Raw genomic sequence first — 276097 nt, forward strand, 5'->3', positions numbered from 1 at the left:
CAGCAGAGTGGCATGGAGAGCTATTGGTCCAGGGCTGTGCTGATACTAGTGTGAGGGGCAGAGGGGAGAAGGCAGGACTGGGAGAAAGGAAATAAAATAGGGAACATTAAGGGGGAAGCAGGCCAGGTGTGGTGGCTCACGCTTGTAATCCCAGCACTTGGGAGGCTGAGGCAGGTGAATCACTTGAGGTCAGGAATTCAAGACCAGACTGGCCAACATGGTGAAACCCCATCTCTACTAAAAATACAAAACTTAGCTAAGTATGGTGGTGTGTGCCTGTAATCCCAGCTACTCAGGAGGCTGAAGCATGAGAATAGCTTGAACCCGGGAGGTGGAGGTTGCAGTGAGCCGGGATTGCGCCACTGCACTCCAGCCTGGGCCACAGGCCAAGACTCTGTCTCAAACAAGAAAAATTAAAAAGAGAGAGAAGCATTGCTAGGGCCTCATGGCAGTTTAGATCCTTGTGGTAAAGAGGAAGGAAATCTCCAATCAATTACCAAATTCTGTTGATTTCCAGTAGAATTGATCAATAGAATCAGGTAATTTCAGAACTAGGGAATTCAATAGGAAGAGAAACAGAATTAAGTAATTGGCCAGATATTTTTGACAAAAGAGAGGGTGAAAGCTGACAAAATTTGGGTTGCTGGGTAGAGAGTGATCTCTGTGTGAAGTACTTGCTTGAGAGGGTCACACTAGTGAAACGGTTTTGCAGAGTATTACATGTAGGGTACTGGTGGCTTCCCAGGTGGTATTCTCAGCAGCCACTGTGTCCTGTGGGGCTGGAGAGAGAAAGAGACAAGTTGCTTCTGCTGCAGGAAAAAAGGCTCTTAAATTCCTTTAGGACAAGGACCTTTGTGAACACACACAAAAAGCTCCCCAGAAAGATTCATTTACCCACAAACTTAGAAAAACTTGCATTCATAGCCAGTCATGAGACTAGTTAAAACAAATAAATAAATAATTTTTAAAATTTTATTTTTATTTTTTGAGACAGAGCTTCACTCTGTCACCCAGGCTGGAATGCAGTGGTGTGATCTCGGCTCACTGCAACCTCCACCTCCCAGGCTTAAGTGATTTTCCTGCCTCAGCCTCCCGAGTAGCTGGGATTACAGACATGCACCACCACGCCCGACCAATTTTTGCATTTTTAGTAAAGACGGGGTTTTGCCATGTTGGCCAGGCTGGTCTCATGTGACTTCATGTGATCCACCCGCCTAGGCCTCCCAAAGTGCTGGGATTATAGGTGTGAGCCACAGTGCTGGGCCAATATTTTTTTTTGAGATGGAGTCGCCAAGGCTGGAGTGCAGTGGTGCGATCTCAGCTCACTGCAAGCTCCGCCTCCCGGGTTCATGCCATTCTCCTGCTTCAGCCTCCCAAGTAGCTGGGACTACAGGCGCCTGCCACCATGCCCGGCTAATTTGTTTTGTATTTTTAGCAGAGACGGGATTTCACCATGTTAGCCAGGATGGTCTTGATCTCCTGACCTCATGATCCACTCGCCTCGGCCTCCCAAAGTGCTGAGATAACAGGCGTGAGCCACCGCACCCGGCCCAATTTTTTTTTTTTTTTAAAGAAAAACTTGCATTCTAATTTAACCCATCTTTCTTTGTTTTTTGTTTTGTTTTGTTTTGTTTTGTTTTTTGAGATGGAGTCTTACTCTGTTGCCCAGGCTGGAGTGCAGTGGTGCCATCTCAGCTCACGGCAACCTCTGCCTCCTGGGCTCCAGCGATTCTCCTTCCTCAGCCTCCCCAGCACGCACCACCATGCGTGGCTAATTTTTGTATTTTTAGTAGAGACAGGGTTTCACCTCTTTGGCCAGGCTGGTCTCGAATTCCCGACCTCAAGTGATCTACCCTCCTCAGCCTCCCAAAGTGCTGGGATCACAGGCGTGAGCCACCGCGCCTGGCCAAACACGTTTCAAATGGGTGTTTTTTGTTTGTTTTTTATTTTTTTGTGCACCGTTGACAGTTGAGTTTTATGCATGGAAAAGATTTTCCAGAAATGGTTTTGGGTTTTGAAATAGCATTTTAAATTTGTTAAAGTTTTAACTTTTAAAAACTCTCTTTTCTTCATCTTCTTAAATTCAGTTTATAAATATTTTTGTACTATTTCTAAAGTTACTAAAGTTTAAACAACCCATTTTAAAAGCACTTTAATTACATTTTAAACTTCATTTATACTTTTAATATATTTAGTTTATTTTTATAAGTTACTTCATTGTCTAATATAACAAACCTTCCAATACATCTGAATAATTTTTTATAAATCTAATGAATTAAACCTAAAAATGATGGATCTGAAGTTCTCATCGGGGTTCTAACATGGTTTACAAACTTAATGAGATTTCAACTTAATCAGAGTTCCAATGCAGAAAAAAAAAGATTTCAACTTAAATTCACAAGTCTAAATCAATTATTTTTATATTTATTTATTTAGAGATGGAGTTTCACTCGTTGCCCAGGCTGAAGTGCAATGGCGTGATCTCAGCCCACTGCAACCTCCACCTCCCAGGAATTTCAAGCGATTCTCCTGCCTCAGCCTCCCGAGTAGCTGGATTACAGGCATGCGCCACCGTGCCCGGCTAATCTTTTGTATTTTTAGTAGAGATGGGGTTTCTCTATGTTGGTCAGGCTGGTTTTGAACTCCTGACCTCAGGTGATCCACCCGCCTCAGCCTCCCAAAGTGCTAGGATTACAGGCGTGAGTCACCGTGCTTGGCCTCAATTACCTATTTTAAATTATAATCACTAGGTTAGGCCTGGCATGGTGGATCCTCCCTGTAATCCCAGCACTTTGTGAGGTCGAGGCCTTGCAGATCACTTGAGCTTAAGCGTTTTAGAGCAGCCTGGGCAATCCATGGCAAAACCCCATCTCTACTAAAAACACAAAAATTAGCTGGGCATGATGGCGCATGCCTGTAATCCCAGCTACTCCAGAAGCTGAGGCATGAGAATCCCTTGAAACTGGGAGGTAGAGGTTGCAGTGAGCCGAGATCACACCACTGCCCTCCAGCCTGAGTGACAGAGCGAGACTCTGTCTCAAAAATAAATGAATAAATAAAAAATAAAAATAAATAAATACATAAATAAAATTAAAATTAAAAAACAAAAATAAAATTTAAAAAATTATTGGGTTAACCTACTATAAATGCCAATATGCTAAATTATCCTTAACATTTCAAGAAATTAAAATGACAGACATGTACAGATTATTTTTAAATTCATCACAAAAAATGGAATATTCTAAGTTTGATTTACCTTGTAGCTCTTCTAAATTCTGAATCTCCCCTGGGGTTAGTTTTTCTGGCAAGAGAATATCATTTAATCAAGGGAGAAGGTTATGCCACCCGAATTTGGAGCCTATTTTTGCAGTCCTTCTATCAAGGGCCCCAAAACTCTGAAAGGGATAGGCCCTCATCTCCTCCCAGAAGTCTGCATGGCCTGCATCGCCACCCAGACGACCCTCACAAGAGGACATTTTTCAGTTTTTAATCAGACTTGATGTTTAAAAATAGATTAGATTAGATTTTCTGGACTTTTTGTTTGTTTTCTGTTCTTAGGATTGTTAAAATACCTTTTCTATCAAACCCTAAATACCTTGAACTTGATGGAATTCTTTCATATGTCCTGTTGCTGTCCCACTTGATGGGACAGGAGTTGTGTGGCAGGATCTCCCTGGTCACGTGAGTCTCAGGCCTGCGGGGGCAGCAGGGTGGTAAAAGGCCAGCCAGCCCCGGGGAATGACCCCCAAGGCATATGTTACCAGCCGAATTTAGAGAAAGTAGAGAAGAGACCTTGTTCACAGGGGTGAGGGAGGTGCTGGGAGGGTGCCAAGTAGTCACTGGCAGAACAAACCGAACCAAGAACTGGGAGGGACCCAGAACCGTGCAGTGTCACAGAAGCCAAGGGTGGAAAGTGTTTCCAGAAAGAAGCGTTTATAAAAAATGTCAAGCCGGTCGTGGTGGCTCATGCCTGTAATCCCAGCACTTTGAGAGGCTGAGGTGGGCAGATCACGAAGTCAGGAGTTCGAGACCAGCCTGACCAACATGGTGAAATCCTGTCTCTACTAAAAATACAAAAATTAGCCAGGCGTGGTGGCAGGTGCCTATAATCCCAGCTACTCAGGAGGCTGAGGCAGGAGAATCGCTTGAACCCAGGAGTCAGAGGTTGCAGTGAGCTGACATCACGCCACTGTACTCCAGCATGGGCGACAGAGTGAGACTCCATCTTAAAAAAACAAAGTCAAAACTAGGTAAAGTTTGATGGCTGGGCATGGTGGCTCATGCCTGTCATCCCAGCACTTTGGGAGGCTGAGGCAGGCAGATCACTTGAGGTCAGGAGTTTGAGACCAGCCTGGCCAACATGGTGAAACCCCATCTGTATTAAAAATACAAAAATTAGCCAGGTGTGGTAGCAGGCACCTGTAATCCCAGCTGCTTGGGAGGCTGAGGCAGGAGAATCACTTGAACCTGGGAGGCAGAAGTTGCAGTGAGCTGAGATCCTGCCAATGCACTCCAGCCTGGGTGACAGAGCAAGACTCAGTCTCAAAAAAGAAAAAACAAAGAAAACAACTATGTAAAACTTGAGATGGATGAGGGCTTATGAAGGATCAGAAATCATTTGGATTACAACAGCTTGGTTCCTGAACTTGATCATTAGCTGAAGCTTTTCTGATACCAGGCACAAAGGTCAGCATCATTTCAGAGAGTGTACCCTTTTCTTAAAAGGTGTTGGAATTTCTATGTCCCCAATACTATGTTATAGTTAAAGTGGCAGCTGTGTTTTTCCATATAGGCTCCATATTGTCATACCAGGTATTTCAAATTTATGCCCAAGTGCCTGAATCTGCTATGCTGAGGACTAGAAGAAGAAATTGACCATTTGACTTTCCTTAAAGGTCATTTCCCTGCGTCTCTTGGAGAGAGGAATTATTCTTTACACAATAAGCTTCCTAGGCGGGACTGGAAACAGCACCACGCAGTAGATGGGACATAGATTTAGGACAGAGATTGCAAAGTGGCAGCCTCTTTGCAGCTCAGGATTTCTTGACTATGGCACTAATGACTTTCTGGGCTGGATCATTCTTGGTTGTGGGGTTGGTCCTGTGCATTGTATTATAGGATCTTTAGCAGCATCGCTGGCCTCTACCAGTAGATGCCAGTTACACTCCTTGCCCTTAGTTATGACAACACAAATGTCTCAAAGCTTTGCTAAATATCCCCTGTGGGCAAAACTGCCCCTAGCTGAGATCCTGTGCTGTGGCTATTTTAAGCAGAGAGGGGTTTAATTCCAGGAATGAGAAGGTGCTTTCAGATCCACACTAACATCATTGTGGGAGCCAGGCTGGGCTTCAGAAACACACAGAACCGGCCTTTCCCTGGCCCTGCCTCTCAGCCCCATTCAGTGGGTGCTGTCTATCATTCCCTTGCCCTGTAAGGGGTCCTCCTTGACTCATTCACATCCCCCAGCCTCCAAAGGCTTTGATTTTGCATCAGTGTCCGACAGACCTGTTTGCAAATCGTTGGTTCTGCTTCTTGCCAGTTGGGCACTCTTGGGCAAAGTATTTAATTTTCTTGAGCTTGGTTTCCCCATCTCTGAGCGTCTTTCTCAACTCACATTCCCTGTCTGCCTTGTGGCTGTCTGTGAGCATCTCAACTCCTCTTTCTTTTTCCCTTCATCTTTTATTTTCCTTGACATCTTTTTTCCTTCTCTGTGTCTTTCCTTCAACGACTAAAGTACATTGATCAAATGTAAGGTTTGATGGTGTGCTCTTTAAAAAACATCGCGTCGCAAAACAAAACCTCTATCAAAGAAAATTGGGAAAAATAAGGAACATTTAAAATACTCCCTTTAATCTTATCTCCCTAAAACAATCGTTCTGACAAATCTAGATGCATCTTGTCTTTGTTGCATTGCTTGTTTTTTCCCCTTATTTTTTTCTTACCACAGGCAGTGATAATAAAATACCATAGACTGGATATTTTATAAAAAACAGGCTGGGCGTGGTAGCTCACACCTGTAATCCCAGCACTTTGGGAGGCCGAGGCAGGTGAATCGCCTGAGATCAGGAGTTCGTGACCAGCCTGGCCAACATGGCGAAACCCCGTCTCAACTAAAAGTACAAAAATTAGCCGAATATGGTAGCAGGCGCCTGTAATCCCAGCTACTCTGGAGGGTGAGGCAGGAGAATCGCTTGAACCGGGGAGGCAGAGGTTGTGGTGAGCCAAGATCACGCCACTGCACTCCATTCTGGGCAACATGAGTGAAACTCTGTCTCAAAAAAACAAAACCAAAACCAAAAACAAAACAAAACAAAACAAAATTCCAGAGGTTTAAAGTTTGTTTCTAAGAATTCCAAGGCTGGGAAATTGGAGATTGAGGCATTGTCATATTTGGTGTCTGGTGAGGAGGCGCTTCCTGGTTCATAGAACAGCACCTGCTAGCTATGTCTTCACGTGGTGGAAGTGGCAAGGGTCTCTCTTGGGCCTCTTATTTTTTTATTTCATTTTATTTTATTTTTTAGATGGAGTCTTGCTCTGTTGCCTAAGCTGGAGTGGTGGCACGATCTCAGCTTACTGCAACTTCGGTCTCCCAGCTTCAAGCAATTCTCCTGCCTCAGTCTCCTGAATAGCTGGGATCACAGATACCTGTCATCACACCTGGCTAATTTTTGTATTTTTAGTAGAGATGGGGTTTTGCCATGTTGGCCAGGCTGGTCTTGAACTCCTGACTTCTTGGGCCTCTTTTATAAGTACACTAATCCCATTCATGAGGGCAAAGCCCTCATGACCTAATCACCTCCCAAAGACACTGGGTCCTAATACCATCACCTTGATGATTAGGTTTCAACATAAATAGTGGGGGAGGGGAGTCATAAACATTCAGACCATAGCACCCCATATTTCTGTTTTGAATTGATCATTTCTTTGTTATGTTGTATCATAAACATTTTGATGTTGCTACATGGTTTTCAAAAATGTCTTTTTTTTGAGACCGAGTGTTTTTGAGACGGAGTCTCACTCTGTCGCCCAGGCTGGAGTGCAGTGGCGCGATCTCGGCTCACTGCAAGCTCTGCCTCCTGGGTTCACGCCATTCTCCTGCCTCAGCCTCCCGAGTAGCTGGGACTACAGGCACCCACCACCACCCCTGGCTAATTTTTAGTATTTTTAGCGGAGACGGGGTTTCACCTTGTTAGCCAGGATGGTCTGGATCTTGTGACTTCTGATCTGCCCACCTCGGCCTCCCAAAGTACTGGGATTACAGGCGTGAGCCACCATGCCCGGCTAATTTTTGGAATTTTTGGTAGAGACGGGGTTTCACCTTGTTAGCCAGGATGGTCTCAATCTCCTGACCTCGTGATTCCCCCGCCTTGACCTCCCAAAGTGCTGGGATTACAGGCCTGAGCCACCACTCCTGGCCCATAAATGCCATTTTTTAAAGTGACTGCAAATAGTCTTGCTTTTCTAGTGAAAGTGTCATAACTTACTGAAGTCACTCTCCCATTCTGGACATGCAGTTTTTGTCTTTCTTATCTTTATTCTTTACTCCGTAATGAATATTTTCATACATAAGGATAAAATATTTTTTCTATGTGGGTATCTGTAAATATAATTATTAAGTCAAAGGATAAAAAAAGTCATGTTTCTAAATAAATGTTGAGTTCATTTAAATTACAAAGCCAGAGGCCGGGCACAGTGGCTCACGCCTGTAATCCCAGCACTTTGGGAGGCTGAGGTGGGCAGATCATGAGGTCAGGAGTTCGACACCAGCCTGACCAACATCATGAAACCACTGCTCTACTAAAAATACAAAAATTAGCTGGGCATGGTGACACGCGCCTGTAATCCCAGCTACTCAGGAGCCTGAGACAGGAGAATCCCTTGAGCCACGGAGGCGAAGGTTTCAATGAGCCGAGATCACGCCATTGCACTCCAGCCTGGGTGACAGAGTGAGACTCCGTCTCAAAAAATATATAATAAATAATAAAAAAAAATTACGAAGCCAGACACTAAGGGTTCCATAAATAAAAGGAATAGGCAGAAAATCCACCACAAAAGATATAGATCTACTAATTCAATCATGAAAAATGCCAATTTTTGAAGTACATATTAAAACCGTGAATAAGACACTTCTTCCTGCTAGTACAATTTGTTTGAAACATTAATGTCTAACAGTGATGAGGGAGAAATGAAATAGATATTGGTGATTCACATGAACAGAACCTTTGAGGGAAAACTGGAAATATAATTGATCCATCTATTGTTTATTATACTGTTCAGTGGGGATATTTTTTCCCACTGTGTTTGCCTACTTTTACATAGCTATATTGTCAAATCTATAGCTCTTTTGGGTTATCTCATTCATGGTTTTTCTGTGATCTGGGTTTTAAAGTCTTTCTCCTGGAATTAATTTTTTTCCATTGTTTTCCATCCCAAATCAACATCCCTGGAATTAACTTTGATATATGATATGATATATGTCTCAGTCAATTTTTTTTTTCTAATTGACAATTGGTTACTCTAGAAAATTTATTAGTAATCCTTAACTTTAAAAATTGATTTGAAATGCCTTTTTAACCTAACAGCAGGAATGTATTTCTGGGTCATTTTATTCAATCATTCATCTTGCTGCTCCTTGGTTATTACCACATTGTTTTGTTCATTGTAGTTTATTATTTATTTATTAGAGTGTAGTTTATTATTTATTATTTTGTATTTATACAAATACAAATTTATGCAAATACTAGTTTAGTATTTATTATTGATTACATTGTAGTTTATTAGTGTGTTTTGATATCTTATAGAGCTTGTTTCATCTCATTTCTTTAGTTTCTTCTGAATTTTCTTCTATATTCTTGTCCTCTCTATTCTTCTGTGTTAGTTTTACAGATGCTTTCTTTTTTGTTGTTTGCTTTATTTTTTCCTTTGGAAACAGGGTCTCACTATTTTGCCTAGGCTGGGCTCCAACTCTCCATCCTTCCATCTCAGCCTCCCGAGGAGCTAGAATCACAGGCATGTACCACCTTGCCCAGCTACTCAGATGAATTTAGAATTTTCTTGCCAATGTCCTATCTTCTCCCTTGGTGGGGAATGCCAGGGTGGGCTGGCCCAAGAGTTTCGGTCCCTGATGCCCTCATAGCACATATGTGTGTGTCAGACAGGCCTGCTTAGGCGGGTCACCAGAACAAGAGGTTTGACGTCAGTGTGTGTAGAACCAAAGAACAAGCTCTAAAACAGGGGCTTCCAACCAGAGAGAAGGGATTAAATCCGCCTTAGGGTGGGACTGGGTTGATTAAATTAAGGAGATTGCAGGAATGGGTGGGGCTAAGTGGGACCTATTTAAGGCCTCATATCTTCCCCGGTCTCAGACTAGTGGCTTCCAGTTCTGACTGAAGCGGTCTCCAGCTCTGAAGCGGTCTCCAGCTCTGAAGCGGTCTCCAGCTCTGAAGCGATCTCCAGCTCTGAAGCGGTCTCCAGCTCTGAAGCGATCTCCAGCTCTGAAGCGGTCTCCAGCTCTGAAGCGGTCTCCAGCTCTGGAGCAATCTCCAGCTCTCACTCCAGTTGTTTCCAGCTCTTCTGGACTGAATTCTTTCCAGGTAGGAAGACCAATGCAGGGTCTGAGGGATCTGGAACCTTCACCACAGTATAACTAATTTCTTCAAGTCCTGAGTGGGCAAAGGTGGTCTCTGGGGAGACGGTGAAGGGTGGGGTATCAGAGTGTCGTGTGGGGCTTGGAATGATGAAGGAAGTTGGGGTGACCAGTCAAGGAGGTCCCCATTTTCCAGCCCGGCAGGCTCTCCGTGTGTTGTTGGGAGTGGAGTAAGGGGCTAGTCCCTGTGTCCAGTGAAATGAGAGTGCACTCATGTGTCAATGAACTCCCCATGGGGCCTGTTGGAGAGCTTGGGTCTCATTTAGGAGATAATGTCCACAGATTCTTGCTCAGGCTTATGAGAAGCTGGTAGAGTTGTGAATCTGGTTTGAATCCTGAGTGGACCAGAAACGTGGGCAAAATCTAAACTCCCAAGCCAGACTCCTCATCTACAAAATGGCGATAAAATTACTGGATAATCTAGGGTTGCTGTGAGAATTTAATAATTGAGTGTTCAGGCTTTTGACATTTATTGGAGACAGGGTCTCGCTCTGTTACTCAAGCTGGGGTGCAGTGTTTGCTGTGCTCATAGCTCACTGCAGCGTTGCTCTCCTGCTCAAGCTATCTTCCCACCTCAGCCTCCCAAGTAGATAGGGCCCCAGGTGGGCATCTCCCTGCCTAGCTTATTTTTGAAGTTTTTGTAGAGACAGAGTCTCGGTATGTTGCCCAGTCTGGTCTTAAGCTCCTGGACTCATGTAGTCCTCCCACCTCTGCTTCCCAAATTAGTGAGATTACAGGTTTAGAAATCAAAAGTTAAGAGATGAAAGTTTCGGCCGGGCATGATGGCTCATGCCAGTAAACCCAGCAGTTTGGGAGGCCGAGGTGGGTGGATCACGAGGTCAGGAGTTCAAGACCAGCCTGACCAAGATGGTGAAACTCTGTCTCTACTAAAAATACAAAAAAAATTAGCTGGATGTGGTGGTGCACGCCTGTAATCCCAGCTACTCAGGAAGCTGAGGCAGAGAATTGCTTGAACCCAGGAGATGGAGGTTGTAGTGAGTGGAGATCGTGCCACTGCACTCTAGCCTGGGCGACACAGCAAGACTCCATCTAAAAAAAAAGATGACAGTTTACAGGTGAAAAGTGATAGGTTTTGACATCCTGGTTTCACCATCTGATGCAGGTAATCTGCAAAGTGTGGATAATGAATCAACGGTGGTTGTTAAAGTTTTAACTTTTAAAAACTCTCTTGCTTTCTTCATCTTAAATTCAGTTTATAAATATTTTTGTATGATTTATACATTTACTAAAGTTTAAACAATGCGTTTTAAAAATATTTTATATTTTAAACTTCATTTATACTTTTAACATATTTAGTTTATTTTTATAAATTATTGCAATTGTCTAATATAACAAAACTTCCAATCTATTCAAATAATTTTTATAAATCTAATGAGCATCAGGCAGAGGTAGTAAGCTGGCAAGCAAGCAGCTAGTGGGCTGCATTTAGCTTGACATGGATTTTGCTTGGCTCCTACAGTTGCTTTAAAAAAAAAACAACCCACACTTAAATTCTGAATATTTTTTCATTTATTTTTAAATTATTTGTTTTATTTTGAGACCGGGTTATGCGACTGGTTGATTTTTGTATTTTTGGTAGAAATAGGGTCTCACCATGTTGGCCACGCTGGCCGCAAGTGAACTGCCCACCTCAGGCCTCCCAAAGTGCTGGGGTTACAGATGTGAGCCACCGTGCCTGGCCAAAATTCTAAAATTTTACCCGAAAGGCTTAATTTCTAGCTTCTGAAATGTGAGAAAAGTAGCAACACTTGCCCCAGTTCCCAGCAGCAACAGCCAGGCAAAGCTGAGGAGTGGCTGCTCCTTTTAGGGGAAAATCAGTGTGTCAGTTCTCTACTCTGAGATCTTTTTTGTCTCACCTGGCCTTTTTCTGCTTTCTTTTTTGAGACAGAGTCTCCTCCATCACCCAGGCTGGAGAGCAGTGGCAATCACTGCTCATTGCAGCCTTGACTTTCTGGGCTCAGGCAGCCCCCCTTGCCTTAGCCCGCTGAGCAGCTGGGAATACAAGCATGTGCCACGCCCAGCTAATTTTTTAAAAAAATTTTTGTAGAGACAGAGGTCTTTCTATGTTGCCCAGGCTGGTCTTAAACCCCTGGGATCAAGGTATCATCCCATTCCAGCCTCCCAGAGTGCAGAGATTATACGCATGAGCCACTACACCAGGCCAATAGCAGGGGATTTTAAGGGAACATTTATAACTTTAAAAAACGAATCTCTTGGCTGGGTGCAGTGGCTCATGCCTGTAATCCCATCCCTTCCGGAGGCCAAGGTGGGCGGATCACGAGGTCAGGAGTTCGAGACCAGCCTGGCCATAGTGAAACCCTGTCTCTACTAAAAATACAAAAATTAGCTGGACGTGGTGGCGGGCGCCTGTAATCCCAGTACTCCGGAGGCTGAGGCAAGAGAATTGCTAGAACCCTGGAGGCAGAGGTTGCAGTGAGCTGAGATTACGCCACTGTACTCCAGCTTGGGGGACAGAGCAAGGCTCCATCTCAAAAAAAAAAAAAACAAAAAAAAACAAAAAAACTGATCTCTGCCAGGCACGGTGGCTCATGCCTGTAATCCCAGCACTTTGGGAGGCGGAGGCGGACTGAGGCAGGAGAATCGCTTGATCCTGGGAGGTAGAGGTTGCAGTGAGCTAAGATCGCACCATTCCACTCCAGCCTGGGCAACAGAGTGAGACTCTGTCTCAAAAAAAAAAAAAAAGCAACAAAAAAACCCTGATTTCATGGGGGCAAGATTCAAATGTCAGCTTCAGTTTGAGATTAGGAGGCCCTGATTCATTAAACCGATAGTTACGTATTGGAACTACCATGAGTTGAATGCATGCATACAGTGTGGTGGGAAGGATCTGTGAGCTCTGAGAGGCCAGAGTTTGAGAGTCTGGCAGTGCTTCTAGTCATAACAGACACATAATAGGACATAAAAGGAATAGTATTTACCTACTAAGTTCCAGGCCTATGATAATGCTTTATATTCACTGACTTACCAAATAACTTATAAACTATACAAACTTTATTATCAGGAACAGTTAGTTATATTTAATAACTCAGGCAAAATATTCACATACTCTTAGTAGTACTAATAGTCATTACCATGATTGATCTTTTAGGCTGTCTTTGACATACAGAAATGGACAGTGTCATACGGTTCCAGCACTTACCCTCTCCTCCGCCTCAATCTTACTTCCCTACGTTTCTCTTTGCCTCTTCTTTCTCACTTAGTTTTGAATCAATTATACGTTGTCGATCTGTAAGCTGTCTTAGATCCTTTTAGGAGCAGTATACAAATAGAAAAATACAGTCTCCCATATCCCACAACCAAATATAACTATGATGAACATTTTCGTGTATTGCTTTCTGGTATTTTTCTCTGCATATTTATGTACATATTGAAGCCAGGTTGAAGACAGCCTGTAATTATGTCAGCCCTGTGTTCTGTTCCGTTAGCATTTCTCCATTTAAACCTGACTCTTTGAAGTCCAGTGCTGTCTCATGACTATGTAACACATTATTTGACTTTTCTGGAATTCTGGCTGTATCTAAGGGGATAGGTTTCCTGTCACCGAGCCTGACTGAACAATTCTGAGATTATCAACACTGCCATAGGGCCCTGAAAAAGCGTCTAATGAATGCAAAAGTTCAAAGCGGTTTTGTTCAGGTGTTATTTTTGGAGACACTTTCTCAGGCTTTTATGATGCAATCCGCTTTGTGCTCCTCTCTTGCAGCAGCTTCAGCCAGGGAAAAAGCACTAAGTGGCCTTGCTCACTGGTCCTCAGGGGTGGGTACCCTGGGCAGGCCAGCCCAGAAGTCAGCTGCCTCCTCTCCAGGCCCCGCCTGGACAGCTGAGAGTCAAGCAGACAGTTATTCGCCATCCCTACCTCTTTTCTGTCTTCAGTAACTGGCAGCTTCATCCTGCCAGAGAGTTTGGAATGAGCTAGGACTTTCCCATCAGTCTGAACTCCTGGGTTTTCCCAGGCCTGGTGACTCAGAGGGTAAGGCACCGAGCAGAGGAAGAGAAAGGAGAACCTGGACTCCTGGGTGCCTTTGTCTCACCACACAATCACCTCCCAGGAAGGCTGTCATCCAATCACTCCTGTGGAATCTCTCTGCCACTTTGTTGTAAAGAAAGTCAGCCCCAGTGAAGGGTAAAAAGAAGTGCCAGAGGGCCGTGGGGACAAGCCATATACTGGTAGAAAGGGCACTGGGGCAGGGTCCGAACAGCTGAGAGCATGTCTAGCACCAGGATGAAAATCAGTAGTTCACAGAGCTGCTGTGTTTGGCCTACTCCGTATTTTTTTAGGCTTCCCCAGAAAAGTCAAGATCTGACAGCATCTAATTATATTTTCTCATGCAATGTCTGAAGCTGGGTAGCAGCCGGCCCTGGATGGGGTGTTTCCTCTCCAGATTAACACAGAGCCCACCAAATTGTTAAATCTCACCTCATAGGACAATAGGCACAAAAATATACTGAAATGAGTTGAAAAAATGGTAATACTTTTTTTTTTTTTGAGACAGAGTCTCGCTCTGTTGCCCAGGCTGGAGTGCAGTGGCGCGATCTCGGCTCGCTTGCAAGCTCTGCCTCCCGGGTTCATGCCATTCTCCTGCCTCAGCCTCCCAAGTAGCTGGGACTACAGGTGCCCGCCACCACACCCGGCTAATTTTTTTTTGTATTTTTAGTAGAGACGGGGTTTCACTTGTTAGCCAGGATCATCTCGATCTCCTGACCTCGTGATCCGCCCGTCTCAGCCTCCCAAAGTGCTGGGATTACAGGCTTGAGCCACTGTGCCTGGCCCGGTGATACTTTTTTGATGAAAGCATTTTTTTTAATTTAATTTTTTTGAGACAGATTCTTGTTCTGTCATCCAGGCTGGATTGCAGTTAGCTCTCACTGCAACTTCCGCCTCCCCGGTTCAATGATTCTCATGACTCAGCCTCCTGAGCAGCTGGGATTTTTTTATATTTTTAGCAGAGACGGGGTTTCGCCATGTTGGTAGACGGGTCTCCAGCTCCTGGCTTCAAGTGATCTGCCCACCTCGGCCTCCCAAAGTGTTGGGATTACAGGCGTGAGCCACCGCACCCAGCCTCGATGAAAGTATTTTAGATGTTTGTATTTATACATAAGGCTCTATGTTTGAAGTACTAAATGGTGAGAGTATTTTGTATCTCAGATGGAATAACGATAGGAAAATGTTCTTTAGCAGATTGTATTCCCCTAAAGGGAGAGATTATAGAATGATGAACACAGACACGCCATCTACCTTTCCTCCAGACTTTGTAAAAAAAATTGTATAAATTACAATCCCAAACTAGAATCAGATACCATCCCTGATCTACTACCAAGATCTGTACACATTAAGAGAACAATGTTCTGGATTGAACCTGTTTTGCCTTTTTAATTGGAACACAAAAGGGATACCTTTTTCTTTTCCAAGTTTTTGAAATTTTGGTCTCCCTCTTACATTCGCTCCTTGTTGAAAGTAATGGAAATAAAAGCTCACAGTCAGGAGGGGAGTCTCATTGAGGTGATTGTCCTGTTAAGACCTGCTCCTGTGAACCCCTAAGCACAGGGCAGAGCAGGACATGAACTAAGAGCCAGGCTTTGCCGAATCCGGGTCGAGTTCACTGAGAGCAGTGTGTGCAGCACCCTTCCTCCTTGGCATCCTGGCAGTAGAGCCCTTTCTCATTGTAAACCCAAGTGGTGTCTGCAGTTCGCCTTGCCCAGGGCTGGAGGCAGAGCTGAGCTTGGTGAACAGGTGCCAGGGGATTCCTGTCATCAGTGGACTATGCTTTAGAAGCTGCTTGTTGCAAAGGTACTGGTTGATCATTGTCTGAGAGTTGGATTTGAAGGCCAACACCCACTAGCAAAACCATCATCCCTCTAATAACAGCAACCCAAGCAGATTTGATTTCTCCAGTGAAGGTTCTAGATGAGTCTAATCAAGGCTTCCCACCCATCTTCTCCCAACACCAGAGTTTCCCTGTGAAAACGATCATGGTTAACTCGCACTGAATACTATTTATGTGCCAAGTACCATTCCACATTCTTTACATATTTTAGCTCACTTTACTCCAACAGGGACCATTATTCCCAGTTTGCACATAAGCAAATGGAGCCAGGGAAAGCAAGGGGCAGAACAGGGAACTGATTTCCCGGAGTTTGGGCCCAGAGTCAGTGTGCTTAGCTACCGCCAGCACCAGCCCCAGAGAGCTCCAGGCTCCTGGAAGTCGTGCTCCCGACTCCTTCCCCTTGCACAGTGGAGAGAACTCGGTGTTGGAATGAAACCAGCTAATTCCAGTAGGGTGCTTCCGCTGTTTTGAGGAGCTGGGCAACTAGTAAGCTCGCTGAGCCTCACTGTGCTCCACTATAAAACCAGGAGAGTGCGCAGCAGAGTAGAGGGTCTGGGTTTCAGAATAAGACGCAGGTTTTCTTCCTGCTCAGCAAATCCTGGGTAATTGTATCATATCCCCTAACCCCTTAAACCTCAGCTAGAGAGGGAGCCACTCTTAGCCCCAGGGAAGGCTTTCGTGTGCACATTGGAGACAACGAGACAACGCCTGCCCAGCAGTGCCTGGCACAGAACTGGGGAGCTGTTGTGATAAGCATGGAGACGGACTCTCCCTGGGACAGATCCTATCTCACAGAAGTTTGGAGAACTGTTGTATACACACGCAGGTGACACGAGGCAGAGCAGGATGTGAAACGAGCGCTGTGGTTAGCCAAACCAGCAGCAGGCTTAGGACGGAGTGGTGAGAACAGCCCCCTTTTCCTCAGCTTGACGGTCGCAGCCTTTCCCATTGCGGACCTAGAGCCCAGATTCCCGGGGCAGAAAGCGCCCCACAGACTGATAAAGCTGAACAATCCAGGCTTTGTTTCCGAGGGCTTTATCCCTGACTTTCCAACTGGCTTTTATCTGTGTCTTCACGTCTCTGACCTCTTGAGCCTCACAGGAGGTAGACTAGAAGGTTCAAGTTCTTGAGGAGAAGGCAGGGGCGGGGGAGCCCCCACTTCCGGGAATCTCGTGCGGACCGAGTCGGGGCGGGAGAGGGCGCGCACCAGCCAGGCTAGGGCGCGCGGGGCGCCCAGGAGCGCGGGGCCGTTTGGGGCCGTTCGGGCCAGTTCGCGCGGCGGGGCCCGTCGGAGCTTTTCTCTCGGCAGCCTGGCTGGCCGCGCGTCTTCTCCGCGCAGCGGGCGAAGTTGCGATGGGTTCGTTAAGGCGGCAGGTAGGCAGTGCCCCAGCGGCGGCGGCAGGCGGTCCAGGAATGTGCGAGGGGCGTGATGACAGCGGCCGCCGGCCTCTTTGCGCAACACCTTCGCCATATATACCCGGGGCGCTGCACTGCACCTGGCCGCCGCCTCCAGCCCAGCACCTGCGGAGGGAGCGCTGGTGAGTACCGCCGCCGGGGCAGGGGCGCTTCCTCGCTCTTTCAAGGACTTTGATTCATTTAATTCTTGTAAATACCTCTCGGTGCTGACTTCAAGGAACTTGGCTGGCTTTGGGCCACAGAAGTGAAAAACACAAAGCTCTCCACAATGTTCAAGTTGTTTTCTTCTTAATGTTACGGTTATTGCTTTTATTACAGCTCTTGCTGCTACACTCTTACTATTGACAGTGTTATTAATCAGCCACACTTGTGGATTCTAAAATGATCACTGTTTTGAGAGTCGTGGTTTGGAAGAGGAAAGGCCCAGGGGATAGAAGTCTCCACCTAGGAATCAGGATGGCTAGGCTCTTTGTGGCTGGTCACCAACTAGCCATGTGACTTAACCCTAGTCCCTGTGAGCCCCTGGGCTGCCGTCTTCCATTCTTTATAGGAAGGGGAATGCGACATCTCAGGACCATGAAAATTCTAGGTTTGTGGTGGCTGCCTGGTGAGGTGACACTGCCCCCCACCCAAGTGTGACTTCCACGTGCTACAGTGCTTGTTTGCAGTTATTTAAGGTGTTTAGGAGACAGTCTTAGTTTGTTTCTATTAGGGCCCGTGGCCATCAGCGAAGGGTGCGTCCTTCAGCCGTCTTGGGGAGCAAAGCCCGCAATTTCTGTTTTCCAAGCCAGAAATGGGTGAGCAGGCTGGGGAGATAACCTACAAGGAGATGTGCACAGGAGTGGTTGGGTTCGGGGACTGCGCATCCTCAGGCCCGAAAGTGGGGGGGCTGCATGGCATGGAGTTAGTTCAGGTTCCCCGGAACGGTGCCTGCCACCGGTGGCTCGCACTGCGCTGAAGAGAGTTGGAATCTCGTTTTCTTTGAGGAGGTCCCTTTCTCAAACATGTTGATTTCATGGAAGCAGCTTGTGGATTTCATCACTCGAGTCCCCTCTTCCTGTTTAGGTGCCCCAGGGGATTTCTGTGTTAGCCCTGATCGCTCTGGGCCTTGTCATTCTTTCCTTTTTCCTTCTTCCCTTGTGTGCTGGCAGTTCTTTAACTTGTCCTGGGTTGGGTATTCTTGGAAAACTGTGTCTGTAGGAGTGGCCGTTGTTTCAGATTGTTAAAGAAAAACAAAAATAAAAGACTGCCTCTTTTGTCCCATGTCAGCTGATCGTAATCTTCTCTGCTTTTGTAATTTGGGGAATGGGTGATAAGAAGGGCGTGCTTTGTAAAAGATTCGGATGCTAAACAAATTGCCCCATCCAAAACTTTCCCCAAACTGCTCACCTGTCTCATTGAAGCAAGTCCGCTGTGGTATGAGGATGGGCTTCTGATTGTTGCTGTTAGAAACAAAGGGGACATAAAAATAGCCCGGATTCAATGCAGTGAGGAAAACAGCCTCACAGAATCAGAGTGCTTTGGAATAAACTGGGCTTTATTAACCAGTTTCAGGCAACTTTCACCCCTCCTTCCTCACCCACACCCCCGCTTCTATTCTGGGGACAGCAGGGAGCAATCAGGACATCCCAGGGGACTTATTCATCTCAGTGAATTTTAAAAATGCAAAGGTACAAAAAGAGGGCTATAAAAAGATTGCGGTATGTTTAAGATGTTTATATTTACAAATTTAACTGCTTTAAACCCCCCAATATAATGCAGCATAACTGATATAGTTACAAGTTATTTACAGGATTTATTTTAAGATATCATGAATACAAATTGACAGTGCATGGTGAGGGTGTGGTTTGGTGATATGGTCCAAGTTTAAAGTGATAGAATAAATGTCTTTAAAATTTTATTAGTGTGTCACATCAAAAATGTAAACTCAAGTTATCTATCAATGTGGGGCCCAGGCCAATTGCTTCCTTGACTCCTCTCATCACTACCACCACTGTGTCCTTGAAGAGATTATTATTAGCAGTAATGTAGGGACAGGGTCTCACTAAGTTGTCCAAGCTGGTCTCAAACTCACAGGTTCAAGGGACTCTCCTACTTTGGCCTCCCAAAGTGCTGGGATTATAGGTGTGAGCCACCACCCTTAGCCTATAGGGTTGATTATTTTTCCTTGTGATGGCTGTAAGGGAAGCAGAGGAAAAAGAGACATCACCCTTTTGGGAATTTTTGAAGCATGGAGTCATTCTTTCAAAGTAGGGGAAGGTTTTCCTGGGCATCCTGAGAAGACTGGTCTGCATGAGGTTGAAATTCTCTGCGGTGTTGCGGTGCCTATGTGATTCGAAGCAATTAACTTCTCTGTGGCTCAGTTTTTCCCTCTATAGAATGAGGATACTGTTCATTTTAAAGGAGACTCTAAGTTTACATAGATACATGAAATGCTGTGAGTAGATTTGTGCACCAATTTGCAAGTGCCAGGCACAAAGTCCTTAATAAACACTGCTTGGCTACCATGTGCCCAGCACTGTCCTATGTGCTGGGGATACAATGGCCATACTCTAGTCCCTGTGCCTGTGAAGGCTACCATTCTGGTGGGAGACTATGTGTCCATGTCCTGATTCCTCGCCGGACCACTGCCCTGGGCTTCCTCCTCTCCCCATTTCTTCAGATGGCCTTGACTGCTGCTCTGGGCACAAGGTGCCCGGGAACAGGTCTTGGTTGGAGAAGCCCAAACAATGCGAATGTAGGGCTTGGGTGACTGCCAGGTACCCTACATTCCCCTGTTTCCCAAGTCTGAGCCGAGTCAAGAAAGTTCCTCTCCCGGGTCTTCGAGAAAGAATAAGAGCTCTGGCAGCGGGTGCCCATGTGGTGCAGGAAGTGGAGCCAAGAGGGTGAGGCATACAGGCAACTCGGTTATAGAGGCCAGTGTGGCAGCGGGGGAGCCCCCCGCTGGGCTTTAGTAAAAAGCTTCCAAATGATGACTTCTCCCTTCCTCTGCTGCTTCTGGCAGGTGGGAAGAATGTGCTGGAGTGAGGCCTTGGGAAGGCTGGGAGAGAACAAGGCAGTGGTTGCGCCAGGGCTATGGGGGTAGGAGAAAGGCTTAAAGGGGCTCAGAGCTCCAGGGTACATTCTCTGCCTGCACCATTTAATACCCACCCCCACCCGCCCCCCCGCACCACCCTCCCCTCCTGCTCAGTCATTGCAACATTCTTGGGCGGGCATTTCCAGCATCTGAATGATCATGTGGGAGTGACCTGCAGACATGCCAATCTAGCCAGCTATCCGAAAACACTCAGAGCCCTCAATGTGCCTAGACCTAAGGCCTCTGGGTGCCCTGGTGCTTTGAGGGCTGGAGAATTCCTCCTCCCTTTGCCCCTGGCTGTGAGATCTGTGGAAAAGCTTCTGGCTTTGGAGCCAGCAGTCTTGGGTTCATATCCTGACACCAGCTCCAGGTAGTTGGAGGCAAGCTTCTTTGTTTCTCTGTGCCTCAGTTTCTTTGTCTGTACACTGAGAAGAAAAACTCCTTCCTTGGTAGACTTAATGAGGTCACAAACTGCATAGGACACTCCTCTGCCACAAAACAAACATTAACGTCTTTCTCTCACAGGCTTTGGGTTCATTTATTCAAATATTAACTGAGATCCACTACCATGCTGAGCATTGGAGATGAAGAGCTTATGGTCTAGGGTACACACAGTGGAGGTGAGGCCATTTACTGTACATGACATAGTGCATTTCCATGTAATAAACACTCTTGTTTATTGTCCGTGACACAATGCATTTCCACATTGTGTCACGAACAATAAACAAGAGTTCCGAGTGTTTACTCTGCCAGGCATCATGCTCTAGCCTCACCTACACTTATTAACCAATTAGTCCTCATAACAGCTCAGTAAGCGAGATGGTATTGTCCCCATTTTTGCAATGATGAAGCTGAAGCTCAGAGTGGCTCAGGGTTGCATATAGTGAGGGGCAGGCCTGCAGAGCCAGCCCTCCCCCACTGTGATTCCCTCTCTCCAGGTATCACTGAGCCATCTTACCTTTGTGGGCTTAGAGGTTGAGTTGCATCTTTTAAAAGAATTTTCTTCTAAAATTTAAAAAATCACCCACAGTCTCACCACTCCCTTTAACCCCAGAGAACATTTCTGGATCTTGTCTGCCTTGTTGAGATGATGCTGTGAATGGGAAAAAGAAGTGCTTTAGATTCGAAGTTTATCTAAAACATTTTCCTATGGTTTTACTGATTCAGTATAACCTCCTTAATGGCATACTCTTACAATGCATGGACATACCATAGTTAGAAGGAGTAATTTCTCTTTTTTAATTTTTTAACACTGTAAATGATAGAGCAGCAAATATCTTTTTAGTCTACATCACATTCATTCTATCATAAATATGCCTGGCGGAGCTCAAGACCTTAAAGACGAAGTGATGAACAAGACAAAGTCCCCTTTTTGGTAGGGTTTGCAGTCTGGTAAGCAGGAACTAGGTTGAAGAAGAAAGGAGTCAGGTGGACTCAGGCTCTAAGAAGCTCTCTTGGAAGAGATGATCAGAGTAAGTTAGGTATTTCTGAATTTCTGAGAGGAAATATTCCTAGCTTCCTGATTTCTAGAAGTGAAATGACTGGGTCACAGACGTGTGATGAACATAAGGCACTTTGGACAGTTTGCTAACTTTTCCAGAGCTTCTAGCAGTGTTCAACTCATAACATCTTCTCCAGCATAGCATAATGAACTTAAATTCTTTTTGCTACTTTGACAGTTGTCACTGTTTTAGTTTGAATATATGGGATTGCTTCTTTTTTTTTTTGAGACCCAGTTTCACTCTTTTTGCCCAGGCTGGGGTGCAATGATGTGATCTCGGCTCACTGCAACCTCCACCTCCCAGATTCAAGTGATTCTCCTGCCTCAGCCTCCCGAGTAGCTGGAATTACAGGTGCATGCCACCACGCCTGGCTAATTTTGTATTTTTAGTAGAGACGGGGTTTCACCATGTTGTCCAGCCTGGTCTCTAACTCCTGACCTCAGATGATCCACCCACCTCGGCCTCCCAAAGTGTTGGGTTTAACAGGCGTGAGCCACTGCGCCCAGCCTGGATTGCTTCTTTTTTAATAGGCATTTTAGCCATATGTTCCTTTTCTGTGAATTGCCTTTTTCCAGTCCTTTGGACTGCTTTGTCTAATGGACAAGGACTAATTGTCTAATGTCAAAGAACAAGGACTGCAAGGACTGGAATGTAAGGTGTGTCAAGTACCATGTAACTGAGAAAGGCTTTGTGAAGAAAATAGATTGTAAGAAGGTCTTTTTTGAAGGCTGAAAAGAATGTGGTTCTAACAAAGGACGATTAATCCAGACAGCATGACATAGTAATAATTGCTGCTATTTATTGGATGCCTCCTCAATGCCAGTCACTTTCTAGACTTTTAATTTCACTATTAGTCTCATAACCCTGCAAGAACTGTTCCATTTTATAGATGGAGAAACTGACACTTTATGCTCAGAGGCATAAAGGGACTTGCCTAAATACACACCCATTAATAGGTGGCACTGCTGGATTTTAAAACCAGATCCCTCATGCTTTTCACAGAAGGCCTGGGTGGTAGGTAAAATACGCAGAAGGTATATGAACACCTGCATATATATATATATATATATATAGAGAGAGAGAGAGAGAGAGAGAGACAGAGTTTTGCTCTGTATCCCCCTGGCTGGAGTACACTGGCATGATCTCAGTTCACTACGACCTCCACCTCCCAGGTTCAAGCAATTCTCATGCCTCAGCCTCCTAAGTAGCTGGGATTACAGGCACCCACCACCACCTCCTGCTAATTTTTGTATTTTTAGTAGAGACAGGGTTTCAACACGTTGCCCAGGCTGGTCTCAAACTTCTGACCTCAGGTGACCCACCCACCTTGGCCTCCTAAGGTGTTTGGGTTATAGGCCTGAGCCACCTTGCCTGGCCCCCACATATATATTCACATACACACTAAGTTGTATAAATCTGTTAAATTCCACTGGATAAGGTTTTGCACAGATTTGCAGTGCACTTGTCTTGATATAAGAAGTAGATGGGGTTCCATTGAAGGGTTGTGAGGATTTGGCATGCTATGAGACAACAAAGATGAATGGGCTTGCACCCTGCCTTTTTCTTTTTTTTTTGAGAAGGAGTTTCACTCTTGTCACCCAGGCTGGAGTGCAATGGCACAATCTCGGCTTACTGCAACCTCTGCCTCCCAGATTCAATCGATTCTTCTGTCTCAGCCTCCCGATGAGCTGGGACTATAGGCGTGTGCCACCACACCGGCTAATTTTTGTATTTTTAGTAGAGATGGGGTTTCACCATCTTGTCAAGGCTGGTCTCAAACTCCTGACCTCAGGTGATCCACCCGTCTTGGCCTCCCAAAGTGCTGGGATTACAGGCGTGAGCCACGGTGCCCGTTGCACCCTGCTTTTGACTGAAGGAGAGAGTCAAGACAAAAACAAGTTTAAGAGATTAAAGGTGGTACATGCAGCTAACTCAACACTGAACGAGGTAGTTTGCTTTAGCGACTGGGTGAGTGTTTGAGGGGGAACCACAGAGGAAATACGGTGCTTAATATGCCACACTTAGGGGGCATAAGTATGAAATCCTTCCCTTCCTTTTACTGCCCCTTCTGCCCGAAACCCCCACCCAGTTGATGCTTTGCAACCAATGGTTCTTCCTGTTATAGCATCTCGGTATGCCTCCTTTCCATGACTGCTGCTTTAAGCTGTTTTCTCATCCACAGACCATGGCTCCCTGGCCTGAATTGGGAGATGCCCAGCCCAACCCCGATAAGTACCTCGAAGGGGCCGCAGGTCAGCAGCCCACTGCCCCTGATAAAAGCAAAGAGACCAACAAAAGTAAGTGTCACTCATTTGTCTGCAGATCGGCCTCTGGTGAAGACACCAGGAGACTCAGTCTGATTCTTCATGACCCCTTTTGCTTGTTTCAGCAGATAACACTGAGGCGCCTGTAACCAAGATTGAACTTCTGCCAACCTACTCCACGGCTACACTGATAGATGAGCCCACTGAGGTGGACGACCCCTGGAACATACCCACCCTTCAGGACTCGGGGATCAAGTGGTCAGGTAAAAGTGAGGCCAGCTGAGACATTCAGGAGGGAAACTTCCTGTGGTTCACGGTGTCATCATCCTCCTGTCCCTCCCCCTTTTCATTGTTCTGATGCCCTTGAAGCAAGGGTCCTGGCTAGGGATGTTACCCTCTCATCTTTTTTTTTTTTTTTTTAGACGGAGTCTTGCTTTGTTGCCCAGGCTGGAGTGCAGTGGTGCGATATTGGCTCACTGCAAGCTCCGCCCCGTGGGTTCAAGCAATTATTCTGCCTCAGCCTCCCGAGTAGCTGGGATTACAGGCTAATTTTTGTATTTTTAATAGAGATGGGGTTTCACCATGTTGGCCAGGCTGGTCTCGAACTCCTGACCTCGTGATCCACCCTCCTCGGCCTCCCAAAGTGCTGAGATTACAGGCATGAGCCACAGTGCCCAGCCACCCTCCCATCTTTGAGGTTGAGTCAAAGCATGTTGGAGTAATTGGGGGTCATTCATTCAACAAATGTGCCAGGCACTGTCGTTATAGCAAAGATGGACATTGGCTCCTTATAGTTCACTGTGGATGAACAGGATCCAGGTACTGCTTTGGCGATGCTGTGGATACAGTGATGAACAGAAAAGGCCCCTCTTCTCAGAGAGCTTTCAGAGGGGTCTGCTCACACAAATGTGGGCATTAGGGAAGGTTTCTAGAAAAAGAAAATATGCAGCCAGACAGCTGGGTGCAAGCAATCACTGTTTCATTTCCAAATGTATGTAGGGCAGAAGGTCTGTCTGTGAACTAGACAGCAAGGAGGAAAAAGGAGATTGGGGTGTGGGGTGGGGAGGAGAGGTAGGAAGGAAAGAGCTGGGAGGGGGAAGATGAGAGCCATTTTAAAAGCCAGTGGAGTAAACAGCAGTTAAGGATGTATCATCCCAGGATGTATGATGCTCTAAGCCCTCCATAAATTGAGGCTGATTGCTGCTGTGCAGCTGCATTCTAGAAAATACTCTGTGCTGTTCGGAACGTGACAGCCATTATCTCCGACCCTGCACTTAGCAGGTGGCTAGTGCTGTTAACTGCCTCACTCAGGGACACTGTGGCTCAGCTGAGCACGGAGCCTGGTTTTTCTGTTGCAGACCACATTGAACCCCTCCTCCCAAATGCAAATCCTTTAGAGGCACTTTACCAGGGGTTTCAGCTAAATGGACCACAGTGGTAACTGCTTTGAAAGCTGCAGCGATGGCTGCTTCCCATCTGTAAGCCTCGCTAGACATAAGAACTTACGGCTGCCAGGCTGGGAAGGGAGGGGAGGCGGGTGGAGCTCTGAGCTCTTTGCCAAACTTCTGTGTTTCCAACACCTAAAGTTTCATGCCTTTCTCTCTCTCCCCCCATCCCACCCCCCTGCAGAGAGAGACACCAAAGGGAAGATTCTCTGTGTATTCCAAGGGATTGGGAGATTGATTTTACTTCTCGGATTTCTCTACTTTTTCGTGTGCTCCCTGGATATTCTTAGTAGCGCCTTCCAGCTGGTTGGAGGTAAGAATGAAAGGCTGAGAGGTCTGGGGGTGAGGGGCATTATCATGAAATGTGGTTCCGAGAGTAAAACTCAGCAAGCCCTCTCCAGCTGCAGCCTCCTGGAGTGTTTTAGGACTGGAACCGACCTCAGATCATTTATGAAGACTATGCTTTCCGTTACAGAAGAGAAAACTGAGGCCTATACAAAGGGCTATGACTTGTCCCAGGTGGCTTAGGCCAGGAGCTGGGGCTAGAGACTATTCCAAGATATCAGCCAGTTGAGTTTGTCCACAAATCCCAGGCAGGAAGTTGTTTGACATACAGACTTAGCTGAGGAATTCCTATATCCTCCCCACCAGAGACAATTCTGGAATGAGAAAGAGTGCCCTTTCCAAGGTGGGCCCTTGCTGGGGGAACGACAGGGCCCCTTCTCTGGGCTGGAGTAATCCGCATCCATTGTAGTTACCTTCACAGCCCTCAGGGCTGCATGTGCCCATACACTGTGAGAACCCAGAAGTGAAGTCACCATGTGCTTGGTTCCCTTTGTACCTCAATGGTGATGTCAGAAACAAACAGGCAGCACTCTGTCTACCGGGTGCAGGCATTTTCAGGGACCCTCTATCAAACATTCTTTCCCAAAGCCCTCCCATTTATGGAGAGATCATGAACCAGCCCTGAGACTCACAGCCTGTAATTAGCAGAGTAAGATTCAATCTCAGATCTGGGTGACACAAAAGACCATGGATTTCTGCAACCCTTGGTGCCTCTCTTGGGAACCCATCTGTGTGACTTGGGAGAGTTGGGGAGGTGGGCATTCATGGGAGAGCATGCGGGGCAAAAACTTCCTGAACATTGCTTTTTTGTTTTTTTTTGAGACAGAGTTTCACTCTTGTTGCCCGGGCTGGAGTGCAATGGCGTGATCTCGGCTCACTGCAACCTCCACCTCCCGGGTTCAAGCGATTCTTCTGCCTCAGCCTCCTGAGTAGCTGGGATTACAGACATGCACCACCATGCCTGGCTAATTTTTGTATTTTTAGTAGAGACGGGGTTTCTCCGTTTTGGTCAGGCTGGTCTGCAACTACTGACCTCAGTTGATCCGCCTGTCCTCGGCCTCCCAAAGTGCTGGGATTACAGGTGTGAGCCACCGCGCCTGGCCTCCTGAACATTGCTTCTGGGCTCCCTGGTCCATGGGAGCATCGGCTAGGGGCTTTGCTGTCTGGTTATCTCAGACAAATCACCTGCATCCTCTGGGCTTCCATCTTCTTTATACAATGGACTTGGGAATGCATTGATGGTCTCAGTACACTCTTGAGAATAACTCTCCCAGCATTCAATTACAGGCTGGTGCTAGGGCTAAGGGTGGATAGAGATATCTACTCTTGGAGGATAAATCTGAATTGGGTATACACCCCAGAGACATCCAGGAGGCTCATTGGCACCCACTTGTCCCAGTATAGAGTTGAGGCTGGGTTCCTGAGCACAGAAGGGCTTGCTGACTGAGGAGCGTTTGAAGAGTGGGAGGACGCAGGGTGAAGGAACAAAAGTAACCAGGGGCTCACAGTGGGTCGGGAACCAGGGCAGAGAGACAGAGACAGGAGGCACGTGTGGGCAGTTAGTGGGTTTCCTGCCTTATCGGGGCAGCACTGGGAAGAGGCATGGGGAAGCAAGATTCCTTAGGTGCCTGCAGGGATGGAGGCTGGACTCTCCAACCCGCAGCCAGCTGGCCTTGGATGGAGACTTCTGTTCACTCAGTGCCCACCTAATCCCCCTCGATCATGTTGTGATTGTTTTTGTTTGTTTTTCCCAGGAAAAATGGCAGGACAGTTCTTCAGCAACAGCTCTATTATGTCCAACCCTTTGTTGGGGCTGGTGATCGGGGTGCTGGTGACCGTCTTGGTGCAGAGCTCCAGCACCTCAACGTCCATCGTTGTCAGCATGGTGTCCTCTTCATGTGAGTCGGGGCACTCATGAGCCCACCTGCATTCCAGACACTCTCCTGTCTATCTGGGGGTGGGAAGGCGGGGCAGGAATTCACCCTGAATATGTCCAGGCCTTGTCACCATTGTCTTCGTATCTTGCTCCAGCTACAATGTGTTCCCCTCTTGATCCAAGGCAACTTCCTGTTTCCATTTCGATGGCAGGGTCTGGAAATAGACCCTGCTGCTGGAGCTCTCAGCTCTGAATTCTCTGGTACTGTGCTTTCCAGATCTACAGCCACTAGCCACCTGTGGCAATTTAATTTTGTTGAACCTTAATTGATTTAAAATTAAAATATAACATTCAGTTCCTCAGTTGTACTAGTTACATTTCAAGTGTTCAAGAGCCACATGTGGCTGGCAGCTACCTATTGAGAAGTAGATACATAGAACATTTCCATCACTGCAGAAAGTCAGTTCTCTGGGACAGGGCCACTCTCAGTGTGCTAAGAAGAAAGACAACTAATCACATCACAAATTGCTGTGGGACAACTGAGCATGGGGAGATGGCACGCTAAACTTGTACCTATCTAATAATTGCTGCAGCTAGGTTGGACAGACCCTCTGAGGGGGACCAGTTTGAACTGATTATTATTATTATTATTATTTTCTATTTTCTTTTTAAATAGAGACTCACTGTGTTGCCCAGGCTGGTCTCAAACTTCTGGGCTCAAGTGATCCTCCCACCTTGGCCTCCCAAAATGCTGGGATTACAGGCCTCAGCCACTGCCCCTGGCCAGAACTATTTTTCTTCCCAAGCCAGCATCTTAGCCAAAATTAACTAGAATGTTTCTGGTCCAGTTAGAAAAAGGTATTACACTTTCAAAATATTTTACTTGTTTATATCAAAAAAGGTGCAGCAATATGCTGATTTTGTTTGAAAAAGTTACACTGCCTGGAATTAAGTGTCTGATATCTAGCACAGAAATGATGCTTCCTAGCTGGGCCTAGTGGCTCATGCCTGTAATCCCAGCACTCTGGGAGGCTGAGGTGGGCGGATCACCTGAGGTTGGGAATCTGAGACCAGCCTGACCAACATGGTGAAACCCCGTCTCTACTAAAAATACAAAAATTAGCTGGATGTGGTGGCGCATGCCTCCAGTCTCAGCTACTGAGCAGGCTGAGGCAAGAGAATCGCTTTAACCTGGGAGGTAGAGGTTGCAATGAGCTGAGATCGAGCCACTGCTCTCCAGCCTCAGAGACAGAGTGAGATCCATCTCAAAAAAAAAGAAATGATGCTTCCTTAAAGGCGAACCTTTGTGCCATGCACAACTGACTCAACTGTACATGCAAGCCCTGGCACTCATCCACCTAAGTCCTTAATCAGTGGGTGCCTCCTGGTCTCCTTCAGGCTAGCCTTGGATCTGCAATAGGAAGGAGGGAGGAAGCTAGAAAGGCACTTTCTTCAGATTCATAGTGAGGTGCAAAAAAAAAAGTTTAAGAATTTACTTGCATAGAAGATAAAAACTGCTTCTTTAGAGGATACCAGCATGGGTGACTTTGGCCTGCCTCCAGGCTGCCTTTCTAAGCTTGTTAATGGCACTTTTCCATCCTCTAGTGCTCACTGTTCGGGCTGCCATCCCCATTATCATGGGGGCCAACATTGGAACGTCAATCACCAACACTATTGTTGCGCTCATGCAAGTGGGAGACCGGAGTGAGTTCAGAAGGTAAGAGGCTCAAAACCAGCCTTTGCGACATCAGCTCTATTGTTCTTGGCCACGCTGTTGTAACTACTTTTAACCAGCCAAAGATGACATGCTTATCAGGTTCATTCCTGGAGTTCCTAGAAGTAACCACAGGGAGGTATGGCTAGGGTTGGATCACATACTCACCAGCTGATTAGACTCAGCTCCCTGATCAGCAGAGCAGGGATAATACTATCTATCACCACTGAGTTGTTGTAGGATTAAATATACAACCCAGCAGGTAAGTGTTCAGAGCACCCAGCGCATTGAGTTCACTAAATAAATGCAAACTCTAGCTAGAAACTTAGCCGCTGGGTGGTGGAATTGAAGCAAGGCCAGTTAGAAGAGTAGAATTTATTGGAACTGGGCATGGTGGCTCGTGCCTGCAATCCCAGCACTCTGGGAGACCCAGGCGGGCAGATCTCCTGAGGTCAGGAGCCTGGCCAACATGGTGAAACCCCATCTCTTCTAAAAATACAAAAATTAGCCAGCCATGGTTGTGAGCATCTGTAATCCCAGCTACTCTGGAGGCTGAGGCAGGAGAATCGTTTGAACCTAGGAGGCAGAGGTTGCAGTGAGTTGAGATCACGCCACTGCGCTCCAGGCTGGGTGGCAGAGTGAGACTCCATCTCAAAAAATAAATAAATAAATAAATACTGTTTTGTTTGGTCATAATTATAACTTATTTAAACTTCCACTTTTGGTCAGCTCAACCCATGCCACCTTTTCTTTGTTCTTCACTCACAAGTTAATAAAAAACAAAACGTAATTTCTGCGTATGCATAAACTCTGAAACTAGAGCAGGTAGAATGTTGGAAATTTCTTTCAAAAAGGTTAATGTGAAAATTAAGTGTTTCTCAGCCTCTTCTAGCTAGCTTTTTTTTTTTTTTTTTTCCCAGTTTTTTTTAAAAGGTAAGCTGCTTCATTGAAGACAAAAAAATCCAGAAAAGAGTTTTTTAAATCTGGAGATAAGATGGAATCGAGGAGGAATCTTTGAACCTCCTCAGATGGATGCAAAATGTTTTAGCCTTGTTTCCCGTGGAAACTATTCATGTTTCATCACTTTCAAGAACTTAACAAAAAAGAAGTTTAACAATTCACTTGCATAGAGGTCTTTTTAAGTTAAATTTTTTTATTGATACGAAATATTTTTACACCTTTCTGGGATACATGGGATATTTTGTTACATTCATAGAATGTGTAGTGATCAAATCAGGGTATTTGAGGTGCCCATCGCTTTGGGGATTTATGATTTCTATGTGTTTGGAACAATTGAAAACTCCAGCATAGAGAGCTTTGGTTGTCTTCATACTGGTCCCCACCTTTCCAAAAGAAGGTAGCCTTCAATATACATGATACAAAAGTGCCCTTGATGCAATTCTTCAAAACAGTGATTGCTGAGCTAATTATTCCAGCCGTAACATGCTTGCTGGCCCGCAACTTCTTCATCTGGCCAATGGGAATATAGATACCAGCCACTTTGGGGATCGATATGAGAGAACAAAAATGAGATTGTGTACATGTGCACACTTCCATAGGTGACAGCTAGCAGAGGGTGGCAGATGATACAGGTAATGACCCACCTCACATGGTGCCCACTTGCTTAGTGACTAATCTGGCTGTCGGGGTTTCCCTCCCATAGAGCTTTTGCAGGAGCCACTGTCCATGACTTCTTCAACTGGCTGTCCGTGTTGGTGCTCTTGCCTGTGGAGGTGGCCACCCATTACCTCGAGATCATAACCCAGCTTATAGTGGACAGCTTCCACTTCAAGAATGGAGAAGATGCCCCAGATCTTCTGAAAGTCATCACTAAGCCCTTCACAAAGCTCATTGTCCAGGTAACTTTGCTCCTTCAGAGAGAGAAAGAGACAAACTTCCTACCCACAACATCCCCTACCTGAGCTGACAGATATAGAGTGTCTACAACACTATTCTGGGCCTGGCACGGTGGCTCACCCTTGTTTTCCCAGCACTTTGGGAGGCCGAGGCAGGTGGATTGCTTGAGGTCAGGAATCTGAGACCAGCCTGGCCAACATGGCATAACCCTGTCTATACTAAAATACAAAACATTAGCTGGGCATGGTGGCATGCACCTGTAGTCCCAGCTATGTGGGGGGCTGAGAAAGGAGGATCGCTTGAACCCCGGGAGGTCAAGGCTGCAGTGAGCTAATTGTGTGCCATTGCACTCCAGCCTGGGTGACAAAGTGAGACTGTTTTTAAAAAATAAATAGATGAATAAACACTACTCTGTAGCTGCCTCTGGAAAAGGCCAAGGGAGGCAGAACTTTAGGGCCACCTGATAGAGTGACTGACCTTGATGATTACTTTGACTTCTATGACATGCCACCTTTATTGGGGTGGAGGTGCTTCTTAAGACTGGATACTTGAGATCACTTTGTTCCCACTGCTCTCCTCAACACCAGTGGACTTGATAAAGTATGATCTACCCTTTCCTGCCTAGAGTCATCTCAGCCCCTTCTCCCTGGGTCCTTGCTAGGACCTTGTGTTTTCACTCTTACTGGTTTTCTTGGCCATTCAGTCATCCAGAAAATATCTACTGTCTGCTCCCTAGATATCAGTGCCTCTGCAGATAGAGTGAGTCCCACTTTGCCTCTCTGGGGGCTCACAGTCACATTTATCTCCTTAGAGCCCCTCTCACTGCAACCCCCTGGGTTTGTGTCCTAAATTGGTCCTGAGGATATGCTGATGGTCTCCTGTCTACTGTTTCCACAGCTGGATAAAAAAATTATCAGCCAAATTGCAATGAACGATGAAAAAGCGAAAAACAAGAGTCTTGTCAAGATTTGGTGCAAAACTTTTACCAACAAGGTACGTTTCCAAGAATATTCCCGGGGCAGGGAGTGAACCTTTGCATCTGAACATGAAGCTAAATCTTGCCTTCAAGGAAGGTAAATAGAAAGTCAGGGGAAAGAAATATTGGGAGTCCCTGAAAAATCAAAAGTGACCAGTGAATGCCTTTAGAAAACAAGTCCCTGAATGAATGCCGAATGCAGGTAAACAGTAGGACAGACAGACTCCCTTTTGCCCCATCCCAGGGATACATTATTTCTGGTTTGTTATTTCCATGCCTCTTGGAGAAGGCTTAGCTCTGGCTTAGCTCTGTCTGCCACTCTGTTCTCATTTTTGGAGGGACTTGTGGAAATAGTCCAGCATGCCCTACAGGTGTTGGCAGCAAGGGTGCTCTCTCACTTTCCAGACTCTTCCAGAGTATTACCCCTGCTCGGGCCCAAAGCATTCATGCCCTCTGTCAGGAACCTACCCAGCCTGCTTTGCACCTGGGTTGTGGCTTGCTCTTGCTTCTGAGGTGTACATGTATTTTTTTTTTGTGGGGTGCTAAAGACTGGAGACTAAAATAAACAAACTAGATGTTTTTAAATGATGAAGGCTGATTTCAGTTGTCCTCAGCTATTCTAAGAGATTTCTAATAGAGGTGAGAAATGTCTTCAAGAGAAAAGAACTGTTCTGTTGGGGCCACACTGCATGCACCATGGGTGGTGTCTGTGCCTGTTCATTCCCACCCCCGCCATTGCCTCCCATTCCCCACTAAAAGCCAGTGTTGTGAGCATTTGTCATGTTTGTCATCCAGACCCAGATGAACGTCACTGTTCCCTCGATTGCTAACTGCACCTCCCCTTCCCTCTGTTGGACGGATGGCATCCAAACCTGGACCATGAAGAATGTGACCTACAAGGAGAACATCGCCAAATGTGAGTGGAGTTCAGTGGATTGGCCACTATGACAGGTGTTGTCTGGGGGTGACGTATTTATCCACGGGAAGTCCCAGTAAGTGAAGGAAAGGACAGTAGGAGTCACCAAGCACCTGCCCTACGTCAAGCAGTGAGCAACATGCTTTCACAGCAGAGGAAACTATGGCTTAGGAACTGAGGTGACAGGCCTGAGGTCCCACAGCAAGGGCAGAACTGGAACTTGAAGTCCATTTCCTTTGCCAGCTCCACACCACCTCAGAAAAGCTCAGCAGATTCTAGAGGGCTCCCTCTACATGCTTTGTTCAGACTCCTTTAGTCAGTAACTCTAGGGGCCAGGCATGGTGTCTCGTGGCTATAATCCCAGCACTTTAGAGAGGCCGAGATGGGCTGATCACTTGAGGCCAGAAGTTTGAGACCAGCCTGGCCAACATGGTGAAACCCTGTTTCTACTAAAAATAATACAAAAAAATTAGGCATGGTGGCTCAAGCCTATAATTCCAGCTACTTGGGAGACTGAAGCACGAGAATCGTTTGAACCCCAGGAGGCAGAAGTTGCAGTGAGCCAAGATTGCACCACTACACTCCAGCCTGGGCAACAGGGAGATAGTCTGTCTCAAAATAAAATAACTTTAGGGAGACGACAACCCGATTTGAAGGAAGATGTGGGACCCACATAGAACAGATGTATTCATTCAATTAGTCCCTACTGTACAGCAGGCCCCATTTCAGGGCACTGGGGCTGTAGCTCTTCTACAGGCAGTGAGCTTCATGATGCTCTGATTATTAAGAAGCTGTAATGTTTTTTCCAACCCAGCCATCCTTCGTTATTCTAATTACTCCTTACATATACTTTTGTATATCTCTGCTTCTCTCTTCTCACCCTCCCACCACATTAATTCTGAACAGTATACCTTAATACTCTAGGTAGGATTACCCCAAAGAATCAGGTTAACTTACCACCTCCCACATTCTAGGCACTATACATTCATTCATATAACCATGTTCTGCTGGGATTATCTGGGGGATGCAGAAGGGGCTTTATAATTAGCAATGCCCCTTACTTTGACTTACTCATCGAATCCCTCAAAGCATACTTATCATTAGTAAAAAAAAATTAGACCATTGACAGCATGGTCTTTAGAGACAGAACTGGGCGGAGTCTGCCCCTGAATAGTTGTGTGATTTTTAAAGCCATCACTTCATCTTCCAGCCTCATGCGATCCCACTGATTATGACATAGTCTCAGTGGTGCCCCTTGCTGTGAAGGAGGCTGAGAAGGGCTGTCTTGATTTGGGGCTGCCATCTGTTAAACTAACAACCAGGAATCTGTTTGTAGGAAAAACAGGATCTGGGGGAATAAATAACAATCTGTAGCCATGGTGGCTCCATGCCCTCCTAACAAGGTTCTTTGTGGTCTTTTTAGGCCAGCATATCTTTGTGAATTTCCACCTCCCGGATCTTGCTGTGGGCACCATCTTGCTCATACTCTCCCTGCTGGTCCTCTGTGGTTGCCTGATCATGATTGTCAAGATCCTGGGCTCTGTGCTCAAGGGACAGGTCGCCACTGTCATCAAGAAGACCATCAACACCGGTAGGTACACTGCCCTCACTTGTAGGCCTTGAGGGATGGTCACTGCATGGGGTGTGGGGGTCCTTTAGATTCCCATCTAGCAATGGCCTCTGCATGGAGTTTCTCTCTCAGATTGGATCAGCAGCAGAAGTGAGGATGTCATTCACCTGGAAATGTTCTTGGCATCCTGGGTGGGGTCTAGGGAGCAGGCCCAAGCTTCTATTGCATGTTGGCAAGGTCCTGAGAAGGAGTTCATATCTGGAGAGCTGTGAGTCAGGCCTTCCTTCCTAGCGGGTTTCCTGTATGCTCAGGGCTTTACTGGCTCTGTCAAGACCCCTTAAAAAAAGGACCCCAGGTGTCCACCCCCGCCCCCACCTCCCTTCACTCTTGTGAAGGAAATGTGATGCATAAATACATCAGCATCTAGAGGTGGCAAGTGAGACTGCTGGCTAAGAGGATTTCCTGCCAAGTAGGGTGTCCTGGCCAATGAGAGCTCGCTAAGCCAATGACATCATCACTTCATGAAAGCTCAGTGAAATATAGCCAAGAAAATTCGCCCCCCACCCCAGGTTGTCTGGGGGGAACAGAGCAATTCTGTGTGCTTCTGGGAAATGCAGGGCCTGATCCGGTGCTAGTTGGATGGAGGACTCAGTTGGTAGGCATGTTCCAAGCTGCTGCGTTTTCTTGATGCTCCTTAAGGCGGAAATGAAGGTTGAAGGTCGAATGTGGGTGCTGACGGGAGACCAGGGCAGGGGAGGAAGCATGTTCTCAGCACTTTCTGGAAGGAGAGTGGTTACTTGTGTGGGTTCACTCTTTTTAACCTGACCTCCAGGGAATCTGTGTTTTTGTTTTCATAATACTTACCTGCATCCCTGGTTTTTCCATCTGAATATGTGGAGCAAAATACAATGGGGAATGAAACTGGATTCTAAAACTCTACTCTGTAATCTGAGACCATATATGGGATGAGAAGGTGCCTGTACAACCTCACCCCTAAGCCTAACCCCTGCCCCAGGCTGCCAGCCCATACCTTCCCCAGAGAGGCCGTAACATCTCTCCCTTCTGTCTTCCAGATTTCCCCTTTCCCTTTGCGTGGTTGACTGGCTACCTGGCCATCCTCGTCGGGGCAGGCATGACCTTCATTGTACAGAGCAGCTCTGTGTTCACGTCAGCCTTGACACCCCTGATTGGTGAGTTACTCTCTGGCTTCTCCCTCTGGCCACCACTGCCATTTCCTGTCACCCCATGGGGCTGATGTGTTTGTGTTTTGTGTTCCCCCCAGGAATCGGTGTGATAACCATTGAGAGGGCTTATCCACTCACGCTGGGCTCCAACATCGGCACCACCACTACCGCCATCCTAGCTGCCTTAGCCAGCCCTGGCAATGCATTGAGGAGTTCACTCCAGGTCAGGACTCGAGGCACGGGGACAGGGGCCCTGGGGGTGGGACCACCCCTGGTCTTGCAAACTGGTCTCTAACAAGAGCCAGGCTTTGTGCTATCTAAAAGATGGAACTAATATGTGGAGGGGAAGCCATGGGTAAAGTTTTCAGGAACTTGATATGAGAACAATCAAAACTGTCAGTCCTGAGAGAGGCAGTAAGACCCCATAACTGGTGGTTGTTTCAGCAAAAGTGGGGTGGCTCCTTGATATAGATGTGGAAAAGGTACTTAGGAAGCACGGACACCACCTCCCATCTCCTCACTGCCTCCTATGGGGAACTTTACAATTAGGAGAACTCCTTGGCATGGACCGTCTAGGTTACTTTGTGCAAAACCTTTGCGATTTGAATTTATTTATTTATTTATTTTTATTTTATTTTTTTGAGACAGAGTCTCGCACTGTTGCCTAGGCTGGAGTGTAGTGACATGATCTCCACTCACTGCAACCTCCGCCTCCCGGGTTCAAGTGGTTCTCCTGCCTCAGCCTCCCGAGTAGCTGGGATTACAGGCACCTGCCACCATGCCTGGCTAATTTTTTGTATTTTTAGTAGAGATGGGGTTTCACTATGTTGGCCAGGCTGGTCTTGAACTCCAGACCTCATGATGCACTTGCCTTGGCCTCCCAAAGTGCTGGGATTACAGGCGTGAGCCACTGCACCCAGCCTGGGATTTGAATTCTTATCTCACCATTTACATACCAAGTGACCTTTGGCAAGTGATCTAACCTGAGCATCAGTTCCCTCATCTGAAAGATGGAGGACGTAACCCCTATCTCATTAGGATTATTATAAAGATCTGATGAGGCAAAGCCATCTGTGCAACAGAAATAGAAATTCAAGCATATAATATAAATTAACCGCATATGTCATCCTAAAATTTTTTAGTAGATACATTTTTAAAAGTAGAAACAGGCTGATTCATTCTTCAATAATGTATTTGATTTAAACCATTATCACTTTAATATGTCATCAGTCTGTCAAAAATTGAGATATTTGACATTGTTCTTTTCCGGGACTAAGTCTTTGAAATCTAATGTGTATTTCATACTTAAAGCACATCTCAGTGTGGACATGCGGCTAGTGTATTGGACAGTGCTGGTCCACAGCCTTGGCATGGTAATTGGCACCTTGGGAAAGTGACCAAGCGCCTGGCCTCTGGAGCCAAGCTCCCAGGGATGTGAATTTCCACCTCTTCCATCTCCCACCTCAATGGGACTTGAGGAGCCTCCATTTTCTCATGTCAAGAAATAATGGTTGCCCCTCTGTAGAGTGTTTTTTGAGGATTGAGATAATGCACAGTTGAGTGCTCCTGGCCCTCCCAGACACATAGTAGGTCCGCATGGAATCCAGCTACTCTCTGGGCTGAGCCATAAAGATAAAGAAGGCCTGGAAGGCCCGAGACTGTGCTGCCTGTGATGCCTGCTAGCTTACCTCCCCCTTCCCCTCCTCCCTACTGCCACCCGCATTGGGCAACAGGCCCCTCACCTGTCCAACCTCTTGTGTTGCAGATCGCCCTGTGCCACTTTTTCTTCAACATCTCCGGCATCTTACTGTGGTACCCGATCCCGTTCACTCGCCTGCCCATCCGCATGGCCAAGGGGCTGGGCAACATCTCTGCCAAGTATCGCTGGTTCGCCGTCTTCTACCTGATCATCTTCTTCTTCCTGATCCCGCTGACGGTGTTTGGCCTCTCGCTGGCCGGCTGGCGGGTGCTGGTGGGCGTCGGGGTTCCCGTCGTCTTCATCATCATCCTGGTACTGTGCCTCCGACTCCTGCAGTCCCGCTGCCCACGCGTCCTGCCCAAGAAACTCCAGAACTGGAACTTCCTGCCGCTGTGGATGCGCTCGCTGAAGCCCTGGGACGCCGTCTTCTCCAAGTTCACCGGCTGCTTCCAGATGCGCTGCTGCTGCTGCTGCCGCGTGTGCTGCCGCGCGTGCTGCTTGCTGTGTGGCTGCCCCAAGTGCTGCCGCTGCAGCAAGTGCTGCGAGGACTTGGAGGAGGCGCATGAAGGACAGGATGTCCCTGTCAAGGCTCCTGACACCTTTGATAACATAACCATTAGCAGAGAGGCTCAGGGTGAGGTCCCTGCCTCGGACTCAAAGACCGAATGCACGGCCTTGTAGGGGGCGGCCCAGATTGTCAGGGGTGGGGGGATGGTCCTTGAGTTTTGCATGCTCTCCTCCCTCCCACTTCTGCACCCTTTCACCACCTCGAGGAGATTTGTTCCCCACTAGCAAATGAAATTGATGCAGTCCTACCTAATTCGATTCCCTTTGGCTTGGTGGATAGGCCTGCAGGGCACTTTTATTCCAACCCCTGGTCACTCAGTAGTCTTTTACTCCAGGAAGGCACAGGACGGTACCTAAAGAGAACTACAGAATGAACCTGGCTGGACGGATGTCTAATCCTGCACCTAGCTGGGTTGGTCAGTAGAACCTATTTTCGGATTCAAAAACCATCTTCAGAAAGAAAAGGCCCAGGGAAGGAATGTATGAGAGGATCTCCAAGATGAGGAAGTGTACTCTCTATGACTATCAAGCTCAGGCCTCTCCCTTTTTTTAAACCAAAGTCTGGCAACCAAGAGCAGCAGCTCCATGGCCTCCTTGCCCCAGATCAGCCCAGGTCAGGGGACATAGTGTCATTGTTTGGAAACTGCAGACCACAAGGTGTGGGTCTATCCCACTTCCTAGTGCTCCCCACATTCCCCATCAAGGCTTCCTCACGTGGACAGGTATGCTAGTCTAGGCAGTTCACTTGCAGTTTCCTTGTCCTCATGCTTCGGGGATGGGAGCCACGCCTGAACTACAGAGTTCAGGCTGGATACACGTGATCACCTGCTGCTCTTGTCTTCCTAAGAGACAGAGAGTGGGACAGATGGAAGAGAAGAAAGTGAGGAATGGGTAGCATAGCATTCTGCCAAAAGGGCCCCAGGTTCTTAATTTAGCAAACTAAGAAGCCAAATTAAAAAGCATTGTGGCTAAAGCCTAATGCTCCTCTCTTGGTCCAAAAACCCTCCCTGTTGGATCTTTTGAAATAAAACGTGCAAGTTAGACAGGCTCCTAGTCTGCATGCTGCCACCTTGAATCCCAGGGAGTATCTGCGCCTGGAATAGCTCTCCACCCCTGTCTGCCTCCTTACTTTCTGTGCAAGATGACTTCCTGGGTTAACTTCCTTCTTTCCATGCATCCACCCACTGGAATCTCTTTCCAAACATTTTTCCATCTTCCCATAGATGGGCTTTGATTAGCTGTCCTCTCTCCATGCCTGCAAAGCTCCAGATTTTTGGGGAAAGCTGTACCCAACTGGACTGCCCAGTGAACTGGGATCATTGAGTACAGTCGAGCACACGTGTGTGCATGAGTCAAAGGGGTGTGCTCCTTCTCATCCTAGATGCCTTCTCTGTGCCTTCCACAGCCTCCTGCCTAATTACACCACTGCCCCCACCCCACCCTCAGCCATTCCAATTCTTCCTGGCCAGTGAGCTCCAGCCTTATCTAGGAAAGGAGGAGTGGGTGTAGCCGTGCGGCAAGATTGGGGCCTCCCCCATCCCAGCTTCTCCACCATCATAGCAGGTCAGGAGATCAGACAGTCCTCCCCTGACCCTCCGCCTTGTAGATATCAATTCCCAAACAGAGCCGAATACTCTATATTTATAGTCACACCCCTGTACAGCATTTTTCATAAGTTATATAGTAAATGGTCTGCATGATTTGTGCTTCTAGTGCTCTCATTTGAAAATGAGGCAGGGTTCTTCTATGAAATGTAAAGAAAGAAACCACTTTGTATATTTTGTAATGCCACCTCTGTGGCCATGCCTGCCCCGCCCACTCTGTATATATGTAAGTTAAACCTGGGCAGGGGCTGTGGCCGTCTTTGTACTCCGGTGATTTTTAAAAATTGAATCTTTGTACTTGCATTGATTGTATAATAATTTTGAGACCAGGTCTCGCTGTGTTGCTCAGGCTGGTCTCAAACTCCTGAGATCAAGCAGTCCGCCTACCTCAGCCTCCCAAAGTGCTGAGATTACAGGTGTGAGCCACCACCAGGCCTGATTGTAATTTTTTTTACTGGTTGTGGGAAGGGAGAAATAAAATCATCAAACCCAAAAGAAGTGTGTTGTTTTTAATTACAGGGAAATAGGGACCTCCTTGGATCTATTTTATAAAAATGTGAGGTCTCCTTTTACCTCGTTGCACTGCTAGGAGCAAGATGGGTCACCAGCAGCTGCACTGGAGCCACCCGCAAAAATTCGGCCAGGGTTCTCGCTCTTGTCGCGTCTGTTCAAACCGGCACGGCCTGATCCGGAAATATGGCCTCAATATGTGCCACCAATGTTTCCGTCAGTACGCGAAGGATATCGGTTTCATTAAGTTGGACTAAATGATCTTCCTTCAAAGGATTATCCAAGGCATCTACTCAATGAAAAACCATGATAGTTCTTTGTACATAAAATACACATTTGAAAAAACAAAACAAAACAAACAAAAAAAGAATGTGAGGTCTCTTCCTGCACTGAATGTCACTACCCACCACTTACCATCTGACCCTCCAGCTGCATAATTTGTGGAGCCTCTTATTCAAAAGCCTGGGGAAAAGTGTCATTTTATATTGTGCAATGCCAATTTCAAACACAAACATAAGGCCTATTAACACTCGTCTGTGGAATCATTGACATGACGTAGCTCTTATGTGTAGCTCACACATGTATTTTATTCCTACAAGAACAGTGAAAGCATTGCACAAAACTAACTCAATTGTTTTGATTTCACTACTTTTTTTTTTTGACACATTGTCTCGCTCTGTCGCCCAGGCTAGAGTGCAGTGGTGTGATTTCTGCTTACTGCAACCTCTGCCTCCAGGATTCAAGCGATTCTCCTGCCTCAGCCTCCCAAGTAGCTGGGATTACAGATGCATGCCACCACACCCAGACAATTTTTGTATTTTTAGTAGAGACAGGGTTTCACCATGTTGGCCAGGCTGGTCTGGAACTCCTGACCTCAAATGATCCACCCGCCTCAGCCTCCCAAAGTACTGGGATTACAGGTGTGAGCCACTCCGCCTAGCCTGATTTCACTTTTTGTGCACATTCTGCCAACGCTCTCTGCCTTCCTGATGAGTAAGGAAGAACTGAAAGGAAAAAGAGCAATGGGCCACCCTTTCCACATGAGCGTTTTTCAGCCTAAGTGAGAAAAGACAGGGTAGGGTTTCTTATTTGTTCCTTGCTTGTTTCCTTGGAGTGCCATTACCTTTTTGCTGCATTCAAAGAAAGTTCTGGTTTGAATGGAAAGTATGGCCTTTCAGTGCTGTGTGTTCTGCCAACCACTGTGCTAGTCAAAATAATAACGTTTTGGTTGGGTGCGGTGCCTCATGCCTGTAATCCCAGTGCTTTGGGAGGGAGGCTGAGGTGGGTGGATCGGAAGGTCAGGAGATCGAGACCATCCTGGCTAAGACAGTGAAACCCCGTCTCTACTAAAAATACAAAAAATTAGCCGGGCATGGTGGTGGGTGCCTGTAATCCCAGCTACTAGGGAGGCTGAGGCAGGAGAAACACTTGAACCCGGGAGGCGGAGGTTGCAGTGAGCCAAGATCGTGCCACTGCACTCCAGCCTGGACAAAAAGAGCTAAACTCTTAAATAAATAAATAAATAACTTGTTAAGGAAGAGTTGACTTTAAGAAACATTTGTAGGACTAAGTTGGTCACACCTCTTTGTAAGCCAGCTGTGCTGAGGGCTGAATCCGTATTGCAAAGCACAGTGAATTTGGGCTTGGAATCACTCAGATTGCTGGGTTCCACTCGTAGCTCTGTCATTTACTGTCTCAATAGCAACTTCCTCATCTGGAATATGGGACAGTAACACTTGGCTTCCTGTGATTATGAAAATGAAACAATATATGTAAATATTTAGCCAGGGTGGGTTTACTGTAAGTGCTTGGCATATGGCTCTGCCTCAAAATGTAGGGGATGAACATGCATGGCAGATGTACAAGATACACTTCCCACGCTTGTTTGCATTTTTCTTCCTCTGAGTATTTCCAAAGTGACATGCCAAGTCAAGAAGGCTGCTATCAACCCAAGAAACCGAGGCCAGGACTGGCCTGGGATTATTAGGATGAGTTGAATAAATGTCATGTGGCCTGGGAGCAGTCCCCGGACTGGGCTCTGCAGCCATGGGACAGGAGTCAAGGACCACTCAGCATTTCCAAAACAAATCGTTGCTCTGTAAACTCACTTCCGAGTCCCAGCCAATGGCAGTGGTGAGTGTTATTTTAAAAGGGATTTGTTTTTGTTTTTGAGTCCGAGTCTTGCTCTATCACCCAGGCTGGAGTGCAATGGCATGATCTCAGCTCACTGCAACCTCCACCTCCTGGTTTCAAGTGATTGTCCTGCCTCAGCCTCCCAAGTAGCTGGGACTGCTGGTGCCCACCACCATGGCTGGCTAATTTTTGTATTTTTAGTAGAGACGGGGTTTCACCATGTTGGCCAGGCTGGTCTCGAACTCCTGACCTCAAGTGATCCACCTGCCTCGGCCTCCCAAAGTTCTGGGATTACAGGTGTGAGCTACTGCGCCCAGCCTTAAAAGGGTTTTTTACATTATTATTTGTCCAGGTTGAAGATCACGTATGTCTGGCCGGGCACAGTGGCTCACGCCTGTAATCCCAGCACTTTGGGAGGCTGAGGCAGGCAGATCAGTTGAGGTCAGGAGTTTGAGACCAGCCTGGCCAACATGGTGAAACCCCATCTCTGTTAAAAATACAAAAAATTAACCAGGAATGGTGGGTGCCTGTAACCCCAGCTCCCTGGGAGGCTGAGGCAGGAGAATCACTTGAACCTGGGAGGTGGAGGTTGTAGTGAGCTGAAATCATGCCACTGCACTCCAGCCTGGGCAACAAAGCGAGACTCCATCTCAGAAAAGAAGAAAATCAAATGGCTAGAGAGTGTACAACAAACAGCATTACCATTTGCTCTGCCCTCCTCTGCCCGATACTCCTGTCTGACTCCCCAGGCGCAATCCTTTCCAGCTCTTTCAGTGCTTTCTTCTGGTATTTTGTTCTGCAGTTATCACATGATTATAGTGGCTTTTTCTTAATGCAGCCATTGATCTGTTTTGGGGGAGATAGAATTTAGCTCTCATGCCACACCCTTACTACCAATGACTCCTTCTCCCAACCAGTAGTTAATATTTACAATATTATTTTAATTGTGATAAACTGCAGAAGTAAATAGTGCACCAACATTTTCTTTCTTTGTTTTCATCAGTGCTGTCATCTACCTATAAATAATCTTCCCCAATTGCTTCCAATCATCTGATAACCTTTTGGTTTCTTCCCTCCCCTCTCTCTTCCCCTTCCTTCGCCTCCTCTCCCCTTCCTCCCCCTCTCTCTCTCTCTTTCTTTCCCTCACCTTCTGCACTTTCTCCCTCCCTCTCTCACTCCCTTTCTCTTTCTCTCTCTTTCTTTCATACCCAAGAAAGGATACAGAGAAAATAAAATTTTTGAGTCTATGCATTGAGTCCATGTGTGTGTGAAAATGTATTTTAACCTCAAGATTGATCAATAGTTTGAAAACCACTGCCTTGGCATAAGGAAGGTATTGCTCCATTGTCTTCTAGAATCTTGTAGATAAGAGACCTGGAGCAGAGACAGGCCCAGCATCCAGCCAGCACTGTCACCAGACATGCAAATGAAGCCACCATAGAGCATCCAGCCAGCATCCTGCCTGACTGGCGGGGCCAGCAGAACAGCCCAAAAACGTCCAGCCCTGATTGCTGACCATGGAGTAAACAAAGAAAATGGTGATTATTTTTAAGACGTTACAATTTTGAGGTTGTTTGTTACACAGCACAAGATAACTGATACAGAATTCAACACTCCGAAGTGTAGACTGTGGCTTCAGTCTGATGTATTTCCTGCAGCTCATCGCCCACCCCTTGTCCTTCTCACTGTGGCTCCTTTGGTTATTTCCTTCAGAGAATAAACCTCCTATCTCTTGCCTGGAGTGGTGACAGGTTCACCAGGTACCTTATTTAATCATTAGCTTCAGGCTAGGCACAATGACTCAAGCTTGTAATCCCAGTGCTTTGGGAGGCTGAGATGGGAAAACCACTTGAGCCCAGGAGTTCAAGACCAGCCTGGGTAACAAAGTGAGACCCTGTCACTACAAAAATTTTTTAGGCCTGGCGTGATGGCTCATGCCTGTAATTCCAGCACTTTGGGAGACCGAAGTGGGTGGATCACTCGAGGTCAGGAGCTCGAGAACAGCCTGGCCAACATGGTAAAATCCTGTCTCTACTAAAAATACAAAAATTAGCTGGGTATGGTGGCAGGCACCTGTAGTCCCTCAGGAGCTACTCAGGAGGCTACTGAGGAGGCTGAGGCAGGAGAATTGCTTGAACCTGGGAGGCAGAGGTTGTAGTGAGCCGAGAATGGTGCCACTGGGCGACAGAATGAAACTGTGTCTCAAAATAACAACAATAATAATAATTTTTAAAAAATTAGCCAGGTATGATGGTGTGAACCTGTAGTCTCAGCTACTTGGAAGGCTGAGGCAAGAGGATCACTAAAGCCCAGGAGTTGGAGGTTGCAGTGAGCTATGATTGCACCACTGCACAGCAGCCTGGGCAACAGAGCAAGACTCTGTCTCTAAAAAAAATTTTTTATTTTTGTTTTTTTTTTTTTTTGAGACGGAATTTTGCTCTTGTCTCCCAGGCTGGAATACAAAGGCACGATCTTGGCTCACTACAACCTCTGCCTCCCAGTTCAAGTGATTCTCCTGCCTCAGCCTCCTGGGTAGCTGGGGTTACAGGCACACAGCACCACACCGAGCTAATTTTTGTATTTTTAGTAGAGACAGGGTTTCACCATGTTGGCCAGGCTGGTCTTGAACTTCTGACCTAAGGTGATCCACCCGCCTTAGCCTCTCAAAGTGCTGGGATTACAGGTGTGAGCCACCATACCTGGCCTAAAAAAATACTTTTTTGAGTTAAAAAAAAAAATCACTAGCTTCATGTCATTGGTGTGCTGTATTAGCAGACTGAATCATCTTCCACAGGCCCTGGTTAACATATGGCCTGTGAGGACAGCATAAATTACGCTGCCATGAAGTAAAATTATGCCTTCTCATTTGGCTCAGGTTAATTACCTAGGACCCAAAGGGGCTCTGGAATCTGCTTGTTGGTGCTGAGATTGTAGTTTTGCATTTTTCACTTCGTTGGAGTCTTAGGAAGTCGGTAAATAACATCCCTTTCTTCCCTTACATAATTTATTTTATTTTATTTATTTATGTATTTATGTATTTATTTATTTTTTGAGGCTGAGCCTTGCTTTATTGGAGTACAGTGGTGCCACCTCAGCTCATTGTAATCTCCGCCTCCCAGGTTCCAGTGATTCTCATACCTTGGCCTCCCAAGTAGCTGGGATTATAGGTGCACACCACCACGCCTGGCTGTTTTTTTTGTTTTTTTTTTTTGTATTTTTAGTACAGACGGGGTTTTACCATGTTGGCTAGGCTGGTCTCAAACTCCTGACCTCAAGTGATTCACCTGCCTCAGCCTCCCAAAGTGCTGGGATTACAGATGTGAGCCACCACGCCTGGCCACCTTACAGAATTTAGAATCAATTGAAAAATAAGACACACAGGACAGAATGATGGAGATGAAAATATTCATTTTATTATTTATTAAGGAAGCTAATTGTAAGATGCAGCATTTAGAATTGCCAGGAGGTGGGGACAGGGGAGCTTACTAACACTTTACCTTTGAATTAAACCAATTTTCTTACCCAGGCTCAGGCAGAGGTGAATCTACAGGCCTTTCCCATGAGAATGGAGCCTGTCCTGAGGTTTCCCAGCTGACAGACACAAGGGTGGGCAAGCTGCAGAGCTCAGCATGCTTTGTTTCTCCTCCCAAACTTGACAATCAGATGCCATGGAGGCCCAGATGTGACAACTGTGGATGCTCTAGGGGGTTGAAGGTCCTGCTCTAACATCCTAGTAAGGTCGGGCACAGTGGCTCATGCCTGTAATCCCAACATTTTGGGAGGCCAAGGCAGGCGGATCACTTGAGGAGTTCAAGACCAGTCTGGCCAACATGGAGAAACCTCATCTCTACTAAAAATACAAAAATTAGCCAGGCATGGTGGTGCACGCCTGTAATCTCAGCTACTCAGGAGGCTAAGGCACGAGGATTATGTGAACTTGGGAAGCGGAGGTTGCAGTGAGTCAGGATCGCCACTGCACTCCAGCCTGGGCAACAGAGCAAGACTCTGTCTCATAAAATAAAAAACAAACAAACAAAGAGACATCATAATAGGAACTGCAGGTGACTTCCCTAAATAGGCATTTTCTTTCTTTCTTTTTTCTTATATAATCCTCATTATTTTGGAGGCATTTTCTTTTTTAAAAAAATACATATTTTTTCAGAGTCAGTATCCCTCTTGTCACCCAGGCTGGAGTGTAGTGGCATGATCATGGCTCACTGCAGCCTCCAACTCCTAGGCCCAAGCAATCCTCCCCCCTCAGCCTCCCAACATGCTGAGATTACAGGTGTGAGCCACTGCACCCAGCCCTACATAGGCATTTTCCGTTCATCACCTCACTGACTCATCATAGCCTGAGGAACAGGAGTTATTTATCTCCACTTAATAGAGAGAGATGCAGAAGCTTCCAGGGACATAGCTGAGGGTCCCAAGATGAGAGGATTAAGATCCACAGCCCACCCCTCGGACCACTGAATTGTGCTGCCTTGGGACTCACTGACCTCACAGTACTCACGGTTATTAAAGCAGGACAGATGCATGGGAGTTGAAGAATCAAGGTGTCTGGAAGGAAGGACTTAGAGAAAGGCTGCAGAGCCACCCAGGTATAAAAGTAAAGGGCAGGCCGGGTGCGGTGGCTCATGCCTGTAATCTCAGAACTTTGGGAAGCCGAGGCGCATGTATCCCTTGAGGTCAGGAGTTCGAGACCAGCCTGGCCAAGATGGTGAAACCCTGTCTCTACTAAAAATACAAAAATTAGCTGGGTGAGGTGGCACAGGCCTGTAATCCCAGCTACTCAGGAGGCTGAGGAATGAGAATCTCTTGAACCTGGGAGGTGGAGGTTGGAGTGAGCTGAGATCACGCCACTGCCCTCCAGCCTGGGAGACAGAGTGAGACTCTGTCTCAAAATAAATAAATAAATAAATAAATAAATAAATAAATAAATAAATAAAATGTTGGAGACTCAGATACTCAGTCTTAAGGAAGAGTCTCAAAAAAAAGAGTAGAAGTTTGGAGACTCAGAGACTCAGTCTTACTGAAAGTCATAAACATGTGACAAACACCCACCACTCTCTGTGCCAGCCACCAAGCCCAGCTTCCTCGTCTTCAGGAGTGACCTGGTCCTTGCATCTCATAACTGCATGAAGTATTTGTGGGACACGTCGTGTGTCAAGGCAGGAAGGTCACTTCCCAAATATCCACCACTGCGGGGAAAGGGAATGAGGTTATCACCACAGGCCACCTCGGAACCGGGTGAGAACCTTGAGGTTAGCTGGTGGAGGGGATAAGCTCTCACTCACCCTTCTTCCCTTTGGAGTTTATTGTCCCTGGTAGCCGATGAGGACATCTGTTTGTTCGTTTGTTGTTTTCCTCAGTTATGTTAACTTTATTTAATAGGCTGAAACAGTCTCAAAAATCTTTCTGTTCATCATCAGATGTTTGCAAAACTTTTGGCTTTTGAGCTTAAACCTGGAGATTTACTCCACCTATAATATGATATTCCTGCTGTAGTGCATTCTGAAGTTCTGAAGAACACTGAACCCAACCCAAACCTCTGTGAAAGCCAGTCTCCTTGTCTTGGTCCAAGGAATTTTTCTCACAAAAACAACTGGCCGACTGATACTTCTACGCAGCGCCATGACACCTCTCCCTGCTAAGGCCGCCATCTTTAGACTTAGACTTTTTTTTCTTTTTCTGAGACAGAGTCTTGCTCTGTTGCCCAGGCTGGAGTGCAGTGGCATGATTTCAGCTCATGGCAACCTCTGCCTCCCAGGTTCAAGTGATTCTCCTGCCTCAGCCTCCCAAGGAGCTGGGATTACAGGGGGCTGCCACAACACCCGGCTAATTTTTTTGTATTTTTAGTGGAGACAGGGTTTCACCATGTTGGCCAGGCTGGTCTCGAACTCCTGGCCTCATGTGATCCGCCCGCCTTGACCTCCCAATGTGTCGGAATTACAGGCGTGAGCCCCCAGGCCCGGCCACCAATGGGGAAACTTGGTCAGAAAATTGTGTCCACTTCTGGCCCTGTTCCTGCCCCTGGCCCCAACATTCTGTATGAAAACAGTGAGAAAATCTTGTTCCTTCTGTTAAAATAATTAAATGAGAGGCCATTAGCCTGAAGTGACTCTAACACCCTGGAATCCTACATAAGGAAAGAGAAACTTAACTCAGAATTTAAAGGAAAAGGAAGCTTAAGCTCAGCCCAGCACAGCAGCTACCTGGGCATTGGTTGTCTTCCCATTAACCTCCCACTTGAATAGGCCAAGTAGAGCAATGGCTCAAACTTTAACCAATCACACAGTTTCTTTGCTCTGCTTCTTCATTCACCCTATAAAAGCCTCACCTTTATGCCCCTGCCTGATTCATCGTTGCCTGCTCAAATAAACTCTTTACTTCTTTTCCTATTTAGAGAACAAAAAGTGCAGCCCGCTGGCAGCACTCATTTAATTTTACATAAACACACTCTTGGAGGCTGAAGCAAATCTGACTGATTTTCAATGTAATAATAAAATATAAAAACTGTTCCTGAAGTTCTTTCTAAACATAGCTAGCATCAGAATCGTCTGAATCATCAGAAGGGTCTTTTTTGGAAAAATCAGATTCATCAAATGAATCTTTGGCCAACAAGTGTTCAAGAACAATGCTAACATCATGCGTAGGAATGCTTTGTTTTCTAGGATTTCACGTTTTCAGTGATTGAGAATGATTATATTTTGTCAATGGAAATACCATAATTAAAAACAGAATGCTCTAAGTAGAATGATGGCTTTTGTTTCCAAAGTCGATATACTAGAGCAATGCAAAAATGATTTTAAGTGCCAGGCTTAAAGCGCCAGGCACAGTGGCTCACGCCTGTAATCCCAGCACTTTGGAAGGCTGACGTAGGTGGATCACGAGATCAGGAGTTCAAGATCAGCCTTTCCAAGATGGTGAAACTCCATCTCTACTAAAAATACAAAAAATTAGCCAGGCACAGTGGCAGGTGCTTGTAATCCCAGCTGCTTGGGAGGCTGAGGCTGAGAATTGCATGAAACTGGAAGGCAGAGGTTGCAGTGAGTGGAGATCGAGCCGCTGCACTCCAGCCTGGGTGACAGAGCGAGACTCCATCTAAAAAAAAAAAAAAAAGGCGAGATCTTTTGTGGCAAAATTATCTCAGGATAAACACTGTGGCTGCAAGTGCCACTGGTGAGTATTTTGGGGGGCAAGCAGGAAATGGGTTGAAATTTTAACATGCCCAAGCTTATTTTATAACACTTCTTTGATCTTCCTATCACTCTCACTCTTAACGCCCCAAGGAAAAAGGAACGGAAGTATTAAGAATCGATATGTGGTGGATGGAAGACATTATCAAGAGATATTTTTAGACAGAGCAAGAAGTGTGGGCAGAAGCAGGCCTGGCTATTGGTGGTCCAAGCTAAGCTGAGGAATGTTGGCTGTGATCACTAACCTCCTGCTCCCCACCCCTCCATATGTTTTCATCTGAGGGCCAGTCCAAGATGGGTGCTATGATTGGAATATTTGTCCCCTCCAAAAACCCCTCAATCTAGTCCCCAGTGCAACAGTGTTGAGAGGTGGGGCCTTTAAGAGGTGATTGAGGCTGGGCTCACACCTGTAATCCTAGCACTTTGAGAGGCTGAGGCAGGCAGATCACAAGGTTAGGAGTTTGAGACCAGCCTGGCCAACATGGTAAAAACCCATCTCTACTAAAAATACAAAAATTAACCAGCCATGGTGGTGGGCACCTGTAGTTTCAGCTACTAGGGAGGCTGAGGAAGGAGAATTGTTTGAACTCCAGAGCCAGAGGTTGCAGTGAGCCAAGATTTCACCACTGCACTGCAGCTTGGGCAACAGAGAAAACTTCATCTCAAAATAAATAAATAAATACGAAGTGATTGGGTCATGAAGACTGCACTCACAAATGGATTAATCCATACATGAATGAATGGATTAATGGGTTATCATGGGTATAGAACTGGTGGCTTCATAAGAACATAAGGAGACCTGAGCTATCACACTCACCCCGTCACTTTGTGATGATCTGCACCACCTTGGGACTCTACAGAATCCCCAGTGGCAAGAAGGCCCTCACCAGATGTGTCTCCTCAACCTGGGACTTCCCAGCCTCCATGATTGTAAGAAATAAATTTATTTTCTTATAAATTACCCAGTTTCAGGTATTCTATTAAAATGCAACAGAAAATGAACTAAGACAATGGGCATGCTTCCCTCTCCCTCAAAGTCTAGTGAGACGGCTTTAGTGGAACCCTTGGAGAGCTAGGTAGGAGTTCTCTGCAACTGGAAGCATGAAGGACTGCTACCTCACTTGTGTCTGAGAAGAAAAGGTTGTATTTAAGAAATAACCAGTTAGGCACAGTGGCTCACGCCTATAATCCCTGCACTTTGGGAGGCCAAGGAGGGTGGATCACCTGAGGTCAGGAGTTCGAGACCAGCCTGGCCAACATGGTGAAACCCCGTCTCTGTTAAAAATACAAAAAATAGCTGGGTGTGGTGGTGAGTGCCTGTAATCCCAGCTCCTTGGGAGGCTGAGGCAGGAGAATAGATTGAGCCTGGGAGACAGAGCTTGCAGTGAGCCTAGATCATGCCACTGAACTTTAGCCTGGGCAACAGAGTGAGACTCTGTCTCAAAAAACAAAACAAAACAAAACAAAAACACCTCACAATTATTCCAGTGACTCTTAGATTTTTAAAAAAAGTTTTATTTTTGTAGTCAATATAAAATATACTAATGACATATTTTGCATTCCTTTTTCATACGAAGTCTGCAAAATCCAGTGTGAATTTTACATTTACACCACATCTCAATTTAGATGCTAAATGATCACTGGAAATACTTTGTTTTGTGACCAAAACAAATCTCTAAGCACAAATCTTGTGAATTAAAGAAGGCCACACATGTTTTGCCATTCTTCCACTGGAGAGGTGGAATTATATATATATAATTTTTTTGTGTGACATAGTCTGTCTCTGCCACCCAGGCTGGAGTATAGAGGCGCAATCTCTTGAATCCCAGGTTCAAGCAATTCTCCTGCCTCAGCCTCCTGAGTAGCTGGGACCACAGGCTTGTACCACCATGCCCAGTTAATTTTTGTTTTTTTTTGTAGAGACTGGGGGGTCTAGCTGTGTTAGCCAGGCTGGTCTCGAACTCCTGACCTCAGGTGATCTGCCCTACTCGGCCTCCCAAAGTGCTGGGATTATGGGCGTGAGCCACCATGCCAGGGCTCTACAAAATATATATATATTAAATTTAGCTGGATATGGTGATGTGTGCTTGTAGTCCCAGCTACTCAGGAGGCTGAGGTGGAAGAAATCACATCACTTGAGCTAAGAAAGTGAAGGCTGCAGTGAACCATGATCATGCTGCTGCACTCCAGCCTGGGTGACAGACCAAGATCTTGTCTTAATAAATAAAATAAACAAATAGGGGCATAGAGCTGCCTGTTCAGTACAGCAGATTATAGTCACGTCTGGCTGCTGAGCCCCTGAAATGTGGTTAAGGTGACTGAGAAATTGAATTTTTAATTTTATTTAATTTTAATCTATATAAATAGCTTTTTTTTTTTTTTTTGATAGGGAGTCTCAGTCTGTCACCCAGGCTGGCATGATCTCAGTTCACTGCAACCTCCGCCTCCTATGTTCAAGCAAGTTTTGTGCCCTAGCCTCCTGAGTAGCTAGGATTACAGATGCCTGCCACCACACCCAGCTAATTTTTGTATTTTTAGTACAGACAGGTTTTCACCATGTTGGTCAGAGGCTGGGCTTGAACTCCTGGCCTCAAGAGATCTACTGCCCTCAGCCTCCCAAAGTGCTGGGATTTCAGGCATGAGCCACCATGCCTGGCCGGTATCAACAAATTTTAATTTTGTGACTGGTATTAACAAATTTTTAATTTTGTGACTCTATTTCTTCAACTTCTTCAGGTAGATTTTATGACTTCGAGACACAGATTAAGTATCTCCAACGACATTTTAGCATCTGAATGGAGATGTGCTGTAAATGTGAAATTCACACTAGATTTTAAAAACTTGGTTTGAAAAAAAGAATGCAAAAGATCTCAATATATTTTATATTGAGTACATGTTAAAATGATATTACTTGGGATATATTGGGTTAAATAAAATATATTAATTAAAATTAATTTTACCTATAATACTTTATTTTATTTTTTGAGACAAGGTCAAACTCTGTCACCCAGGCTGGAGTGCAGTGGTGAGATCTCAGCTCACTGCAACCTCCACCTCTCAGGTTCAAGCAATTCTCCGGCCTCAACCTCCTGAGTAGTTGGGAGTACAGGTGAATGCCACCATGCCTAGCTAATTTTTGTATTTTCAGTAGAGACAGGGTTTCACCATGTTGGCCAGGCTGGTCTCAAACTCCTGGCCTCAAGTTTGGCCCTCAATGCTGGGATTACAGGTGTGAGCCACCGAGCCCGGCCATATCAGGGGAACCAGCCCCCAGTATTTCAACGTAGTTTCTTTTCTATTTTCCCTAAGTGTCAGCCGGTCTGGGAAATAAATGAGAAAGAGTACAAAGAGAAGAATTTTACAGCTGGGCTGCCGGGGGTGGCATCACATATCGACAGGTTCCATGATGCCCACCTGAGCTGCAAAACCAGCAAGTTTTTATTAGGGATTTCAAAAGGAGAGGGGGTGTACAAATAGGGAGTGGATCACAGAGATCACGTGCTTCAGTGGGCAATAAAAGATCACAAGGCGAAGGGCAGAGCAAGATCACAAGGCAAAAGCGAACTTAGAATTACTGATGAGGGTCCGTGTCCCTCTGGGCATGCATTGTCTTGATAAACATCTTAACAGGAAACAGGGTTCAAGAGCAGACAACTGGTCTGACTAGAATTTACCAGGCTGGAATTTCCCAATCCTAGTAAGCTTGAAGGCACTGCAGGAGACCAGGGTGTATTTCATCCCTTCTCTCAACCGCATAAGACAGACACTCCCAGAGCAGCAGTCTATAGACCTACCCCTGGGAATGCATTCCTTTCCCAGGGTATTAATTATTAATATTCCTTGCTGGGAAAAGAATTCAATGATATTTCTGCTACTCACACATCCATCTATAGGCTTTCTGCAAGAAGAAAAATATGGCTCTATTCTGCCCTACCCCGCAGGCAGTCAGACCTTATGGTTATCTTTCCTTATTCCCTGAAAATTGCTGTTATTTTGTTCTTTTTCAGGGTGCACTGATTTCATATTGTTCAAACACACATTTTACAAACAATTTGTACAGTTAACGCAATCATCACAGGGTCCTGAGGTGACATACATCCTCAGCTTACGAAGATAATGTGATTAAGAGATTAAAGACAGGCATAAGAAATTGTAAGAGTATTAATTGGGGAAGTGATAAATGTCCATGAAGCCTTCACAATTTATGTTCAGAGGCTGCAGTAGAGATAGGCATAAGAAATTATAAAAGTATTAATTTTGGGAACTGATAAATGTCCATGAAATCGTCACAATTTATGTTCTTCTGCCGTGGCTTCAGCCAGTTCCTCCGCGTTTGGGGTCCCTGACTTCCTACAACATGGCCACCTTTTTTTTTTTTTTTAATCATGGCTACTAGAAAATTTTAAATCACATATGTAGCACAAAGTAGATTTCTCTTGGCTGTCAATGGTACACAAGGTCTGAATGATAAAATCAACAGTTAATTTCATAGATATATATTTAACTCTCATTTTCTTCAAACATAACATAAAGTTTTGCCAGGCATGGTGGCTCAAGCCTGTAATCCCAGCACTTTGGGAGGCCGAGGCAAGTGGACCATGAGGTCAGGAGTTCTAGACCAGCCTAACCAGCATGGCAAAACCCCATCTCTACTAAAAATACAAAAAATTAGCCAGGTGTGGTGGCAGGCACCTGTAATCCCAGCTACTCGGGAGGCTGAGGCAGGAGAATTGTTTGAACCCGGGAGGTGGAGGTTGCAGTGAGCTGAGATTGTGCCACTGCACTCCAGCCTGGGTGACAAGAGAGAAACTCCATCTCAAAAAAAATAAAAAATAAAAATAAATAAAGCTTTTCTATACTCGTAGATCACTTTAATTATACAGTTGACCTTGAACAACACAAGTTTGAACTTCAAGGGTCCACTTACACGCAGATTTTCTTCCACCTCTGACATCGCTGAGACAACAAGACCAACCCTTCCAGGGCTGGGCATGGTGTCTCATGCCTGTAACCCCAGCACTGTGGGAGGCTGAGGCAGGAGGATTGCTTGACCCCTGGAGTTTGAGACCAAACTGGACAACATAGCAAGACCCCCATCTCTACAAAAAATTAAAAATTAATTGGGTGTAGTGGCTCATGTCTGTAATCTCAACTACTTGGGAGGCTGAGATGGAAGAGTTGCTTGAACACAGGAGTTCGAGACCAGTCTAGGCAACGTAGTGAGATCCTTTCTCTATAAAAAATTTAAAAATAACTAGAATTAATGAAAAGAGTGTTGGATTAAAAAGCGACAAAATAGATAACATTTTACTTGTATAGTAAAGAAAAAAAGTGAAAAAATCTCAAATACCAAATATTAGATATACAAAAATAGCCCACATTTACCAAATATTTCCTGTTTGCCAGGCACTGAACTAAGTACTTGTCTTGCCCTAGCTCACCTCCTAGTTCAGTGTCCTTATGTGGTCCGAGTATTATTATCTCTGTTTTACATTTTCCATTTCAGGAAACCAGGCACAGAGAAGCTGCAATAGCTTGTCTAACCAAGCTCATCATAAGGGTGAGTGGTAAACTGAGATTTTAACCCACATCCTCTGGATTTAGATCTTGCCATTTTAAATCTATACACTGCAGGGAGTAGTAGCTAAAATTACACATACAGGCCAGGCATGGTGCCTCACGCCTGTAATCCCAGCACTTTGGGAGGCTGAGGCAGGTGGATCACCTGAGGTTAGGAGTTCCAGAGCAGCCTGACCAACATGGTGAAACCTCATCTCTACTAAAAATACAAAATTAGCCAGGCGTGGTGATGTGCACCTGTAATCCCAGCTACTTGGGAGGCTGAGGCAGGAGAATCGCTTGAACCTGGGAAGTGGAGGTTGCAGTGAGCTGAGATAGCACCACTGCACTCCAGGCTGGGCAGTAACAGCGTACAGATGGGCCAGGCGTGGTAGCTCACACCTGTAATACCAGCACTTTGGGAGGCTGAGGCGGGCTGATCACTTGAGTCCAGGAGACAGAGACCAGCCTGGGCAGCATGGCAAAATCCCGTCTCTATTAAAAAAACACAAAAATTAGCCGGGCATGGTGGTGTGCACCTATAGTCCCAGCTACTTGGGAGGCTGAGGCAGGAGAATCTCCTGAGCCCAAGAGGTGGAGGTTGCAGTGAGTCGAAATTAGCCAGGCATGGTCGCGGGCACTTGTAATCCCAGCTCCTCAGAGGCTGAGGCAGGAGAATCGTTTGAACCACGGAGGCAGAGGTTGCAGTGAGCTGAGATTGCGCCATTGCACTCCAGCCTGGGCAACAAGAGTAAAACTCCGTCTCAAAAAAAAAAAAAAAAAAATGGTGGGTTCATGTCATTATAAACTTGTCCAAATCCATAGAACGTACAACACCAAGAGTGAACCCGATGTCAACTATGCTCTTTGGGTGACAATGATGTGTCAGGTAGGCTCGTGGATTGTAACAAGCATGACTCCCAGGAAGCATGTCAACTCGGAAGCTGGATTTTGCTCAGAAGTCTCTTGTGCTCAGGGGAAACACATCATCTCCTTATATCTTATCTCAATAATCAGGGGCATGCTTCCAGGAATCCAAAGAAACATCCCAAACGATAGTGTATACTCAGGACAGGAAGTTCCTGTGGTTTGGGGCTGCTGAGGTCAGAGCCTAGAAAGGGAAAGTGCACTAGAGGTTAAAGAACATTCGCTTCCCAGGTCTGCAGAGCAGATCATTTTCTTATCATTCCCCGTCCTTCCCTCTCTGTCTCCCACCCTCCTACCCTCTCCCGCCCCAGCCTCCAGCACATCTCTGGGGCCTTTCTGGCCTCCTGTCAGTTTGATCCTACACTGCTTTTCTCTTAGCATGAAGGCAAGACTCATTATCAGTGCTCTCTCCTGTGAAATAGAGAAGAGGAATAATCATATTTTCTACAGAAGGGTGTTGGAAGAATTAAATAGAAATGCTTGTGTGGCTGGGAGTGGTGTTCACACCTGTAATCTCAGCACTTTGGGAAGCTGAGGTGGGAGGAATGCTTGAGCTCAGGAGTTCGAAACTAGCCTGGGTAACATAGGAGACGCCATCTCTACAAAAAATTTAAAAAAAAGATCAATCAGGTGTGCGGCTCATAGCTTAGTGCAGTCCCAGCTACTGGGGTGGCTCAGGTGGGAAGATCACTTGAGCCCATGAGGTCTAAGCCTACGGTGAGCTGTGATCGCACCACTGCACTCCAGCCTGGGTGACAGAGCAAAACCCTGTCTTAAAAAAATAAAATAAAATAAAATAAAATAAAATAAAATAAAATAAATAAATAAATAAATAAAGGCCGGGCATGGTGGCCCACGCCTGTAATCCCAGCACTTTGGGAGGCCAAGGTGGGCAGATCACCTGAGGTCAGGAGTTCAACACCAGCCTGGCAACATGGCAAAACCCTGTCTCTACTAAAAATACAAAAATTAGCCAGTCGTGGTGCTGTGTTCCTGTAGTTCCAGCTACTCAGGGAGGCTGAGGCAGGAGAATCGCTTGAACCTGGGAGGCAGAGGTTGCAGTGAGCCGAGATCGTGCAATGCACTCCAGCCTGGGTGACAGAGCAAGACTCCGTCTCAAAAAAAAAAAAAAATGCTTGTGAAAGTGCTCTGTAAATTGTGCACAGACAAGCCACTGGTCCCTCCCCCTTGCAGTCCATTCATTCTTTCTACAGAATCCTAGTAAGTGTGACTGTGTGCCAGCAAGTACTCTAAGCACTAGGAATCCCACAAGGCATGAGATATACTGACAATTAAGGCACATTCTAGTGAGGAAGATAGAGAAGTAGACAGTTCCCAGGGCGTGAGTTTTGCTAGGAGACTGGGCAGAAGAAGCCACCCCAACTGCAGATCCTATTTATACCCGCCACTTAATGGTTCTGTATGTTTAGGAAAGTTATTTCACCTTTCTGACCCTTGGGTTTCTATCTCAACAATGTGAACAAGATCTCTATTTCACAAGGTTATTGTAAGGATTAAATGAGATTTCCCTAAATCTCAGGTATTAGCATTCTGCCTTAGAATGCTTGCTCTATTTCCCTGCAGCCTCTACAATTGATTAACATTGCCACCTACTTTTGCTTCATCTTGGGTAATAATATTTGTGAATCATGGAGTTAGTGTTCAAGTCCTCTTGTTTTCCTAATTAACAGTAAAGCAAATGCTTAGCTGTTAGCATTTTAACAGTTCAATGGGGTCCCACCTAGAAATAGCTCATGTGCCCCAAGGGTATAAGTACTGAGATCCATAATTAAAGCATGATCACAATGCATTGCTTGGTGTTGGTAAGGCTTAAATATACACAATTTTATTGATTCTAAGAAGTAAGAATGGAGTAGATGACAGGTCCCAACACATAGAAGGAGGGATGAGGGGAGGGAAGAAAGAAAGACTTCCACTGGGGGTTGGGAGGTGGCATCGGAGCATAGCCCTGGAGCCTGCAGATCACCTGGCAGGTGGAAAGGGATTGAGGACTGAAATGGGGGAAAAGGAAGTGCTTTCTAAGAAAAGAATAAAGATCAACTGGGCTCGGTGGCTCAAACCTGTAATCACAGCACTTTGGGTGAAGGATGAGCCTGGGGCTATAGGTAAACTGAGGTCAGATAAAGAAGGGCTTGCATGCTGTCTGGGGAGTTTGGACTTGATCCTGAAGGATATGGTGAAATTCAGCAGGTGTTTGAGGCCTGAATGTCATGTGTTCCAGTTATAGCCTAAGAAGATCTCAGGAAAATTATTTAGAGTGGGTCAGCACAAGAGGTACACAAGGATGCATGTACCAAGGTTTCGAGCCTGATGCATTTGTAGAAATACCTCTTGTGCTTCTGATTCTCACTTCTTTGTGTTTTCCCTCCTTGTTCTTTAACAGAGTCTTCCAAATAAATCAGTCCGTATGGAGGTATACATTTATTTCAGTAGAAATAAGCACTATGTTTCTGATATAAGCCTCTACTGTCTTAAACAGCCACAGCTCTTTGAGAAATCAGAGGCTGATGAAAGTCAGAAACCCGAGATCTGTCTTCAGTTCCTTCCGCTGCCCACCCTCCTGGGGAAGACCAGGGTCGACAGGCCTATCAATTGCCCCTCTCTTTTTTAAATTTTTTTTTCTATTTTGAGGTGGAGTCTCACTCTGTCACCCAGGCTGGAGTGCAGTGGCGCGATCTTGGCTCACTGCAATCTCCACCTCCCGGGTTCAAGCAATTCCCCTACCTCAGCCTCCCAAGTAGCTGAGATTAGAGGTGCGCACTACCACGCCTGGGTAATTTTTGTGTTTTTATTAGAGATGGGGTTTCACCATGTTGGCCAGGCTGATCTCAAACTTCTGACCTCAAGTGATCCTCCTGCATTGGCCTCCCAAAGTGCTGGGATTATAGATGTGAGCCACTGAAGCTGGCCTCAACTGCCCCTTTCATTACTGATCAGTTCTAGTCCTTCCTCTCTGCTCACTACCCCTGCAGTTCCTACCCTCATTGTCTCTTATCTCAATGCTTTATAATGGTCTATGAACCAGTCTCAATGCTGGTTTTATCTCAGTTCCTCTACTTAGTAGCTAAGAATTCTGAGTAGCTAAAGGATCCTAAGCAAATCCTTTAATCTTACTGTCTCAGCTTCCTCATCAGTCAAATAGAGATAATAAATGAATATATCTGCCTCATGGGTTGTTGTGGGGATTGCCAAGACCAGCTTGGTCAGGGAGACCCTAACCCAGCAGCGCTAGAGGAATTAAAGACACACACACAGAAATATAGAGGTGTGAAGTGGGAAATCACGGGTCTCACAGCCTTCCGAGCTGACAGCCCCGAACAGAGATTTACCCACGTATTTATTAGCAAACCAGTCATTAGCATTGTTTCTATAGATGTTAAATTAACTAAAAGTATCCCTTATGGGAAACGAAGGGATGGGCCGAATTAAAGGGATAGGTTGGGCTAGTTAACTGCAGCAGGAACATGCCCTTAAGGCATAAATCACTCATGCTATTGTTTGTGGCTTAAGAATGCCTTTAAGTGGTTTTCCACCCTGGGTGGGCCAGGTGTTCCTTGCCCTCATTCCTGTAAACCCACAACCTTCCAGCTTGGGCGTTAGGGCCATGATGAACATGTTACAGTGCTGCAGAGATTTTGTTTATGGCCAGTCTTGGGGCCAGTTTATGGCCAGATTTTGGGGAGCTTACTCCCGACAGGGATTATGTGAACTACTGAGTTGAAACACTATACTACATGGCATACAGTAGAAGTTCAGTAAAGGCTTGGTAATAATATTATCACTCCACTCCCACCTCCCATTCTATTCATTAGAGCTGCCTAAAAAAATAAAATAACCGCCAGGCATGGTGGCTCATACTTGTAATCCCAGTGCTCTGAGAGCCCAAGGCAGGCTTACCTGAGGCCAGGAGTTTGAGATCAGCCTGGGTAACACAGGAAGCACCTGTCTCTACCAGAAATAATTAAAAAAAAAAAAAAAAAAAAAAAAAAAGCTAGGTGTGGTAGCATGAGCCTGTAGTCTCAGCTACTTGGGAGGCTGAGGCAGAAGGATTACTGAGCCCAGGAGTTCAAGGCTGCAGTTAGCTATAATTGTGCCACTGCACTACAACCTGGGTGACAGAGCAAGACCCTGTGTCAAAAAAAAATAGAACCAGTAAGCCAGTAGTATTATTAATTGGGCATGTGGTGGCTCGTACCGTGATCCCAACTCTTTGGGAAGTCAAGGCCGGAGGATCACTTGAACCCAAAAGTTTGACACCAGTCTGGGCAACATGATGAGACCCTACATCTACCAAAAGAAAACAAAATTTAAGGGCTTAAAACAACAATGATCATTGAATATTACTATCTCTCAGGGCTCTGAATGTTGACTGGGCTTAGTTTGGTTGTTCTATCAGGGTCTCAAGAAGTTGCCAGTCAGATGGTGGCTGGGATTGGAGTCAGTGACTAGGCAAGTCAGTCTTGCTTGCTCACATGTCTTGTAGCTGATGTTGGCTGCTGACGGCCTAGGACCTTCGCTGAGGCTGTTATTCAGAAGTGAATGTGGCTTCTCCTTCTGGCCTGGACTTCTTCACTGCATGGAGAGTCAGATGGAAGTTGTATCACCTTTTGTGACCTAGCCTCAGAAGTCACGCAATGCCACTTCTATTACTTTTGAAGACTGAGTTCTGATTTTGTATCTTGCCCAAATTCCTACCTAAAGAGGTCTTGTATTTCTTAAATGTATTTGACTGATGTCTCATGCCTCCCTAAAATATATAAAACCAAGCTGTGCCCCAGCCACCTTGGGCACGTGTTCCCAGGACTTCCTGAGGGCTGTGTCATGGGCCATGGTCACTCATATTTGGCTCAGAATAAATCTCTTTATTAAGTGGTGTCCAGTTAATAGGGAGTCATGCCTTATAAACCATAAATTCTCATCAGAGGGGTTATTTGACCCTATATATCGTGACTTCGTTTTCATTCTGACTCTGGCATAACATTATGAGACAAGGAAAAATATTTAACCCCAAAATCTATTTCCTTGCCATACCTTGAAATTGCCCTGCAAAGTCTCTTAGGGGAAATATCCACATTCTATAGAGAATCCCCTTTCCCCTTTGTTTTTCTTCCTTTCTTTCCAGATCCAGGAGATAATCAACTAAGAGCCAGGCACCCTTTTAGGTTCCATAAGAAATATTTTACGGCTGGGTGCCGTAAATAAAAGTTTACGTAAATAAAAAAGTTGACGTAAATAAAAAAAGTTTACGTAAATAAAAAAGTTGACGTAAATAAAAGTTTGTGGCTGGCCACCGTAAATAAAAGTAAAATAAAAGGTGGCTCACTCCTGTAAGCAGACTTCAGGGAGAAAGCAGGTTGCAAAATGTTTCTTTTGCCGGGCACAGTGGCTCATGCCTGTAATCCTAGCACTTTGGGAGGCTGAGGCGGGTGGATCACGAAATCAAGAGTTTGAGACCAGCCTGGCCAACATGGTGAAACCCAGTCTCTACCAAAAATACAAAAATTAGCCAGGTGTGGTGGCATGTGCCTGTAATCTCAGCTACTCAGCAGGCTGAGGCAGGAGAATCACTTGAATCCGGGTGGCGGAGGTTGCAGTGAGCCGATCTTGCGCCACCCGAGTAGCTGGGACTACAGACGCGTGCCACCATGTCCAGTTAATTTTTGTATTTTTAGTAGAGATGGGGTTGCACCAAGTTAGCCAGGATGGTTTCGATCTCTTGACCTCGTGATCCACCCGCCTCAGCCTCCCAAAGTGCTGGGATTACAGGCATGAGCCACCGCGCCCGGGCAAAAGAAGCATTTTACAACCTGCTTTCTCTCTGAAGATTGATATCTGAAAGATTCCTCTACGCGGTAAAACTTGGTCTCCACAATCTTTATCTTAACCTGAACATTCCTTTCCATTGATCCCAGGTCTTCAGATAAACTCAACCAATTGTCAACCAGAAAATGTTCAAATTTACCTATAGCCTGGAAGACCCTGCTTTGAGTTGTCCCACCTTTCTGAACCAAACAAATGTATTTCTTAAATGTATTTGACTGATGTCTCATGCCTCCCTAAAATATATAAAACTAAGCTGTGCCCCAACCACCTTGGGCACGTGTTCCCAGGACCTCCTGAGGGCTGTGTCATGGGCCATGGTCACTCATATTTGGCTCAGAATAAATCTCTTCAAATATTTTACAGAGTTTGACTCTTTTCATAGACACTTTCTTTCTTTCTCTCTCTCTCTTTTTTTTAATTGATATGGAGTCTCACTCTGTTGCCCAGGCTGGAATGTAGTGGCATGATCTCGGCTCACTGCAACCTCTGCCTCCTGGGTTCAAGCAATTCTGCTGCCTCAGCCTCCTGAGTAGCTGGGACTACAGGTGCACACCACCACACCCAACTAATTTTTTTGTAGTTTTAGTAGAGGTGGAGTTTCACCATGTTGGTCAGGTGGTGTCGAACTCCTTACCTCAAATAATCGGCCCACCTCAGCCTCCTAAAGTGCTGGGATTACAGGCATGAGCCACCGTGCCTCACCTTCATTGACACTTTCTATTCACCGATGGGTAAATCACTAAAGCCAGCCCTTATTCAAGGGGAGTGGAAGTAGACTCTAGTGCTTGATGCAAGACTGTTGACAAATTTGCAAATATGTTTTAAAACCACCCAAGTTCACCCTCTGGTCACAATTTATTTACATTCCTCCCACATGCAAAATACACTCATGTCCTTTCAAGACCTCCGTAAGACTCTTGTACTACAACATCAGGCCAAGGGATATAGTTCAGGATCTTGTTAACTAAACCAGGACCAGGTGTGGATGCAGCTCCTTGGGTGTGATTTCTTGGGTATAGCTCCTGGCATATCATTCCTCTCAATCTGAAGTCCTGTGAGCTAAATAAACAAGTTGTCTTCCCTTTACACACCCAATATACAATGACAACACAGGCATACATTTTTATTTTTTTTGAGACAGAGTGTCACTCTGTCACCGAGGCTGGAATGCAATGGTGTGGTCTCGGTTCCCTGCAGCCTCTGCTTCCTGGCTTCAAGGGATTCTCCCGCCTCAGCCTCCCTAGTAGCTGGGACTACAGGCACATGCCACCACACCAGGCTAATTTTTGTATTTTTAGTAGAGACGGAGTTTCACTATGTTGACCCAGGCTGGTCTCGAACTCCTGACCTCGTGATCCGCCTGCCTCGGCCTCCGAAAGTGCCAGGATTACAGGCGTGAGCCACCATGCCCAGCCAACACAGGCATAAATTAATAGACTCTCCCATTCGAAATGGGGAAAACAGGAAGCACACACAGTCAACTGATCCATAGTAACTCTGAAATTCAGCTGGTTATATGCTGCTGGTTTGTTGATCAGGGTGCAATTCCCCTGCTTGGGAGTTATTCTCCATAGGGCTTGGCTCCACTTTCTGAGCTCTTGCTTCTGTCCTCTAAATTAGTTTTCCTTTTCTCTTTCTTTTTTCTTTTTGAGACCGAGTCTTACTCTGTTGCCCAGGGTGTAGTGCAGTGGTATGATCTTGGCTCACTGCAATCTCTGCCTCCCGGTTCACATGATTCTTGTGCCTCAGCCTCCTGAGTAGCTGGGACTACAGGGTATGCCCAGCTAATTTTTGTATTTTCAGTAGAGACAGGGTTTCACCATGTTGGCCAGGCTGGTCTCAAACTCCTGACCTCAGGTGATCTGCCCGCCTTGGCCTCTCAAAGTACTGGGATTACAGGCATGAGCCGCCATGCCTGGCCTAGTTTTCCTTTTCTATAAAGCATAGCTTTGGGTTGAGAGCAGTGGCTCACACCTGTAATCCCAACACTTTGTTTGGCTGAAGTGGGAGGATCACATAAGGCCAAGAGTTCGAGGCTGCAGTGAGCTATGATAGTGTCATTGCACTCCATTCTGGGCTATAGCACAAGATCATATCTCTAAAAATAATAATAATAAATAAAACATAGCTCATTTTTGCAACTGAGTATGCTTTCTCCCTGAAGATATTTGAGAGCCCATAGTTTTCTCTTTTTTTTTTTTTTGAGACAGAGTCTCACTCTGTCACCCAGACTGGAGTGCAGTGGTGTGAGCTTGGCTCACTGCAACCTCCACCTCCCCGGTTCCATCAATTCTCATGCCTCAGCCTCCTGAGTAGCTGGGATTATAGGTGTGCGCCACGATGCCCAGCTAATTTTTTGTATTTTAGTAGAGATGAGGTTTCACCATGTTGCTCAGGCTGGTCTTGAACTCCTGAGCTCAGTCAATCCACCCGCCTCGGTCTCCCAAAATGTTGGGATTATAGGCATGAGCCACTGTGCCTGGCTTTCTCTTTTCATTCCCAAAGTGGGAGGATTGCTTGAACCCAAAAGTTTGAGATCAGCCTAGGCAACATAGTGAGACCTTGTCTCTAAAAAAAAAAAAAAAAAGAAAAAAAAAGTATAAATAAATAAAACAATACAAAAACAAATTTCTTCTTTTTATAAGGACACCAGTCACGTTGAATTAGGCCCAGCCTAATGACCTCATTTCAACTTGATTGCTTTTATGAGGACATTATGTCCAAATAATATTACATTCTGAGATACTAGGGGTCCGAAGTTCAACATATCTATTTTTTTTTGGTTGGTGGGGTGAGTGGGGAGGTGGATAAAATTCAACCCATGACAGCTACGCTCAGTTAGGTGGTTCTCACTCAGCATCTCTCAAGCAATTACTGTCAGATGCTGGCTTCAGCCGGCATCATCTCAAAGGCTTGCTTACTCACATGGCTTGTGGTTGATTTTGGCTGTTGGCTGGGATCTCAGCCGGGCTTTCAACCAGAATTCTTACATGTGATCTCTCCACACGGTACGGGCTTTTTCAGAGCAAGGCAGCCAGTGGCAAACAATCAGACTCTGCCCCTTGAGGGGGGAAGTGTCAATAAATTTGCAGACAGATTTAAAATCACCACATCCTCCATCTCCTAATCCTTTCGTAGTGCTGCTGACAGCAAGAGCGTGGTTTTTCTGAAATGCAAATCTGACTACGCTATTTTCTTTCTTATAACTCTTTAATAGTGCCTGATTTCTTTTTCTTTTCTTTTTTTTTTTTTTTTTTTTGAGACGGAGTCTTACTCTGTTGCCCAGGCTGAGTGCACTGGTGCAGTCTCAGCTCACTGCAATTTTCGCCTCTTGGATTCAAGCGATTCTCCTGCCTCAGCCTCCTGAGTAGCTGGGATTACAGGTGTGCACCACCACATCCGGCTAATTTTTGTAGTTTTAGTAGAGATGGGGTTTCACCATGTTAGCCAGGCTGGTCTCCATCCACCTGCCTCGGCCTCCCAAAGTGCTGGGATTACAGGCGTGAGCCGCCACGCCAGGCCATGTTTCTAATGAGATAGAGGCCAACCCCCTCAGCATGACCTTCAAGGCCTTCATTTCTGCTGTCCTCTCTACCAAGAACCACACTGATACCTGGGAGCCTGTCAGTATGAGGCCTCCTTTCAGGGCACTGGAAGTCATGGAATATGATTGCTGTTCAAGAAAGGTAAATTTGCAGATAAATACAAAATGAAATTGAAGCAGAGATATGCAGTCACCCAAAAGACACAGATTGGCTTCCAGGCCCAAATACTTTGCTGTAAAACCAGCTGAAAGGGTTGCCATGTCCAAATTGAGATTGTGCTTATCAAAAGTGGAGCTGGGCAGCCACAGAGGCTGGCAGCATCCACTCCAGCTTTGTCAGGAGACAGGGAGCCCTGGCCCGAGGGCCTGGCCTGATGATTCTGAAATTTCTACTGTGGAAATAAACTATTTGAATACCCTAACTCATTGGGACTAACTTCCTTGTTCCAAATATGCATCTAGCCACTCTTTGATTATGATCTGGCTTCCCATGTAGCTTATTATGGGAGAGAATTAGACTGCTATGATGGTCCACATCCTTATATAAATGAATAAACTAGCCTTCTGGGGTTCGTCATCAGCTTCCAAGATTGCATTAATGGGAGTCTGTCATGCTCTGCATGCTCAGCTGATTTCTGAGCTTATGTGGCTAAGGATAAACAAGGGTGAATGTAGGGTGGGGCAAAAGAGGCACCTTGGACACAAAATTTAGGGAGGCACTCACTCTCAGGGTCTTGCAAGTGTGTTTTACTCTGTTTTCTGTTACTGTAACAGAATACCTGAAACTGGATAATTTATGAAGGAGATTTTTTTAGCTTATGGTTCTGGAGGCTGGGAAGTCCAAGATTAGGCACCCACATCTGATGATGGCCTCAGCTGCTTCATAGCATGGTAGAAAGCAGAAAGCAGAAGGGGAGAGAGGGCATTTGCAAGGGAAAACAGGGCTGAACTCCCTGTAACTAAACCCATTTCCTTGAGAAGGCATTAATCCCTCTTAACAACCTAATTACCTCATAAAAGCCCCACCTTCCAGCACTGCCACAGTGGCAATCAAATTTCTACATGAGTTTCAGAGGTGACAAACCATATTTAAACCATAGCAAATTGCTTTCTTAAACTTTGTGCCCTAGGTGCCTCTCTTGCCTCACCCTAGTCTCAACCTGATATATTCAGAAAAGCAGGTGCCATCTTAGGGAATCACCTTTATCTGATCAGAGCCTAAGTTCCTAGTTCCAAAGGTGACATTATAATCTGCTTGCTTTTTCTCTAGGTAAGTGGTCATTTCTTTTTTCTTTTATGTGAGGTAGAGTCTCACTCTGTTGCCTGGGATGGAGTGCACTGGCACAGTCTCAGCTCACTGCCATCTTCGCCTCCTGGATTCAAGGGATTCTCCTGCCTCAGCTTCCTGAGTAGCTGGGATTACAGGCATGCACCACCAGGGCCAGCTAATTTTTGTAGTTTTAGTAGAGACGGGGTTTCACCTTGTTGGCCAGGTTGGTCTCGAACTCCTGACCTCAAGTCAGGCATGAGCCATCATGCTGGCAGGGTGGTCCTTTCAATAGAGAACCAGACTTTCCAGCTGTGAGTAAAATGCAAGCAAGCTCTAAGACACCCTTCCAGGGACATGAGACCCAAGGAGATAGGAGGAAGAGGGGAAAGAGTAGGGGAGGTTTAGGGTAACAGTAAAACTACTTTAGAGAGAGTAGGGTTTATGCTGATTGGGGAAGAGATAGTATCAAAGTCCTAGGCATCCTAGGACAGTGTCCCTGTGGACACTGTCCAAGGATATGAATTTGCCCTCAATCCCATAGACACAGGCTGGCTAATAGACTGGTACCTTTCAGTACCAAAATATGTATCATATTTTCTCCCACCTCCAGCTCAACCTTCTATTAATAGCAAGCAAGTAACCGCTCCCTCTCATCCCTTGGTTAGCCCTGGCCCTAAGCAACTAAAACATATGCTGATTAGCTAAGGTCATTTTTTCTGTCCCCTGCCAGCTTTACATTGCTGATTGCACAGGTAACTCCAGATCCCACTGGGCAAGATATTGGGATTGGGGGGGTTAGCAGAGAGCAGGGACAAGGCATCATCCTATCAGGGGTAAGACAGCCACCTCTATCTTGAACCCCTCACACCCAGCATAAATAGCATCCTCTTATGCAGTGCTGGAGATACCGCAAGCATGAGTTAGGAGTGGCATGAAAGTAGAAGACAGAAACAGGTCTCAGATTTCCTATGCATCTGTGCTGGCCAATATTTTAGAACTCCTTTCAAATAAGTAGGTTAATGTAGCAAGGCGAGACCACATCAGGTTAGTCCCAGTCTGGTACTTGGGATTAATGTATCATGAAAGGAATAAGGGATGTGGCTGTGGCCAATTAGAAAGCCAGTGATGTTGGGAGTACTAGTCGGCAGAATTCGCACTCCCAGCGAGTGGGGCTTTCCCTTTGTCCTGCAGTTTTTCCTTCTGTCTTCACCTCTCACCCTTGGCCCCCTCCAATGGGCTTGGCCTAGAAAGTTACTTTGTGCAGAGAAAGCAATGCAATAGAGTGAGAAATTCCAGGTTTGGCAAAAGCCAAACCTGGCTTTGAACTCTCAATCTGCCACTGACCATCTGTGAGGTATTGGTCAAGTTAGTTAACCTCTTTGAGCCTCAGTTTCCCCAGCTGCAAAATGAGGACCATATACCTACCCATAAGTGTCATAGTATTTGCAAAGTATTTGACAGGTAGTAGAGTCCAGTGATACTAGTTATATTGAGGTTAGTTCTTTCGCATCTTTTTTTTGAAATGAAAAAATCATCTGAAAAAAGATTTCATTTTTTTTATTGATTTTTACAATTTTAATAGGATTGAAGGAGAAAGTGATTGCATTAGAATTTTTTGAGAAAGCTTTCTAGTGGGTTCTTTGGGCAAGAATTAATAACAATGATGACAGATAACATATATAGAGCATTCACCTTGTGTATGGTCCTCTTCTAAGTACAATGCATGGGCCAGGCACAGTGGTTCACGCCTATAATCCCAGCACTTTAGGAGGCTGAGGCGGGCTGGTTACTGGAGGTCAGGAGTTTGAGACTAGCCTGGCCAACATGGTGAAACCCCATTTCTACTAAAAATACAAAAATTAGCCGGGCATGGTGGCGGGTGCTTGTAATCCCAGCTACTCAGGAGGCTGAAGCAGGAGAATCACTTCAACCCAGGAGGCAGAGGCTGCAGTGAGCCGAGATTGTGCCACTGCACTCCAGCCTGGGCAACAGAGTGACACTCTGTCTCAAAAAATAATAATAATGATAATGATAATAAACTAAGTACATTGCATGAACTAAGTCATTTATTATTCTACCAGATCTGTGAAGCGGGACTACTGTCATCTCTATTTTACAGATAAAACAAAATACCAATGTCTCCTAGAGAGCATGTTTACCTCTTTACTTCTTCTGTATTGTTTGTTTGCTAAAGAATAGCTTTGTCCCTTTCCCGATTTAAAAAAATATATATTGAGGGGATGGCCAGGCGCAGTGGCTCACGCCTGTAATCCCAACAATTTGGGAGGCAGAGGCAGGCGGATCTCTTGAGATCAGGAGTTTGAGACCAGCTTGATCAACATGGTGAAACCCATCTCTACGAAAAATACAAAAATTAGCCAGGTGGGGTGGCACACGCCTGTAATCCCAGCTACTCGAGAGGCGGAAGCAAGAGAATTGCTTGAACCCAGGAGGCGGAAGTTGCAATGAGCTGAAATCATGCCACTGCACTCCAGCCTGGGCCACAGAAACTTTGTCTAAAATAATAATAGTAATAATAAATACATATATATGAAATTTTGTAACACAAAATTAACCATTTTAAAGTGAAAAACTCAGGGGCATTTAGTACATTCACAATGTTGTACAATCACCACCTTTATCTAGTTTTTTTTTTTTTTTTTTTTTGAGACAAGGTCTCACTCTATCACCCAGGCTGGAGTGCAGTGATGCAGTCTTGGCTCACTGCTGCCTCAACCTCCTGGGCTCAAGTAATTCTCCCACCTCAGCCTCCCAAGTAGCTGGGACCACAAGTGTGTGCCGCCATGCCTGGCTAATTTTTTTTTTCTTATTTTTATTTTTATTTTTTTGAGATGGAGTCTTGCTCTGTCGCCCAGGATGGAGTGCAGTGGCGTGATCTCGGCTCACTGCAACCTCCGCCTCCCAGATTCAAGTGATTCTCCTGCCTCAGTCTCCCGAGTAGCTGGGATTACAGGCATGTGCCACCATGCCCAGCTAATTTTTGTATTTTTAGTAGAGATGGGGTTTCACCATGTTGATCAGGCTGGTCTCAAACTCCTGACCTCGTGATCCACCCACCTTGGCCTCCCAAAGTGCTGAGATTATGGGCATGAGCCACAGCACCCAGCCTATCTAGTTTTAAAACATCTCCATTACTCCAAAGTAAAACCCTTTAGCCCTTAAGCAGTTTCTCCTCATTACACACTTCCCCCTCCTCGCCCGCTGGCAACCACCAATACATGTCTGTCTTTATGGATTTATCTATTCTGGATATTGCATGTAAATGAAGTCAAACAATATATGACTTTTTGTTTCTGGCTTTTTTCACTTAGTATGATGTGCTTGTGTTTTTGTTGTTGTTGTTTGAGATAGAGTCTCACTCTGTCGCCCAGGCTGGAGCGCAGTGGTATGATCTTGACTCACTGCAATATCTGCCTCCCAGTTCAAGCGATTCTTCTGCCTCACCCTCCAGAGTTGCTGGGACTACGGGTGCCTGCCATCATGCCCAGCTAACTTACTATAATGTTTTTATCCACATTTGGATAATAATAATAAACTAAGTACATTGCATTAACTAAGTCATTTATTATTCTACCAGATCTGTGAAGCGGGACTACTGTCATCTCCATTTTACAGATAAAACAAAATACTAATGTCTCCTAGACAGCATGTCCATTTGCATATATTCTTCGGGGAAATATCTATTCAAGTTCTTTGCCTATTTTTTAAATTGGGCTGTTTGTCTTTTCAAGTTTTAAGAGTTCTTTAATATCCACATTTGGATAAAAACATCATATTAAGACAAACAACCCAATAAAAACATTATATTAAGTGAAAAAAGTTTAATGTTCACCTAGTATAATGTGTTTATCCACATTGCAGCCTGTATCAGTACTTTTTTTTGGCTGAATCATACTCCATTGTATGCATATACAACAACTTGTTGAGCCATTCATGGGTTGAGGAACATTTGGGCTTTTCACACCTTTTGGTTATTGTGAGTTGTGCTGCTATGAATATCCATGTTCATGTACTCGTTAGAGTGCCTGTTTTCAATTATTTGGGGTTTAGATCTAAAAGTGGAATTGTGAGGGTTGGGCACGGTGACTCGTGCCTATAATTCCAGCACTTTGGGAGGCCAAGGTGGACAGATCATCTGAAGTCAGGGATTCGAGACCAGCCTGGCCAACAAGGTGAAACCCCTGTCTTTACTAAAAAAAAAAAAATACAAAAATTAGCCGGGCGTGGTGGTGGGCGCCTGTAATCCCAGCTACTTAGGAGGCTGAGTCAGGAGAATCACTTGAACCTGGGAGGCAGGAGTTGCAGTGAGCCGAGATTGTACCACTGCACTCCAGCCTGGGTGATAGAGTGAGACTCTGTCTCAAAATAAATAAATTAATTAAAATAAAAAATTACATAAATAAAAGTGGGATTTTGGGGTCCTGTGGTAATTCTGTGTATAAATTTTTGAGGAACCACCAAACTATTTTCCATGGTGGCTGAGCCACTTGACATTCTCACCAGCAATGTATGGGGGTTCTAGTTTCTCCACATCCTCCTCAACACTTGTGATTTTTCTTCCTTTTTTAACATCATCCTGGTGGTGTGAAGTGGTAACTCTTTGTGGTTTCTGTTTGCACTTTTCTAATAATGAATGATGTTGAGGTTCTTTTCATGTGCTTCTCGGCCATTTGCATATATTCTTCGGGGAAATATCTATTCAAGTTCTTTGCCTATTTTTTAAGTTGGGTTGTTTGTCTTTTTAAGTTGTAAGAGTTCTTTATATATTCTGAATACTAGGCTCTTATCACATATGCAATTTGCAAATATTCTATCCCACTCATAGATTGTCTTTTCACTTTCTTGATAATGTCCTTTACTTTTTTTTTTTTTCTTGAGACAGAGTCTTACTCTGTCTCCCGGGCTGGAATGCAGTGGCACAATCTCAGCTCACTGCAACCTCTGCCTCCCTGGTTCAAGTGATTCTCCTGCCTCAGCTTCCCAAGTAGCTGGGATTACAGGCACAGGTCACCATACCTGGCTAGTTTTTGTATTTTTAGTAGAGATGAGGTTTTACCATGTTGCCCAGGGTCGTCTTGAACTACTGGCCTCAAGTGATACAACCGCCTTGGCCTCCCAAATTGCTGGGATTACAAGCATGAGCCACTGTGCCCAGCCATTTTTTTTTTTTAATTAAAAAATTTTTATTTCTTTTTTGAGGCAAGGTCTCACTCCATCTCTCAGGCTGGAGTGCAGTGACATGATCACAGCTCACTGCACCCTCAACTTCCAGGGCTCCGGTGATCATCCCACTTCAGCCTCCCAGGTAGCTGGGACCACAGGCATGCACCACCATCCCCAGCTAATTTTTGGTATTTTTTAAGAGACAAGACCTAGACCTTGCCATGTTGCCCAGGCTGGTCTCAAACTCCTGGGCTCAAGCCATCCACCCACTTTGGCCTCCCAAAGTGTGGGGATTACAGGCATGAGCCACCATGCCTAGCAATTTCTATTTTTCGCAGTGATGAGGTATGGCTTTGTTGCCCAGACTCTTCTTAAGCTCCTGGGTTCCAGCCATCCTCCTAACTTGGCCTGCCAGAGTGTTGGTGAGGCTGGAGAATAGAGTCTGGAAGCAGGGAACTTGAGACCAATTTGTGCTGACTTCCTAAAGCTGAATCAAGGGAAAACATCAAGGTCTGGGGGCCAGGAATCTAAGCCCAATTCATGAAAATTTCCTAAGGTGAAATCAGAGGGGAAATACCCAGGTCTGGGAGCACGAACCCTAAGGCCAATTGGCAGGAACTTCCTAAAGCTAAACCAAAAGGAAAAACCCAATCTCCCCAGGCCCAAGTAACAAAGGATCAAAGGCTACTTACTCTCCTACAACTTTCCCCCTTCTCCCAGGATAGAGAGGGAGAGTGCCCTGGAGCAGCCGAGGACTAAGCAAGCGCTACCCCTTCATCTGCATAGGGCATCAATCTGCTCCAGCCTTGGGTTAGCCATGGGCCAATTCACCTCAGCCTTTAATTAGCCACAGGCCAAATCTTTCATCCAGATAAGAAGTAGCTGATAGGAACCTCAAATGGACTACTTAAACCCCCACAAACTTTGTAGATGGGGTCCTTGAGCTGCCTGCTTCATTCCACTCCTACCCTATGGAGTGCTTTCTTTTCTTTTTTCTTTCTTTTCTTTCTTTCTTTCTTTTTTTTTTTTTGAGATGGAATCTCGCCCTGTCGCCCAGGCTGGAGCTCAACGGTGCAATCTTGGCTCACTGCAACCTCCGCCTCCCGGATTCAAGCGATTCTCCTGCCTCAGCTTCCTAAGTAGCTGGGATTACAGGCGTGCCCCACCACACCTGGCTAATTTTTTTGTATGTTTAGTAGAGATGGGGTTTCACCATGTTGGCCAGGCTGGTCTCAAACTCCTGACCTCGTGATCTGCCCACCTCGGCCTCCCAAAGTGCTGGGATTATAGGCCTGAACCACCGCTCCTGGCCAGAGTGCTTTCTTGCTTTAATAAATCCCTGCTTTCGCTGGGTGCAGTGGCTCACACCTGTAATCCCAGCACTTTGGGAGGCCGTGGCAGATGGATCACTTGAGGTCAGGAGTTCAAGACCAGTCTGGCCAACATGGTGAAACCCCGTCTCTACTAAAAATATAAAAATTAGCTGGGCTTAGTGGCGCATGCCTGTAGTCCCAGGTACTCAGGAGGCTGAGGCAGGAGAATCGCTTGAACCCAGGAGGCAGAGGTTGCAGTGAGCTGAGATCACGCCACTGCACTACAGCCTGAGTGACAGAATGAGACTCTGTCTCAAAATCAATCAATCAGTCCCTGCTTTGCTGTTTCATTCTTTTGTTACTTTGTGCGCTTTGTTAAATTATTTGTTCAACCTGGACATCTCACAATGAATGGCTGCCTTCTGGTAATACTGGGACTACAGGTGTGAACCACCACGTTCAGCTGATAATATCGTTTGATACGCAAAAGTTTTTAACTTTCATGAAGTCCAGTTGAGCAATTTTGTCATTTGTTGTTCATGCTTTGGTGTCATATCTAAAAATCATTTGCCAGCCGTGTTCATGGTGGCACACACTTATGGTCCCAGCTAACCAGGAGGCTGAAGCAGGAGGATGGTTTAAGCCCAGCTGCAGTGAGCCATGATCAAACATGGTGCTCCAGCCTGGGCAACAGAGTGAGACACTGTCTCCAAAAACAAAACAAAACAAAATGAAATCATTGCCAAATCCAAGGTCATGAAGATTTACTCCACTTTTCTGCTAAGAGTACTATGGCTGTTATATTTAGGTTGTTGATCCATTCTGAGATAATTTATTTTTTTATTATTATTATTTTTTTAGACAGTCTTCTGTCACCCAGGCTGGAGTGCAGTGGCATGATCTTGGCTTACTGCAACCTCCACCTCCTGGGTTCAAGAGATTCTCTTGCCTCAGCCTCCCGAATAGAGTAGCTGGAACTACAGGTGCACACCACCACGCCTGGCTAATTTTTGTATTTTTCGTAGAGAAGGGGTTTCACCGTTTTGACCAGGCTGGTCTCGAACTCCTGACCTCAAGTGATCCGCCCACCTCGGCCTCCGAAAGTGCTGGGATTACAGGCACCCGGCCCTGAGATAATTTTTGTATGTGATATGAGGAAGGGGTTGAACATAATCTGCATGTGGGAATTCAGTTGTCCCAGAACCAATTGTGGAAGAGTCTATTCCTTCCCTACTGGTGGAGAAAGATCCTTACATGATTTTGATCTCTGTGGAATATGCATGGAGGCAGGTAAAGAAAAGTCAGCCACTCCAAACCCTGGTCTGGAAACAAGCAGGGAGGCCAGGACAAGTTGATCAGCACTTCAAACAAAGGACAGGGAGGAGGACAATTTCTAGAGTCGCAGCCCTGCGTGTAACTGGAGGAGCTGTTCTCTGCTTATGATTTTATCAAATGTAAGTTGAGTGGCACTTTCAAAATAATTTAATTTATAAAATGCAGTTGATAGAATGAATGTTGCAAACCATGTGGTAACATTGAAATCCCATAGTTGGAGCTTAGTACATTCAACATACCCACACACAAGGCTAATTTTTGTACAGGGGAGCTGAAAGATTTCTATCATTTAGGTAATTTACTTCCTCTGTTTGCTTTTTTTTTTTTTTGAGACAATATCATTCTGTCACCTGGACTTCAGTGGTGTGATCTCAGCTCACTGCAACCTCCACCTCCCTGAGTTCAAGTGATTCTTGTGCCTCAGCCTCCCGAGTAGCTGGGAGCATGTCATCATGCCTGGCTAATTTTTGCATTTTTAGTAGAGGCAGGGTTTTGCCATGTTGGCCAGGCTGGTCTCCAACTCCTGACCTCAAGTGATATGCCTGCCTCGGCCTCCCAAAGTGATGGGATTACAGGCATGAGCCACTGAACCAGGCAGCTTAGTAGGGTTTTTATAGAGATCAATTAATTAAAATATGTGAAGTCCTTAGAATAGTCCTTGGCTATATAAGTGGTAGCTATTTGCCATCAAGATGATGATGATGATGATGAATGATGATGATGATGATTATTATTTTATCATCTTCATCATTATGTTCTCCTGACTCTTTAAGGAAGGGGAGAAAAGAACAGTTCACAATATCTGCAAAACAGCAATATATCAAATAATAGTTTTTTTTTTTTTTTTTTTTTTTTTTGAGACGGAGTCTCGCTCTGTCTTCCAGGCTGGAGTGCAGTGGCTTGATCTCAGCTTACTGCAACTTCCGCCTCCCGGGTTTAAGCAATTCTCCTGCCTCAGCCTCCCGAGTAGCTGGAACTACAAGCGCCCACCACCACACCTAGCTAATTTTTTGTATTTTAGTAGAGACGGGGTCTCTCCATGTTGCACAAGCTGGTCTTGGACTTCTGAGCTCAGGCAATCTGCCTGCCTCGGCCTCCCGAAGTGCTAGGATTACAGGCATGAGACACCGTGCCCGGCCAAAGAATAGATTGAACAAAATATTTGTTAAACCTTTAGGATAGAAATTATAAAACTTCATTAAGAGCCTTAAAAAAAAGATGATGCAATTTATCTATTTATTTTTCCCACACCTGAACCACCAATGATGATGCAATTTAAATGATTTGTCTGATAAGGCAAGTCACTCCTCTTTGTCTTTCTCCAAAGTTGTCTTAAGTACTTTTTGTCCCTTTGCTCTTCCAAAAAAATTTTAAAATCAGGTGAATTTACAGATGAATTTTGGGGGGGCTTGAAATCTTTATGAGGTTGAGTTCATGCTCATGGATGAGAAGACTCGGTGTCATAAAGTGAGGGGGTCTGCAGTAGCTGAAGCCCCATGGGACCATCAGCCTTTTTCATATACTCCAAAGTACCTTGCAAAGATGATCATTTTCTATGTGAACATGATGTACAAAGGTTACTAAGCACTGGAATAGACCAGAGGGCTAGAACAGGGAACTCAGAAATAGAGCCTCATATACATGGAAATTTCATCATCTCCAAAAGTGCCATTACCAGTCTGTTAGGATGAAAAGGATTATTCAATAAATGGTACAGTTACTTACGTATATGGACAACAAAATAAAATTGCTTTATTTCTTTCTTTCTTTCTTTTTTTTTTTTTTTTTTTTTTTTGAGACAGAGTCTTGGTCTGTCACCAAGGCTGGAGTGCAGTGGTGCAATTTCGGCTCACTGCAACCTCTGTCTTCCGGGTTCACTCAATTCTCTGCCTCAGCCTCCTGAGTAGCTGGGATTACAGGCATGCACCACCATGCCCGGCTAATTTTTGTATTTTTTAGTAGAGACAGGGTTTCTCCATTTTGCACAGGCTGGTCTTGAACTTCTGGCCTTAAGTGATCTGCCTGCTTCAGCCTCCCAAGGTGCTGAGATTATAGGTGTGAGCCACCGCCGCCTGCCAAGAATGCAAAATATTACAAACTTTTTTGAAATGTAGGATAATATTTTGATGACATCAGATCAGGAAAAAACCTAGCAAAAGCGGAGAAAGCTCAAATCATAAAACAAAAACAAATAAGTTGAATCATATGCATGGGAACAACCACTACAACTTATATCACAGACAAAGAGCTAATTTCAACAAGAAAGAACTTTTTCAAATCAATAAAGTAGCAATAATTCGATAGAAACAGATAGATCACAGAAAAGCATACGTAAGTGGTCTTAAGAATCTAAAAATACTACATTTTTGCACCTTACGTTCAACTTCATTAATAATAATAAGAGAAATACAAATCAATGGTCAGGCGTGGTGGCTCATACCTGTAATCCCAGCACTTTGGGAGATCGAGGCAGGACCATCACTTGGGTCCAGGAGATGGAGACCAGCCTGGGCAACACAGCAAGACACCCTCTCAATTAAAAAAAAATTTTTTTTTTTAAAAAGAAATGCAAATAAAAACTACATTGAGATCCCATTTTTCACCTATCAGGTTGGTAAAAATCTAGAAGTCTGACTTATGTTATTGTCCATGGTAGAGGAAATAGACCCTTTTACAATGCTGTGGGGAGCAAATTTTACAACCCGTATGGTGGAAATTTGGCAATATCTATCAAAATTACAGTTGTACCTACTCTTCGGCCATTTCCTTATCTAGAAATGTCTTCCCTAGACATCTACACACACGTGTGCCATGATAAAAGAACAGGGTTACTCAGTGCACCATTGTTTGTAACAACAAAATATGGGAAAGAAGCCACTAAATATTAATCTTGTTAAATATAAATTATAGTACATTCATATTATGGAATATTATAGAGCTATAAAACGACAAAGAAACTCTCTTAAATATATTACTGGTGTGGAATAATCTCCAGGTTATGTAGTAAAGGAAGAAAAAAAACCCAAGATGCATAACAGTGTACACTAATATTTGGATTAAAAAAGTGAAAATATTTATTGTATTTTGCTTTTATGTGCATAATTCTGGAAGGATACTAAAGGGAATTGGGTGATTTGAAGAGGCAGAGAATAGACTTTTTACTACATGCTCTTTTGTACCTCTTGAATTTTAAGCTATGTGCTGTATGCATTATCTTTCAGAAGAAAGCAATATATTAAAATTGAACACATTTGCTACATTGAAGTTAAAATTTTTGATATAATAAAAGGTATCATAAGAGGTTAAATGACAGTAGGAGAATATATTTTCAATACATGTAACTGAGAAAAGATTCGTATCCAGAGTTCCAAATCAATAAGAAAAAAAAAAATCCAATATGAAAATGAACAGAAAATATGATCAAAACACTCACAGAAGAAATGTAAATGGCCAATTAACATAATAAGAAAGGCTTATTATAGTGATCAGGAAACTATATATTAAAATGAGCTATCATTTTACTACAGTTGATTGGAAAATGTTTTAAATTCTGACACGTTCAAGTATTGGTGAGGATATAGAATATAGAGAATACTCACAGCTTGCTGGCAGGAATGTAAATTGGTATTACCACATTGGAGAACTACATGGCAATAAAGTAGAAAATATGCATGCCCTTTGACACAGTAATTGCACTTTTGGGTACATAATCTAGAAAACTTCTAGAACATTTGCATAAAAAGATACGTACAAAATATCCATTGATGTGTTATTTGTATTAACAAAAATCAACAAGAAAATGAATAAACAATGTTATCATTACAAAATAGAATATTATATAGCAATATTCCTATTCCAAGATTCCTATATGTATCAATGAGAATAAAATATAAACACGTAAGATGGAGTGAAAAGCAAATGGTTTAAAGAATATTATTTAAATAAAATTTTAAAACACTCAGATATTTCTATGTAATGTTTGTGCTAATCTACGTATGTAGTAAGAGTATAACAAGTACAGTGGAATTAGAAACATTAAATACAAAAAACGCCAGGTGCGTTGGCTCATGCCTGTAATCCCAGCACCTTTGGAGGCCAAAGCAGGTGGATCTCTTGAGCCCAGGAGTTCGAGACAAGCCTGGCCAACATGGTGAAACCCTGTCACTATTAAAAATGGAAAAATTAGCTGGGTGTGGTAGTGCATGCCTGTAGTCCCAGCTACTTGGGCGGCTGAGGTGAGAGGATCACTTGAACCCAGGAGTCAGAGGTTGCAGTGAGCCAAGATCACATCACTGCCCTCCAGCCTGGATGACAGAGTGAGACCCTGTCTTGAAAAACAAACAAAAACAAAAACAAAACTCACGTAATCCATAAATGTATACACCTACAATGTGGCACAAAAATTAAAAATAAAAAAAAAGAAACACTAAATTCAAGTCATGGTTACCTCTGGGCATAGACGGAGGATGAATCTTTTCCTGGCTGTGTGACAAGAACTAGTTTTTTTCTACCACGATAGGAGTAGGGAAGAAGGGTTATGGGATATTTTTTGTGGCTATAATATTTTGTTTTATAAAAACCCATGATTGTGCAGGGCACAGTGGCTCATGTCTGTAATCCCTGCACTTTGGAAGGCTGAGGTGAGTGGATCACCTGAGGTCAGGAGTTTGAGACCAGCCTGGTCAACATGATGAAACCCCATCTCTACTAAAAATACAAAAAATTAGCTGGGCGTGGTGGTGCGCGCCTGTAATCCCAGCTACTCAGGAGACTGAGGCAGAAGAATCGCTTGAACCCAGGAGGAAGAGGTTGCAGTAAGCCAAGATCATGCCACTGTACTCCAGCCTGGGCAAAAAAAGCAAAAACTCTGAAAACAAACCAAAACAAAAAACAAAAACCACAACAACAAAAAACAAAAACACTGATTGAAAGAAAAAAAGGAAAAAGTAACAGCTGGTTGGTGGGTGCACTAGTATTTTTTTTTTTTTTTTTTTTTTTTTTTGAGACAGTCTCACTCTGTTGCCCAAGCTGGAGTGCAGTGGAGCGATCTCGGTTTACTGCAACCTCTGCCTCCCAGGTTCAAGCAATTCTCCTGCCTCAGCCTCCTGAGTAGCTGGGATTACAGACATATGCCACCAGGCCTGGCTAACTTTTTTTGTAGTTTTAGTACAGATGGGGTTTCACCATGTTGGCCAGGCTGGCCTCAAACTCCCAATCTCAGGTGATCCACCTGCATCAGCCTCCTAAAGTGCTGGGATTACAGGCATGAGCCACTGCATCCGGCCTTTTTCTATACTTTTTGATGTTTGAAACAGATCATTAAAAATAAAATGAGGCTGGGTGCAGTGGCTCACGGTAATCCCAGCACTTTGGGAGGCCGAGAGGGGCGGATCACAAAGTCAGGAGTTCGAGACCAGCCTGGCCAATATTGTGAAACCCCATCTCTATTAAAAATACAAAAATTAGCCAGGCGTGGTGGCGGATGCCTGTAGTTCCAGCTACCTGGGAAGCTGAGGCAGGAGAATCACTTGAACCCGGGAGGCAGAGGTTGAAGTGAGCCAAGATCGGGCCACTGCACCCCAGCCTGGGCGACAGAGCAAGACTCTGTCTCAAAAAAATAAAAAAATAAAAAATGAACAGAGGAGGAATTTAGCATAGAATGCTAAGGAGCAAAAATGTTTTTGCCAGGGTTTACTTTCAGTTCTACCATTTGTAAGCACTGTGACCCTGGGCAAGTCACGTAATCTCTTTAAGCCTCATTTTCCTCAGCTGCAAGATGGGGATAATTATAGTAGCTAGAAGATTAACTAAGATAAAGGTTAAACAATCTTGTGAATGCATGGTCCTTGTACATAGTAAGTGATAAGTTCCTAAGACCAACGGATGACTCTAATCCTTTAAAAGTTGAGAAAGCCATGTTATCAGGCATGGGGGCATGAGCTGGCAGTTCTTGCATACTTTCTTGATAGGTAAGAAGTTGCAGGCTTCTATTGTTAGATCCACAATCTAATGTTTTGGTTAAACTATAGCTACAGCATGCAAACCCTATAATAATTTTAGGGTTTAAGGATAGTAGGAAGATAGGCTCAAGATGTGTAAGTGTTAATGTATTTTCTCATGTAAAGGAAGGTTCAATACTGTTAATATAATATGCACGTGTCCCTCGTTGTGTCATGATTAGCATATACAGGGAGGAAAGGGCTGTAATTAGTATATTAAGTCCTATAAGCATAATAGTGACATTTGATCAGGAGAATGAGGCCATAGTCACAAAGAGTTCTCTTGCTAGATTAATGGTAGGGAGTAAGGCAAGGTTAGTAAGATTTGCTAGAAGGGGCTATTAGTGGGAGCAGTGTTTGAAGGCCTGGGGTAAGTAATATGGTTCGTCTATGGACTCGCTCATAGTTTGAATTTGCTAGGCAGAATAGTAAGGATGAAGTGAATGCGTGAGCAATTATAAGGATGATTGCACCTGTAAAGCTTCAAGGGGTCTGGATGAGGATAGCCATAATAACAAGTGCTATGTGGCTTACGGAGGTGTAGGCAATACATGATTTTAGATCAGTTTGTCGTAGACAAATAGAACTATTCCTCACAGGGACAAGATGAGGATCGGGTAGGCTATATATTCTGTTAGGGGGGTGAGGATAAGAGTAAGCTGTATCATACCGTAACTGCCTAGCTTTAGGAGTACTGCTGCAAGAACTATTGAGCTTCTATATGAGCTTTGAGCAGTCATAGGTGAAGTCCATATAGAGTTATTTGTACTATACAAGCCATGATACATGCTAGTCATATAAGATTATTGGATAAGGAGGTTAATAGCTCTTGGGTAGTAAGTATTATTACTAGGCCAGGCGTGGTGGCTCATACGTGTAATCCCAGCACTTTGGGAGACCAAGGCAGGCAGATCACCTGACGTCAGGAGTTTGAGACCAGCCTGACCAATATGGAGAAACCCCGTCTCTACTAAAAATACAAAATTAGCCTACCGTGGTGGTGCATGCCGGTAATTCCAGCTACTTGGGAGGCTGAGGCAGGAGAATCGCTTGAACCCGGGAGGCGTAGGTTGCGGTGAGCCGAGATCGTGCCATTGCCCTCCAGCCTGGGCAACAAGAGTGAAACTCTGTCTCTTAAAAAAAAAAAAAGAAAAAAAGTATTATTACTAGCATATTTAGTGACCTTGATATCTTTTGAGTATAAACGAGTGTTACAAGTAGAGGAAGGGATCCTACTAATGTGTAAAATAAGAAGTATGAGCTTGCATTGAGGGGTTCTGGTTGGTTGCCTCAGTGGGTGATGATAATTAGGGTAGGAACTAGCGTGGCTTCAAAGAGGCTATAAAATATAATTAGTTCTGTGGCGGTGAATGCTATGATTTAAAAAGTCTGTAGGGAAATCAATATAGAAATATAGAGTTTTTTTCATGGGGGTGATTCATTGTACAGGTGATATTGGCTTGCTAGAATTGTAAGAGGTAGTAGTCAGGTTGTTAAGATTAGAAGAGGTGATGTCAGCAGGACAGAACAGAAGACTAATGAGAAATTGGATGAGTTATTGTTGAATTGTTTAAAAAATAGTAGGCTGATGAGGCTGATGAGTGGACTGTGGATAACCAGTTGATTCAGATTGTAGAATTTTTAGAGAATCATGTCATTGGTAACAGTATAATTGTTGGAATAATAATATTTAGCATTGAAGTAAACTTAGATTTTGTACATAATCTAGGCCATATGTACTGGAGATTGAAACTAGTAAGGCAAGGCCCACTGCAGCTTTGCAGACAGCAAATACTAGGAGGATAATGGGTATTATGGATGCTCGAGCAAAATGTATATTTAAAGTTATGAGAGTATTTATGATAAATATTGATAGGGATATTAGGTGTGATCAATAGACTAATACTCCTAACAGTGATATGGTGTATGCTAATATAATATTAATGTAAATAGAGGGCATTTGGTAAATATGGTCTATCATAATCTAATGAGTTGAAATCATTTATTTTGACTTAAACTATTTACCAATTCAACTCAGTCTAACCCTTTTTGGGATCAATCATAAGTCAAGCCTAGGATTAAAATGGTAACTAATATAAGGGCTGTGCTGATTATTAGTGTCAGGTTGGTTGGTTGAAGGGCTCATGGCAGGTGTAGTAGTAGAGTGATCTCTAAGTCGAAGAAGAGGAATGTGGTGGCTACTGGGAAGAGTTTTATGGAGAAGGGGAGGTGGGCGGAGGTTATTGGGTCAAATCTGCATTCATGGGGTTGGATTTTTCCATATAAATATTAAGTTGTGGGAGCTGCAATGCTATTATTAGTAGTAATAGGGTCAGTGAGGTGTCGGTTACTAGGCCTAGTGTCAGGTTGATTACTCTCTTTCAGATAGTATCGAAACTAATTGATTGGAAGTCAATGGTACTGTTTATACTAAAAGATCCTCATCAGGAGATAGAGACATATAATAATAGTCATACTACATCTACGAAGTGTCAATATCAGGCAGCGGCTTCAAAGGGAAAGTGGTGGTTGGATGTAAAGTGGTATTTTAATTGGCAGAGGAGACAGAGAGAAATGTTGATCCAATAATAACGTGAAGTCCGCGAAAGCCTGTGGCTGTAAAGAATGTTGAGCCATAGAGTCCATCGGCGATAGTAAAGGGGGCCTCAAAATATTCCTAGACTTGTAGAAAGGTAAAGTAAATACCTAAGGCAATTGTGATGGATAGTGCTTGAAGTATCTGCTTTCGATTACCTTCTATCAGTCTGTGGTGAGCCCAAGTAATTGAAACTCCTGATGCAAGGAGTACAGATGTATTTAGGAGAGGGACTTCTAAGGAGTAGAGGGAGAAAAAGCCTGTTGGGGGTCAGTGTCCCCCTAATTCTGGAGCTGGGGCTAGACTAGAGTGGTAGGATGCCCAGAAGAAACCAGCAAAAAAGAATACTTCTGAGATAATGATAGAATTATTCCATATTGGAGGTTGCAAATTAATCAGTATTAGTATAATCTTCATCTGACCAGGAAAAGGACATTTTTAAATCACTTTGACTCTCATCTCTTGACTCTCTTTAGAAGGTGAGATTTTGGTCTCAGATTTGCATGAGAAGTAACTGAACATAAGGATATAAGCTTGGAACTTTTTTTTTTAATGTCTGGTATTAAGAAGCTGAGTTCTGATAAGGAGCTGCTAATTAAGTCTGTAAGGATGTGGTGCTGATTAACCCAGCTGTACCTGCTGGTAGAAATCCTCTGAAATAATGAAGAGCTGTCAAATTCCTCCAGCAATGTGGGGCCACAGGTACAAGCTCAGCTCTTTTGCGTTTGTTTTCATGTAATCTGCCAGGATACCCACAGCGGCACTTACTGCAGGCTTCTCGGTAGAAAGAAAAAAATACACCTGACCAGTCCTTCCACAATGACTTACTGTGTACTTTCTCTGTGTCGGCATTGTACGAATGCTGGGGGTGTCTCAGAATTGCCCTTGCCTTAATAACGCAAAAATTCTATTGGGGAGACAAAGCAAATACCAAAGAACTAAGACTTGGACAGATGACAAAAGTACATAACTGTTTCATGGAGTGGTCAAGTCAATGAGCCAGGGAAATTTACAGGAGGAAGGCTTCAGTGAAGGCTGCAAGGCGGCAGCTCCAGCTTTGGTGTAGACAAATGGAGGTTGAAAATAACCCACCTCCCACTTCCATGGGAAGCCTACACTTCTCTGTCCCTTGACTTTGACTTACCCATGTGACTTGCTTTCGCCAGTGGGATCTCAGTGGAAGTGACGTGATGGACGTCTTCAAATATGTTTGCACAGTTGTGCTTTCGAGGCTTTTTGCCATGAGATTGCTGGAGAGGTCAAATTTTACACTACTCTGTTATATTTTGTTCCTGGGGGTCTGCAAATTAAAGTAACAAAAGACAGGGGATGGGAGAAAAGGCATACATTTTTATTAATGTTTGTACGCACATGAGTTTACAGAAAAAAAGTAAAACTGAAGTGGTTAGACTCAGGGCCTTATATACCATTTTAACAAAGGAAAGGGGCTTTGGGCTTTGAGAAATGATGAATCATGGGGAAAAAAGTGACTAGGAAATATATGGCGAAGGTAATGGAAGATGAGTTATTTTAGCAAAGTTTGTTTATGCAGACTCATTTAGGTGCTATCTCTGATGATAAGAGTCTGTCTCCTCCTCTTGGTACATAAGAGGAGGTTACCTTCATAAGATAAATTTATATCCTACTTTTAGGCAGAAAAGGGGAGAGTAAGAATTCTTTTGCAACTACTGACTCTTAATCATCCTTATGCAAAGGTGCATTTTTTGGTGTGGCATACTCTGATCCCATTTAAGATGAACATGCCTCACTTGCCCACTGATCCCAGAAGAATAAAAATACATAGAGCAAGTGTGGATGTTGTGAGTTGTGCAAAGTCAGACATAACCAGGTCCACACACGTCTGTGTCTTTCCACAAGGTAAGACTTTTACTGATACCATTTCGATCATAAGAGCCACAAGATATATGGAGTTCCAAAGGAGGCCTTTTTTTTTTTTTTTTTTTTTTTTAGAGATAGGGTCAGGGTCTTGCTATATTGCCCAGGCTGGTCTCCAACTCCTGGACACAAGCAATCCTCCTGCCTCAGCACCCCAAAATGCTGGGATTACAGACATGAGCCACCATGCCTGGCCAACAATTCTCTTGAGTATTACCTGTTTACTCAGTAGTCAGAGCTGTGGGCACACAGGCTCAAGCTATTCCACAGTCAGTCAATATTGCAAACCATAAATAATAATAGTATGCTTAATCAATATATAAATGTTCTAGATTAATATTTCACACAAAACAGAGTAACATTTAACATGAAGAGAAAAAGGAACAGGAGAAGGGGTTAATGAAACAGTCCAAGAAGAGTTACGCGGACAAGAAGAGTGTCCCGGCCTGACCCCGACAGTCATCAATGTCTAGCAAGAACAGTCCTTAATGTGGGCAGAGCCTTCAGCAGCAGATGCCAGGTGCTGATAATGAGTGACAGCAAGACAGAGTCTGTCAAGAAGGTCATTCCTAGCTGGTGACGTTCTGCTCATTTTATGGCCCTGGAGTCCTCTGCTGAGGACTGATAGTAAAAGGTTATGCCCTTATCTTGTTGGGTGTTATCTGTGTTGATTAGGAGAACATCTGAGCCCAGCTGGCTTGATGCGTTTTGAAAAGGAAGTTGAAGTATTTTTCTAAGATGAAGTTACTTACATCAAGGGTGCTGTATATGCTGGACTAACCGCAGAGCCTGGAACCCAGCCCAGCTGAGTCCAGCTTAGATGAGCTAAATCACAGCCAACCTACAGGTGCACGAGTGAAATATAAATGTTTGTGACTCTGAGATTTTGTGGTTGCTTGTTCCACAGTATTATTGTAACAATAGTTTATTTATCCATAAAATCAGGAAATGTATACCTCAACTTGCAGTGGTATTATAAGAATTCAGTGAAATAGAAGCCTAAGGTCTCAGATTTCAATACCCTGAGAATACAATTGTGGTCATGTCAATATTGCTATCTGATTTGCAATGGTTCCTGTACTCATGAGGAAATTCCCTTCCCAGAAGAGGGTTTGTAAATAATCCTGATGTTGCTTAGTGTTATGGCACGCCCCTCATCACCACCACCAGCTGCTGGTCCTCACAGCTCTGCCAGGGCCCCACTCTTAAGTTCAGGCTCAGCACCTATTGATCAACTCAGGCTGGTCATCTGGGGAACTGCAGTGGAGATTCACCAATAAATAACAGTGAACTTGAACTTCATGATGCAGGACAGCTTGACTCATTTATTCACATAGCAAACATCTATCATGTTCCTATTACTCGCCAAGCAGTGTATTTAGTGTACTAAGCAAGGTTCTGACTTACAGCAGTTGCTTTCACAAAGGGAATGAGGATAGAAAATATTCTCTCCCTCATTTATACTCAATTAGTGAACTCCACAGCCCGGTAGGGCCCCAGAGAGTCACAATTTAGTGAAACAGTTCTTTCAATTTGGAAATGTTTCCAGAATGGCAGGCTCAAGAAAAGATCCTCTGGACTGAGTCTGGTGGCTCACACCTGTAATCCTAGCACTTTGGGAGGCCAAGGAGGGTGGATCACTTGAGTTCAGGAGTTTGAGACCAGCCTGGGCAACATGGTGAGACCCCATCTCTACCAAAAATACAGGAATTAGCCAGGCATGGTGGAGAACGCCTGTAGTCCCAGCTACTTAAGGGGCTGAGGTGGGAGGATTGCTTGAGCACGGGAGGTTGAGGCTGCAGTGAGCTGTGACTGTGTCACACTGCACTCTGCACTCCAGCCTGGGTGACAGAGTGAGACCCTGTCTCAAAGAAAAGAAAAAACAAGACAAGACAAGGTAAAAGAAAAGAAAAAAAGGCCGAGTGCAGTGGCTCACGCCTGTAATCCCAGCACTTTGGGAGGCCGAGGCAGGCGGATCACGAGGTCAGGAGATTGAGACCATCCTGGCTGACACAGTGAAACCGTCTCTACTAAAAATACAAAAAATTAGCCGGGCTTGGTGGTGGGCACCTGTAGTCCCAGCTACTCGGGAGACTGAGGCAGGAGAATGGTGTGAACCCGGGAGGCGGAGCTTGCAGTGAGCCTAGATGGCGCCACTGCACTCCAGCCTGGGCGACAGAGCCAGACTCCAACTCAAAAAAAAAAAAAAGAAAGAAAGAAAGAAAAAGAAAAAAGAAAGAAAAAGAAAAGATCCTCTGGTAGTTATAACAGTAAACCCAACAGTTCTCCCCTGCAGCCCTCAGGGCTGGTGGCTCAGCCTGGGTCACAGCTCCCTAGGGTCAATATCCTCCCCAGCCCCTGTAAACCCTTCCCCACCAGTGGCCCTCAAATCTGTCGGGCATGTCTGTGCATGAGTCCCACTGAACAGCAATCAAGATATCTTCCCAGAGGACATTTCAGCCCCTGTGCACATGCTAGTCTGCAAATGGCTTCCTGGGAGGTGGAGTATTCTCCGACTATTTCCGGTGCATAGATGGGGACTTGCTAGGATCCCTGCTTACAGAATAACAAGGAAAGTGTTACCAGAAAGGAGTCCCAATCCAGACCCTAAGACAGTGTTCTTGGATCTTGCGCAAAAAAGAATGCAGAGCGAGTCCACAGATTAAAGTGAAAGAAATTTGTTAAGAAAGTAAAGAAATAAAAGAATGGCTACTCCATAGGCAGAGCAGCCTCAAGGCCCTGAGGACTGCCGGTTGGCTTTTTTTTTTTTTAAGAGACGATGTCTCACTCTGTTGCCCAGGCTGGAGTACAGTGGCACGATCTCGGCTCACTGCAATCTCGGCCTCCCGGGATCAAGCGATGCTCCTGCCTCAGCCTCTCGAGTAGTTGGGATTACAGGCACGCGTCACCACGGCTGGCTAATTTTTGTATTTTTGGTAGAGATGAGGTTTCACCATGTTGGCCAAGTTAGTCTTGAACTCTTGGCCTCAAGTGATTCGCCTGCCTCGGCCTCCCAAAGTGTAGGATTACAGGCGTGAGCTACTGTGCCCAGCCCTGGTTGGATATTTTTATGGTTATTTCCTAATTATATGCTAAACAAGGGGTGGATTGTTCATGAATTTTCTGTGAAAGGGGCGTGGAATTCCTGAAACTGAGGATTTCTCTTCCTTTTAGACTCTCTTAGGTCTCTCTTCCTTTTAGTTCTATATGGGGTAACTTCTGGAGTGCCATGGCATTTGTAAACTGTCATGGCACTGGTGGGAGTGTCTTTTAGCATGCTAATGTATTATAATTAGTGTATAATGCACAGTGAGGACCACCAGAAGTCACTTTCATTGCTATCTTAGATTTGGCAGGTTCTGACTGGATTTCTACTGCATCCTGTTTTATCAGCGGAGTCCTTGTGACCTGTATCTTGTGACTTCCTATCTCATCCTGTGATTAAGAATGCCTAACCTCCTAGGGATGCAGCCCAACAGGTCTCAGCCTCATTTTACCCAGCCCCTATTCAAGATGGAGTGCCCCTGGTTTGAATGCCTGTGATGAAAATACCAGGTCAGAGAGTATTCATTCTCGTCCACTTCCTGAAGGAGAGGAAACCTGAGCTAGGTTTTGGAGCATTTGGAATGAAAAGGGAAGGGGCAGAAGTTTCTGTGCCCATCTTGGGTTTAAAAAAAAAAAAAATTGGCCTGGCGCGATGGCTCACACCTGTAATCCCTGCACTTTGTGAGGCCAAGGCGGGCAGATCACGAGGTCAGGAGTTCAAGACCAGCCTGACCAACATGGTGAAACCCCGTCTCTACTAAAAATACAAAAATTAGCCGTGCGTGGTGGCACGCGCCTGTAATCCCAGCTACTTAGGAGCCTGAGGCAGGAGAATCACTTGAACCTGGGAAGTGGAGGTTGCAGTGAGCCGAGATCACACCACTGCACTCCAGCCTGGGCGACAGAGCAAGGCTCCGTCTCAAAAAAAAAAAAACAAAAAAAAAAACTGTTTTACTTCAGACTTTGAAGACAGCCTGAGATGACAGAGTTAGGCCAGTGAAGTGAGTCTGGCTTCTGAGAGTTACACGATGCGGGGAACGGGCCAGGTTTCCCTGCTCTGGGGACTTTCAGACTTGGAAGTCCCAGATATCCTTTGGGTGGTGAAATTATTACAACAGGCCTTCACAGAACTACTAGAAACATTCCCTAAGTCCTAATAAGTACTATTTTTTCACCTACATTTGTGATTCTGTTATTCGCTTGTGAGATGTGCTATAACAAAATACCACAGACTAGGTGGCTTTTCCATGGCAATGGAAATTTATTTCCTCACAGTTCAGGAGGCTGGAAGTCCAAGATGAAGGTGTTGCCAGGTTTGGTTTCTTCTGCAGCTGCTCTCCTTGGCTTGCAGACAGATCTTTCTCTCTGTGTTCTCATGTGGTCGTCCCCCAGTGCCCTTGTGTGTCCAAATTTCCTCTTCTTTTTTCTTTTTTTTTTTTTTCGAGACAGAGTCTCGCTCTGTCGCCAGGCTGGAGTGCAGTGGCGGGATCTCGGTTCACTGCAACCTCCGCCTCCCGGGTTCAAGCAATTCTCCTGCCTCCGCCTTTGAAGTAGCTGGGACTACAGGCCTGCGCCACTATGCCCAGCTAATATTTTGTATTTTTAGTAGAGACGGAATTTCACCATGTTGGCCAGGATGGTCTTGATCTCTTGACCTCATGATCTGCCCTCCTTGTCTTCCCAAAGTGTTGGGATTACAGGCGTGAGCCACCGTGCCTGCCCCAAATTTCCTCTTCTTATAGGGCCATCCTGTTGGAGTAGGACCACCCTAAAAACCTTATTTTATAATAAACCCATCTTTGAAGGCATTGTCTCCAATGTAGCCCATCACACTCTTGAAATGTTAATCGACATTATTCATCCAAAATGGTTACTGATCCCTTACTAGCTTTTGGTCATTGCCTTTTTATTTGGAGGTGAAGGCAGGACCTTCATATATAACCAGTGTGGAAAACCCCCTTGCAGGCTCCTGGACTTGTCCTGGCTGCCTTTGTCTGTGATCCTGCCCAAAGTCTCCTCTTCCTGCTCTTGAAAGCTGTGAGTCTGACATTTACAATCTCTGCACCACGTTGGGAGAAGGATGGGACAGGGGCTTCACAAACCAGCATTTCCCTGAGACACGCTGGCACTCCAGGTGCAGACAGGACACCTGGGGTGCATCCCAGGATGGGAGGCCAGAGTCAGAGGGGAGAGATTGGGTGCCTGTCGTGGCTAATTAATTAAAAACAGTGTCGGGAAACAGGCTGTGCCCATGCATCACAGCCCACTGCTTAACAGCCTTCCTGATTCTGTGGGCCCTCAGCAAGATGTTCTGCCTGGCTGAGCGGCTTGGCCACAGGAGGTGACATGAAATATGAACCAGGCCGGTTCTCAGAACTCAATCCAGTATGTAGTCTTCATGGAATGAACAGACACTAGAAAGTAAGAGCTCTCCTTACAGGGTGCCAGCCATCTTTTGTTTGAAGTCCCTGGTTTTCTTATGTTGACCACAATGGGAATGACCATTAGTGTTTCTAAGGCCCCAGGCTTGTCCCCTGAAGAATAATCTGGGTTTCCGTAAGTGATGCTCAAGCTGTTTACTGCTCTGCAAGCTATCAGATGGCCACTTTCAGTTTCTTGACCCATGGAGAAATCAACTGACATTCATCCTGGTGACCACATTCTCTGGCTTTCTATTTGCAAAGTTTCCAGAAGGCAAGTCCAGGCCTGTATAGAGGCTGCCTCTTCTGAGCTCATTCACAGATGATTTCCTGGGTCATGCTAACCACCTGGGCACCATGGGCCATTCTCATCAACAGCAGCCCTCTGCTCCTTTCTGTCTCCCACTGTTCCCGGAAACACCATAGGCACATCCTCACCCCCATGCCCTTGCTCACCAGTTCTTGCCACCTGGCATGCCCTTTCCTACCTACCTGTCCAAAATCCTGCCCGTCCATCAAGGCTCAGCCCCCATACCTATGGCTATCTTGCACTTAACACTACCAGTCATTCCCCTTGTGAAATAAAACTAAGATCCAGCCAGGCATGGTGGCTCATGCCTGTAATCCCAGCACTTTGGGAGGCTGAGGCGAGAGGATCACTTGAGGTCAGGAGTTCAAGACCAGCCTGGCCAACATGGCAAAACCCCATGTCTACTTGGGACGCTGGGGCAGAAGAACGGCTTGAGCCCAGGAGGCAGAGGCTGCAGTGAATCTGCCACTGAACTCCAGCCTAGGCAACAGAGACTTGTCTCAAAAAAAAAAAAAGTAAAATCCTAAGCCCCCTGATCAACTGAACAGACTCTTCTTGGCCAAGGAGACCTTAGAAAAACTTTTCACAAATACTAAGTTTCCGACCATGACAAGATGGAAGGTCAGTCACACTTCAGTGAGTCCCCTTCCTCACTGTCACCAGACATTTTTTTTCCCCAACCATTAAACGGAAACAAGCCTTGGAAAAACAAGAATGGAAGATTCCTCCACTGACTTCAATTAACCTCTTGATGCCAAGGCTGGACTCCCCTCTCGTTTTGAGATTTTGACATGACAGCTGACTGGTTTACAAAGCATTCCTTCCTGATAAATGACTGCCAACCATGCACTGGTTCTGGCTGGTCTATGGAGGCTGTACACAGCGTGTCTTTGTTTCACCTTTTGACATATAGACCTAATTTTACTGCATTTTAATGTTAAGTCTGCACCTCAAAGTGAACATGGGATGTATATAACACATGTTTGTTTACCACGCATGCATGTGACCACCCTTCATGGTATTTGTAGCTTCCCCTATAACCTGTTAAATACTTATATTTAGGCTGGGCACGGTAGCTTGCCCCTGTAATCTCAGCACTTTAGGAGGCTGAAGCGGGCAGATCACCTGAGGTCAGGAGTTCGAGACCAGCCTGGCCAATGTGGTGAAACCCCTTCTCTACTAAAAATACAAAAATTGGCTGGGCGTGGTGACACATGCCTGTAATTCCAGCTACCCGGGAGGCTGAGGCAGGAGAATTGCTGGAACCTGGAAGGTGGAGGCTTGCAGTGAGCCAAGATCGCGGCACTGCACTTCAGCCTGGGTGACAGAGCAAGACACCGTCTCAAAAATAAAAACAAAACAAAACATATATTTAGCCAATCCATTTAGCATAAAACCTGGTCCACCTTCCTCTGGTGACGTGCCTGCGTTCAGTATCAATCGGAAGCTCCACTTCTCAGCTTGCAATTTTGTAACCTATCATAAGAAATCAAGTTCTCCTTTATAAATTCATAAATCTTGTGATTTTAAGTTGACATCTTTCTTCTTCTTCTTCTCCTTCTTCTTCTTTCCCTCCTTCTCCTTCTTCTTCTTTTTTTTGAGACAGAATTTCTGTTGCCCAGGCTGGAGTGCTGGAGTGCAGTGGCATAATCTTGGCTCACTGCAACCTCCGCCTCCCAGGTTCAAGTGATTCTCCTGCCTCGGCACCCACCACCATGCCTGGCTAATTTTTGTATTTTTAGTAGAGATGGGGTTTCACCATGTTGGCCAGGCTGGTCTCGAACTCCTGACCTCAAGTGACCCACCCACCTCAGCCTCCCAAAGTGCTGGGTGAGCCACCGAGCCCGGCTACTGAATGCCTTCAAATATTTCTCTTATTATCTTGGTAATGGGGTTGCAAATTTATTGCCACTACACTTAGGTGTGCATTTGGAATGCATTTTCTTTATTTTGTCTATAAACTAACTTTTTTTTTTTTTGAGTGAGCATCTTCTGGACATCAATGGGGATGCATAGAGGAGTGGGGTGAGGAAACTAGTTAGTCCGATATAATAAATTAACACAGTGCCTTTGGCTAATGCTCCATTTCTCTAGGTAAAATGCCTTCTCTCTCAGAATCCCTCCAACACATATGCACAATTCCTCTGTAAGTAGATGTAAGGGTAGAGCCGGCCAGCTGCTTGTGGTGATGTGTATAATGTCTTATACTACCTAGTCGTTGGGCCAGCCTCTGATGCTAACATCTGCACTCAGTAAACCTGTAGTCCGTTCTCTTGGTTTTGACTTTGCTTCTGAGCACTTTCACCCATTTCCTCTCTCTCACTGGCCCCACTTCCGGCTTTCGTGGGTGTTAAAAGATTCCTCTATGGCTCACGCCTGTAATCCCAGCACTTTGGGAGGCCGAGGTGGGTGGATCACCTGAGGTCAGGAGTTCAAGACCAGCCTGGCCAACATGGCGAAACCCCATCTCTGCTAAAAATACAAAAATTAGCCAGGTGTGGTGGTGCGTGCATCTGTAATTCCAGCTACACAGGAGGCTGAGGCAGGAGAATCACTTGTACCCGGGAGGCGGAGGTTGCAGTGAGGAAAGATCACACCACTGTACTCCAGCCTGAGCAACAGAGCGAGACTCTGTCTCAAAAAATAAAATAAAGTCAGATAACAGATCTTTTCAGCTCTCTAGTTATAAGCGTCAGGGCTGTCTCCAAGAAAGCTGCAAAGGAACATGAGTTCAAAGGGAAATTAAAACACATTGCTTTAATATTTACAAATATTATCTCCTGTTTCATCTTGTTTAACACTTGTGCTTTTACTTAGCTTTTAGATTTGTTGGTCCTATCTCTCTGAGTAAGATGTTTGTTTTACTGGCCATGGAGTTTCACAAACTATTGTATACAGAGTGAACTCATACAAGAATATTACAAATAAAATTGCACAGCTTCATTAAGGTACAATTGACCCATCATAAGCTGCACATATTTGAAAAATATGATTTGATGAGTTTTGGCATAGGTCTATGCCTATAAAATCCTCACCACAATCAAGATGGTAAGTGTATCCATCAAGCCCAGAAGTTTATTTATTTATTTATTTATTTTATTTATTTATTTATTTATTTTGAGACAGAGTCTCACTCTGTCGCCCGGGCTGGAGTGCAGTGGCGCGGTCTCGGCTCACTGCAAGCTCCGCCTCCCGGGTTCACGCCATTCTCTTGCCTCAGCCGCCGGAGTAGCTGAGACTACAGGCGCCCGCTACCACGCCCGGCTAATTTTTGTATTTTTAGTACAGATGGGGTTTCACCGTGTTAGCCAGGATGATCTCGATCTCCTGACCTCGTGATCCACCTACCTCGGCCTCCCAAAGTGCTGGGATTACAGGCGTGAGCCACTGTGCCCGGCCTACACCCAGAAGTTTAAAAAGCATCCTTTGCTCCCTGCCTTCTACCCCCACACTTGGCCCAGGCAATCATTGGTCAGCTTTCTATCACTATAGGTTAGTTTGCATTTTCTAGAATTATATTTAAATAGAATCATTTGATAGGTACTCTTCTTGGTCTGGCTTCTTTCACTCAGCATAATTATTCATCTGTGTTATGTGTGTATTAATAGTTCATTCCTTCTTATTGCTGAATAATATGCCATTGTATGAATATACCATAATTTGTTTATCCAGACTTCTTGTTCATGGGCGTTTGGGTTGGTTCCAGTTAGGGACATATTACAAAGAGAACTGCTATGGGCTGGGTACAGTGGCTCATGCGTGTAATCCCAGCCCTTTGGGAGGTCGAGATGGGTGGATCACCTGAGGTCAGGGGTTTGAAACCAGCCTGCCCAACATGACGAAAACCCACCTCTACTAAAAATACAAAAAGTTAGCTGGGCATGGTGGTGCATGTCTGTAATCCCAGCTTCTTGGGAAGCTGAGGCACGAGAATCACTTGAACTTGGGAAGTGGAGGTTGCAGTGATTGGAACTCATACCACTGCACTCCAGCCTGGGCAACAAAGTGGGAGTCTGTGAAAGGAAGGAAGGAAGGAAGGAAGGAAGGAAGGCAGGCAGGCAGGCAGGCAGGCAGGCAGGGAGAAATAAAGAAAGAGAGAAAGGCTGCTGTGAACACTGGTGTATACGTGGACATATTTTTATTTCTGTTGCGTAATTACATGGAGGTGAAATGTCTGGGTTGTATGGGAAGTAGATTTGCCAGATTTAGCAAATAAAAATACAAGGCATCCATTTAAAATTGAATTTCAGATAAATAAGAAGTAATTTTTTAGGATACATATATCCCATGCAATAATTAGAGCCTATATTGACAAATTATTCACTATTTGTCTAAAATATGTCCCTTATCTGACAATACTAACTTGGGAAGTGTATGTGTAACATTTAAGAAACTGCCAAACTGTGTTTTCCAAAGTAGTTGTGCCATTTTACATTTCCACCAACAGTAAATGAGAGTTCCAGTTGTTTTAAGTCATTGCCAACACTAGTCTTTTTAACTTTAGCTATGATAATGGATATGTAGTGGTATCTCAATGTGGTTTTAATTTTCATTGAATAATGACGTTCAGCCTACTTTCAATGTACTTTTTTGCCATCCTCATAGCTAGTTTGGTGAAGAGGCTGTTCAGTTTATTTGCCTCCTGCCCCAGCACTTTTTTTTTTTTTTGGTACTGGATTGGGTCTTTGGTCTTTTATTATTGAGTTTTAAGTGTTCTTTGTGTGTGTGTGTGGTGGGGAGCCGGACAGAGTCTTGCTCTGTTGCCCAGGCTGGGGTGCAGTGGTTCCACCTTGACTCACTGGAAGGCTTACCTCTGCCTCGCAGGTTCAAGAAATTCTCCTGCCTCAGCCTCCCAAGTAGCTGGAATTATAGGTGCACACCGCCAAGCTAGGCTAATTTTTATATTTTCAGTAGATATGGGGTTTCACCATGTTGGCCAGTATGGTCTCAAACTCCTGACCTCAAGTGATCTGCCCTCCTCTGCCTCCCAAAGTCCTGGGATTACAGGCATGAGCCACTGCGCCTGGCGAGTCCTCTAACTTTGTTCTTTTTTTTTTTTTTCCCAACATGGCTTTAGCTATTCTAGGTCCCTTGTATTTCCATATAAATTTTAGAATCAGCTTGGAAATTTCTACAGAATAGAAAAATTTTGCCAGATTTTGACTGGCATTGCATTGAATCTATAAAATCAATTTAGGGAGAATTTACATCTTGAAAATATTAAGTATTTTGATTTATGCAGATGATATATCTCCATTTTATTTAGGTTTTCTTTAATTTTTCTCAGTAATACTCTCAGTTTTTAGAATACAGGTCTTGTAAGACTTTTGTTAAATTCATCCCTCAGTATTTCTTATTGTGTGATGATCTAGTAAATAGTTGTTTTCTTAATTTTTCCATTCAATGGTTTATTGCTAACATATCAAAACATAATTTTTTTATGTTGACTTTGGATTCTACAACACTGATAAGATCATGTAGTTGTTACAGTATTTTTTTTATATTCCTTAGCTTTTTTTTTTTTTTTTTTTTGAGACGAAGTCTCACTCTGTCGCTCAACTGGAGTGCAGTGGCGCAATCTTGGCTCACTGCAACCTCTGCCTTCCAGGTTCAAGCGATTCTCCTGCCTCAGCCTCCCCAGTAGCTGGGACTACAGGCACGCACCAGCGCGCCCGGCTAATTTTTGTATTTTTAGTAGAGACGGGGTTTCATTATGACTGGTCTCGAACTCCTGACCCCGTGATTTGCCCGCCCCAGCCTCCCAAAGTTCTGGGATTACCGACGTGAGCCACCGCGTCCGGCCAGTTTGTTTGTTTTTACAAAGGACTTCCAGTACAATGCTGAATAGGACTGGCCATAGCAGACATCCTTGCTTTGTTCCAAATCTTAGGGAGGAAGTGTTCAGTTTGTTGCCATTAAGTATAATGTAGCTGTAGATTTTGTTATAGATACTTTTTATCAGATTGAGGAAGTCCCTTTCTCTTCCTAATTTGCTGGAGTTTTGTTCTTTGTGCTTTGTTTTTTTTTGAGACAGAGTCTCGCTCTGGCTGTCGCCCAGGCTGGAGTGCAATGGCACGATCTTGGCTCACTGCAACCTCCACCTCCCACGTTCAAGCCATTCTCCTGCCTCAGCCTCCAGAGTAGCTGGGATTACAGGCACATACCACCACGCCCAGCTAATGTTTTTTTGTGTGTGTGTTTTTAGTAGAGACCGGGTTTCATCATGTTGGCCAGGCTGGTCTCGAACTCCTGACCTCAGGTGATCTGCCCACCTTAGCCTCCCAAAGTGCTGGAATTATAGGCATGAGCCACCATGCCCAGCCTGCTATGTGTTTTTAATATAAAGGAACATTGGATTTTGTCAAATGCTTTATCTGGATCTATTGAGATGAAGTTTTATCCTTTTTTAGTCTGTTAATACAATTAATTATATCGATTGGTTTTAAATGTTAAACAACCTTTATTCCTGAGATAAACTACACTGGATCATAATGTCTTCTTCTTTTCGTTAATTGCTTGTTTCAATTCGGTAATATTTGGTTAAGGATTTTTGTATCTTCTTTTTTTTTGAGACAGTCTCACTCTGTCTCCCAGACTGGAGTGTAGTGGTCTGATCTCGGCTTACTGCAACCTCTGCCTCCCGGGTCCAAGTAATTCTCATTCCTCAGCCTCCTCAGTAGCTGGGATTACAGGCACCCACCACCATGCCTGGCTAATTTTTGTGTTTTTAGTAGTTACAGGGTTTCGCCATGTTGGTCAGGCTGGTCTCAAACCCCCGACCTCAGATGATCTGCCCGCCTCAGCCTCCCAAAATGCTGGGATTATAGGTCTGAGCCACCATGCCCAGCCTTTTGTATTTATGTTTATGAGGAATATTGGTCTGAGTTTGTTTACTATTTTTATAATATTTTGTCTGATTTTGACATTAAGGTAACACTAACCTAATAAAATAAGTTCAGAAGTATTTTTTTTTCTATTTTTCTGAGTTTGTGTACAGTTGGTATATTTTCCTAAAATGTTTCACAGATTCAGTTTGTGTACAGTTAGTATTATATTTTCCTGAAATGTTTGATAGATTCACTGCTGAAGCCATCTGGGCTTAGAATTTTCTTTTTAGGAAAAGATTTTCATAGATTTTAACTATGAATTCAATTTTTTATAAGCTATAGGCTAGTCAAGCTATCTATTCTGTTTTTTTCCCTCCCTATGAAGACAGGGTCTTGCTATATTGCCCAGGTTGTTCCTGGACTCCTAGGTTCAAGCAATCCTCCTGCCCCAGGCTCCCAACGTGCTAGGATTACAGGCGTGAGCTGCCACATAATATTCTGTTATTAGTCTTTTAATGTCTGTGGGATCTGAAGTGATGGCTCCTTTTTATTCTTGATATTGGGAATTATTGTGTCTTTTCTCTAGAGCTTTTAAAATCAATGTTATTGATTTTTTTCACAAATAACCAGTTCTTGATTTTATTGATTGTCTTTATTTTTTCTGGTTCCAATTTCACCAATTTCTTCTCTTTTCTTTATTATATTTCCCTTTGGCTTTCTTCAAGTTTAGCTTAATCTTCTTTTTTTATGGTGGACGTTGTATCATTGATTTCAGATCTAACTTGTTTTCTTATAAACATTTAACATTATAAAATCCTACAAATGTTGATGTTGTTTTTATTATCTTTCAGTTCAAAATATTTTATGTTATTTTTTCTTTTTAAACCCAGAGACAGTTCAAAATATTTTCTAATTTCCTTTGTGATTTATGTTTTTGACCAGTGGATTGTTTAGCAACAAGTTATTTTCTAACTATTCTATTTTTTTGCTTGTTTGGTTTTTTTTGAGACGGAGTCTTGCTCTGTTGCCCAGGCTGCAGTGCAGTGACCCGATCTCCGCTCACTGCAAGCTCCGCCTCCCGGGTTCATGCCATTCTCCCACCTCAGCCTCCCAAATAGCTGGGACTACAGGCACCCGCCACCACACCCAGCTAATATTTTGTATTTTTAGTAGAGATGGGGTTTCACCATGTTAGCCAGGATGGTCTCGATCTCGTGACCTCGTGATCCACCCACCTCGGCCTCCCAAAGTGCTGGGATTACGCCACCACACCAGGCCAGTATTTTCTAACTATTCTAGCTGTTTTATTTTTGTTGATTTTCAATTTATTTCTGTTGTGGTCAGATAATATATGCCATAAGAGTGTGTGTGTGTGTGTGTGTGCGTGTGTGTGTGTGTGTGTGTGTATGTGTGATGGAGTTTTGCTCTTGTTGCCCAGGCTGGAGTGTAGTGGCACGATCTCAGCTCACTGCAACCTCCACCTCCCGGGTTCAAGCAATTCTCCTGCCTCAGCCTCCTGAGTAGGTGGGATTACAGGGGCTCGCCACCACTCCTAGCTAATTTTTGTATTTTTAGGAGAGACAGGGTTTCATCATGTTGGCCAGGCTGGTCTCGAACTCCTGGCCTCAGGTGATCCACCCTCCTCGGCCTCCCAAAGTGCTGGGATTACAGGTGTGAGCCACTGCACCTGGCCAGATTTCTATAGTTTGAAATTGAATGAGACTTGTTTTATGGTTCAAGATATTGTCCATCTTGGTGAGCGTTCCATGTGACCTTGAAAAGAAAGTGTATTTTGCAATTGTTGGGCATGATATTTTATAAATGTTAGTTAGGTTAAGGATGTCAATAGTGTCTTTCAGATCTTCTGTAAACCTACCATTTTTTTTATTTGTTCTATTACTGAGAGAAGTGCATTAAAATCTCTAACTTTGTAGATTTGTCTATTTCTTCTCATTTCTGTCAAGTTTTGCTTTATACATTTGTCATACTTTGTTAGTGGGCATATATATATATTCCATCCTACTGACCTTTTTGTCTCTTGTAATACTCCTTATCTTGAAGTCTATTTTATCTAATATTAATAGCCACTGAAGCTTTCTTATTGACTATTAGTACCTTTTAATAATATGCTACTCTTTTTTTTCTTTTTCTTTTTCTTTCTTTCTTTCTTTTTTTTTTTTTTTGAGACAGAGTCTCACTGTCACCCAGGCTGGAGTGCAATGGCACGGTCTTGGCTCACTGCAACCTCCGCCTCCTGGGTTCAAGCGATTCTCCCACCTCAGCCTCCCGAGTAGCTGGGACTACAGGCGCGTGCCACCACACCTGGCTAATTTTCTGTTTTTAGTAGAGATGGGGTTTCACCACGTTGGCCAGGCTAGTCTTGAATTCCTGATCTCAGGTGATCCACTCACCTCAGCCTCCCAAAGTGCCGGGATTACAGGCATGAGCCACCGCACCCAACTTGCAATTTTTTTAAATAATATTTTTGACCCAAGGCTGGTTGAATCCACAGATGCGGAACCCATGGGTATGGAGGGGATGACTGTACTATTTATTTTTAAAGGCTTCTTTCTGGCTGTTTCTAATTGCAAAATCCAGGCAAGTCTCTTGGGGCTGATTTTGTTTTCCAGCAGTGTTTGCTGTCTGCTTTACTGAACGCTGCAGTACAGGTTTTGTCTGTCTATTGGTTAATCCAACACAGTCTTCCTGACACTAAAGCTTTTGCACCCTTCAAAAATTGCTTTCTTACATCTCATTAAAGAAACACCAAGGCTTCTTCACTCTATCTAAGGTCACAGTGAAAGCCAAAGTGCAAAAGATTATATTGTGCACTAAATTTCTTTGCCTTCAAAGACACTCAGGTTGTGGCTGACTGAATACCAATAAACATACACCAATTCAGAGGACTGAGGCCAGTTTTAGTTTGTTTTTCTTTATTTCTTGTATTTGGACCTCAGCTACCCATAGTTGAGGTAATCAATCTCCTCAGTTCATTGCACATCATAACCATTGTGTGCAGGACTCTGCTCTTGTTTTATTTTAATATTTTTCCTTTCCTCACACAGTCCCTCTCACAACCCCTGCCTCTGAGAACCTAAGTGGTCACACTAATGCGTTTGACATATGGTTTAGATGAGTGGTTCTTAACCAGGGCAGTTTGGCTCCCTCTACCACAGGAGACATTTAACAATGTCTGGAGGTTGGCCGGGCGCAGTGGCTCACGCCTATAATCCCAGCACTTTGGGAGGCCAAGGCAGGCAGATCACAAGGTCAGGAGTTCAAGACCAGCATGACCAACATGGAGAAACCCCCATCTCTACTAAAAAAAAACAAAAACAAAAATTAGCCAGGCGTGGTGGGGGCGCACCTGTAATCCCAGCTACTAAGGAGGCTGAGGCAGAAGAATCGCTTGAACCCGGGAGGCGGAGGTTGCAGTGAGCAGAGAATGCACCATTGCACTCCAGCCTAGGCGACAGAGACTCTGTCTCAAAAAAAACCAAAAAAACAACAACAAAAAACAAACAAACAAAAAATGTCTGGAGGCATTTTTGGTTGTCATAACTGAGTGGGTGCTCCTGGCATTAGGTAGAGAGAGGCCATATAGATGTTGCTAAACATCCTACAATGTACACACAGCTTCTCACAACAAAGAACTATCTGGTCCAAAATGTGAATAGCACCAATGATGATTTAAAACCATGTGTGTATTCTGGCCAGAAGTAGTGGCTCACACCTGTAATCCCGGCACCTTGGGAGGCCGAGGAGGGTAGATCACGAGGTCAAGAGATCAAGACCATCCTGGCCAACATGGTGAAATCCTGTCACTACTAAAAATACAAAAGTCAGCTGGGCATGGTGGCGCGCACCTATCTATAGTCCCAGCTACTCGGGAGCTGAGGCGGAAGAATCGCTTGAACCCGGGATGTAGAGGTTGCAGTGACCCAAGATCACACCACTGCACTCCAGCCTGGTGACAGAGAGAGACTCCGTCAAAAAACAAACAAACAAACAAACAAACAAAAAACCCATGTGTGTATTCTGAAAGAAAAAATAACGTACGTGTGTGTGTGTGTGTAGAAACACAAATCTGTATATACACATATAAGTGTACATTCACACATGCACATATATAGTATCCTTTAGGGGGTTGGTTTTTAACTTATACAACTGGTATTGAGATATAGCTCTGATTCAGTTTCTTATTTTTTCATTCATCAATACATTTTTAACTTAATTAATTAATTAATTAATTTAAAAGAGACGAGGTCTCACTATGTTGTCCAGGCTGGTCTCAAACTCCAGAGCTCAAGTGATCCTCCCCCCTCAGCCTCCCACTAAGTGCTGGAATTACAGGCGTGAGCCACCAAGTCTGGCTATTTCTAACCTTTTCAACATATCTGTTGCTGTGCGTAAATCTAGTTCCTAGTGGCCGGGCATGGTGGCTCATGCCTATAATCCCAGCACTTTGGGAGGCCAAGGTAGGCAGATTACCTAAGATTAGGAGTTCAAGACCAGCCTGGCCAACATGGTGAAACCTCATCTCTACTAAAAATAAAAAATTACCTGGGCAAGGTGGCACACACCTGTAATCCCAGCTACTTGGGAGGCTGAGACAGGAGAATCACTTGAACCCAGGAGGCGGAGGTTGCAGTGAGCTGAGATGGTGCCATTGCACTCTAGCCTGAGCTACAGAGTGAGACTCCATCTTAAAAAAAAAAAAAAAAATTCCGGTTCCTAGCTTTCTTACTGGTACATGGTTTTCTATGACAACCATTGAGCACATCCGTTCTCCTACTGATGGACACATCCAGGATCCAGGCTGCTCCAGCTTGCTCTCTCAAACAGTGCTGTGTGCATCACCCTCCTTCATCCATAGCACCTATTGGACTTGTGCAGAGTTTGGGAAGCTCATACTTGGGATTGGGCTTTCTGACCCCTAAATGCTTAATTTCATTAAGTACTTTACTGCCATATTGTTCACCCGTTTACTCTGCCACCAGTGCAGTGAGACTGGAGAATTTCTTTCCCCACATCCTCAGTGTATTACATGCATTTTTTTTCTTTTTTCTTTTTTTTCCTGAGACAGAGTCTTGCTCTGTTGCCAAGCTGGAATGCAATGGTGCGATTCGGCTTACTGCAACCTCTGCCGCCTGGGTTCAAGGGATTCTCTTGCCTCAGCCTCCCAAATATCTGAAATTACAGGTGCCCCCCCACCACGCCTGGCTAATTTTTGTATTTTTAGTGGAGATGGGGTTTCCCCATGTTGGCCAGGCTGGTCTTGAACTCCTGACCTCAAGTGATACGCCCACCTTGGTCTTCCAAAGTGCTGGGATTACAGACATGAGCCACTGTGCCTGGCCATATTACCTATATTGCTTTCTTTCTTTTTTTTTTTTTTTAGATGGAGTTTTGCTCTTGTCGCCCAGACTGGAGTGCAATGGTGTGATCTCGGCTCACTGCAACCTTCGCCTCCCGGGTTCAAGAGATTCTCCTGTCTCAGTCTCCTGAATACCTGGGATTACAGGCAGCCACCACTGCACCCAGCTGATTTTTGTATTTTTAGTAGAGACGGGGTTTCACTACCCCCAGGCTGGTCTCGAACTCCTGACCTCAAGTAATCAGCCCGCCTCAGCTTCCCAAAGTGCTGGGATTACAGAGGTGAGCCACCGAGGCTGGCCATATTACCTATATTTCTAATGTTTATGATGAGAGTGAAGTGACATCTTTGTATTTTAATTTGTATTGCTTTGACTTCAAGTTAGGTTGAGCAGCTCTTCATCTACTTTAAGTCTTTAGATTTTCTCCTTCCATGGATTGTCTGTTCCTGTGCTTTGAATATTTTTTCTATGAGGTTCTGCCCCTTGTTGTGGTTGATTAGCATACATTCTTTGCGCATTCTAGATGTTGATACTTTAGGTGTGGAATGTTGCAAATCTCACACCTAAATGCACCAACTTTGTCAGTGGTATTCTTTCTTGAACAGAAATCCTTCATTTTTGAAGAAGAGAAATCTGTATTTTTATATACTGTTTAAGGAATCTTTTGTCATTCAAAATGTGTACAATCTTCCTACATTTTCTTTTATTATTATTATTATATTATTATATTATATTATTATTATTTTTTTTTGAGATATTGCCCAGGCTCTATTGCAATGGTGTGATCTTGACTCACTGCAACCTCTGCCTCCTGGGTTCCAGCCTCCCAAGTAGCTGCCTCAGCCTCCCAAGTAGCTGGGATTACAGGTGCCCACCACCATGCCCGGCTAATTTTTTTGTAGTTTTAGTAGAGACGGGGTTTCACCATGTTGGCCAGGCTGCTCTCAAACTCTTGTCCTCAAGTGATCTGCCTGCCTCGGCCTCCCAAATTGCTGGGATTACAAGCGTTAGCCACTGCACCCGGCCACATCTTCTTACGTTTTCTATTACTATTTTTGTAGTTCTGCCTTTCACAGTTAAGTCTTTAATTCATTTGAAGTATTTATTTATTTATTTATAGACAGTGTCTTGCTCTGTTGCTCAGGCTGGAGTGAAGTAGCACGATCTTGGCTCATTGCAGCCTCAATCTTCTGGGCTCAAGCAATTCTTCCACCTCAGTCTCCCAAGTATCTAGGACCACAGACATGCACAACCACACCCGGCTAATTTTTGTTATTTTTTGTAAAGATGGGGTTTCACCATGTTGCCCTGGCTGGGCTCTACCTCCTGCACTCAAGCAATCTTGGTGCAATCAGGTGTGTGCCACCACACCTGGCTAATGTTTGTATTTCTAGTAGAGATGGGGTTTCACCACGTTGGCCAGGCTGGTCTCCAACTCCTGACCTCGTGATCTGCCTGCCTCAGCCTCTCAAAGTTCTTGGGTTATAAGTGTGAGCCACCGCGCCCGGCCAAAGAGTAGACTTTTTAAATTTCCTCAATAAACATCTAATGAGTTCATAGTTCGGTTAATTTCTAGACACTTTACAACTGTGTCATTACTGTAGATGAAATCTTATTTACATTTAACATTACTTAGTATTTAATTTTCTAGTTAGTTATTGCTGATGTAGGAAAACACTAATTTTTTAAATTGTCATTATGTCTTGCAACTTTGTTGGACACTTTATGAGACTCCAAATGACCTACAGCTTGGCATCTCCCTCAGGGAGCAGAAAGAAAGACTACCAGAGTACCGCTTCCCTAGCTCCCGAAAGCTTAGAAATGATTAAGCAGTAAATGAATTTGGAGATCTCTCTCAGACTTGTCACAATGAAGTCATTAAGAATGAAGAGAAGGAGTTTCAAACCATGAGTTATGAACCCAAATGCCCGCATAAAGGAATAAATGGACTAGGTGTAAAGCAACAGGGAATGGTGGGGACTGCGGCAAATCGGAAAGGACAGACTCTAACTAAAAAGGGCAGACCTAGTCAGCCTCAGCTAACTCTTGCCATGCAACAATGAAAGCCCAGTTTTTTCACATCATTGGAGTTTTTAGGAGAAGCCCCAAATCCTTGATTTTACAATGTTAGCAGTTAATTGAAAAATTTAAAAATATTGAGTGGGCCAAAAAAATTTTATCTGTGGGTTGGATTTGTTTCAACCCACTGGTCTGCAACCTATGGTCTAAGAATGTCCCAAGTGGAGGGGACAATAGGGAAGTAACTGAATATCACCTCTGTGCTCTACCCTCTGTTAACCCAAAATATCTGAGACAGGTCTCAGCCCATTTAGGAAGTTTATTTTGCCAAAGTCAAGGATGTGCACCGTGACACAGTCTCAGAAAGTCGTGACGACATGTGCTCAAGGTGGTCAGGGCATAGCTTGGTTTTACACATTTTAGGGAGACATGAGACACCAATCAATATATGTAAGATGAACACTGGTTCGGTCTGGAAAGGCAGGACCACACGAAGCTGGGAAAGGGCTTCCAGGTCACAGATAGGCGAGAGACTAACTGCTGCATTCTTTTGAGTTTCTGATTAGCTTTTCCAAAGGAGCCAATCAGATATGCATTTATCTCAGTGAGCAGAGGGATGAGACTTTGAATAGACTGGGAGGCAGGTTTGCCCTAAGCAGTTCTCAGCTCGACTTTTCCTTTTAGCTTAGTGATTCTGGGGTCCCAATATTTATTTTCCTTTCACACCTCCTACTTCCTTTTTCCTTCCCTCCTACCCCACGTTGCCTTTACTGTGCAGGGTTCTATTCCAGCCAGCTTGGACACTAGGCTTGTGGAAATTCAGTTTAGAATTTAAAGGGTGAAGAGGAAGGTTGGGGCTTGAGAAGGTGTGTGCTGGACCCAGATCATATAGCCTTGAGAAATCCCTGGAGGACAGATGTCTAAGGTGGGACATGAATTGACAATTAGCTTACCAGCTTCACCTGAACCCAGGTTTAACCCCAGAACCATGCCAGCATTTCCCAACCTCATTTGGAGCTGAGCAGACCAGGATGGCTCCCATGAATGAGTCCATATGCTGGACCGGAACCAGCCTCCCATGGTGTAAGGTCTATTGGTGGTAAGGGCTGAATTGTGTCCTGCCACCAAATTCTCAGGTTGAAGTCCTAACACCGAGTACCTCAGAATGTGACAGTATTTGAAGATAGGGTCTTTTAAGAGTTAAGAGTTAATTAAGGTAAAATGAGGTCATATGTGTGAGTCTTTTTTTTTTTTTTTTTTTTTGAGACGGAGCCTCGCTCTGTCACCCAGGCTGGAGTGCAATGGCATGGCACGATCTCAGCTCACTGCAACCTCCACCTCCTAGGTTCAAGCGATGCTCATGCCTCAGCCTCCTGAGTAGTTGGGATTAGAGGCGTGCACCACCACGCCCAGCTAATTTTTGTATTTTTAGTAGAGACGAGGTTTCACCATGTTGGCCAGGCTGGTCTCAAATTCCTGACCTCAAGAGATCCAGCCGCCTCTGCCTCCGTAAGTGCTGGGATTACTGGCATGAGCCACCGCACGCTGGCGCCCACTGCAGGCATTCATTAATTAGAGGCCAGGGGTACTGTTTAACATTCTGCAATGCACAAGACAACCCTGCCCCCCAACAAATGTGTGTGGGTCTTAATCCAATGTGGCTGGTGCCCTTATGAGAAGAGACTAAGACACAGACACACGCAGAAGAGAGACCAACTATGTGAAGACACCGAAAGATAACGGCCATCTACAAGCCAAGGAGAGAGGACTTAGAAGGAATCAATCCTGCTGACGCCTTGATCTTGGACTTCCAGCCTCCAAAACTGTGAGAAAATAAATTTCTGTTGTTCAAGCTACCCGGTATTTGGTACTTGGTTATGGCAGCCCCAGCAAACTAATACATTAGGGTTTTTGTTTGTTTGTTTTTTTAGAAATTGAGGTACAGAGTTGGGTGTGAAGATTTCTGGGGATCAGTGTTGGAAAATCCTATAAGAACATGAGGAAAGGCCAGGCACGGTGGCTCACACCTGTAATCCCAGCACTTTGGGAGGCTGCGGCGGATGGATCACTTGAGGTCAGCAGTTCAAGACCAGCTTAGCCAACATGGTGAAAACCCACCTCTATGAAAAATACAAAAATTAGGTGGGCATGGTGACACGTGCCTGTAATCCCAGCTACTCGGGAGGCTGAGGCTGGAAAATCTCTTGAGCCTGGGAGGCAGAGGGTGCAGTGAGCCAAGATCATGCCACTGTCCTCCAGTTTGGGTGACAGAGTGAGACTCAGTCTCAAAAAAAAAGAACGTGAGGAAGGCAGAATTGGGCAGAGTGAGAAGCTGCATTCAGTGAGGTTGCAACCAACATGGAGTTTTGGAGCTGGGATGCCCTGCCCTTCAGCACTGTTCCAAATTGAGGCAAGGGACATTTGTTTTCCTACATCAGTCATTCTCAAGGTGAAGGGAGTGTGATTTTGATCCCAAGGAGGTGTTTGGCTGTCACACTGGGAAGCAGGGGTGGCGAGTGCCCACTGCAGCATTCATTAATTAGAGGCCAGAGGTGCTGTTTAGCATTCTACAATACACAAGACAACCCTGCCCCGTAACAAAGAACCATCCAGCTCAAATGTCCATAGTGCTGAGACTGAGAAACTCTGCCTACATCAAGGAGCCACTGGCCATGGGCTGCTCTTACAAGGGTATGCCCTTGGGCAGATCCCAGCAGCTTAGGGCAATTCCCAGTGTGGCGTGTGGCTGTGAGCAGTCAGCAGCTCATGTTCCCAACAGATTGGAAATGGGTGTGTTTGCCGTGGAGAGAGGATCTCAGCAGAGTCATTCTCTGGCCCCTCAGACTGCTCTTTCTTATGTTATAAAAATAATGACCTACCATATTTAGTACCTGATATAGTTTGGATATTTGCTTTGCTCAAATCTCAGTGTTGAAATGTAATCCCCCATGTTGGAGGTGGGCCTTGGCAGGAGGTGATTGGATAATGGGGATGGATTTCTCATGAATGGTTTAGCACCGTCCCGTTGATGCTGTCCTCATGATAGTGAGTTCCTATGAGAGCAGGTTGTTTAAAAGTGTGTGGCAAAAAATATAAAAAATAAAAATAAAAAAGCATGTAATAGGCCAGGCGCGGTGACTCATGCCTATAATCCCAGCACTTTGGGAAGCTGAGGCAGGTGGATTGCCTGAGCTCAGGAGTTCAAGACCAGCCTGGGCAACATGGCAAAACACTGTTTCTACTAGAAATACAAAAAATTAGCTAAGCATGGTGGCACATGCTTGTAGTCCCTGCTACTCGGAGGCTGAGGCACCAGAACCTAGGAGGGGGGAGGTTGCAGTGAGCCAGGATCGTGCCACTGCACTCCAGCCTGGGCGACAGAGCAATATATCTAAAAATATATATATACATATTTAAATATATATATTCAAATGTATATATTTAAATATATATATTCTCTCTATACATATAGATAGATATAGATCTCTATCTCTCTATCTATAGAGAGAAACAAAAATAAAATAAATAGAAGTCTGTGGCACCTGCCCCAGTCTCTCTTGCTCCTGCTCTAGCCATGTAAGACCTGTCTGCTTCTCCTTTGCCTTCTGCCATGATTGAAAGTTTCCTGAGACCTTCCCAGAAGTCAAATAGCTGTCCGCACCTTGTTTCCTGTACAGCCTGCAGGACTCTGAACCAATTAAACCTCTTTTCTTTATAAATTACCCTGTCTCAGGTATTTCGTTATAGCAATGCAAGAATGACTTAATACAAGACTCTATCCTGTAGGCTTTACATATATTATCTCGTGTAAGCCTCATAAAAAGTCCAAGAGGTGGTTTTCATTGCCCCATTTTATAGTACAGGAATCTGAGACTTAGAGAAGGTTAATCACTCACCTAAGGTTACTGAGCTTGTCATTTACAGGACCAGAATTTGAATCCAGGACTGTTAGCCTTCAACCTCTGGCTTTTTTGCAAATAGGAGGGACAACATTTGCTAAAACAAGAGCAACACTCATAGGAGGAGGAAGAGGATGAACTGCAAGCTTAGCCTGGAATGAACATAGAGCCCAGGCTCAGAGCAGCACGAAGCCCTGAAACAATGTCTGATACTGTGCGAACATTCCAAGGCCAGACCTGAGCTCAGGATTCCTGGAGAGAAGCCTCCTGCCACCTTCCTATCCGCAAATGTTAATGGGTTATGAAAAATAAGCCCTCTCACCAGGAGGACTTTTCTTTTTTCCCTCCTCAAGGAGAATGTATGGACCTTTAGACTTTGTATGGTAACAGTAATTATAAAAAAGGGAAAGAAAAAACACTTTCTGGTAGTCAATTGTATAAAAATAATTTTATTTACTACTGTAAATAAAGTAGTGCAAAGAGTAGTTTGGACCCACAATATTGCATTACTGATTTATTTACTACCTTAGCAGCATGTAGTATACAGACATTCTGCTCTTCCTCTTCCTAACACACACACACACACACACACACACACACACACACACACACACACACATCCCTGTACAGACTCAGGCAGGCATAAGGGGTAGGGATGAAACTATAAGCTAAAGGCTTACTTTCTGCATATTCCGTTGCTGCCAGTCTATCCTAACGGGTAATTCATGGAGAAGACTACAGTTAAGTATTAAGAATCTTCTAAATGTAATTTCGTGGATTGCAATTGAAATGTAAAAGATATCCGACAATGTCATTAAATGATTCGGAAGCTCTACGACCCTAGAAAAATTCAAGGAGAAAAATGTAAACCAATTTACAAAGCTATCGCCCTCCCTGCATTTCCAGGCATAAACAATTTATTTCAAGGTGCCTTATAACTGTTAGGTCTTGGAAGTCAAAGAGAAATCTATCAATTCGGTTTTGAGGAACAGGGCTGTGGCAAGCACAGGTACCAAAATATTATCTACCTTGTAGAGTAGTCATAATTTTCTGTTCTTCAATAAAGGGATGAACCAAGCAATATGATTCTTAAGACACATCTTAGTGTGTAAGAATCCAGATCTGCCGTAGGGCAAGCTATGACTCCTAATACATACAATCACTAGAACAAAAGTCTGTGATGGCCCAGTAAACTTCCCCACATGCCCTGTGATCAAGATGTTCCTTGTATGTGTTTGATGACCTTTGGTATTACCACTGCCTGATCTGGGTACTTCCTTGTAATTTGACTTTAAAAAAAAATGACACCAATTGCAAAATTTGCATCCAGTTGACAAGACATTTAAGTTGTTTATCAGGATCATGCCCTGGCCCCAGCTTCCCGATACCAACTGTTGAAAAGATTCTCTCTCATCTGGAGAGAACTGGAGTGCACAGTTCACCCACGTGGCTCCGGGTTATTAGTTACTGTGGGCTGGTCTTGGTCAGAGGCATCTGCAGCTGGAGTCACAGCTGGACTTGCAGTGGATGTGGCAGTGTCTGGGGAGGCCTGGGATGGTCTTGAAGGGGGATCGCTCGCTGCAGAGACACATGCACAACAGGTGCTGAATACTCAAAACAGTGCATTCAGAACGTACAACCACACCTAGAGACTCTGGCAAGCCATGAGAGATGCATCTAGTCTAATACCCTGACACTAACTAGCCAGGCAACTCTGGACCCATTATTTAAGTTTAAGAAGATGCCACCGTGCTGACAATCTGATTTCTAAATAAAAACCCTTCAAGAGTTTCACCTCCAAGTGCCGATGCTCATCCCTAAAGGGACATTCTAGGAAGTTCCAGAATGGGTCCCCAAACTTCTGGCTTTTCTGGATATATGCAGGAATTCTTCGGGCCCCTTCCAGTACCTACAGAAGAGGTCGTAGATTCCAACACTCTTCTGAAAGAATAGGAGAGTGATGGGGAGGGGCAGGATGTTGTAGAATGATGTGCCCTTTCTAAGGTCATTAAAGCCACTACTCTGGCAGGTGATCTAGTGATTAGAGCCCCAGTGATGAGGTACAAACACCATTTTGCAACAGTCAGGAGAACTGGGTTGGACAAGTCTCACTCATCTGCTGCTAACAAGTGACCTTGGGACAGATACAGATGGCAGACATTTTGGTTGTAAAATGTTTGAGTCTCCTGGGCCTCGGTTTCGTTACTTGTGAATTGAAAGTCTTGGATTAGACGATCTTGAAACCCACTTTGATCCTAAGATTTACCTTCCTTATGATCTCTGAGGAAGTTAATGAAGTACTAAGGCATGTATTTTCAAGCTCAGGGAAATGTTTAAATCACCATGGTAACAAGATAAATCAGCAATCAGTTTTCTGATTTAAAAAAAAAAGTGCCAATGTGTAAATGTAGAAAGGATGCATAATTAGCATTGCCACCATTTAAATCTTTGGTAAGAGCATAGTAAAAGTGTTCGATGTTTCTACAGGAAGTTAGTCATTATCTGTGTGAGGACTCCCCCTCTTCCACTGGGGGGTTTGCAATCACTGCACAAGCCCCCCACAGCCTGGCCTAATTTTAAAGTGGCCTCTTTGTCTCTGCTCACCTGGAATGTGTGCTAATTTTATTACTGGACTAGAATCAAGGTAACCAGGACAATAAGCATGCTGTTTAAAAAATTACAGAGTATATTCCAGAGCCAAATAGGAGTGATTTGTGAATTTTTTGCTGCCTGGGGGACCATTTTCTGTACATTAGTGAGAATTATCAAGAACTGGCCCAAACTGCAGCCCATGGGCCAAATGTAGTCATTGCTTGTTTCTGTATGGCTCATAGTTTAAAAACAGCTTTTACAATTTTACACAGTTGAACAGAAAAAGAGTAATATTTCGTGACATGTGAAAAATATATGAAATTCAAATTTTGCATCCATAGTAAAGATTTATTAGAAACCCAGCCACAGGCCGGGCGCTGTGGCTCACGCCTGTAATCCCAGCATTTTGGGAGGCCCAGGCGGGTGGATAACCTGAGGTCAGGAGTTTGAGACCAGCCTGGCCAACATGGTGAAACGCCGTCTCTACTAAAAATACAAAAATTAGCCAGGCGTGGTGGCACGTGCCTGTAATCCCAGCTACTCAGGAGGCTAAAGCAGGAGAATTGCTTGAACCTGGGAGGCCAGAGGTTGTGGTGAGCTGAGATCTTGTCACTGCACACCAGCCTGGGCGACAGAGCAAGACTGTCTCAAAAAAAAAAAAAAAAAAGAAAAAAGAAACCCAGCCACAATGGCTGGCTGCTTTTCAGCTCCCGGCAGAGTGGAGTAGTTGTGACCAAGACAGCCCCAAGGGCCCAAAATATTTATTATCTGGTCCTTTACAGAAAAAGTTTGCTGATCTCTGCTGTTGTTAGGAAGAACATCTGCTTGCCGACTGACCAGATGGAAGCAACAAAGAAAGAATACGTGGGACTATGTTGGATTCATCCTGAAATGAAAGAATGTTTGCACAAAGGAGGTATAAAGGGGAAAGCCCTAGAAATTGTATGCTGTAAGTAAGACCATACCTACTTCATCTGGGCCTCTGGATCTAGCAGGGACCAGATTCGTGTCACTGAAACACTCTTCAGGAGTGGAGATACTGGTAAGATGTCAAGCTAATGAGATAGGACAGAGTACAACCTCCTCATGAAATCTCTCTGACTATAAGGCTACTGCTTTCTTCATAAGCACTACTTTGTGACATTTTACTATAATTTTAGTGGAAACCTCATTAGCTGGAAATGTAGATGACAGGAAACAGCAGGGAAAGGTTTAATTAATCTTATAGATATCACCTTACTCTTTTTAAAAGAACATTAGGCTAACCACTTAGCTGGAAGAAATGAGTTGTCTTAAATTATAAATGTATTGAATAGGTTGACGTTAGTTTAAAAGGTTACCTAGTTGTACTGAGGAGCTAGCAGTTCTACAAATCTTGCTCTATATGGTATATTCTATTGAGATGTAAAGTTGACATGATACTAGTAAGGCAGTGCTCTTTCTTTGAAATAGTGACTTCTATTTTCCACTTCTGTTCTTGCCTCTAGCTTCCTTCAGGCAGCTGGCCAGGCTCCATGATTTTTTTGGTCTCAGGGGAGGTTTGTGGCCAGGCAGAAGTGGAGATGGCTCCAGACATATACTTTACTTTGGGATTTTTTGTTTTTCAAAAGCCTGATCCATTAAGGCAATTATGCTTGGTGTACTCTCCCAAAGAGTGGACAAGGAGAGTGCTTTTGAGATGCAACAGGTGAGGAAAGGAGCTTTTTGGAATCCTTGGGTTGTACCCACAGCAGGGCATCTAGCTTGCCCCATCAGCAATCAGAAATGAAGACTTGGGAGAAGAAGGGCTAATGACGCTTGGCTTTGGCAAAGATGACAGAGTTCCCAGGTGACCCAGAAGCTGCAAAGCCAATGGACCTGGGGGAACAGTGTAGGCCCAGGGTGATGCGTGTTCTGCTATCAGGCCGGTGACTATCTGAGTGACCCTAGGGCCACCCAAACCCAGGGACCTTTCCACCACCATGGGAGGTATAAGCAGCAAGAAAGACTGAGCTGCCTGGTGGGATGCGAGCCAGGAGTCAAACACAAGTTCCCTTGAAGGAAAGACTACATATATTTATATGTATTCTTTATATATATAAATAAATACATGTTTGTTATATATAAATATATATTCTTTATATATAAATCTATATTCTTTATATATATAAGTATATATGATGAAGATCAAGACATTGACTGATCTATTGAAAGTACCAATTGAGCTATCTTGGTATTTTTGATAGATCAGTCAATGTTTTTGTTGAAATGCTTTAAAAAATAGTTGAATGACCCGGGCGTGGTGGCTCAGGCCTGTAATCCCAGCACTTTGGGAGGCCAAGGCAGGCAGATCACGAGGTCATGAGTTGGAGACCAGCCTAACCAACATGGTGAAACCCTGTCTCTACTAAAAATACAAAATTTAGCTGGGTGTGGTGGCGTGCACCTGTAATCTCAGCTACTCAGGAGGCTGCGGCAGGAGAATCACTTGAACCCGGGAGGCAGAGGTTGCAGTGAGCTGAGATCATGCCACTGCACTCCAGCCTGGGCGACAGAGTAAGACTCCATCTCAAAAAAAAAAAAAAAAAAAAATAGTTGAATGGGCAAGGTGCGGTGGTTCACGCTTGTAATCCCAATACTTTGGGAGGCTGAGTCAGGCGGATCACTTGAGGTCAGGAGTTCAAGACCAGCACGGCCAACATGGTGAAACCCAGTCTCTACTAAAAATACAAAAATTAGCTTGGTGTGGTGGTGGGTGCCTGTAGTCCCAGCTACTCAGGAGGCTGAGGCAGGAGAATGGCGTGAACCCTGGAGGCAGTGGTTGCAGTGAGCCGAGATAGCGCCACTGCACTCCAGCATGGGCAATAGGGTAAGACTCCATCTCCGAAAAAAAAAAAAAAAAGTTGAATGTTTTAGGAAGAGTCCTAACAGCAAAGAAAAACATACTAGGCTTTGGTCATTATGTCTGTTTCTGAGGTAAATCAAGCTATTTATGTGTGGGTATTACCTAGTGTCAGCATGCTTTAATTGCAGGTCCAGTGCACCAGAGGATATACTCCTTGAGAACTACCAGCTAACATTTGTGGTTTTGTTTTGTTTTGTTTTGTTTTGTTTTTGAGACAGAGTTTCACTCTTGTTGCCCAGGTGGGAGTGCAATGGAGTGATCTCGGCTCTCTGCAGCCTCTGCCTCCCAGCTTCAGGTGATTCTCCTGCCTCAGCCTCCCAAGTAGCTGGAATTACAGGCATGCACCACCATGCCCAGCTAATTTTTGTATTTTTAGTAGAGATGGGTTTCACCATGTTGGTCAGATTGGTCTGAAACTCCTGACCTTAGGTGATCTACCTGCCTTGGCCTCCCAAAGTGCTAGGCGTGAGCCACTGCGCCCAGCCCATTTGTGGAGTTTTAAACACTTTACATTGTGTTGCCTCATTTGGTTATCTCAACTACAACAGGCAGTGGGTGTACTACTATTTCTGCTACTTACAGAAGAGGGAACTGAGGCACAGATAGGCTCCTTCCTTTGCCCAAGGTCACATAGCTAGCTAGTGGCAGGGCCAGAATCTTAGCAGCATGCCTCCCACACCGATGCTGTTAACTACTGTCCTGCACTGCTAGCCTTCTGAATGCAGAACAATTTAATGTGGCAAATGCCATGATGTGTCAACTATATATCACAGAGCATATAAACTCAGGAGGAAAATGAAGGTAATTGGAGCTGAACGCAAAATGGATGGACAGCTCAACTGCAAGTCTTGACTATAAATCATTAATTTTTAAAAACAACAGACTGGAAAAAAATGCAAATCACAAAATGACAAAGCTCTCTAACTTATAGCAACAATCCTCACCCAAAGCTGCTGATGGGAGGCTCCTAACTCTCAAATACATTTCTTCTTTTTTACACTGTCAGTCAGCACCCAGAGTTCATTATTACGTTTGTTTCACAACACCATGGCTGCTACATGCACCCATCCCTGTCTTCCCCCAGCTGTGGGGCAGGTCTCAAGACCTTGTGCACCAGCTCACTGGGGAGACACCAAATGGTAGAAACTTGGTCTCTGAGCAGCATCGCCTTTGCAGCAGCTTCTCCTCACCTCCTCCATGCCTCGATTTCCCTGCCCCATCATCCCATCAGCTCCACTGTGCTGCTGGAGTACCTTCCTACTTAAAAATTATTGACAGGCCAGGCACAGTGGCTTATGCCTGTAGTCCCAGCACTTTGGGAGTCCAAGGCAGGTAGATCCCTTGAGGTCAGGAGTTCGAGACCAGCCTGGCCAACATGGCTAACGCCCGTCTCTACTAAAAGTACAAAAATCAGCTGGGGGTGGTGGCACGCACCTGTAATTCCAGCTACTCAGGAGGCTGAGGCAGGAGAATTACTTGAATCCGAGAGGTGGAGGTTGCAGTGAGCCAAGATTGTACCACTGTACTCCAGCCTGGGCGACAGTGAGACTCCATCTCAACATAAATAAATAAATAAATAAATAAACAAATAAGGTCAGGTGCAGTGGCTCACACCTGTAAGCCCCGCACTTTGGGAGGCTGAGGTGGGTGGATCACCTGAGGTCGGGAGTCCAAGACTAGCCTGACCAACATGGAGAAACCTTGTCTCTACTAAAAATACAAAATTAGCCAGGCGTGGTGGCACATGCCTGTATTCCCAGCTACTTGGGAGGCTGAGGCAGGAAAATCGCTTGAACCCGGGAGGCGGAGGTTGTGGTGAGCCAAGATTGCACCATTGCACTCCAGCCTGGGCAACAAGAGTGAAACTCAATCTCAAAAATATATTAAATAAATAAATAAATATAAAAAGTATTGACAACCTTTTTTTTTTTTTTTTTTTTTTTTTGAGAAAGGGTCTCACTCTGTTGCCCAGGCTAGAGTGTGGTGGTACAGTCTTAGCTCACTGCAACCTCCGTCTCCGGGGTGCAAGCGATTCTCATGCCTTGGCTTCCCAAGTAGCTGGGATTACAGGAGTGAACCACCATATCCGTCCCATATTTCAACTCTTAACATTAGTTCTAACAGGGCTAGCAGGTACCACTGTTGGGGCACATTTTGGAAATGTGTGGAGTTTTTTTCTTTTTCTTTTTTTTTATACTTCTCGGCCCTTACTACTCAAAGTATGCTCTTACTAAACAGCAGTGTGGGCATCATCTAGGAGCTTGCTAGAAATGCCAAATCTCAGGGCTTACCTACTGAACCAAAACCTACTGAACCAGAATCTGCATTTAATAAGAACCCTGGATGATTCATATGCACATTAAAATTAATAAGCACTGGGCTAGAATGTACTTATTGAAATCAATATTATTTTATTACAATTAGTTTCTTTTTATTTCCCCTTTATATTGCTGTTAGGGCCCTATATTGATTTTTAAAAATGTGTGTAGATGGGTTAATTATCATGAATTTCATTTCAAGGTACTAAAAAATATGTTTCAAAATATTTCCTATGTGAGATGCAATGGGTTTGAGGCAGATGACAATCACTGTTTTAAAGTATTGTGATTCTGAAAATAAGTTTGAAATTCTGCTGCCCTACATCCATTCTTAATCTTTTTTCTTCTTCTTCTACTTTTTTAGAGACTGGGTCTCATTCTGTTGCCCAGGCTGGAGTGCCATGCTGTGATCATAGCTCACTGCAGCCTTGAACTCCTGGGTGCAAAAAATTCTTCTGCCTCAGCCTCCCTAGTAGCTGGGACTGCAGGCACGTGCAACCACATCTGGCTAATTTTTATTTTATCTTATTTTATTTTATTTTATTTTAGAGATGGGGTCTCACTATGTTGCCCAGGCTGGTCTCAAACCCCTGAGCTCAAGTGATCTCCTGGGCCTGTCAAAGTGTTGGGATTATAGGAGTGAGCCACTGCACCCGGTCTCCTGGTCTTTACTTCCTTATTTGGGCAAGCTACTTCACCTCTCTGCCTCAGTTTCCTCATCTGTAAAGTAAAGGGCATAGAATTAAATAATTTTTATGATCCTATCCAGACATAGCCTTCTTTAGGCTGGTCAAGCAGGAAGTAAGTATATGCTGGAGAAAGCAATTGAAAAAGTTTGAGAAAAATGACGAAAATGTATGAAAGAACTACGGGGATATAGGAAGAGCAAAACATCACAGGACAGGAGAGACACGGAGACAAGAATGTGGAGAGACTGATAATGAAGGCATGGAGACAGAAAAAAGAGATGACTTCTGATCAAAGCAATTCCAGCCGCCCATGAATTTTCATGGCTACCAGCTGGCATAAAATCATAAAGACAAATTTCAGCTCCTCTAACGGAATTGCATTTGTAATAATCATCACAATATTTCTACAGAGCAAAAATGACAATGATAATTTGAAATGGAAAACACTGACAAGATGCAAAATAAATGACTATACCTGGCAACAAATTTAGGGATGGGACAGAATTTGCATGAGTGAAGTTTATTAACCAGCAGACTACGGGGCATCAAGCCTGGAAGGTTTTGATGGATCCCTGTTAACCTCCTCAGGTAAATCAGAGAGAAATGATTTCGCATTAGCTTCTTGCAACAGCGACTTCCTTCTCACCGTGGAAGAGATGGTGACGTGCACCCCTTTCACTTTCCATTATCTGCTACACAAATAACAGCTATGCAAATGCTCCAATGCCATGTCCAGTCCTAATCTACCCATTAGTAAATGTCTGTTTGCCTTCATGAGTTATTATATCCTTTTGTAGCCATCCGACATGGTAAAAAATCAGTTTTCTTGTCTCTTGAGAGACCAGAGTCGTCTGTGGGTGTTAGTACCTACTATGCATGGGTTATCACAAATGACTGGGGCCTTCCTCTTACTCAGCTTATGGTCTAATAGAGGAGTAAATGTAAGAGCTAACATTTATTGAGAAGGTTTTATATGCCAGATAATTATAACAGCTAACGTTTAACTACAGTCATCATTTTGGTAAGTATCTTATGTGCATTTTTTTTCACTTAATATTTTTTTCATTTTATGTTCCTAGGAAGTAGCTATTCTCATAACCTCATTGTATTGATGAGAAATTTGGGGATCAGGAAGGTTAAATAACTTGCCATGAGTCATACAGCTAATGAGTAGCCAAGCCTGGACTCCAAGCCCAAACAGAAGCAAGTAGGGCTCCCTTGTCCTTAACTACTATTCTATAGTAGCTCAGAAAAATAACAATGATTAGTGGAAACCATGCTCAGCTAAATACCCACTTTATGATTCCTGCTCAGTCCCTCCCTCTGAGTCCGTGTGGCTGAGGATTTTTATTCATTACGAGTGTTTGTTTATCCTCTTACACATCTGATTGCTTGACTGAAATGAAAGGGAAGACTTCATGCTGCCAGGGGCTTTGGCACTGTGTTTTCAGGCACACAGGGCAGAATTCTGACAGATACATTTTCAATGGAAGAAGTTGTATTAGGTCAGTTTCTTAAGCTTTTTAAAGAAAATCCTTATTTTGAGGCTGGGTGCAGTGGCCCACACCTATAATCCCCGCGCTTCAGGAGGACGAGGCAGCCAGATCATCTGAGGTCAGGAATTCGAGACCAGCCTGGCCAACATGGTGAAACCCTATCTCTACTAAAAATACAAAAATTAGCCGGGTGTGGTGGCACACACCTGTAGTCCCAGCTACTCGGGAGGGTGAGGCAGGAGAATTGCTTGAACCCGGAAGGCAGAGGTTGCAGTGAGCTGAGATCACACCACTGCACTCCAGCCTGGGCAACAGAATGAGACTCCATCTCAAAAAAAATAAAATAAAAAATAAAATCCTTATTTTGAAAAATACAATAGTAACTTTGTGGCCTCCCACCAGCCAGGAATTTCATACACTTCTAGAAGGATTCCCACCCTGTGAAGACCACCCTAGGGATAGGAGATAGCATGACCAACAGCACCAGGAGGGAAAACACAATTTTTCCAGTAGACCAAAAAAAAAAAAAAAAATTCCCTGCTTTTTCTTTTATATATTGCTTTTGCTTTTTATAAATCTTTACCTGAGACAGACTGGAAATACTGCACAGTCCAGGCGATCAATATGGATAGCAGAAAGGTTCCCAGAAAGTAGATCTACAAACATCAGAAGCACGCATTAGTGACTGACAAAGGGCAGGGGCCACAAGGGTGGGGCGGGTCGGAGATGAAACCTACCAGGGCTGAGTGCAGGATAGCACCCCAGAGAAGCCGCAAGTGCAGGTAAAGCCAGGCCAAGGAGCAGGGGCTGAAGGACTCCTCGTTACTGTGACTCCAGCACCTGCAGACAAAGCCCAGGGCATCTTGACGTGTCAGCCAACTTTGGTGGCACGACTCAGGACTGGCATTTTCAGATCCACAAACCTACATTCTTCTGCTTTTGGACAAATGAGCACACTCAACTGACAAAGATGAGAGACAAAGAAATAAAGCCAGTGGCCAAATAAGTGGTTTGGCCTGATCTGAAATTCTAGAATCCCAGTAGAAATTTTAGAAAAAGGTCAGTTTTGTACTTAATTAAGGGTCAAGTCTGTTCTGCTGTGATGACAGCAAAAACTTAAAAATAAATAAAATAAAAGTCAAGCAAGATGCTGAAGCACAGGACCCACTAGAACAGTATTGCTGTTTAAAGCACAGATGTAGGAATGCCTCCTTATCTTTCAAAAAAGCATCGACTAATTAGGCCGGGCATGGTGGCTCACACCTGTAATGCCAGCACTTGGGGAGGCTGAGGCAGGTGGATTACTTGAGGCCAGGAGTTCGAGACCAGCCTAGCCAACATGGTGAAACCCTGTCTCTATTAAAAACACAAAAATTAGCCTGGTGTGATGTGCACACCTGTAATCCCAGCTACTCACTCAGGAGGCTGAGGCATGAGAATCACTTGAACCCAAGAACTGGAGGTTGCAGTGAGCTGAGATTGCACCACTGCACTCCAGCCTGGGTGACAGAGCGAGTCCCTGTCTCAAAACAAACAGAGACAAGCATGGGCTAATCGGATTGTTACTCTTTCCATTCTCGTGGAAATTTCTGGTCAGCCCTCGAACTTCAGCTCAAGTACCTTCTATATCTTAAACTTCAGATATTAGAAAAGAGAAATACACTTGGGTCTGGCTGAATGTTTTCTAGTAGAAGAAAATCCTGGGCTTTTTCTTTCTTTTCTTTTTTTTTTTCTTTTAGTAGAGATGAGGTTCCACCAGGTTGGCCAGACTGGTCTCAAACTCTTGACCTCAAGTGATTTGCCCGCCTCAGCCTCCCAAAGTGCTGGGATTACAAGTATGAGCTATGGTTCCCTGCCTTTTGTTTTTGTTTGTTTTTTAAATAACAATTTACATTACAATATAAGGGTAAAGCTAACTTTAACCAAGAAGTGAACATCATCTACTTGGGTTCCTCAGATTCCACAGTTCTAGAGGCTCTGAGCTCACCTTTCGTACAGTTCCTGGAGAATGGAGATGTTATTAGAATGGAGAGTTGAGTCAATTTCCAAGAAATCCAAGATATGGTGTGGGATTACAGTACCTTCCTCGATTAGCAGGGCCAGGTTAAAAAATCCCTAAAAACAAGCCACAAACCAAACTCATCAAATCCTTGAAATAAAACCTAGACACACACTCTTCATCAGAATGTAAACATTTACAACCTCTAAAAATTTTTTTAAGTCTCTAGAGCCAGATGGTTTTGTCATCTTCATTGATGAATTGTTTCCCTAAATATATGCATCTGAGAAATTTATTTGCAGGAGAACCAGGAGGCTTTCAGAAGCTGCTGTGTCCCATCTGCTCCAAAGCCAGTCAACCGGGAGATCTGTCCTTTCTCGCTCACTCTCTCAAAACAGAACTTACTGGAAAACATGCCCTTGTATCATAAACGAAACAAGAATACTGAGTCGAATGCCATGTCCATTGCCTACAGACTATGCCCTCGGTTGCCATAGCCCTGTCGGAAATCTGACAAAACATTTCTGTGGCTAGGGCGGCTTCCCATGACTGACATCCCAAGGCAGTGCCTCCCTTGCACAGGATCACCTAAGGGCACTCATCTCAACTTTCCTAGGCTGGTGCAGAAACCTCTTCTCATGACTCCTCTTGGCACAGATTCCTCACTATGGTATATTTTTCTACCTCTTCCTCTGACACCGTGTTCTTGATCCTTAGAGGTAGGACCTGTCTTATTGGGCTGTACGGATCCAATAAAATAAACAGTTAGAGGTCCCGACCATAGACATGCTTCATAAAGGATGGGTACTATTACCCTACTTGGAGAATGTGCACCCTCCATCACAAGCTGAGCAGGTGGCTAGATTAAGAAACAAGCAGAAAACGACGTGGTACTTACCATTAGAACTTGACCAGTTAAACTGGATTGTTGCCCTGAAAGAACTCAGGGTCATGTTTTTTGTGTTTTGTTTTTAACTTCTATTTCAACTTTAGGGGTACATGTACAGGTTTGTCATATAGATTATTTTGTTATGTGTTATGGGGGTTTGTTGTACATATTATTTTGTCACCCAGGTACTAAGTCTAGTACCTATTTGCTATTTTTCCTGATCCTCTCCCTCCTCCCAACCTCCACCTTTAGGTGTAGTGTCTATTGTTCCCTTCTATGTGCCCATATGTTCTCATCATTTAGCTCCCACTAAGCGAGAATATGTGGTGTTTGGTTTTCTGCTCCTGCATAGTTTGCTAAGGATAATGGCTTCCAGCTCCATCCATGTTCCTGCAAAGGACATGATGTCATTCTTTTTTTATGGCTGCATAGTATTCCATGGTGTGTATCTACCACATTTTCTTTATCCAGTCTACCGTTGATAGGCATTTGGGTTGATTCTATGTCTTTGGTATTGTGAATCGTGCTGCAATGAACATACATGTGCATGTGTCTTCATAACAGAACGATTTACATTCCTTTGGGTATATACCCAGTAATGAGATTGTTGGGTCTTGAGGAATTGCTACACTGCTTTCCACAATGGTTGAACTAATTTATACTCCCACCAACAGTATATAAGTGTTATTTCTCTTTGCAACCTCACCGGCACCTGTTCTTTTTTGACTTTTTAATAACAACCATTCTGACTGGTGTGAGATGGTGTCTCACCGTGGTTTTGATTTGTGCTTCCCTTATGACATGATCACATCTAATGGCTTATATCTTCCCTCTGACCTTGCCTCTTAGTTGCCTCTGACAACAATCTAAATGAAAATCATCATTTACCAGGTTGCATACTCCAGGACTTTCACAACCGTCGTATGTAGCAATCACGATAAAAATACCAGCAGCTCACGTTTTGAGTGCTTGCCATATGCGAGGCATTGTTCTGTTTTTTATATTTATTCATTTAACCCTCATAACAACAAATTGATATAGGTAGTATTATCCTCCCTGTTTTATAGATGAGGAAACTGAGGCACAGAGTGGTTAAACAACTTGCCCAAGGTTACACATCTGGAAAGTGGCAGAGCTGGAGCGTCAAACACAAGAGGACAGGGTGCAGAGTCTCAAATCTTAAACTCCACCATGGTGCCAAGAATAATCTCTAAATAGATGAAGCGTTAAGTATCTTTAAGAGGCACACACACACTCACACTCACACAACAGCAGAAAATAGACTACTTCTGCACTCTTCGAAAGGAAGGCACTCTTAAAATTTGAGATATTAAGAGAAAAGAAAAAACGGCTTTATGTTTTTTTTTGTTGTTGTTGAGTGCAATGGTGTGATCTCGGCTCAGTGCATCCTCCACCTCCCGGGTTCAAGTGATTCTCCTGCCTCAGCCTCCCGAGTAGCTGGGATTACAGGTGCCCACAACCACGCATGGCTAATTTTTGTATTTTTAGTAGAGACGGAGTTTCTCCATGTCAGCCAGGCTGGTCTCGACCTTCTGACCTCAGGTGATCCGCCCACTTTGGCCTCCCAAAGTTCTGGGACTACAGGGTTGAGCCACCGCGCCTGGCCAGCTTTATGAAATTTTAAAGTCTCTAATCAATGGAATAATACCAAGATTAAAATAAGTGGGAAAATAGAGTAGGGGAATAGTGGTATGCAATGTAATAGCTTAAGGTTCATTATCTACTAGATAAATATATAAAGAACTAATTATGGTTTAAATTTTTAAAAGTGTCAAAATTCCAATAGATAAATAGGCAAAGAATAAGAATACAGAATTTACAAAAAAGAAAATGTAAAAAGTAAATTATCATAAACAAGTATATGTAAAAGTGTCCATCATCACTAGTAATTAAGTAAATGCAAGTTAAAAACAGTAAGAAAGTATTAACATATCATTATTCAATTAACAAAATTAAATCATGAAAGCATCCAGTTGCTGGTAAGATTTCAGTCATCCTTCTCTACTTAAACACTGATTGGTGAGGTATTAAATGGAAAGCCCTTTCAGAAAGCAAAATGGCAGCATGCTATCATGTGTTATAATGGTCATAAAACCATTTATTTTTTTTAAATTTTTACTTCTATTTTTTGAGATGGAATCTCACTCTGTTGCCCAGGTTGGAGTGCAATGATCTCGGCTCACTGTAACCTCCACCTTCCAGGTTCAAGAGATTCTCTTGCCTCAGCCTCCCAAGTAACTGGGACTACTGGTGTGCACCACCACGCCCAGCTAATTTTTGTATTTTTAGTAGAGATGGGGTTTCACCATGTTGGCCAGGCTGGTCTCAAACTGCTGACTTCGAGTGATCTGCCTGCCTTGGCCTCCCAAACAACTGGGATTACAGGCATGAGCCACTGTGCCCCGCCTAATAAAACCATTTAGACTGTCTGACTCAATAATACTATTTCTCAGATTATAAGGAAAGTATTCAAACTAAGAGAAAAGATGGAAATATAAAAATATTCATTGTAGCACTAGCTATAATTCCAACACAAGAGGAAACCACCTCTAAGTCTTCCTTGGTAGACTATAAATCCCATATAGGCAAGAGTATGATCTATCTTTTTATCTTATGTCCCCACCACTAATCATTGTCTAAGACATGGTAGGACTAGATAAATATGTGTCAAATCAATGAATAAGTTAGTAAACAAAAGGATAAGCATCCACCAATAAGGTAAAGCTTAAGAAATTATAATGTACCAGCTCAACAGAATATGGGGCAGCTATTAGGGTTAATAATTAGAGACTATGTAATAAAACGCACACAGTCCTACAATAAATGATAAGACAGATTTTAAAAGTGACAGGTGGCCAGGCGTGGTGCTCATCCCTCTAATCCCAGCACTTTGGGAGGCCAAGGTGGGTGGATCACGAGGTCAAGAGATCAAGACCATCCTGCCCAACATGGTGAAACCCCATCTCTACTAAAAATACAAAAATTAGCTGGGTGTGGTGGCGCACCTGTAGTCCCAGCTACTTGGGAGGCTGAGGCAGGAGAATTGCTTGAACCTGGGATGCAGAGGTTGCAGTGAGCCGAGATCACGCCACTGCACTCCAGCGTGGCGACAGAGCGAGACTGTCTCAAAAAAGAAAAAAAAAAGTGACAGGCACACTATAGGTGACGTGACAGACACATTCGCTTGTGGGCAAGGGACTGCGAGGGAACATGAAGACATAAAGGAGGAAAACCCCTGCCATAGAATTATCAGTGCATTCTTTGGTTTATTTTTCTTGAAAAAATTATCCTTTATTTTTTTTTGTAACATTGGCTTTCCAAAAAGTAAAAATAAAAATTGAGAAAAAAAAAATCCAGGCCCAAATTTAAGTGACAGGAAATATGACGTAAGGGAGTTTATTTCTATAGCAAATGCCTTTAGCAGCAACTCCTTCTTTTCAGAAGAAATAATAACAGAATAGATCACGTCCACTGAGTGTACTTGGCATTGGGCTTAGAGCTTTACACTGAACATCTCTCATTTAATCCTCACAATCTATGAGGCAGATGCTCTTATTACCCCCATTTACACATGAGCAAATAGAGATTCAGAGATTTAGTGACTCACCATGGACAAAGATCTATGGAGTGACAGAGATGTGGGATTTTAACCCAGGTACACGACCACTGCGATGTTGTACCTCCATTAAAAAAATAAAATAAAAATAGAAAAGATTGGCCAGACACAGTGGCTCATGCCTGTAATCCCAGCACCTTGGGAGGCCAAGGTGGGCAGATCACTTGAGCCCAGGGGTTCAAGCCCAGCCTGGGCAACATGGCAAAACCCCATCTCTACAAAAAATACAAAAATTAGCCGGACATGCACTTGTATTCCCAGCTACTTAGGCGGCTGAGGTAGGAGGATCGCTTGAGCCTGGGGGATCAAGGCTGCAGTGAGCTGAGATTGTGCCACTGCATTTCAGCCTGGGTTACAGAGTGAAACCCTGTCTCAAAAAACCCCACAAAACAGCAACAACAAAAAAATCCCACCAAAGACTGATACAGGGATAAGTTTCCAATTTTTGCTCAGTGGTCAGACTGTAAAGCACAACACCAGAAATCCGTTGCAGCAGAGGGTAACAACTATCCAAACCTCCATCATGAAAATGATTCTGAGGCCCTCACAGGAGGATTCCAAGTAGCAAATGTAGAAGGAATAAGGGAAATTGAGAATCACTGTTAGAACAGCGTGGTAATAATCGTAATAGGCAAAATTCTTGCCCAAAATGTATAATCTCAATCTATTCAAGAGAAAACAGAAGACAGACCCAAATCAATGGACATTCTACAAGGTACCTAACAAGCATTCTTCAAGTATCAAGAATCATGAAGATGAGAAAAGACTGAGGAACTGTCATAGATTGGAGAAGACTGGAAAGAAATATACAACTCAATCTAATGTGGGATCCTGGATTGAATCCTGGAACAGAAGAAGGATATTAGTGGAAAAACTGGTGAAATCTACATGAAGTCTGAAGTGTAGTTAATAATACTGTCCCAACATTAATATCTTAGTTTGACAATGGCATTGCGGTTATGTCAGATGTGAACATTAGGGGAAGCTGAATGAAGGGTATACAGAATCTCTCACCTCTTTTTGCAACTTTTCTACAAATCTAACATTATTTTCAAATAAGTTTCCAAAAAAATCACTGAGGGAAAAACTCCGTCGCTGAAGCACAGCCCAACAGTACAAGCAAAACACTTCCTATTGTGGACGCACTGCTAATTTCTTGAGTTTCTACCTGGTGAGTGAGTTTGATGTAATTTGGTAGAAGCACCCTTCTGTTTGGAGCCAAAGATCCAGGTTTAGGAGCTGGGCACTTTGCTTACCATTTGATTATTTGGCCTTGAACAGTTCATTACCTTTGATTATAAATAGGGTACAGTAATCCCCACCCCCACGGGATTATGTGAGAATGGCATGGGGGACACAGTAGGTGTTTAATAAAGGCTCACCCTTATGGTTAGTGTCCTCGTAGAATTGTTTGAGGGGCTTGTGAAAATGGATGAACAACGGCTTTGTAAACTGTGCAGTGTATGCACACTGAAAGGACTGTTAGGAAGAATTCTGGTTTTGCAAGTTCACAAATGGATGTCACCAAGAGCTGAGTTTTTTTCTGAGACAGGGTGTGGCTCTGTCACCCAGGCTGGAGTGCAATGGTGTGATCACGGCTTGCTGCAGCCTTGACTCGCCAGGCTCAAGCAATCCTCCTGCCTCAGTCTCCCAAGTAGCTGGGACTACAGGCGAGCACCACCACACCCATCTAATGTTTGTATTTTTGTAGAGACGGGGTTTTGCCATGTTGCTCAGGCTGGTCCCGAATTCCTGTCCTCAAGCGACCCACTCCCCTTGGCCTCCCAAAGGGCTGGGATTACAGGCGTGAGCCACTGTGCCTGGCCAAGAGCTGGTTTTTGTTGCGGTTGCTGTTTACCTGGGAGTCTCCATCCAGGGCGGCTTGGGCATACATCTGCACAGACAACTCCAGGTCTTGTGACTGATTTTGGTGGCCATAGTAGTAAAGGTCTCCCATCTTCAAATATGCTGCAGGAAATAAAGCACAGATCCATTTGTCAAGTGGTTTTTTTTCACACCAACATTTTAAATTATTGGCCCATTCACATGAATGAGAGTTTTTCCTATTAGTATCTGAATACAGAACATCTTTATGTTTCCCTGATGTGTCGAGAGAGAAACAAGCAAAAAGGCTTTTTGCCCAGAGCATCCCTATTTCTAGACATATTTTCTTTTCTTTTTTTTCTAAATTTTTTGCGATAGGGTCTCCGCCACCGAGGCTGGAGTACAGCGGTAAGATCAGGCCTCACTGCAGCCTTGACTTCCTGGGCTCAAGTGATCCTTCCACCTCAGCCTCCCAAGTAGCTGGGATTACAAGAGTGTGTCACCACGCCTGGCTAATTTTTGTATTTTTTATAGAGACGGGGTTTCACCATGTTGTCCTGGCTGCTCTCGAACTCCTGGACTCAAGCAATCCTCCCACCTCAGCCTCCCAAGGTGCTGGGATTACAGGTGTGAGCCACCGTGCCTGGCCTCTAGACAGTTTCTTATTTGGCCAGGTAGCTCTCCTGAATAGCTAAATCTCAGTCTACAACCTTGCTGCCCAATCAGCCAAGGTTGTCTTGGGTGCTTTACTTCACATTCGTAATTTTGCTGTTCATCTTTGATGTCTGTTTTTGGTAACTCTTTGCTTTAGCCATGTATTTTATTTTTCCTCTGAAGAAAAACTTGTTTTTAAGAGTATATGTATCGGCTGAGTGCCGTAGCTCACACCTGTAATTCCAGCACTTTTGGAGGCTGAGGTGTGCAGATCACTGCAGGTCAGGAGTTCAAGACCAGCCTGGCTAACATGGTGAAACCCCATCTCTACTAAAAAATACAGAAATTAGCCAGGCGTGGTGGTGCGTTCCTGTAATGCCATCTACTCAGGAGGCTGAGGCAGGAGAATCGCTTGAACCTGGGAGGCAGAGGTTGCAGTGAGCTGAGATAGCGCCATTGCACTCCAGCCTAGGTGACAGAGTAGGACTCCATCTCAAAAAAAACAAAAACAAAAACAAAAACAAAACAAAAAAAGGGTGTATGTATTAGTCAATGTCCAATAAGGAAAACAGAATCCATTTCAGGTGGTTCAAAAGAGGAATTTCACCGTGGGGGAGTAGTTACTAGGGTGTTGGGAGAGTTGAAAAGGCAAATGGAAAACAATAGGCAGCCCAGAGATCAGCAGTGAGAAGGCTACTATCATCCCCAGGACTTGGGGACCACAGGGTGCCTGTGATGTTACCAGAGACCCAGAGCCTGGTGCTGAGATCAAATAGGGTGGAGCTGTCAGGCAGGGGCTGGAACCGTGGAAATGTAGCCACTGCCAGAGACAGGGTCCAAAGCAGAGAGAGAAAGGGAGAAGTACTTGGACTTCTTCTCCCATCCTGCAATCTTCTGCCAGTGCCTCTTATTGCCTGAAAGGAATCAGAAGCCGGTGGGTAGAGGAGTCTAGGAACTGTAGTTCCTGGAGGCCAGTCCCCTACCATGAGGAGCAGAGTAGAGGAATCCGCACAAATGACTGGCCCAGAGAATTGCTCCATAATAGCGTTCTCTTTTACATTTTCATTGACTCAGAAGAAATGTTGGGGGCCAGGTGCAGTGGCTCACGCCTGTAACCCCAGCACTTTGGGAGGCCAAGGCGAGTGGATCACCTGAGGTCAGGAGTTTGAGACCAGCCTGGCCAACATGGTGAAACCCTGTGTTTACTTAAAAAATACAAAAATTAGTTGGGCGTGGTCGTGGGAGCCTGAAATCCCAGCTACTTGGGCAGGAGAATCACCTGAACCTGGGAGGTGGAGGTTGCACTGAGCCCAGATCATTCCACTGTACTCCAGCCCGGGGAACAGAGCGAGACTGTCTCAAAAAATGAAAATAAAAAAATAAGAAATGTTGGGTCCAAGCACTCCATGGGACAATGGGCGAGGAGCAGTGCGTTGTGTGAGGCTGAGAGCAGAGTTTAGCGATCTTAATAGCAGAGATTTTTCGCTTTCTTTTCTAATTATTTAGAAATACCTCACTTCACACAAAGCTGTCAGATGTTCCCTGTTACTAAAGATTAAAAACACCTAATGCTTCAATTTTGCACCATTTTTCTATACATACCAAAGGAAGGAGCATCGATTTGAAAAACAGAGAAATTATAGTATCTCCAAACACAGTTAACACCCAAGTATCTCCTGGCCAGGTCCTAAGGCGTAAAGGGAAGAAAAAGTTAATTCATTAATATTTCGGCCAAGTGACCAACGTTGCCTCCGTAAAACCCAATTCATTATCCTTAACCTCAGAGCTTCTACTCTGAGAAGAATACATTTACTTACTGGCCTCTCCTCACAGATGTGTGCTAAATTTGTCTGTGATACTTCAATTCCAGTTTCTGCTGCTAAAACATGATACAGCAAAGCTTCATGCCTAAAAATAGATGATTAATAATAAATTTCATATAGTGGCTCTTACTAATATTCACAGAGAGCTTTATATTCAAACATAAGAGGGCACAAAATAAGCAGTTTTTTAAAAAACCACAAAATCATGAGTTTTTTTTTTAAATAAATATTGTTAAAAATACTGCATGCACTGATTTATTTTCTATCTTAAAGGCTGAACTCACAGATAAGGCTGGGGAGCTAGTTGATGCAACAGCTACCTCTACTGGCTGAAGGGCATGTCGGATGTTGGCTGGGGAGTTGTCTACTAGCCTTCAGTTCTTGAATCCTTCTTCCATCCTCGCTTAGAGGAGATAAATGGTGTTAAGAAAAACCCTTGTGCTTTGGAGTCCTCTGTTTTATGAAAGGCTTTATAGGGCTTAGGATTCTGAACGAGCTTGATTAAAGCTGAGCTTTTGTTGTGCATTAGAAGTTTGGCAAAGGAAATGCAGTTTACAAGGGACTTGATATATCAATGGCCAAAACACATATGAGAAAAGAAACGTTTGACACCACTAGCAATCGAATAATCGCAAAACAACAAGTGACCACTTTCCATCTGTTGAAAGATTGGTACAAGATTCATGTTTAGAATAATGGCAAAGGCTTGGGGAAATGGACACACTCTACAACTACTGCCAGCTTGAGGGCCAATTAATTCAACGGTTCTGGACCAGCCTGGGCAACAGTAGAAACCCTGTTTCTACTGCAGGACAGGCGGGAGGAGTCTTAAGAACGTACATACCATGTGGCCCTACAGTTCTCCCTTGTGGGGGTTTATACTAAGGAAACAATCAGAGATACGTGCAAAGATTCTGTTACCACGGAGTTCATGGTAGAGCTGTTTATATGAACAGCAGCAAAAAACTGGAAACAAATGTCTGAAAATCAGAGACTAGTGAAATTAACCCATAGTGCAGCCACTTTCAGACGTGGCCATTAAAATGATGTGTGGAAGGGTATTCAAAAAAATAGCAAAATATTTATGCAAAAATTTCCATTCAGTGAAAAAAAAAAGCAGAGTATAAAACAATGCATCCTATTTTTGCAAAACAAAAATATAACTGAACACACACATGCACACACATACACATGCAGATACAAATAGGCAGAGAAAAAAAAAACTCTAAAAATTATCACCAAAATGCTAACAATACTTATTTCTGGGTGGTGAGAATGCAGGTAATTTTTATTCTATTCTTTTTACTTATCTGGATTTCCTCAATTTTTTATACGTTACCTAGCTTAAGAGTAAAACTCTATTTTATCCAGAAGTAGTTTCTTAAAGCTTATTTTCCATTTTAAGGAGTTGATATTAATAACTCTTTCTTAATTTTAGCTCCACCTAGGAACTGGTTTAGGAAACGGTGGGGAAAGGTTGGGTGAGGGGGAGTAAGGGAAGCAGATTCTGAAATTATCTTTTCTAAACTGCCAAAAGCAGCTTCTGGCAGGCAATCTCTTGGAGACCGAGAGGTGCTGGGGATCAAATTAGGATAGTCAGACCTTCAGTCAGACATGCTGCAGGTCACAGGCCACGTGGCTGCTGAGTGAGCCAATTCGCAGGCTCTGAGATACCTAAGGCAGCTGACCAATTAGCCATGACTCAGGCTAAAGAGGGACAAAGTCAGCTAAGCAGTGTCCCTTGCAGAGGCAAGCCAGATAACAAGCCTCCAAGTGCAGCTGCAACAACATCCCAAAGGATGCTTGGGGATTAGCTAACATAGCCTGCAAAATCTATGTTTGGCTACAAGAATCCTCAGAGCAGACCCAAGGCCCCAGACAGAGGGCATGCAAGGGAGGCCCAGCAGAAAGTCCCCCTCATTCTGACACAAGGTCCTCTTCCTAAGGTCTTAGAATTCTCAAGTTTCTTCAGAGACACTCTGGCCTGCACTGGTGTCTCAGTTTCCACCAGGGATTGATGAGGAAAGGAGACAGTGTAGATCTGCAAACCAAGGTCAAATATTGGGCCAGTGCCCCCTAACCATAACTGGCTGGGATGTGGCTCGTGTTTACTAAAATGTAACAAAATGAGGTATTTTCTGGCCAGGTGTGGGGTTGCTCATGCCTGTAATCCCAGAACTTTGGGAGGGTGAAGCGGGAGGATCGCTTGAGCTCTGGAGTTCAAGACCAGCCTGGGCAACAGTAGAAACCCTGTCTCTACTAAAACACAAAAAAATTAGCTCGGCATGGTGGTGCATGCCTGTAATCCCAGCTACTCGGGAGGCCGAAGCAGGAGAATCGCTCAAACAAGAAAGGCGGAGGTTGCAGTGAGCCGAGATTGCGCCACTGCCCTGCAGCCTGGGTGATAGAGCCAGACTCTGTCTCTAAAAAAAAAAAGAATTTTTTCTTAACAGCAGAAACCAATAGGCTGGTTGTCAGAATGGGTGGGGGAAATGGAGACTGATACTCTCTGCAAGAACATTCACAATGATAAGCTTTATAAAGATAATATCTTGTGTCTAAAGTGATCTGGTGGTGGGGAAGGAAGGGAGGAACAAGTTTTATAGACTTCTAACGTCCAATCATTGTGTAAAGCAGGAGGAAATGTCATAGAATCCTCAAGCATTTCCATTGAGGAAACACTGAAATCCATCAGAAAGAGATGTCTAAAAAGGTATGTGATATTCATAGAAGCACTGACCAGAAATCTACCTCTGGGCCGAGCACAGTGGCTCATGCCTGTAATCCTTGCACTTTGGGAGGCCGAGGCAGGTAGATCACTTGAGGTCAGGAGTTCAAGACCAGCCTGGCCAACATTGTGAAACCCTGTCTCTACTAAAAATACAAAAATTAGCTGGACTTGGTGGTGGGTGCCTGTAATTCCAGCTACTTGGGAGGCTGAGGCAGGAGAATCACTTGAACCCAGGAGGCGGAGGTTGCAGTGAGCTGAGATTGCACCACTGTACTCCAGCCTGGGAAACAGAGGGAGACTCTGTCTCAAAAAAGAAAAAAAGAAATCCACCTCTATCTTTCATCTTGCACAATCAATCACCCAGTGCCTGTACCACCACCATCCATGTTCACATCTACTGAGCAGTGAGCTCTAGGTGGGGGCTGGCCACTCAAGACCAGATTTCTTCAGCTTATTAAAACTTCTGAGACAATGCCTCTGCAGAAACCCTGTCCACATTTAGCTTTCCAGCACTTTGCTCTTGCTTAACTGTGCTTCAACAGCTTATTAAAACTTCTGAGACAATGCCTCTGCAGAAACCCTGACCACATTTAGCCTTCCAGCACTTTGCTCCTACTTGTGTTTCAACAGACCCTATCTGAAAGTATTAATTCCAGATATTCCTACACTTACATTCATAGAACAAACATTTACTCAGCATTTTTTAATTGCAGGAAACCCAAAGACAAGTTGCAAAACTATTGTCCTTCCTTGAATTTCCTCAAGCTTTAGAAAGTCAACCAGCGCTTCAAGCTTTATTTCCAATGCACTCAAGTAAAATTGTCCCTTAGACAGTCATTTTGACAGGGAGAGGGGAATGGGTGCAGAGAGGAAGGGATTGAGAGAAAAGAAAGAATTTAAGGACACATTTGCTATCCTCCTTTCAGACCCAGCAAATGCATTTCTAGAACTTTTATAGTGATACATCTTAATAATCAATCCCTTGGCTGCTTGCTGTGAATTATAAATTTGAGTACCCCCGAGCAGTTTCTCCACAATTATATTATTTTGCATGTGCTGTTTTCTGCCAATGCCTGAAGCAGCTCAGACTATAAGGATGAAAAAAAAAATTCCTGGGGTCTCAGTGGAATTCAGGACCCCAGCTCTATTGCAAAAAGGTGAATTTCTTTCACCTGGAGCTATGTATGCTTACTTGCCTTGCCTCAAGCCCACTATAATCTGGCTAACCTCCTGGGTTAAGTGTTTTTGGTATACTTAAGACAAAGGACAATAAAACACAGAGCTTGCAGATAAAATAGATAAAACACATCTAGGGGTAAGGCAGAGAGGAATGAAACATGACAGCTGGTCTTTCCTTGGCTAACTTCTTCGAGTGTCCGAGGACAGCCTCAGGCATGACAACATTATCTTCTGTATTACGCTGATACAGCAAAAAGCCCTTTTCTTAGTCATGCTCCTCTTTTAAACTATCTCATATAAATCTTGGAACAACATAGAAAAGCACAAGCTCATCAAACTGACACATGTAATTTGAAAATAACTTCTAGAATAAATTCACTCACACAAAAATGAAAAAAGGGGAGGGACTGGGACATTGATGGATGATTTAGTTCTATTACAGCAGAATAGATGGTACCAAAAAAATGTCACGTTGGACTGTGAGGAGGCCAACAAACATATATTTCCTATTTAACCCCTGGGGTGGGCTTGAAAGCTTGGAGAGCAGGAATGGATGGAAGCCCTTTGTCCCAAATATATTTTGAAAAAGATTTCCCCATTGTAATAGATACAAAACGTTTCTTCCTGTTGATACTAAGAGGTTTCAAATCCAGACTGAGACATACCTTTAAAAATAATTAGCTTCTGTATCAAGATTAGCAAAGATATGGAGAAATAGAAATTTGTATGTGGTGGGCAAGAGAGTAAATTGGTAAAACTACTTAGGAAAACAATTGACATTGTCTTGTAAGTTGAACATGTTCTCCTATGACCTACAGTCCCCACTCCTAAGTTTACATTCTAGAGTGACTCTTTCTATGTGCCCTAGGAGATACACAAAAAATGCTCACGGCCACATTGATCTTAAAAAACAAAGGAAAGAAAAGGCCGCATTGATCTTAAAAACAAAGGAAAGAAAAGGCAAGGCAAGGCAGAAGGGAAAAGGAAAGGAAAAGAAAGAAAAAAGAAAAGAAAAAAAGAAGGGAAAAAAAGAAAGGAAGGAAAAGAAAAAAAAGAAAAGAGAACCCAAATATTCATTAATAAGAGAATTGGGAAATAAATTGTGATCTATTACAGCAGTGAATATGAATGATCTACAGGTACATGCATCAAAATGTGTGAATCTTATTTTTATCTATTTATTTATTTATTTTTTTGAGAGGGAGTCTTGCTGTATTGCCCAGGCTGGAATGCAGTGGCTCAATCTCAGCTCACTGCAACCTCCACCTCCTGGGTTCAAGCAATTCTCCCGCCTCAGCCTCCCGAGTAGCTGAGATTACAGGTGCATACCATCACACCCAGCAAATTTTTGTATTTTAGTCGAGATGGGGTTTCACCATGTTGGTCAGGCTGGTCTCAAACTCCTGACCTCAAATGATCCACCCACCTTGGCCTCCCAAAGTGCTGGGATTACAGGCGTGCACCACCACGCCCAGCAAGATGTGTGAATCTTAGGAGCATCATGTTAAGTAAAAAAAAAAGCAGTTGAAGAATTATATGTTATATAAAATAATTATAATCATATAAAGGTCAGAAATAAACCAAACTAAATCCATTTCTTAGGAATATATCCATATATAGCAAAAATATAAAGTGGGCAAGGGGCAGATCCACAAGAAGCTAGGATGATGGTTACTTCTGGGTACTGGGGGTAGGATGGGATTTAATCTGGGAGGGACAGCAGGGGCTTCACCAGCACTGGCCATGTTTATTTTTTTAAGTAGAGTGGTAGCTTTATGGCTGTTCATTTTATTGTCATGCTTTTGAGGTTATGTATGTATCATATATACTTCATTCGTATCAATGATTACATGATAAAAGAAGAGAAAAGCCACCCTACCGACTCATGCCACATCTTCCGTTCAAATGCTCGGCTCCTTTTGAACTAACTCTCCTTTCAGGCTCTCCCTTCTATTCACCATACACAGCTGTTTGATTAAGCATCTTAGAAACAGGCTCTGTCATGTCACTGTGCTCTCCAAAATGATCAATGGCTCCCCACTGCTTCATAAATTAAATACAAAACTATTGATGGCTCCCCATTGCTTCACAAATGCATAATCTGCCATTCAAAATCCCATGAAGTAGCACCTCTTTGGTTTCATTATATATCCCTCTCAAGTTTTACCCACATGGCATAATATTTTGTGGACTCACTTAGAATTTTCCTATCTCTTTGCTTTTGTTCTTGCAACTCCCTACACCATAAATGCTGTTCCCTGCCTGGCGAAGTGGAAATTCCACCCATCCTTCAAGACCACATCATCCATTACTTCTATCATGAAGGCTGTCCCAAGCTTCCCAAACCAGGCATCTTTTCCTCCTTAGTATCCCCAGTGATCTTTACATACTGCTCATGGCCCTTGAGCTATAATTGTTCCCTCTATTCACCTTAGTTCATTCAATCAGTAGTTTCCGAACACTTTCCGGGCACCCCAGTGTGCAGGGAACTGGGATAGAAGTTATCAGGCAATCGACATGTAAAAAGCAATCATGATCCATGGAAGAACAAAAGGAAATAAGGAGTTAGGTAGGATTCCTGGGCAAAGGAAAAAGCCAGCGCAAGGGCTCAGAGATCAGACAGAATATGGTCCACATGAGAACCTGCCTGCAGAAGAGATGAGGCAGCAAATTTCCCTAAGCCCTACTTGAGGCAGCTCCCGAAGCTTGTGGCCAGGCAACTTGCATTTAAGTGTACTCAGTAAAATCTGTGGAACTGAATCCAAACTCACAAAGGGTGCAGGACACACTTGAGGTCTCCTTTCTCCTTCCCCCAATCAACCAACCAACCAACCAACCAAACAGAAAACCATGATGACACTGAGTATTCTAAGAAAGAGAGCAAGCCACAGAAATCTTAATTCATCTAGGCCTTCACAGCAGCTTTTAAAATATGCTAAAGTGCTTTGTGATATTAAATGCAAAAGTAGGGCCCAGGCGCGGTGGCTCATGCCTGTAATCCCAACACTTTGGGAGGCCAAGGTGGGTGAATCACCTGAGGTCAGGAGTTCAAGACCAGCCTGGCCGACATGAAGAAACCCTCTTTTGAAATACAAAAATTATCTGGGCATGGTGGTGAGCACCTGTAATCCCAGCTACTCAGGAGACTGAGGCAGGAGAATTGCTTGAACCTGGGAGGCGGAGGCTGCAGTGAGCCAAGATCATGCCACTGCACCCCAGTCTGGGTGACAGAGTGAGACTTCGTCTCAAAAAAGCTTCAAAACAACAAAAGTAGTCAAGAAAGCTAAAGAACTAACAAAGACTCTATGAGAAAAACAGTGTCAGACATCATGGGGGCAGGGGTGGGTTGGGGAGGAGTGTTTACTGGGGTGCTCTTCCTTTGGGAAAACCCCAAAAAATAAACACTCTGATATCTGAATGTTTAGTTCATCCTAAGAAGTTTGTAGGGAGCAGAGGGTGGGAGGTTGGGAAAGCGAGAAGCAGAGAATGAATTAAAGTCAAATTTGGGAGTTTTATGAACTGAAGTTCACTTGAGAAACAAGATAAAGCATCACAAAAATTGTAAGGTACATTTACGATGGGGAAACAGTAACTTTCTGAAAAAAATCTCTTTTTGATTGTGCAAAGTGAGGGCACAGGTAATAAACTTTCACAGGATGATGATAATAAAAATTTGCATTTGGTGCTTTCTTCATTGGCCTCATTTCTCCTACATTTTCTAATTTAAGATTCTTACTCATTGAGATGCTATCTGTTGGTTGCGTGTGCAGCCGTGGACTAAAAGGGAAAATGTCATTCTTTTGAATTTACACTTTAATTTTTAATTAAGGTTCAAATCAGAGTATGATCAATGCTGAGTCTCATCTAATGTCTTTGAGGCAGTGGACTGAGGACCTTTTTTTAGTTATTACGGAAATATCCACATCATTTAGGCAATAAACCAGCCAAGAAAATGTGACCCAAGTTAAAACAACGATGGAATGCTAGAACTGACAGAAAAAAATAAAAGAAAGAAGACTGGTCAAGTTAGGAGAGGGGTCCCTTATTTGTAAAATCTATGAGTAACAGCAAACAGGGAACATTTGTGGGTCCTCATACACCACGTTTCATCCCATAAAGAACAAGAGGAGATTTGCTAACTCTACCAGAAGGTTAGGAAGGAGGGCATCTGTTTGTTTGTGCCATTGGATACTGGACTTCCAACAATCCCAGGCTCCTAGTCATGGCAGATGCAGTAAAACAACTATGGAAGAGGTGGCCTGAACTTTAAACACTGATCTCTCTTTTCGCTAGGAACAAGGTAGAAATTCTGGACTTTCTGTGGCCTGGAAATAAAAAGCAGAGAGTCTCACCTAAGAACCCCTATCCTGTCTCCAGACTCTAAAACCAAAAGGGGCAAGCTTAAAGGAAAGAGAAATCAATGTATTTGTATATCTTTCTCAACTTGATGAGTGTGAACAATTCCCCTAGAGAACAAATTTTTGTGTATAATTAAACATGGAAATGCTATGTTTTCCAATCAACAGCCAATCAGTCCATGATACTCTGAATATCGTTACTGGGAGCTGTGATTTCTCTGCAAATTGCTTTCTCAGTTGCATTTTAAGACTCCATTTCATAAGACTATACTGACAGACAGGGAAAAAACTTTGCTCTAACGTGGATCCCAAGCTTACCATGAACCTTCCAGGTAGGCATTGAGGCCTTTGCGGATGACATGGCCCAAGTAGCCATTTTTCTCAGCTACATGTTTTGCCCATCTGAAAAAAAAAAGGGAAGAGAAAATACACAAACCGTGGCAAATTTAATAAAATGTTTTTCTTCATATGCTCTCAATAAATCCCACTTGGGGAATATTTTGCTAGTTAGAATTTTTATAGAGCAACAAACCAGAACCGAATGTTAAGAAGGTAAAGAAAATGCATTCTGAGAGCTTTTCATTTAGTGCCCTTTCTTATGAACGATTAGGAGTTGTCTTTTATGGAAACAAAGACATGTAAGATACATAATGAAATATATCCACCAATATGAAAAAACATAATCTCTACCAAGAGTTCTAGTAGTCTATTAAGTCATGTTTACTGACTTATTATTAGCTTTCCCTATTTTGCTTTGTTCCCTAATTTATTAGGGGTTTATTAGTAATGACCTAGTCTGTTATAATCTTTAGATTTATAACTACTAAAATAATAGTTTAAGAATGCATAACTAAAAAGCTAATAAAAGGGGAAACAGAATAATTTTTTAAAATACTTGATTAATACAAAGGAAGGGTAAGAAAGAAAAGAGATTAAAAAAAGGCACAAAAAACCCCCCACAGATGTGACAAATAGAAAATAAACAGGAAAATGGTATATTTAAAACCAAACATATCCATAATTACATTAAATGTAAATGGACAAAATACACCAATTAAAAATGAAAATTTAAAAATACAAAAAAAATTTAAAATACAAAATTTTAAAAATTAAAACATACAAATACCCAATTATATGCTGCTTACAAGAGACATGCATTGACATTTAAGAATGAAGAAAATTTGAAAGAAAAAATTGAAAAAGATAAATCATACAAACTCTAACATTAAAATCAGGTATAACTATATGATCATCAGAAAAAATAGACTTTAAGGCAAGAACCATCAACAGAAATAAAGAGGACATTGTAAAATGACAAAGGGATCAACTACAAAGACAAAACAATTCTAAATCTATGTGATCCAATAACATACATTCAAGATATATAATGCAAAATTGACAGAACTAAAAGGAGAGGTAGATAAGTCCACAAATATAGTTGGAGATTTTAACATACTTCTTTCAGTAACTGAACTAACAAGCAGAAAAAGAAACATCAGAAAGGACGGGGAGGCTCTGAATAATATAATTAACAAACTTGATGTAACTGATGTATATGTAGATGTTGTATCCAACAAGTTCAGAAAGTACACTCTTTTCAAAAAGCCATAAAACATATACCAAAATTGACCATATACTAATCATAAAGCACACTTTGACAAATTTCAAAGGATTGGAGTCATTCAGAATATATTCTCTGATCACAGTGAAGTTAAGCTAGAAATCATTAACAAGAGGATAACAGAAAATCCACAAAACATGAATATTCATGCCAAATAAACTAAATAACAATGATAAAAAACTTCAAGTCAGTCTAAGTCAAGTTTATCACCAAGGTCAGGTCAGGTTGAATTTGAACCAAAATGTGTTATGAAGAACAATCTTTTGGAGAGCCAGGGTATCAGTGTGAGGGTGGCCTAAAACTGGGGTGGACAAACTTTTTCTGGAAAGAGCAAGACAGTAAATGTCTTAAGCTTTGTGGGCCACATATAGTCTCTGTTGCATATCCTTCTTTATTTGTTTTATAACTCTTCAAGAATGTAAAAAGCATTCTTAGCTCTTGGAGCCATACAAAACAGGTACCAAGCTACATTTCATCTATGGGTCACGGTTTGACAACTCCTGTAAAACATTTTCAGATATGCAAGACCTCAAAAATGTGCCTCCCATTCACCATACCTCAGGAACCTACTATAGGACGTGCTCTACCAAAATTTAAGTGCAGACCAAGAAAGAGAAAGAAAGGGGTCTGACAAGAGAACCAAAAAAGACACAGATGGAGGGAAAGTAAATACCCATAATGATGACAGTTAATCTCAGCATGACAGCATTGTCCTGAACAAAGACTCCAGGATGGATGTCACCAAGAAGGTTAAATTAATATAATATTTAGATAGATCTGGACATACCGAGAGGAAATTCAGGCACCTGGAGGAGAATTTGGAGATCAAATACATAGAAAATGATAAGTATACAGAAAGCTTAGCAAATAAACAATAAAAAATAAGTAGCAATCCATAGAAAAGAAAAAGTTGTGCAAGAAAGGAAAAGTAATCAGAGTATACTACATGGCTCAGTTAGAAATAGCATTTACATGGTCATAATAATGAAAACCCTGATACTAATGTAACCAAAATGATATACTTATTGGGAAGATGAAAGATGGCAGGAAGTATGAATGAGCTGAGTAGTGGGAGGTGGCAGAGTCAAAGAAAACTACATCTTTATCCTTCACAGTGGGACATCATTAGACAATGCCCCGGATGAAAATACCAAGAAATAGTGGTATAAGCATGTTATTTAGAAATAGAGACAAATAAAAAATAAATAAAATAAAATAAATCTTTCAAAAAAGATTGAAAGTGATTCATTCTAGGGAGCAGAAAATAGAGTCTGGGGGTGGGATGAAGTGGGGTAGGCAAGGATTTCTTGTTTAGCCTTTCTTAAATTATTTTTAAATTTTTAATTAAAATTTTTAATTTTGTCTTGTCAAATTACATGGCTTTTAAAACTACGTGCATGTATAACTGGTAAAAATAAAAAACAACTTAAGAAATGCTCAGGCACAGTGAATATAGGATATGGCTTTCCCTTCAAATGCAATGTTTGACAGAGTCTTACACAACAGCTTTCTCAGGATCTCTAGGGAATGTCTCCAGGTTGCCTGTGATATAGTAGAGAGAACACCACAAGGTCCCTTCCATGTGTCCACCTTGCGCAGCCTTATGGAAATATTCACCAGCTAAAGTCTGTAATGAGAGATGAACAAACATCGAGTCATCCTAGCAGGGCTGGTTTCACCAGAGACAAGGTGGTGAGATGCTTTAAGCCTAATATGATTACAGGCTTATAACTTCTGATAGCTTTAAAACCAGGGCAAGCAACAATTCCAGGAAGACAGCCAATCACAGAAGCCAGCCTCTGAGATGTATGACCTTGCCTCATCTATTCTGTTGATTAAGTTTACCCAATAAATAAGACAACATGTAATTATGAATACCATTGCCATCTCATTTGATCCTCACATAACCCCCTGAAGGATAGATAGAAGACTATATCAGAAGTCACACCAGGTGAAAATCCAGGCGTTTGCTTTCCTAACCCTGCTTAATACCTTCCTTCAAACTCATGTGCAAAAACTGCATTTCCAGTAGGAAGGTGAGAATTAGAATGTGACAATAAGAAATCTTCACTCAGAGATGTCTTGGGAGGGTTAGCATACATTTGCTATGCATAAAAATATACAGCCTCTTATGTCATCAGAGACAGGTAGAGGGAAAAAATAAGACAAACATGTAGATGGGTATATTTCCACTGATTACTCTTACTTTTCTGAGGCAGTTGGCTATTGTTTTTTGAAAGCATGGGCGTTGAAGTTAAGCAGGCTTGGTTCAAATCCCAACTCTGCTCCTTACTAGCTGTGTGGACTTGGGCATGTTGGTTAATCTCTCCAAACCTAATTTCCTTCCACTAAAAAATGTGCCTTCAGATAGCACCTAGAGTGAAGGGTTGTTGCAAGGATTAAATGAGATAACACATTCTCAAGGTTTAGCACAGTGCTTCAAAAAGAATAATCTTCCAATTCTTCTCCTCCTACCCCCAAATCTGCTGCTGCCACAATCTTGTTCCTCCCAATAAATGCCACTTCCATTCTTCCAATGCAACAAATGCCAAACACCTTGGAGTCATCCCTGACTCTTCTCCACCTCTCACACCCCACATTCAATCCATCAGCAAATCCTGCTGCCTCAACCTTCCAAATACATGTAGAACCCAATTTCAGCCCCTCCACTGACACTGCCCTCTCTCACTTGGGTCCAATGAATGAACCCCCTGCTCCTGTCCATATCTCCAGTAGGCAGGATCCAGGAGGAACCTTTTAAAATACAGCCCATCATTGCCCCATTGAACATTGCCCAGTGGTTTCCCATTTCGCTCAGAGCAGAAACTGAGTCTCACACACTGGTCGGCTTCCTCCCTGGTCCTATCTCCCACCCTCTCCCTCTCTTCTGCTTTCCACTCCACTCTCCTAGCCTCCCTGCTGCTCCTCTAGCACACCGAGCCTGCTTCCTTCTCAGGGCCTTTGCACTGCCTGCTCCTTCCTTCTGGAATGTTCTCCCAGATATCTGTAAGATTCCTTTAGGAGTCTATACAATATCACCTTATGAGAGAGGCCTTCCCTGGTTCCCTGGTTTCCCTTATAAAATAGCATTTCCCAATCTCCATCCCTTCATCCTACATGTATATAAAATATATAAATAATATATAAATAAAAGATTATATACATAAGCTATATATAAATAAAATATATATATAAAATATACATACAAATAAAATATATATACATAATATATATATTTTATATACATATATTTTTGAGATGGAGTCTTGCTCTGTCGCTCAGGCTGGAGTACAGTGGCGCAATCTTAGCTCACTACAACCTCTGCCTCTGGGGTTCCAGTAGTTCTCCTGCCTCAGCCTCTCGAGTGCCTGAGATTATAAGCATGCACCACCACACCTGGCTAATTTCTGTATTTTTAGTGATGAGGGTTTGTATTTTTAGAGATGGAGTTTTAAAATGTTGGCCAGGCTGGTCTTGAACTCCTGAGCTCAAGTGATCTGCCTGCCTCAGCCTCCCAAAGTGATGGGATTACAGGTGTGAACCACCACTCTCAGTCCTCCTGAACTTGTTTTAGTTCTCTGCATAGCACTGATCTTCACCTCCCCTCCTATCATATATTTATTTGTTTATTGTTTTTCCATCTGGTGGAATGAAAGCTTCATAAGAGCAGGGACTGTTTTGCCTGCTACTATGTCCTCGGTGTTCAGAAGGGTGCCTGGCACTGGGTGGGTGTTCACCACATTTTGTTAAATGTAGCGGAGCTCAGGACCAGGCACAGTGGCTCACACCTGGAATCCCAGCACTTTGGGTGGCCGAGGTGGGCGGATCACTTGAGGCCAGGAGTTCAAGACCAGCCTGGACAACATGGCAAAACTTCATCTCTACTAAAAATACAAAAATTAACCAGGCATGGTGGTGCATGCCTGTAATCCCAGCTACTCCGGAGGCTGAGGCATGAGAATCGTTTGAACCCAGGAGGTGGAGGCTGTAGTGAGCTGAGATTGTGCCACTGCACTCCAGCCTGGGTGACAGAGTGAGACTCTGTCTCAGAAAAAAAAAAAAAGTAATGTAGCTCAGGTTATTATTACCAACATCAATATTATTACTAATAGGGTGGGCTTCCACTGTGCACTAGGCCAGGTCCTTACTCCACTAAGTGTGTGACCCTATGTTACTTAACCTCGCAGAACCTCAGTCACTTGTCTGAAAAATGGGCATAACCAGAGTATTAATAGCTATTTCAGAGGAGAATTAGGATTACATAAGAGGGCACATGGTAGCGTGTTTTGCATGGTGCTTGGCACAGAGGAAATGCTGAATCAACACTAAAGATTGCCATTGTGTTTTCATTATTATTAAAACTGGTTTCATACCAGGCAATCCTATCTGGACTTAGTTCTCTTTGCTTCTAGCAAGATCAGTCTCTGCTCCATCTCATGATTATTCCTGTCCTGTGTCATCTCCCACTGTTCCCTCTAGCTCAAGCCTCCCTCCTCCATGAAGCCTTCCTGGCTGCTTTGGCCTTCACTGTTTCCCAGCTCCAGAGCTTTGGGTCATGCCATTTGCCACACACTTGGCACTTGGCTAGATGCCGCCCTTTCCTCTTCACTATCTTGTTTTCCTAAGAGACCCTCTGAGCTCCTCGAGGACAGGGACTGTGTCTGGGGTTGTGTCTGGGGTACACAGTGTACCTTCAACAATCGCTTCATGATCAAGGGACTGACCAGTTGCAGAGTGGGTCTCAAGTCCTACTCACTTGATTCCTTCCAGGAACTCCAGGGAAGATGCCATCCAAATGCAGGACTCCAAGATTGTATGATGCATCTGGGTTCCCCATTTCTTCTGCTTTTAACCAGTACTTTGCTGCTTTGGCATAATTTTTCTTGAATTTGTGGTAATACCATCCCAGGCCATTGACTGCCTGATGCAATCCCTGAATTTTGGAACAAGAAAGAAATTAACTTTAGAAAAAATGAAATCTAAAGAGCTCTGGAAGCAATTATTGTGGAAGCATTCTGCCTAAGTCTGAACAAAACCTTCCCTTTCTCTTATTTTGGAGCAGATGGCATTAAAGAAAAGCTAAGTGCTAGAAAACACAAGCCTTCCTGACAGTCTTCCCAGGTGGGTTTCACCCGACTGCTGCTGGGATTCTGCCTTCCATCTCTGCAGCAATGTTAGCCCCCAAATCATTGTTCTGCTCCTGTGGGCTCTTATGCAACACGCTTGTCTACAAAAGGCCTCTGATTGCCCTGCCGCGTCAATAGTGCCCTTGAAATTCATGAACGCTCAACTGAGGCCTGAAACCTGCCCTGACTGGGATGGTTTCTAGGTGATCTGCCTGCCCATCTGTTGATTCCTCTGCCCCGAACACCAACACGCACTCTATGGGAAGCAGCAGCAACACCCTACTTGCACAGCACAGGTGCTCTCTCTTTGCATGGTACCCCCAGTTCTGACAGGGGGTTCAGGGTCTGGGAGGGGCAGAAGCAGAAGTGGACGGCAGTAAAGAATGAGAATCATATAACACTTTTCAGGCCATGACTATTTCAGATCAATAAAACTGTATTTCCTCATTACTTACCTAAGCTCTGTTAAAATTCATTAAGAATGAAGCACACTAGACATCAATTCACCAATAGGATGGCTACAGAGATGCAAATTTCACAGCTTCCAAGAAACCCCCCCACGGCCCCATTTTAGGGTGCTCTGGAATCAATGACTTCCATGACTACCATTAAGCTACTTTTCTACTTCTGCCCTAGAGTTTCTGTTGGGGTCAGGAGCTGGGGTACATATCAGGGGGTTCCCTCTTCCTGGGTCATGTGTCCTCTTGACAACACACAGATAGAGGAACAATATTTTAGGTCTCTCATTCCATGCTCCAACTTCCTGCTGTATGCAACTTTGAACTCCTCAAGAGACAAGAATGAGGAAGAAAAATCAGCATGGTCATTTTAGGAGTCTTCATCGTTAAGGCAAATATTGGCAGCCTTGGGAGGCACATCCAGGTGCCAACGGGGCTATAAGGTGCTTTGTCAAGGTGTAGATTTACAGTAGTTTCTGCAAATCTATTTATCTGGACGTCGGTATGCATGCACATATGAGTATGCACATGTGGCTGTGCATGCATTGGGCATATGTGTGTATGTATATGTGTGCATGTGTGGGTGGGGGCCCCTAGAAAGCAACATTGTAACCTCCATTCTGTAGAGCTGTATAGGAACTAGCTGACTTGAAGATACCACTTAAATGTAAATAGTGACAAAAGCAAAATAATTCCCAAACCTAGCAATAAACTTAATAAATAGCCCTGTTATCAATGCACTGGAAACAAATGGGAAGTGGACACCATAGAGTTAACCTTCAAAGGAGTTAGGCTTCTGGTTTCCTGAATTCAATGGCATTTATACCCATCCAATTTCCAGGGGTCCTGCTGCTTGTTATCAGGGCAGCTCCTGATTATAATTTTAGCCTTCAAACAAAATCAACTCGAATGCTATTGACTGGAAGGTGAATTCAGCTTTTGAATTTTGCTGCCCCCATTGTGGCAAGTTTCTGTATGTATTGTAACTAAAAAGTGACTAACCACTGCAGTGGGGGTGCCGTGCTGGCGACCAACCGCTCACCACCCCATTTCTACCTTAGGGCTTTGTAGGAAGAGGCTGGCCATTTCCTCTTTTAGACATGCGAGAGCGTGTGGGTGTGTGTGGTGGAACTGTTTCCCTCTGACAATATGCATGTGTTACCTTGGAAGCTGCTTTCTTCATCAGCTCTAAGGCAAGCCGTCTGTTCTTTGTTACTCCTTGACCCTAAACATTGATAAACAGCGATGATTACAAAGAAAATACAACCAGACTGCACACATACAGACACATTGGTGTTGGATATAAAATACTTAAAAATAAAATCCTAACTTTCTTCATTTAAACCCAAGCTTAGGGATTTCTATAGGTAGTGCTGTTTCATCATCATCATCATTATTATTTCGCTTATATTTGTGGAGCAGAGGCAACAAACCTCAACTTCGCAGCTTAGCAGTAATCGCTGTGTCAGTTGCAACCCTGTCAATCCACAGGTACTACTGGGGGAAGCTATGAATCAGGTTAAATGAGTTTGGTCATCCTGGATGCTTTCCTCTTGGGATTACCTAATTTGCCAGCCAGATAAAGCACATTATCTGTGTTGGGCAGTCAAGAGTTACCAGGCTGTAACTTGCAGGCTTCATCAGCCTTGACTGGGATCTCCAGGGTGGAATATTGTTGCTTCAGAATCAGCTCAAGAACTGGCTCCACAGAAGATAGAAGGCAGCAGAATCGGTTGCCTCAGATGTAACTAACAGAAACTAACAAGGTTCTTCCAGATGAGATGGTTTGTCCACTACAGAGAGACATGTGTTTTGGGGTTCTTGTCATAAGAGAGAAACTCTGTGGAACACACTGAGATGTCTGGAGGACCACTGGGGAGATGGTGGGCTCAAGGGTAGAGTGGAAGGAGGTCCTTGAGTATCTCTTGACATAGATCTGAAAGCAAAGATGCCAGGCAAGGGGTGGAGGTGACTGTAAACCACTGCTGCTTCCAAACTCAGAATTACTGATACCCCCAATCCCCATGTGCCACATGGGGTCCTCCTGGACTCAGACAACAGTTGACAGGATCGCCTGTGATTTGGATGTGAGAGGGTTTTGCAACAAACACACCTATAAACTCTATTTAAACGCTTAGCTCTATAGTAAATGGAAACAGCGCTGGTTACTGTTCCCGTGTTAATTAACGTTGGCCAAGCACTGTCTAAGTGCTTCATCGACCCTACCTGAGGTGCTGCTGTTATTCTCATCTGAGAAATGTGCTCTTAGTCACACATTGGGAAATGGGGGCAGAATTTGAATCCAGACAGGTGGACTCCAGAATCCAAGCTTGTAACCGCCATTCTCTATTTTCTTCTGCCTATTTCAGTTCATAACCTCCTTACAGGATCCAGGAACCATGCAGGATATGCTTGATTGTCTATCTTTCAGGACCCCAAATAAAGCTGTGAATCCAACTGAAGGTTAAATTACATATGCCAAGTTTCTACTCGACTTTAACTTGCTTATTTAATAAAACCAATGAACTGAAGCAAAGTGGAAGATGAAAATATTTTTCAGAATGGCACCACTGCTTCATTTAGTTAGGGAGGAAGAGGAGAGGGAAAAGGACATAGAAGGACACTTGGAGTAACTGGAGAGGGGAGGAGACAAGCTTTCTGGACTTCTGGAAAAGCATCAGAAAGATCAGAATCACAGAACGTTGGCGCCCGGTTGAAGTATAATAAGTTTATCTTCTCCAATTCTCTTTTGTTTTGAAGAAATAAAATGGGGGCCCAGAGTGGTTGACTTAGCCAAAGCCTCACAGTTGGAGCTGCAATGACAACCCACACACTCTAGAATAGGGATGTTTATACTATACCCGCTATTGAGTCAAAAGTGGGATGACTTTTCTTGCACAAAGACAATGTACTCTACATGAATCTGAGTAGTATTGGAAGTTGTTAAATGAGAGAAATGTGAAGCCTGGTACATCGTGAGTACTCAGTAACTATCCACTGAGTGAATGGATGGAGGACAGTTGCTGCTGTCGAAGTCAAAGCTTTATCCTCATGTGGCTGCAAGATAAGATGGACTCAACTACCTGGAATGAACCACAGCCACCATCTTGGTACCATCTTTGCATAAAGCCCGATGCCCCCACTCAGTCAAATCCACTTACTGTTCTTTGCATATGGAAAGCCCATTTTCAGCTTGGGGTTCTTTCACACAGAATACACTTGAGGAGATCTTCTAGCCACAGGTGGAAATCTTCCCTGAGATGCTAATAAAGGGCTTCCTTCCTCCCACCCAGAGAAAACTTAGCAAGAATGCAGAACCCCTGCTCTCTGCAAAAAAAGCCTTAAGATGTGAGAAAGCAAACCCAGAGAAGGCATTATGTCACTCCCAGAGTCATCTATTTCTGGATTTGCCTCTCCCTGTAGATTGTGAGATCTTGGTAGGCAGACATAATGTCCGATTTGTGCCTTTATCTTTGGACAACAATCGGCCTCCACTCTGGTGGACAGGTGCTGCTCCTCTGTGCTTATTGATCTAGGTCCTCTGCCTTCCTCTCTGTGTATGAGCTCCCTGAGGTCAGGGACGTGACTCATGAACCCATATGCCCCTCCGTCTAGCCCAGAGCCTGGCATTGGTCAGCCCAGAATGGAATGGATGCTTATTGAACAAATACATGAATGCATTCGCATATGGCTCAGATTCAAAACATTTCTATGTTGATTTGACAACTGGAAAGAGAAGGTCTGGGACCTCAATTTGGAAACCACAACAACCAATAGGTTTTCAGGCTTTGATAGGGTAGGGAGGGTTAGAAATGTAGCCACAGTCATAGTTAATTACTGAGTGGCCACAGCTGTGTTCTGGAGCTGGGCCTGGCCTTGTTTGAAGATGCTTGTTTTTTGGGGGCAGCTGCTTTCTTTGGGTATGGACATAAGTCCAAGAATTTCCTTACCAAAGCCAAAGCTTTTTACTTTTCCAAGATTGATGAATTGATGTCTCTGTGTTTGGGGATGATGAACACAGACTGTGAAGCCAGACTTCCTAGATCCCAGTCCCAGGTCAGAAATGTACCAGTTGGGTGACCTTGGGCAAATTACAAAACCTTTCTGTGCCTTTGTCTCCATGTAAATGAACAGCAATCATAATACACCAAGGTACCAACCTCGTAAGTTGGTTGTGAGGATTTAATGCATTAATACATGCAAAGCAGGTAACAACCACTCAATTAGTGTGAACTATTACTAATTTTTTTTTTTTTCTGAGATGGAGTGTGGCTGTCTCGCCCAGGCTGGAGTGCAGTGGCACGATCTTGGCTCACTGCAATGTCTGCCTCCCAGGTTCAAGCAATTTTCCTGCCTCAGCCTCCTGAATAGCTGGGATTACAGGCACAGCCACCATGCCCGGCTAATTTCTGTATTTTTAATAGAGACGGGGTTTCACCATGTTGGCCGGGCTTATCTTGAACTCCTGACCTTAGGTGATCCACCCGCCTTGGCCTCCCAAAGTGCTGGGATTACAGGTGTGAGCCACCGTGCCAAGCCATACTATTTTGTATAAAGAACATGGCATTTTACGGTCCCCAAAGTTCATTGGTCTTATTATCTCACTCAGTCTGTGGTCATTGCCACTGTCCCATGAGATGAGGTGACTCCAAGGAGATACCTGATAGTTGCAGAGGTGGGACTTTCATGCTTGTCTCCTAGGCTCTTCTCACCCCTCTCCTGTTGGCTTAAAACCAAGATCTTTATTTTCATCAGCAGGATTGTTGGGATCCAGCCCAATTACACACTACGTTTAAGCTGTAATTAAAAGAGAACTCTGCCTGGTGGCAAACTTGCAGTGCCTGTGGGGGCTGGCGGCTGAGCGCCAATCGATAAAATTTGGGTGTCTCCTCCAGAATGCTGTGGTTCTTGCGAAAGCACAGAGAATCCAGGTGCCAAACATAAGACTAATGATTAAAAATGAGAACAGGGAACTGCTTCTGACTCTGCCTTTTTAGCCAACATCCTTTTCCATCAAGAGTGACAGAAGCATATACTAAGTTTCTTCAGTTATCGACTCCCTGTTTGCCAGCCCGCCCACAGGAAACTGCTCAGGAGTCTGATAAGAATTGCACAATTTCAGCACGAATTCAGTGATTCTTACCTTGAATAGCACAATGGCATAGTCATAGATTAACGCAGGATCCTCCGTCTCCAGGGCGCCCTTGGCGTACCACTCAATTGCTGCTTCGGGATTCTTGGCCACACCTTGCTGCCCCCAGAACAGCATCTGGGCCAATCGTTGCTTAAAGATAATAGCAATTTAGAACAATGACTTTCCCTGTATAATGCTTAACACAAGATTTTGAAAGGTGGGAGAGCAAACCTATTTTACAATGTTTTAGATTGAGAACCAAGGATTAGATACACTTTATCTTCCAACTGGAGGCCAGAGCCCTGGATGTGGACTTATGTAAATACAAGCCCTTAATGCAAGCCAGAAATGGTTCGTGTGTGTGTATGTATGTGTGTGTGTGTGTGTGTGTGTGTGTGTGTGTGTGTGTGTGTGTGTGTGTGTGTATCTACTGTACCCAGGACCAGAGCTAGCTGGAACTTCGTTAATAATCAGAACTCCTCAAATGGCACTCTTTTGGGAGGTATTGCCCTTTCTTTTGGCCCAGAGATTGGCATGGAGGTCTCTGCACATCTGTATCATTAGGGCATCCTTCTATAGCACTGATCTCTTATCTTATCATTTGTCTACATGGCTGGCTCCACCATCAGACTGGAGGCTGGAAGCTCTTGGGAGGGAGGAACCTCAAGATGTTACTTATCTTTGCCCCTGTCTGTTGGTCCCCCAACCCAGCAGAGCTCAGTAGGTCTTAGAAGCTGCTCAACAAAGACTTAGTGAACAAAGGAAGAAAGAAGTGCCTATGGTTAGAAAAGTTAATGCAAGCTCTGGCAGAGTCATTCCCAGAGCTATACATTGGAATTCCTTCCTGTACTAGAAAGACTGCAGACCAGGGACAGATGCCCAGGAATGTGGCCAGAGCAACGTGTGTTAACATTCTAGTTCCACATGGGTCCCTTATTGTCCTTCCTTCTTTCTGCTTCTCCTCTCATCTCGTTCTCTTCCCTTTTCCTCCCCAATACTTATAACTTCCACCAAAGTATCTCCTGAAATGTGAGGAAGACCCCTATAGAGAGGAGGGAGACCTGTTACAGAAGAGCCTCTTGGGCCAGGTATGGTGGGCCTTAATTCCTGCACTTTGAGAGGCATAAGCAGGAGAATTGCTTGAGGCCAGGAGTTCAAGACCAATCTGGGAAACATAGCAAGACCCCATCTCTACACAAAAAATTAAAAATTAGCAGGGCATGGCATGGTGGCAGATGCCTGTAGTCCCAGCTACTCGGGAGGTTGAGGCTAGAGGATCACTTGAGCCCAGGACTTTGAAGCTGCAGTGCGCTACGATCATGCCGCCGCGCTTCAGCCTGCCCAACAGAGTGAGACCCTGAATCAAAAAAAAAAAAAAAAAAGCCCCTGTACTGTCTGCTTTGTCAATGCCTGTGACTCCTTTCTTTTTTCTTTCCCTTTCCCATCTCTGGGCATCAGCCTCCTTAGCAGCCCCAGAGGCTCTTCCCGACGCTGCTGCACTCACAGGGAGCACTAAGCCAAAGCTAAATCCTTCCTGTGGGAAGAAGGCTTCCTCCTGGTGCAATCAGCCTTCACAGGCTCCCACAACGGGCTCCTCTTCATAGCAAAATCAAAGCAGGGAAGCAGAGAGGGTGCTTCCCCAGCCGTCTGCCCTTTCTCGTACCTCTTAAAAGTCCATCCAAAGACAAGAGATGTTCAAGAGACAAGGTTGATCCTTTTGGTCCAACAAGCCATAAATGACTTTCTATTGTTCTCCTAGCTGAGTTCATGGTCTTCTGGACACCTGTCTAATTTCCCCTGCATCCCAGGGTGCACCTTGTTTTTCTATCTGATGGATGCATCAGTGCACCTGATGGTAGTCTTTAGGGCTGGTCGTAAATATTGTGGCTTTCCGTCCTTCTGGGTGAGTCACAGAACTTGAAGTCAAGAGAGGCCACATGATTTGCATTGGCCAGTGAAATATCCCACTTGTGGGCAGAAGCATTAGCCAGCTGGTAAAGCGCTATGGCCATGGCCTGACTGTGATGGTTTTGGAAACCTCTGTCAGCTTGGACTCTTAAGGGATTGTGACAACTATGGCCTGCCCCTGACAACCCCTATTGGATAGGTAGTGTGAGTAAGAAATAAACTGGCATTGTTTTAAGCCACTGAGGTTTCAGATTTTTCATTACCACAGTATAACCCAGTCTATCATGGCTGATAAAATCCCCAAGACAGTAGCTTGTATTTTTACCTGAGCTGCTGCATTGCCTCGGGTAGCTTCATGCTTCAACCACATAAAGACATCTCCGTCTTCTTTGGTTTGTACCTTGAGTATTTCATCATCTTTTAGTCTAATTGTTTCAACATATGCCTGAGAAGGAAGGAGGGAAGGAAGGAAGGAAGGAAGGAAGGGAGGGAGGGAGGGAGAGAAGGAGGGAGGGAGGGAAGGAAGGAAGAAAAGAAGGAAGGAGGGAGGGAAAGAAGGAAGGAAGGAAGGAGGGAAGGAAGGAAGGAAGGAAGGAAATATCCAAATGATATAAGCATGCAAAAGACATGACATTATTCTTAAACCAGCAATTGCTCAAGAAAAACTATATGGATAATTGAAATATGAGGTGTGCCTATAATGACATAAGGTCAAATTCTTTTTATAGGAATGTATCACATCTTTTATATCTAAATGGTTGTTTGTTCCTATCAAAGTATTTGCCTTGGGAAGCCGAAGTTATTTCCACATCTACTTCTATTGCTCAGGCTTGTTTGGAAGTCCACTTCGTGCCACTGATTTCAGAGCCAGATTATACATGTGCAACATCAAAAAGGCAAATCAATATTTTCTAAGTATAACCTTATTTTTGATTCTAACGTATTACTATTCTGCATGACTAACCTCTTTTATTTCGCAGGTTCTGCTTCAAATATCTTTTGGCTATTTCCAAAAATTAAATCTACCCTGAAAAGAAGAGGGCATGTTAACTCTGAGGATGCAAGAAAGAATGTGCTAGAGGCTTTAAAGAAGAACCCAAAGGCAAAGTTCACAAAATGTTTAGAATTTGCACACAGCCTCCCAGGTATCTGACTCCTTTGAAGAAGATAAAATTAATTTTGATGTATAAACTTTCACTGTTTATTAAAAATCCAGTCCTGCTGTTCTACAGTCTCTCTTTATACATAATGAAGTCACTCTAACGGTGCCATGAGGGGATACTAGAGAGGGCTCCCCATGCCCAAAGCATGCCACAGGCAGATGGTGAAAAAACTGGGTCTGCACTAGTTTGGAAAAGAAGCCCCAGAGAAGGAGCCAGGCCTGATTTCCTTTGTTAGTTAATTAAGAAGAGTATTGAGCACTTTGGGAGGCCGAGGCAGGAGGATCACTTGAGGTCAGGTGTTCAAGACCAGCCTGGCCAATGAGGTGAAACCCCATCTCTACTAAAAATACATAATTTAATGGGTGTGGTGGTACACACCTCTAATCCCAGCTACTTGGGAGGCTGAGGCACGAGAATCGCTTGAACCTGGGAGGCAGAGTTTGCAGTGAGCCAAGATCACGCCACTGCACTCCAGCCTGGGGGACAGAGCGAGACTCAGTATAAAAAAAAAAAATGTACTGAGAGTCACAAACTTGTGTCTGCAGCCCTGTTCCTCAGCGTGTCTCTCAGCTGTGTCTTCTACTGGCCTCGTGAAGCCAGGGGTCCCTTCCAGGGGGACTCGGGGGCTGAGACTTGGTGATTGTGCTAGGCTCAAAACCCAGCCAGTAGCCATTCCTGCTGGATAGCTAACCTGAGGAGGCTACCAAGTTAACAGTAACACTTAGAATAACGACGGCCACTGCCTTTTATTGAAACCACATTAAGATATGTGTTTTATTGAAAACACATTAAGATATGTGTTTTTTTTCTTTTTTCCCACTTAATCCTCATAACAAAGCTTCGATCCAGGTATCACTGTCCCCAGTTTACAGGCCAAGAAACAGGCTCAGAGGGTGAAACCATGAACTCCAGGTGACACTATAGAGCTGGCCTTGCCAGGTTGGCTTGACTCCAAAGACACAGCTCTCTGGCGCTCCTATGGGATGTCGCCCTCTAGTGAGAAGGCGCTGAAATCCAGTCTGGGCACAGACCACTCTATCTGGTCCATGCTTGGCCAAGCTTATGGCCAGTGTGTATGGAGGGCACCCCATGAGCGGGTGCTTCAGCTTAAACTCCAGGGGACACTGTCCTGGGCGGGGAGCCTGGAATTGTGCTGAAGCCTGAGCTGCCCTGAGAAGGAGTTCTCAGCTGGAGGTTTTCTGTTCATCTGTTTAGCAAATGAGTAGTGGAGCCTAGGTTTGAACCTAGGTCTTTCTAGCTTATTGCACTGTAAAAAAGAATGGCTAAAAGGTTGGGTGCCTTTGATGTAGCAGATGCCATGCTAAACTCCACTTATGGATGCAGAAATTGAGTCTCAGATAAAGTAACTGGCCCAAGGCCCACAGGTAGTTAGTGGTAAGTTAGAATTCAGATACCTCAGTCTGATATGAAAGGTGCTCTTAATGTTTTGTTTTGTTTTTTATTTTTTTTTGGTTGTTTTTCTTTTTCTCTTTGTTTTGTTTCCTCCTTGAATAAAGACATAACTCATGAAGACACAGTTCCTACCCTGCAGTGATTGATATTCTTAGATCTTCCTGTCAGTGATAATATTTCATAAGAACCATCATGGATGATGTGCCAGGCACTGTCCTAATTGTTTCGCCCAGATTGACTCATCAAATCTTTGCAACCTGATAAGACAGTCACCATTAATATCCTCATTTCACATATGTGGAAACAGAGGCCCAGAGAGGTTAAGTAACAAGCCCAACATCAGATAGTTCTTCAAATTGAGAAGTCAAATCCAAGCCGGCTGCTTGTGGGGCCCACATCCTTTACCCAGCCTTACCATCGTGAGAAGTACTCATGTATCTGGGTGGTGACGTAAATGGTGACTGTGAAGAAGAAACATGTTGTCCTTTTTTTTGAGACAGTGTCTCACGCTGTCACCCAGACTGGATTGCAGTGGCACGATCATGGCTCGCGGCAGGCTTGACCTCCCTGAGCTCAAATGATCCTCCCACTTCAGCCTCCCGAGTAGCTGAGACCACAGGCATGTGCCACCAAGCCCAGCTATTTTTTTGTATTTTTTGTAGAGATGGGGTTTCGCCATGTTGCCCAGACTGGTCTTGAACTCCTGGGCTCAAACGTTTGCCTTTTGTTTCTGTGTCCTAACCTAGCCCTGCCCCACTGCCTTGCTGGAGTCACTGAGCTTTGCAGCAAGGTGGGACCATTAAGAGCACAATTTTTCATATCAGATGGAGGGGATCTGAATTTTAATTCACCATTACCTATCTTACGCCTTGGGCTGGTTACTTTATCTGAGACTCAGTTTCTGCATCCATAAAATGGAGTTTAGCATGGCATCTGCTACATCAAAGGCACTCAACCTATGAGTCATTCTTTTTCACTGTGCAAAGAGCTAGAATGACCTAGGTTCAAATCTAGGCTCCACTACTCATTTGCTGTGTGACTTTGGGCAATTTCTGACCTCATAAGGTTGCATGAGGATTAAATGAGATTGTTTGTCTGACAAAAACAAGCAATGGAGAAAGGATTCCCTATTTAATAAATGGTGCTAGGAGAAATGGCTAGCCATATGCAGAAAATTGAAATTGGACTCCTTCCTTATATGTTATACAAAAATTAACTCAAGATGGACTAAATACTTAAATGTAAAACTCAAAACTACAAAAACTCTAGAAGAAAATCTAGGCAATACCATTCAGGACATAGGCATAGACAAAGATTTCATGTGAAAATGTCAAAAGAAATTGCAACAAAAGCAAACATTAACAAATGGGATGAATTAAACTAAACAGCTTCTGCACAGCAAAAGAAACTATCATCAGAGCAAACAACCAACCTACAGAATGGGAAAATATTTTTGCAACTTACCCATCTGACAAAAGTCTAATATCCAGAGTCTACAAGGAACTTAAACAAATTTACAAGAATAAAAAGAAACAACTTCATTTAAAAGTGGGCAAAGGACATGAACAGACACTTCTCAAAAGAAGACATTTATGCAGCCAACAAATGTAGGAAAAAAAAGCTCAACATCCCTGATCTTTAGAGAAATGCAAATCAAAACCACAATGAGATGCCATCTCTTGCCAGGTAGATACTGGTGAGTTAGAATTCAGATCACGCCAGTCAGAATGGTGATTATTAACAAGTCAAGAAACAACAGATGCTGGTGAGACTGTGGAGAGATAGGAATACTTTTACACTGTTGGTGGGAATGTAAATTAGTTCAACCATTGTGGAAGACAGTGTGACAATTCCTCAAAGACCTAGAACCAGACATAACATTTGACCCAGCAATCCCATTACTGGTTATATATCCAAAGGAATATAAATCATTCTATTACAAAGATACATGTGTGCATATGTTCACTGTAGCAATAGCAAAGACATGGAATCAACCCAAATGCCCATCAGTAATAGACTGGATAAAGAAAATGTGGTACACACACACCACGAAATACTATGCAGCCACAAAAAGGAATGAGATCATGTCCTCTGAAGGGACATGGATGGAGTTGGAAGCCGTAATCCTCAGCAAACTAACACAGGAACAGAAAACCCAACACTGCATGCTCTCACTTGTAAGTGGGAGCTGAACAATGAGAATACATGGACACAGGGAGGGGAACAACACACACTGGGGCCTCTTGGGGGGTGGGGGGAGGGGAGAAGATCAGGAAAAATAGTGAATGCATGCTGGCTTAATACCTAGACGATGAGTTGGCAGGTGCAGCAAACCACCACGGCACACGTTTACCTATGTAACAACCTTCACGTCCCGCACCTGTACCCCGGAACGTAAAATATAATATTTCTTTTAAAAGAAGATTGTTTGTGAAAGAGCTTAGCAAAGTGCCTGGGTCATGGCACACTCTCAGTAAATGACAACTCATCATTTTTTAGGACCTTAACTCATACTGAAGTGTAAACGGCTAATTGCTGTTTAGAACGTTAACCCTGTTGGTATTTGCAGTTTAGTACAACTCAAAGCCTTAGGTTGTGGGGATGAAGATCTAAGAGAATTTTATGCTTTAGAAAACAGAAGGACTAGAACTGGGGGAGGGAGTGTTGGGGCCAGAAACAGTTTAGGGAGCTCACCCTGTGTGCTTGGCTGTACTGGATTGACTTATTTGTGCTGTAACAACATGGCAGGTGCAGACCATCATGGCGCCCATGTTACGGGTGAGAAACAGACACAGAGGTGAGCAGAATGATCCTAGAGTTCACACCCAGTGAGCAGCAGACCCAGGACTTGAACCTAGGCAAATCTGGCCCTGGAGCAACCACACGCTGTCTGCCACACCCAGGCGGGGGTTGCCTTCTCCATAGTTCTGGGGTCACTACAATAGCAACCAGCATCACATCGTGGTCACATTCCTGAGGCCTTCTGTGAAAGCAGACCACCTATTAATACAAAGACTTCTGAGGCAGGAATGACCTTTAAAAGGAAAGTGTTCAGTTGTCCATTCATTTAAACAGTTTTGTGGGCAAGAAAAGCCGGGAAGAAGCTGTGGACTGGAAGAAAAAAAAAAAAACACTGAGCAGGTGTGTGGGGTAGGGACAGAGCTGGTGGACACTGGCAGGAACCAAGCATCCCAGCCTGACCAGTTCTGGGATCCTCCATGGCTTCTGGGTTTTCATTGTTGTTATTGTTGCCATTTTATAAAATCCACATCTCTAGAATGAGCAGTTCAGAAGTTCGTATCTTAATACTGCTGACCAAGTCACAGGAGGCCCAGTGTCTGGAGACAAAGCAATCCTCAGACCACCCGGGACCAAGCCCCAGAGAAGGCTCCACACTGTCCCGGGGACGCTGACACGCCTTTCATTCCAGTCAGCCTGCAGGCCACAGAGGGCAGTGCTCGTAACATATCCTGTCTGTGTGTCATCAACTTCAGGAAAGGTGAAGGCCGGGGCACAGTGGCTCATGCCTGTAATCCTAGCAGTTTGGGAGGCTGAGGCAGGCATATCACTTGAGCCCAGAAGTTTGAGACCAGCCTGGGCAACATAGCAAAACCCTGTCTCAAATTAAAGAAAACAATATTATATATAATGTGTGTGTGTGTGTGTGTGTGTGTGTGTGTGTGTAAAATTTTAAAAAATAAAATAAAGAAAACCTTAATATAGTAAGTGTGGCCAGGTGCTCATGCCTATAATCCCAGCACTTTGGGAGGCTGGGGTGGGCAGATCGCTTGAGGTCAGGAGTTCGAGGCTAGCCTGGCCAATATGGTGAAACCCCATCTCTACTAAAAATGCCCCAAATTAGCCAGGCATGGTGGTGCTCACCTGTAGTCCCAGCTACTTGGAAGGCTGAGGCATGAGCCCGGGAGGTGGAGGTTGCAGTGAGCCGAGATCACACCACTGCACTCCAGAGGGACTCTATCTCAAAACAAAAAACAAAAAAACAAAAATCAAAAAACAAAAAACAAAAACAAAAACAAAACACAGTAAGGTTTTGTGTTTGTTGGACAATATTTCCTTTCTCAGTCCAACAGAGCATAAAGACAAAAAAAAAAAAGAAGAAGAAGAAAGGTAAGATCTGGGAGAGTGACGTGGGAAGGACAGGGAAAGGAAGAGAGGTTATGAAAGAAAGAAGAAAGAGGGAAAGAGAAGAGGGGGTAGGAAGAGGAAAGAGAGAGGAAGAGAGGGAAAGGAGAGAGGAAAAGACAGGGGGAATAGACAGGTAGTGGAGAGAGAAAGAGGAGAGCGAGGAGAAAGAGAAAGGAAGAGAAGAAAGAAAGGAAGTGGAAAAGAGAGAGAAAGAGGAGGGAGAGAGGAAGCGAGGCAGGTGAGGGCGAGAGAGGGAGAGAGAGAAAGGAAGGAAGAAAGGAAGACAAAAAAAAAAACCCTCTAGTTTTTGCAGCTGAGGCGCGAAGCCTCTCGGCAGCCCCACATTTTCCAGAAGCCTCTGCCTTCCCTGAAGTTATGGAACAGAACAGTTCTGCCAGCACCCCTGGGAACTCAGGAGCAGGCTCAGCTGGAGGAACAGGCAGTTGTGGAGCCTGCACTTCAACCGCCCACCTCAGGGCCTGGCAGAACCACCACGAGGAACTTGCCTCTTAGCGTGTTTAAAATCAGCTATAATGTTCGGCTCCCAATGGGAGTGCATGTGTTTTCTTTGTAGAAATTTAACACTTTAGGGACTTGTAAGTCGGAAGGGGAAGTGTCAGCTGTAAGGGTGGAGAGACAGGGAAGCAAACAGCCAAGATTCCCCAAATATGGGTGTCACATACGATGGTAGTGCTGCATGCAATAGAGGCAGGGGCTCATGGCAAGGGCTCTGGGTACCTGCTGTCAACAACGAAACATGGGTCCCCTCGAAAAGCACCAGCATCAAGACACTGCAGTGACTTTCTGTTCATCACTGGGTGACATCTGCACCCACTTCTAGCCATCTTTCCATCAGTAAACATTGAGTGCCAACTACGTGTCAGGCAGAGTGCTGGGCCCTGGGACACAGAGGTGAATAGATGACGTCCTTGCCTCAGGCAGCTCATAGTCTACTGGGGAGCCAGCTCTGTCACCCTGCACACAACACCCAGCGAGGAGCAATGGGAGAGATGTGCCTAGATGTGACGTTGGCACAGCAAGGAGAGACCCAGGAAGTCTTCCAGAGGGGGTGACATCTGAGCAAGAATCAAAGTGGGAAGAGTCAGAGGGAAAGGGGGAGGGGCATGGAGAAAGCAAACCAGTGAGCAGACAGGTAAGGTCAGGAGGTGGGAACAGCCAGGACTGGCCAAAAGTTTGGTGTTGCGAGTTTGGTTGGGGAGGTAGCAAGAAACCAGATCGAAGAACGTCTCATACGGCATCTGATGAGCTAGACTTATTCTTCTGGGTGAGTACTTCCCAACCTTGGCTGCCGGGTACAATCCCCTGAGGACTGTATTTTGTTGTTGTTGCCATTTTATAGAATCAACATCTCTGGAATGGGCATCTCAGAAGTTCATCTCTGATACTGCAGAGTTAAAGCCTGCTGACCAGTAGGCTTATTTTAAAATATACATATACATATATACACGTATCCGCATATCACATGTATGTGCCTAGGCCACACCCCACGTCACTTTCATGAGACCCTCCATGGTGGATTCCATGCAGAGATGTTCTGTAAGCCCCCAGGTGATTCCAGTGTGCAGTGGTGCACTTGGCCTGAGGGAGAGGATGGGAAGACACAAGACTGGTGACAGAAAGACCAGGATGGCTGGGCGAGGTGGCTCACACCTGTAATCCCAGCACTTTGGGAGGCCAAGGTGGGTGGATCACCTGAGGTCAGGAATTCAAGACCAGCCTGGCCAACATGGTGAAACCCCGTCTTCCCTAAAAATACAAAAATTAGCCAGGCATGGTGGCACATGCCTGTAGTCCCAGCTACTCGGGAGACTGAGGCAGGAGAATTGCTTGAACCCAGGAGGTGGAGGTTGCAGTGAGCTGAGATCGTGCCACTGCACTCCAGCCTGGGTGATAGAGTGAGACTCTGTCTCAAAAAAAGAAAAAAGAAAGAAAGAAACAATGGGGAGGAGGGGGTCTCCATCTGCTAGGGCTGCCATAACAAAGATCCACGGCCTAGGTGACTCAGAAATTTTCTCATAGTCCTAGAGGCTGGAAGTTCCTAATGAAGGTGTTGGAAGGCTTGGTGTCTTCTGAGACCCCCCTCCTTGGCTTGCAGATGGCCGTCATCTTTCTGCATCCTCACATGGTCATCCGTCTGTGTTGCCTGTGTCCTACTCTCTTTGTTGTTGTTGTTTGAGACAGAGTCTTGCTCTGTAGCCCAGGCTGGAGTGCAGTGGCATGATCTCGGCTCACTACAGCCTCCACCTCCTAGGTTCAAGTGACTCTCGTGCCTCAGCCTCCCAAGTAGCTGGGATGACAGATGCGCACCACCATGCCTGGCTAGTTTTTGTATTTTTAGTAGAGATGGGGTCTCACTATGTTGCCCAGACTGGTCTTAAACTCCTGACCTCAAGTGATCTGCCTGCCTCCTCCTCCCAAAGTGCTGGTATTACAGAGGTAACCTACCATACCTGGCCTCTAATCTTTTTTTATAGGGACACCAGTCCTACTGGATTAGAGGTCCACCTTAATAGCCTCATTTTAACTTAATCAACTCTTCAGAGATCTGATTTCTGAGTATGGTTCCATTCTGAGGCACTGGGAATTGGAACCTCAACTTACGGATTTTGGCAAGACACAATTCAGACCATCAGCTGTTGTAGGAGCTCAGAGGGGAGATGATGAGCAACATTTTCAGGCAGCAGCAGGGGTGCACGTGGGGAAGAGAGAAAAAGTGGCATGGAAAGCTGTTGGGGGTTGTTGACTGGTGGGATGATGGGGGATCCAAGATGACTCCCCAGGTTCTAGCATGAACAATCGTGCCATCTGCTGAGGTGTTTGCAGGGAATGGAGATGAGGAGGGATGTGTTTCTTTTGCACTATGTGACAATGACGGCAGACGGGGATTTGTAAAAATAGCCAGAGATTAAGGTCTGAGTATTATCATATGCGGAGGGCAGCTGAAACCAGAGGTGTAGATGAGATCTCTGTCCAGAAAATGTAGAGAGAGAACAGAAGATTGGCAACCAAACCTTGAGGAAGAGCAGCTTTTGAGGAGTGGGCAGAATGAGAGGACTAATCATTTGTAATTAAGCCGCAGAAACAAACAGAAGCACTAGCCATCTTCTTTCTGTCTAGCCTGAAGCAGAGTCCTACTAAAGCATAAAGAAAGTGATGTGAAGGGAGAGCACTAATAAAGATGAAATGATGTGAACCACGAGTTACATAAAAGAGAGAATGAAACAAGAATCAAGAAAGCAGTTATTGATGGTTCCTTGGTTTGTTAATTAGAGGTCTGGCTTTCTCTGTCTTCTCATTTACTACATCACGCTGGTGAATTAATAGATTTCTCAACAAAAGGACATTTAAATCAACGTATGACACCTGTTTAAATTCTTAAGAAGCCATTAATTACACATTCTTAAGAAAATGAGCTATGACACAACTCTTCTAACTGTATAATTCCTATCTGTGATTCTTAATCAGGCGACTTTTCAGCTGCAAGACAGATCTTTTCTATTCATCTTCTCTGGTTCTGACCAATTAAACGTTTTCTTTCGCAATCATAACATTTCATATGCCAAATCTTCAAAAGAAAAGGAGCTTGTTAGCAACATATCATTTCCTGTTGCTAATTTATGCTGAATTTGAATTCTTAAAAGTATAACATATACACGTAGAACATTATTAACACATCCAGGCTTAGTTAAAAAAAAAAAACAGTTTTTTTTTTGGCTTGGCTTTGTGCAAATTTTTTTAGAGCAATTCTTTTTTTTAAAAAAACTACCAATTAATAAATCTATTCCTGTAAATTGAGGTTAAATTATACAGACAGAAAATACATGTATAAATTATAAGGGTGTGTAAGTTTGTTCAGAAGGAATCATTATTTTCTAAAGGAATTAGAATGCCTACATAGACAGCCTTTTGGTGTTTTATAGCTTGACTCATGTTCAACATTTACTGACAGCATATATCTTCAAGTCATTTACTTCATAGCCACCCAGTAGCCACTCTAGATTTCTTTTCCAGAAACCAACCATTCCCAAACATCAAAGCTTGAATTTTCTGCATTGAGGATTTCTGAGACCAATCCAGGGACAGAGCTGGGGACCAGGGGTCTGGTTCCCAGTCAGCCACACAGCCTAAAATTCAACAATCCTAACCTGGCTAGGCCTGTCTTTCAGAGCTGCTCACTAAGCAGGGGCAAATCAAGTTTATGGCACTTGCCAGGCACAGTGGCTCACGCCTGTAATCCCAGCACTTTGGGAGGGTGAGGCATGCAGATCACCTGAGGTCAGGAGTTCAAGACCAGCCTGGCCAACATGGCGAAACCCTGTCTCTACTGAAAATAAAAAAACTGGCTGGGCATGGTGGCACACGCCTGTAATCCCAGCAACTCGGGAGCCTGAGGCATGAGAATCGCTTGAACCCAGGAGATGGAGGTTGCAGTGAGCCAAGATTGCGCCACTGCATTCCAGCCTGGTGGATAGAGTGAGACTCTGTCTCAAAATAACCAACAACTTATAAGAAGCAACCACTTTATTGTCTACCACCATTCGATGCAGATTTGTATCAAGAGGCAGCTTTCTTTTATTCTTACACTATCACCTTTTAGTTGGACCCTATTATTCCCTGCCCTCTGAAAGAAATCTGGAAGCAAACCATCAGTTGGTGTAATGTAATACATTGTGGTCTTTTGGGAGATGTGAGTCACTGATTTTTTTGTCCAACGAATCAATAATATTTGGGAGCCTGCAAAATTGGGGGCTGGAGTTAGTGTCCCCCATCTAGTCCTCCATCTGGGATAGGGTGGAGTCTTCAATCATCACATCCTGTTGTCAGTCACCTGGGAGCACTGGTGTAGCAAGGCTCATGGCATAGGGACAGACATTTCTCAAGCACCCAGCAGGGGGAACATAGCTGGGTAGGAAGCTTGCCTGTCTCCACTGTAGACATTGCTTGCTCATCACACATTGAAAGGAGCCCTTACAGCTTCCTGCCTCCACTCAATTTGACCCAATCCCACCTAACATCTCCAGACCTCACCATCTCATAGGGTATTGGCACAAAGACAAGATGCCTATGTTTCTGGTAGGTACACACTTTTTTGCAAAATCAAAATCTGCCCAAGGCCAAGTTGACTCTTCACATACCAGTCCTCTCACAAATGAAAAGCTTTTCATGCATAAATGTAGGGCTGCCCCCGCATTCAGCCTGAGAACACAGCCAGCTAATAGGAATTGGAGAGAGCAAGAAAGCTCCTCTCTCCATTCGATTATGTTCAACCTCTGAAGGCCAACTACAAAAGCAGCCACAGAGGCAGACACTTCATGAAAGCAGGTAAACAGGGCCATAACCATTCCCAACCTTTTTTCTCTCTCATACCTGATCTCCTTGCAGCGTGTGCTGGTCAAGGGGTGTCTTGGTGGCAATGTTGCTGTAGTAGGCATACGACAGTTCCCAGTCCAGGGGGTAGTTATCAATACCCTGGTAGTGTTTATACCCAAGATTCATTGAAGACAGCCTCTCACTCCCCTGGCCTCCAACCAAACTATACAACATGCCCTGTTAGGAGGAAATTGACAAAGCGTTCATGAGATTGTAGATAGGGTCATAAAATCCTAACACTGAAAGGTCATCAGGCCCAATTCCTATATACAATCCTAGCCATTCCAGAAATATGTTAACTTGCCTTTTTTTTTGAGACAGAGCCTTGCTCTGTCGCCCAGGCTGGAGTGCAGTGGCGCAGTCTCGGCTCACTGCATGCTCCGCCTCCCTGGTTCAAGCGATTCTCCTGCCTCAGCCTCCCGAGTAGCTGGGACTACAGTCGTGCGCCACAATGCCCAGCTAATTTTTAATATTTTTACTAGAGGTGGGATTTCACCGTGTTAGCCAGGATGGTCTCAATCTCCTGACCTCATGATCTACCTGCCTCGGTCTCTCAAAGTGCTGGGATTTAACTTGCTTTTTAAAAAAAATAATAAAATGAAATGGGAAAAAAGCCAATCCAGCTTTCTATTGGTTTACAAATTTCCACCTAGCTGCCCTTCCTAATGTCAAATAGCTTAAAACGCCCTGACTTTTGCCTCTTCCTGGTACAAATGGGGATCTTTCGTGACTTCTATTGCAGCACCTTTTTGGGCACCAGCCAACCATCCTAAGTTCCCTGTTCTGTTTCAGCGACATCATCGATGGACACAGGGTCTGGATGGCGGGGCTGTCCCATCCTCACACTCTCAGAATGTTTGTGCTGGAAGGGTCTTTGGAGATTGACTGGTCTGACCACCTCATCTCATAGTTGGGAAAAGAGAGGCCCAGAAAGGGGAAGTCGATTGACCATGGTCAACCAGCCACTTCGTGGCAGAGATGGGACTAGACTGTTTTCATTATTCCACCCTTGTGGGGACTGCTTCCAGGACTCAGGAAAACATGCTGTCATTCAGGAGCATCTGTAAGCCAGAGGCATCATAAGCAAATCACTGGAAGGGAACATGGAACCATTTGGGCACATTTCAACAGTCTGAGCCTCCCCAAACCACGCATACACAATCACCTATGCAAATCTGAAAATGAAAAGCAATCAGGGAACATTTAGTAGTGCTTATTGCGATGGTTCATTTGGTGTGTCAACTCGACTGTGCCATCGGGTACCCAGATGAAACATCATTTCTGGATGTGTCTGTGAGAGTGTTTCCAGATGAGATGAATATTTGAACTGGTGAGGTAAGCTACGCAGACGGCCTTCTCCACTATGAATGGGCATCATCCAATCTCTTGAGGGCCTCAATAGGACAAAAAGGCAGAGGAAAGAGAAATTGGTCCCTTTTTGCTTTCTGCCTGCTTGCCTGCTTGAGGCAGGAAGACATCAGGGTTTTTTGTTTTTTTTGTTTTTTTGTTTTTTTTCCTGCCCTTGGACTGGAATTTGTGGCATCATCTCTCTTGATTCTCAGGCCTTCAGGCTTAGACTGGAATTACACTATTGGCTTTCCTGGCCCTCAGCTTGCAGACGGCAGACGGTGGGACTTCTCAGCCTCCATAATTGCATGAGCCAATTCTTCGTAAGAAACCTCTTCCTATATATATCTAATCCCATTGGTTCTGTTTCACTGGAGAACCCTGACTAATGCACTATGAAAATGTAATTCTAAATGTTAGACTAGTTGCATAATAAATTTGGATTCAAAACCAGAAATGAAGCCGTCTGGTATGGCGTTTATTTTGATGACAGACTGCTGGATGCAGCAATACTTTGCTTCAAGGTCCAAGTGACTTCACTTAGCTAAAAAGTGATGTGGGATAATGGTCTCACAGGCAGAGTAATTACAAGAATTTGGTAAGGAGCACCTGTTCTTGAAGAACTGGGGTTCTGGCAAGCACTGACACTGTTCCTTAGCTGGTACACCAATCATCCCCCCAAGGCCTTGTCTAGAAATGGATGAAGTGCCCTTTTTCACTCACTGAAAGCAAAGGATCCTGTATTTAACACAGCCCCAGGACATTTATCTTGAGTGTAAAGATTTTTAAAGGACTCCAAGGAGCTGCAACATGTCCAGTTCTACCAGGGGCACGAGAGCATTGCTCTGCAAATATAACGCAGGTGACTGATGTTAATGAAGCAATGAAATACTCTACCTGCAGCTGATCCCGAGGAACATTTAATCCAGTCTCATAAAAGACTGCGAGGTAGTAGGATGCTTTATGGTATCCACAGCAGCTGGAATCCATCAGAAACGGGACGATAGAGCTAATTTGGTGAAGACCATCAATGCTAGAGAGTCTCTTTACAGCCTTCTCAAATATCTTCCCACCGATTTCTGATACAGATTCATTTTGGTTCCTTGGCACTGTAAATAACACAATTCAGAGCACACACAATTAATTACCATGGGATCGACGTGGCTTTAGAAAAAGAGGAAAAGCCAATTAAAGCACCTGAGTTATTGATATGGTCAGTCCTGCAGTGCCTCAAAATATACCACCTTCCAGGGAGGTAAATTAAACCCTTTGGGGATGCCATGGTGTCATTCTGTAAATAGCTTTTTCTTTGGCACTAAATGACAGCCTAGTATCCTGGGGAAATGATGTGCTGTATGCAGCTCAGAAATCGCCTCAAGAGAGTAATTTACTCAGTGTAACTCATCACCAAATCAGGACCACTGAAACTTCCAGAGAGACCTTTTCCCCCTCTAAGACTCCCTAAAAAAGAATGTGTTTTATCTCACAAACAGTTCTTAGGTACTGCTCTAAAAAGTTGAGCAAAAGAACCTTATTTTTAGATGCTTTCTAGACATCTTTTGTCCCCAGTTTTTCTCATGGGTCTCCAAATAAAAAGAATGAGTCAACTTTTATTGAGAGCTTACAACCTGCCAAGTACTGGGTTAAGTGTCTTATGTAAATTATGTCATTTAATTGGTACACTTCTGTAAGGTCGGTACTATTTTCAGCATCCCCATTTTTCACACGAAGAGACTGAGGCCTGGAGAAGAATAACTTGTCTAAAGTTACAAAGGCTGGCAAGAGGCAGAGCCAAGCAGTGAGCCCCGCTTTGAAGGTCACTAAAGCCAGAGTTCACAGTCACCCTGATGCACGTACCCTCAATGAACAGTCAATCAGTTGCCTTAATAAGTACCTTACCACGCAGATAGAGACTTGTTTACACAACTGCTTCAAGCTATATGATGCTTCCTTTTACATAATTCTCCCATGAATCTATAAGCTGATCATCATATAAGCCCAAACAAGCAAGTTTTATGGCCCTAGATGTACTGTTAGAGTCTTCTAAAGTCTATCTTCATTATTCATATCTCTTGTTAATTCAGCCAACAAATGTTTACTTTCTATTATGTGCAAGTCACTATGCTGGATGCTGTGTTACAAAAGGCCATATAGGATTGCAAAGATACTATTTACATTTAACTTAAGACTTAACTTTTAACTTAAGACTTACATTTAACTTAGGACCTGAGTTAAATGTAAATGTACATGTAAATAATGTTGATTTAAATGTTAAGTTAAATGTCAACTTGACTAAAATTTCACCTGCCTAAAAACTATGTCCAACATTTTTATTTTTTTCTTCATTCCGTCAAAAATTTTTTTTTTTTTTTTTTTTTTGAGACAGAGTCTTGCTCTGTCGCCCAGGCTGGAGTCCAGTGGCGCGATCTCGGCTCACTGCAAGCTCCGCCTCCCGGGTTCACGCCATTCCCCTGCCTCAGCCTCCCAAGTAGCTGGGACTACAGGCGCCCGCCAGCACGCCCGGCTAATTTTTTGTATTTTAGTGGAGACGGGGTTTCACCGTGTTAGCCAGGATGGTCTCGATTTCCTAACCTCGTGATCCGCCCGCCTCGGCCTCCCAATGTGCTGGGATTACAGGCTTGAGCCACCGCGCCCGGCAAAATGTTGTTTTTTTTAAAGCTCAGGAGGCAACGAGACTCACTCTTATCAGCCCTTCATCAGGACTGAACACAGAAGAGTCTCCAATGTGGGAAGGTTGGGGATGGGTTTATTTAAGGGCAATTCCCTTGCAGAGGTCCATGCTAAAAATGGAAGTTGAGATCAGAAGGACCCACAGATGAAACTGTGAATGCTGACACCTTGTCAATAAGCGGGTACTGGTGCCTGGGGGCACATGGATGGGTTGGGTGTCCCTGAGATGGGGACACTGTGCCTGTGCTTGCAGACCCTGAGCTGTGGGGAAGGATGCAGCCACCACCTCCACCAGCTCTAAGGCATCCTCCAGCTACTGGCTTCTGGAACTCTTCCCTGCCTACCTCCTGGATCTGCTTTTGCTTTTTTGATCCCAAGTACCTGGCACAGTAGGTGCTGAAAACATTCACTTTACTGAATGAATGGAGTTTGTTCCTTTTTCTGTATTTTTAAAAAAACTCCCCAGAGAAATAACAGCTTGTCGTAAAAAAAAAAAAAAAATCAAACAATGCAGATTTGTATAAAATAAAAACAGAAATCCCGTCTCCCTCAATCTTTCTTTAATAATGAAGACTAAAAGCTATTAAAAGCTTGGTATGTAGGCTTTGACACTCTTCCTTCATATACACAATAATTCATATCCAAATCTATTTACATATCTACATACACATTTTCTTTACCAAAATGGCGTCTTATGCCATTGTAGAGTCTGACTCTCGACTTTCTTTTTTAAATTAACTACACATTATGAATAACTCTCTGAGGCTGTCAGAAGCTCATTCTTTCTAATGCTTCAATAGTATTGCATTCCATAGCTGTACCATTTTCCCTACCAGGCCTCTATTTTTAGACTCCTGTGTTGTTTCCAGTGGTTTTGCTATAACCAACAACGTGGCATTGAACATCCTCGAACATTTCCACTTCCCTCTGCTAATCTGTTAGGATGACATCTGCATGATAAACCCTTTTTCACCAGCAGCCTGCGGAATCTTGTCTTGGATTTTCCCTTTGCATAGTTGAGAGAAGTCTGTTCTACCCAGTCTTTAGCCATGACAAGAACATGGAATACACTGAATTCAGTAGACACTGTAGCACTCAAGAGTTGCAAAATAAATTCTACTGCCACTTATTCATGTGTTTACTTTTAAATATGTGCTCATCTTGGATGCCCCTCTGCACATTCCCAGCAAAGCAACATTAACATTTGTTAACGATTTATCCCTGCCTCACCTACTCTGCCAAATGCCTAACTAAGATGATGAGTTTTGCCAGAGTACCCGTGGACCCGAGCTTTGTAGGCTCAGAGGAGGAAGAGACTCCAAACCCAATGAAGCTTCAAATGAAACACTTGCCCTGCCGACCCCTGGCACAGAACCCCAGAAATCATTATCAGGAGCGCCCAGGCAGCTGAGATTGCTGGAGAATAAGGAACAAAAAGGGAATCCTTCACAAAGCTCAAATCTTTAGCACAAAAAAAACTTTGCAGATTGAAACACAGGCTGTTTGAAAGGGCTGTGTTATTTCTTTTGTATATGAAATTCAAAACTCCCCCCAAAATATAACCAAACAGTATTTTCTCTGAAAAAGAATCAAATAATTTTCTGCAGTAGTAAATATAATAAAAAATAATAATCCTAAGGTAAAACTGCTCATTTTGCACATTCAGTAAACTTTGAATTCCAACTGTTGCTCAAAAGCAAAGGCATAATGTCTTCGGTGATATTGTGAAACTGGTGATTTTAAAGTCAGTTTAATGAAACTCTTAATTTCACCCATCTGGCTTAGCATATGCATTTTTTCTAGTCAATCTGTAACTAAAAACATGCCTTGTTTATGGAGATTAATGGTTTAATGAAGAAACAAACAAACAAAATAGAAGAAGCAGCCATTTTCCCATTTTCTTTCTTTCAGCGCCCAAAGCTAAGAAACAAAAGCCACAACCACCATTAATTACCCCTTACTATTTTCCATGTAGCCCAGTATCATTTATTTTGCTTTTTTCCCCTTTTTCACAGTGATACCATAAGGTCACCGTTTGTGTGCTCATCTTTAGAAGAGGCAAAAAGCAGAATATGAGAAGGTAGCCACTTGCTAAAGGCCCCAGAGCTGGGACTAGCGTCTGTTTGAGAATTCAGGAGCAGAAAGGCACCTCATTCCTTGTGAGAGGAATGGAGACATCAATAGGAAAGTCATTTTTAGTTTCAAGCTTCTGAAAGGTGTAATGCATCCAAAGTAGAAGTTTGAAAGGGGAAAAAAAGGAAAGGAGAAAATGTCACTTAACTATTAAAAGGAATGATCTACACCAAGTTGACTGGTTTATAAAAACACAGGGCATTCCTCATTTGCACTCTGACCTGGAGATCCTCATTGGGCTCACAGCCTGCTTTCTTTTTCTTTTTCAAAAAAAGCCTATTTGGGCCATGTGCAGTGGCGCAAGCCTGTAATCCCAGCACTTTGGGAGGCCAAGGCGGGCAGATCACGAGGTCAGGAAATCGAGACCATCCTGGCTAACACGGTGAAACCCCCATCTCTACTAAAAATACAAAAAAAGTTTAGCAGGGTGTGGTGGCGAGTGCCTGTACTCCCATCTACTCGGGAGGCTGAGGCAGGAGAATGGCGTGAACCCAGAAGGCGGAGCTTGCAGTGAGCTGAGATCGCGCCATTGCACTCCAGCCTGGGCAACAGAGTGAGACTCTGTCTCAAAAAAAAAAAAGCCTATTTGTATCTTTCTATGTACTGTGTAAATTTTCTTTTCTTTCTTCTTTTTGGTTTTATTTTATTTTATTGAGACATAATCTTGCTCTGTCGCCCAGACTGGAGTGCAGTGACATGATCTTGGCTCACTGCGACCTCCGCCTCCCAGGTTCAAGCAATTCTCCTGCCTCAGTTCCCGAGTAGCTGGGATTACAGGGATGCACACCACGTTTGGCTAATTTTTTTTTTGATGGAGACAGGATTTTGCCATGTTTGCCAGGCTGGTCTCGAACTCCTGGCCTCAAGCAATCCACCCACCTCTGCCTACCAAAGTGCTGGGATTACAGGCTTGAGCCACGGCGCCCAGCCTATTTTATTTTATTTTATTTTTAATAGAGACAGGGCTTCGCTATGTTACTTAGGCTGGTCTTGAACTCCTGGCCTCAAGTGATCCTCCCACATTGGCCTCCCAAAAGGCTGGAATTACAGGTATAAGCCTCCGCTACCGACCCCGTATAAACTTTCTGATTTTACACATGTCATTTTTCTCCCTGCCTTCTTCCTTTCCTTCCCTCCTTCCTCCATCTCTCTCTCTCTCTCTCTCCTTTCGGAGCTGTTATTCTCTGAGCAAGAAAAGCATAGCCCATTGTTTGTTTTCTTGGTGTCTCTGTGTATTTTTTTTAAAAAACTGTAATGTATGCTTTTTTAAAAAAGATAATAAAGATGATGGTTCTTCAACAAACAACAGGGAACACAGCTCTTAAAAGGAAATGGTATCCCGATGTTATTATGTAACATAATTGTATTTCTAACATCTCCACTCTCTGCGTTTTAAGGTCTCCAAATAAACATCGCAATTGTTGGCAAAAATAAAGTCAAAAGCAAGGTAGAGCTTCGCTAGTGCAGCCAGTCACTCCTTGGTGTATTGTGTGGGGACACCTCTGCCCCCACACTCAGCACTCCAGAGCCTGGGGGCAAGAGGCAGGCAGTGGTCCTGAAGGGGCGCAGATGGTGTCAGCCCAGGGAGCCGAGCCCAACCTTGGACCTGGCCCCATCCCAGAGAACCATTTGTTGGCAGACCTTGGACTTCCTTTAGCCACAGGCACCAGCTCCCTTGGTCAGAGGTGCCTAGTGCAGACGAAAGGCAGCAAAGGAATAAATAGGCTTGGCCTTAGGGCAGATGTCCCTGGGGCCATGCTGCCCAGCTGCCCCCTCCCCTCTCTGCCTTCATGTCACCTGTTCAGTGCCTTTGTGTCCTTCCTCACTGCTCCCTGCCACAACCAAGAGCCCGGACTGCCACTGCCATCCCTGCAGCCTCTCACCAGCCCAGTCCTCATCGCCTCTCTTCTCTGGATGCCAGAGCCCCATTCAAAGGGTTTTTGAATTCAAACGGCTCGGTTTTGACAGGTAAGGTGTGACAGGAAAGTAAAAGAAGGAAATGGCCAGCACAACTCTTAAATAATGAAAAAACATGCATACTAAAACACAACCGTACTAGCATTAGAAAAAGCCCAAATGCTAATAGGGCAATTTCTATGCTCTGGCAGGAGCCATTTTCCTAGAGAATTGGAGGTTCCCCAGGAAACAACATAGAGTTTGACCAATCAGAGTCACCTCTTCCGGAGTCCTGAACGTGGGGTCTCATGTTGGATGCCACCCCAGAGTCTAGAGGGTGGTGAACTACAGGCCACAGCAGCACAGGAGAATCCCTGTGCCAAGCAAGAAAATCAGGATGCAGAGCAGAGGCCCTGGAATGCCCGAGGCAGCAAGGGGACTCGGCCACATCTATATGCGCTGCAGTTGGGCGCCCCGAGTAGCCCCGCCATGTTTAATTCAAAGGCGTGCCCGCTCTGGGAGGTGAGGAACCGGTCCTGTTATACATCAGAGCGGAAAACACCAGTGGGAACAGCTGCATCTTATACCAGGTTAGCGCATCAGCTGTCAACTCTCAATGAGCCTCCCTCCTCTGTACACCCTGGCACTTGGCACAGAGTTGTGTGTGGGCTGGTCCACGATTTTCATTGTGGTCGCCCCAGGGCCTGGCACCATGTGGGATGCACCCAGTACACGGGTCCTGAATTGGGTTTACAGGTACCTCGTGGCTGCTTTACATCTTGGAACCTGTATATCTCAGCAACTAGATTACAGATCATATGAAAGCAAGACCTATGACGGCTACATTTCTGGGATTCTTTTGTAAATGAGTGTACACAGACCTGAGCAGAATTCTGGTCTACTGCTGTTGACAGCGGAAAGCTGGCAAACAGCCTCCTGGTAGACCTGAGAAACAGAACGATGTTTACAGAAGTGTCTACCGAGAAAGAGCAGCCGCTCCTCAGAGGAAACAGGCTGAGGGAGAGTGGGAGAAATGAGGGCAATGTGGAAAGAAGCAGAGTCAGTCCATAGAACTCTTAGCAGTCTGGATTGGAGCTGCCACTTGGCTAGCGCAAATCTTGAACTTGGGTCTCCTGGAAGTCAAATTCCTCATTCCTTCAGTGATTCATTTACCCAACAAAGATGTTTTGAGTACTAACAGTGAGATCACTTACTCATTTGGGCTGCCGCCATTCAGTTACTCAACAAATATTTATTGAGGCAAGGGTCTTAAAACACAAACAAACAAAAAAGCAAAACCCTAGATACTGTTACTGTCTTTGAGGAGTTTTCTTTTCCTGTTTTTTTTTTTTTTTTTTTTTTTTTGATAGTAGCCATCCTCATGGCTGTGAGGTATAATTTATTTTTGTGCAGTAATTTATGTATTGGAGAAAGTCTGGTTTAACCGGAATTTAAAATGCAATGCTTTTATAAAGTGACATAATGTCTACGAAAGAACTTAGTGGATAGAAAGATACCATATGGACCTGGAGGATAGTTTCGCCTGAATAGAGCTCATCTTACTCTGCCTTGAGTTACACCATTTGATCCTACACGTGTCTCCGTCCCTCACTCCGTGGCAAGCTTGTTAAGGGTGGTGTAAGAAGTGGAAGGATTCAACTAATACTTTGAATTCTCAACAGTGCCTGCAACGGTGCTAGGCATATGTTAGCTGCCTATGCCATATGTTAGTGAAGTGATCCTTCTTCTATATGACCACACATGGCGTGTTTGTGCCCCATACTCACCAAAGAACATACCTCATCCACCCACACTCCTCAGTTTGCTTGCCTGGCAAACAGCTGTTATGTTCCCACTCAGATATCTCTCCTCACGTCATCTCTCCTGTCTCCCAGGCAGATGGCTCTTCTCCAATGGCCCCCTTGCCACTGTGTAGGCATCCCCTTTACCAGAACTACCATCCTGCATAATGACTGTCGACTTTCCTGATTTCACAGTAGAGCTTGGATGTCCTCAAAGACAGGGTTGGGCACAGGGGCTCACACCTGAAATCCTAGAACTTTGGGAGGCCAAGGCAGGGAGATCAACTGAGGTCAGGAGTTTGAGACCAGCCTGGCCAACATGGCGAAACCTCATCTCTACTAAAAATTAGCCAGGTGTGGCGGCAGGCATCTGTAATCCTAGTTACTCAGGAGGCTGAGGCAAGAGAATCGCTTGAACCCGGGAGGCAGAGGTTGCAGTAAGCCAAGATCACGCCATTGTACTCTAGCTTGGGCAACAAGAGCGAAGCTCTGTCTCAGAAAAAAAAAAAAAAAAAGCTAGGTGCAGTGGCTCATGCCTGTAATCCCAGCACTTTGGGAGGCTGAGGCAGGCAGATCACTTGAGGTCAGGAGTTCAAGACCAGCCTGGCCAACATGGCAAAATCCCATCTCTACTAAAAATACAAAAATTAGCTGGGTGTGGTGTCGTGCGCCTGTAATCCCAGCTACTCAGGAGGCTGAGGAAGGAGAATCGCTTGAATCCAGGAGGCGGAAGTTGTAGTGAGCCGAGATCTGCCACTGCACTCCAGCCTGGGTGACAGAGCCAGATTCTGTCTCAAAAAAACGAACAAACAAACAAAACAGGAAATAACAAGTGTTCCTGAGGATGTGGAGAAATTGGAACCCTTGTGCACTGTTGGAGGGAATATAAAGGGTGCAGCTGTTGTGGAAGACAGCATGGAGGTTTCTCAAAAAATTAAATGTAGAATTACTATCTGACCCAGAAATTCTGCTTCTGGATACAGTATATATCTAACAAAAAATGAAAGCATGGTTCTAAAGAGATATTTGTAGACCCATATTCTAAGCAAAGTTATTCACAATAGTCAAGGGGTGGAAGCAACTCAAGTGTCCATCAATGGATGAATGGATAAAGTGTGATATAAACATGTCATGAAATACCATTCAGCCTTAAAATGAAAGGAAATTCTAACGCACACTGCAACAGAGGTGAACCTTGAGGACGTTATGCTAAGTGAAATAAGCCAGTCACCAAAAGACAAATACTGTGTAAAATACCACTTATACGAGGTAACTAAAGCAGTCAAACTCATAGAAATAAAAAGCAGGATGATGGCGCCCAGGGTTTGGGATGGGGGCAATGGGGAGATGTTTACTGAGTATGGGTTTTCAGTTTTGCAAGAAAAAAGTCTTGGAGCTCTGTGGCACAATGTGAATATCCTTAGTGCTGCTGAACTCTGTACACCTAAAACTGGTTCAGATGGCAAATTTTGTTATGTGTATACTAGCAAGAATAAGAATTTTAAAAGATAAATCACAGCCCTTAAAGAGGAAAAGTGTAAATATTTGGCGACTCTTTTGTAATAGAATAATACGGTTATTCTGGGAACAACTCAAAGGTGCTGACCTCACTGGACGGGAATGTGGAGGACACTCTTTTCCACTTCCCACTGGCTGTTAATGAAGCCGAAGCCTCCCCACTCTCTACCCCCTGCAGTGTTCTCATCTCTGCTTTGAAGTGTGTTGTTGGCTGAGATAGTGAGCAGATGATCCATCTAAAATCACACAGTGTGGGGGGAAGAAACGCTTTCAGGTCTGAAACGTGCATATGTAGCGGCCTGGAAGTGGAGTGCTGGCTGTGTCTACGAAGAAAAGCTGCTGGCAGGGAAGAAGATGACTCTCAGACAGAACCAGAAATTACAGCCCATTTTCTCTTGCACCATGATGTCATCTTATTGTTAAAAATTCTAGGAAAAAAATCCACGAATTAATGCCCTTTGGGGAAACTATGGAAGCTGATGTTTTCTTTTACATTAGCCTAAATGACTCTCATTCAAAACACAGCCCCATTTTGATTCTATCCTGGCTCGTAGGGGGCACTCAGTCAATGCTTGTTCAGTAAATGAATGAATGAAAGGTTGTGAGTAACTTCAGAACACACCCACTCAGTTAAATTCCTTATCTTTGTTACCACGCCTATTCAGTGCCTACAGTAAGAATTCCAAGCATCAAACATCTCATGCTTGAATCCATTCTTACAGCTTATCTCAGATAGGAAAAATGTAATACGATGAGGATGTTCTAATAAAGTCTATTAATCAACAGGACAGGACAGGTCAGGGCAGCAGCAGAAAATAGAATGCAAACACGGTTCCTATTAACTAGAGTCATCTGAAGCCCGCCGGAGCCAGCTAGGGCCAGATGCTGTGGGCAGGACGAACTTGGAACGAAGGGTATTTGAGGAACTGGGAACGGCGATAGCGTCACACTCGTCTTACTACGGTTCTTTTTATAGGAGATCAGAGTAAAGACGTGTTGGAAATATAAATCCATTTTTTTTTTTACCCTCAATTTACAAAATCAAGGGTTTTTTTCTCAGCCTTGTTAGGAAGCTGGGTGCAACATAAGACACCAATCCTTCTCCCAGGTTTGCTGGAAGATGTTATGAGAGCCCCAAGCAAGGGCACTGTGCCAGATAGAGAGATGACCTTAAGGAGTATACGCCCCACCTCTGCAGAAGGCTCCCCAGTCCTTCCAATGTGACCTAGAAAAAGAGGCGCTGAAGGCAAATGGGGCCTGGGGCCTGGTTCTAGAAATTCACCTAAACTTCGGCTCTCTCTCCCTGCCATCTCCTAGGCCAGGGAAAGGCAGGGAGAAGAGGAAGGCAGCCGGCCATGTGCCTCTGGAAACAGAGGCTGTGGTGGCAGGGGAGGCTGGCAGGTATGGTCCCTCAGGGGAAGCTCCTTGGTGCCGTTCTAATTTGGCACCAGAAGACCCCAATGGCAGGTTAGGCACTAACGGTGGGTCCTAAAGTGGCAAATCCAGCTTTGGGTCCACCTCTCTCCCCACTGATGGGGGCCCCAGAAGTCTAACAGAGGTCAGTGGAACAGGCTCACTGTGCAGGAATCTAGCGGTTCTGCAGCGCCCATACTCAGGGAGTCTTAAGGTAAGGGGACTTATGATTGGGGTTTTTAATTAGATTTCATTGCCAGGCCTCCATGGAAAACAAATCATTCTACATTCTTATAAACAAAATTTTGAGCTGCAACAATAACGTGAAAACATTCTCATAGACAGTATTTACTTAAAAAAGAATGTTTTGTGAAAATGATGCACTCCTATTCCCAATCAGCAAAACTATTTTTAAGTAGGATCGGAACTCTCATAAAAACAATTTTGGTGTGGGTGTGGTCTTAGCCCATTTAGCCTAAACTGTCCAACATGCGTCTCCCTCTCCTGTTTGCGGGTCTTGGGGCACGGGGCTTCATCACCTCCAGACAACCATCCGAAGGAAACCTGGAACTATCTCTGCCCAGTAATAAGAGCAATAACATTGACATAGCAGTGGTTCTCAGCTGGGGGTGATTTGGCCTCCCTGGGGACTTGGGAGCATTTGGCAATACCTGGAGATATTTTTGGAGAGGAGGGATATGGGGAGGGTGCTATTGGTATCTAGTTGTGGAGCCCAGAAATGCAGCCAAACATCCCATAACACACAGGACAGTCCCCAGCAAAAAAAAATTCTACAGTCCAAAATGTCAATATTGTGAGATTGAGAAACCCTGCTTATGTAGGACTTACCATGTGCTGATACTGTTCTAAGTATATTATATATATATATATGAAACACTTTTTTTTTTTTTTTTTTTGAGACAGAGTCTCGCTCTGTCGCCTGGGCTGGAGTGCAGTGGCGCGATCTTGGCTCACTGCAAGCTCCGCCTCCCGGGTTCACGTCATTCTCCTGCCTCAGCCTCCTGAGTAGCTGGGACTACAGGTGCCTGCCACCACACCCGGCTAATTTTTTGTATTTTTAGTAGAGACGGGGTTTCACCGTGTTAGCCAGGATGGTCTCGATCTCCTGACTTCATGATCCGCCCGCCTTGGCCTCCCAAAGTGCTGGGATTACAGACGTGAGCCAACGCGCCCGGCAGATATAATAATATCTATTATATATTTATACAATACATATTATATAATAATATCTATTATATATTTATACAATACATATTATATAATAATATCTATTATATATTTATACAATACATATTATATAATAATATCTATTATATATTTATACAATACATATTACATAATAATATCTATTATATATTTATACAATACATATTATATAATAATATCTATTATATATTTATACAATACATATTATATAATAATATCTATTATATATTTATACAATACATATTATATAATAATATCTATTATATATTTATACAATACATATTATATAATAATATCTATTATATACGTATACAATACATATTATATAATAATATCTATTATATACGTATACAATACATATTATATAATAATATCTATTATATACGTATACAATACATATTATATAATAATATCTATTATATACGTATACAATACATATTATATAATAATATATATTATATACGTATACAATACATATTATATAATAATATATATTATATACTTATATAATACATATTATATAATAATATATATTATATACTTATATAATACATATTATATAATATATTTATATATAATATATATTATTATATGATATATTATATAATGTAATATACATATATGTATATTATATATACATACACACATATGCACACACATATGCATACACATATATACCTATATATACATATACATATATGGATCAATTTATTGGACCCAACACTAGAAGACAGATACTATTATCATCCCCATTTTGCAGATGAGGAAACTAAGGCTCAGAGAAATTAAGTAACTTGCCCAAATCACACAGCTAGTGAGTGTTAAAGTTGGACCCATGCCAGCTGGCTCCAGAGGCTACGCCACTCATTACACAACGTGACACAGCCTCCTGCCTACTTGTCCTTTGTGCCCACATCCAAGCAGCCATGGAGTCCCTCAGAGCCCATCTCTACATCCTTCAGCTCTGTTCCTGTCACCATGTCCCACTCAGGCCTGCATCCACTCCTCAAGGGACCATGGCAATATATTCCCTTCTTCCAGCTCCACACCCTTCCTTCTAGTTCACCTCCCTGCCATTCACTGCCACCAGAGTGACCTCAAAATCCCAGATCTCACTATGTCTCTTCTTCTTGCTTGAAACCTTTCAACAGGTCCCTGTCACCTGAAAGGTAAAGCCCAAACTTCAGGATGGTGTCCGAGCTCTCGTTGGAACAATCACTTTGCAGGGCTTCTCCTGCCTCCCCATTGTCACAGCACCATCATGCGACATGCTGTGCTGTTACCACCTCTCAGGGTCTGCTCTGCCTGCAATTCCCACCCCCAACTCTTTTATCTGGCAAACACCTGCTGGCCTTTCAAGAATCAGTCCCAGTGTCTCCTCTTCCAGGAAGCCTTCCCAGAACACCTCAGCCCTCCAGGTAGAACTGACCACTCCTTTCTTTGTGTCTCCACCATTAGCTTCTATGCCTTTAATAAAATGCATTACTATTTTTCTTTGCTTTCAAGTTCATTCCTCAAGGACAGAAGCATTGTGTTACTTCATGTATCTCTGAAGTCTGGCCAAGTAACTGAGTAGTCACTGAGTAAGCATCAGAAGAATGAATGATAAAATATCCTATGTGACTTGAATTCTTTGCAGGATGGTCACTATTTGCAAAGGAAATCCATGCTGTTAGACACTGCCATTCTTAGGCAGCGGGTGCAATGTAAGATACCAATCTTACATGAGGCAGAAGTCAGCTTCTGCATCGCCTCAACGCAAGATCTGGTTCTATGCCCAGAACTACGTGGAGTTGCCTCCCACCACTAAAACAGTTGGCAACTCCCTGCTAGGATCCTCTTCACCAGGCTGAACATCTCCAGCTGCCTTTCCTCTTTCTAACAGGCATGGTTTTAAGATCCCTCATGTCCTAGAATATGCACTGAATTACTAAGCAAACCCAAATTGCGCTGGGCCTACAGAGAAGCTGGTGGCATCTGGGAAGTTTATGCAGATTCCTGAGATGATGCTTAAAGTGTACTTCAAATCAGAGGTCCCAAGTTCAAGTGTCTGTGGGCTCAGACAGGTCAGATCCACGAATGAAGTAAGCAGGAGATGATGAAATAGACAGGAGGGGCTGTGGGTGGACAAAGCATGCCTGGTCTGAGCCTCACCTCCACAATTGCTGCCACATAGGAGAAAGGCCCAGTCTTGCCAGATCTTTGTTTTTTTTCTTTTTTTTAAAAAAGCTAGAAATTTGCATTTTCATACAAGCTTTTTAGATACACATAACTGATTTTTTTTTAAACATATACAACAAGGTATTTTCCAAATCAACTGCATCTGGGGGCTGGCTCTGGCTGCAGCCTGTCCATTTGTGGCCTTGGCTTTAAATAAAGAATTGCTTGAGCGATTCCTAAATTTAAGTTTTTGCATTTAGTGTTGGAAGTGTGCACAGATATATCAAGAGTTGTGGACATACAAGGGCAGAATTTAAATCTGAAATTAAGCTAAAACACTAGGGTTAAAAATAACTTTAAGGCTAAATCACCAAAGAGGGTGAGTGAAACAGAGAAAAACAAGGAGCCTTTCTAACCAGCACCTAAAGCCGAGGCAAAGACTCAATTACCGATCAGCAGATCCATCTCCAGCAATGCCTGAAACAAGCTGGGGTGTTTATGTTTCAGCTCCTTCTCCCAGGGGAAGGCTCTGCACATCGAGGGTCTCCCATACCTGCGCTGGAGGTCCAGGTAGGAGTTGTGGAGATGGCCTACACAGAAGAGGAAGCAGAAGATATCACACCCTTTAGCAGAAGATAAGACTCACCTCCCTAAAGCCCTTCTTCCTAAGAGGAACTAGAAAGAAGAGGCCAGACTTGCCGTTACTGGATGTTGGTTTGGGTCCTTTTGGGATTTGAAACTGGCTATGATGCTTTTGCCTCCAGGTCACAAATTCAGAGCCAAGTCCATGAGAAATGTGCCAAAGTTGCTGATGGCTGTTGAATAATTCTACAGAATGAGCAGCTGGCCTCTGACCAGTCCCCAGGAGGCCAATATCTAGGCCATTTTTTGGAATGTGAGTTGAGGAGCAAAGCACAAAGACCCTCAGGGAAGCAAGGCAGTTGGAGATGGTAGGAAAATCTTCCTAATGCCACCAAACAGATGGGTGTGCATGCCTGGCCTTCTATCTCAGGGTATGTCTCCTGAGAGTACATAAGTTACCAAAGTCAGTTTCTTTCCTCTTTGGGTTATTATTATTCCTATATATCTTCCCCCTCCTGTTGACAGCGTCATATTTTCCGGATGATTCAGCAGTGAGAGCAGCAGCTGGGGACCAGTATAGCCTATTCTTAAATTGAAATGCAGAAGCACTGTCTTTCCACACTCACCTGTCACCATCTGTAATCACTACCTGGGACCATTTCATGTGAACCCTATTGGACCGGGGCATGTTTGAGATGCATCCCTCGCCCCACGACCTGGAATGAGAAGTTCCGCTCTGGAGATAGAGAGACATATGGGCAGGACTGAAATACTCAATTCGCTTTTGCTGATGGCAAAGGCCCCACAGGAATTTCTCTTCCAGAAGGAACATATGTGAGTAACTCTAGTGCCACCATATCAAACAGCAAGATCCATAGCACAGAGAAATGTGTAAGTGCTAGATCCAAGCTGGAACACTGGCGAACCAGACAGGACCAAGTTTTGTAACTGATAAACACCCTGTGTGAGTAAAAGGATGTCTGTGCAAATATGAGCATGCATGAAAGCAGTCTATTTGAAATTCATTCCTTCTGTTAAAAATTACCGGTGTCTTCGAGAATGAGTCAATTTCAAGGATTTAAAAAATAAAACCGAGCTCCAAACAACAAAGTCACCGTTCAACATTTCTGAAAGCTAATATTCAGATATTAATGGCCCAAAACAAAAGTGCACTGATGGGGAAACATTTCTAATGATTAATTTATTTTCCAGTTCATTTTTATTTTCTTAGGCTGGCCTTATGGATGGGAATAATGCCATATGAGGCACAAAACACTCGCTTTCCTTTGTACTTGTAAACTAGATTTTTATGGTTGGAGCTATAAGATGTTTTGGTTCTTCTTGGCCGTCATTGGTCTTGGTAGAATCCAGGTGGAATGTACAATTTCACCTGTATCCACCAGTGGAGGGCTCAAGGTCACACTTGTCCCATCTGGTATCTGAGCCAAGTCATATACGTTCAATTTTAATCCTGTTATGGAGAAGCCAAACATGTGTTTATGTAAATGCACAGAGCTTAAAACAGCTCCCCTAAAGCTCAACACTTACATGCTTCTTGTCTCTCGCCCCCGTGCTTTGCTGCGGATGCATACACAGATACTATTTCTTGAACCTCAGCACACCTTTCATAATATAACTTGATTTGTTCAGCAAGTTGCTTCTCAAGGAGGGGATTAAAAATCTACAAGAAGGCAAGAAAGTCAAATGAACAACAATTGTCATGAAATATCCATCCACCTCTAGGAGGATGTGTTTGGGTTGGCTTTGTTCTCCCATTGACATCTCCAGGTGGCTTGTTTGTACACACATCATCCACTCTGGATTTGCAAAGCAAGGTCATTGGTATTAATTCAAGGACACGCCAGCTCTGATGGCTTCCCTCCAGCTTCTCTTTGTGTCCAGCTTCTTAAATGTCAGAATTTCCCAGAGACTGGGACTCTTCCCTCTTCTTTTCTCTGGCTGCACTCTGTCCCTAGAAAATCACACTCACCTCCCCCTTCAATTCCCATGAAAAGATGCAAGGGTACCTGCGATGTGCCTGCTGCATCAAAGAGCCCTCCTCCCCTCTTCTGTAACCTCCAAGAGCTGGCTGCAAGGCCATGGCTTCAGGACAGGCCCCCCTAGCGGCTCACCCCATCTCACTTGCGGGCTTATGTACCCGTTCCTGCCTCAGCACTCCCAAACACATGTGAATTAAAGCATGTATTGTATTCTTTCATGAATTCCCTAATTAAGATCCCGAAAGGGAGCTCCTCAGGAACAAGGGACTTAACTCAGTGTGCTTCAAAATAGAGGCTGGGACCCATTAGTCACACAGTTATTTCAGCGGGTGGGAATCTATAGAGTTTTGGTGTTGTTTTTTGTTTCTGTAAAGTAGAACACAAAATATCAGCATGCACTGAATATAGCAAGGGTATGTATTCTTAGAATAATTTTGTTTCCATTTTGTGTGTGAATATACGTATGCATATGTATATGTACCGTTCATATTAAGCATGTTTCCTCTTTCTCTCTCTCTCTCTCTCTCTCTCTCTCTTTCTTTCTTTTTTTTGTCCTGCTCTTGTCACCCAGGCTGGAGTGCAGTCGCACAATCTTAACTCACTGCAACCTCTGCCTCCTGGGTTCAAGTGAGCACATCCAGCTAATTTTTGTATTTTTAGTGGACATGGGGTTTCACCTTGTTGGCCGGTCTCAAACTCCTGACCTCAAGTGATCCGCCTGCCTCGGCCTCCCAAAGCACTGGGATTACAGGTGTGAGCCACCACTCCTGGCCAATATTAAGCAGATTTCTTATTGTGGACAACCTTCAAAACAATTTTAAACCTACCCATCTTGCTTGTCTCAACACCTAGTTCAGAGCCTGGCATACAGTAGGTTCTCAATAAGCATTTGTTGCACAAATGACTATTTCATTTTTTTCCCTTTTCACAAAGGTCTCTCACAGAGGCTGTAAGGTATCACCCATGGGCAGCAGGGCTCCCCATTTTTCCTGATTATGACTTTGCCTAGTGACCCCTGTTTTTCTCAGAATAAACCCCACAGGGTGAAGGGAATGACAGAATGTTTCTATTTCAGGTATCAGGTGGGGTTCTTGATCTCCTTAACACAGCCCAGAAAACAAGTGCCCTGAAGGCTCCCTCGTGGGGAAACAGCCCTCTCCCCCAACCAGTCCAGCTGCGTTGGCAGGGAGCGTTGGACAGTTCCATTCAGGGGTGGGTTATGGATGTGGAAGGCACTGTGCAGAGGATTCAGCCCTGAACACAATGCCCTTTTCGATCCATACAACTGCTGCCAACCGACCCCAGCGTGAGCCGAAGGCCTGTGTTTCTGAAGAGAGCAGCCAATGGAACCAAGATTTTAATTTGCTACAGCATCTCTTCTGATACTTTAAATAATAGTATATAAAAGAAGCTTTACCAAATAACTAAGATTCTCTCCTTTCATTAGCTTAATCGCTGGATAGGCAACAGCCTGATGAAAATCTACTCTATAATTAAACTAGTAGTTATTAAAACAGAGGAAGTAAATGGTTTCCATTTTATGAGTACTAAATGAACCAAATGTTAACAGAAATCTATTATTGCATTTGTTGGGGGAAAAGCCTCAATATTAATGATGTCTGATGACAGAGGCGGTGCATGGTCCGGCTTGGGTAAACTTTTATTTACACTGGGTTGCACACCCCTGAGGCCCACACCCATCACCCAGGAGTACTGCGAGCTTCCTGATCCCCTGGACTCACCTGGGCGGGGTGCAGACTGCGAAGGCGATAGTACTTCAGGGGTCCAAAAAACCCTTCAATGCCAGCCACATACCTGCTCCCTCCAATAATGAAGTACCCAGCTGTGTCATTATAATGGAAATCCTCCCGGAAGCTAGAGAAGAGAATGAAGGATTAAGAGAGCTCCATGCCAGAACTAGATGATTTAAAAAGAGTCTCTTTCCTAGACCCTCCTTGACTTAACCCGAATTGGCCCAAGCCCTTCACTCTGAGTTTTAGCAGATGAGACCAGTGTAGGGTCAGGTGGACTTGGGCTAGGATCCCAATTCTGCTGTTTACCAGCTATGAGACCTCAGCCCAGTCACTTAACCTCCTCTCCAGTGCTGTCTTCTCCTGTGTCAAATGATAGTTCTTCACTTACTGGATGATTAAGAGGATTACGTGAAGTGTAAAGATGTCAAGCATCTAGCAGAGTGCTTGGCCCACAGTAAACAATCAATATGTGGTATTGATAGTGGTGGTATTGTTTGGAATCAATGAAATTGTCTGGAATTGTTGGTTTTCATTGGAAATATTTTGCTTTAAAAGAAAATAAAAAACCTTGTTGAATGAATAGAAGGTGCCTGTGGGGGAAAGCCAAAAGCGTAGACTATTAGATAAGGACTGAGGCAAAATTCAGTTAGGAGGAGGAGGCCACAGCCAGGTCAGAGGGTTTGGCCGGAGATGAGAGGCGAGCACAGGTGATGAATTAGAGGACCACACTGTCCTGAAGGTCTTGAAACATCAGGAAGGAAAGGGAGGACAAAGTTGGTTGGCATTTATAAAATGCATGAAGGTGTTCCCTTGCAACATTGTTTATATTCACCAAAGATGGGAGAACCCCGGTGTCTGTCAGCAGGGACTGGCCCATCCATTTAGTGTACCTTGAGCTTTCTCACTACGCAGCTAAAAAAGGGACAAAGGAACCTGGAGGGATCTCCAAAATATAGTGTTAAGTAAAAAAAATAAAAGTACAGGACACACAGCATACCTTTTATCTAAGAAAGAGGGGAACAGATTTTTTTCGTATTTGCATAAAGAAACTCCGGGCCAAAGTCTGTACAAGAAACCAATAGAATTATCTCTCCATGGGGTGGTGGGGGGTTGGGGTGAAGTGCATGAGGGTAGGCTTGGGAGCAAGACATTTAACTGTATTTTTACAAAGTTTTGATTTTTTAAAACCACGTGCATCTATTACCTATTAAGAATTTAAAATAATGTTGGGCGCGGTGGCTCACGTCTGTAATCCCAGCACTTTGGGAGGCCAAGGTGGGCGGATCACCTGAGGTCAGGAGTTCAAGACCAGCCTGGTCAACATGGTGAAACCCATCTCTACTAAAAATATAAAAATTAGCCAGGTGTGGTGGTGCGTGCCTGTAATCCTGCTACTCAGGGGGCTAATACAGGAGAATTGTTCAAACCTGGGAGGCAGAGGTTGCAGTGAGCTGAGATTGCGCCACCGCACTCCAACCTGGGTGACAAGAGCGAGACTCCATGTCAAAATAATAATAACAAAAATAAATAAATAAAATAAAAATAACAAGAATTTAAAATAAGAATGGGAGGACAAGGTGTGATCAGAGCATATGTGGACAGTGAGGGGAGTGAGGGCTAAGACAGCTATCAAGTGAGAAGTCAGGCAATAAGATGGAGCCAGGAACCACAAGGGGCAGATGGAAGCAGAGGGAAAGAAAACAAAGTGTCAGGCAGGCTGCCAGGAGCCCAGGGAGCCGAGGAGCGAAGGGCTGGAGTGACGATGGATGGGGACAGAGCAAGCTACCCACAGTTGGATCAGGGAAACCAGGCAACCCAGGGTTATTTCAGAACAGGGGATGGACTGTCTGTTAACAAACAACCCAAGCCCTAGCAGGTGCACCTGGCCAGGGAGGAGGCATGAGATGATGAAGCAAAGCACACAGCCTGGCAGCAACAGCTGACAGCAGCAACATCGAACATCTAGAGATTAGTCTCGTCTAAACACAACCAAAATGGAAAAGAAGTTGCTTCAGCTCCTGATATTTTTCTTTTCAGAATCTCAGTCTTGTAGGACTGTGAAGATGATGGTCTCTCCTGCCTATTTAAGGAGAGGCCATAAAGTTATTATCTCTGAGAGTTGTGAACTGATTCTGTTTTCCAAGACCTTGAAAAGACATGAACATTCCAACAACCCTCATGAGAGAGCACGGGGCACTAGATGGATACAAAGCAATGCTTCTGCAGTAGGAAGCCCTCTTAACAGATCTGCAGCTGAACCAACTCCCCAGCTTACCTGACCGTCCCCATGCAAAACTGACTGACTGATGCTTACAGCATCCGGGATGCTCACTGCCTCACTGCCTAGAGCTTACTGTCTAGAGCCTTAGTCTCCCCATTTAAAAAACGGAAATAGTAATAGTACCTGCCTGTATGGTTGTTATGAAGATGAAATAAACTAATATGTAAACAAAGCATTTCAAACGTGTCAGGCACAGAGCAGACACCATAACCATTAGCAATAGTGATTATCATTCTTAACCCAGTCCTCTGTTGGACTTTGGCTCCCACATTTTGAGTTGCATGCTTAGCAAGAATAAGATGTGCATACTCTCAAACCAGTTAATGTTGGCCTGGTGCAGTGGCTCATGCCTGTAATCTCAGCACTTTGGAAGGCCGAGGCGGAGGGATCACTTGAGCCCAAACCAGTTAATATCAATAGTATGTTTATTGTAATCATACCATTTACTTAAATATGTAATTCAGTAAAACATGAGTGGGGAAGAAAGAGCTCTTCTTTCTATAAAAACTAAGTTGATTATTTTGGGTAGATGCAATAGAGCTTACTAAAAAATTGTTGTAAAATGTCGTGGGAAAAAATTGAGAAAAATCTAATGGCTTTTGGGCTCTGATTATTTTCACAAGTGTCTTTGTTTTCATTTGGAAGAAACAGAAATTGGGTGTTGTTTACAAGTGTGAAAAAAGCCCACAGCAAACACTAATCTGCAGATTTGTATTCAAAAGAAGGCCCTCTCTAGAAAGATTGGCAAATGAATATATACATATATATGTTTTAATTGAAATAAAATGTTTAAGGGAGTTATCTGTTTTAATGGATCCTTGCATTAACTGAGTTTTTCAACAAAAAACAAATTACTTGGTCCCTAGGGCACTGAACCATAATTTTTAAATTGTCATTATTATCAAGCAATAGGGGATCTGTCCAGCTTGGTCTCCATGTACATCGATGTCTTCGTATTTTTCTCCTGCAAAATTCTCAGTGCCTGAACAAAGATTGCAAGAGATTCCTTGTACTGTGCACTGTTTGATGGTCATCAATTTCACTGACATAAAAGCTGAGCTAGACTCTTCCAAAGCCCAAGCCAGCCCCTTTTGAAAACCTGAGACATGCTGGCAAACTATCTTTACTCTTATCTGGACATAGGAGAGTGCCCTGGTTTATTACCGCAGAGCATCAGTAGCTTGAAAGAATCATCAGTGTTGTGAAACAGGCCTCACTCAGAATTAAGAAATAGCTCCAGCTTGAAGTTTCTGTGATAGGAGAACTTAGAGCTTCAAATTGGCTGCCCCCATGCCCCGTAGAGTAACCATCATCTTACATCATCTTACATGTCACTTCTTCGGAGCCTGGTCTAAATTATTTTATTTATTTATTTATTTATTTATTTATTTATTTATTTACTTATTTAGGAGACAGAGTCTTGCTCTGTTGCCAGGCTGGAGTGCAGTGGCGCAATCTCAGTTCACTGCAACCTCTGCCTCCTGGGTTCAAGCGATTCTCCTGCCTCAGCCTCCCCAGTAGCTGGGACTACAGGCGTGCGCCACCATGCCCAGCTAATGTTTGTATTTTTAGTAGAGATGGGGTTTCACCATGTTGGCCAGATGGTCTCGATCTCTTCACCTCGTGATCTGCCTGCTTCAGCCTCCCAAAGTGCTGGGATTACAGGCATAAGCCACCACACCCGGCCGGCCTGGTCTAAATTCTGACCCCCTTGTTCTCCTCCAGCTACTTTATTCATTTCCATCCTAGCACTCACCACGATTTGTAATTTTAAATTTATTTGTGAATTTGTTTTCTGTTTGTCTCCCCAGCTCAATATTTTAGCTCCATGAAGGCAGGGTCTGTATTCTTTGTGTTCATCATTTTATTTCCAGAGTTGAGTGCTGTGTCTGGCATCTGACAGGTGCTCAGTAAACAGGTGTTAAATAAATGAATGAATTTAACACTATAGAGGCCTGAAGCTGTCACCTGTCATGAGATATTACTGACAGCCTTTCATTTATGTGTTGCACTGCAATCCCGAGCACTTAATTCCTGATCTTCTCACGCTATCCTTGTAGGACAACCGTCATTATGTTTACGTTACAGGAACAATAAAAAGGAGGGGTAAGAGACTTGCCTGGGAACACCTATAACCAGTAAACTGGAAATATCTGATGTTTAGTTCACTGGCTTGGCCCACTCTAAAAGTGGGGTTCCTGGCAGGGATGAGATTCCAAATACCTGACCACAGGAACCCCCGGGGGACTCTGGACAGCTCCCTCCGGGCCTAGCTTTACCTCTGCTTATTTCTCTGATGGGGAGGTCTCAGGAGTACAGGCAGGGCAGCTGGGGTGGTGGGGAGGGGCACTCCTGCGTCTGAGTACGGCTAGCTTTTTCGGTTTGTTTTGTTTTTTGTTTTGTTTTGTTGATTGTTTGTTTTGTGGCAGGGTCTCACTCTGTCTCCCAGGCTGGAGTACAGTGGCGCAATCTTGGCTCTCTGCAAACTTCACCTCAGCCTCCCAAGTAGCTGGGATTACAGGCACCCACCAGCACGCCCGGCTAATTTTGTATTTTTAGTAGAGTTGGGGTTTCACCATGTTGCCCAACCTGGTCTCAAACTCCTGGACTTAAGTGATCTGCCTGCCTCAGCCTCCCAAAGTGCTGGGATTACAGGCGTGAGCCACTGTGCCAGGCCGGAGTACTGCCACTTTTACTAAGAAATTGTTTCAATGCTTCAATTGGGATGTAGAGTTGGTGTGTACCCCCAAATCAGTCTTGATCCCTTGATCCTTCTATGTTTATGCTGATTATGTCTTTACTTAAAATTTTAATATTTTATTCACCATGGATTCTCTGCATTCATTTCGATTTTTAAAAACATCATATTAATATGTTACTTATCATGATTACTGTTGAGTTAAATTGTGTACCCCTTCCTCCCACCAAATTCATATGTCAAAGTCCAAATCTCCAGCCCCTCAGATTGTGACCTTATTTGGAAATAGGGTCATCGCAGACATAAGTAGTTAAATTGAGGTGATAACTGGAGTAGGGTGAGCCCCTAACCCAATATGACTGACATCTTTATAAAAAAGGGAAATTTGGACACAGACACACCCATGGGGAGGATGCCATGTGAAGACTGAAGTTATGCTGCCACGAGCCAAGGAGCTACCAGAAGCCAGGAGAGACCGGGAGCAAATCTGTCCCTCGTACCTTCACGGGATCACGGCCCTGCCAGCCCTATGATCCTGGACCTCTGCCCTCTAAAACTGAGATAATACATTTTTGTTGTTTAAGCCACTTCATTTTGGCACTTGGTTCTGGCAGCCCCAGCAAACGAATGCAATCCCTGAGCTTTCTGACACCCCCTTAAGTTTTAGGCTCACTTGCCTCACCCCGGCCCCAGCCCTGGATCATTCCGTGGCCACTCTGTCTCCCATTCACTCATATCAGCCTCTAGATCTCTGGGATTGAAGAGGAAAGGAAACTCTTACAAAGAAAATGAAAAGGAGCCTATGAAATTCAACCAGTTGTCAAAAATGTCCTGGAGCTGGACGTGGGTTTCAGGGGAGAGAGGGGAAGCTCTTATTTTAAACTTCATGTCCTGAAACAAAAACCTTTAATTTCTGGCCAGAGCCCACTTCACAGAACATGGAGATCTGATCTCCAAAGCTGACTCAGATCATCTGTTTCTCCAAAGACAGCTCCCAGGCTTCACTGTCCTTGAACTTTTCAGAGAAGACCCCCTAGCCACCTGTTATATAACAACACTCCTATGTGTTGAACACCTTCTGGCTGATCTGAATCTACCTCGGTGCTCTTGAAAACACGTGCTCTCTCCCTAGGCCGCAGCCGCTATGTTTCAATGCAGCTATTAAGCCACCCGCACCCTCTCTTTGCAGGCTAATAACACTTCTTTAGCCTCTCTATAAAACTCTAATCCTTTAATCCAGCCATGAAAATAAGAATTGTTCGATGTGCCCAGAGCCTAAAAGAAATCGGTTGGACTTAAATGAAAACAGGAATTTTTTTTTATTTTTTAAATTTTTTTTATTTTTTTTTTAGTTTTTTAATGCAGATTCTGATTTAGAAGCTCTGGAACAAAGCCCAAGATTCTGCATTTCTTTTCTTATCTTATCTTTTCTTTTTTTTTTTTTTTTTGTTAAGATAGAGTATCACTGTCACCTAGGCTGGAGTGCTGTGGTGGGATCTTGGCTTACTGCAACCTCCACCTCTCAGGTTCAAGCAATTCTCGTGCCTCAGCCTTAAGTAGCTAGGATTACAGGTGCGTACCACCATGACTGGCTAATTTTTTAATTTTTAGTAGAGATGGGGGTTTCACTATGTTGGCCAGGCTGGTCTCGAACTCCTTGCCTCATGTGATTCACCCACCTTGGCTCCTGAAATGCTGGGATTACAGGTGTGAACCACCTATAAAATGCAGGGCCGAGAGTTTGTTTTTGTTTTTTTTTAAGTAGCATATATGGCCCTCTATTTCTGTCTCTGCCCCTCTTTGCTTCCCTTTCTTTAATAATCAGCATCCAAGAGAATTTGGGTTGTGCGGGATTCTGCGTATCCCCAGCCTGTTTGGAGAGGCAGCATTCTGCCTGCTGCAGTGAAATAGCAGACTCGAGGAATAAACCACTCCTCATCCCAGAAAAAGTGCCTAAAAGTCCTGATGCATTTTTTAAAATTATACATGCAAAATTGGTAATTTTTATTTCTGATCTTTACACTTATTTTTTTATTTTAAGACGGAGCCTTGCTCTGTCACCAGGCTGGAGTGCAGTGGCGCCATCTCAGCTCACTGCAATCTCTGCCTCCTGGGTTCAAGCCATTCTCGTGCCTCAGCCACCTGAGTAGCTGGGGTTACAGGCATGCGCCACCACGCTAGGCTAATTTTTGTATTTTTAGTAGAAACAGAGTTTTGCCATGTTGCCCAGGCTGGTCTCAAACTCGTAGCCTCAAGTAATCCACCTGCCTTGGCCTCCCAAAGTGCTGGGATTACAGGCGTGAGCCAACACCCCTGGCCTACACTTGTTCTTAAGCCTTCAATTTCAGATGTTCTTTGACATACGATGGGATTACATCCTAATAAACTCATTGTAAGTTGAAGGTATCATTAGTACAAAATGCATTTATTATCCCAATAAACTCATTGTAAAGTCAAAAAATCGCAAATCAAATCATCATTGGGTCAGGGACCACCTATATACATATATTATCTAGCTATAGCAAGGTATCCTGAATTCCTAATGAAGGTTGCCCCATGGTTCTGACACTATAAAACCCACTACTATACGTGGATGTAGAAGTAAATTAAAAAATGGTGAAACACAGGCAGGAAACTCAGTTCTTAGTTTCTGTAACTCTTGTAGAGAATGGTTATATAAAGATGAAAAGTGACTCCAATATCAATAGTTGCATACATTTCAAATCCAGATTATAAACATAAATATGAAGACTGTCTGCTTTTATGTCTTATATGAGGCCAAAGTTACCAACCATTCTCAATAAGCAACACTAATACTTTGATTTATTTTTCAGAATCCTTCATAGAAGATAATTTTCAAAGAAAATGAATTATAAAGTGCCATGAAAGGAAGAATTTACAATGAGATCTGCTTTTTTCTTGCTTAGAAAAAAAGGTTGTGGGGGAAACAGAAAGAGTTTGTTCATGGTAGGAAAAAAAAAGTATAAAGACTAGCTACAGGGCAGAGAATAATCCATGCTTGGAAAAGCTGAATGAGGAGATATGGAATAACATTAGGGCTGAGGGCTAAAGTATGAAGATTCCTTAACTCACATGCAGGCAAATTTTGAATAAAAAGAAAAATCACACTTACCTAATGGTCTGATTGTGGTAGCTTTTCAAATCCTGTCCAATGCTAGTGGTTACTACTATCTATGATGGGAGGGATACACAAGAATCAGTTACGCCTCATCACCCTACATTACCTATGCAGTCCTTTGTGTCAATTACTCACAATATGTGTTGGAGAGTCTTTTACCTGATCAGTTTCTGCAAAAATAAAATTAACAGCTTACTAGCCCTGTGCATGTTTTAAGATTTCATACATTTAACTTCCCCAAATGTGACTTGATGTGATTAAAAATATCTACAATGCAGTTTCCACCAAGTTTCAGATACTTCCAAACTCCAAGCCAAAGGCTCATTTGATGTATTTGCCCTTAAACGCTTGTTGTGTAGAAAGACAAGGAAATATGTATGACACTACAAGGAGTGTTTAAAATCTTGCTCTGATTCCATCAGAGCCTTAGGGGGAAAACAAGATTGGTGTTGTATGTTCTTCATGCACTGCTGTTCCCACCTCCCTTTCCCTAAGCACTGGGAATCATCATTCTCATTTTAACAGGGACACTATTTTTTGTCATGAATGCTGTTAGCTGTCTCATATGGGCTCTTCTCATATCTTGGACTCCAACATAATAAGCCTCTCGATTCAAGGGGCCACTTACATTCTGCTAGTGCTACCACAGAGTAAGTGTTAGGGCGTGTCTCAAAGACATGGCTATGACACTTGGTCTATGAAAGACAAACTAACCCACCAGAAACCAACCCAATTCAGCCATACAACATGTTGGTTCAGAAAAGAAAATGACTCACACCAGTTGTTTGCCTAAACCAACCATTTAAGTCACTTATACATTCAGTCAAGGCAGACTATGGTAGTCCCATCACAGAGGTGGATTTTGGGTGGGAAGCAATTATGTGTTGTTTGGAACCTGTGTATATTAGACCAGATAGAATAGAAAGAAGAAGGACAAGTGGGCGAAAGTCTACACACACCAAAAAAAATTTTTTACCCCCACTTATCTGGTCTTTCTAATTCTCTCCTGCTTTACTCAGCTATGTACTCCGCCACTAAATTTATCTCCTTCATTAAAGGACTACTTTTAATCTTCTGCTCAAATATCTTCTATGGTGCTTTGCAAGTTGATGTCTAAATTCCCTGATATCCAAGATTCTCTGCATTCTGCTCCTAAATACATATTTTTCCCTTCTATTAGCTTTCTATAGTCTACAAATTTCTACTCCAGTCAAACTAGTTTGTCTGCTAACCCCTAATAACATGCTGAAATACCCTCTTCTCCCTTCTCTATCTAAATCCTGTCCAACCAGAGAAATCTTCTCATGACACCTTCCCTAAGCATCCCAGCATAAAATGCTATCTCCCTTCTAGGAATCAATACAAATCATCTGGCAATTAATTATTTTTAAGTTATTATTATTATTGAGACAGAGCCTCACTTTGTTGCCTAGGCTGGAGTGCAGTGGCGCCATCTCGGCTCACTGCAACCTCCGCCTCCCGGATTCAAGCAAGTCTCCTGCCTCAGCCTCCTGAGTAGCTGGGATTATAGGCGCGTACACCATGCCCAGTTAATTTTTGTATTTTTACTAGAGACGGGGTTTCACCATGTTGGCCAGGCTGGTCTCCTGACCTCAGGTGACCCACCCTCCTCAGCCTCCCAAAGTGCTGGGATTACAGGCGTGAGCCACCACACCCAGCTGTCATCTGGCAACTAAGCTTGCTTTATGACAGTCCTTTACCTGCTTAATGTTACTTCCATAAATAGTCTACAAGCAACTCGAGCATAGTGCCTTGCATACAGTAGGTGCAAAATAAGATCTGTGAATCTGCACTGATGATTTTATACTTGTCTCAGGGACAACAGCACTGAGCTGACCTTCTCCACAGGAGAAAGCATCAACCAAGCTATTATGGCCGTCATAATTCTCACATAGATAGGAAGCTAAAATGTGGACCACCACTATGTCACCGAACATTTTTAAGTAAACAAATACACATACCAAGAATCCCAGCTATCATTTTACAGACTCTTCTCAGGAAAGCAGCAAGGACTGACCTGATTTCTTTTCTCTTACAGAAAAAGGAAATGTGATCAACTTAAACACCAAGGGAAGACTGTGCATCATTTCATCCACAAGACAAACAAAATGCCTCTTCCAGTTTTGTTACAGGAAAAATCACAGATCAATAAGAAAAGCTGATGAGAAAACAAAGCAACCAGAAAAAGGTGGCAAACCCACACTGTGTATATCGAGAAACAGAACTGTCTTCAATTAGAACAACAGATTTGCCATAATCCATAAAATTCATGTTATGAGAGTTTGAAGCAGTTATGTACAATGTTTTATGCTACAAAGTAGATAAAGACCCTCCATCCCACCTGAATTATCACTTATGTGTGTTGGTTATTACGATCTGTTTAATGCCAAACGTAAGCAATTGCTTCACTTGCCAAAAGCAGTCAAATCATTTCTTGGCTGAACTAACCAATCCATTTCCTTAAAAAAAAAAGTTGTAGATCTGATAACACTATATAAACATGGCCAATATTGTTTTAACATTTATCTCCACAAAGCCTATCTCCCCAGGAGAAAAGGACTGAATTGCTCAGATCAGTATGGCTATAGAGCTGCTTGTATGCTTTATTCATTCACCCTACAGTCAAAAGCAGCACTTCAAAAGTTAATTAAATGGGATGGGATTCTTATGATTTAAACTTCCATCTATAAAAGTTTGATTTAGCAAGTGTGTAGTTGTAACGAGTCTATCATTTAGCACAAATTTGCTTTTGCAGATTTTGTTGCTCCCCGGCTTTATGGCAATGCTTAACTTTAAGCGAAAATGCTCGTATGTCGTGTGATGAAGCGTGCATACAAATACCTGGCCTCCGTTAAAAGAGATATCCAGTCGAAACCACTCCTTCAAAGGTATGATGAATTTAGTTTTTACAGCAAGGTCTTCCCCTTTGACAAGATGCATCTGAATATGCAAATAGCCTAAAAGGAAAATTCGAGCACATGAAAATGACCAAAAAATTTCTGAGTGAATGAAGTAGCTAGGCCTTTTCAACAATTGTCCTAAGAAGCTACAAGACTCCACAAAAACAAAGCAAAACCCAAACGCGCATTTATAAATGCATTTCTTTGTAAATAAGACATTAGGTTTAAGCTTCTGGGAAAAGAAGTTAAATTTGAAGCCCACATTTGGAAGCCATTGCTCTTGCTGGGCTGCCATTTTGACGAGATCTTCCTTATTCTAGACAGACATATCTGTCACTAGGCAGAGCATTACAAAATTACAATGTCATTTTAAAGGTTGTGTTTTATACTCACCCTCTTCCGTAAGAAATACAGAAGGTGTGCCGTACATCTCATTAGAGTCAACAAAGTACAGAATCCCACAGAGGTTGGCCTTGCAATAATGGAGTAAATACAGCCACAATGAAACAGTAAACCTATAAGAGCGAGGGGGAAAAAAATTCTGCAGATTGATATCATCCAAGAACACGTAATTATGGTTAACAATGACCAAGTAAATTGCTTTCTTTCCAATGAACGGATGAATTTGCGTTCGCATTCATCATGGGAGATCAGCTTGCAAAGCTTGATTTTTGAAACAAAAGAGGTAGTTAAAGTAACTGCAAAAGACAGGAGTTAAGCTTCGTTGTACAAAACTAGCAGACTTTCTACCTTGCACCAAAAACTGTTTCTCTGCCTCTTTGAGAATCTCACATGCCTGCTATTTGAATTGTTGATTAAGGCTTACAAAGTCAGACATAGATAAAAAAATCTGGATTTTAATAAGAGGTGATTTGATAAGAAGCTATTTTAATTTCTATGATTAAAAGAAAAAACATAATTAGAGCCTTTTGAGCAATTTTGTTCCTTTCACAGATAAAAGCCATAAGGTAGAAAAATGTAATCATCTACAAATGGCATCACTATGTGATAATAGGGACACATATATGCTATTTTCATGCTCAGATTAGGTTATTCAGTATCACGGTCCTGGCTGACCAATACGGAACAATTAATCTAATTATCCCATTCCTGGACTGGGGCTATTTTAGTCGAAAAAAATATTGTACATCTGTGACTTGTAGAGTGAGGATAAAATACCAGTAGCCAACTTAACCAGGACACATTTAGCCAAGATATGTGATCCATCAATCATTCAGAAAAGACTTGCTGAACACCCCTTGATACCGCACACAATGCTACTGACCAGTAGTTCAAAGGTGAGCCAGTGGGAATGATTGCATTTTGTATGTGAAACATGGATCAAGGTCAAAATGAATGCATTGATTTCTCTTCATTTACCCCAGTAACCAATTTACAGTTTGGGTTAAAGTGACAGTGGCCCCAGGTTCTTTGCAGACACACACAAGTCCTTTCCGGTCTTTGTAATCTGGCCTCAAAATCAGTGGTATGATATGCAAACAGATGGTGCCACACAGCTCCCTCCTGACCCACCCAGCTGAGCAAGCTCATGAAGATAAGTTATTACAAGGAAGCTTAGCAAGAACATACGCTCGGTAAAGTGACTCAAGATCTTTCTACAGCCAGCAGCACGGGAAGAATTAAATCACTCTGCTAAATCCATCTGGTCTGAGGTGAACCAGGAACCATTTTCAGCATCTTCAATTCAGCAGAAGAAAAAAAATACATATATCTGGGTCTTGCTGAAATCAATGGAGGAGATCAGAAGTCGTGAGATTTCAAACAGCTCATCCAATCTTCCACGACAGAAAGGCAAAGCCAAGGCTGCAATCTGTGCTGGCTTTGGCTGGCTGCACCTGAGACCTTGCAGGGCCTCAGGCTTCAACACCTTGCTGTCTACTCATGTCATGTAAGGAGGCTAAGGCAAATTAAGGATTGTTAAATGCAAGAATAATTCAAGACTCATTTGAGGTTTTCAGATCCACCAATTCTAAGCCACGGAGATCTCAACATTTTTGCAAAACACCTTACCAAGGTGTGTCCTCCTAAGGAGTTCTTCCACTAGCCTGCCCTGGTCCTCAGATAAAACAAGCACCGCCCGACCAGCTCCCTTCTGCTACCCATCCTTACACTGGGTAATCCATCCTCTGGCGTCGAGTGGCCTCCAGCTCTCGGTTCCGAAACCTCGGGAACTTCTTGACAATGCCTGTGTTTTCTCCACTGGAGGCATAAGGAAAGCCAAGCAGGGCAACCACATCTGCAAACAGCAAAATGGCTCCCTTTCAATTATATCCAGAAAAACATTCCTTCCCAAACCACATTCATCCTGAAAGCCTCTGCTGAGCTCCAATCAAACATTTAAGTGAGATACCCTAAAAATATTAGCAAACATCTGTTGAATATATGCCAAGCACCATGCTAAGCACTCTGCAGAGACCATGTCAATTACTTTTCATAATAACTCTGTGAAGTAGATTCTATTATTAGTTCCATTCTACAGATGAAAAGCCCGAGGCTAAGTTCACAAAGTTAATAAGTGATAGAACCACAATTCAGGTTCTGAACTCAGGCTTCTGTGTTCATAATCATTTCACATCCTGCCCTCTGAATGCTAAGAAAAGCATCTGAATTTGTGTTATAACAGTAAGTTAACACTTCTATAGTTCTCACTATGGTCCTGACATTTTTGTAAATGTGCTACATAAATTTGTTCATTTCATGTTCATTATTATCCCCAGTCTACAGATGAGAAAACAGAGGCACGGTTGCCAAAATAGTAACTAATATTTAGTGTACACCAGCAATATGCTAAGCACAATCCAGGGATAATCTCACTTCATTTCACAACAAACTATGAAATAGGTTCTTTTATTATCCCCATTTAACAGATTAAAAACTGAGCATCAGAGAGGGTTAAATAAGAGATGGAGCTGGGATTCAAACTCAGGCTCTTTGGTTTCAGAATCCATACTCTTAAAATTGCAGTTTTTTTGTCTTCTGTGCAAACTTTCCACAGTAAATTCAACATACTACCGTACATAAAAATTACTAACCATATACCTTAACATTGGAAAGTCTTCCATTTTATTTCACAAACACGAAAGAATTCTTCTCTATAGCTCTAAAAAGCATAGGGATGTTCACAACAAATCTTAAAGGGAGAACTGAGTTATTTCATCTATACTTAATACTTACCACTTTCAACAAGCCTAAGTATGAATTTTTGGTTTTCCATATGATTCCCAACTAAAGAAAACAGAATCCACTTAACTCAACCTAGGAATAAGAATACTTTTCTTGGCTGGGCGTGCTGGCTCACATCTGTAATTCCAGCACTTTGGGAGGCCAAAGTGGGCAGATCACTTGAGGTCAGGAGTTCGAGACCAGCCTGGCCAACATGGTGAAACCCCATGTCTACTAAAACTACAAAAAAAAATTAGCCGGGCATGGTAGTGTGTGCCTGTAATCCCAGCTACTAGGGAGGCTGAGGCAAGAGAATTGCTTGAAGCCGGGAGGCGGAGGTTGCTGTGAGCTGAGATGGCACCACTGCACTCCAAACTGGGCAACAGAGCAAGACTCCGTCTCAAAGAAAAAGGATACTTTTCTTCTGCTTAAAATACTCCTTAGTTTAGACATTCATGATTAAATAGTGGAAACAGTCTATTTTCCTGGGCCTCTCGGAGAGAGAAGAGTTGATTTATGTGCAATTCATCAAATACCAATATTGGCACAAATTATGGGGGCTTCAGCCTAGGATGCTGGACGTCCCAGCTCTCATTTCCCAAAGGAAATAAAAAGTTTTATTATATAGACAGGTACCTCTGGTTTACTACAATTTGGAAATTGTAAGAACAGTTTTTAGAATCTCAGGCCCTTGTGTATTTTAATAGGATTAAATGAGCCAATTTCTCCCCAGTAGCCACAAATCTACATGGTTTGTTACAAGTAGAGATGCATTTGGAAATCCAAAAGAGTGGAGTTATCAATTTCAACAGAAGCACTTAAAACCCTTTGTTTTTTCAATTTGAGCTCAATTTGGGCCCACTGGACTTGCTGGTCTATGATGGGAGTGGTGAGAGGGGTGAGAAATGGAAGTACTGCAAAGGTTTTCTTTGGAATCTGAGGGAAAAATTTACCAAGGAAGTTGACATCAGCTCAACTTTGGTTTGGCTTCCACTATGTTGAGTGGAGCAGAAGAGACCAGATGGCCACGTTAGACCCCTAGGAAGCCTTCTGCTGGTGATGGCTGTTGAGTGATCTAGTGTGCAGTGGAAACATTTGTCAAAACAAATGGGATTCAATTCTGCCCAACCTGACTCCAATAAAAAAAAAAGCTTCATAAAGGAGGTTTCTAAAGTGGAAAGAGTTAAAAGTGAATGACAATGAGCGCTCCCTTGTCCAAAGACCAAAATAAAGCAGGTCAAATGGGAGAACTTGCCGCAATAGATTATGAAGGAAAAAGCTCAGATCCAAAGATCTAAAATAATTTTACAAGAACACATACCGTTTGTACCCAACAAAACCAAAGTAATGGTAGTTTTCTTTCAAATCTGTAGCTTCGCTATGTGTATAATTTGGATTCCTAGTGGAGTTTGCTCTCAGTATAATACTGTCTTTCGATTACAATTAGAAGTAATGAACAAGAATTAATTTTGGAGCAGGAGAAGACTTTAAAATTCATCTGAATAACATATAGGATATGTTATCATATATGTTATTTATCAGGATAACATATAGATCCATTGTCTAATAACTGATTATAGCTGCGTGCAATGCTATAATTGACTAGTGATGTCTTGTCATGGGCAGTGGAATGGGGAGCAACGGTACCAGTGCCATCCACCACTAAATAATTTACAGGTAGGAAAACTTATGTCCAAAGAAGTTTACTGCCTTGCCTCTAGAATGTACTCATTAAAGCAGGGGCCTTACTTGTTCACTATTCCATCCCCAGAACCTAGAACAGTGCACAGTACTTGATAAAGACCCCATAAATATTTGATGAATGAATGAATGTAGGTGTGGCCAAGTCAGGATTTGAATCTGTCTCCCTTCCTCCTAGTACTGTCCACAATTCTGTAATGTGCACCACACTGCGTAAGCCAAAGAATGACCTTTCTTCTTTCAAATCCTTTCCCCGAATTCATTTCTTTAGCTTATTTTGCAGGAAGAGCTTAGGTTAAACAAACAAACAAAAAAAGACACAATTAAGACGTAAACATAGAATGCCAGGAAAACAACTGATGTTAGGAACCCTTTGCTGTTTTGCTTGTATTATTTCCTCAAATTTTAGAGCAATAAGAGGCAACAGATATTATATGGTGCAAACCCCTTCATTTGGAGACAAGAAAAATGTAAGTGTCTTAATGAAGATTTCATAGCTAGTAAGAAGCCCTAATATGACTCAAACCTGGCCTCCGCACTGCAAACCAATGGGCTTTTCTTCTCACAAGTCCTCCCAGAGAGAACCTCGGCTGATATTCAGTGGGCATGACCTGTGTGGATATACTGGTTGCTAAAACGCTGAAATATTTCTATTTTGGTTTGATAATTGATGTCACCTTGAACCTCCAAGGCCCCACCAACCCTGGCCCCTCCTTCAAGTTAGAGCCTGGCCCAGCAGCGGCCTCTGGAGCCGGCTTCAGCACTAAGGCTAGCACCCACTGGAGTTCACCAAGGCCCCCCACCCCTCACTGGTTGTTAAATATTTTAAATCTCATCCCTGGGTCAGGTGGGGTTAAGGGACGATTATGTAGCCCATTCTCTAGTTCAGCTGAGTGATCAGAACCCTGACACAGATCCCTTGCTCGGGAAAAGGTAACATTTCCATGTAACAAAGGTAACACTTCCATGTAACAAAACCCCACTGCAGATGTGCTTCAAACACACAGCAATGAAGTCACTGAGATCATCAGCCCACCCTCGGAGAAGCTGAAGATGGTCTCAATGCAAGGAATCACAATGACTACAAGCCTGTAAGCAAAATCTGCGGGGAAAGAAGTGAAGATTTCTCAACCTGGAGAAATAAAGCCAGAGCACAGGCAGCTCAATAATGCTTTCCAAACACAGGACATTCAAAAGCCAGTGGCCAATAAGGTGTTTAATTTTCTTTAAAGTCAAAGCCTGAGAATAAAAACTCAATTTTCTAGCAGATATGATTTAGGTCAGATCTTCCTCCAGAAAGGATACTAGGCATACTAGGCAGTGAAGCAGGTTCCTAAGGAAGTCTGTGGAACACTCGATGGCACGAATCTTAAGAATAAAACCAGTTTTACTCCTAGTAATTTATCCTCCAAACATGCTTATGAGTGTGCACAGAGATACATGTACAAGGATGTTCAGTGAAGCCTTGTGGTTAAAAGCAACAGCACGATCATCAGCAAAAGATAGGTTAAATAAATTACGGTCTGTCAGGCACTAAGGAGCTGTTGAAAAGAATGAGGTCGGCAGCATGTCCTGGTACAGAAGAATCTACTGTATTGTTAATGAGCGCAGGTCCATTTCTAGAATCCTCTCATTTGTGCAGGAAGAAAACGGGACACAACTTAATGCTTGTATGTGCAGGGAACATTTCTAGAAGGAGACACAAGAAACTGTTGCTAATGAATTTACTTCTGGGAAAAGGATCAGAAGATTCGAGGGTGAGGGGCGTGGAAACTTACTCGTTCCCCTAAACCTTTTCATGCTATTTAAATTTTTTTTATTGTTACCGTGTACACGTATTACTTTTTCGTCTATGAAAGAAAAGAACAAAAGCTCTGAGCACTTCCGGGCAGGCACATAGAAGGAGCCAGCTACATCCCAAGGCCTCCCCACCCTCGGCCTCCGAGGCTGCCCAATCCGCTTCAAAGACACAAAGTCCAGTGGGTGAAGAAAACAGGATGATTCACATCGATAAAAATTCAACTTTAAAAAAAGTATTCTTTCTAATTTGGAACCTGGGTTAGGACTGTATTAGCATATTTCAGAGAGGCGGCATAGCAAAGTCAAAAGAATCAGGAAGTCTGGACTCCAGTTAAACAAACTCCCTGAGCCTCAGTTTTCCTCTTTGTTAAAGAAAGGTTGAGAATAGCACTGTCTTTCCCATGGTACTATTATGAGGATTAAATGAGACAATGTGCTCGAAAAAAGTGTTTTGAAAATCATAAAGGGGAATGCAGATGCCAGGCATTAATTAGTGTTATTACTGAAAAAATCAGACTACCATGATTAACTGGAAAAAAAGGAACTAGGTCTGTTTTTTTTTAATGCCAAATATATAGTTTATAACTACTAAAAGTACTATCATGACATTGACTTGAATAGTCCTGCTGCATAAACCATTTTTTTCACAAAGACAAGTCAAGGCTGGTTCCAACACTTGACTTAACTTTCAATCATTTTGTTGTAATGAAATTTTATTATAAAAAATCATACTTCCAGTCCATTGGATCTGAAGATGAGAATGCATTTTTGAAAGGAAAATAGTGGAGAAGAAGAAAACTGCCATGTTGCCCCAGAGTTTCTTATTTAAGAGGGAAGATCAGAGAAATGTTCATAAAGCTAAACATTAGGGCATTTAAGAAACTTCCAAGACTGTTCCTAACCTGCTTATCTAGTCTTACTTCTTGAATTGCCCATCTCACACCTGAGATTGTATCTTGGAAAATAAACCACAGCAAGTGTGCTGCTAGTCCACATTTCCACTCCATGGCAGACAGTAACTGATGGACATGGCAGTCTTTCTCAGTATGTGCAGACTCATCCTCAGAATCCTACTCAACACCATGCTCTAGGCAGCCACCCCCAATCAATACAAGCTAGCCTGTGAGATGAAGCCTTGTTGCCATCTTTCCCGTCAAGGAACAAAGGCTTGTCACCATTTCCTGATCAGGAATTTTCTCCTTTGTGTGCCACAGCTTATGCCTTCCCCTCTGCCTGAAAGCTCAATGTCCTTCCTTCCTTCCTTTTTTTTTTTTCCTTCTTCTTCTTTTTTTTTTTTTTTTGAGACAGAGTCTTGCTCTGTTGCCCAGGCTGGAGTGCAGTGGCACCATTTTGGCTCACTGCAGCCTCCACCTCCTGAATTCAAGCAATTCTCCCTCCTCAGCCCCCCAAGAAGCTGGGACTACAGATGCATGCCACCATGCCTGGCTAGTTTTCTGTATTTTTAGTAGAGCTGGGATTTCACCATGTTGGATAGGCTGGTCTCTCACTCCTGGCCTCAAGTGATCTGCCTGCCTCAGCCTCCCAAAGTGCTGGGATTACAGGCGTGAGCCACTGCACCCAGCCCCTCCTTTTTGATCCATGAAAACTCTACTCATCCCTCAAGTCTCTGTCAAAATGTCACCTCCTCTGTGAAGAAGCCACACAAAGTGCTTAACATATACAGATTGCTCAGGAACTTTTAATCAGTGAATAAATGACTTAAAATAAATAAATAGCTTCATGACATCACCTGGTAGTTTAGCCTAATGAATAACTGTGGGGTTTGGGAGCCAAACTACCCAGGTTCAAACTCCAGCATCTTCATTAATAGCTGTGCAAACTTAGACAAGCTACTTTATCTCTCTGAGTCAGTTTTCTGTTTTCTCCTTGATAAATATCACAGTGGAATATTGGGCAAATTAAATTAAATAATGGCCCAGGCGCTGTAGTTCACCCAGCACTTTGTAATCCCAGCACTTTGGGGGCCGATGCAGGCAGATCACCTGAGGACAGGAGTTTGAGACCAGCCTGGCCAACATAGCGAAACACCATCTCTACTGAAAATACAAAAATTAGCTGGGTGTGGCGGCACGCATCTGTAACACCAGCTACTCGGGAGGCTGAGGCAGGAGAATCGCATGAACCTGGGAGGCGGAGGGTGCAGTGAACTGAGATCGCGCCACTGCACTCCAGCCTGGGTGACAGAGCAAGACCCTGTCTCAAAAAAATCAGATAACCACGTAAACCACATAAAGCACTTTGACAGTGCCTGGCACATAGCAAATGCTCAGTAGCAGTAAGTGACTGTAACTATTGGTAGCCATGTTAAAGAGGGTGGCTTTGTCCTCATCTTTGAGCCTCCACACTCAGTAAAGAAATTGATACATAGTAGGTGCTCAGTCAATCTTTGTTTAATTGAATCAATCATGATATGTGTCATAGAAGCGGTACTAACACAGCATTCTGATGGCCAGCATTTATGAAGTTAATTTCTGGTTGTGGAAATTAAAAAAAAAAACAAAAAACTCAACAAAACTTCAGGGTGGGGGCTAGAAAAGTGTTAGAAATTTGAGCTGGCAGTTGAAATAGGGGCATGATTTTGCCAAGCAGACATGGAAAGTGGCAGTGGGGGGAGGTGTTGCTTCGTGGGCTGGGGGAGTCGGGACGGAACAGGAGCTATTCTAGGGAAAAGAAACTGCTTTAGCAAAGACATAGGGGTGGGGAATCAAAGACTTAAACCACAAAGGGGAAGCTGAGCTTACCTGTGGCTACAAAGAAGAATCCCTGAACAGGAGGAGCCTGCAGCCTTAACTAGCGCATCCCCAGTGGGTTTGTCTGGGAAGCTACGGAGTGTGTGCAGTGGCCCTAGGGAAGGATCACCACCACCCCCACCCCCACACACTCCCTCATGTGGCAACACAGCCCTGCAAGGGTATCAGTGTGTGATGTTCACAAACTGTCCTTCCCCCTTGGTTAAGTGCATTCATTCAATCAACAAATAGTCACGAGTGCAGGGCCCTATGCTCAGCATCAGAACAAAGCAAACAAGTCCCCTGGCCTTGTGGAGCTTGTGCTCCAGTGTAGGCCAGGCAATAGACACATAGGCAACTAAAGATATTTACTGAAACTGTCCAGTGGTGATCAGGCCAGGAAGGAAAATGAAGGTGGACAATGACAGACATGGCGGTGGCGGTGGGCTTGCTGTCTTAGATAAGGAGATGGCATTGGAGCAGAGGGGTAGGTGAGGTAAGGAAGTGGCCATGTGGTGATCTGGGAGAAGAGCATCTTAGGTGGAGGGAGCAGTCACACACATGTCCCAAAGTGAGAATGAACTCGGTATGCTCCAGGAGAAGCAAGCGGGCCCCTGTGGCTAGAAGCAGTGGGGAAGGGTGTGCATGGTGGGACACGAGCTGCAAGGGGAGAGGGACCGATTCCCACAGAGTAAGAGGCATGGGTTGATCTTAACTGGGATCAGTGGGTAATGGGAGGAACTGGGGGGTTTAATCAGGCAGTGATGCGATCAGCTTGCAATGGCTGCTCGTGGGGGTTCAGGAGGGTATGACGGGCAAAACTGGGTGGCCACTTGCAGGCAGTGCCAGGAGTCCAGACAGGAGGATGACAGCTTAGACCAGGACAACGGTACTCCGTGTGGTGAGAAATGCAAGAAGGGACTGAATATGTGACACATACAGCCAGCACTAGGTGACTGTCAAAATAGAGTATGACAGGAAGAGAAGTCCAGGTGGGCCCCCGGGTCTGGGGCCCAAGTCATCGGCTTGCATGGCTGATTCCTTTCTTTCCGTGACTCCAGCGTGAGTCAGGCACACATGTGATTTGGGAGGGACAACAGAAACGCCCAGTCCCGTCCCTCAAGGAAATAAGCCACACTAGGTAGATCCACAGTCTGCCTATGGCTACATATGCCCCCCACACCCAGGATGCAGCAGCAACAGGTGCACCAGGGGCACGTGGCCGAGTCGTGGCACACACGTGCTCCCAATGGCTACCGACTTCTCATCTGGGTTAGGATTTCCCTGCAGGGCTGGGTAAACGTCTGCTGCATCTCCACCAAAAATCAGTCTTATGGCCTCGCCGGGTCTGGCCTGGCAAAGGAGATAAGCTGCTGAGAGCCGTGTCTGGACACACACGGCCCTCGCCTCAGTAGCCTCGGCAAAGCCAGTGGTGGAGGCCCTCCAAGCACACTTCCAGAACGCCTGGGCACAGGGACTTTGACTCTTTTTGTACATGAAAAGGAAAATGAAAGCAAGTCAGGGAGTACTTCAGTTCACAAGCAGGGCCATCGTAGGACACCAGGCACTTGACACAGAAAACCTTCCCTGAAACCCCACATCAGTGCTGTCTGAGACAGGAACCATACATGACAGGCCCCCTGTGGCTCAGCTTGGAGCCTCACTAATGCCATCTTGTTCTGACTTGAGTCTTGTTCATCAAGAAGCCCCTGCTAAGAACAAACCAGAGGCCTGGCCCCCTTCCATCCCCACAGCCCGGATCCGGAACAAAGGTCATGGATGTTTTCCATGGGACTGCTGCAGACGCTCTTGTGATCTGTCTTTTGGAGGAGGAAGAATGTGTACCCCTTTTTCGGTAAACAAATCACAGCCTTGTAATCAGAGCTTATTTTGAGGGTGCATGGAGCTCCCCACCATTTTCAGTGACTTTAACTCTTGGGAAAGGGTTTTCTCTGCGTTATGGTTTAATTCTCACTCCTAAGGTAATGCTCTGAAGCAGGTGAGGAGAAAAATCCCACTGTGCTGTTCCTAAGCCTTGTGAATATGAGAAGAAACAACAAAAGAAGGAAAAGACGTTTCACATTTTAAGGGCATATTCAGGCGCCCTAAGAACTGAGCCAGTTCGTTAAATGATTTCATTTGGAAACTTCCAGCTTGCAATTCAGTCATTCTTCAATGAGAAATACATGATTTGTCAAATATGGAATGGAATCATTAATCCCTGACAAAGTCGGAGGTACAGCAAATTATGGCTGTGTGTGCCCCATGCTCTCTTCCCCTTAACAAATTAGGTGGCCCTGTGGAAGGTATTCCAGACAGATGCCTACATGGGGTTCTGCCTGGAAGAGGGAGGCACACTGATCATCAAAATGACTGACTTGACTGCTTTCAGACATTTAACTACCCATCCCACCCTCCCTGCTATGTGCACACACACAGAAAGGGAATTTGCTTTCATCTTCTAGATATTTTTTCATTTAAAGCACTGCACAAATGCAAAATAAGCCAGACAGACAGGGCTATTAAAATGTAGGTTAAAATTGTATAGATCTACACAAACACAGGACCCCCCTGTAAAAAGTGGTAAAATCTGAGTGAGGTCTGGAGTCCAGTTAACAGTATTAGATCAGCATTACTTCCCCAATTTTGATTTTACACTGTAGTTATGGAAAATGAGGAAGCGGGGGTGAGGATACACAGGGACCCTGTACCCTTTGCAACTTTCTGTGAATCTATAATTATTTCAAAATAGTTTTAATCCAGCACTTTGGAAGGCCAAGATGGGAGGACTGCTTGAGCCTAGGAGTTCAAGACCAGCCTGGGCAACATAGGAAGACCCCATCTCTACAAAAAAATAAAAAAATAAACTGGGTGTGGTGGTGCATGCCTGTGGTCCCCGCTACTCAGGAGGCTGAGGTGGGAGGATTGCTTGAGCCCAGGATGTTGAGGCTATAGTGAGTTATGATCATGCCACTGCACTCCAGCTTGGGTAACAGAGTGAAACCCTGTCTCAAAACAAGAAAAAGTTTTGAAAAATATCAAATGTGCCAGTTCTAGGGTAAGTGGCTTCTGACCAACTATCATGTATGGTGACACAGGTCCTTTCAGTTTTCATTATATGCAGAGCTGTTTTGGGACAGTACCAAGAAATCACCATAGTCATTATTTCCCCCAAAGATAGCCCAACAGAAATCACATCCCAGAGGTGACAAGAAGTTGATCACTAAAGGAAAAACTTAGAGTGCATGTCCTTAAGTCACCTTGTCCCAAACCCATCCTGTTGATGAAATGTCAGGCACTTCCTGTGGAAGGGTCTGTTGCCACAAACCCATGGATGTCCTCTGCCTGCCAAGCCTGGCTGAGGGTCGGGTCACGGGAACCATAGCAATCCTAAGTCCAACCAGCTCTGTCCCTGGCCCACAGGTTCTCAAGTTTCAGGGTGCATCAGAGTCATGAGGAAGGTGTTTAAAATGCCGATTCCAAGCCTTCCCCTACCCCCGCAGATCCTAAGTAGATGAAGGACGGGGCCTAGGAATTTGCATTTGCAACAAGCATTTTTGATTCTGTCACAGGTGGTCCTAGGGCCACAGTTGAGGAAACAACTGGGAGCATGAGTGGGGAGGGCTCCCCACTGAGGGGGCAGAAGAAGAGCTGGCAGGCACTCGGCATCCACAGAGCAAGGCGCTCCTTGCACCAATGGAGAGAACTTCAGAGTGCCGCCTCTCAGCACATGCCTGAGATCTCCAGCTCCAGAGCTTAAGGGAGGTTGCAGAAGGGCCTGGGAGCCTCCGGGATTGGTCCTGCTGAGGCTGTGACCATGTGGCATTTAGGATAAAACGCAGAGTGTGGACTCTATCATCATCACAGCTTCTCACTGAGTGCTGATGATGTGCTGAGCAATCACATCTCATTTAGTCCTCACAGCACTGCTCTGAAGGAACTGTTTATTATCCCCATTTTACAGATAGGAAAACTGAGGCTCAGAGACTTCCAATGTTACAGAGATAGAAACTGGCAGGGCAGGAATCAGGCCCAGCCAGAGGTTACCATTCTGTGGTACAACCTCCCTTTCTGTCGGAAGGGTTCCTTTAGGTTCTCATCTCCTCCAGGATAAAACACTCTGCTTAAAAATAATAGAGGCTCGGGCATGGTGGCTCACACCTGTAATCCCAGCACTTTGGGAGGCCGAGGCAGGCAGATCGCCTGAGGTTAGGAGTTTGAGACCAGCCTGGCCAACATGGTGAAAACCCGCCTCTACTAAAAATGCAAAAATTAGCCTGGCATGGTGGCGGGCGCCTGTAATCCCAGCTACTTGGGAGGCTGAGGCAAGAGAATTGCTTGAACATGGGAGGCAGAGGTTGCAGTGAGCCGAGCGAGATCTCGCCACTGCACTTGAGTCTGGGCAACAGAACAAAAATCCGTCTCAAAAAAAAAAAAGAGGAAACTTTAGCGGGCTTGTGGGGAGGGAAGTGGGAAGATTTTCCCAATCCTTGTTTCGGTGGCATGAATACTCCTTTCCAGCTTAAAGCAGATTTAACCCTCTCAAAGTCCACCTTCCTCAGCTCCTCTGTTCTGTTCTTTCATCTTTGGTCCTGCTCTCTCCTAATCTTTCTCCTCTCTTCCCCTTTTAATTTTTCTCCTTTTGTCTTCAAACTCCAAAGTTACACACTCATTGTGTCCCTCCATTTTCCCTTTATCCCCCGTCGCTAATAGGAGAATTTTCTCCTGCCATTCGATCATGATACAGGCTATCTGAAAAAATGAGAATTAGGTTCCTAGCAAGACAGATGACCTACCATTTTCCAGAGGACATTGTGGAATCCTGTTTGCCTGAAGGTTCCAAATATAACCCATGTTCCACTCGAGGCACACTTGATGATCTTTGAAAGGGCGTTCAAAAGGCGGGATGGTCTGCAGGAGGGTATAATTCTTTGCTACAGCATGGAGCAAGTTTTCCTCCCATTTAACACTCCAGTCTCCGCCACTGTATTTGTGAGTAATCCAGGCGCGTACTATCACTGCAGATACAGAGATGGAATGTCTGATGAAATAATCATCTCTGTAAACCATAATGCTTGGAAATTTCACATGTACTATTTGTGTCCTGCTGGTGTGAAGATGTTTCTCATTCTTCCACCTTTTTTTGTACACGGGAATGCTACTTCTGAACTCCGATGAAACAACTGCTTCCAAATTGACAACACAAGGCTGAGAGCATAAATACTCAACCGAGACTTCAGAAACGTTGCGAACATTTCCTTCAAAGACAGTAAAATAAATAAAGTCTTTGTAAGCCACACTCTGCTCAGCTTTGGGTATCACTGATGTCGTCAGGGAAGTCTGCCTACCCAAAGACGGTACAACATTCTGAAAAAAAGAAAAAGAAAGTAAGAAATACAGAAAGTTTAAAAATCCTCATCATAACAGATATGTGAATCATTATTTTCCTGGGATAAAAAATATCAATCTACATAAAGCAATGAATGAATGCGGGAGATAAAAGATGTCAAAACCACTACTGAAGAACTGGGGAAAAACCAACACACAAATCCAAAGGAAGATGAGGCCACATTAAACTCTTTCCCCAGACCCAGTAACATCTGCTGATCAGAATGTGACTGTCACATCTACGTGGCAATAATTCCAGAGTTAGTTTTCCAAGGCAGAAGTTGGTTCACAACAAATCCAGTAGCAACGGAACCTGCCTTAGAATAAAACAGAGACAATGCAGCTTCAGACATTTTCAAACCATTGTCCTGACTTTAAATGGTGGGTCAGACACTATCAAATCAAAGGGTGGCAGAAAAGTGCAAAGTGCACCCTCGAGGGAACATAACAGGGATGCCAGCCTGGCCCCTTTTTCTCCCATAAGTTTGAAGCCAGGGCAAGCCTGCATGATATATGGACAGGCAAGAGGCTTCTATTGCTCCTGGTCGCACACAAGTAAGCTCAGACGATGGGCTGTGTTGTCTGATTCTTTCACCATAGACGATGCTACATGCGCCAAGAGGGATTTTAGCTGAACGTTTATTTATCTGGTCATGAAATCAAGGAAAGGTTTTGAGCATGAGGTGCTGATATATGAATGCTAGGAGCTCTCCTAAATATGACTTTGTGATTCCGGTATCCAAAACACAATAGAAAAAGGTCACTTTGGACCACTGCATATCCATTAGGGTGGCTATTATTAAACACACACACAAACACACACACACAGAGAAAATAACAAGTGTTGGTGAAGATGTGGAGAAACTGGAACCCTTATGCACTCTTAATGAGAATGCAAAATGGTGTGGCTACTGTGGAAAATAGTATAGCAGTTCCTCAAATAAATTAGACACAGAATTATCATATGATCAGGCCGGGCGTGGTGGCTCATGCCTGTAATCCCATAAGTTTGGGAGGCCGAGGTGGGTGGATCACTTGAGGTCAGGAGTTCAAGACCAGCCTGGTCAACATGGTGAAACCCTGTCTTTACTAATAATACAAAAATCAGTTGGGTGTGGTGGTGCCCACCTGTAATTCCAGCTACTTGGGAGGCTGAGGCAGGAGAATCGCTTGAACCCGGGAGGTGGAGGTTGCAGTGAGCCAAGATCATGTCACTGCACTCCACCCTGGGCAACAGAGCGAGACTCCATCTCAAAAAAGAATTATGGTATGATCAGACCCAGCAATTCCACTTCTGGATATACACCCCAAAAATTGAAAGCAAGGACTTGAAGAGATATTTGTATACCCATGTTCATAACAGCATTACTCATGGTAGCCAAAAGCAACCCCAAGGGTCCATCCATGGATGAATGGGTAGAAAAAATGTGGTATATACATGGGATGGAATATTATTCAGCCCATAAAAGGGAATGAAATTCTGATATATGCTGTAAAATGGATGAACTTTGAGGACATGATGCTAAGTAAAACAAGCTAGACACAAAAGAACAGATATTATATCATCCACCTACATGAAGTACCTAGAGTAGTCAAACTCACAGAGACAGAAGGTAGAATAGAGGTTACCAGGGTCTAAGGGAAGAGGAGATTGAGGAGTTAGGATTTAATGGGTCCAGAGTTTCAGTTTGGGACGATGAAATAGCGAGACAGAAACTGGTGCTGGTTGCAAAACAATGGGAATGTCCTTGACACTACTGAGCTGTACACTTAGAAATGATTAAAAAGGTACATTTTAATGCTTGCATATTTTTACCACAATTTAAAAGAAAAAAGTCACTTTGGTCTCTTCCGAGGAAAGAAATAAGGACTCCTTTCTTCAATTCTGACTTAGAGCTGTGGGAGAGGCAAAGATGGACAAGACATGCAATTTGGTATCAGGGAATCGTGTCTATAAATAATGGCAATACAGGTGAAATGTCGTCAGTGTTCCCATCAAACTGTAAACAAGCCCAAGGGTGCATAGCACTGCGAGAGAATAATTCTAACTGGAAGTTCTGGGATAGGCTTTATGGAAGAAATGGTATCTCAGTTGGGCTTTGAGGGATGAAAAGAAGTTCTTCAGGTAGAGACACAAGGGAAAGGCACTGCAAGGGGTGTGAACAGCATAAGCCGGGCAAGAGGCAGGGGAATGCAGGTGTACTTGGGGAATAGCAAGCAGCTATGTGGACACGCAGGTATAAGGTTGAAAAGAAAAGCAGAGTTTGGCCCTAGAGAACATTGAGTCCCAGCCCAAGGAATGTGAACTTTTATTCTACTGACAGCAAAGAATCAACAAAGGTTTCTGTACAAGGGGGTGTTGTCTCCCTTTTAAAGCAACTGATAGTCAACGTCAATTAGAAACAAGGCTAACAATTCATACAAAAATGAGCAAACAACATAGTTAATCAACAAGTAAATGCTCATTCATAGTAAGATAAATGCAAATTGAAACTGCACTGAGATACCATTTTTTCCCTACTAGATTTGCAAAGATCAAAAAGTCAGATAACACATTGTACTGACCAGAGTATAGGAACCATGCCCTCTTATGTATTGCTGGTGGCAGTAATCTCTAATCTCTAAGAGGCCAATCAAGTAATAGCTACTAAAATTATAAATGCACTCACCCTCTGGACCAATAATTTCACTTCTAGGAGTTTAACCTACAAATACACTCAAAGTTGTGCAAAATGATGTTTGTGTAGATTTTCACTCCAGTACAGTTTGTAATTGCAGGAGATAGGGAGCCTAAACCCATCAAGAGGGGGCTGGTTAAATAAAAATAGTACATCCACTCGTAGAGTACCATACAGCTATTAAAGGAGGAAGCTCTTCACGTACATACAATGGAATGATCCCAAAGGGTTTTCTGTCTGGTTTTTTTGTTTGTTTTTGAATTTTCAGGGTTTTCTTTTTTGTTGTTTTTTTTTTGTTTTTTTTTTTTTGTTTTTTTTTTTTTGAGATGGAGTCTCACTCTGTCACCCAGGCTGGAGTTCAGTGACGCAATCTCGGCTCACTGCAACCTCTGCCTCCCAGGTTCAAGTGATTCTCCTGCCTCAGCATCCCGAGTAGCTGGGATTACAGGCACCTGCCACCACACCCGGCTGATTTTTGTATTTTTAGTAGAGATGGGGTTTCACCATGTTGGCCAGGCTGGTCTCGAACTCCTGACCTCAGGTGATCCACCCACCTCAGCCTCCCAAAGTGCTGGGATTACAGGAGTGAGCCACTGTGCCCAGCCCAGGTTTTGAAATTCCAGGTTTGTCGGAATATAATTCACACCACACAATTCACACACTGAAAGTGTAAGTTGCAATGTTTTCTAGTAGATTTACAAAGTTAGTCAACAATCAATCATTACAACAATCAATTTTCAAACATTTCATCGCCCCAAAATGAAACCCAGTACCCACTGGCAGTCACTTCCCATTTTTTTGCTTGCTTTTTAAAAACAGATTCAGAAATACCATTTGGATTAAATACACACACACACACCACACACACACATATATATGTACATGTGCATAATCACTTGAATACACATATCACTGGTTGCTTACACGGATAAGAATGAGGTGACCAGGAGACAGAATAAGAGAGAAAGATGCACTGTATATCCTTCCCTAACTTTTGAATTGTGTACTACACAATTTTTTTTTTTAAGTAGGTGAGAAGAAAGCAACTGTCCTAAAAGGTCAAAGTGGGCCGGGCATTGTGGCTCACTCCTGTAATCCCAGCACTTTGGGAGGATGAGATAGGCGGTTCACGAAGTCAAGAGATCGAGACCAACCTGGCCAACATGGTTAAACCCCGTCTCTTCTAAAAATACAAATATTAGCCAGGCGTGGTGGCACATGTCTGTAGTCCCAGCTACTCGGGAGACTGAGGCAGGAGAATCGCTTAAACCCGGGAGGAAGAGGTTGCAGTGAGCCGATATCGTGCCACCGCATTCCAGCCTGGCGACAGAGTGAGACTCTGTCTCAAAAAAAAAGGTCACAGTGGAAACTATGTCTTCTGCAAATGGCAGAGGGAATAGGAGAAGGGCTGGCGATTCCTTTTGACCAGTCATGGGAAACCTGTGGGAAGAGATATATAAAGACAGGGGTACAATGCAAACTGTCCATGCCACCCCCCCAGGAGAGGTTTAATTGTTTTATGTTCTCGTTTATGCTGCCAGATTACAGGGAGGAAACACATATAAAAACCGTCTCATAATTAGAAGCAGAGAACGTTAGAACGGATGAGTCTGGTGACAAGCCAGTCTACTCTCTTATTCTGCAGACGAGAAAATGACAATCAAGAGGTGACATTCTCCAACACCACCCAGCTGGTGGGTGAGCAAAGGCAAGCCCAGAAACCTGGCTCCTTTTCTAGCCACCCACCCACTCCCACCTTCCCCACGCCATAGCAAATGATATCAGTGGTGACTAATGGTCACCATTCCATGGTCGCCTGGAAACTCTACGCTAAATTCTGCTCCTACATGAATAGGAATGCACCCAGCATTTGTCCATAAGTGCTGGTTTATTAATTCAGCCAGATATGCCAAGATATCACCCCCATTCTCAAGATGCAAATCACAGTGTTAAGCCCACAACAGAGTTTCACCCAAGGCCAGGGATCGCTGGTGCTGGTGGAAGCCAAACCAGCCAATGGGTGGCCAACACGACTTATTCCAAAGCAATGCCCCAAATGTTTCCCTCACTAATCCCACAAATAAGTCAAATGTCAAATAAGACATTTGCTTATTTTGTGAGACAAAAGGCAGCCCAGCCCCCAGGACGTGCAGAGGTGTATTAAATATCACACTTTGTTCTTTCCCAAAGAACGACTTAAAACCTCTTCCTCATTCCTTTCATGTATACCTTAAAAACTCACCCAGGCTCAGCTCTCCCACTTTGATAATTTTTTGAGTAGGGATAGGGGGTGTCAGATTTTTAATGCTGATGCTAGGATCTCCAGTGAAAACCTCTTTTAAACAGAATGCCAGGGGAATGACCATTTGATTTTACTAGAAAAGTGCAGTTCATAATAACCTTGTTCATTATTTTACATCTTACTGCTAAAAATGCACCAGTCCACTTTTCTTCATTAATTAGCGCAGCACCCTGAGCATGGTTTCAGTTTTGTTTGATGGTCCATTCTTATAACATTGTGGATAATGGAGATATATACAAGCCAGGTGTTGTGGCTCATGCTGGTAATCCCAGTGCTTTGGGAGGCCAAGGCAGGAGGATCACTTGAGCCTCAAAATTCAAGGTTACAGTGAGCTATGATAGTGCCAATGAACTCCAGCCTGAGCAATAGCATAAGGCCCTGTCCCCCAAAAAATAAAAATAAAAATAAGAAGGCATATACACATTTCACCGTGTACTCTCCACAGAGCTGTCCCTTCAAATTCTGTTTCAAAAAAACTCTCCATATACTCATATGAAGATTATTTCATTTTCACCTGTTTCAAAGTCTCAGGTGCAGTAAAAGTTACCCCCAGGTATATAGGTGTTAGACATATGTTATCCAAAATGGTAGCCACAAGTCATATTAAGCACTTGTAATGTGGCTGGTCTGATTTGAGATGTGCTGTAAGTGTAAAATATTCATTGAATTTCAAAGCCTTCGTATAAAAAAAGGGCTGCAAAATATCTCAATAATTTTTATATTAATTGTGTGTTGACATGACAATATTTGGACACACTGAGTTAAATAAAATATATTAATATTCATTATGCCTACTCTTCTTACTTTTTTTTTTTTGAGATGGAGTCTCGCTCTGTCGCCCAGGCTGGAGTGTAATGGGGCAATCTCGGCTCATTGCAACCTCCGCCTCCCGGGTTCTAGTGATTCTCCTGCCTCAGCCTCCTGCGCAGCTGAGATCACAGGCATGTGCCACCATGCCCAGCTAATTTTTGTATTTTCAGTAGAGACAGGGTTTTGCCATGTTGGCCAGGCTGGTCTCGAACTCCTGACCTCAGGTGATCCACCTGCCTCGGCCTCCCAAAGTGCTAGGATTACCGGTGTGAGCCACTGCCCCCGGCCTCTCTTTACTTTTTTAACATAGCTACTAGAGAATTTAAAATTATATATGTGGCTTGAAATTTGTGGTTCACATTGTATTTCAACTGGATAGTGCTATTCTAAATTTGAGGTCAGCTGACTTTCTTGGAAAAAAAAAAATAGCCAGATGGTAAATATTTTAGGTTTTGCAGGGAAACTTTGAAATAGCCATAGGGACAACACATAACTGAATGAGTGTGGCCGTGGTCCTATACAACTTTGGTTACAAAAACAGGCAGCTGACTGGACAGGCCCACAGGCCTACAGTTTGCGAACTGCTTTTCTAAATTATCAAGCTTTTTTTTTTTTTTTTTGAGACTGAGTCTCGCTCTATTGCCCAGGCTCAAGTGCAGTGGCACAATCTCAGCTCACTGCAACCTCTGCCTCCCAGGTTCAAGTGATTCTCGTGCCTCAGCCTCCTGACTACCTGGGACTACAGGCACGTGCCACCACACCCGGGTAATTTTTATATTTTTAGTAGAGACCGAGTTTCACCATGTTGGCCAGGCTGGTCTCGAACTTCTGACCTCAGGTGATCCACTCACCTCGGCTTTCCAAAGTGCTGGGATTACAGCCTGAGCCACAGCGCCTGGCCAATTATCAAGCTATTATCCCAGATAGAGTTTTGAAGAACAAAAGGTGACAGACGATATGCTTTGTTAGGAGTTCTCATGTAGGAGAAACGGGGTGAATAGCTCAACTGGGCATCATTTCATATGTGTGTAGTTGATGGGGCTTGATTCTGTATTTTTCTACGGTTCCCTGGTGGAGAGTGTTGACATTTTGCTATTGTTTCTTTCAGAAAAGATCTAAGTCAGAGGCTAACATGAAGTTAAGCTAGGCAAAGAGATCAAATTTTAAGGACTGAGATGGATTGTTTGACAAGTAGGAGAAGCTTGAATGACAGCTGGAGTACAAGAGAAGAGAAACTTTGGGGTGGGGCAATGTTTCCTTAAGTTAATGAGGGTGTGTTGGCCCCAAAGAGGGCCTCAAAATCACCCTGCGTGACCTGTGCAGAACATGGTCTAAACCCTTCAAGAAGGTGCTTTGAGGCACCTATGCAATGAAGGAAGCTGGCATCCGGTGGCTTGTAGCAGACCCTGTGGGCAGCTGATTCACCACAAGTCATGGCTACCTCTCCTATGCACAAAACCAACACTGATTAGCAACACATCACACTCTAAATATTGATTAAGCTGAAGCTGACTTCCTGGCTCAAGTCATGTGTGTGGTTATAAGCTGTTTCCTGCCAGGAAAATAAGGCAATTAACTTGAAGAGTTCCAGCTACAGGCATGACACGTGTCCAGCCTTCATAGGTATTTTCACATGCCAGGTTGCATTAACACAAGCTAAAAATTTATCTGCATGTTCCTTTGTTTAGAAATTATGAGTTCAGAGTCCATGTCATTGTTATGTTTCCAGCTTCTAAGATAGAGTCTGACACACAGTAAGAATTTAGTAAGTGTTTCTTGCTGAAATAAAGCACTGGGGCTGGGCACGGTGGCTAATGCCTGTAATCCCAGCACTTTGGGAGGCCGAGGCGGGCGGATCACCTGAGGTCAGGAGTTTGAGACCAGCCTGGTCAACAAGGTGAAACCTTGTCTCTGCTAAAAATACAAAAAAAAATTAGCCTGGCGTGGTGGTGGGCACCTGTAATCCCAGCCACTCGGGATGCTAAAGCAGGAGAATCACTTGAAACCGGGAGGTGGAGGTTGCAGCGGGCCGAGATTGCGCCACTGCACTCCAGCCTGGACAATAGAGCAAGATTCCGTCTCAGGAAAAAAAAAAAAAAAAAGCACTGGCCATGGGCATTTCTGCCAGGTGTCTCAGTGGCCCTGGGGGCACTTGCATATAAACCAAATGACTTGATCAGTTTTGAGTCCCCACTGCCTTCTTCTTACACTCATAAGTTCTCTTGTAAGGGGTTCCCATCATTTCTCTATTGTTCTCCCAGCCTCGTTAATTCCTTCCAAAGATGCCCTTTGGCATCTCACTGGTCTCTGGGGGGCAGAACTGAGCTGGGGAACTGTGAGATCAGGGAAGATGGCACCTTGGCACCCACCTTACCCATTTGGGGCAAACTTCCAGCTATTTTGTCCCTCTAGACCTTTCAGACAACCGTCCTACATTCTAGACCGTTTCCATTTCTCCACACCAAAAATACAAATTAAATTTTTAAGATTTCTCATCCCTTGACCCTCTGCTGAATTCCTGTTCATCTGGCAAGTTCATCCATGTTACTGTGATAATGAAAAAATACTGAGGTAATGTCACATATCTGTATTTCTACGCCAGCTTGGCGGAGATAATGCCTTAAAAGCACAGTCTAAATGCACTGCAACTCTAAGCGAGATATTTGGGGTGAAGAGGGGCATCTGTGCCCCTCAAATTATGCCATTTAGGCAGCTACAATAGATGTTCCACCTTGAAAGCAACATACTGATCCATTTTGCATGCAACAGAGCTGGGCCCTGAAAGATGCTTGAGCCCTCAAATATGTTTATACCAGATGTGAGCCCTCATCAAAGTCAAATTTGACAATGTCATGCACAGTGACAAAACACAGATTCTCTTGCTTTTGTGTAAATGTGCATGTATTGTAATTTTTTTAAAAAAAAAGAAATGGGCCAGTTAATGTGTGTTCATGATAGAAGACCCCAAATAGGAGATATAAATGCATTGAACTCAGCCTGGGAATCAAGAAACAGATGAATTTATGCATCTTCTCAATGGAAAAATAAAACTATCAATATGACCTAAACTTCTTTTAGGATGACTGCATTCGATTCCTTTAAGCAAAATCATTAAGAAGAGATGCTATTCAAATAACCCTCCCTTGCTCCAAAGAGCTGAGAAAACCTGGCTTTGTTCTCTATCCGGTCTCCACTTGGTATTTAAGGAAGGATCAGAGAGATTGGGAAACTTTAAATCATTCGCATCTTGCTACGGGAAGTTCATTGGCACGTACACATGTCTGTGGGTGGGTATGATAAGAAAACAATAACTGTTTTTCTCATTCCTGACCTTTCTGCTCCATTCTTCTAAGAAAACTGTGGCTCATGAGGGCTTTCTCTTCAAACTGGCTGGATCATATTTTCCCTAGGTCAAAAAGGTAAGTGTCTTGCCTTAAAGGGCCTATTTTTGTAATTTCTGCCTACTAGATATAAGCAAAAATTCTGTTTAAGTCAACAAAGCATGCAATTAAGCAAAATGGACGATGATGTCAATACAGACTTCAAAATCAGCATGTGCTTAGGGAAGAATTTCCCAGTTGAGTATTATTCCTTCCTAAACCTGAGAGCTGGCCAGAGCCACACCATCACAGTCATGATCAATATTCCTGGTTGTGTAAGATTCTCCCCCATACTATTTAATATGCTGTTTCTTCCCAACTCACATCACACAAAGCTACCTAAGCTTGGTTTGCTCTTATTTCATTGAGTACCTCCTGTGTACTGAGCACTGGGATGGGTCTGTTAAACCTTTTTTCTCTCTGACTTCTAACCTCCTCCTCTCATATGGGACCTCATAGAACTTCTCACTTCTAACCCAATCCTCACAACAGCCGACAGAGGGAGACAGCATCCCACTGTTACAGCTGAGGCAATGGAATGCCTTCAGAGAGGGTAAGTAACTTGCCTAAGGCCAACCAGCTACCAAAAAGCAGAACCAAAATTCAAATCCACATTGGCTGACTCCAAAGCCATGAGGGTGTGCCTCTTGTCTTCTAACAACACCCAAAGATGATGCCCTCAACTCACGCCCTTGCCTTTACACACCTGTCACCGCTTTCTGGCTACAGGGTTGGGGAATCTCATGACTTTCCTTATTCTCATCTTGAAAGGGTTGGGGCTAAAATGCCATCATGCCGGCATGCCTTGAGTTTGGAGGAGATAGATATTGCCTAAACCACAAACACACAAACACCAGACTCAGCCAGCTCCCAGTATAACTAAGCCCTTCTCCAGGTAGAGACGGGAAACAAGGCCTGCCAAGGCAGAATCCCATCAGCCATTCCTCATGGGCTGCACACGCCTCCTGCCCCTCGGCTCCTTTCTCAGGGGAATGGCATGAGCCAATAAACAGGGTAACTGAATTCACTTTAGGCTATTTACGGTTTACTCTAGTCTATCCATCTTTCCAGCGAATTGCCTGGGTTATTCTCTCCTACCTGTCCTCTAGCTCCGACGCTTTTGCCAACAGGCAGCCAGAAGAAATAGAAGGCAAGAGGCCAACACCATGGCTTGGGAAATTTTAGGAGCTCCAGTCAGGACTTCCAGTCAGGAAGCTATTGGTTGATGTGAGGTTTGGGGATGATCTCTGTTTTCAAATATTCATAATCCTTCTCCCTCAAGCTAGATAATTGCAGATCTCTTTATCTTGTTTTGATCTTCTCATACCCTGCATTGCACACATAGTGAGGGGTTAATGAATACTCTTAGATGGATGACCGAGGGTATGTGGCCACTTACAGAGAATCCTGTACAAGGCTCTGTCACAGCCGCCGTCTGCTAACTGTCCCACATGTATCTGTGCTGTTTCTTTGTTGTTGTTGTTTTGTTTTTTGTTTTTGTTTTTTGTTTGTTTGTTTGTTTTTTGAGACAGAGTCTCACTCTGTCGCCAGGCTGGAGTGCAGCGGCGCGATCTCGGCTTATTGTAACCTCTGCCTCCTGCGTTCAAGCAATTCTCCTGTCTCAGCCTCCCGAGTAGCTGGGATTATAGGTGCATGCCACCACACCCCGCTAATTTTTGTATTTTTAGTAGAGATGGGGTTTCACCATGATCTGCCTGCCTCGGCCTCCCAAAGTGCTGGGATTATAGGCGTAAGACAACGCGCCCAGCCTCTGTGCTGTTAATGTCCTCTTACTTCTTTGTCCTCAGTGTGATTGTCTAACAAGTGCAGCTATCCACTCTGAACATTTCAATTGACAGCTGACATCAATACTGGCCATCCTGAGATTTATCTTCTCATATAAGAAAATATTATACTTTGGGGACCAGAGCTTAGAATGGACAAGATTGTCTTCTAGAAGTGCCATTATCACAGATAGAGAGCTGGGGCAGCCTCAGGCCAGTTCTAGCTAAGTTGGAAGAAGGTAAGAGTTAATGGTGTAAGAAAATAGCAAGAAGGCCCGTTGGGAAGGGAAAGTTCTGCGTGGAGCACAGTACTCAGCACCCACGACCTCAGTGGAAGCAATTTCATTATCCTTTGCTTTCGAGGCCCTCTCCCCGAGGAGGCTCTCTGCATCTTGACCTTTGGTGACCTCAGAATTTTCTGGCAGCCACTGGAACCAGGGATCATCTTTTCAGAAATCTGTTTGGCATCGTTCCGTGACTTATCTTTCAGCCCTCATCACAATTATTCATGCTTTGGCAGTATCCTAGCTACAGACACAGTACTCTTCTTGAGCTGATACTGAAGGTTACTCCGTCCCAGCCTATGGAGAAGGAAGGCGCCCACTCCTCAGGACCCTGACTCCAGGAAGCATGCTCCCTGTGAGGGCAGGTGCTTAAAGGCATCTATTCAGAAGCTGCTGTCAACCTCCAGCCCTTGTGAACAAGCAAATAGGTGAAGATAACACAAAACAGGAACTGGTCCCCAAATCATAGGCAATTTGGCTTTGGAATGCATTCCAAGGCACATTTGCTGTACACTTGTATGCACATTCATCCAAACTCAAATGCTAAACTCCACCAGCTGCCTCTGGACTACATAAAAACCCCAAACCTTTATCTCTTCATTAACGATGGCAAATATTTTCTGGCTTTACCTTTCTTCCCCACTTTAACATCCTGCTTCTATTCTGTGGCCTGCGCTTCCTGCTTTGTATATTTTAGATTACTTTAGACATGACCTCACATCCTGGCCAATTGCACAGTGGCTGCTAATTGCTAGAGCTTTGCTAATGGCCCGCACATCGATGAAGAATGAGTTACAAGCAGCAAAATCCAGAAGACAATAAACTAGTGTGGTTTAAAGCTGGGGCTCTGGAGGGAGACAGATTTGGGTTTCAATCTCAGACTGTATGGCCTAGGGCAACTAACTTAACCTCTCTGAGTCTCTGTTATCTCATCTAAATGGAGATTGTAATAGCTCCTACCTCACAGGGTTGTTGCTAAGATAAATACTGGATAATGCCTATAAACGACTTAGCATAATGTAAGCTATCGTTATTACCATGTAGGCTTTCAAATTATGAAATAGCTTTCTTCCTCTAGAGTCTACATATTCCTGGGATCCTGCCTAGCTATTCTGCTCCATCTCTACCCTGCACCTGCCCAGCCCCATCCCCCTGACCAACCACTTCCTCCAGGTAGCATTCCTTGATTGAGCAAAATGCACACAATTATACATTTGCATTTTCTCTCTATTGTTTTATGTTTTTCAAGTGTTTCACATGGATATTTACATTTTCCCCAATTCACACACCAAGCTTCTCCAAGATCAAGAAGTCTTGCCTTCAGTAGTATCTTGTGTAGCGTAGACCCAAGAGCAACATCCCTAGTAAATGGCTAGATCTTCAGAACAAAATGTGGAGACTGCCTTTTAAGTCGGCCTTTTGCGTCCTTTGCAAAATGGCTCTCTTGTTTATCAAAGTCTGTCTTGTACAGTAAGCGTATCAGAAGTTCCTCTGAAGGAAGCATACAAAGACAGGAAGCACTGACATTTCCCCCCACCATGAGGTCCCCAAATCCATTCCTTCCCCATCTGCCAAGACATTCATCCGTGCTCTAGTTATTTTCCACATCACAGTATTTTCTAAAATTACTCTTTCCGGAGCCCTTCCTCACCCCTTCACTATCTCACTTGAGTCTATCCATGGCATCATTTTTCCCTCTGTTCTCTTAATCCCCCTTGGTGTACACAGAACTTTCACATGAATGATACTTGCTCCATCATCATCTGTCTCTGTTTCCAGAGTCCACTTAGGCCCTTAGGCTTTGCTCTCCTGACTCTGACTTCCTGAACTGTTGAGAAGTAGTTCCCCTCCTTGCCAGGTCTTGAGATGTCCACGTGGAACTTTTCGGCCCGGCCCATTTGTATAGGAATGTTTCAGGCAACACTCTACTACATCACTTCTGCTTCTGTGGGTAGCCAGCGGGGCCCTGTGTACAGGGATCATCTGTTTAAACTGAAATCTTGTCATTTGTTATGGCAGTTTTATTTATGAGCCTGTGTGTTGTAACCTTGTGGCATAAATATTAAATAATAATATCTCTTGGGCAAAAAAAAATCATTCATGTTAACTGACAACTTCTTATGAAAATATGAAGTAAGCCCAACCACACAATTTGATATTGGCTAATTCTGAAATATGAGTAAAAGCACGGATTGCTCAACAGGTAGATGCACAGGCAGAATTATAATTTGCATTTTTACACCTTCTTGCTTCAAGAAATGAAATATTGAAGAAGTAAAAAACGTTAAAAGAAACGGGCTGGGTGGCAAATTTCTTCAGAATCAAATTCTAATTTCTGCCAGTATCTCCTAAGCAGTTTTTAGCTTCCAAAAAGAAAGACTCCAAATAATGACAATGCCACATAAGTGAAATGAATTCTGAACAATGACACTGCTCATTTTTTTTTTTTTTTGGCATTCTGTGAATTTCCTATTACATCAGTTTCATGATTCAGCACTTTCCATTTCATTTATTTACAGTAATATATGGCGAGATAACCCAAGGTTTCTGCAGGATTTTGGAACATAAGGTACGCTGGGCGGAAGGGTGTCGCCTTCTGTAAATTTACTATTGTTTAGGAGAACTCAAAACAGAAGCAAGCAAGCCCTCAAAGGAACTGAGAAAATTTCTCCCCACTTTGTTCTGAGGGGTCTCAGCTACTCTGGTATTTAAAATAAATTGGTTTTGAAAAATAGGTTACTGCCCTTTAGTTGATGACTAAAACAGAAGCCAAGAAGTGTGCAAATTGCAAACTGACATGCATGAGCCAAGCATATTCTCTGAAATGACAATGTTCAAGACGCAGCTAAAGTCACCACTCTGGCGGTAAGCGTGTTACAGAGAACTAGATTTCTTTCCGGCATCCGCAACTTGGCTGGAGTGACCAAGGAGGAGTTGAAGAGCGCTGGAGATGCGAGGTGCGTTGGCAGAAAACCGTCCGGGCCGGGAGGACCCGGTGGAAACTAAAAGGAGGGTCGACGCGGGTGGCGGGCGCCGAGAGAAAGAGGCGAAGTTGGGCACGGGAAGGAAAGGAGCTGCGAAAAGATTGAGAGGGAAGCCCAGGAGGGGTGGGGGGTTGGGGGTGCTGGAGACTGCGCGCGGCGGGGCGGGGAGCGAACTCCGGGCGGCGAGGCTCCCGGGTGGAGTCGAGGACAAGAAGGGGTCTCGAGGGTAACCCGACCCGGGTCTAGAGAGAGTCCAGGAGGGAGAGGAATGAGCACGAGCGAGAGAGCAGCTTGGCAAGTCCGGTCCAAGCGCCCCTCTCCACGCCTGGGTTACCTATCCCAGGTGCCGGGAGCGCCCGGGGCGCAGCGACAAGGAAGAGAGAAAACTAGCAGCGGCGTCCCCGCCCCGCGTGGCGGGTGTCCCCGGCCGCCCCCACCCGCGTTCCCGGGGCCCCGCGCGGAGGGGAAGACCCGGGCAGGGTCCGGCGCTCACCAGGTAGCAGAGCAGGAGCAGCGCGCAGGCAGGGCGGCCGCCGAGGCCCCGGGGAACGCCACCACTCGGGGGGACCATGGCTGCGGCCCGGGGGCCGACCGCGAGCGGCGGGGGTTGCTGCTGCTGCTGCCGCGGCCACCCGAGCCCCGCGCCGCGCCGCTGCATGGCGAGGCCGCCCGGATCCGGGCCGGAACAGGTCACCTGGTGCAGGGACCGGCCCCCGCCCGAGGCGCCACCTTCCCGCCCGCCCCCGGCCGGGCCGGCCGCCGCGCGCGGGGCCACCTGCCGCCACCTCCGGACCCGCCGCCGCCGCCACTGCCGCTCCCGCCGTCGCCGCCCCCGCAGCCCCAGCCGAGCGCCGGCTCCTCCCCGCCTCTCCGTCCCCGTCCCCTCCCTCCCCTCTGCCTCCCTGCCCAGCCCGCCTCCCGGCCGCTCCCTCTGGCACCCCGGGCTTCCATCCCTCGGGGCAGCGGGCGCCCACGCAGGTGGGCACCGACCCGGGTCCCGCCCCCTGGCCGCCGCCACCCCCCGCCCGGGTCGCTGGGCCCCGGCGCACCCCCCTTTCCCTTTCTCTCTGCTCCTCCCCCGCCGCCCTTCCGCGCTCCTGCTCTCGGCGATCCCCCTCCTCTCCCTCCGGCTCCCTCTTCCCTCTCCCCTCCGGCTCCCAAACCCCCTCTCTTTTTCACTTTCTCCTTTTCCTCCCTTTCCTCTTTCTCCCTTCCCATCCTCTTCCTCGCTCCCGCATTCTTCCTCTCCCACCCACCCCTTTTGCCGGTCGCACAGCCCAGTTCCCGCCCGTGCAATGGGTTTTTGTCTGGTTGCTTTTTTGGCCGGGGCGCCATTCCCGCAGGGCGCAGGGCGAGTGTGCCCCCTGGAGTTGTGCCGCGAAGCTGCCCGGTTCCCAGGCCTTCAGGATGGATTTTGACCCCTGCCAACCTCCACCTGTCCACCTGCGGGGTTGGGACCTCCTCCTTGCTGGCATGTTTGCAGCCGGGCTGCGCCCCACCCTGCCGGCTGGTTCGCGGCACGTTCTGGATGTTTCCCGAGGGTTTTGTGTGGTGCCGCCGCCACCGCCACCACTGCGCTCTTTGTTTTAATTGTCCAGAGTATTGGCACCCAGGACGGGTTTGTATTTGATTTGCATCCCTGTGCTCCGGCTTCCACTTTGGACCGAGAAGAAAATGAATTAATTAGGTCAATACAGTAATACTGGAGCCCCAAATAAAAGGGGTGAGGCCCTGGAAGTGCGCAAACAGCTTTTTAAAAAACCAGGACACATCCTCGGCCTTGGGGACGCAGGTTGAGACTGGCTGCTCTCCGACCCGGGTTCTGCGGCCTGGCGTAGAGGGGCCTCCGGACGGCGGGACCACCAGCTCGCCACCGGCCTTGGTTCAGGGAAGCGCTTGGCTGTGTCTAGCGGCTCCGACAACTATCTGGGCCCGCAGCTGCTGCTCTGAAACAGTTAATCCACCTTCCAAAGTTCGCAGAAGCTTCCCTTTAGCACTGGTAGATTTGTGCGGATTGGAACTAATAATAGCCTGGGAACCTGAGAGGCCACAGCCCTTTCCCTGTGCCACGAGCACAGGTCAAGTCACAACAGACGTCGGGGAGAGGCTGGTGGTGAGACGGGGTGCCCAGGATGGTTTGACGGGCGTGGGCATCCCCTGTGCCTGGACGCGCCCTCAGCTGCTTCAGTACAGGCCTGGCCACACCAGGCATGGTGGCTCCTCAGCTGTCATCCACTTTTTTTTAGGTCACCTAAGAGCTGTGGCCTTGTGTGAGTCCCTTGGCCTTATTCCACCGGTTCTCAAACTTCAGAATTACCTGGAGGGATTGTCAAAACACAGACTCCTGGACTCCAGCCCTAGAATTTCTGACTCAGTTAGTCCTGGGAGGGACTTGAGAATGTACCTTTCTAACAAGCTCCCGGGTGATGTTAACGCGCTGGTTCAAACAGCCGTCCTCCATTTCCAGAACTATTGGCTTTTAGGAAGCTGGGCTCCTGCTCCTCCCAGCCAGCTGCCACCATATTAAAGCATTTTGGGGGTTTTGACAGATGCTCCCACTATCTCTGTTCCACTTCTGCAGAAACAAAGCACTTAACATTATCCTGTGTGACGTGGAAAACCATTTATTCTATCGAGTGTCCAAGGGAACAAAAGATTTGGTGGCTTTGTCCCAGATCCTGTCTGTATCTTTTCCATCAGGTCAAAATACAGACTATGCTTTTAATGTATATGGAAGGAAAATTGTCGGCCAGTTCAGGGGAAAGGGGCTTCAACAGGCATTGCAGCATTTCTAGGATTGCCACCTGTCTTCTTGGGCCACGCTCTGGAGTTTCTCTCCTCCCACGTTGCAGACAGATTCTGTTGGTCTTCGGGGAGCTAAATGGTTCCTTCGGGTTGTTTGTAATCAGGATTCACGGAATCAGGAGTTTTCAAGGCCTTGTGAGCTTTGAGGGTTTGGGTTTACCTAAGCGTAGGTAAGCAGAGTGCCCCACTGGAGGCTGGACTGTTTCTAACCTGCCATATCCAACTGCTCACTTCTCCCCTACTCATTCATCTCCTATTGTGTTCCTACTGTGGACTGGGCACCACCTGAGGCCCCAGGATTCCAGAGGTAGGCAGGATGGCTCTGTTTCAGCAAGGAGCATCAGACATGCAGAAAACCGGCCAGAGTTTGGTCTTCTAAGAGGGATGTGTGAGTTGCTCTCTCATCCTGGGCTAGAGGTGGTGGGATTACCTGCTTCATCCTGTGTTGGAGACGGGGAGAGAAAAAGTCAGGATTTCTTTTCACGGGGGAGTGAGACATTTTGATCCAGAAGACAGAATCAGCTCTTACTTTTGCGTCTCTCCAGCAGTTTGTGTCAGTCATTGAAAGGGCGTGGTCTGATTTCAGAAGAAAGCCCTTTATTTAAAAAGAAATATATTTTCCCATTGCCCCATGGAAGGGCTTGAAATCTCACCATTACAATTCATCAGTTTAAGTTTTCATACTCCACTAAAAGTCGAAGTCCCCGGGGGAGATTGGCCTCCCTTATTACTGCCTTGGTGTGAGTCAGTTTATCACACGCCCTTGGAAAGGGACCAATTCCACACCTCAACACGGGAAAGGACAAAGGCACAGAGTCCTGAGCACTGCCCGCCCCTAGGAGGAGACTCCAGGGGCCTGGAGGGAGGGGCTGGAGAAAGGACTGCATCTGCATGCCCAGGTGGCACATCATAGCATTCCAGGTGAGGTGTTCTGAGGCTCTGAAATTTTTTTTTTCTTTTTCTTTTTTTTTTTGAGACGGAGTCTCACTCTGTTGCCCAGGCTGGAGTGCAGTGGTGTGATCTCAGCTCACTGCAACCTCCACCCCCTGGGTTTAAGCTATTCTCCTGCCTCAAGCCTCCCGAGTAGCTGGGATTACAGGCACCTGCCACCATGCCCAGCTAATTTTTGTATTTTTAGTAGAGATGGGGGTTTCACCATGTTGGCCAGGTTGGTCTTGAACTCCTGACCTCGTGATCCACTCACCTAGGCGTCCCAAAGTGCTGGGATTACAGGCATGAGCCACCATGCCCGGCCCAAAATGGTTTAAGATCAGTCACGTCTCGGGGACCAATACACTTGGTCAACTATTACTTTACCAAGCAAAAATAGTTTTTATAAACTAACTGCATATACTATCTTCTGTCAGTATCATTTCATTAAAAAGACAAGGCCTTTTACCATCAAAAAATTAGGAAGGGCCTAACATCCTAAGAAAAGACTGGGTTGGGTGCCATGGCTTATACTTGCAATCTCAGCACTTTGGGAGGCCAACACGGGCGGATCACTTGAGCCCAGAAGTTCGTGACCAGCCTGGGCAACATGGTGAAACCCTGTCTCTACTAAAAATACAAAAATTAGCCAGGTGTGGTGGTGTGTGCCTGCAGTCCCAGCTACTCAGGAAGCTGAGATGGGAGGATCGCTTGAGCTCAGGAGGTCAAGGCTGTACTGAGCTCTGATCACACCACTGCACTCCAGCCTGGGCGACAGAGTGAGACCTTGTCTTAAAAAAAAAAAAGGCTGTTCTTTAATCTTAATATTTTACTCCTGTCTTGTCTTTATGTGTTGCATTTTGCTGTGAATCAGTAAAAACTTACCTTTGGAGTGGCCCTGTCCATGTCGGCACTTGGTAACCACATTTCTATATACTAAGGATGTCTGGGGCAAAGAGATCTGCCCCTGCGGAGACAAATGACCTCCAGATTACAGGAGGTGGGTAGGAAGGCATTCTGCAGGAGTAGAGAGTGTTCCTTCCATCCACTTACCCTCCCACGTAAATCTTTGAGGCCCAGGCAAATGCTGCCAGTTTTAGGGAATCTTCCATCATGGCCTCAGGTCGAAATGCAATGGTTCGGTTCTCTGTGCCCCCAGCAGGCATTGCCTGTAATCCTAAGTGGCCATTGGCTAACTCTGCCTTGTATTGGGTATGTTAGTTGGCCTGTTCTCCTCCAGTAGACTATACACCCCCTGAAAGCAGGGGTTATTTCTTAACCATTTCTCTGTACCCCCATGCCTTGTACATAGAACATTTTTGAACATATTCACCGAATAAAGTTGAATCCAACGTCTTCCTTTTTCATTTTTTCCTCTCCATATTTCTTCCTCCCTCCCTTCCTTCTTTTCTTCTTTTATTCATTGTTGTCTCCCCAGTCTCTTCCTGTTAGAACATGGTTATTTCCACACTCAGGTTTCTCTGTAATTCTGCAGTCTTCTCCTTTCTTCCCCCTCCCTCTTTCCTGTAATTTCAGTTATTCAGAATGAAGATGAATGAACCGTGACATTTGCCTTTTATATCAAAATAAAGGAGAAGAAAGCAGAAATAGAAGAGAGGAAAGCAAAAATAGAAGATTGCTGTCAGGCAACACACTCCCCATCCCAATAGGAAAACCATGGTCTTTCTTTCTGCCAAAGGTGACCTCTGGGATCTAGACAAATCCTGCATGCCATTGTTTTATGGGCAGTATTTCCATTTTTCTTGTGGCCCCCTAGCCATTACATTCCCTAAATCTATTTCCTGTCTCTGTTTCTCCTTGTTTCAAATCCTCCATGTTTAACAGTTACTTCTTGCTTCTTCCTTCCGTAGAACATCCCATCAGATACCAGCCTCATCTCCTCATCCTCAGACCCCATCCTTTGAGCCTCAGATCCCTGACTCTGCAGACTCTTTCCCTATGGGCCACAGAGCCCTTGCCTTGGGAAGTTGTGGTAAAGGAGGAAAAGGAAGCATTCATGTAAACTGAAAGCTTTTCCGTGTATTTTTATGGGATGCTGAGGTCTTGGAATCACTCAGTCTGTAGCCCAGGCATGCTCCAAAATGAGCTCTATTTCTGGGCCTGTCAGATGAAATGCTGTTGCTCCTGGTTATTTTTGGCTCTTTGCCCTTCTGAATAGGTGCATATTCAGCTCAATTCTTTCCCCCACCCTGAGCTGGGGGAAAAAGCAGGCAGCTTCCCTTAGCCAAGCCCTCCCCTGTGTCAGGAGCACTTTCCCCCTTAAGCAGCAGCTACTTACATAAGCTCTCTGGACAGCCCACGACTTATTTGTGCAGTGTCCAGGTGGGCAGCAGGGAAATCCATTCTCTGGCTCTCTTGGGCCATTGAGGGAAAGCTTTGTGAGCTGAACATTTCCAGGCAGGTGCAACCAGATGTCCAGGGCCTCCTTATTCATACCCAGGTCTGCATCCTGCCCCACCGCCATAGTTGCAGAAACTTCTGCCATCCTTGGGGATATCAGGATGAGAAGCAGGGATTTCAGGCTAAGCGAGCACAGAAGTCCCTGTATACTGGGTGTTTGGGGAAGGAAAGTGCACAGGATGTAGAAGATCAAGGGCATGTGTCCATAGATATAAGGACATCTTGGGGGCCAGTTGCCATGGCTCACGCCTGTAATCCCTGCACTTTGGGAGGCCGAGGCAGGTTGATCATGAGGTCAGGAGTTTGAGACCAGCCTGGCCAGCATGGTGAAACCCCGTATCTACTAAAAATGCAAAAAAATAGCTGAGAATGGTGATGTGCACCAGTAGTCCCAGCCACTCGGGAGGCTGAGGCAGGAGCATTGCTTGAACCCGGCAGGCGGAGGTTGCAGTGAGCCAAGATTGTGCCACTGCACTCCAGCCTGGGCGACAGAGCGAGACTCCGGGAAAAAAAAAAAAGAAAAAGAAGAAAAGATGTAAGGACATCTTCGATCTTTGATCTTTGGGTGAGTGTGTTGAGAAGAACATGTGTTTGAAAAATGAATGAAGCACAGAGAAGTTAGGGGTGAATGTGCAGATCCAGTTGGGACAATGGGTAAGAGAAGAGTGAATGGGCACCAAGGGAGAGAATGTCACTATAAATAATTGAAAAGAGAGTGAATGCACATGAGAGCTTGGGGAAAGGCAGGTTGTGCCTATAAGTCATAGGCATATTTTATAACTGCATCCTGCAGCTCAAATCACAATCTTGGGCAGGCATTAACATTGATTTAGGGCTTTTAGTCCACCTGATAATATGTAATATCAAGCACAATGAAACATCATGATCAACTGGGATGCTTAGTAAAGTCCATGTAAAATCAAGAAACACACAGAGAAGAGGCAGCTAGAACGGGGTCCTCTTAATAGCCACTTACCTCTACAGCTTTTCATGCAGAGGTTTCTTTTTCAGTTCTTATCAAGTATTACTTTGAGGCCTTCATTCATGTAATTCTCTTGGCAACCCAGAGAGGTAGACACTGTTACTATCATCAGCCTCATTTTACAAATGAAGAAACAGAGACGTAGGAAAGATCCCAGGTCCACAGCCAGGAGGTGGCAGAGCCAGTTTGGATTCTGGTAATTTTGCTCAAGGACTAGTGCCCATGTCACTACACCAAACTTGCTACGAAGGGCCAATGGAGAGGCAACCAGGTGCATGCTGGCGGGGAGGGGTCACATCTAGGTTTTAGGTTTAGGCCTCTGCCAGCACTTCACCAGGTGCTTGAGAACATAGATTTATGTCAGACACGTTTGTCCAGGGCAACCCACCTCATCATAGCTGGGCTAGCTTGGGAAGATCACTAATATTCGGTCCTCAGTCTCTGTGTCTGTAAAAATGGGACAAAGTTAGTCTACCTGTTTACACAGTGTTGTGAAGGCCAGGTAAGGTAGCATAGTGAGGGTGGTGGTAAATTGTTGAGCCCTAGACAAGAATAAAGCATTGTTTGTGTATTTTTCATACTTGCTAACTTCCAAAAAAGGCTCACAAGGAGAGACATAGCTCTTATAAGACCATGAAAAATTTTAAAAAGATTTATAAATACCTGTGGTGATATGTCTCTAATGATGACCCCACTCGTGAACCACATCTCCCATTATGACCCTAAGGGAAGTGATTCCCCAGTACTTCCCCTGGAAGTCAGCCACCGTACAGCTACCAGCATGTTGTGAGAGGGCCCAAGCTAGCCACATGGATGGAGAGAGAGGTGCTCAGCCAGCCTCCAACCATCCAGGTCAGCCCAGCCCAGGTACCAAACATGAATGAGCAAACCATCTTGAACATCTGTCCCGGTTGAGTCTTCAGATGACTCCAACCCTAGCCACCATCCCACTGAAACTTCATGAGAATTTGAAAGCAAGAAGTGTCCAGCTGAGTCCTGTCAGCTCACTGAACCATGGAAGATAAAAATAAATTGTTGTTTTGAGCCAGTAAGTTTGAGGGTAGTTTGTTTATAGCAATAGATAACTGAAACAGTGCCCTGAGTATTTTAACGGGACAGTATAATTAGCTCTGAGCTTCTTACTATTCAAAGCAAAAAGGGGAGTAGAATGGATTATAGGCATTTATTATCTTGAGATTCTGTGATTTACCTTAATGCAGGGCTCATCCAACTGTCTCTTTGCAGTCAAATCAGAATGAAAATTAAACCATCTTCCTTACATGAGAATTTCTCCTATCTTCACCAAAACTATTTGTGCAAATTCTATAATCCGCCTTGCCAGAGCAAAACAAAGAATTACAGCTATCACTAATAAGAAAACGTCTCTTGTATCTGGCCCAAATCTTTCAAAACTCCAGGTCAAGCCCATTTTCTCCTGTTTGGTTCTCAGCACATCCTCTCCTCCTGCCTCATTCCCATCCCAAATTAAGTCGCAAACGGGCTCGGTGACTCCGGGGTCCTTAGCAGTCAGAATTAATGATTAAAATAGAAATGCTGAAAATAGTTGAAACCGAAGCAGATTGGGTGATTTATTCAAACCTTCAGGAAAAATTACTATTCAGGCCAGAATTGAAATTTAGACCTGTGGTTCATAACCAATTAGAATGCAACTCTTCCCTGATGCTACCCACTCCCCCACCCCACACAAAAAAGGAAAAAAATACATAAAATTCATGCATGGCTGTCCAGGTGTCCTTTAGAACCCACACTCTGGGATGTCAGGAACCATGTCTGTCTTCTGCGTAGAGTGGTGTTTATGCATTACTGGTGCTTATTAAAGCTTTTTTTCATTAACAGCATCTTCACAGTCTGATAATAAAAGACCTAAAAATGAGGGAAGCAGTGATTCCCATTCTCTACAGTGTGGCATCAGTAAGCAGGCAAGGCTGGTCTCCTAGGACATCTAAGTTGTCACATGGGGTATTTGCGGTCACCTCCCTCACTTGGGACCCACAGTGGGCCCAGGCAACTCTTTGAAGGTAATGAAATTTGTCTTTCATGACTTGACCTCATTTTCTATACTCTTTCTCCCTCATTAGTCTTCACACCCCTAAATTGGGCTTTGGAGGCTTCTATGCTGAGAGTCTGCAGGTAACCTGATCTTTGGGAGACAGGGCCAGACTCAAATCCCAGCTGAGTTCCTTCTCCTACATTTGCATAAACACTTTCCAGTCATCAAGATATTTCACATTTCAGTTCATGTTTGCAACAGTTCTGTGAAGTAGGCTGTTATGGGTTGAACTGTGTTCCCTAAAAAGATATGTCAGAGTCCTAATCCTCAATACTTTGAATGTGACTTTATTTGGAAATAGGGTTCATACAGGTGTCATCAAGTTAAGATAAAGTCATAAGGTGGGCCTAGCACGGTGGCTCACGCCTGTAATCCCAACACTTTGGGAGGCTGAGGCGGGTGGATCACTTGAGGTCAGGAGTTCAACACCAGCCTGACCAACATGGGGAAACCCCGTCTCTACTAAAAATACAAAATTTAGCCGGGTGTGGCGGCACATGCCTGTAATCCCAGCTACTTGGTAGGCTGAGGCAAGAGAAGCACTTGAACCTGGGAGGCAGAGGTTGCAGTGAGCTGAGATCGCGCCACTGTACTCCATCCAGCCTGGGTAAAAGAGCGAGACTCTGTCTCGGGAAAAAAAAAAAAAAAAAAAGGCATAAGGTGAACCCTCACGCAATATGACTGGTGCCTTTATAAGAAGATGGAAATTTGGGGCTGGGCACGGTGGCTTACGCCTGTAATCCCAACACTTTGGGAGGCCGAGGAGGGTGTATCACTTGAGGTCAGCAGTTGGAGACCAGCCTGGCCAACATGGTGAAACCCTGTCTCTACTGAAAATACAAAAATTAGCCGGCATAGTCGCATGTGCCTGTAATCCCAGGTACTCAGGAGGCTGAGGCAGGAGAATTGCTTAAACCTGGGAGGCAGAGGTTGCAGTGAGCCAAAATCATGCCATTTCACTATAGCCTGGGTGACAAAGTGAGACTGTCTCAAAAAAAAAAAGAAAAGAAAAAAAAAGAAGAAGAAGATGGAAATGTGGACGTGGACATAGACACGTATACAGGGTATGACAGTGTGAAGAGCCAGAGAAAACATGGCCATGGGAGGCAGAGACTGGAGCCAGCGTGCCACAAGCCAAGGTGTGCTTGGGGCAACTAGAACCTGGAATAGGCAGCAGGATGCTCCTCTTGAGGTTTCAGAGGGAGCACGGCCTTGCCAGTACCTCGGTGTTGGGCTCCTACCTTCCAGAACTGTGAGACAATAAATTTCCTCGTTTCAAACTGCCCAGTGTGCGGTCATTTTTCCTAGCAGTCCCAGAAAACGAATACATAGATAGTTGTTATTTTCCTGTCCTTTTCCATCTAATGTTATTGGGCCCCTATTGTGTTCCAGGCTCTGTGCTGAACTCTGGAGCCTAGACCCAAGGCCACAGGCTGATATAAAGCAACTCAAAGTTCCCGAGCCTTCTCATGAATTTCCGTGCTCATTCTGTTTTGTCTCAGGCTCCCGCCATCATCCTCACATCCAGGCATCCCCCGACCCATCACCATGGTTTTATCTGTGCCCCTTCTCACAACTATCAGAGATACACAGTGCTGGGACAGGGAGCGACGTTGGACATCTGCTGCTCTAACGCCCTGGTTTCCTGGTATGCACCCTGAGGTTCAGAGGAGTGGGGCAGCCAGTAGAAAGGCACCCTTGTACTCAAGTACAGCTTCCCACTCCCTGCCTCTGATCAATGCATGTTATGTGTCAATCCAACAAACAACAAATATTTGTACTAAATTACTAATGACTGGTAAACACGATGTATTGTACCTCCCAGAGGCATTTGAATGTGGAACAATGGCTTAACTCAGAGAAGTGAATGTCTAATAGTGGAATGTGGTGCTGCAGGTGGGGTGGACATGGCAGGGCAGGAAGATTTGAGAGCACGTGTAGGGTCTTTACCTGACCGTTTATCTCATATCCCTAGAGGGACTTCTGTGTCTGCTAAGTATAGGACTGGCTACCCTGGAGAATTGTGGAAGTGGGCCAGGGAGGGGCTTGTCCCCTTCTGTACTTTGAGAGGTCATGCAGGCTCTCTCAAAGTATAGGTGACCAATGGCCTCCTGGATGCAGAAGGAAGCACTGGCCTCATTATATGCAGGTTTCACGACTGCTGTTTTAAACTCCAATACTGCTGAACCATTCAGAAATAGATCCATTATAGGTCTGCTTTAGCCCCAGGCTTTTACACAGGTCACTAGAAAATCCAAGATTGCACAGTAATTCAAACTCTTAGGAAGGAAAAAACAAATTCTCTTCAGCGCTTCCTCCCTCCCCTCCTAGCTCCTGGCCTAAAAGGAAGCACCTCTTCATTTCTGTAGTGCTTTGGAATAAGTAGCTCTTACATGGAACTTGAAATCTAAATTTTTCTTCAGCTATTAATTGATAAGAGCAGCTCATTTTACTTCTCATGCTCTGAAGTAAGATTACAGTGTAAATAAACTGGGTCAGGTTTAGCAGGATGGACGTGAACTGTTCTCTAATTCCCCTTAATCTCCGGTAAAGGAATAACTAGGATTTGGACATCAACATTCAATAAGCAATTATGCTGCTCCTTCATACTCGATCTAAGTTAGTCCACGGTTCCCTCAAAGAGAATCCAACGAACCTCCAAACCGGGCTCTTAAATTGCAATCTCTTTGTATCGTTCTGGCTGATGAGAGATGAGTCGGCATTGTGGGAGGGTTTGATTTGATTTATATTAATTTTTAAACTATCTGGGATCTCTCGTTTTACTTGAAACAGATCAGGGAAAAGGGGTCGGTAAACAAGGGTTTCATCTACTGCTGATAACCACACCACGCTCAGCATTTCATGAGCCTGGCTTCTCATTTTCATAGCACATTAGAATCATTATCTAATTATTAATCTCACCCTAGAGTTCCTAGGAGCTTATGACGCCTGTTGAAGTTAATGAAGGCTTTTACCTATAGATCTGGCGTTAAATCATTGTGATTGCCTGAGTGCCCACAATATGGTAGGCACTGACAGGGCTGACAGAAAGGAAAGAGAATTAAGCAGAAGGAAAATAAGGAGGGGAAGAGGGAGAAGTCACTGGAAAGAAGGAAGGGCAAGATACCAAATCTAGATAGTAACTTCAAAACATCTCATTAGGAAAATGGGGCAGTTAAGGAAGAACTCACCAACTAATCTGCTTAAACTTTAATTAATAATTCATTTATATATATTTATGTGGCACGCTTTCTCTAGGGAACCCAATGTGCTTAGCAAACATATTAAATAATTAACTCTCTCATATCTGAGTGAAGTGGAGAGGCAGCAGAGTTACTCCATAACTGGTTGAGCAGATTGGTGGGTGACAACTAGATGTCTTGCTTGGGAGAGGAAAGCCCATGTGTCACTTACCTGATGCCACAAGCAAATGATCTCTCTGGGGGCCTAGTACTGTAAGGCTCTGTCTTAGCACCTTCCCAGAAGAAGCAGTTTGTGTTTAGATAGATAGATAATGAGGATACATAGACGGAGATAAATAGGTATGAATGTAGCAATCAAGAATATTTTTGGGGGGGTGTTATTAGAAGAAAGTCAAACACGGTACATTTAAAAAATACTGCCTTCAAGACAAAAGATAAAAGGAAGTATTTCAAATCAGGAATATTGGTTATGGCATTAAATAAAATGAATTTGCAGAGGCCAAATGCCAGATGATGAGACATAACATTTACTAAGTTGTGTTTAAACACATTTTGAGTTCCTAAATTGTATCCTCAATGTACTGTTGACAGGACACCATTTAAAAAAAAAATACCTTTAACATGAATGGTATAAATATCTCTCCAAAAAGTACAAATGCATCTGCCAAACCAGGGGAAGGTAAAACCAAACAAAACTTAGGAAATTTAAAAATAAAAAACAAGAAGCGAAAGCAGCACCTGCTCAGATGCAGTGAGCATGGCTTCAGCGTGAGTTAGGGGGTCACGTACTTAAGATTCATGCCTTTGTGGCCTACATCCCCTTGGTCAATTATGAGAACAGACTTCTGTTCACCACATCTTAAAACCAGTAAATTGGAATCTCCATACACAGGAGGACAGACACAATCCTTGGAGACATCATGCTAATTAAAACCACAACCTGCATTGCTTGGACATGCATAACCTGGCAGCTAATGTTGAGATTTGGTCAACTAGCCTACAGGAAGTTTCAATGCTGGAGAGAGGTTTTTTAAATCTTTTTTTTTTTTTTTTTTTCCTTACGAGACTGTCACCCTGGCTGGACTGCAGTAGTGTGATCACAGCTCACTGCAGTCTCGAACTCCTGGGCTCGAGTGATCCTCCCACCTCAGCCTCCTGAGGAGCTAGGATTACAAGCATAGCCACTGTAAATGGCTTTAAAAAAAAAAAAAAAAGAAAGAAAGAAAGAAAAAATGTGAAGACAGGATCTCACTATGTTGCTCAGGCTGGTCTCAAACTCCTGGGCTCAAGTGATCATCCCACCTCAGCCTGCTGAGTAGCTAGGACGACAGGCACAGCCACCATGCCAGGCTTCTTATCTTTCTAAAATGAAAAATGAACTTACATCAAGACCACTGTCAGGAAAGTATAGAGGGAAGGGTGGTGAGGTGGAAGAGAAGAAACTTTTTAAAAAGCAAACGAAACCACTCTATTGATTCTTAACTCTCCACCTGGATTCCTGACTGCTTTCTTATTTTATCCTACCTTTTTAGGGGATTTTTTTCTCCTTTTTTTTTTAAGAGAAGGAACTTGGCATGTGGGGTAGATTGCTTCTAGCCCAGACTCCACAAATTATCAATCAAAGGCCCTTGAATAAGTTTCTTGACCCTTCTGAGCTGGCTTTATCCATTGAAAATAATGGTAGCAACTTTCAGGATTGTGCTGAGGATTATTTGAAATGGTGGCCAAAAAAGTGCTTTGCAAACTACATAGATGTGTAGGGTTATTGGTATCAATTTTGGACAGGGATGAAAGTCTTACAGCTCATTGCGCAGACATTTCTGAGAGTCAGGTCTTCATCCTCCTGCCCTCTTCCTGACAGACACCCCATGCTACTGACACTGGAAAGTTCCCAAGTCACACTCCAGTTTAAAAGACACTGGTCTTATTTTATTACTTTCTTTACCCTTTGGACTAACCCAAGTTTAGCTGGCTAATTTCAACATTAGTCAGGGATCAGTCTTTAGCCTTAATATAAACCAGCCGACATTTTCCTGCTCAATCCTCCTGCTTTAAGTAGCACAAAGCCACAAAGACAAAACAAGATCCCTCTCTCTGTGTTCCTTCAGGGGCTGTAGGTAAATTCTCCTTCACAAGACATACATGCAGGCTGCCTGGGGGGACTTTTCTCTAGAGCTTTCTGACCAGCTAAGGTTTTCTAACTCCATTCACATTTTTAGTATACGCTATGATCTGAATGTTTTTGTCCCTTCTCTGCAAAATTCATTCGTTAAAATCCAATCCCCAAAGCGACGGTGTTAGGAGCTGGGCCTTCGGGAGGTGATGAAGTCATGAAGGCTCTGCCCTCATGAATGGGATTAGTACCCTCATAAAAAGAGTCTCCAGAGAGCTTTCTCCTCCCCTTCCACCATGTGAGGACACAGTGAAAAGGCACCATCTGTGAACCAGGAAGTGGGCCCTCACTGGATACCAAATTTACTGGCACCTTGATCTTGGACTTCCAGCCTCTAGAACTGGGAAATAAATTTCTGTTGTTTATAAGCCACCCAGTCTGTGGTATTTCATTAGAGCAGCCCCAGTGAAGGCAGTAGATAGTTTATACTTTCCAATCTAAAATACCAAAAGCTTTTTTAAATCATGTAAGCCGTGGTATTAGTGATATTTTTAGGTAATATTTTATTATTCTCATTATGAATCTATTCAAAGATTCATATCCTTATCTACATAAAAATATCTATTACATATGTTATCTATAGCTATATGAATTATATCTCTACATCTATCTATATAATGGGTTCAAATTCATCAATACCTAATCTCAACTCACCAGACTTAAATTTATTGTGTTTAGTGTTTCTGTGAAGCATCCTGCATCTCCAATTATATAAAAGAAACATCTGCAGACCTAACCAATTTACCAAAAGAAATAGGCCAAATAGGCCAGGCATGGTGGCTGACGCCTGTAATCCCAACATTTTGGGAGGCCAAGGCGGGTAGATCACGAGGTCAGGAGATGGAGACCCTCCTGGCCAACATGGTGAAACCCCATCTCTACTAAAAATACAAAAATTAGCTGGGCATGGTGGCACATGCCTGTAATTCCAGCTACTCGGGAAGCTGAGGCAGGAGAATCGCTTGAACCAGGTAGTCGGAGGTTGCAGTGAGCCGAGATTGCACCATTGCACTCTAGCCTGGCGACAGAGCGAGACTCTGTCTCAAAAATAAAAAAAGAAAAAAGAAAAAGAAAAATAATTAGACCAAATACTGGGAAAGACCTGATAGCCTCAAGGTGAAGTCACACTCCTCAAGCCATAATGCCGGACCCCCAGTTGCAATCTCATTAAACCTCACCACAGTCTGGTGAGGGATTCAGCGACTGCTTTTAGTTTTATTTTCAGAAAAAAAGACCGTGAAGATCCAAGGAGATCTGGCCATTTTTCAAGGTCAGACACCTATAGCATGGCAAAAAGGCAGGAAGCCGAGTATCTTCAGCCCACACATTTGCAGCAGCCCCAGTTAGATGGTGATTTCTGTCCGAGCAGAAGACACCAGGCAGTCGACCCCTGTCAGAGAGCTTCACTCTCTTGGGAAATTTTGCAAAGCTTTTCCAATTCCTCCAGAGTACAGTTAAGCATCCAAATGATTCTATTCTAGCTTTTAATACCTTCCCATCTCCCACCAAAACTGAGGTAGAAGAAATATTTAAAGTCTCAAGAGCACAGGGAGCAAACAACCGTTTCCTTTTTTGTTCCTCTGCAGATGAAGAAATAGCAAAGCTGTTTTTGCATTTCAAACTTTAAATTAAAAAGTTGACTTGCAGAATCCTAAGCTCCACTTTCCTCACTGAATGGAATGAGGTCTGCCCCTCAGCTGGGAGTTTCTAGTGAGGCTGGAATGGAGGCATTTTCATGTACATGCTAGGCGTTTCAATAGTTTGGAAAGCAAAACTGATCTTAGATTGAAAACCTCTAACCACATGGTATAGAACTTTTTTCTTACTTAAAACAATCCTCGAATTATTGGCAATGCTTGTTTTTATTTTGCAAAACCTTCTATACCAGGTGTACTAATTATGCATCCTCTATACAGTGTTCAAAAGTAGGGGGGATTTTGTCCCCCAGGAGACATTTGGCAATGTCTGGAGACACGTTTGGTTGTCACAACTGGGGATGGGGGAGGTGTGTGGTAGTGGCATCTGGTGGGTAAACGTCAGGGATGTTGTTCAACATCATACAAGGCACAGGGCAACCCCCACAACCAAGAATGACATGGCCCAAAACGTCACAAGTGCCAAGGTTGAAACCCAGCTCTATGACAATCACAGTTAATATTCAGGACAGTTTCCTTCCCCCTTCCTACCCCGTGGCCCCCAATTCTGCCCCTACGAGGTTTATTGCTATCTTAGCATGCTATGAATTACAATCGCTTGACCTAAAAAGATTTTTTCAGACCTTTTAAATCTCTAAATGTTGAATATCTGGAGTATGAAAATGCTATTATGATGTATTTTATTATTAGAATTATAAATGGAGTCAAGAGCATTTACATTTTGAATTTATCTATATTTAATCCTAGTTGTAAATCGAAGGCCCGGCATGCAAAGGCCACACATCACCTCTCAGGAGAGAGATTATGCCAACTTGGTTGGGTGCCTTGTGTTCTATTAAAGTTGAAACCAGGCTTCCCTGTCAGACTGTTACGGCTAAACACACTTGGATCTGCAAGCAGCAAGCACAGGCTGTTCATTGTGTGCAGAGATGAGAACTGAGCCAGACTGACTACTAGAGTGTGTCCCTTCACCACCCCAGCGTCCTCCCCATTATCCACTCAGGTCTGGGAGACCAGCCTGCTAGGCAGCTAACAGCTATTGGGGGACACCTGTAATTGAGTCAAGATGCCAACCAGCGACTGTGTCAAGGCAAGAACAAGAAATTCTAAAACACTTTCCAGTATGCTTCCACAACCCACCCCGAAAAACTGGCTCCTTCCCAGTCCTCCACCGATTCTTCCATGTGGGTCCACTTTGCTGTTAGGATAAGCACAACACTCCATAAGGGCCCACAAGGCCCTGCCCACACCCTTTGCTCTCCCCCATCCTCCCACACTGACCTTCATGCCAGTCCTTGCGTGCATTATGCTTTCCCACCACAGGGCCTTTGCGTGAGCTATTTTCATTTGTTTTCCATTCCCGCTGCCCACTTCACTTAGGTAAGGCACTGGCTCATATACAGATCATCACTTCCTCAGTCATCATTCCTCAAGGACACTTCCCAGACCTCCCTGACTAAGGCAAATCCTTCTAATACACATTTCCACTGCACCAACTTGTTTCTTCAGAGCACTCCCACTGATGCACTTTTACAGTTGTGTACTTAATTAAATAATGTCTGGTTACGACATATCATTGTATCCTAAGCACCAAGCAAAACACTTGGCATATAGTAGGTGCTGGGTATGTATTTGTTGCCTGGCCATTTAATTTTTTTAAATGAACAAGTGAATGAAAGAACAAATGAATGAATGAATTAAACTATCCTAAGATCTAAAACCTGGGCCAATGTCACAGGTATGAAACTGTGCATGTGCTTGGGTCCAGCTAACCATTCGGATTGTCAGTTTAGATTATTGAAAGGAACAGAAGAGAAATCTTGCCTATAAAACACGGAACTGGGAAAAAAGCGTATACCTCACTTAGAGCGTCATTAAGTTAGAGAACAACTCCCACACTCTGCTCTAAGATGAAGCCAACATCCAGATTCTCATTGCAAACTTGGCTCCCCTAGAATTCTGTTCTTCTTTCCCCTGTCCCCGCTGCTTTCTAAACGTGAAATATCCACAGCTGTGCCGTTTCTTTACTTTTTTTTTTTTTCTGGAGAGGTTAACCTTCCTTCTTCAGTTGTATGTTGTGCAATACCCAAGAGGCCAACACTACCATTTGAGATATTTAAATATGACTTTGAGAAATGAGTCTGTCTTAGATATAAAAGCCCACAGTCATCATGATGAACATGACTGCAATGTTTAAAATTCCTAAATAAAGAGATGCAGCACTTTCTGCATATTCATTGCTGAAATGAATATTATATATGATGCCTGTTTTTGTAAGCATTCAAATAAAGCAGTAGGAGAGAATGTGGATTTACTTATTTTTATTAATGAAAACAACTCCACTTGACCAAAGGAAGAATTGTTTCCTCTAGTATAAAGAGCAAATATGTACACGGAAGGCAGTTCTGTGTATTAGTCTCTGAGCAAAGCTTTATTTTTATATTATTGTGTTATTTTATGCACAGTCCCCGAGTGCCTTGTCAGTAACAGCCACTCATTAAATCATTTAAACTATCATATAAAAATAAAGATGGATTTTAAGCTACACTGAGCCAGGCAGTCGGTTAGCAAATACTGATTGCTCCCCGTGGGGTCTCAAGTATTCTTTCAGGTGATGGAAGTACATATGAAAGCAGTGCATGGTCTGTTACCTTGAAAGGACTTAGGGACTAGTCAAAGCCACAATCAGATGAACCTCTAATCAAAGTAACATTATCCAGATAAATGCTGTCTTTTCAAAATGGATTGAAAGTCAGCAGTGAATCAGTCTTCAGACTCAACCAATAAGGTGGCAGGCACCATGCTGGACAGAGGAGGTACGCTGTTCCATAAGTGGTAAACAGTTTAGCAAAAAGTTAGAAAGTCATGAAACTGAAAGAAGAACCTCCAAGAGGTCAATGTGGTTGATGGACAACTGAACTCCAACTTGGGGAAGCTGAAGGCACAGGAATAAACTTGGTACATCTTCCACAAGATTCATTTCCCCTTTTTGGCAAAAAAAAATCTTTAAATTTTCAATATGGAAATGAACATGACTGTCTTGTGGAGAAGAATTAAAAAAAAATTCTGAAAATGTGGAACAACAAAGAATTCCCATAGACTGGAGATGGGAGTGCAGGTTGGTTCAACCAAGGTCTTTGAACTATCAAAGAGTTGAAATACGTTGAAATATGTAAAACCATCATCCAGTAATCACTTCTAGATATACATGGCCCCAAATTCATGCTCACGTGCACCAACAGATATTTGTAAGACTGTTCATGGCAGGATTATATATAATAACCAACAACTGGATACAACTTAAATGCCCATCAACAATGATATGTAAAAACAAATGTTGGTGTACTCATATGATGGCATACTATACAGCATGAAAATGAGTGACCTAAGACCACACATGGCACCACAGATGAATCTCACAAACATTATGTTGAATGAAAGAAATCATATATGAAGGAATCTGTAGTGTTTGATTATATTTACATAAAATTCAAAAACAGGCAAAACCAAACAATAGTATTAGCAGTCAGAAGAGTGGTTGGTTTCCTTTGGGGAGAAGATAGTGAAGCATTCATTTATCTGGAAGTTATACATTTTGTGATAATTTGTTAAGCTGTATGTTTATTTTCTGTGTACTTTTTAGAAGGTATGTTATACATAAATAATATTTCAATGATTAAAACATTTTCTCTAAAGCATGTGACCTTTTGAAAATAAAAACACTACAATTCAAATAAATATATTGCTTGTCAGTGGGACTTCTGCCACAGATTTGCTGAAATATGTGGTCATCCTTTGTGCTTAAGTTCAAGAGCCACTGGCATGGGTGGTGGGAGTGGGAAGAAGCAGTTTTCATCTAAGATGCTGGTCAGGGATTATCATATAAGATCCAGGAGCTGGAAGGCAGGTGGCAATTGACCAGATTGTTTTTCCAAGCCCAAGAGTGACTCCATCAGGGACATTATTTTCTGGGGATTGTCCCAGATATAAGCATGAGACCAGGGATTGCCTGAAGAAGCTAGAAACAAGTTAATCAGAGACAGGAATTGGAGTTAAAGAGAGAAGCTGGAGAGCAGAGCCAAACAAATGGCACCAAATGACAGACATCACTGGTGTGCAGTAAAGGGGAAGCGACTGGAGACACATTGCGGAGCAGTCCAGGAGCAGGCTAGAAAATAGAAAGAAGGGTTGAAAGTTGGGGGTGGGGTGGGACGAGGGGCTGCTCTCCCACGCTGCCATGTTACAGCATTAAGACTCTAAGGAGTCAGAGAATTCTGATCTTGAACCTGGACTTCCAGGTGGTGAAGAAGGTCTATTTGTCAAGGTAGGAGGATAAGGCCCATTTTGTTTAGCTTGTTGTCTTGATTTATAACTTCCAGATATTTGGATGTATGGCAGGCTGGTCTCCATTTGTACTCTTGCCCCAGGATCTGAAAATATCAGATATTTTGCTAGAGCCCCACATTCTTCATTTAGGAGAGACTGCTTCTGTGGCAGAGAGTACATTCTGACCACTACTCTAGTTCATCAAGATTTCTTTGGAACACGGATTCTGACGTATCAATGCCACTTTTAGCCATCCTCCATCCTGTAGCTATGGGCAAACTCCACATTGAGAAATATGGTTTCTGGTTCATGTATGCCAGTGAAAATGCTGAACAGGACAGGAGTAAGTCTGCAGTCTTATAGGAGCACATTAGATATTTCCCTAAGATTGATGTCAACCCATTCATGCGCATGCTGTGGGGGCAGCTGTTTGACTAACACAACTACCTAATCAGTTCTGTCCTGCCAATGAGGATATGATAAAAAGGTTCTTGAATGCTGCTGCAGTCAGTATACTTGGGGTCATGGAAGGTCATGGTATGCTGACCTCATACATGGGGACTCTTGCAGAGAAGAGATGGAGTGGCTTGACAAGACTTGCCTGGTTTCTAGAACTCACTGTCTCTCTGTCTCTCTCTCTCTCTCTCTCTCTCTTTTTTTTAATGTGATCCTCTACCGTATGCTCCACAACTGACTTTGTGAGAGCAGTTGAATTTGGCCATCTGATAAAGGCAGAGGTGAGTAGTACAGAAGGTAATGAGGCAAAGCTTCCAGGTTGTCTTCCAAGTTTCTGGTCTGATGGGAAAGATGGCAATGACTTTGGAGAACCAAAAGTCAAGGGTCAGCAAACTTTTCCTGTAAAGCACCACATCATAAATATTTCTTGTGCATCTGTCTCTGCTGCAGCTATTCAACTCTGCTGTGAAATCAGTCCTAGTGCAATGATCAGCCATAAACAACATGAAATGAATGGTCATGGCTGTGGTCCAATAAAACTTTACTGACAAAAATAGGTGGTGGGCCAAATTCGATATGGCTATAGTTTGCCAACCTCCATTTTAAAGTGTAATCACTCCCTGAGACTAAGCAAAGGACATTAGGAAATGGGCTAATCTTCTGAGTTAGTGAGTAAAACAATGACAACACCATGTATCATATTAAAGATGGCCCTTGTTGAGCTGCCCTGCTCTGCAGCTCAGAGACCATCAAAAGAATCCATGTAAAACACCAATCTCCTTGCACCTTTCCTAACCTGAGAATCTTCTGGGCTCCTTTTCACACTGGCTCTGCCCAAACACTCCTGCTTTCTTTCCCAGCCTCACCCCTTGTCCTTGTCACATACACCATGCTATCCAGCCATACAAAGCTCTTCTGTGATCCCTCATTAGCTGTGCAGAGTCATGCCTCCAAACCTTACTCCGTGTTGTTCCCCTTGCTGAAAAAACTCCCTTGCTGCTTTCAAACTGTTACTCATCCTTCAAGGGACCATTCAAATGTCTCTGCCTTGAAGTTTGCCAGGCACCCTCAGGTTGGGTTAATTTTCCTTCTTCCATGTTCTCATAGCACTTTGTACAGAACCATACTTCATCAACACAACTTCAGAGTGACCCCTTCTAACTCATCTCCAATAGTTTAACCTTCTTGTGTATAGTATTTAAAAAATCTGTTTGCTCCTTTCTCACTGGGATGTGAACTCTTTTCAGACACAGGCTACACTTTATTAATATTCATTCACCCCAGGGTTAGCACTGAATCAGGCACAGAAAGGATGTGGAGCACATGTTTGCACAATTGTTTAGCTCATGGCAGAATCTGCTTGTGCTCACACCACTGGGGCTCCGTGGAATGATTCACAGTTTAGATTGTCTGCTATTTTTATAAGACACTTTCAGCGGCTTAATAACTGGCTCTTCCTGACAAGACATTTGGGAACTGTGCATAAGTGACAGAATAATATTAAAATCAAATCAAGTTCAGAGATAAATATACAAATCTCTGCTCCACCTACGTGATATGCCCCCTACGAATCACAAAAGATAATTGTTTTAGTTGATACAGCTGTTGTGTGTTTTGTACAAGCATTTTCTCTTTCAAAGACATCTCATGAAAATCTCATTCTCTTATGAGATATGAGACCATGTTACACCTTTTCCCTTTTTAAATATATTTCCTACATCTTGTTGATTTGATCCCCAGTTCCACTTAGAACACTGAAGGGGTAATTTATGCAGTGGGACCCCAGTGGCCTCAAAGTATGGCTGCAGTTTTTCAAAGTGCCTGTTTGAAGATCGTTCATAGAAGTAAATCTGGGCAAGATCAGGTTCATGAAATGACACGTGTCCCTGGGCCTACTTCTACATTGTTTATCCAAGGAGAAGGTCAAATGTGTGTTTGAGATGGACACCCTGTTATGAGTTGAAGCCTGCCACATCCTCAGGTTTCCTGCAGCACCCACTTTCCAGATACTGCTTTTCCTGCAAATGAGTGAGTAAGGTGACAGGGCAAACAGAACTAGGGATGGGGGGAGCAGATGTGCAGTTATGAGGCCCTCACTCCGTCTAAAATGTGTGAGTGGTGAACCCTCACTCCCTCTAAAACTTCAGACAGCCTCATATATTTTTCCTTATTTACTCCAAGAATTCTTGGGGAAACACTAGGCTTATAAGAATCTTCTTAGGGCAGGCACAGTGGCTCACACCTGTAATCTCAACATTTTGGGAGGCCAAGGTGGGAGGACCACTTGAACCCAGGAGTCTGAGACCAGCCTGGGCAACATAGCAAGAAGTAGTATCTGTAAAAAAAAAAAAAAAAAAAAAAAATTAGCCAGGCATGGTGGTGTGTGCTTGTGGTCTCAGCTACTCTGAAGGCTGACGTGGGAGGATTGCCTGAGCCCAGGAGGTCAAGGCTACAACAAGCCATGATTGCACCCCAGCACTCCAGCCTGGGCGACGGAGCAAGACCCTGTCTCAAAAAAACAAAAAAAAAAACAAAAAACCGTAACAAACAAAAAGAATCTTCTCGGCTGGCAAATCCCTGGTTGGGCAGTGGCATCACTGTTTCTTTCCCTGCATCTCACTTCCTTCCTCTCTGGTCTCGCCTGCTCCTCCAGAATCTGCCTACGTGGACTCCCACATTAGCCTGAAGCACTCACAGGCAAACTCCTCGAGGTTAACGAGGCCACGAAACAAGAGAGAGGAAAAGGAGAAGTCGTCAAAATTAGTTTCTTTTAGACTGAATTGATTTCCTCTGGGCCCTGGAATTGGCAGGACATAAATAGATAATCAAAGATTTTTACTCGCCCAGGTAGAAATTATATAATCAGAGGCTGCTTCTTCCTTTGGTTTTTTTGAAACTTCACTGGAAGGAAATTCTCCTTGAGTTCTCAATGACATCGAGCACTCCTCCTCTGCTTTTACTTGGAAATCTTCATTCTCTTTAAGCCAGCAGCCTTCAAAGCTAATCAGGTTATTCTATGTAAGTTAATGTACACACTGGGGCTTTAAAAATACATCTTTGATGATCTTTGGCGTGTATGTGTCTTGTGTGTGTGACAAGAGAGATCATACAATGACACAGATAACCCATTTCAGAAATAACCTTGTTTCCTTCTTCAGGATCCACTGAACCCAGGAACATGACCCCCATCCCTGTCCACCGCAGAGTTCAAAGATGAGAAAGCGCTCTGCCCCTACCTCCATTCTGAGCAGGTGAACCTTTCAACTCCTGTTAGCAGAGGGAATGATTTCTTTCCAGTCTCCCCCATTTCAGCCCCCATTGCAATGACTCCCAACTCTGCACCTGGCTCCAGAGCCCAAAGTCTTTTCTCCACTCTCCTCCACCTACTTATGCCCCAGGCATCTCCAGCTCAACTCATTCAAGCTGATCGTCCCCTCTGTCCCACCCTCAGTCCACCAGACCTGCTCTTCCTCCAGCATTTCCTGCAGCACTGTAAATATTTCCAATCATCCACGTGAAAAACCTTCTCTGCCCATAGCAGCCAGGAATTCTTTTCTGTCAGGGGAAACAAGTCTTTTGTGCCCACGGGCCACTAGCTCAGGCCCATGACACATTGGATCAGCCAGAGAAGCCTGGCCCAGCAGGATGCCTCCTTCTTGCTTGTCTCCACATTCGGGCACTTTTGTCTGCTCCATTCCCTCCCCTCTTGACCTAGTTTGGCCCTTAGTTTCTTCCTTGGACTTCTGTAAACACCAGGTGGAAGTGGGCTCAGAGCATCGGGCCCCAGTCCAGACAACCTGCATTCAAGTCCTGCCTCCACCCAGTCTTAGTTCTGTGACCTGAATGACATCATTTCATCCTGTGTCTGCCTCAGTTCCCTTATCCTTAAGTAAGAACAATGCCTAGCTGGGCGTGGTGGCTCATGCCTGTAATCTCAGCACTTTAGGAGGCCGAAGTGGGCAGATCACTTGAGATCAGGAGTTGGAGACCAAACTGGCCAACATGACGAAACCCCATCTCTACTAAAAATACAAAAATTAGCCAGGCGTGGTGGCAGGTGCCTGTAATCCCAGCTACTTGGGAGGCTGAGGCAGGAGAATCGCTTGAACCCAGGAGGTGGAGCTTGCCATCAGCCAAGATCGCTCCATTGCACTCCAGCCTGGGCAATAGAGTGAGACTCCATCTCAAAAAAAAAAAAAAAGAAAGAAAGAAAAGAAAAGAAAGGAAAAGAAAAGAGAAAAGAACAGGGCTGGCGAGTTTTTGCTGCAAAGGGCTAGATAGTACATATTTCTGGTGTTGCAAGTCAAGAAGCAAAATTGAGGCTACTATGTAGATATTTACAAAACTAGAGAAAAAATAAAGATCCACGATGTTTTTACTGGTGAAATTCAAAATACAATAATAATTGGAACTCATAGAGAGAGTAGAAGGGTGATTGCCAGGGTCTAGGAGTGGGGGAATGCTGAGATGTTGGTCAAAGGGTACAAAGTTTTGCTTATAAGATGAGTAAGTTCTGGAGTTCTAGAGTACAGGATGTACACTAGTTAATAGTTAATAGTACTGTATTGTAAACCTGAAATTTGCTGAGAATAGATCTCTAGTGTCACCACCACACACAAAAAAAAATAGTTAGTATGTGAGGTGATGGACATGTTAATTTGATTGTGGTAATCATTTCACAACGTATACCAAATCACCATGTTGTATATCTTCAATATATACAATTTTCATTTGTAAATTGTACCTCAATAAAGCCAGAAAAAAGTATTATTAATTGATGACCATTTTATTCATTTATTTATAGAATAGAGGTGGGGTCTCGATATGTTGCCCAGGCTGGTCCCAAACTCCTGGAATCAAGTGATTCTCCTGCCTTGGCCTCCCAAAGTTCTTGGATTACAGGGGTGAGCCTCTGCACCTGACCAAGGACAATTTTTTTTTTTAATTCAGGCCTACTAATGAGAACAACAGAATTCTTTGTGAGGAGGATAACATTTTGTTTAATTAGGGTTTGAAGTTAGTGTTCCCTATCATCAAAATCAATTTCGAGTGTTACATCTGTAAAAATCATTCTTAGCTCACCTGCCAGCAAAAACAGGTGGTGGGCTCAATTTGGCCTGCAGGCCACGGTTTGCCCACTCCAGGGAAAGAATAGAAGTGATCGTGCTAAGTGCTTAATACATCATGACTACTCAAAGGGTGCTAGCCACTATAAGGATCTCTCACCATCCTATGCACCTCCACCGGTGGCTTCAGACATGTACATGCTCAGGGTTTTCTTAGGCTGTCTCATACCTGAGCCTTTGCCCAGGCTGTGCTCTCAAGATCCCACCTCCTTAGAAAGCCTTTCCTGCTCCCCTCCCTTCTTCCACATCTTTCCATCCCTAAGGGACTCCCTTAATCCCTCTTCAAGCTCCTGATCCTTCCAGAGCCCCCCTCCCTGCTCCTCTCCTATTTGATTAATTTATTCTTCTTCCCCTTGCAACTTCAAGGTGACACCACGCATCACTCACGATGTCTCCAGCTCTATGCTTAATTGTACTATGTGCTCAATAAATATTGGCTGTAATGAATGAACCTCCTACCTGCAAATGGAAGACTCAGCAGAAGCCCTCCTTCATTGCTTCACTTCCCAAGGAGCTCTTTGTTCTCAAAGTATCTGAAACACTTGGCCCTCACTGGTTTTCTTATAAATGACACATTATAGAATAACAGCTAAGTGCCTTGGCCCTGGTTACAAATTCCAGCTCCATCACTTCCTGGCTTTGCGGTTTTGTAGAACTTATTTAACTTGTCTGAGCCTCAATTTGTTGGTAAAATGGTGATAATGGTGGTACCCACCTCATACGTTTTTTGCAAATTAGATTACATAAAGCATACAAAGCACTTAGCACAGTAAATACTCTATAAATGTCTGTTGCTTTCTTCACAATTATTGAGCAATGGCCATGTTTTAAGCTCTTTCATTAATTTTTTTTTTCTTTTGAGACAAGGTCTCACTCTGTCACCCATGTTGGAGTGCAATGGTGGAATCACAGCTCACTGCAGCCTCGAGCTCCCAGGTTCAAGCGATCCTCCCTCCTCAGCCTCATGAGTAGCTGAGACTACAGGTGTACATTGCCACGCTCAGCTAATTTATTTTTTTATTTTATTTTATTTTATTTTTTTGTATATTTTGTAGAGACAGGGTCTCACTATGTGGCACAGGCTGGTTTCAAACTCCTGGCCCGTAGCAATCCTCCTGCCTCAGTCTCCCAAGGTGCTAAGATTACAAGCGTGAGCCACCATGCCTGGCCATTAATTTGTTATTTTCTCACAAATATGCTGTGAGGCAGGTATTATTGTCATACCCATTTTACAGATGAGAAAACTGAGGCAGAGAGACATTGTTTGTGTAAGGTGACACAGCCAGTGTGGCAGAGCCAAGATTCAAATCCAGGCCATCTGGTCTAAAGCTGTGCTGCTAACCACAGGTGGCGGGTATCTTACAGAGATATGCCTCTTCAGCAAGATTTTAGGCTCTTTGAGGGTTAGGAATGTATTGTAGAATTCTTCATACCCTTCCTAGCAGCCGGCATGCACCGTGCACATGGTGCTCCTTGATACAGATCTGCTAATTCATGTACTCATCCCTCCAACACCCTAATCCAGAAGAGGGTAAGAGTGTTCCACAGAGATTTCCTCCCACCCAGGAATGACCGCCCATGAGCACCTTTGTGTCTTATAGAAGGGGACACAAAGGGAAGCAGAAAAGGAGGAAAACATAAGAAAAGAGTGCAGGTGGGGTGTCTGGGGAGAATTTCACCTGCTCAGAAGGCGACAGTGGAATTAGAGTCGACCTCAATGAACTCCTATTTCTTGCTGTTCCGTAGAGCACCAGCCCCATCATCAGTGAGCGGCTGTGAGGACACCAACCAGCACAGGCTGACTCTACTGATTGTCTGTAACATGATTGTCCCTCTTAATCAAAGTGGTGTCATCCTGTGATTTTAGGAAGTGAAGGATAGCAAAATTAATGTTGGCTCAAGTGGGCTTCTAATGGCCGTGGGCCGCCGAGGGGCTGCAGGCATGCTGCATTTCAATGATGTGCACTGGGATTTCTTCGCTAACAAGGGTGCCATAAGTCTTAATTATCCAGAACCAAGGCCTCACCTTGCTGTGTGTCCCCTGGGAGCTCCCTGTGAAGTCAGTGGGAGCTTTGCCTGCGGTTCAGCCCAGTGAAAACTTGCCTGCAAATGTTTGCAAATTACCTCATGCACCTCTGAAGGAATCAGGAGGGAATTATTTATTTTTAGAAGGTTGGCGCAGCCTTGCCCCTGCCTCGCCTGTCACATACCTCTGTGTTGCTCAAATCCTACTCCCTTCCCTCTGATTAATTCTGAACCGTGGGTCTCTTTTCTTTATGGTTGATGGATACACCTCTTAGGTCTTGCCCTCAGCCAAACTGCTGGTAATGTCCTGTTGCTCTTTCTCCTTCCTTAGGGGGCTCTCTAGAGAAAGCCTAATGCATTTTCCATTAGAGGAACTGATTTGTCCTTTCCTTTCCAGCAATGGAAAGCAATCTCCCCCATGTGGAGGATGTCAAGAGCCCCTTAAATGGCTATTCCTTCTCTCTTCGACTCTTCCTGCCTGGACTGAGGCACCCATGCCCCGCTGCTGTGAATGCTGCCCACTAACAACACAGCAGTTACCTTCTCCTGAGACTTGCCCTGGGAGAAAAGCACCACTCACCTGGAAAAGCTGGGGAGGTTTGCCTTCCCGCTGGGGCCAGCACAAAGACTAGCCCTCTTGCCTTGCTCAAGAGGGCAATCTGTGTCCCCATACATGCCCCAGAGCTCCCACAGGATCCGGCTGAGGCCAAACCTCCTCTGAGCCTGTCCTATTTGCGTTTTCCTCACACCCTTACAGGTTTCACTTGAAAGCACTCCCTCAAGAAATTGCTTGCCCAAGGAGCCCCGTTTCTGGCTCAGCGTCTTGGCAAACCAATCTAAGCCGCCTCGCTAAGCCATCCTTCCCACTGCAAGCAGAATAGTCTTTTCAAACTGCAGCCTGATCATGCCACTTCCTTTCTTAAGCCTTCAATGCCTTCCATTGTCCAAACTCCCGGAGCTTGGGTCTTAATCCCCCGAGACCTGGCTCTCCTTCCACCTTCATCCTCACCTCCCAGAGAGGTCACTTCCTCCAGAGATGCCTATCCAGACCCCCTACCATAAATACTATCGTATTGAGACTGCCCGTTTGCTTTTCTTTCTTCTCTTCTAGACTGCAAACTCCTCTGGAATTCCAGAAACCTATCATGCATGTGGCACATATGAGACCTTCAGTAATTATTTGTTGATTGACAAAATTGAACTGTTGAATGATTGAACTAGATACTTCATACATGTTTAATAATAACAGCCAAATGCCAACTTCAAGTTAATGTTATATCAATATTTGCCTTCTTGTGATTTATCTAAAGTGTTCCTAAGTGGCAGAATTCACTGGGAATGTATTAAAATAATTACATGTTTTAACACATACTTATATGCAAGTTGATTAGGGTGTCCAGTACAATCAATGTACAGATGTTCTCTGATGTTTCAGGTTTTCATTTCTTTTGAACACTTAGTTTGTCAATCAAAGCCTTCCCAGCCCCCACTGACCAACCTCTGACTTTCAGCAATTCTCTGTCAAATGTTAAACACCCTTGCCTTCTCTCTGCATGTTCCCAACAACAACAAAGAAACAAAACAAACAAACAAAAAACTCTGCAATTTCAAGTGCCAGAATAGCTCTTCTTATCGGAGAAAGAAAGCCTTGAACATCAGTGAACCATGCTTATAATCTGCCATTTCACTGCGGACTTTTCAGAAAAGCATCACCCTGCAAAGAAGCTGCTCTTGAATGCAGGCCTCATGATTGCCAGAGTCATCGAATGTTCGGACTCGCCTAGTTCTCACTTTGGAATTGGGTGTATCAGCTAGTTGAGTGCATTAATTCTCGGCATGACCATAGACTGAAACACAAGCAGCATTAACAAATTACCAGTGATAGATATGCACATGGGCCAAGGACAAATATTAAAACAGCCCTATCTCGCTTTGCCGCTACTTTGTCCTGTCCAAAATTTGTAGAATTATTAATCCTCCTGGAATGCTTAGTAGTGCGTATAGGGTAATATTCTTGAGGAAGCTAATAATTATCTCTTGTTAGTAAGATCAGCTTACTACAGTCTTTCACTGCAGGGACAGAAAAATATTGTGACTTTGTTATGCTAAATGAAACACAGTGGCAGGATAAATTAGGACATTTAAACTAACAATAATAACATCACACAGCTATAGTTCCCCTCTACATATCATTGAAAAAATTAACAGAAAACAGGCACGGTGACAATAGAAGAACACGCATTATGATGAGACACAAAGGGACAAACTTTCTTCTGTTGCTTATGTTGTTATAGCTAACATTTATTATGCACCCACTATGCAAGGCATAACTCTTATCAAGGACAATGATAATAATAAATTACTATCTGTCAACCATAGTAACTTCATTACGTAACCAGGCAGCGCTCTTATTAAGGCTTTAGAATCTATTAAAAGTTTCATTTTGAAACAATGAACCAAGAGGAACAAATTTATGAATTGTGGATCTGCGATATTAACCCAAAGACTGAGCCTTGGAGACAAAAAAAATTCTAAAGAAAAAAATTAATTTCTGCCAAAAAAAATCTAAAAACGTAAGTTAGCCGGCCCTATCAGCTGCCTCCGGCTGTGCTGTAGCAGAGATGAGGCAAATATCTAATTTCGCAGGAAAAAATTTATAGACTAGACTTTGAATCAGGCAGAGTCCAACAAGCCTTCCCTGCCCAGTTCTCAATCAAATGGTGTAATAAACAGCAATGTCCTCACATGTCCAAGATTCCCCTCTGATCTCTGGATCTGATCATGATTGTGTTCGTCACCTTCCCTGATATATCCAGACATAACTCACCCACCGCATTTGCTAGTTTAATTTGCTTAGTGGGCATGGTAAACTGTTTACAAAGTTGGCTGTAGTAAATCCTCACATCAGGTCGAACGTCTCTTTGCAACGTGACTTTGTACTGCTTCCCATCAAGTGATGGAATGTATTTCTCCTTTCCTTGAATCTAGGAAGGCTTTGCAACTTTCTCTAAGAAAAGAATACGACGGAAGTGATATTTTGGCAACTTCCAAGCCCACTCCTTAAGATACCTTGTTGCAGCTTTCATTTCTGTCATCTTAGAACACAGGGCCACCAGGTAAGGAAGCCAGGGCTAACCATCTTGAAGATGAGAACTCGCATGGAGACAGGCGGCCCAGCCAATAGCCAGTACCAACTGCCAGACATATTGGCCATCCAGAATGATGGTTCCAGTTACACTCCTAGGTGACAGTAGCTGCATAAGTTACTCCAAAAGAGACCAAGCAGAAGAACCACCCCGTTGAGCCCAATATAAATTGCTGACCCTCAGAATCATGAACAAATAAATTAGTTATAATTTTAAGCCACCGAATTTTGGAGCAGTTTGTTACACAGCAGTTGGTAACCACACATGAACAACGTGATAGACACTTTAGAATTTTGCGCAGTACTTTAGAGGAATGGGTTTAACTCCTACACAACACCAGCCTCCAGGACTGTGTTAACTTGGGAAGCTAAGGAATTCTTCTCATTTCTTTCCCCTTCATCTCTCAAAGCAATTCACACTGAGACTGAACTGTTCAACCTTCCTTTGCCAAGGGATTAATAAAAAATTGAAGGCTCAGAAATGCTCCTTCAGTGGTTGACTGTCAGTTTGTTTACAGTGAGGTGGGTGGAAAGGCAACCCCAGCTATCCTCCTCTGTCTAGGGGAGAAATTGCCTCTGCTCTGGCACCGCTGCCAAGAGGTGACTGGGACCAATGAATGGTGTATTATAATGCCAGTGCTGGCCGAGAGCGATGGCTCGGGCCTGTAATTCCAGGACTTTGGGAGGCTGAGGCAGGGGGATCACCTGAGGTCAGGAGTTTGAGACCCAGCCTGGCCAACATGGTGAAATCTCGTCTCTACTAAAAATCCAAAAATTAGCCAGGCTTGGTGTTGGGTGCCTATAATCTCAGCTACTTGGAAGCTGAGGCGGGAGAATCGTTTGGACCCAGGAGGTGGAGTTGCAGTGAGCCGAGATCATGCCACTGCACTCCAGCCTGGGTGACAAGAGGGAGAATCCATCTTAAATAATAATAATAATAATAATAATAATAATGCCAGGGCTCTCCAGAGGAACAGCACCAACAGGATGTGTATATATAATCTGTAGGGTAGGCTGGCAGGCTGGAGACCCAGAGAAAGGTTTCAGTTTGAGTTCGAAGGCAGTAAGTATATTGCCAGAATTTCCTCTCCTTCTGGGAGATTAGTCTTTTTCCATTAAGGCCTTCAACTGATTGGAGAAAGCCTGCCTACATTATGGAGAATAATCTGCTTTATTCCAAGTTTACTGTTAATCTTATCTAAAAAATACCTTCACAGAAACACCTAGAACAATGTTTGATCAAATTTCTGGGTACTGTGGACTAGCTAAGTTGACACACTGTTTTTATTTTTTTTTTTTGAGACAGGGTCTCGCTCCGTCGCCCAGACTGGAATACAGTGGCATGATCTCTGCTCACTGCAGCCTCGCCCTCCAGGACTCAAGCAATCCTCCCCATTCAGCCTCTCAGGTAGCTGGGACTACATGACTGGCTAATTTTTTTTTATCTTTTGCAGAGACAGTGTCTTGCTATGTTGCCCAGGCTGGTCTCAAACTCCCGGAATCAAGCAATTCTCCAGCCTCAGCCTCTCAAAAGTTCCGAGATTACAGGTGTAATTACCGTGCCCAAACTGGCGCATGAATTAACCATTACAGATGGTTTTATGAGTTGAATTGTGTCTCCTCAAAGAAAGATATGCTGAAGTCCTACCCCTAGTACTTCAGAATGTGATCTTATTTGGAGATAGGGTCTTTACAAAAGTAATCAAGTTAAAATGAGGTTGTTAGGATGGGCCCTAATCCAATATAATTGATATCCTTATCAAAAAGGGGAAATTTGGACACAGAGATAAACACACACAGAGGGAAGACGACGAAGACACACAGGGAGAAGGCGGCCATGTGACTGATGTAATGTGTCTACAAGCCGAGGAAAGCCAGGGGTTGTCAGCAGAGACCAGGAGCTATAAGAAGCAAGGAAAGAGTCTCCTGTGAGCATTCAGGGATAGCGTGGCCCTGCTGACATCTTGATTTTGGACTTCCAGACTCTAGAAATGTGATGCAATAGATTTCTGTTTCAAGCCACCCAGTTTTGGGTCCATTGTTATGACAGCTCTGGGAAATGAATAGAGGTAGAGACCTAAGAACCTTGTTTCCAGGTCTGAGAGGAGACCACAGGCACCTGCCCCTCCGGCAGGGGGAGGAGAGGGAGCTGAAAAAAGGTTAAGTGGGTCTTCCCTCCTTGAGCTCCTGACCTCACAACATGGACCTTTGACGAGCCCCAGGAGACAGGTCTGAGGGGAGTTGGGAAAGCGTCTACTTCCTCCCAAAGAAGCAAGTTTTCTCCTTAGGCACATGGATCACCAAGTAGAGTGGGAGGATGGAGGTTTTTGGCTGTGAACTTGTGGGTGGAAGGGCCTCAGCCCAGGTATTTGGCTGCTGGTCCTGTGTCCCATTACAACAGCTCACTCCATAGAGGACAGCCCTGAAGAGCAGTCCAGCAGAAGTCACACTGAGCTCCCGAAATGGCCCCTGGAGCCAGAGAAACCTGGGTTAGCTCTGGCTCTGCCAGTCACCAGTTCATAATAATGGCTGGCTTTTTATGGAATGCTAAACACTTCAGGTACGTGGTCTCATTGACTCATTTAAACAACTCATTTTGCAGAAGAGAGACTAAAGCTCAGAGAGGTTAAATGAGCTCCCCCAAATCACACAGCCAATGAAGATTCTAATTGAGGTGGTCCAACCACCAACTCCCCATGCCCAAATTCTTAATCACCATACCTGATAAAAGCATGCTAGGGACACTATGGCCTGGAGTAAACCCCTATATTTAATCAAGCCAACTAGCAGGCCAGAAGCGCTGTCTCTGTTAGACGCTATTAAAGGTGGCCGGGCATGGTTGCTCACACTTGTAATCCCAGCACTTTGGGAGGCCGAGACGGGCAGTTCACTTGAGGTCAGGAGTTCGAGACCAGCCTGGACAACATTGTGAAACCCTGTCTCTACCAAAAATACAAAAAGTCAGGCATGGTGGCATGTGCCTGTAGTCTTAGCTACTCAGGAGGCTGAGGCAGAAGAATTGCCTAAACCCAGGAGATGGAAGTTGCAGTGAGCTGAGATCACGCCACTGCACTCCAGCCTGGGCAACAGAGTGAGACTCCATATCAGAAAAAAAAAAAGAAAAAAAAAAGATGTTATTAAAGGTTCCAGAAAAAGCTAGACTGGTGCCTTGTCCTGGAGGTATTGGTAGTCTAGTTGACAGGAGGACTCTCACTTGGGGATAATTATGACTGGCATTGCCCCCTTCTTTGGGAATATGGAAAGTTTAAGTTTATCCACAGGGAGGGCTTTAGCTACTGGAGACCTCACCATTTTTAATGAGTTGGTATTTTGCTCTCCAAATACATCAGCAGGTGAATGCATTTTATCAGACTTCTACTGGCATAGCAACAGAGTTGAAAACTAAAGGAAGTTGGACCATTGCTCAAAATGCTAGGCAGCAGGCCCAGATTGTAGCTAATCAGTACCCTATGCAAATCACTGATTAATTCAGACTTGCTTCCCCTCATTGTGTGTTTTCTTCTGCATCTGTGCTACCTACCTGACTCAAAGGAATGGGTAGGGTTAGGGCTGGTAGGTAAAAGTGCTGTGACGGTCAGCAACCAAAGACTGTGTGATATTAAGACAGTACATCAAGAGATGGCTTCAACATTAATCACAAAGGAGAAATCATGAGACTTGTATCCTGGAAACAGAATGGCCTTGGAATGAATATTAAGAAAGGGCAACACCCTGGTATTAGCCGCCTGCTGTCTCTGGGTACTTGCCTGTCCAAAGCAAACAGTGGAGCAAACACCAATAGCCACCAGGGCCAGAGTGTGTTCAGAAGAGAGTGTTGTTCTATAGGGCAGGTCCTGGTTTCAGGTATGCCAAGAACTGGCTGCATCACACAGCTGTGGGGTTAGAAAGTCAGGAGCTGCGTCCAAAAGGATCTCCTCTGCGATGTGTCATAGATGGGGAGGGCAGGACTCTCTGGCTGCAGGGGGTTGTCCAGGGGGTAGCTGCAATTGTAGGCAAGATTTAAACTTGCATAGGTTCCTGGAAGCATTACCCTGGATGACTGTATTGATTTTCTAGGGCTGCCATAACACAGTACGAAAAACTAGGTTGCTCAAAACAATACAAATGTTTCTGGAGGGTAGAAGTCTGAAATCAAGATGGCGGCAGGGTTGGTTCCTTCCAAGGGCTCTTAGGGAGTGTTTGTTCTGTGCCTCTCTCCTAGCTTCTGGTGAAGTCTGGCAATCCTTGGTGTTCCTTGGTTTGTAGATGCATCACTCCAGTCTCTGTCTCTGTCTTCATATGGCATTCAGACAGTGTGCCTTTGTGTTTAAATTTCCCCCTTCTTATAAGGACACCAATTATATTAGATTGGGGCCTGCCCTAATGACCTCATCTCAAATTGATCACGTCTGCATAGACCCTATTTCCAAATAAGGTCACAATCAGAGGCACTTAGGATTAGGACTTCAATATATCTTGTCGGGAGGACACAATTTAATCCATAATAATGACCCTGATGGAGCCATTAGACCCCATTGGATTAAAAACATCGGAAAATTGGGCACTATTTTATTCATTTCATATCCTCATTGCCTAGAACCATGCCAGGCAAATAGCTAGTGCCCAGTAAGTGCTGACTGAGTGAATAAGCAATAATCTCATCCAGATCTGTATAATGTGGGTTATTTGGCCAAGACTTTGACAGCAAAATCTTGGCTTTACTAATTCTTACCTGGGTAGTCTTTGGCAAGTCTCTTAGCAACTCCAAGCCTCAATTTGCTCCTCTCTAAAATGGGCATAATGCAACATGCAGGTTGGTGGCCAGATGCCAGGAAGACAGCACACATAAAATGCCTGGCACATAGCAGGTGCTGAGCAAATGGAATTTTTTTTTTTTTTTGAGATGGAGTCTTGCTCTGTTGCCCAGGCTGGAGTGCAGTGGTGTGATCTCTACTCACTGCAACCTCCACCTCCCAGGTTCAAGCAATTCTCATGCCTCAGTCTCCTGAGTAGCTGGGATTACAGGAGCCTGCCACTTTGCCCAGCTAATTTTTGTATTTTTAGTAGAGACAGGGTTTCACCATGTTGGCCAGGCTGGTCTCAAACTCCTGACCTCAAGTGATCTGCCTGCCTCGGCCTCCCAAAGTGCTGGGATTACAGGCATAAGCCACAATGCTCGGTCAGAAATTTTTATTTTAAAAGGTGATATGGTTTGGCTCTGTATCCCCTCCCAAATCTCATCTCAAACTGTAATCTCCACCAGTCATGGGAGGGACCTGCTGGGAGGTGATTCGATCATGGGGGCAGTTCCCTCATGCTGTTCTTGTGATAGTGAGTGAGTTCTCATGAGATTTGATGGTTTTAGAAGTGTTTGACAGTTCCTCCTTCACATGCACTCTTTCTCGCCTGCTGCCATGTAAGATGTGCCTGCTTCCCTTCCACTATGATTGTAAGTTTCCTGAGGTCTCCCCAGCCATGTGGAGCTGTGAGTCAATTAAACCTCTTTTCTTTATAAATTATCCAGTCTCAGGCAATTCTTTATAGCAGTGTGAAAATGGACTAATAAATATAAAAGGAAAACTTAACTCTACATGCTACCTTCTAGTTTATATTTATACCATATTTATTTCATCATATCAATTCTTTAAGATTTTTTTTAAAAACCCCAATACATATTAGGCTAATCTAACCATATTAATCAGAAACGCATTCAGTTCACAGTAACACAATCCTCATTTAAACATCGTTCAAAAATAGCAGGGTGGAGGGCATTTATTAGCTCACATAATGCCCTGCTGTTCTGGCATCAGGGATCTCTTGATCCAGAGTCCAGACAATGCTACTCAAGTTTGCCCTTTGTCTCTTGGACAGGCCTTCATCGCGTGGCTACTGGTGGCCTCACTGAATCTGACCAACCTAACAACCCTAGGGGATAGAGATAGCCTTTTCTGATTGCAACCTGAGAAGAGATCCAAGGAAGATACTGATTTGCTTGACTTGGATCATGTGCCTATCTTGGAACCAGCCACTATGACCAAGAGCATAGGATAGGTGCATTGCCAGTTCTGGATCATGTGAATAGGGAAGGGCAGAGTCAGGCTCCCGTGGAATGGGTTCCCTACAGAAAAAAAAGGGCTCTATTTCAGAAAGACATGCTGGAGAGGTTTAATAAGAAATGCCTCTGGCCCTTGAAATGGCCCACAGGACAGAAGATAAATGAGGCTTAAAAAATATCAGGTTTCTAGAAAAGTACTCAGTGTAATTTCTGCAAAAATAAAAACAGAAGCTATATCTTATAGACAAGAGCTTGCTGCTCCAATTTTTAAAAATGCCTCACTGCCTTTGTGGTTCTTACACCTACATCAATTATTACAAGAGATGAGGAAGGCTGGCAGGAGTCACATGGACTGAGACGGCCTATCATTATGTCAGCTGATAACACTGGGATGTCCCTGCAAGGAAGACTGGAACATGGCAAAGTGAGGTAACTCTTTATGGATATACCTAGGTCCCACTATGTACAAATGGGGTAAAAGTGAGAGTGAAAGCGAGTTTAGTGGCAGGAATGCCAATGTGCAAGGGGTCCTTCCATTGAGAAGAACCCTGTTTAAATCCACTTAGGTTCATGTCACAGTAGTTTTTTCTTTTTTCACTTGTTAGTTGTATACTCTGATTTTATGAAAAATAACCCACAACTCAGGTTTAATTTCCCTGGGGGAGATAGCTTTGAAATAACTATTAAATCTCTTTTTCCCTCTTTTTGCTACACTAAGCAAACTGGGAAATATTTTCCCTGAGGACAATAGCCCGGTCATACATGCAGTAATCATTTTAATGCTATTTGTTTCTTCTTCCTTTTTTTAAAAAAACTTTCCAACAGTGTTTGCATATAGCCCTCCCAATTTTATATTTCTACATTTTCTTTTTTATGAGTAAGACAGATGACATATTCATGTTTAGGATTTTGTGAGAAATTCAACTTAATTTCATGGCCGGGGTAAATGTGAATGACTCATTGATGAAATTAGTAAGCCCTTTGCACAGCAATTGAAAATTTATCTATCTGGCACATTCATTTCATTGTCACACAACCACAAGAGGCATTATCCTCAATTTATAGATGAGGAAACTGAGTCTCAGAGAGATGAAATCTTGTTAAGGTGCCGCAAGTAGATTTGAACCCAAATAACCTGACCCAAACAAAAACAATCAACATTTCCTGTTTAAACCCCTTGCGTGCAGTATGCTATTTAATCTCAAAAAAAAATCTGTGAGCTAGGTTATGATTATCATCTTTATTTTACAGATAAAATTGAGGTTTTCAGGATTAAATAAATTGATAAGATTCAAACCCAGATCTGCCTTATTGCAAAGCTTTGTCCAAACACAGAACTTTTCCCAAAGCCTCCGTTAGCTCTGAAAACTCCAAATCTGGTGGAGGTAAGAAGTGAGGACTGGACCCGAGGCCACAGAAAGGAGAGCAGGCAGATCGAGCCCCCTGCTTGGGCTGAGAAGCCTTCGCCTGCCAAGCCAGCTCTGTGGATGAACTATTTGCAGGCCGTGTTCATTCAAAAGAGCTGAGGCAGCCTGGATGGAAGCCCAATGCCAAGATGAAGGTGCCTGACTGACAAAATGCCAGTGTGAGCTGTTGCCTGCTGGCTTCACCCACTGAAAACTTGGGGACCCCCATGTTCACAAAGGCACTGCAGACAGAAAGAAATGTCTGGTAAGCAGAGAGGTCTCAGCAAGCCCAATTATCCACTGCAGCCAATAATCGTGATTGTGGTGCATACCCAGCCCTACCACGTCGGGGGGTGGCCCCATGCGGACATGGAGGCGCCAGCTGGTGCACCGCCAATTCTTCATCAGCAACGAAGGGCAGCCCTGACATCTCTCATCCGCCCCAAGCACCCTTCTTTAACCTCCTTTACATGACAAAATTTCCACTTACAAGTTAATCAAAACCCTGACCATGAATGAGAAAGAAAAAAAATACTCCGTTAATTAAAAATCTCAAAAGATGCCAATGGTAACAGTCTGCAGATGCCTTCTTCCTCTGCTAATCCTACAGGAAAACCAGACATCAGTGATCAGTTTAAGAATCACAGGTCCTGTGATTAGGCCTGTGATCATTTAGTTTTGACAAGTGGAATGAGAAAGATTTTTAATCTTCCTGAAATCCCAAGCTTTGAAAGTAATTAAATAATTAATGAGAAGCAGGGCTTCCCCTTCCTTCCCAAGAGAAGTTAAGTTCCCAAGTTTCTTCCCTGTGCAATACTGTCTCTTAAATGCATAGACAAAGTATCTCCAGTCATTCAACAAATATTTACTGAGCACCTACTCTGTGTCAAGTCCTCTGGAAGGTGGTGGACACACCGCAGGGAGGCTGACAAAGTTCCTGCACTTACCTTCTGGAATGAGGGACAACAATTAACATGTAAATGGATAGTTTGAGGGTGTTGGAATAAAAAGCAAGATGCATACAGCGTGAAAAGGGGGAGCACCCCTTTAGACCATGTGGTCAGGTACAGCCCTAAGAAGTAGTACCACTTGAATAGATACTTAAATGACAAGTGTCTTTGTCTTCTCTTGCTTATAACTGAATACCTGAAACTGGGAAATTTGTAAAGAAAAATACTTCTTATGGTTATGGAGGCTGAGAATTCCAAGGTCAAGGGGCTGCACCTAGGGTCTGCAGTTTCAAGGCGGCTCAGGGTATCGCGTGGCAAGGTTTGCGTGTGTGCTAGCTCAGCTGTCTTCCTCTTCTTGCAAGGCCACAAGTCCCATTCCCATGATAACCCATTAATTCATGAATGGATTAATCCACGCATGATCCAATCACCTCCGAAAAGCCCCACCTCTCAATACTGCAACATTGGGGATTAGGTTTCAACATGAGTTTTGGAGAGGACAAATATTCAAGCCATAGCAACAAGTAAAGCCAGGCCAAGAGCACAGAGCATTTCAGGCAGAGGAAACTATAAGTACAAAGTCCCATAGGCTAGATCAGACTCAATGTGCTCAAGAACAAGCGGTAGGTAGAAGAGGTCGGCAGGTACAAATCCCCTAGAACCTTCTAAATGTCTTCTAAAATGTCTGGATGTTATTCTAAGTGATTGAGAAGGCTTTATTACTATTTTGTGTGTGTGTGTGTGTGTGTGTGTGTGTGTGTGTGAGACAAGGTCTTGTTCTGTCACCCAGGCTGGAGTGCAGTAGAGGAATCATAGCTCACACAGCAACCTTGATCTCTCAAGTTCAAGCGATCCTTTCACCCTCCCACCTCAGCTTCCAGAGTAGTTGTGGTGGCACAGGCATGTGCTGCCATGCTTGGCTAATTTTTTTTTTTTTTTTTTGGTAGCGATGGGGGTCTCAATTTGTTGCTCAGGCTGGTCTCAAACTTCTGGGCTCAAGCAATTCACCCGCTTCATTCTCCCAAAGTGCTGGGATTACAGGCATGAGCCACCAATCCCAGCCTGAAAAGCCTTTTATTGGGATGTCTTAACAAGGGATCATAAATCAGATTTCAATTTCTAAATGTCTGCCCTGGCTGCAATGTGGGTAATGTTTATGGGGGTTGGTGGGAGGCAAGGAAGAGGACAAAAATATTCAATAGGACCCATAGTCCATATAAAATAATGCTGCCTTTGATAAAGCCCCTGTGACATTTTTTATTGACCTTACACACACAAGCACACTCATGTGTCACTTAACAAGGATGCATTCTGAGAAATGCATCCTTAGGTGACTTCACCATTTTCTGAGCATCAAAGTGTACTTACCCAACCTACATGGTATAGCCTACTACACACCTATGCTATATGGTCTGGCCTATTGCTCCTAGGCTCCAAACCTGTATAGCACATGATTGAACTGAAAACTTTAGGCAATCATAACACAATAGGAAGTATTTGTGTACCTAAACATATATAAATATTAAATAAAAAGGTATAGTAAAAATAGGGTAATCTTACGGGACCATCATCATATATGTGGTTCATTGTTCACCGAAACATTATTATGTAGTACATGACTGTACTTGGTATTTTCAGAATGGATTTTTATTAGACAGGGTTTTCCAGAGAGACAAAACATGGATGGATGGATAGACAGAGATGAGAGGGGATTGATTAGGGGAGTCAGCTCACACAATTCAGAAACTGAGAAGTCCCATGCCAGGCATTTGCAAGCTGGAGACCCAGGGCAGCTGGTAGTGTAGCTCAGTCCCAGCTGAAGGCCTCAGAATTAGGGAAGCTGATGATGTTACTCTCAGTCCAAGACAGCAGGTCTGAGAACCCAGGGAAGCAACGGTTCAGATCCTGGAGTACAAAAGCTGAAGAACTTGGAATTCTGCTTCCAAAAGCAGGAGAAGAAGGGTGCCCCAGCTCCAGAAGAGAGAGAAAAAAATTGTCTCTCCTCTGCCTTTTTGTTCTATCTGGGCCATCAGCCAATTAGATGGTGCCACCCACACCGCGTGAGGGCAGATCTTCCTCACTCAGTCCACTGCTTCAAATGCCAATCTCTTCCAGAAACACCCTCACAGACACACCCAGAAATCATGCTTTACCAGCTATCTGTGTATCCCCGATCCAGTCAAGTTGACACCTAAAATTAACCATCACAGGATTTATCTATTGCTTGGCAGAGTTCCAACATTTCAGACTTTCTAGTGTCTTAAAGTAGTACTTTTAATAAATGGATGTATCGTTTTACCCTTCTAGGAGCTAAGGACTGGCTCAATTGACTATAAAGAATTGAGAATGTCAGCTGACCAGGCAACCAGAGACGCTTTCCTGACTTCCACTATGCACACGGGCTGCATAATTGTGTCTGTGAAGTACTGAAGAACGTGCTTGCTCTGTAACATCCAAACGCATGGCCACCATTCACAGATAGTGTCCTTTGGGAATGGTGTGGGTATAGACGGGGAATGGTCAGTCCTATGAATATGGGGCTATAAGACAGCAAGGCTAGAAAGTATCTGTGCTTCCATTTTTTGATTTTATTTCTTTATTTATTTTTTTGCACTAATGGTTTGCATTCATATTGAGGAACTGAGACTGTTTTTCAGACTTTTGGCCTACTGATAACCTTATGTTCATAAAAGGATAGAAGTATAAGAAGTTGTTTAATATAAAACATACTGAAATTTTATTTTCTGTCTCTTTGGATATAAAGTTTCCACTTATCTTAGGTTTAAGTACCTACTCCTCCACAGAGAGGGACCCTGTGCATGTAGATTGATATTCTCAGGATGAAAGCAGTACCTTCTACAACTAGCAACTCACAGAACAGGAAGACGGTGCTTGTTCCTGATGGCATGTAAATCTAGATTCACTTCTAGCTGGAAGGAGGCAGGCCAGAAATTCAGAGTTGTAGGTCCTTGGCCTGGGTGGATGTGCTACAACGTGAACCATAAACCTCCATCACTTATCTTGGTAGATAGAAAACTGGAACTTTGGAGGAAAGTTTTGCATCAGGCACTCAGACCCAATAAATACTCCCACTCCTTGCAGAGCTACCAAACACTCTGCACGCCATTTATCAGGCTACCCAAGGATGCTTGGAATGTGCTGACCGGAGCCACCATCAGCACTTGCTGATGACCCTTTGTGGTACCACCACTCACTTTCTGTACTGCGTTCTTTCTTCTTCCTTCCCTTTTGTTCTTCTGCCCAGCGACACACTTGTGCAGATTGACTTGGTGCCTTGGTGCCTGTTATGGACTGAATGCTCGTGTCCTCCCACACTCATATGTCAAAGCACAATCCCCAATGTGATGGTATTTGGAGATGGGGCCTCTGGGGGGTGATCAGGTTTAGCTGTTGTAAAGGTGAGCCCTCCGCGTCTGGATTAGTGCCCTTATAAAAGAGACACAAGCGAGCTTTCTCATTCTCCTTCCACCGTGTTAAGATACAATGAGAAGATGGCCATCTGGAAAATAGGAAGCAGGCCCTCACCTGCTGCAGGCAATCATAACACAATGAGAAGTATTGTGTTGGCACTATCTGGTCCAGGAGCAGCTGGACCTCCCAGAAAGACATGGGGTCAGCCTCCACCTGGATCCTGAACTTCCCAGCCTCCATAAGTGTGAGAAATAAATGTCTGTTGCTTAAGCCATCCAGCCTATGGTAACTTTTTATAGCAGCCTGAAGCTACTAAGATGGTGCCAAGACTGTGAGATGGCACTAGAAGAGAGAGAATAAAAACACAGGCTCTTAAGTGTTTCAAATCCTGGCTCTGCCACTTGTCCATTATGTGGTTTTGGGCAAAGCTGAATCTTTCTGTGCCTCAGTTCCCAATCTGGAAAATGAGACGTCTATTCTATCAGGGTAGGGATGAGATGAGATCATGTGTTCAATTAGATGGGATCAAACACATGGTAGAGGAACTTAATACATGTTTATTGTTATTATAGCTATGTCACTGAAAGAATTGGGTTAAATAAAATGCAATCTTTCGGCCGGGCGCGGTGGCTCACACCTGTAATCCCAGCACTTTGGGAGGCCGAGGGGGGTAGATCATGAGGTCAGGAGTTTGAGACCAGCCTGGCCAAGATGATGAAACCCCGTCTCTACTAAAAATATGAAAATTGGCTGGGCGTGGCGGGCACCTGTAATCCCAGTTACCCAGGAGGCTGAGGCAGGAGAATCACTTGAACCCGGGAGGCAGAGGTTGCAGTGAGCCGAGATTGCTGCACTCTAGCCTAGGTGACAGGGCAAGACTCTGTCTCAAAAAAAAATGTAATCTCTCACCAGAAGTTGAAGATCTAGCCTGTGAGATAAAGAGACACTTAATTGTAATACGTGGCACCTGGCAAAAGGTGACAAATACGATTATATAATCAGTATATGGAAAAAACACCATGAAAGCTGCAGGAGATTAACAAGAACTGCAAATTCCTTATCACTGCTTTCATCAAGAGCTGGAGTCTAGTTTCCCACCTCCTTGAAACTATGACCTGTTGACAAACAATGAGGCTGAAACAACTCTGGGTGTCTGGTAAGGCAAAACCATGAGAAACCTTGCAGCTGCTTCCTGATTCTCATGGGGCACTCCCTCTTGGAACCGAGCTGCCATGCTGGGAGATGTTACCTATGGGGGCTTCAGTTGACAGCCCCAGTTGAGCATCCACTGTTGGCCGTAGGAGTGAACCATCCCAGACAGTCCAACCCAGTCAGCTCCCAGGTGACTTCAGCTGTTCCAGTGCCCAGCCACACCTTGTGATGCAGAAGAATGCCCAGTCAACCCACAGAACTGCAAGAGATAATACAATTGTTGTTTTCATCTTTAAGCACTAAGTTTTGGATAGTTAGTTATGCAGCCATAGATAAATCAAACAGAAGTTTAGGAGAGGAGAGTTCTTTTCAAGTCAAGTGATCATGGAAGGGTTGCTAGAAGAAGTGAGATTTGAGAATATCCTTGGAGGCAAGGTCGTGACAGGAGACTCACAGGAGAAGGTCATTCTAAAGAGAGGAATGAGTTAGAGCAGAACCCAGAGTGGGGTAAACGTAGGTTGCAGGCAGCACCTGGCAAATGGACCAGAGCTGCCTGTGTAGGGGGTGGGAGAAATGGGCTAGAGCCAAGCTGAGATGGTTGTTCATTCCCAATCATGGTGGCTTTGGGGGCTGGCTCCTTTCATTGCCAGGAAGGAAAACTCATTTCTGCTCTTCCAGGTAAAGAGGCTTTATGGGAAACAATGGGATTTTTACGAGTTAGGGACACAAGAATCTGTGGAAAGAATAAAAACTAAATTGCAGCTGGACCTCCCAGAGAGACACTGGAATTGGAAGTTGCTCAAGATTCCCCCAGTGGCTTCCTATCACAGGCACAGCAAAATCCTAAGCCCTTCACATGGTCTGTGAGGCCCACAGCATGGTGCCCTTGCCCTTGCTACCTCAGTGATCTGATTGCCTTTCACTGCCTCCTTCACTCACTCTGTTCCGGCCACACTGGATTCCTCACTGATCTTTGAACAGCACACTCTGGGCTCAGCACTTTTGCACTCATGAGTCTTGCCACCAGGATTGTTCTTCCAGATATTTACATGGCTCCCTCCTCTTCACTCAGGTCTCTGTGGTCTCCTCAAGAGCGACTGCTTCCTCCCGCCATAGTGCTCTTGCCTGCTCTATTTTTCTTCCCAGCACGGTATTATTGCCTTTTAAAAAAATCTGGCCGGGCACGGTGGCTCACATCTGTTATCCCAGCGCTTTGGGAGGCCAAGGTGGGCAGATTGCTTGAGCCCAGGAGTTCAAGACCAGCTTGGGCAACATGGCAAAAACCCATCTCTAAAAAAATACAAAAAATTAGCCGGGTGTGGTAGCGTGCACCTATGCTTCCAGCTCAGAGGCTGAGGTAGGATGATGGTTTGAGCCCAGGAGTTGGGGATTGCAGTGAGCCATGATCACACCACTGCCCTCCAGCCTGGGCGACAGAGTGAGTGAGATCCTGTCTCTCTCTCTCTCTCTCTCTCTCTATATATATATATATATATCCCATCTCTACTAAAATACAAAAAATTATCTGGACGTGGTGGTAGATGCCTGTAGTCCCAGCTACTCGGGAGGCTGAGGCACAAGAATTGCTTGAGCCTGAGAGGCGGAGGTTGCAGTGAGCCAAGATCTCGCCACTGCACTCTAGCCTGGGCAACAGAGTGAGACTCTGTTTCCAAAAAAAAAAAAAAGAAAAATGATATATATAATTATCATTTGCCTCTCCAACTACAATATATGCTCCATGATAACAAAGATTTTGTATAATGCTTACAAGAGTTCCTGGCATATAGTGGGTGCTCCACAAAAATGGTAAAAATAGTGAATGAATAAATGAATCCCAGGCAATCGTAGGGCTTGAGGTATCTTGTTACTTCTCAGCAGGAGGAGTTTGTGGATCTTCATTTTAATTCCCTCCAGTGTTCTCTGCTTCCTGTATTCCCAGGCAATTCCCAACCCATCTACTCGCTAAGAGCTTTCCTCTCACAGCTCCTGCTGACTCATCACCACGGCTTACTCACAGCTCCCCTCGAGCTGCTACTGTGTTTCTTTGTGCATCTGTCCACCGTCTGTTCCTTCTGCTGACCTCCTGATTCTCCCTGGTTTTCCAGTTGAAGTTCCAGAAACAGAAAATCTGATTAGGTCAGCCCATTTTCCATTTAGGCAGAGGTTTTGACCTTTAACTCTGGTTCAGGTCAGACATCCACATGGCTCCATCAGCTGTGACCACAGGCACAGAGCACAGCAACCTAGACACAGAGAACCGTTGTTTCACTCAGCAGAGGCGCATGGATGCAGTGGGTGCCTTTAATGACTTGTTGACAATAGCTTGAGGCTCTGGTCAGGACAGTGATGGACCAGATCTATGTCTTCAGAAGGTAATTTTAATCACCCTATGTATTAGTCTGTTTTCACACTGCTGATAAAGACATACCCAAGACTGGGCAATTTATAAAAGAAGGAGGTTTAATAAACTTACAGTTCCACGTGGCTAGGGAGGCCTCACAATCATGGCAGAAGGTGAGGGGCACGTCTCACATGGCAGAAGACAAGAGAAGAGAGCTTGTGCAGGGAAACGCCCCTTTATAAAACCATCAGATCTTGTGAGACTTACTCACTATCACAAGAACAGCACAGGAAAGACCCGTCCCCCAATTACCTTCCACCAGGTCCCTCCCACAACATGTGGGAATTGTGGGAGCTACAATTCAAGATAAGATTTGGGTGGGGACACAGCCAAACCATATCACCCTGTGAATAAGACAGTTTACTGATGGAAGAGGACACACAAGACCAGTTAGGAAGCCATAGGAAGGGAGAGCTGATGAGGACTCAAGTCACGCCAAGGTCAACGACAGTGAGGAGGAGTAGGAGCAAGTGAGCCTTGAACCTGAAGCTGTCCACCAGGCGAGTGACACTGGAGTTCAGCAGAGCAAATAGTCTGGAAGTCATAAAGACATGAGTTAAAATTACGGGGTGCAGAGCATAGCAAGAGATTAGCTGAGATGGACATTTTGGGGAAATCTCTTACATGGAAAGAGTCAAAGAAGAAAAACCTATATATACTTATATAGATAGGCAGAGACTCAGCAAGTCACAGAACCCCATAAAAACAGAGAAGCATTTTCCCCACTTACTCTCTTATTCTCAGCAGCACCAGCCCAGAGGTTCTGCATGATATCCCACTCTGTTCCAAGCCCCAAGCTTCAAGTCTGTTTTTCTACAGCCTGTAACATTATTTCTTGGGAATCCACAACATTCTAAAAATACATTCGCTAGGCTGCAGTGCCACAATTAGTAAAGCTGCTGTCCCAGGAAACCCTCATCATCATTTTGCTTAGATCAGACAGCGGATTAACTTTGATGTCTGTCTGAACCCTGTGAGATACACCACTGGCAGTCTGCTCCCTGCAAGCATTCAATCTTCACATCCAAGGGAAGAAGGAGAAAGTGCCAGAGAGGAGCCCAACCCAATTCTTCCCCCAGTGATTGAGATGAAAATATGCACCCTAGGACTGCCGACATATCTGACTTGCATTCTATCTCCCTACATCCCTGGAGCTCTCTCTCCCTTTACACAAATACGCTCCCCCAAACTCAAACTTCCTTTGCCTTTCCCAAACATTAGCACAGTGATGAAGCCCCAAGTGCTTTCATCCATGCCATGTGTAGGAGGTAATTGTGTTAGTTTCTGTATCTATTAGCACTCCTGGTGGCATGCCACTGAAACTGACTCTAACTTAAGTCCAAAGGGACTTTATTGGAAGCATATGGGGTGGCCTGCAGAATATAATGAACACTCAAGAATCAGACTGCAAGGAGAAACAACCAGGGAAGCTCCAGGATTACAGGCAAGTGGGAGGTATATGATGATCACATCAGAATATTAGCAATGGAAGACAGCTACTGCAACAATGCTGTCCGTCTTTGCGTCACTGTCTTCTTCGTCCTTATTTCTGGGAGAAAAAGAACAATTGGACCAAATGATCCAGCTGGATCATCCCCACACCCAGGCAACCAAGCTCCCTGACATCATAAAACATTATAGATTGGTGGTTAAGAGCAGTATCTGGAACTAGCCAGGCTGGGTTTGAATCCTGGCTCTGCCATTTACCAGCCACATGACCAAGTCATTCTCTGTATGCCCCAGCTTCCCCCTCTGAATATAAGGATACCTATCCATAGGTATTGGTGAGCACAAAGTGAGCAAACCTGTGATACTGACTATAGAGGGCAAGTGTTCTACAAATCTTGATGTTAGCATTGATTAGGAATACACAAGGCCCCTGAAATTGTAGTCCATCCAAAAATGCCAAGATAAGAGATCATTCTCCAAAAGACATCAGGAGCTTTTATTAAGGGAAAGTGGGTGGCCAAAAAACAATTACTAGCCTCTACTGCATCTTATCCCTCCACGAGACTGTGGACACCATGAGGACAATAGATTCTGCTGTTTTCTTCACTGCTGTGTTCACCAGCACCTGAAAAGCATCTGGCATGTTGTGCCTGGCTCAATGAACCATTACTGAATTCACAAATATTGAACGATTCCTTCTGTGTTCCCAATCAACTAGTACAATGTTTTGCATGGGAGTAGGCACACAATAAGTATTTGCTGATTTAATTGATAGGTCAGAGGGAAAAGAAAAACTGGAGGAGTGTGGTTTTCTCAGAAATGGGGAAAACATTGGAATCAAAGAGATGACCTTGCATTTGGCAGGACTCAGTGGCAAGTTAAGTGATAGGTAACTGTTTTCTGGTGTGGTGATGTCAATTATCTATATAAATGATCTAGATGGCCTAATCATTTCTGCTGGTCAACTAATGCCTTTAGATCAGCATCAAGGAGACAAGAGAAACCACGAGTCACTTGGCACATCACCTTGGAGAGGGAGAGGCTCGTCTGCCACAATGGACTTGTCCTTGCCTTAGAGGCACTCCCAGTACCTCATCACGATGCTCTATTCTCCTGGCAACCCTCCTTACTGGCTTGCAGGTGCCCGTGAGCAGGGCTTGGCTGGCCATCCTGCCAAGCTTGCTCATGGAGACAGCAAGATCTCATGGAAGAGCTTTTCAGATCAGACATCACAAGAGCTAAGACCTTGGCCAATGCTGTGTGACCTCAGGAGAGTTCTGGTCTCTGGCTGTCAGTGACCAGATCTATAAAATAGAGTAATCCTTGCCTTGCAGCTCAGGGAGGTGTTATCCAAGTGGAGTCACATCCTCAGAGATTTTATCTGGAACTCCTTCTGTTGTAAAAGACAGAACCCAACTCAAACTGGCTTCAGAGAAAGGGGGACTCTATTGCTCATGTTAGTGAGCAGTCTTGGGGTAGATCTCCTTTGAGATATATCTGGCGCAAATGCAACATTAGCATCTGATTTCTCCCCATCTCTCAGCCCTCCTTCTGCTGTACTGACTTCCTTTTCAGTCCCTAAATTATGGCCCCCAGTAGCTTGAGTCTCATTCGCTCAAGTTCAAATCCAACTTTCCAGTAGCTGGGATAGACTATGGTTGGCTCAACTTGGGTCATGTGGCCAGGAGGATGCAACTACATTGGGTGTTCAGGACTGAGTCCTAATCAATACTAACCTTAAGACTGAGTCCTGGGGGCCAACCAATCCCTGTGACGAGGAAGCTTGGTCAGGCCCTTATGCTTAACTCTCAGAGCTGGGAAGAAGTAGGATGAAGATGGGGAGCCCTAGCTTATCTCATGGACCAAGAGTGGGGAAAGAGTGGGTCCCAGAAAGATACTTGGGGTACTATTCACAGAAAAAAGAGAAGTGGCCACTGGGCTGATAAAATGACAGATGCCCACTGCACCTGGGTATTTTCTTTCTTTTTGTTTTTTGTTTCTTTTGAGAAGGAGTCTCACTCCGTCACCCAGGCTGGAGTGCAGTGGTGCAATCTCGGCTCACTGCAAGCTCTGCCTCCCAGGTTCCAGCTATTCTCCTGCCTCAGCCTCCCGGGTAGCTGGGACTACAGGTGTGCACCACCACACCCAGCTAATTTTTTTGTATTTTTAGTAGAGACAGGGTTTCACCACGCTGGCCAGTCTGGTCTCAAACTCATGACCTCATGATCCACCCACCTCAGCCTCCCAAAGTGCTAGGATTACAGGCATGAGCCACTGTCCACGGCCCTCACCTGGGTATTTTCTATCGTGTGATATAAAGCCGGTATCACAGGTTCCCTCTGTGTTATGAAGTCTTCTGTCCTCACCCTAACAAGCTCCTGTAAGTGCCCAAGGAGCAGCTGCCACACTGCAGTCATTTGTCTTCCTCCTCTGAATTTCTGTAGCCCGCAGGACCATAACACGTGTCGGCAGCAGGCCATGTCGGTCATTAGTTATCTTTTTATGGATATGTTCTATCTCTTCATCTATGCGACAGGATCCTAGAGAGCAGGGGTCACATCTTATTCATCTTTGTGTCCCCTTAGCACTCTGCCTGGTGTTTGGGGCATGGCAGATAGTCCATGAATCTGGGAAGAGTAAATAACTGATTTACATGCTTCTAGAGCCACAGAGGTAGACGGTAGCTTGATGCAACTACAAGATTACAAAGAAAGAGGAAATCTGTCCTCTCCAAGCTATTTTGAAATGCTTGTAGATCTGTTGTGGCCTAAATAATGCTGCTAGGGTCAAGACAGATATCCTCTTTGCTCCCCAGGCCCAGCTGCTGGCATGATTCCTATTTATAAAGGCACGGAGGCCCAAGGAATCTGTGTCTCAGCTGCCCAGTATCCCTGGGCAGGTCATAGTCAGGCACAGCCCACCTGTAAGGGCAGTGTGGTGCAGAGGGCGGAGGACGGCAACTTGAGGAAGAGGAAACAGGTATCTGTCCTCAGTGGCCCCCCACCCCAGACAATACAGAAGCGCCCCGTGGCCCCATGGATGGGACCGGACGCTGGCTCTCTGCCTTGGCTAAGGCATCCCAGCACAGGGAACAGGGAGAGAGGATGGGATGGAGGGAAAGAGGATGGGATGGAAAAAGAGAGTAGCTCGGATGCTGAAACAAC

General features: G+C 44.2%; 4 protein-coding genes and 1 pseudogene across 7 annotated transcripts; 2 read left to right on the forward strand and 3 right to left on the reverse strand.

The window, feature by feature from the left end:
- Positions 1 to 9499: 9499 nt before the first annotated feature.
- Positions 9500 to 40019, forward strand: SLC34A2 (solute carrier family 34 member 2). 3 transcript variants are annotated; one of them, XM_054485028.2, is made up of 13 exons: positions 9500 to 9593; positions 23690 to 23804; positions 23897 to 24034; positions 25401 to 25529; positions 27316 to 27459; positions 29043 to 29154; positions 30815 to 31010; positions 31906 to 32001; positions 32780 to 32900; positions 34324 to 34491; positions 35544 to 35660; positions 35753 to 35877; positions 37420 to 40011. In XM_054485028.2, exons 2-13 carry the CDS (start codon positions 23693 to 23695, stop codon positions 38032 to 38034), a joined length of 2073 nt encoding a protein of 690 aa, XP_054341003.1. In that variant the 5' UTR covers positions 9500 to 9593; positions 23690 to 23692; the 3' UTR covers positions 38035 to 40011. The 3 variants fall into 3 exon arrangements, with proteins under 3 accessions (XP_054341003.1, XP_054341002.1, XP_054341004.1); XM_054485027.2 differs by lacking the exon at positions 9500 to 9593 and adding an exon at positions 16724 to 17051 and having other exon boundaries at positions 37420 to 40019; XM_054485029.2 differs by lacking the exon at positions 9500 to 9593 and adding an exon at positions 16724 to 17051 and having other exon boundaries at positions 23900 to 24034; positions 37420 to 40019.
- An 86-nt stretch (positions 40020 to 40105) lies between these two features.
- Positions 40106 to 40366, forward strand: LOC129035025 (small ribosomal subunit protein uS14-like). The gene has a single exon (XM_054485030.2). It carries the CDS (start codon positions 40121 to 40123, stop codon positions 40289 to 40291), a length of 171 nt encoding a protein of 56 aa, XP_054341005.1. The 5' UTR covers positions 40106 to 40120; the 3' UTR covers positions 40292 to 40366.
- A 7207-nt stretch (positions 40367 to 47573) lies between these two features.
- Positions 47574 to 47830, reverse strand: LOC129035026 (SRA stem-loop-interacting RNA-binding protein, mitochondrial-like; annotated as a pseudogene).
- Positions 47831 to 69276: 21446 nt separating this feature from the next.
- Positions 69277 to 83789, reverse strand: LOC134739500 (putative uncharacterized protein PRO2829; the record flags this gene model as incomplete). Its single annotated transcript, XM_063664396.1, has 3 exons — positions 83766 to 83789; positions 71917 to 72009; positions 69277 to 69324 (listed from the first exon to the last, which is right to left on the reverse strand). Coding segments are annotated over exons 1-3 (165 nt in total), but the record flags the coding sequence as incomplete, so codon positions are not given.
- A 25371-nt stretch (positions 83790 to 109160) lies between these two features.
- Positions 109161 to 225584, reverse strand: SEL1L3 (SEL1L family member 3). Of its 2 annotated transcripts, XM_054485031.2 has the most exons (24): positions 225264 to 225584; positions 209957 to 210527; positions 197857 to 197983; positions 196120 to 196241; positions 195668 to 195783; positions 192800 to 192858; positions 184676 to 184808; positions 182482 to 182614; positions 180801 to 180941; positions 166409 to 166620; positions 164162 to 164341; positions 152377 to 152496; positions 150153 to 150293; positions 146172 to 146234; positions 144182 to 144358; positions 140925 to 141052; positions 138123 to 138206; positions 129531 to 129621; positions 129316 to 129400; positions 127094 to 127203; positions 120698 to 120825; positions 119448 to 119550; positions 119294 to 119366; positions 109161 to 110309 (listed from the first exon to the last, which is right to left on the reverse strand). In XM_054485031.2, the coding sequence occupies exons 1-24, from the start codon at positions 225426 to 225428 to the stop codon at positions 110170 to 110172; spliced, it is 3402 nt and encodes a 1133-aa protein (XP_054341006.1). In that variant the 5' UTR covers positions 225429 to 225584; the 3' UTR covers positions 109161 to 110169. The 2 variants fall into 2 exon arrangements, with proteins under 2 accessions (XP_054341006.1, XP_054341007.1); XM_054485032.2 differs by lacking the exons at positions 109161 to 110309; positions 119294 to 119366; positions 119448 to 119550; ... (1 more) ...; positions 127094 to 127203; positions 129316 to 129400 and adding an exon at positions 129821 to 129939 and having other exon boundaries at positions 129530 to 129621.
- Positions 225585 to 276097: the final 50513 nt, after the last annotated feature.

The sequence above is a fragment of the Pongo pygmaeus genome, chromosome 3, assembly GCF_028885625.2.
Source record: "Pongo pygmaeus isolate AG05252 chromosome 3, NHGRI_mPonPyg2-v2.0_pri, whole genome shotgun sequence".
Taxonomy (NCBI): domain Eukaryota; kingdom Metazoa; phylum Chordata; class Mammalia; order Primates; family Hominidae; genus Pongo; species Pongo pygmaeus.

Excerpts from the sequence above, each read along its gene's own strand:
- SEL1L3 (XM_054485031.2), bottom strand. The coding sequence starts at position 225,428 with ATGCAGCGGCGCGGCGCGGGGCTCGGGTGGCCGCGGCAGCAGCAGCAG. Across the intron at positions 197,984-209,956 it reads ACAATGTCCTCTGGAAAATG|ATGTGGTTGCCCTGCTTGGC; the intron begins GTAGGTCATCTG and ends TGCTGTTTGCAG. Across the intron at positions 182,615-184,675 it reads GCAGTCTGCACCCCGCCCAG|ATTTTTAATCCCCTCCTTGA; the intron begins GTGAGTCCAGGG and ends GCCTTCTTGTAG.
- SLC34A2 (XM_054485028.2), top strand. The coding sequence starts at position 23,693 with ATGGCTCCCTGGCCTGAATTGGGAGATGCCCAGCCCAACCCCGATAAG. Across the intron at positions 31,011-31,905 it reads TCACAAAGCTCATTGTCCAG|CTGGATAAAAAAATTATCAG; the intron begins GTAACTTTGCTC and ends CTGTTTCCACAG. Across the intron at positions 35,878-37,419 it reads CATTGAGGAGTTCACTCCAG|ATCGCCCTGTGCCACTTTTT; the intron begins GTCAGGACTCGA and ends CTTGTGTTGCAG.
- LOC129035025 (XM_054485030.2), top strand. The coding sequence starts at position 40,121 with ATGGGTCACCAGCAGCTGCACTGGAGCCACCCGCAAAAATTCGGCCAG.